General features: G+C 39.3%; 1 protein-coding gene across 1 annotated transcript; it reads right to left on the bottom strand.

Annotated features, from left to right (window-relative positions):
- Positions 1–82,403: 82,403 nt before the first annotated feature.
- On the bottom strand, positions 82,404–214,005 carry zmat4a (zinc finger, matrin-type 4a). Its single transcript, XM_042488865.1, has 6 exons — positions 213,904–214,005; positions 178,149–178,238; positions 150,516–150,672; positions 128,672–128,893; positions 105,534–105,630; positions 82,404–82,872 (listed from the first exon to the last, which is right to left on the bottom strand). Exons 1-6 carry the CDS (start codon positions 214,003–214,005, stop codon positions 82,845–82,847), a joined length of 696 nt encoding a protein of 231 aa, XP_042344799.1. The 3' UTR covers positions 82,404–82,844.
- Positions 214,006–288,358: the final 74,353 nt, after the last annotated feature.

Genomic DNA, 288,358 nt, shown 5'->3' with positions numbered 1-288,358 from the left:
CAGATCCGTTAAAATACTCGAGCACCCTTCTCCTTAACTCTGACTGACAAAGTTGTCTCCTCTAGTGCGGACTGACTGTTCAGTTCAAAGCACTCCCCTATTTTCTCCACCTCATGTCAAAAGCAGCTGGCTGACCGGCCGCTCAGGACGGAGCAAAGGTCAAGGGGTCACAGTGATGTAAGATCCACACAGGAAAGAGGGTCAAATGTGTGAGAAGAAGGAGAATGCCGGAAAAGAATGGGCACCGATTGTCAGAGGGTTTTCCTTGAAGCGCCGGCCTGTCTGACTCACAGCTTTTCCCGCAGGGCCCCCATGTGTGTAGTGGCATCATCCGGATTAGCTCATGATGGGAACACAAAAGAGGGCCGAATGAAAATGAAACACATTCCTCACTATCATATAAGGATTTCTGGAATTTGGCACATTTGCAGTCTGTGATTGTCTTTGTGCAGATGTCTCCCGCTCGGGAGCAGAGCTTGGTTGTCTTTGTTGTTTTTGGATGAGTCAGTGTATTGTGCACACAGGACTTGTCCTCCCAACTATTTACTTGCCTCATGGACACAGTTGTACATGTTGCGTCAGTGATGTGCGTCGGCGGTGACCCCTGCCACCTGGATGGCACCCGCAGAGGGACCACACAGACACCATGACGCTTCATCCACTGCAAAACATCCGAAGCATCATGGCAGCTCGGGATCACGATGCGGGCTGCAATACGTCCTGTAGCTGCAGCTCCTTTTTTGTTTCGACAAACATGAACTAGATGCAGATGTAGACTCCTATATTTTGCATCAAAAATAGAACCATATATGGGAGAAGCGCTGTTGCTCTGAGGAAAAAGGAAGAGTTTCAATGTGTTTTTAAGATTTAATTATTTCCCATGAAAACAGGTCATGTTTTCACATTCTTCAATTGTGTTAGCTGTGACTCATGTTACTAGCATTCAACAAAAAGGACAACAGACCGACCATTCAACAATATCACTTTCTTCAGAATTTCAACACTGTTGGTCCCCTTGTTTGTTCAGATGGTGTTTTCTCCACCATAACAAAGCAGAGTGACAAACCAACGTTAAATCTGGTAAAACAATGTCAAACACTGCTGTGAGTCAGTCTGTTAAATGGCTGGATGGAGGTTTGGGAGTCAAGGTTGGAGCAAGTTCTTCAAAACAAAAAGTAAACATGCTAAACTAGTTTAACCCTTTGAAACCTGGAACATTTCCTTGCGCTGCATTCAGACATTTTCACATACGTTTAAACCTTTTAAAAGCAAAGTGGCTGATTTCTTTTGAACATGGCCAGGAGATGTTCCAGAAATTGCAAGACATTATATAAAGGTGACGAGAGAAACTGGAAAATGAGTTTTGAAAGTGAGAGATTGAGAAATTATTGGAAGTCATTAATAATAAAGATGGAAAATTTCCAGAATATGTAAAATTATTGTTGTAATCATTCTGTTCTATTTTCTCTATATATTTATATTTTTGCAGTTTTTTTTTGCTTGTTAGTTAGTTTGTTTGTTTATACCCTTGTCTTTTTTTCCTTTTATTAAAAACCTTTTTTCTTTTCTGTTTTTTTTTTTTTTTTTGTAAATTGAAGGGGTTGGGGGTGGGTGGTTTTTTTTTTTTTTTTAACTCTTTTGTCTATTTATTTTTTATTTTATTTTATTTTATTTCATTCAACATTTTTTCTTCTTTGTTTTTGGTCAGTTTCAGGTAACTTTATTGTATCATTATTTGTAACTTCTTGTGTTTATCAAAGAAATCAAGCCAGTTTGCTCAGGTTTTAAGGGGTTTCACATTATGGAAAGAAAACAAAAATATGTAGCTCAAAGTGCTCAATAAAACCATACACTTCTACCCCAAAATCAGTTTATTTTTGTATATTATATAGTATATATGATAATATTATTATATAATAATATATATGTATATATATATTATATTATATTATATGTATATATATTATTGTACATTTTTTAAATGCTGAAAATCAGCGAAAAGCAGGCAAGTGACTCCTTTTCAATTGCTAGTCGACAATTGTCTTACTAGTGTGTCACCTTCAATGTTCTGAATGCTCAAGATACAGGCTTAATAAACAGTAGAAAGCAGCATGAAGGCCAGTGAAAATGTTACAATAGTTACATCTTTATTATTTATTATTTATTTATCTGTTACTTTTTCAGTCTGTCTTTCAAACTCAGTTCTGTCGAATTTGGAACGATGTTTTTACACTGCTGCTGCTTAGGTAGGCTTTTATGGCAGCACATTATTGCGTTGTTTCCGAAAAGGGCAGAAAAGGCCTTGGGGTTCCAACTACAGTTTACATCCATGTCTCTGAAAACTTGGATGCTTTGCCACATAGAACCTAAACCCATGCCAAAGATCTGCTGACGAACAAACATTTGTTACATTTGTACAAAATGCACATTTGTTGTTAAATTTGTGTAACACATGTTGCTTGCATGGCTAAAACGCTAACTAACAACATTACACTGTTGGCTATATTCTGCTGGTGAGCCTACACACACTGCAGGACGAGCAACTCTTTCTGTTTGCAACACAGAACATATCCCCTATATGCATACATACCAAATTTTTGTTTTGACTATATTGACATAATTGCCAGTATAACCATGAACCACCCTCAATAAAGAGAGCTCTGTCAGAAATCACTGATCAGCAGTTTTGAATCTTGTTCCTCTGTTATTCATTTGATATGACATAAAGCATCAAGTGAAGTTTAAGGAAAACAGTTAGCTAATTGGTCGTCCTCACGTCTTACAGCAGTGATACTCAACTCATTGTGCTTGGGGGCCACTTTTGCAAAATGTCAGTAGGCAAGGGGTCATTTGCAGCAGCCTCATACATGCTTCTAGGATTTTAGGACATTTCTAAGACTTTAGGACGTTTGTAGGAATTTTGGATGTTTGTAGGAATTTAGGAGGCTTCTAGGATTTTAGAACATTTCTAGAATTTGAGGACATTTCTAGGATTTTAGGACACTGGGGACTTAGCAAGTACCTCTGTTGGAGGGTGCGGGGGATGCTTCATGGGCACTTTTTTTTTGATGAACAAGCTCTATTTTGATGCTCTTTTACGCACTCTGGCACCTTATGTACACCAAAAGTACAAAAACAATCCCCAGTTTGAATCACTTTTTTTCATCTTGAATTACAAAATGGTTGTGGGGCACCCAGCACCCTATTGGGGGCCAGATTTGGCCCGCTGGTCGCTAGTTCAGCATCATTGTCTTACAGTATGATGATCACCAACTGGCTGTGCAGCTTCATATTTCAGATGTTCTACTTAAGGCCAATGACAGAAACTGGCTGCAACCAGTATTAACCCCAAGCACTTTAGAGAATTAGTGCTGTGTAAGCAGACAGTGAGTAAGCTCGAGGGCTGAACCTTCTTCTCCATGTTCTGACCTTTCTTAACCTCCGTGGTTGTAACTGTCTCCCTGACAGAACAATCTGTTCTTTGAGTTTGTGTGAGATGAGTCCCTGGAGTTACAGCATAGTCATGTCGAGGGCTGGGTCAGGATGGGGGCCTCTATTGTTCACATTTGTCTCTATCACTGTGCGTTTGAAAGTTGTGTAAGTATTGTGTGTGTTGGTGTGTGTGTGTATGCGTGTGTGTGTGTGTGTGTGTGTGTGTGTGTGTGTGTGTGTGTGTGTGTGTGTGTGTGTGTGTGTGTGTTTTAGTCAGCTCTGGAGAAAGCTCTTTCCTGTGTGGCGCTGGAGGTTCCTTCTGGGGCTGGGCGGCCGGGGGCCCTGCAGACATGCTGTCTCGCTCCAGTTCCACCACAAGGCCTTACCATTGTTCTGCCCCGCACTCCCTTTGTCCTGTTCAGTCTGCCAACCCCTCCTCCTACACCTCCACCCTCTCCTCCTGTCTCTTGCCCTGCAGGTGCAGCTGATCCATGGCCGACAGAGGGAGGAAATGCAGGCCTAGAAACAATAGCAGCTCCTATTTATATATCAATTCTTTGTTTTATCCATGCATTTGACTGCTTATTTTGGGGGTTTGGCATCAGTATGTGTGCAATTTTGTAACCTCACTGTACTGTAAATCCCCTGTATCAGCATACAGACCAGTTAATGCCCAAAAGGGTTATGGGTTTTCCCCTTTGACCTGGTTGTAAGACTATTTTCATGGCACTTTTATTGAGTTATTTTACAATGTAGAAATCACCTTTATCTCCCACTGAGATTATTTTATATTTTAGTGGCGTCATCGTATTATAGAAGCGAAAGGAAAGGCAGGGGAACACCATGGCTAGCTGCTAACTGAACACAGGAGGTGCAATAAATGTGTGATGTAATGAATGGATGATGGTGCAGTGCTAAGGGTCGACACTATCTCAACCGGCCAAGCGTAGTGTGTCAACGATAACAATCTTATGAGTGTCCACAGAGTAGTTGCGAGATACTGTATGTGATCATCATAAAACAGGTCAAAGTGTTCGGCTGGTAAAATGTGGCAGACCGATAATGTGTAGCAGGTCAGTGAGTGCGTGCCCTGCAGGTGCAGTACGGCCATTTACAATGTTGGAGGCTCTGTCAGACTGAATGGACTCTGGACTGTAAATCGCTGATAGTGAGGAATGAGATTATTGCTGTGCATTCACACCTTCGACAACAACAGTAGCCTACACACACACACACACACACACGCACGCACGGGCAGAGCAAGCCAGCAACCTCTCAGACACTTACTTAACATTTTGAATTATCATGAACCATCCTCTAAACAAACACACAGCCTGCTGTAGGGGCGCTAAAGGGTTCATTTTGCTCCAAAAGAATTGATGTCATATGAAAACGTCTCAGGCAAAATTATTTCTCGCAGTTCAGAACAGCCACATTTAATAGGCCTGCTGTCACAGGGTGGAGCAAGAAACAGTGAATGGTGTAAATAAGTGCACACACCTTTGATGAGCTGTCAGGCACTTATTATGAAGCACAATGATGCCTTGAAGGGATGGTTCGGATCTCTCTAAGTAGGGTTGTATGTGGTCTTCCTACTGCTTTGGAGGGGGGCCAGCTTTAGCTCCCTGAAAAATATCAATAACAGATTAAGTGTATGCTATACTGAGAACATTTTCACTGCTTTGCCTCGCCACAGACAGCTCTTTTTGATGGGGAGGCCAATAACGGCTTCAGCTGAGCGTCTATGGTATACTCTCATCAAAGTCACCAGACACCATTGACAAAAACAGTAATTTTAGCTCATAAAAAACAGGAGCGGTTGGACTTCTTTTGTGTTATTGTGAATTATGAATCGGAATAAGCCCTTATAAACACCAAAGTCAGACAAAAACATGATTTACAAAGCAGAAGTCAACGTATTCTCATAGAACGGGTTATGTATATGTATCCTACAAAAATGCACAAACAACAGTTTGTATGATATCATATAAATTAGTGCCCCATGAATAACATTACCTCATTAATTTTCTGTTGCGTAACTAAAACACTATTACAGAGGTTGAGGCAATAAAAGTGTGGTTAGGTTTAGGAAAAGAACATTGCTGAAAACATGCCTTAAAATTACTAAAAGTTTGGGGAGACCTCTAGCTCACTTGGCAGAGTGTGCACCCCATATACCTGAGGATTCGAGTCTGGTCTGTGGCCCTATGCTGCATCTCACCCCCCACCACACCCTCTCTCTCCCACCTCTCCTGTCTCTCTTCAACTATCATATAAATATAGGGAAAATGCCCCGAAAAAATAATCTTAAAAAAAAATTTTGGTAGCCCATCTACCCCTTCTATGTAGAATTTGGGTGCACTACTTTTCGTAGGAAAACATACAAGCAGTTTGTGAGAACAGTCTGCAGCCGTAGACCAGCAGCTCTTTTGTTCAGCCATGTTAAATTACTGGTTTTCTCAATGGACTATGGCTCTGAAGAGAGGGATTTAACAGCTTCAATTCACTGATGGAGGTCACTCTCTGAAGGTAAGATGAAGCAGTGAAAATATTCTAAATATAACACAATTAAACTGATACTGAATTTCTTACGTGGAACTTTTTTAGGTGTCTAAAATAAATTTTGTAGCTCAGCAATACATTGCTTAACTTTTGTGGCATCACTCCTACCTGCCTTGTCTCACTTGGAGTGTGCTGAACAACATCTGACGATGGATAAGCACCTAATACAACCCCACCTACAAAAAACAAGTGATTCCTTTAACTCAGCAGCATGTTTGAAGATAAAAGTGCGCACATTTTAAACAGCAGGAAGACTGCCTGTTCGTCTGTCAGAGGTAAAAGCAAAAGATCTTTACGTGACTGAGATAAATTTGTGTTTCCCATGGAAATAGATGTAATGTCACCTTTAAGCTGAACTGATGAAACTTGGGTGAAAGACCTTCAAGACTGCAAGAAAACTTTAGTAGTTCTTGTTTTACAACTGCTAGGTATCCAGGGTGAAGTGCATTAAGAACTGCAATGAGATTAAAAAAAAAAGGAAAAGAGGTGAAAATTCATTTAAAAACCTTTAAAAAAAGTATATATATATATATATATGATTATGACTATGAATGATCATGTACACACATACACACACACACACGCACACACACGCACACACACGCACACACACACACACACACACTATAGTTCTATTTACCAAAGCTATTTTTGTCAAACCTGTACGCCACCCAAAAAAGGGAAATGTTGCCAGAAATTAGATGCATATAGGGATGATGTAAACAGTGCAATATAGATTGACTGACCAGTAACAATAGCAGTCTGTTTGTTTACATCCTCGGTCTCTCTGTGTGTTGCTCTCAGACCAATTTTTATTTTCACAGTTCCAGCGTGAAATACGAACAACAATAGCTACTTCCAAGCACACAGGGCTGCCCAGCATCCATCAACTGAGACAGGAACTTGATTAAGAAAAAGGAAACTGATAAGGCTCAATTGCTCTGTAACTGATTCATATCTGAGGGGGCAAACGTCAGGCATTACGCCACAGGGAGAGCGAGTGCGTCGTCCGTCTGCTGCAGTCACGCTTTGGCGAGGGCTGGGTTTACCTCTGTGCTCTACATTAGCGCTTATGTCTTAAACAGCTGTTTGGGTCAGTTCATCAGGGCGTGCAACTTTATAGACATGCCAGGGATTTTCAAAGAGACAATTGTGCTTTGTTAACTTGAGATGTTGTGCATCATTTACTTCCTCCAGTTATGGGGCAATAAAATCCAGCCATATCTTCAATCTCATACTTCATTATGCATCTTTCACTGAGTATTTTACAGACACAATGGCTCTCTGAGTGGCCTGAGCCTGAACCTTTGAGATACTGAAAAAAAGCAGATATGGTGGAGATGATTTCAAGACTTTTGCAATCCTCTGGTAATTTAGTAGCCTATTAGAAAATTTACAGCCATGCTGCAATACTTTAATGAGGCACAGTGATGACTGAAATGCTAACATCAGCATGCTAATATGCTCACAATGACAGTGCTGGCACACTGATGTTCAGAAGAGATTATGTTTACCATCTTAGTTAGCTAATCAGCATTAAAATACAGCTGAAGTTGAAATGAATGATTTTCATTTTGCAGATAATTAAAAATTATATAACAAGCACATAATTAAAATTTTGTCCTGATGATGGCAGGAAATGAGAAATCCAGAGATTAAAGGTTTTGAAAAGAATCCTCTGTGGACCATGAACGTGTTATTTCACACCAATCAATCCAATAGGCTAGTTGTCAAGATATTTCAGTAAAAACAATGGGATCACCAAAGTCAGTCGGACACATCGTCTAGGATCATCTCTGCAAATTTAGTGCTAATGCATCAAAAGACCTTACCAATTTTAGACCAAGATTTCCATCTCTGAAGCTATGAAGCTATTGTGGTTTCAAATCAAGATTACAAAAATCATCATGCTAGCAAGCCACAGTAATACACCTACAGAAGACAAAGAGATGCAACTTTCCTCTTCCTTCTTACCACTTGTGGGGTAAAAAACAAAAAAGCTGTTTGTTGCGCCAGAAGAAAGGCAGCTATTCAAATACAAGGCATTTATCTACCATAGTATCTATTTCACATATTTAGCCCACATTTGCATGGTTCAGTGGTCAGACCAGTGTTGCCAAAGTAACTGATTTTTATTTGTTTATTTATGTATTTATTTTGTCCATTGTGAGCTGGGAATCGAGTAAAAACAACATATATTATCTTAAGTTGATCTGTTCGCAAAGAGTGACATCTTTGAAATACAATTATTATTATTATTTAACAATGAAAGCAAGTCAATTATTTTTCAATAACTGATGGAAAAGGGTTGGCATTAAACAAGGTCGCACTTCTCGCTCCTTTTCAGACATGTCTGTATGTTTTGTGTATGTTCACTCTCTCCTTCCCTTTTTTTACGTTTGAAATAAATTTCAGTTCAGTTCAGTTCAAAGAGTCATGTGATCTATTGTCAGTATAAAAATAAAAAGTTGCTTTAAATTCAGATGTGTGTTCATCTTGTTACAAATGTTAGTATTTTAATATACTAAAGTTAGCATGTTACCATCTCTAGTTTTGGACGTATCCTGCCTTGTGGTACAAGGCAAAAAGTCAGCCGGGTTCTTCCTCTGGGGAACATGTACCAAATCCATGTCGTACCAGTGTGGATATTTCACTTTGTTACATAATGCTGAATACACTTTGTGTAGTTGCACCAATATTAGAGCTAAAAATCTCATTGTGACCCAGCATGCCAGTTATCACCTCCTGTCTGTCAGTCCTGAATATAATTTGCCTGTATATTGTAGCAAAGGGGAAAAAACTTGGTCATTTCATAGTGTCTTCTGCAACTGAGTAGACTTTCCAAAAAGTGGCAAAATCATTATGTCTGTGCTGCATTGCATAACCAACAAAAGATCTCAGAGCGTCACAAGAGTATATTTTGTCCTCCCTCCTCTGTTCAGTACTTCAGCTCCTGATAAGATGTGAGAGGCTGTATTTATCTTGGCCTATAATCAACATCACTGTGATAATCAGAGCGAGAGGGAGGCAGTTGGTAGTTTTAGGTTGTGATGGCGGGTAATGAGAGCCCTTAATCTGGCTATTGATGTCGGCTCAGTGGGCCAGTGAAGATGAAGGCTTTGGCAAACCAGCAGCCCACATGATGAGAGTATGACTGGTACAAAAAGGAGACTGTTGCAAGAGGGTCCTGAATGGGGTCAGTACTGCAGGTAGCTATGGCCATGTAATGGAATGACATTAACTTCTCCAATATTTCTCTTCACATCCAAGCTTAGAGAGAACAAATAAAACATTATTAAATCATTTTACAACATACCTTTAACTCGATGTTTAGTGTCACTAGTGCAGTGTTGCCATGTTTCTTTAACAAACAATGACCTACATGTACAATGGTAAAATAAATCCCACCAAACATAAACAGAGGAAAAACAGACTTGGTGTTTGTAAGGGTTGCTACAATTACAAACCATCTAACAATGTTTTAATAAAGATGAAAACTAAGAAAAAATAAATAAAGGCATAAAAATACATGCGTCTAACACGAAATGTTTGTTTCTTTCAAGTTCATTTGCAGTACAAAATGTAAATAGTGGCACTCTTAAAAGCATGTTTGATCATGTAGTCGTAACTGTATGACTTATGTAGACCTTCTAAAATAAATATGATGTACATTTATCTCATAGTTTAAATAATCTGAAAAATAGAGCTGCAAAAGAGTTCCTCTACCACTGGTTATCTTAATGTATATTGTGTCTGTAGTATATTGATTTTTTGAGCTATCTAATCAGGATTAATCTATAGGATGGCGATGTTAGTCTGTTGGACTGCCCATCACTTTGGTTCAGACTGAAACATCTCAACAACATTTAAATGGATTGTTGACATTTTGTACAGCCATTCGTGGTTGCCAGAGGATGAATACACTGACTCTGAGATCCCTGACTTCCTCTAGCACCACCCTGAGGTTGACATTTGTGATTTATAGTAAAATATTTTGATAACTACTTGATGGATTGCAATGAAGTTTGCTAAAGACATTCAAGGTCCCCTGAGGATGAGGATCAACTTAAAATGACTGGAGATCCTCTGACTTTTATTTTAGAACTGCCAGAGGTCAAAGTTTTCACTCATTAAATGGAATGGATTGGCACAAACTTCATTCATGGTCCCAGAGGATTAATTCTTATAACTTTGGTGATCCCCTGACTTTTCTCTTAATACCATCATAATTCATTTTTATTTATGCCTTCATGCCAGTGACAGCCTTGGCAGGAACCATTAACTTTTCAAGTTGTCCGTCCATCTATCCTGTCCCCCTGTCTGTCTGTTCATACATATGTATGTCCCATTCTTGTAAACACAATATTTCAAGAATGCCTTGAGGAACTTCCCACAAATTTGGCACAAGTGTCCACCTGGAGCCATGGAGGAATTAATTACATTTTGTTGTTCAGCTGTCAAAGGTCAAGGTCTTTGTGAATTTGTGTCCCATTCTTGTGAACATGATATCTCAGGAATGCTTTGAAGAAATTTCTTTGAGGCCTTGAGGAAACCCAAGACTCAAGGATGAGCTTATAATGTCTTGGTGGTCAACGGTGAAGGTCATTGTGAAGTTGTCCATTGCATTCTCATTGATGCATTATTTCAGGAATGCCTTGATGAAATTTCTTCAAATTTGGCACTAACATCCACTCAAACTCAAGGATGAACTGATTAGGTTTTGGTGGCCAAATGTCACTATGACCTCACAAATTCACATGCTAAATGTAACACAAATGTCTGTGTCTGTATTAGGACAGCATGATAAAGTGATGTCATTTTATATCCAAAAGGTTAAAGTTCAACCTCACTGTGTCATCATAATGTTCTGCAAAAATTCTTTTTTGGCCATTATTCAATGGCATAACTCAGGAAAAGTTATGGAGGGGAGACATTTGGCCAGATACTGAATTAGTGACACTAATCTTGGGTGTCCAACTTGAAACTGTGGTAATTGTATAAATCATCTGTGCTGCTGGGGGGGAGATGGGTGTGAAGCAATGCCTACTGTCATATATCACTGTAAAACTATTGGATGGATTGCTGTAAGACTTTAGCTTGTACAGTATTTTGGTCTGCGAAACTAATGACATTCCCATCAGCTGTAATGTTCATTGTGAGCATGGCAGAATTATTATTTAGCTCAAAGCACTGCTGTGCCTGTTGAACTATTTTTAGTGTGTACATGTTTTCATTGTTTTGCTTGTTTGTCATTTTGCATAAATAGTTAGAAAATTAGCTCCATTATATTTGACCCCAACTTTTCTCCTCAGGGGAAATTATGATTTCTTTTATGCAAACTATCCATACTTTTGCTTGCGAATAACACACATTAAGACATTTTCAATATCTGTAATATAAATACACTTCAGCTGACTTCCGTGATGCACACAACCAAATACAGCCTTTCCAGTGCAACACAGCCGCTCAAAACATGGGCTGATACAAGAAGGCTTTCAGGCTGCACGCAGAGAGAGAGCATTAATGCTGGATCAGCATACTCAACAACAACAGTGAGTACGGAGTATCTGCATGTGCTTGAGCCAGGCTGCCTGCCCCAGAACCGGTTTCAAACCTGTTCAGATTAACCCTGTGGATCAAGTCAGAGGGAGCTGGAGAGAGCACACTAGAGCACACCACACCACTGCTTTATCCAGGCAGCCTGGCACCTACAGTAAAGCCTATAAGCAGATCAGCTGTCAGCCGGCCAGAACAGACGCACCGCACCATACACAAAACAGTAACCTCTACAGAGCAGGCAGAAATTTGTGATAATGACACAATTCTGTCATTTTTCCCCTGGGAAGCCTCTTCTTTTTTAATGCATTGTTCCTTCATTTAGTGTTCAGACTCAGGAAAAAGACGGACACATTGCTCTTGGTACATGCAATAATACATCAATACAATACAATAATACTGTCACCTAAACCTGCTCATTTTTTTTGCATTAATAACCAGGCTGATAGATCAAACCCCTAAATCATGAGTGGCTCCATTCCTGCAGATGATGATGAAGGAATTACGCACTGAAGATTTAGGCCGCTGAGGAGTTCTGCAAGAAGTTAGAAACACTAAGCTCATTATAGCCCACAATTATGAGTCATTCATTTGCCCCGGCTGGAGTTATGTCACAGCGCTGCAGATCAGCTTCTTCAGGAGGCAGTTCAAAGCTTATTGGCAGCTTCTTATGCTGCCACTGTGCCATTAAACTGATTTCAGCTTTACTTTGCCCAAATTATGCTTTGAAGGGGTTGAAATTAGAGACTTTCTCCAAACCCTTAAGTTTTTGCAGCAGGACTCTTTGTCTGCAACCTTTCACTAATCCAAGTCGTCAGGAGCTTTCACACACCATCTGTCTGGAGTCATTACTTGAATCTATTTACTGTAAGTGAGACAGAGCAATTAAGACAAGAGAAGAGGATCTGTTTGAGAGATCGGTCTGGCGCTCTGTGCGTGGCTGTTATTGCAGCTTGTTTACCACCTCAGACGACATAGAAGAGATGACTGCTGTCATCCATCTGGAGCCGTGAAAACTGGTTCGAACCAGTTTCTTGATTTTGCATGCAGAATGAGACTCCTTTGTTCTGTGTACTTGTATCACCTTGTGATGTTTGTTCAGCGACAGTGATCTGTGTGTGGATGCCAAGAACAGGGCCCGGCTAACGTCTGGAGTGAGTTTCGACTCAACTGAAAGGTCACAGATCAGGTCGCTCTAACCTTCTGTGTTTATTCTAATAATCATAACCCTTTTAGATAAGCTATTACATCAACACAGTTTTTAAAACCAGTTTGCTTTTGATTCTTTAATTTTTCAATGTCATATCGTTACACCATAGTTTATATTCTCATTAACACGTTGTATCAGAGGTGGAAGAAGGCATCTTTTCCAGAACAGTGCCATTCTGTGACTTTTTTTCTGCTGTCATTTACATCACCATAACATAGTAAGTGTAAGGTGTTCTTAACCCTTTGATACCTGGACCGAAATCAGTATTCTTGCTGCATTCAGATGCCACTCACAAGCATTCAAAGCTCTGAAACCTGAGAAAATTGATTTAATTTCTTTTGAATACATAGCAAGAAACAACTTGGCAAGAAAAGTCATACAACTTGGGGGTGGAATTATTAAAAAAATTATTTTTAAATAAGGAAAATTGTATGGAAAACTATATTTATGAATACTAGAATTATATATTTAAAATTATGTTAAAGAAAGATAGACTTTTTAAAAAAATAGCACTTTTTCAAGGCAATTTTCTTGTTTGTTTTTGTTTTCATATTTTTTGTTGCCAATTTCAAGGTCAGTCTCATGTTATTTTTGTTACTAATTTCTTGCTTTAAACCAATATGCTCAGGTTTCATAGTGTTAAATTCCAATTTCCTATGTGTATTTATACAGGAGAAGAATAAAAAGAAAAATTAGGTTATAGTTAAACTGGCCTGACTCAGTTAAAACTGGTCAAAGCCAGTTCTCATGCTGCAGCACATGAAAACAAAGCAGTTATTACATTAGTCCATTGATTCTTGCAGAGCTTCACTGAGACAGAGAAAGAGGAGAGCAGCGCCAGTGTGGAAGCTAAGTGGAGAGCGCCATCTGGTGTTTAAACAGTGTCATAGGTTTATTTCTAAAAAACATCACCCAATTTATTTGGAATATATTGTTAACTGTGCTCCGTTCTCACAATTGCTACCTCCACTGTTACTGTATAAATAAGTTGCTCACTATTAAAAAATATATATAACACAAAAATAATGTTTACAGGTGAAATCATCTGGGTCTAAATGTAATAAATACATCTACCTGAGTTTTATTTCTGTCTTTGTGGATTCTTCATACAAAGCCACTTGCGTCCTCAATGACTAATCATAGCTCTTGCTGCGCCACACTAAACTGATAAATTAAGTAGCACAAGTATTTTAAATAAAAATAAATGTTGAAAATTTTTTTAAATTGAATTCAGCAAGAAACATACACAAGAAATGACCAATATTGTACTTAAACTAACCGCAGAGTGACATAATGGTGTGATAAGTAGTCGCAAAGTCTGCAAAATATAGACTGTACAAGAGTAATGTGATACCAACATAACACTATATTACTATGTGATTGAATGAGTTTAAAGACAGTATAACAATAATGGGTTTGAACTTACAGTGCTCTCTAATGGTGAGAATACGAACCACTACACCACTGTACTAACAACAACGAGTTTAACATATAAAAACAAAATGGAATTCGGCCATTGTTGATTTTGCTATGTTGTTTGAGGAATGCTCAGACAAAATATCATTGTTCTTTTTTGTTCACACAATAAGGGACAAACCACTGTTTTTACCCACAGTGTGCATTTTACCTTTAAATGATTCAATCAGTCATTTTTTTTTTTTTTTTTTTTTTCATGTATCTTATTTTTCCTGACAGTCTTTTTGCTGTTTAAAGTGGTATATTTTAATGTTTGCATTATTTTTTGGTTTGACTCAGCTTAGCATGCTGTGTGTTAACAATATTGGAGTGTGTTGGATAGTTTTGATTCAGACTGGAAGGTGTGTAGCAATGGTGGGGTTTTTCTTATTCATTTGAGATATATTTTGTGACTAAATGCCTTGTTTTGGCATAACTCCAACACAGTCTAGCCCCATATTGTTTGTTTAGTTATTGGATTTAATTATTTTTGTGACTATTTAATGCATGTGCCTTTCTTTAGCCTGCATTTAACCCTTTAACACCTGAATTGACACCAGTTTTTAAATTATTTAAAGCTTGAGCTCTGAGCAAACCAATTTGATTTCTTTCAAAAACATGGGGAAAAGGGAATTGAGCAACTAAGCAAGAGGTGTCCACTAGTAGATTAAGCATTTTGAAAAGACAATTGGGAAATAAGAGAACTAGAGAGAATTAGAGACATTTCCTTGTAAGTTGCTCATGGCCCTCTTCCCATGTTTTTGAGAGAAATCAAGCCAATTTGTAGGTCTCAAAGGGCTTAGGCTTCTATTGACCCTTTATGCTGCTATTTCCTCAAAAGAGAAAAGTCTCTTTCATTTGAATGCATTAAGTCTTTAAGTCTGCACAGGCTGTTTCTTGGCATCATCACCCCATCTAGTGGTCAAAATGTAGACTTCAACTTTGTTCTCCTGAAGTCTACATCTACGTAAGTATTCTATCAAAGTCCTGACTGAAATTACATTTATATTTCCTAAAGAGACATACATTCTTGTCCTGCACTGAGGCAATGCCACTGCAAACTAAACGAAGATAAATGTATGCATTAGCATCTGCAGGAAACAATAAACAAAGAATGGCAAGGAATGAATGCCACTTCCTGTGTTTGCATCCAGCAGCCGGAGCTATTTTCTATCCATTTGGCATGCTGATTCTTTACATTGTGCTTTGTTCGTATTCCAATGGTCATTGTTTTTTTTTTTCTGTTAATTCTACAATTTGTCACGGGGAAAGCTAAACAGATAGACGCAGGAGAAAAGCCCAGAACAAACATGAGGCTTATGAGTCACTGCATTTCATGTTTGCCGGGAAAGAGAAAAAAAAACAATGCTTTGATCTACTGAAAGGAAAAATAACACTCTAACTCATTTTATATAATACCCAGTCCCACAACAAGACGTACAATTTGAAAGAGTGAGATAACCAACAACTCATTATCAAGAGTGATCAAATCAATCTATTGACTACACAGAGCACATATCAAACAATTAAATTATCTTCTATTTTCAAATTTTTCGAATTGCAGTTAACGGGCTGTTGAAGTGACAATATGACATTGTTTCAATTCTTAATACTACGTATCACAAGCTTCTTCCCTTTGATTCCTGCAGCATCCACGTAAATCACAAGAAAATAAACAAATGCTATCTGCTTACTTTGACAGTTCACTGATGTGTGAACCCCTGAATATAGGTGTTTTAAAATAATACTCAACTGAAATAAATGCCCTTTTCATTCCTCATGTTTTGATAATTTTGCCTGTGGTCATGCATATGGCATGAGTTTTAGCCAGACTGTGTATTTTTGTTTAATCTTGGAATTTCAACACTCAGCTCCTACAATATGTCTAAAATAAACTGGGTAAACAAAATTGTTACAATCATACTGTTGCGTGCAAATCATTGACATATTCCAGGCTGTGATAATAAAAAAAAAAATACTCTGCATGTAGTATATTGAAAATAATTCATTTTTGTGCTTTTTTTTTTCATCTAAAAACAAACATAGTGGCAAAAAAACTGTCATTTAAAGGATTAAAAATCTGAAAACGAATTAATATTTGATATTTATGATGATGACTGATGTAGGATTAAAAAAAAGTGAAGAAAATCCTATTAATGTATAATATTTTGTATGGCCTAAATTTGAAAAGCGCAGTATTTGACACTGCACCAAAACACAAAAAATAATACTGTAAAAAAAAAAAATCAAAGTTGCTGCTAGTCATTGACATATCCTAGGCTGTGATAATATATTTTTCAACTAAAAACACAGTAGCTTCATGACAAAATAACTTTCATTTAAGTGGTTAAAAGTCTGAAAAATAAATAAATATTTGATATTTATGATAAGGACTGATGGTGGTTAAAAAACAAACTCAATGAAAGAAGAAAATCATATTAAAGCTCTATTTTGTACGTAGCGCAGTGCGAGTGTGTGTAATATTAAAGCGGGCCCTTAAGGGTTAAACCAAGTGCTGAGTCTTCATTGGTGTTGCTCGTATGCTGGCTGGGGTATGAAATAAATAAATGTAAGGCAGGCAAAGGTAAAGAGTGCAAGGCTCAAGCGCTGAAAGAAAAGAACAAAGAATCACTCATATTAGAGTGAAGAAAAGGCCACTTGGTCCCAAATGTATGAAGCTGCTCTTCTCTCTAACCTGAACCAAGAGTTTGAAAAGAGAAGCAGCTGTTGGGAAAGTGATTAGGTCATTGTGGTTCTCATACGGTATACCCTGCAGCAATGACAGAGCCATCAAGGCCCCTGCAAACCAGCAGCTTTTCTCAATGATTGTTACTGCCGAGCACCCGATTAAAAGCGCGGCACCTCTGTGATGGCACAGCCCGGGCCCCAGAGCCACTCTGTAGCAATATGTTTCAAACCCAGTCAGCTGCATTCAAGGAATCAAGGGTAAAGAGGTTACAGAATGTTTACCAGTGGTGAACGCTCAGTGCCCCGCGGCCAGCATTACTGGCTAATCTGACAGATATTTCTATTGTTGCTGTTGGTAATATAATGCTACAATGGTCCTTCCGCTGCATTTTACTCCTCCTGTCATCCTCCTCCTCCCACTGTGTCTCCTCCGCCTGAGCCAAGCATTGCCGAGCCACCAAGATGGTTATAATTATCTTGACAAACGGAAATATGGTCGTTGGATTTGACATGGCCATTTTCACTTTAATTGCTTGTTTAGATGCCAGCAGCCCCTTTTGTCATGCGGCGCAGCTTAATCATCGCGGGGGAAGAGGAGAGCTGGTGTGTGTGCAGCCCCAACTGGAGCAATCGGCATAGAGATGAGCTGAAGTGTCAGCTGTAACGCGTAAACACAGACACTTGCTCAGTCAGGCACACAGAGCACGGCAATAATTATATAGCCTGGGTCACTATGCAGGGGCTGGAGTCAGAGGATAGAAGGATTAGTCAACTGAGAAAGACAAAACCGAGGATTTTAAACCCTGTCTTGGACTCTGGAACACTATGATATTAATGCTTCTTGGTCTGTTTTTTTAAACACATGCCTTTGTTCCTCAAATCAGAACTGACCCCCACGAAAGTGCCAAATAGCCAATACTTTTTTTTATCCTCAGCTTTTGGGTAAGGATTTCTTTTCAAATTAGACTTGATTGATGTCCTGTTATGTGGGTTTTTGCATCATTGTATAAGTTCCATTTGAGTGACATTTAAGGCTTCAGATAATGATATCATTCCTGACTAAAATCTTATTTAATTGTAGAGCTGCGTGCAGTATATTGATTCACTGAGCCCCTGCCCTACCCCCTCTCTCTCTATGTTTATCATGAGACTACTGTCATACACACAGAGTGACAGAGCTAACTGTGATTCATACAGGTTCAATACGGCAGTCAAGCCATTCTGGTGTCGGTGTGAAATTGTTGGGATAGTTTAACAGCTTTGTTACGGATGTTAAGATGCTCATGCCAAAAAGGCTGAAAGAGCAGGACGAGAGACAGTCTTTCAGCCTTGTGACAGTTAAGCAACAATTAAGTGTCGACAATCAGCTGTTGGCTCCCCCACCCACCATGATAAATAAGTTCTTAATTTTGTGAGAAACACTGAATGCATCTAACCTGAGACAGCATCACTGCTATTTTGCCATTTTCCCTTAACCCCAATATTTTGTTGCAAATAAACGTTAAAAAAAAAAAAAGAAGAACAAGATGTTACTTAAAATGCTGCAGTAAAATCAGAAATTCCAGGGCATTCCAGATATCTCTACATCTAAAAATACCATTTGAAACCTGCGTAAATATCTGAGGGTCAGGATCTTTTAACACACATGCTTTCAACATTCCCCGAAGGACTCCTTCTTCCAAGCAGGTTTCTTTGGGTGAAAATGATTTTTAATGGAACCCTTATTCATACAAAGACGCATTTCTTCAAAGAAGGGTTCTTCAAGAGCAAATGGTTCTGTGTACAACCTCAGCCCTTCAAAAAAAATAATAATAATAATTCTAAAAGCGAATCTGTCTGACGCCTCATATGGAAATGAATGTGACGGTCTGAGCATAATCAGTGGCATTAACTGTGACGTAAAAGACAACAAAAGAGGAATCTTGAGTGGTTTCAGTTCATCGTAATTCAGGTTTCTGGATGACCCAGATAAGGAAGTAAAGCACAGACTGGATCACATGATCTGAGCTAATATTTAAACAATCTCATTTGACCTCTGAATTGATTCAAAGGAGATTGCCCTCTCTGACCTGCTACCCTGTACTTCTGTCTAACCCCATTAAGCTGAGCAGGATGTAGCTGTCAGTCATGGGAGGTATAAATGCACACAGACACCAACAGAACCAGGCCATCCTGCGAGGGCACTACTGTGTATGTTCACCTTGGAGCTTTGTTAATTTGATGTATTTGAAGGCTAATGAACTTTACCATCTAATCCACATAAGATCTCCCTGAGCGCAGGGAGTTATCAAGCTGTCCAGACAACTGATTAAAAATGCCACAAAGGGCAGATTAAAAGCACTCACCCAAACTTAATGTATATATGACACTGGGTGACAATGCCATGCGTGACATATATGGCATGTTTGTGGTTAAACTATAGGCAATGCTTGTCCTGTGCACATTTGGGATTACACACACACACACAAACGAACGAAAACACACACACACACACACACACACACACACACACACACACACGGTCAAATTGCTCCACATTCAATATGGTAATTACACAGCCGTCCTTGTTGTTTGCAGCTGCACGAGGCTTAAAACATGGAGGCAGATCCAGATCTTTAGATATGGAGACCAAATCTCTTGCCTGTGAGGCGCCTGGAGGCTGCACACTCTTCCCCCTTGTTGTCGCTCACAGTCCTTTGATGGGCTAGAGCCAGAGAGAGTCAGATGGGAGAGGAAGTGCATGGCGGAGCATGGTTAATTCCCATCAGGCCTCAAGTAACGACAACAACCACGGGGCACTGGGAGCTCATGCAGCCAAGTTTGATGCAGCAACAGTGGAGAGCATGAATGTTTAATGGCCGGCCTTACAAAGAGACAGCACATATTTGACGGCGTGTGACTATCTAATGGGATGGAGAAGACAGAGGATGTCATATGTACTTGATACCATCTATGGAAAATTAACAGAGCATACTGCACGGGCACATGTGTCCTTGCGTGTGACACATCAGCCTGATTGGTGTTCAAGGTCCATTTTCACTCAGCCTCCTGTCCTTGTTTCATATTGTGCTGTGAGCTGATACACTGTAAACTGTCAAGATGCTTCATCCAATATGGCTCATTAACAGTGCTGCTAGCCCCGAGTGTTTATCCCACTCATTAACAGTGTTAATTATGCAGGGACAAAATGTGCATTTTCTTATAGTCACAAACCCCAAAATAACACAACACTCTTTACATAATAAATGGCTATTGCTTTGCTAAGTCAAATGTGTGCAGAATGAAATACTTAAATTCTTATATTCTTCTCTTTCTTGATAATTGCAATTGAATTAACTTCACAGAACAAGAATTCCTCTTCTTTGATTTGATTTTAATACTTCTGGCAACAGAACATCCTGACATTTTTTAAGAAATCTCATCAACTGAAATTACTTGCTGCACTGGAAGCAAAATTTGCCTGTTTCAAAAACTGATATTTAAAAAAAGTCACTGAAATTTTATTGTTTTTTTGTTTTTTTGTTGGGTTTTTTTTGCTGTTGCCTGGCCATCTCTGTATTATCAATCCCCCCCTGCCGTGACTTCATCCATATTCATGTTCTGAATAAGTTATCTGAATTGAATACTTTGGCACCCTTGGGATGGATAATATATCGCCCAGCACTGGTAAAAAGATATCTTAGCTGTAATCTGATGTTCATGTTTATGATGAGCGGCTCAGATGGAAAATTAGTTGCTGTGAATTAATAACTGGGTGCAGTGGTGCAAGTTAGAAAAGACGGGCAGTGCTGACTTACTATGACAGGCCCTTAGTCTCATTAGTTATGAAGCACACAGGCACACACACAGACACACACAGAGGCACACACACAGGCACACACACAGGCACACACACAGGCATGCACACACACAGGCACACACAGGCACACACACAGGCACACACACAGGCACACACACACAGGCACACACACACAGGCACACACACAGACACACACACAGGCACACACACAGGCACACACACAGGCATGCACACACAATTAGGCAATATATACAGTACCAACCATGTGTTGGACTTCACAGTGGGAATGTGTTACCTTGGCTATTGTATTTGCAGAGTCCAGAGGACAAAGAGAAAGTGATCAGAAGCGTGAATAGTGTTGTGACAGTCAAAGTTCGCAATCGTGACAACAAGCGGCTGAGAGCAGAGATGTTCATTACACTGCTAAAATGACCACAGACTTCACATGAAGGCAAGAGATGATAGCAAATAAGAGAGAAGAGAGCTGCAATACTTATCAACAAACAACACCATGTCCCCAAAACTGGCCAGCTACAGCAGCACGCACAGAGTTTACCAACAAAAGTCCATACACACAATGAAAGAGGTGCGGCGGCGACTCCGAAAAATAATGACAAGCTTTGAAACAGGGGCACGGCGGCCCAACAGATACCCCAAATCCCCTTAAAAAAGGACTTGTACTCACCTAATTGAATGGTTCTGTCTCTGACTGTGACTGGTTGGGCCTGCAACCAAAAGAATGTAAATTTGACAGTGTTTTATGTATTGAAGTGTGTTCCCCTGTCAAATAGTGTTTCCCCATTAATGCGTAGTTCCTTCCTCAGTGGCTAGGTTTGGTAGGCGCACTTGTGGACTATGTCAGTAAAACATAAAAAATTAAAATAATATAAAATAAAATAAAAAGGGTTGGCAAACATGCTCAGGGAGGCAGAGGAAGGATCAGTTCTGTAGCTCCTATAGTTAATCACTGTTTGGGTGCATTGATCAAAGTTGTCATGTTGAAATGACTGTTTAAATAACATAAATATTGCTCATAATATAAAATGTGCAAAATGAATAAGGGGCTGGCAGGCTGTTGGCAGCTACAGAAGACGCAGGCCCAGTCAAAACTTATTTTCCCAAGTTAAACGAATAATAGCACACAGCAGAAGTTCAAGTCAGAGTCCTGCAGTCAGGAGAGGTTGGCCTATTATCAGCACAATGAGCTTAAATTAACCTTAAGTTTAAGATGGAGCTTTTAATTTTCCTACATTGCTTGATTCTTTAATAATAATAATAAGTATAATAAATGTCCTCCTTTTTTTATTTCTTGGATAATAACTTTGGATAATTAAATGATATATTGAATACCAAACTAGAAATTTCCCTGATTTTTCAATTCATAACTGTTTAAAACAATTAAATGTGTAATAATAGCAGTTGTAAAGTGTGTCCACTTAATACTAATATTAATTACTATAATTGCTAGTACTAATACTTAGAATAATTTATAACTATTCTGGTCAGTAAAAAAAAAACGGGGGGGGGGGTACACATTTAAATTTTCATATGATAAGAATGGAAACTGCATTAATTGTATCAAAATATATAGTGTTTATGAAAACAAACACAAAGAGTTAATTCCTTCTGACCCCCACTACAGAGATCAGGTGATAAGTCCATGGCATCAAAATCTCAGTAATAAGTACCACAAGTATGAAACCAGAGGGTTTAAGTAGGGAGAAACATAAATAATAACAACGTTATCTAATGCTGGGAACAGCTAGCATCTAATAGGCTAATAGTTAGCTTATCATACGAATTCATAGGCTAACTATCCACCTGGTAGAGACATTAATGTAACAGCAGCCCACAACATATCCTACATAATACATGTATGCCTTGTCAAATTTACACCTTACACAAGAGCCAAACGTTACGACCATTTAGACCAAGGTTATGTAGCTTGGTTAACTTACCTGCTACATGTTTGTTGACACACATGGAGGGCAGCGCGAGGGGGGCTTCTCCCTGAGCTGGTGACTGTTAGCTAAAAATAAAACAAAATCTAATTTCGAGAGCTTTGCGACCTTCTCCTCCTGTTATTTTCGCTTCTTTCTTTTTTTGCAAACCGCTTCTGTGTTTGAATGCCATGACTGCTCGCTGGCTCATGCGAACGTGTGCTCAACATGTCAGTGTTGAAGGATTTTGCGCTTCACGTAACCGGAATCGTATCCTTGTCACGTGATCAAATAGAGACTTGCGATTGGACAACACACCGTCATTTCATTTGATTTAATAGTATGTTATAGTTTGTTGATAGTGTTTAAAGTATATGTCGAAAAAAGCCTATAATTTTGTTATATGTTACGTTGGTTATGTTTTTTGTTGTTGTTTTGTTTTATTGTTTGTTTTTTAATAACAAAACAGCAAAACAGCAACTACATTGAAGCAGATTGTGCAGGTGAGATACAAAAAAAGTCTGGATGTTTATATGAGAATGGCACCTTAAAATAAATGACAAAATCAAATAAAGAATCTTAAAGTATTAAGAAATAAGAACAAGTAGACACAGGACCGATAAAGTACAATGAGAATGCCTGCATGAAATAGCAGAAAACATTTAAAAAAATGAAAAAATAATAATAAAATAAAACATTTAGTAAGGGTAGTATCTATCTATTTATCTATCAGCTGTAGCATAATCTTCACAGATCTCACTCAACTTATCAACACATCACAACAGCTTAAACACCAACATTTCCCACAGTCCTTTACAATCCTTTGTCTGTGTTTAACACGATCATGTGACTATTTGAAACCTGTCTCAAACTACTTGCCAAAACCTGAAGTGACAAAACGTTTTGAAACAGTTCTGTGTCAACATTGCCATCTCTCCTCCATTATAATTGCAGTATCTTTTCTAATGGTTGTCTTTTTGCTACAATAAGAAGACAGCTCTGCCAGGGGTCCTCCCTCCATCTGATGGGGCCCACTCACGCCATTGCCCCCTGTACAGTACAGGCCCTCATGCACTCCCAGCACTGTTATACTCACGCCCCTGACTGTAAGCATTATTCAGTATCCACATTAAAATTGCAGTTCTTTTTTGTTTCCTGAAAGAGAGGCTCCTGCAGGAAAATAGCTGTGTTCCAAAATAGAATTAATGAAATTAAACCCTTGGCTGATGTTGAATCTGTATTATTTTTTAACCTATAGCTAAAAGATTGGATGGGGATCAACGTTTCTTCTCACTGTGTGGAAACAGTCAAACACAAGAAAAATATTCTGTGGAATCTGACAGTGGAATCCTGATTTCTGCTCTCGTGGGGAGCAAAGAAGCTTTTCATTTGCACCCCTCCAGTCATCACTGATCATCTACCAGAGATAATAAGCCTAAAACACTCATCAGTGATTAATCAGACACATTATAATGCAAGCATCTGACAAATTCAAATGACACCTACACAGAGGTCACATGATGTCAAATTGTTTAATGGTTTGCTTTGTCGGTCAAATTAAATATGTGTGTCTGAGGTGGAAAGCAACCACATATATTTGCATTTGTACCACTTTACAAATATCTGACAACTGTAAATAAATAAAATGAATAAATAAACGTGGTTGTACGGGTTGGCGGACTTGTTGTCTTCCACACAAACAATACAAAATACTCAAATTTTATAACCCTGTGTCCTTACAAATAAATTAATATATCAAAATGTATTACTGTTTATATGTTTGTTAGCATTTAACCCTTTGAAACCTGGATGGACATTAGATGTCTTGAGCTGCATTCAGACACCTTTTTACAAGTTATTTAACCCTTTGAAAACTTGGTAATTGGTTAGATTTTTTGGTTATTCACATGGGGGGAAATATATTATATATTATTTGTGCTCATTTTCAGGTAATTTTAACTTTTTAACAACATTTCGCTCATTTTTTGGGCCATGTCCTGTTAAGTTGCTCGATGCCTTCTCCCCATGTTTTTGAAAGAAATCAAACTCATTTGCTCAGGTTTCAAAGGGTTAACCTCACTCAAAGAGCTTTTATTGTCTAAACCTAACTACAAGAACATATCCTGATCTCTGGTATTAAAAACTCCTGACTTCCTGTGCCCTCCATCCACTCCAACCATCCCCCTATGATTTTAGAGCAGTACATAAATGTATCACTTCCAAAACTAGATAAACATTTGCGGGGAGCATAATCCACGCGGTGAATACGTTTCCTCAAATATGAAGTTCATAAACTCAGAGTCAGCACACCGGTTGTATCAGTGCTCTTAGAAGTCCTGCTGCTGGCTTTGGAAAAATTGGAAACCAGTTAAGTGAGAGAAAGAAACAATATCAGAAACAGTCTCAATCCAATATTTCAAACAAAATAAATTGCTATTGACTGCAGTGACTCCTCTAAGGCCCTGCTTATCTTGGTCAGGACTCTTCCCTGCAGAGTCAATGTCCATCCTCCACTACAGGCTAAAAACCCACCTCCTTAGATTATACCTCACTTACACATCTACATTTTTAGAACAGAGGACGTGAAAAACAGCCTAAACATCAGGTTTGACAGGAATGCACTTTTTTTTTCATTTTAGATCTTTAATTGTTAACTTCTTTATATCTGATTGCACCTGTTATAACAGATTTTTTGGTGAACATTACTGATTGATTGTAAGCCTTTGTTAATTGATCATATTTCTCTTATACAGTTTAAATATTTTTATAGATTTTTTTATCATTTGTTAATTTTGCATTTCATTATTTTTTATCTGCTCGACATCATTGTAAATGAGGGCTCACCCTCAATGATTTTTGAGTCTAAATAAAGATAAATAAATAAAAAGTAACTTTTGATTCAGAGATGTGAGCATTTTTGACTATTTTAATAATGTCTTTTAGTTAAGTGTTGTCACTATCTAACATTAATATTTGTCTTTTTTTACTGTAACTGTGTGTTGTAATTCTTATTCTGTTGAGTATTGATGTAAATATTAACCTCTATCGCTTTTCTTTCTTTTTTTTATACAATTACTGCTATTGTATGCATGTTGTTGTATATAACCTTCATATCCTCTCTTTTTTTCTTCCTATTTTTCCTTTCTAAAAGCCTCACTAGGGAGAGGAGTCCCTTTCAAATACATTTTATAAATAAATAAATGGCATCTAGCTTGTTCCTTCTGAAGTTGCTTTAGATATAAACACCTGCCAAATGAACATAATGTAAATGTACACATTAGAATAAAATGTTCTTAAATGGAGCATTTTTCAGAGAGCACTTTGCCTTTTGACACACTTTGATACTTAAACTTCAGCAGATATTGCACTTTTAATAAAGTGTTTTTACATAACATTTAAAGGTGATAGATAATTGAAGGTGTTAAGTTCAGAACTGTAGCAGATGAAACATATTTTTCTCACCTAAAATAGCTCTGAAAATAATCCTCCTGTGTGAACTTCAGATTTTATTTTTGGTATGTAAAGGTTAGGCTTTGTCAAAATGAATTATTAAGTCATCTGAAAGCTTCTGAGCAGAGTAAAAGTCATAAATGCAGAGAAAATGTATCTTTTCTGTTAGTGAGGAGGGAAAATTGCTTTCAATTGATCAATAGTACAAAATTATGAATAATGAAATTTTCTGGTGCAGTAATGTGTTAATTTATCTCTGAAGCCAGCATCACAAGAGGGATCATTGAAAAGGGATAAAGTGTTTGGTTTGCAAACAGCGATGTATTCATTTTTAATGTCATGCTATGTTATGTAACCAACATGAGCTCAGCTGACATTTCACAAAAGCATCATCAGAGACAGAATGCTGGCTTTAGTTCCACTGTACTTTACTGTAAAAATAAAACAGGGCCTTTGGTTTGCAGTGCAGCTAAACTGTCAGTCAGCACAGTTTAACACTGAAACTGAAGTAAATTGGCTTGATTTCTTTCAAAACATTGGAAAAAGCTTCAAGTGACGAGCAACAAGAAAATTTCCGGAAACGGAAAATGTTTCCATTGCAGTTTTGCGAAATATGGCTCTTTTTTTGGAATCGCTTGAAATACCACCATATGCAAGTATAAAACTTTTTTCAATTTTTTAAAAATTGATGTGTTTTAATTAGGCATGTTTTATTTTTGCATTTCAATTTGCACAATTTGAGGGTTAATGGAAACCCGCCTATTAAGAGCAGTGAGGAGTCAAAGAGGGTATAAAGTGGTCAAGAAAACACGTTTTTCCACAATTGTGAATCATCGCGACAATGAGAAGACTTTGAGCATACAATCATAAATGTGCACTGGGAATATTAGGCTGATTAGTCCACTAGTTTGTGAGATTAGCTGTGTACAGACAGATACACACACTCATTCACTCATGCACATAAACCAATAAATGCATGATCCCCTTTAGGCTCATGTTGGCAGAGATAATGAAGTGACGAACCCTCCATGTCAGGTCTCTGGACCATTTCAGTGCTTTTACCATAAAGAATATAAAATATATTCTTTTTTTTTTTTGAATATAAAAAAATAAATACATAAAATAATGATGATGATGATAATAATAATAATAATAATAATAATAATAATAATAATAATCACTTTATTCTAAACCAGAGTTACAAAGTGCTTCACAATACAATACCATGTGATATAAGAAAACAAGGTAAAACAACATAATTTGCAGAAAATACAATTGAAATATAATATATACACATCCATATACATACATATACACACATACACATATGTATACATATTATGCACACACTTAGGTGTACTCGAACTGCTAGGGGTGGCTGCTTCAACAAAGGACATACAAGGCTCTAGTAGCCTGACTGTTTATTTTGCAAAGATAAGTTGATTAATTTTTTGCCTCCCCAGTGTGACCAGGGTGTCATACATTTTACACCTTCTACTATGAATAATTGCATTTACAATAAAGTTAATATTTTCATTCAGATTGAATCCTTTCCATATTTTTACTTTTTTTAAAAAAATCATATCAAAGTCTGCTGCTTGGCTCCAGTCAATGCCCAAGTCCCACCATGCATTTGAAATGTGAGAGAAGAAGGGCTGACATTTTCTGATGTCGGACATCACCGTGAAAAATATTCAGCTGGTATCCACCTGGTGCACATCTGCCCTCTGTTTCCATGTCCGCCCATGCAGTATTAACCACCCACATTTATGGTAATATTGATATGACAGCAGCTTGACAGGCTTGTCAATTAACTTGCAAGACTTCAGACAAAAGATCCAGAGAGAAGCTTGCCAATGACCTGTGCCGCAGAGGGAAATTAACACGACGAGGAGTATTTCTGCAGCATTTGATTACAGAGGGGAGATAGTGTTTCAAATAACACCTGCCACTCAGGTTTAGAGAGACAATGCAGGTTTTCCCCAGACTATCACCAAATGTTTTTTAAATGTGATCACAAGGGATTTGTCCTAATCCAGATATTTTCCATGTCATTGTGTGGGGAAGACGGAAGTCATTGTTGCAACTGAATTAAAAAACAACAATGGGAGCTGTGACACAGGCTTCATTTCAGTCTTAAGCTGTTCTGAGAGAGTGGGAACACACACTCCCCGAGTATTACTTCTGTCCTGAAGCACCAGAAAGCCAAAGTAGGAAATAGAATATTCAAGAAACAATCCTAGCAACATGTACAATAATACTGTGCAAGATGAGGTATATGAAGCTCAGGAGTGTTCAGATTGTTGTAGAAAATCTTGTGCTCTTGACGATTTGATGAATGATAAAGTAAACTTACTGTTTTTGCAAACAGCTCACATCTGTTCATATGGTCTCTTTTCCAGGGTCCCTGCCGTCTTTCTGATGTAGTCAGTGTTTCTTCCAGCTGTTGCTGTGGTGTACTGTGCCAGCAGAGATGTTCCGTGCTGACTTTGCAAAGTAAGGACTCGGACTTGATGTTCTGACGGTCCAGCCATGATAGAGTGCCATTGGGATTTTTCTTAATAAAGTTTTTCTGGAAGATACCATTGGTGACAAATATAAATAACCAGGAGCTTGAACCCATAAATCAGCCTGTGCATGCTCACTTCTGTTTCCTCAGCAACAGTCACCTCAGTGTGGCAGGAAAACCAAACAAGCCACCTCACCCTTATCTGTTTGCAGCTCCACTCTAGCTCTGATTACTTTTATATCTCAGTTTTACATTAATTCAAAGCTGGGAGAGATGGACCGCTATTCAGCACAGTCTGCCTCCTCTTATCAGTCCTGCCACATTCATCCAAGGAATATGAGTATGCTAAGATGGAGATGATGAAGCACCTGAAAGACCTTCATAAATTCAGCTTCTTTAGAAGGAGCGCGTCCATCCATCAGGAAGATTTAGCAGACAGTTGAGTCTTCAGTTAAAACCGCTGTTCTCAGGGCTGCCAAAGTCAATGTCTAAACAGCCTGTTCATCAGACTCATCAAAGAGCTATCCTTTCACAAAAGCCTGTGTTTGACTTGGACTCATAAATCAACAGGAAATGCCTCACTGTATTGACTGCCGAGTCCATTCATTAGTCACTTTTTATAGCAACAAATCAATGGTCACAGTGCTGGAAAGAAGAGTCAGGTGATAAAGAATTTAACCACCCTCTTGTGTCTGATGACTTTGCCATTTTGGAGTTTAAAGGGTATGGATTGAAAATTGAATTTACACTACACCCACAAAAATATAACATATGGGAGGGACTTATTTGTTGATTCAGTGACACTTATTATGATTATTATTTGATTGATTTGATTGATTTTTGATTATTTGCTATATGCTATAACCTTCAATTAGGTACTTCTATGTATTCCGTACTGGACACTCATTACATTAGTCGGCTCAACCATAGTATGCAACAAGCCACATTTAGTCTTTTTATCATTTTTATGCTGTCAGCTGATTGCATAAAAATGATAAAAAGACTAAATGTGGCTTGTTGCATACTATGGTTGAGCCGACTAATGTAATGAGTATCCAGTACGGATTATGTATTTTCTTATGAGTATTATCAGAGTAAAACCTGTTAATATTTGCACTTATGATGAAGGTGGATTAATCATGTGGGTTACTAAATGGTTGTCTTAAGGGCCGCCAATACCAAGAACCATAACCATGATGATAATGATGTAAGCATCCACAATAATGAACGATCTTGTAAACAGCGGCACAGACCACACGCTATGCACTCCACGAAAATGGATGTTGATGAGCTGCTACTGTTGTACACTGCGAGGAAGTTGAGGAGAAACAAACAGAAAACTAGAAGGACATGGGTTCATGAAATTCTTCAAAGATGACAGGAACTTGGAGAATCAAACCAGAACTGTGGTCTTTTGATGACCAGCTTCATTCACACTTTGGTTTGAGTCAACATCAGTTTGCTGACATTCTTAAAATGGTAAAAGAGGACACAGATAAAGACAAACCAATTTCAGAGACCATTTGGCTGGATGTCTCAGGTAAAATTACTTTGCATCGGCAGCCCATAATAGGTACTGTAGCCACTAATAGCTGCAACTGAGTGATTATACCATGTTAAAGGTCGTTCCTAAATCCTAAATGAAAGAGGTAAGCTGCAGTCCAGACGCTGATATGTTACACACTCCTGAAACCTCATTTTATGGAAAAATGTCCTTCAAATGAACTGATGACACCCAAAATGAACACTTTAAATTCAGAGGATTTGGATCTAAATTAAAAATTCCTTATGTAGCCCATAAATCCTCATATTAAGGTGATGTTTTTTAATCAACATTAGGGACTTTTTTCTTTTATACTCTTCTCCTGATAGCAGTCAACGGCACCATCTACTGGCTGGAATCTGCTACAGTCAGGGAGACTAATCAATTATTGATAACTAAATTCACAGGAATAAAAACAAAAAGGAAACAAAACAGTAAAATAGTCCATAGCTTCATACATTTTTTTTTCAACATAAAAAGAGACATTTTGTGGTCCAAAGGATCAACTATGTTGCATCTGGAGTCTGACGTTAGTGTTTCTATCATTCATGAAATCACTTGAGGAGTGATCAAAAAAATATCATTTGCCACTTTCATTGTCATTATAGTTGTAGTGTGGACTCTGCCATCCACTTGAAATGGAATGATTTTTAAAGCTATCTTTTTGTAGTTATAGTTTTTATCCGTGGTGTGGACGGCCCTTTACTCTTGTAATTAAAAATTATCTGAGCCTCAAATTTGAGGCTGTTCAGTCAACACATTTCCAATAAATAATGTAACAACTCCTGATCAGCCCATATCAATTTCAGGCTTAAAATAACAACTTCATTTCTGTTTTAAACTGCCCGTTCCAAGTACGGACATAGATAATTAAGTTGGTTGAACAGATGCAGATAACAGTATACTGCTTCCTTCCTATTACATACATAAGAGAAAAAAAGTAATCCCGCAGTTTCATTGCATACATACATACAACTAAAGTTAGCTTGAGAACAAACATTAATTATTAACATTAATGGCATCAGGTTAAAAAAATCATGAGGTTAAAAAAATGAGTGGAGTAGGAGTCACTTCCAGCTCAGAGGTTCAACAGTGTTGTGACATACTGATGGTGGTGGCATGGACCAACCTTTTACATAGGCAAACTATGTAACTGCCAATGGGTCAAGTCAAGTCAATTGTTTTTATGTAGCTCAATTTCACAAATTGGGGGGCTTTATAAACTGTACAGCATACAAGAACCTCTGCCCTCCAAACCGTCACTTCAGACGAGGAATTAATCTGCTCTGATCCGCAGCAGTAATGGAAATAAAACACCTGGGTGAAGTGGTAATTTTAGCCCTTTTACCAGCATATTTCAATGATGTGCCACCACAGAGTACCATCTGCCTCCATCCAGGCAGCACTCAAACGTTGATTCTAATTAGTAGGCACTGGGTTTGAAAAAGAGAATGAATTAAGCAAGAAATATAAAAAAACAAGTAACCATTCTGACATTTTCACTGGCCTCTATGCTGCTTTCTACTGTTTACAAACTTCACTACTGTTTACTAATCTTTCTACTGTTTATTAATCCATGACATCAAATTTGACACACCAGTAAGAAAAAACATACAGGCATACTTGTCTACTGCAGAGCCGTGTACACTTCTGTGGTCTACAGGTAATGGGAAAGGAATCTATTGTTCTATTGCCTATTTTTAGCAGGTTTCCCTGTGTTTAAAAATCCTGTGTACATACACTTTGGTGGAAAAGGAGATGGCTGCCAATTACATAATGATGCAATAAGCAATTAATTAAAGAAAAGGCAAAGTTATTCGTTTGGATTTAAATGCCTTAACAGACTTTGATGTTGAGGAGGTTATTCCAGAAGGAGGGAGTATCACAGGAAAAGGCCCTGTGGCCTGCTGAATTCATTTAAACTCTAAGGACAAACAGCAGCCCTGTATTCTGAGTGTGAAGTCTGATTGGAGAATAAGGTTTAAGGTGATAAGGCAAATAGGACATCCATTTGACATATTTTGTAAACCATCAAAAGCACCTTTAAGTCAGATCAGACACGGAGAGGTCGCCAATAAAGAGTAGCTAAAACTCTTGTATTATGGTCAAATTTTCTAGTTGTAGTTCTTATACTGGCTGCAGTGTTCTGAACCATTTGAGGACTTTTAGTACTTGCACATGACAGGCCTGACAAATACACATTATATTAATCATAATCATATAATGTGAAAGAAGAAAGTAAAATTTCAAAATAACAGTGGGATTCTTGGCTGTCTGACTTTGGGATATTACACAGTCGTCTAGAGTTACTGTTACTTCATCAAACTGGTGAGGCGTGGAATGCACAGAACTTTGTGTTAATGAGGTTTTAAGCACATTTTAAAACACCAGTTGCTGCTTTATGTCACATGGTCTCCAATACCTTGTTGTTCTGCAATCACTTTTCAAGGTTGTCTGTTATGTTTGTTCTCATTTAGGCTATTTGACACAGTCCAGTGGCTTAACAGTCAGCTATAAAATGAAAATTGGAAAAAGTCTCTATTTGAAGTGTGACATTGTCTTGATAGCATTTGGCAGCCCCGCGTCAGACTGAATAGTTTGCACTCACACTGATCACCTCCACTGAAAAGATATTATTAAAAAACCACTTGGCTGCTGCCTGCTGAGGTTTTTTTTTTTTTTTTTAATTTTAATCAGCGTTTTACCGGCACTGTCATTGGCATGTCATTTTTTTTCTCCCCATTTCCTCCTCTGCCAAACTAGACCAGAACAACCTTAATCTGGATTTAAGGTCAAGGTAGGACTAGACCGTTTCATCCCATTTCATCTTTTTCTTTCAAAGATGTTTTGTTATTCAACATAGAAATGCAGAATTAACTGTATAATAGTTTACATGGTCGACACCAATTTTAATTATTTCAGCTTTGATTCTGAAAAATCCCCATAAAATACCCTTGAGCTTTGGACTCAATTGCCACAGGGAGTAACGCTTTTCATTGCAGTTGAGAGCAAATACAGTGGCCTTTTTATTGATTTCATACAAACTTGTATTTTTGTGTAATCTTGAGCTTCCCTGGTGCACATCACAGAGTTTTAAGGCAGTGGATTGTGTGTTTCTTCCTAAAATGCAGCTCGGGAGTTGTAATTTACATCTAGCCTTTATGTCCATAGGCTTGTACCTTCAACTTTTTTTTCAATGGTGTTTTCTAAATCAATTCTTTATCTTTTGGACGAATCAATTAACCAGGAGAGTTTCACGTCCATCCCAAGGTATAAAAATAATGAACATACTGTAGCTACTGTGACTGTGTGGACTCCCATTTTGAAGCCTTAAGCTCTGCATTTTGGCCAATGCTATCGTGAGGTTTTTGGAGGCAGAAGTGACAATATTTGAACAACAGTCTGGCGCTGTGGAGGAGCGAGGGGTGAACCTGACTGAGAAGCCAAGGACACTATCCAGAAACAGCCTGTGACTTAAAGCAGTCCTGCCCTTAATTATGCATAATTTAAGCCTCAATTAAATGTAAACAAGTTATATATAGGTAAAGTAACCCCCTGTACAGTTTTCATTAACTTCAGCTGTTAAGTTAGACATTTTGACATTGGGTTCTGTGGGGATTGGTCACTTCGGGAGCCAGTCTCTAGTGGTCATTAGAGGTACTGCAGGTTAGGCACTTTTGTTATGGCCACATTTGTTTTAGCTCTGGAGGTTGTCACTTGGTCCAATCAAGCTTTGGAGATGCTTGCATTGTTGGAATTTTACCTAGCCAGAGGTACCAGAAATAACCCCTCCCACTTTGAAACTCTTGGAGTGTTTGTTAGCATTAGAGGAGAATGCAAGCTGCTCACCTGTATTAGCTGACAGGATTTCTGATTACCAGCCTACCACAGACTGTCCCATGGAGTGTGTAGGTAATGTAATGTAATGTTTGTCTGCTGTACAGAAAGTAAACATGTCCATGAATTTTGGTTGGAAAATGTACAAACAGTCTGTGAGAACAGCCTGAATTTACACTTTAGTAAAAATGTAAAAGTAGTGTTGTGTCATTTGTGGGTGCTTTAACTGTTGCTTTTTGTCCAATCAGCTGTTTATATTTTCAGCATGACACGGACACAGCATTAATGCCATGGCAGATTAATCTGTAAAGCTCCATAATGACACAGACATACAGCATGTGAGCAGGCTAAGGTGAGTCCACAGAGATTCTTGTCACCCTGAAACTAAACCCTCACTGATTAGCCATAGCTCAAGTTTGCTACTTTTAGCATCTTTTGGCAAACTGTCTGATCTAAGTGTTTACTCCAGCCCCAAAGTAAAGGGAAAAATCATTAAAGTGTAATAGAGAGCAAAATGTCAACACTTTCATTCTCTGTTGGCTTCCTATCTCATTTGCCACCTCTGCGAAGATTTGGCTGAGTCCACAAAGGTTGATTAATCCACACATGACGGCCCTCGTGTTTCAAAGCTCCACTGTGGCCGTGCTCCACAATCTCTGCCTTGTTTTTAATAATTAAATTCACTGTTCTCTTTACAAGCCTCTCTATAGATAGAGGCTTGACTTCCGCTGCGAAGTCACGGATGAGAGCCCCGGCAAACGGGAGAAGGGTGTGTTAGAACAAACCTCTTAAGGTTTCAGCATGCTGCCCTTACACTCCTCACTGCTGATCCTGTAAATTCACTATATAGGATGAAAGAGATGCCTCGCTCAAGGGCAGATTTAAAGTCTCATTTAAATGTTGAATGAGGCAAAAGCTGCTATCTATCAAATCAAAGTGGCCTCGCACATGTTTTAATATATTTGTATTCACTTCACACACAAAGGCAACAGAAACAGCAGTGACCTTACTGTTATGCTAATGTCACAAGAACATATAGTAGCAACCCTTTCCCCAGACCAAGAATGGAATTGGACATATCTGCAAAATCTGGAATCATCCTCTATAATTATGTTGGGTTTTTTTGATAGACACTTATCAGTTATACATATGCACATACATTCCTTACTGTAGCCTCACTAGAACTTACCACAAAAGAAGGCAAAGCACAGAAAAGACAACAGTCATCACATATTGCCGCCTGTCAGTGGACTTCTGTGTCTACATATTAAGCTTTAGATATCTTTTTGCATCTGCTGTTGATGTTCGGGGATGCCGCGACCAACACCACGATGTCAACAAAAGCACAGGATTAGGCAACATAGGCATGGCTGATTAGGTTAAGGCAAAAATGGCACATGCAAGGTGCATTACAAAACTATGCCGATTCAGACAGGAAGTGAACACGGAACTCACCAGGGTGATAGTGTAGGGTTTGTCCGGCCAGTTCTCAACTGATGCCATCTAGCGGCGCATCATATGGATGCGAAAGGTGTCTTTTGGCAGTGGGATCTTATGCTAAAATTACAACAAAAGTGGTGGTGGTAGTTGATGACTTTAGAATAAGAATGCTGTCATATTAGCACTTGGTACTTTGGTTAGATGCAACACGCGGCTGTCGTGCACACAACACCGTGGATGTGATTTGGGTCACTTGTGTAGACTTGTTGGGTGGTACATTAACTCGGTGATTAACGTAGATTCAATACTTGTTGTAGTTAAAAAAAAAATCTAAATGGGAGAGGCAAGTCTAATAACTTTATATACCCCAAGGAGGGACTTGTGATTTTTATTTGGGCACAAGGGAGGAGCATACAATTTGAAATTATTGTTTTTTGTATTTATTTTCAATCTTTTCAAAATAAGAATTTTACTGTTCTATGGTGATGGGACTCTCTAAACTTCCCCTTCCCCTGCTTTAACTACATAGGACCTCATAACCCACCTTAACCACCCACTGGAACCTGTATGGTGACCTCTGAACTACACCTGTCTTTAAGTAACAATGCTTTTTTTAGTTGGGATTTTGTTTTCAAGTAACTCTGTATCATCAAGGTGTGTGGATTTAAAATCTATCAACAGCATAGTTACTTATTCCTATTATTATAACTTGCCTTCTTATTATTATTCTGGCAGCTGCATCCTCTGCTGTGTGTGTTACAGTGTGTTTTGGGAAAAATGATTATTAATATGTACCTGTTGCTAATGCTGGCTTTGTGTGTGCTGTGATGTCTGTGTGTGTGATGTGTATGACTGATTAAATTTGTTGTTTTTTGTGTGCCTGTCATGCACCCATATCCTGCTGAAGTGCACGCACTCTGTGTGACAATGCAATTTGTAAGGGGGATTTGCATTTTGCTTATGAAATTAGCTGTTTGTTTTGGTGATCACTCCCCCAGTGCTGTTTGCTTGTTGCATTGGTTCCAATAAAACCTACACGAATGTGAATCTTTAAAAAAAAAAAAAAGAAAGAAAGAAAGAAATATCTCCACATGGTTTCATGCCTTCATGCACCGGTGTGTCTGTGTATATTCAATCTGATCTCTTTAAAAAAGCATATCTTGTTGGTTTTAACAAGTCATCTGTCATGTCCCGGGGCCTCTGGGAAAACACAGACTGCTTTATTCTCAATGCAACCACAGTAGTATTTTTTCCTGTTTTGAAAAGACTGTAAGTTCAGTCTCCCGTCAAGCCTTGATCTCTCTCTCTACAGGAGCTTTCTCATTTCCTCTGAGGTGGAAAGCTGCCCTGTGTAGCTCAGCGATACAAGGTTAAAAAAACAAGCAAGGTCAGCTTGATTACAGTCTCTGGAGTGAGGCAACATTCTGCATTTGAAACATGTACTACTCTGTTAATTCTTGCTTTCAATCCTTTAATGTTTCATTACAAAAACAAGCTCTCTGCAGTCCTCTGAAGATTTGTCAGGATGCTTTCTGGAAAACAACATCGGGTTCTTTTTGAAAGTCAAACCAAAGTATTGAACTAGTGCGTCTCCAGAGCTTTGACTTTCATCCTGCTGAAACAGGAGGATGGCATGGACATGGTGTCCTAACAGAACAACAGGAGCCTATTCTCTAATGGAGCTTTAAGTGGATTATATTCTCCTTCATCACTACAATGAAAGTCAGTCTCCACCATCAAAGGCCAAAAAAGTTAGTTACAAAAAGATGAATGTGTTTGGAAGTAGCAGGACATATAGGAGAATTAGTGGCTTAACCTCAGCCATAGTAATTATACAAATCAGTTAGTTGACACTCGAAATTTGCTTCAATCTGCAATTACATTTTTTTGGCCTCTTGAAGGCAAGAAAAAAAGCTGCTAATGCAACACTGACATATTATCAACTCTTGAGTTGGAATGGCAAACTGTTGACTAATAACACATCCAGCAGACACACAGAAACATTAGCATTCAATTGGAGTCGTGCCTCTGGCCACCTGATAAGTCCAAAATTGACTTCGCTTTCAGCTCTTTTTTTGCTCTAACAACTCCAAAGGGTATGCCTGGCTCTTAAGCTGTTCAAATGCTTCACTATGTCCACCAGCTTGTCCATAACTTTGCCTGTCTGCTGTTTGGTGCTGGGTAGGTAATGTATAGTCAGAGTTTTGTTGCTGAAGACAGCTGCATGCTTTGTCCGGAAATGACGATGAAAGCGGGGAGAGTAAGCAAAACCCAGCCTGGTCTCACAGAAATGCATGAAATGACCACATTAGCTTATCACTGTATTATATAGTGGTGGCACGTAATTTCTCAGAATTATGTATCTGCACCATTGGAAACAATGTCGATGAAAGGTCAATCAGGATAATTTGTCGTGGTGGACATGCAAGTTGATTCAATCACATTAGGCAATGGGTGGTGGTACAACCTCACAGGTAGGATAAAGAGCTAAAAAAGTGCTCATAAAGAGGAGGTAACGGTGGTAGATTAGTTAAAACAAATACAGGACTTACATCCAGGAGACAGCTGTTTGTGTCCTGTGTGGAACTACAAGTAAACATTGACTTTTTTTTTAACTTAACATACTTTTGTCCTTAACATACAGTATGTAGTTACAAAACTCAACACACTTGTATCACTTTATAATGTGCAGCCTGTACGAAACAGACTTGGTACTGTAATGGAAACCACAATCTTTTTCTAAACCAATCCAATTAGTTTTGGTTCCTAAACCCACCCATGCTGTCCTGTATGTAACACATGCAGCTATTTTTGCAGAAACAACAATCTTTCCAAATAGTTTTGGTGTCTCAACCAGACCGTACCGCCACACATTACATAATGCAGTATTTAGAGATTTTGGTCATTTCACATATTTCTGTGAGATCATATAGGCAAAACCATAAACGTTTAGGGCCCAAAACAATGGGCCACATTCACCAACCATGCTTAAGAATAGATTTCCTCCTAAAACCCGCTCACCCAGTTTTTGCGATCATTCTGACATTTACCAATGAGATCTAGTTTGGGATTTGTTTTTGGGTATGACACAACCTCAAAAGCACACCTCTTTCTGCATCCTAGATCTACTTGCACAGCGACATATTTACTGCTGCTACAAGGTGTTGCAGGTTGTGCCCTGAGGAGGAACACATCTTCCACAGAGTGACAAGTACCTTTTGGGATGGTTTATTCTATCAAGAGCTGTCCTCTTGGAGCTTTGCGATAGCTTGGACCCAGCACTGCAGAGCCATACCAAATGGTCTAACCCTGTACCACCATACATGTACTCCTCACTTCAGGCTTTTTTTTAGCCACGAGGACATATCAAGGGAGCTAGGAGACAGGATTGGCATATTACAGACATCCATCAGCTGAACTTTTTCATTTGTCAAATTTTCATATACAGCAGAACAGGTCCCGTTCAAGAGAGAATTCCATTTGAGTGCTGGTCTACCCAACACCATCAGAGCAATAGTCTGCATGTACGTACACCTTAAGGCATCCTTTCAAGGTCTGTTACCATTCCTCAGCTGCAGGCAATACCACTCCATAAATGCACAACTGATCTGTGATTCCAGAAGTGTCCCACTTTGAATGGGGAGCACGCAACTCTAACCTTTTACAAATCAGTTCATTGGTAATCTGGCTTAAGGCAGGTCCTGGTGGAGATGCATGGCTCACTGGTAAGCATCTTTAAGTATAAATTCCAGCAACAGTAGGCTTCTGTTCCCATAATAAGTTGTTTTTGAGAAGATTGAGCATATTTTCAGGCCCCCTGGGTAATAACACCCCTCATCAACCCTAAGACTCACCAGGAGGTGTCCTTCACCCAGCAGATGCAGGTACTCCTACCCCACCACTGAGTGTTCAATTGGCATCTTAAGAGGACGCATGATGTATATGGTCACAGCAGGTGGTAAGCTACTTTTCAAACTGGAGATGGTGTGTATAAAAATAACAGCTGAAAAATTGTGTTTTAGTATTAAAAAATGTAAGAGGGCTCATAAACTACCTCAGATAAATTCTCTCACAATTTTTCGCATTTTAGAATCTTAGGGCATCTTTTCATCATTTAAGATTTGAAGGACAATCACGGGCTGCTGTGTCCTGCACAACATCACCATGAAATGTGGTGTACCACTTCCCTGTCAGCCACCATTTCAACAAAAGGATATGCGTCCTGACCCACTGGGACAGTAATTAATTGCTAATTTCTAAGTCATTGTATTTAAATTAATTCAACTTTGACAATGTGGTTATGTAGCGCTTTCAATAAATCAAGAAAAAAGACATATCACTTCACAAATAAAATACAAAATTTAAATTAATTCCTAAAGGTATCTCAGAGATTGTGGCCATTGTTGATGCTGTCTGTGATACCGTTGCGGTTATGCTGCTGTTTGTCCAGGACCACATCTGAGATCAGATATGAGGCTGGTGAATGGGACTTGGGTGCACGCATGGAGGTACTGCTGGAGGAGGGTACTGGGTGTGAGTTGCAAGGTTCCACCTCAGAGGGTGGTCGTCATCTCTAAATAAATAATAGAAATCAAACCCATGTAGTGACCTTTGATTCTGGTAGGGTTGGTTTAAATTATGCAATGTTTTGTCTATACTTTCAGCTTTTACTGAATAAGTTATAGGGTCTTACACATCTTTTTTGTGTTATTTTAAATACACTACTGACACCACTGAAGATGTAAACTTGTTTGGTGTTGACTTCCTGCAGAAGTACCTCCACATTAGAACTATTTCAGTATTTTTACATGTTTGAAGTCCAGTCCCCCGACCTCTTATTTATTTTGGGCATTCTTAACATTAACCTTTTAGGATCAAGGCACATACTTTTAAACTCATGAGCACACTGGGCAAACACAAAGAATGCCTCATCAATTGACATTTTTCTCAAGAGGAAATTTCAGTAAAAACTGAGTGATGGAGTTTATAGATGCTAAAAAGCTGTGTAGAGCTAAGGGAAGCTGCAGAGTTGGTACAAAAATAAATCACTGTGGGTTCGTCTCTATAAGCAACATGCTTCACATGGTCATTTGACGGGAAGCAATTCACAGCTTTAAGGTAGACTAGATAGGTTTTCATACTGTTTGAGGCTTTGCAATTGTGCTTTGAGCCAGGCACTAACATCATTATGCTAACAAGCTCACAATGACAATATTCACATTTTTAAGAAAGTGATGCCATCTTAATGTAATATGTAAGCATGCTAACTCCAGCTTTGTTTGTCTGTTTAGTTCTCAGCACCCAACTGAAAAACAAAGGCACTGGGCTGGTGTAAGTTGGGGAACACTAATTGGGGGAGTGAGAACAGGTGATTTGACTGCAGGACTAGAGAGGGAGAGGTGAAACTAATCAGGGTGGGGAAGACAATCAAACCTGGCAGGAAAACACTAGGACAGGAAGTAAAGGGATCTGAAACAAGAGATGTGAGTAACAAAGTACAATGGGAAACACTAAGCATGACTAAAGACTTAATCCATTATTCATTTATCACATGGAAATTACAAATACAACTCCACTGAAATGTGATCTCACCAGCTCCTTTTACTTGGTATATCAATTTATTATTTAAAACATTTGTATCTATTATTATTTGTTCTGTTATCCTTTTATTTACCCCTTATCTACTATTTAGAGTATTTTAGTTAGTTAGTTTACCTATTATTAATATCATATTTATTTTTATCTTTTATGTATAGGTTATCTATCTATCTATCTATCTATCTATCTATCTATCTATCTATCTATCTATCTATCTATCTATCTATCTATCTATCTATCTATCTATCTATCTATCTATCTATCGATATAGATATAGGGCGGCGCGGTGGCTTTGTGGTTAGCACTGTTGCCTCACAGCGAGAGGGTCCCTGGTTCAAATCCCAGTTGGAATGGGGTTCGGTCCGGTCGGGGGCCCTTCTGTGCAGAGTTTGCATGCTCTCCCCATGTCTGCATGGTTCTCTCCGGGGTCTCCAGCTTCCTCCCACAGTCCAAAGACATGCAGCTCAGGTTAATTGGTGACTCTAAATTGCCCTTAGGTGTGACTGTGAGTGTGTATGGTTGTGTGTGACAGCTGGGATTGGCTCCAGCCCCCCATGACCCTTATGAAGACAAGCGGTTACAGAAAATGACTGACTGATATATAAAAACAAGGAAAAAATGAAAGTAGTGGAAGTGTAGTGTAGTGACAGTGTAGTTGTGTGGCAACATTCCCAGTCAGATTGATTTGCCACATATCAGTATGATACAATCAACAGTTTTAAAAACAGGAAAACCTTGTTTTAGTCTTCCTATATTATTGGAACTGCTGCACTTGTATTACAGCTAGAGATCCAACCAGTTCAGAAAAGCTCCAGAATGTACAAAGGCTTTTTGAAGGTAATGAAGCAATAACTAGCCTAAGTCTTCCAATCCCTCCCCTGAATTGTGTTTATCACTCGGCAGATCAGTAATACGTGCTTTTCTCAGGGTCAACTCTTATTGAATAACACCCCTGGGAGAGGATGCTGAAGGATATCTATACAATACGAGGCAGATATATCTACTACTTATAATGAGCTTCCACTTTTTCTTTTTGTTTTTCATTATAAAGCTCCAGAAATTCTATTCAAAATGTCTTTAAATATTCCCAGCCCAAGAAACTGGATCAATGCGTAATCATATGTCAGCAAGTTTCTTCCAATCAGCAACAAAAAGAGCCTCAGATTATGGATCAACAGATGAGTTATGGACTCTTTCGAATTACATTTTTTGCTGTTTCTTTTCTTTTGTAAATACTCATCACCCAATGAACAAATGTGATATTATAAATACGCAGCCAGCTAGGGCTCAGCTCATATGCGATCTTAAAGAATGATGTATGTAATATATATGTATATGTGTATTGTCACACCAATCATAGCCATGAATTGAATCTTACCCATCAGCCCCATTCATCCCACTTGATGTGAATACAATCATTTAATCTGTGTGTGAAAAAAGAAGGACCTCTTACATATAAACAGCAGTAAAAAAAAATAAGGCAGGTAGGACAAAAAGTATATAACCAAAACAAACACAAAGAACATCAATAACATGAAAATAAACCAGAATTACAGTTTTTTACTTCTGCACACCAGTGAAGTTGCAGTTAGTTTACATCTACGTCTGTGAAAGATCTATATAATTGGCATATTTACAAGGTGTGCAGCCAAAATTAGTGTCACCAATTCAGCAAATTCAGCAAGAAAAGTGTTTTCATATAGCATTTTGATGTCAAAGTGACCTCTGACCTTTAGATAGATAATGGCATCACTTCATCATTTTGCCCCATTAGACATCTGTGTGAAATTTGAAATAAGAAATAAGAATTCCTCAGTTATTGCCAAAAATATGTTTTGTGACATCACAGTGAACACCAAATTATAATGAGCTCTTTGGGTTTTTTTTAAGATTGATTTTTTTGTCTTTATTCGGATAGTCAAGTCAATTCTAAGTCAATTTTATTTACAGAGCCCATTATCACAAAACATGGTTTGCCTCAGTGGGCTTTACAGTGTACGACATCCCTCTGCCCTTAGACCCTCACATCACCCAAGGAAAAACTCCCGAACAAAGAACGCCTGTAACAGGGGGGAAAAAACGGAAGAAACCTCAGGAAGAGCGGTAGAGGATGATGAGGGTTCCCTCTTCCAGGACGGACAGGCGTGCAATAGATGTAGGGGGGAATGAGATGTAGCAAAGGGCTGTGGTTTGGAAAATTGCCCCCACTGCTGCTGCAGTAAGGACATAGCCTTTTAACTGGGAGCTCGCTCTACCAGGTGAGCTACTGGGTGCCCCCCAAATTAGAATTTAGTTCAGTTCATTCCTAAGACCAAGTAGATGTTTGTGCCACATTTGTAGAAATTCCCTAAAGGCGTTTTTGAGATATCACAGTTACGAGAATGACACCAATGACATCTTAGTGACCTTGACCTTTGACCTATGAGAATCAAGGTCAAATTGGTTCATCTTTGAGTCAAAGTGGACATTTGTGCCAATTTCTAAGAAATATCGTCAAGGTGTTCTTGAAGTGTCGCAATTACAAGAATGAGACAGATGTGGGATCACAGAAACCTTGACCTTCGATTGCCACAATGTAATTATTTCATCGTCCAAATGGATAATCATGCAAAATTTGAAGATAGTTCCTCACAGCAATCTTTGAATATTGCATTCACAAGAATGGGAAGGATGGATGTGTGGACTTTCGGACGTATAAATGGACAACCCAAAAACATCATGCCCCTGGCCTCGGCTATGGCCAGTGCAGAGGCATAAAAACACAGTCACAAAAGGGACATCCTCAAATGAATTATGCATCATAGTCAGATACTAGTGTAGGAGTATCTGAGGGTGGATGGAACTGGATGATGATAGTGTTAAAACAAAAAAATAATGTACTGTCTTCCAGATTTTTATTCTCTTCAGAGTAAAAAGGCCTGGAAACCAGCGTTCGTTATTGAACACTGGAACACAGAAACAACATAACTACTAGACCAGTCACGCTATTATAAGGATTAATAATCCAAACACGCAATCAAACACACTGCAGAATACAAAAGTGGGACAACCCTAACTGCCCATAATCACATTTTCAATACAAGTCAATATCTGACAATGGATATCAGTCTTACCCTTTGCAGGCTATTACACTGCAGAATCCTCTTTTCATGTGTCTATTAGTCATGTGTATGAAGGCCAGAGAGGCTGTCAGCACAGTGCGAGTTGGGAAGCCAGTATCATCTCTTCCCATTCGGTCTGGCAGATGAATGGACTCATTTTGGAAGGTCTGATTTCTCTTGGAAGAGCTTACAGTAGACTGGGAGAAAACAGGCAACCTTATCTATCATTTATTTTCTAGATAAAACCTGAGAGCATGTTTTTCCAGCCTCTCTTGCTCAGACTGCACAGAGGAAGGGGTATGTATCATAGTACTGGAATCTTATCTCTGCTACCACTAAGGAGAGCTTCACTACTGATGAAAGGATAGATCGCTAAGGTTGAGATTTGCAGTTAAAAGATGATGTCTTATTACCTTTGTATCAGGAAAGAAGAGGTTTACATCATCCATGTGTCATAAATGACATCATGCACCTCAGCATAAGATCAGCCTCAATTGAGTTCCAAAGGAGAAATACAAGTGTTGGTAGCAGCACAAGGACAGAAATAAATGCTCTGTGCTAACGTTTACTACTATACAAGGGAGGGGCCACATATGAGAGATTTCTGGGAGGTCTTAGTCCGAGACTTCACAGAGGAATTGTGGATTGAAAACTTCCGGATGATCCGCTCAACTTTTGAAGAGTTATGCAACGCAGTATCTCTTGTAGTGCCTGCTGCATCATGCCCGAGGGAGCCAGTTCCTACCTCATCATGTGACCTATAAATGCCAAAAAAAGTGTTTCCATTTCATTTTTGCAAAAAATAAAATAACATTTTTTTCAAATCACCTGAAATGTCACCTCATGCAAGCATAAAACATTTTTTTGCCATAAATGGGAGGTTTTTCTTCTTCAAAATTGATGCGTTTCCATTAGGCATGTCTTGTATTCACAATTTCAATTTGAACAATTTAATTGTTACTGGAAACCTGCCTGGTGTCTAACAAATGTCCTTTTAAATTGTTTTTTAAAAAAACCTGAATCAGCCAAATTGAGTGAATGATCCTCACTAATCCTAAAGAAAGTATTTTCTGTTACAGTTCACAGTCTCTCTCACAGTGTCAGTGCCCTGACAACAGCTTTGGATCTTGACTGAATCACAGTGTCTGCAGTAATAGTTTGACGTACAGACTGTCATTTGAATGCATCACAGTAATTCCTCCCAAAAGGGAGAATTCAATTACTTTCCCACAAATTAGGGTCACTGCATTAAAAGAGCTGAAAAAGAAACAACGCTGCCGTCTTTCAAATCAATATGACTCCACAGGCCAGTCAGTGGTGGCAATTACTCCTCTGCTGCCTGTATTGGACTCAACCCGAGCTTGTGTTACCACCACATTTTGACTGGAGATGAGATAGACAGTGTTTTCTCTTCTTCTTTACGCTCTGTATCCTGCCAGACAAAGGAGATCCTCTTTTCTCAGATCTTGATTAGCTGATTTACTTCTCCCTCTCTCCAGCTCCGTCTCTTCGGCTTCAACCATTATTAACGATATCCTGATCATGACGGGTCCTCCTTTGAAGCGTTGCTAATCAGGAGTCAGGCCGCTGTGCTCGGAGGCACACATGTCACATGCAGCGACTTATCAAATGTCAGTTGGCATTTATCTTTTTCATGTTTGTCTGGTATGAAGCTGCTGTATCAATAATATTAGTGTGCTTGTTTTTGCTGTTGCAGCCCAGCAGAAAGAGCTTTTTGCAAAAAGAAAAAAAAGATGTGTTTACACAGTGCTTTCATGTGATGTAATGGCCTCAGCAGAATGAATTTCATAATGAAAGAGCTGGTTGTCTCATTTAAATAAACTGGTAAACATGTTGCATTTCTGCACAGGGTTTTGGCTGAAAAATGGTCATTTTTTCAGCTGCTGTTTTTCTTTCCCACCCACAGGGAGGGAGAGTGACTTGATTTGGCTAATATCCTGTCATCAGCATCATAAACAGAGCAGTTATGTGAATGATGCCATTACTTACACTACACTTCCTCCATGGTGGGAGGTTTTTGCCCATTTCCCTTTTTCAATTTGACTTGAAATATTCATGTATTTTAATCTCAATCTTGGTTGTTTTAAGTTTATATTTTAGAACAAATGCTGCACCAACAATTGATTGGAATGCAACTCAAGTTAAGACTTCAAATATGTTATTTCCATGGCCTTAGAAAGTTTAATCAAGATTTGTGAACATGATAATATCTCTTAAAGACAAAAACCAGAGGTAAGTCTCGAACTTGTGATGTATTTAACACAATGAGTGCCCCATCTTCTGGAGTTTCTTCTTAGTAGCATATAAAACACTTTTACCAAAATCAGTGTCCAAAAACTAAAATCTTGGGCTTTTTTTTCTTCAATACAAGCAGGAATTAATGGAACTGAGAATTGAAATGGGCTAGTGTGGGAATTTGTAATAGGGCTCAGGTACATTAAATGTCCGTAAAGCCTATGTTTTCCACCACTGAGTTTTCCCTGAATGTAACACTCACTGCAGTGAGTTTTTTTTGTCCTATCTGAATCAGTTGGGAATGGCTGTCTAAATGCTGCTGGGAAAATGTTAGCTTGTAGCTTGAGTTGCTCCTTGCTTTATGACCTGTACTGCAGGGGGCAATTTAGATTGAAAAGTTACACTTTGAAGGAAATGTCATGTTGTCCATCTTTTTTACAGTCTTACATGGTTTAGAACTTGTTGTGCTGCCCCCAAGTGACCAAAAAGTCAATTAATGAAAGTTAAAAATGCTCATGTTTCTAGGTATTAGTGCCTCTTCCTGTTACATGAATTAGCTTTTGTGTAGAACTGAGTGGAAATCAATGAACCTTCAAACTGATTTAAAGGTGCGTTTGATTGTGTTACATAGATCAGTAGATCCACTTTCAAACTCAACAAAGCTCCTGAAGAGATTTCAATTAAAACAACAGGAAGTAATTGCAGCTCTAATAATTACCTTAGGATGGGATTAAAGTTACTGACCAGGTAATTTAAAAATCACCCCACCTCCACTAAAAGAGTATTTTATTAGCTGAGGAGATAAAAAAATAAGACAGTAGTCTGCCATGGTAACTAGGATTTTAACACAAATACCTTATCAGACAAGTATTTTTAACAGTGCAGCTACATCTTATTGCAATAAATTATGGTATTCTAGATGTGACATTCATTTATTTTTGGCCTTCTGGGAGCAGTGAAAGAAGCTCTAAGCACTTTAAAAATGAATATAATTGGTAAACACAACAATTTTATAATTTAGGCTAAACTCACACATCTAGCAGACACAGAGCAACACTGAATGCTAATGTTGCTTTATGCTTGCTGTAATATTTGGAGATGTCTCTGACCACCCGATGGATGTAAGTCCAATATTCACTTTTCTTTTCAAAACAAAAGTGAATATTGGAAGCAAAAGTGTTTAAGTCTGTGTAAGTTATTGTAAAAAGTTACTCAAACTGTTACTTTATCCTGGCAGTGGAACATGAGGCAGCTAATCTGTGAAATCTGTGTGCTCATTTGCCCCTTTATAGTCCCCCTAATGGCATTTGCAAAAATCATGAAAACAACCAGTCAGAGCTGAGGGGTCTCTAAAACAGCTGTCAGCCACTGCTGGGGAACTGCGGTCAATTTATCAAATGGCAGCCCTGATCAAATATGAACCAAGATTCTGTATTGTATATTTCTTACCTCAAATGTTTTCAGAAATACATTTTAGTGCACTGTTAAGCTGTATGATAAGAACAACTGTGACCTGGCCACAGAGTTGGAAACAGTCAAGCCAAAACCAAGCATGACACACCAGATGGAGCAAACTTTTTCATTTTATGCTTCTGAAAACATTAGAGTTTAGAAAAAGAGAATGCAGTAACAGAATTTAGATTTATTATGATTAGTGCTGCCTAGTTAGGCCGCAGTTCATGAGCAGTAATTGACATGATTGACAGTGACTCTCTGAAATGACCCGTGATTGGCCAAAGTCTTCCGTCACTGGCTAGATTTGCACAAGTGTTCTCTTAAATGACACAAATTATAATATATACAAGGGATTTTTGCTTGGTGATGCCAAAATAAAATTGCCTACCCCTGCTTTAATATAAAGATTACTGCAGCTTTAATCTTTGATATATACTGTATTTCACCATACTGAGCACTGACAGCTCCTCTTATAACCTTTATGGTGGCTGCTAGAATAATTGCCACAGGATATTTGTGCAACCCTGTGTGCAGTACACCCTCTTTTGTCCCTCTGTACTATATGAGAGTCAGTACACATTTGAGTCATATATGATGCTGCACTGTGTTGATAAAGTACTGTATGCCTGTGGGCAAGTCTGTGATTCAAATTCTCATATAAACATTTAACAATATTGTTCCTTTTACAGCACAATGACCAGCTGTCCCGAAGCATGCGAATAAATGCTAAAAGTGAGCAGCCCATGCTTGAGACTGCCCAGTATGAGCATTTGACAGATGTTGATGTGCAGCTGGAATTGCAAGCCAGTTCCAGCTATTCAGATAGCTGCTACGGGTGATTAGATATCATCTACTTTCATTTCACCACTACCAACAACTATTGGGCGTGCAAATGTTTCCTTGGTAAGGTCACTCTAACAATAACAGTGGTGTAAGTGTCAGTGCCAAGGATATTTACATCCAGTTACTGCAACCTTCATTCAGCTTATGAGCCCTCTGATTGGCTGCACTGTTATTTAAGGTGTAGATATAGTTGAGACAGACTGCTGACAGTCATTTATCTCGGTCTGGGTGTTAGGGATTGCAGATAATGTGACTTGCTCGCCTTTCGAGAGTAATTACACACGGCATTTGAAATCGAAGGCAGTTGACTAAGATTTAACAGGCACTATCTAAAGCCCTTCACTTCACCTTGACAAAGCCTGGAAGCTTTACGATATCACTTGAAGATTCGTTTTTCAGCTTTTTCACCCAAGGCGGCGTGCGTCCTTGTGCATCACAGCTGGTGTTGTTGGAAACTTTTGTCCCACCTGCTATTTGAAAGACCTGTCCTCATTCTGAGAATAGCTCTAATTTTACAATCAGATGAAGTCATATGGGTTTTTTTTCTCGCGTCCTTTGCACATCACCTCCGTCTCACTGCCGAGAACTCATCTCAGAAATATCTCCTACCTTTGGTCTTCATGAATGCTTGATGACATTAGCCTCCAACAAGAGGTCAGAATGTAACTGGGGAATGGATTCAGGTTGAAATGTCAAATGAGATCATGCTGAATATGTGATGTACGAGGGGCAAGGTTACAGCACAAGGACAGGGCCAAGAGAGGAGCCACTGACTCACAGCAGTGATTGACGGGTCTCTCACTGAGAAAAATGAAAGTAATTATGAGTTAACCTTAAAGATAAAAATGCATAATAGCATGAAGGAGCCTGCGTGATGTCGGCCTGATGGAGATGAATATTCTGTTATATGTGTCCTCACAAATAGACAAACCTGATTCATACGTAACACGGTCAAATTAATGGATTTTAATCAGTTTTGGCTTCAGTGATGATGCTTTGACAGTATATTGGGTTCCATGAATATGATTCAATTTATTTGACAGCATGAAGACAAGATCAATACTCATCCGCTCATCAGTGGAAAACTGTATTGGCTGTAATAGGTCATCTGGATATAATTCCACTCTGACAGGATGATGAAAATGATTGCATCATGTGATACTATCATCCCATGTTTCTATTGACCCATCTAGGGTTTAGTGGTTAATTTTCATATTTGGCTTGGCTGCACTTTTGCCTTTTTTTACATTTTACTGATGGCAAGTGGCAGGCGCATTTTGATTATACACATCCCAAAGGGAAGCAAACACAGCAACGTGTGTGTCCATCTTATGCAAATACACTGAAAGAGTATACCTGAAAAAATGTCAGCCACAAATGTAAGAATTTAGCACAAAACTGGGACTCAGTTACAGAAAAGCACCAAACACCAAGAACACTTTAACAGATCCAAATCTTTAAATCTGTTCTGAAACAAAGTCTAAAAATCCAAGCAGAGACAAAAAACAGGGTATCAAACATGAGAAAAAGGCTGGAGAGCATGAACACACTGTGGCAACAGTGACATTCTGGCAACTAAATGGGCAAAACACAGAGCTTTAAATGCACAAGGGCTGATTACTAAGCACACACAGGTGAGTGAAACAGGTGAAACATATGAGGTAATCAGGCGAGGTAAAAGTAGGACACAAACACATGCACATAAACATGACAGAATATCACAAAAAATCATATCAAAAATGGGGTTTGTCTTCTCTCTCTCTCTCTCTCTCTCTCTCTCTCTATATATATCTATATATATACATATATATATATGGGGGACGTAGTTTCAAGTCCAGGAAACTAAGATGGCCAATTAGTTTCATGGTGAAGGATGTACTGGATGCTGAGCTGAAATCAACAAACAGCATTCTGATGTCAGTGCTGTTATTTTCGAGATGTTTGAAGGCTGAGTGGAGGGCAGAGGAGACGGTATCCTCTGCGGATCTGTTGGCTCTGTGTATACTGGTGAGGATCCAGGCTGGCTGGGATGTTGTTTTTGATTTGCTGGAGAACTAGTTTCTCAAAACACTTCATCAGAATGGAGATGGGTGCCACAAGGCAGTAATAGTTCAGACCGGATACTGCAGACTTTGTCATCAAGAGGGGATGGCAGATGACACCTGCCAAACTACACAACACTGTTTGACACCAACAAACCACAAAATCAGTAGTGATTTTGAGTAATTGATGTATTTCCGGCAGCTTTTTAGGCACAACAAGTGTTGTTTTTTTGCTGAGACATCACTGCTTCTCCTGCTGTGGGTGTGCCCCCTCAAACAGAATATTATAATACAAAGCATGATATTTTCTGAACCATAACCAAGTCCTTTTTGTGATATTAACTGCAGCATGTTTTAAAACAGCCCACTCACATTCCAAATTCGTTAAATAGGGCCGCTTTGTTGGTGCTTTTGACATTAGAGTGAAACGCCATCATGCACCTTTGTTGTGTGCATTAAACACCGCTGGACAGTGTCAGGTGACAGTGTGGCCGAACAGAACCGGTCATGTTGTTACTGAATGCAGTTGGACTGCCGAACAGCACCTGCCACGTCTGCCTGATACATGGAGTTACTTGAGAACGTGGCTGGACAGAACCTGTTATGTGCACATGTGCACATACCAGGACAGTGTCAGGTTTCGGCACTGCTGTTAACAATGTAATATTGAGGAGCACGAGGGCACCTGTAGGGCAGGTGAGTCAAACAAACCCCGTACTTTCATGTGGGAGTCTGGTGTTTGCTTCCCATCTGAATGTTAAGGTTTTTTTTCTACACCCTACCATGTGCCTCCTTCCCCAAATCCTAACTATCTGTGACTTTGTCGCCTGATCCCAACCATCTATGCTAGTGTGTGCTTTTGTTGACATCCCAGCATTGTTTGCCATGTGATGTCTTTGCCAAAACATAACCATGTGCAGCATCATTCCACCATGTGCTTGTGTTGACATTACTTTAGCAGCATCCTGGAATGTGAACAGCAGACGCATTAGGATACCTAATACTTAGACACGGAAGTCCACTGCAGAACTACAATATGTGACAACTCGGGATGAGAGAGAATTGTTGAAAGTTTACGTTTCAATGAATCTGCTACAAAATAACATGCAAATGTAACATATTTGTGGTTTGCAAAGTCATACAATGCCAACATTTTGTCTGATGATCAAGCAAGTCATCATGCAAGTAAACGTAATTTGTTACTTCCAGCCCTGACAAAGTATCAATTTTAATTCACCAAGCCCTCTAAAATGTTGACTTTTTGGATTTCACTTTCTATGTGTGCCTGGTTTCCTCACTGTGAAGTTTCCCTGCGGACAGTTGTGACCTTTGAATCTCTATTATGTAGGTCAGATGTGATGTCAGAAACTCACTTTATTCTCATTGTTTAAGAGTCAATGCACATATTGTCTACACTTCATTAGTAAGCCCCTATACAATGATGTATATATTCTCTACAGATATTATTATACATTAATTACAGCTGTGGTGGCCTGAGGTGACTACATAAAAAAGGTAAAAGTGAGATAGTTAAAAACCATTTAATCCGTTTTTTTGTCTCATGAAATCATACAAGGGAGGAGACCGAGCATGACCACTTCATGAATTTCCACATATATAATGATAAATTATAATTATGGAATATAATTATGTTAAGTATCATATATTTTCACCACCACCCACCAACTGCTGTTGCTCTCCCATGTTAAAGTTTACATCTGGCACTGCTGTATAGCTCCCAGATGTAATGCAATGCAAGTGCATGCATTTGAACCTGAAAAACAACATAAAGCACTGAAACAATAACATGAATAACATCCTTATTAAGCAAACAATATTGAGACATTTCAATGCCTGGAATAAGTGAAAAACAATTTCTCATTTGAGGGGATCAAACGAAACAAATAGAGCCCACTGCAGGTTAAAAATAAGCTGTAAACATGGAAAGAATAGATGAAAAGCTGCAGTGAGCGGATGTAAATACTGCGTTAATCTCATTATCAGACGGAGACACCTTCACCTGATATGAATTGCTAATGTGAAACCAACGGTGCTGCTGATGTTTCTACAGATAAGCGGTAGCGTGTAATTTGTTTGCCTATGTGATTATATTTATCCCGCTCTAATGCTAAATGATTCAGCTGCTGTTTGATAGCGGGCTGAGCCCAGTGCTCTGATTGATCCCAGAAATGAAAAATGGAACAGTCTCGCTGTAAATAAAGCCGCTCGAGTCCATTCATTAGAATATATACTCTGGTGTGTGCTGTTGTCTCTGTGGTGCATCAGAGAGCTGGTAGACTTGTGAATCACACTGTGTTTACTGCAGCGCCTGAGAAATGATATGATTACGGGCCAAAAGTAGCCCCTCGTGGCCACTCAAGTTTCAGAGTGCCCCCACTGTGTGGAGAGGGAGAAAAAAAGGGCTGCTTTGGAAAAGAGCTGTCGCAAAAAAGAGCAGATGCCTGCAAATGTATCTAACTTACAAAGCCAGAGGATTGTGCCAACAGGTGTTAAAAAGCCTTTGTTAATTAGAAATTCAACCAATTACAGAACAAACATCGTCGTAGCCAGACTAAGAAGCACCATCTGCTTTGTGAAATACCACCTGCACTCGCAGTTGGCCTCTTGAAACTTCTCTGCGGAGCTTATTGCTGATGAACAACACAATATTTAGCACATGCTGCGATGGGAGCAGACAACATTAGCCCCAATATTGTTGCTAATCATCAGCCAAGAATGTAAATTTAATCAGTATAGAGGCCCCTAAACAAAGTCTGCGGAGATTTGTCACAGATATTTCTCAAACTGTGTCACCAAAGATTTCCAAACACAATATCAGCACTGCCCACGCTCCTTTAGTTGAGACGCAGGAGAAATTATAATCCATTTAACCAAGCTGTAAAAAAACATCTGTTGTACAAGACGCACGATTCAAGTGGCTAAGTATAGCCAAAGAGGCGGTTGTAATATTTATGAGAATGTGTGCTAAATCTCTGCTGGAAAAGTCATCCAGTGTGACTGCAGACTGAGGCGGGATGCTGGCAGGGATACTCCACACAAACACACTCATGAATGCACGAACGCTGCTCTAATGGAGGGCTCTCAGGAGAAATATGGCTCCTTACAGCTGGCTTTAAACACTGAGCTCTCACAAAGATTTATTAAAAGAAACCGAAAGATTTTTAAGTTTAATATTTTGTGTTAACAGTCATCTCTAAATAAACAGCAACTGACAAGCACCATTTCTGCTCAAGCTTCCTTCAAATTCTAATGCTCTGAAAGTGCAGGAAGAGGTTTTGCCTGCAGGTTATATCTGTTTATCAAACCTTTTTTTTTTTTTAAGGATTTTCTGTAAATTACTAGGATTGTAATATTATTCTAATATGAAGAGATACTCCAGAAATCCAAGTTTTTTGCATTATTTTTCATTGCCAATTGTATAAAAAACATCTGGAAATGATGACCTCCAATCATAAGCATCAGGGGTCTGCAGCTTGGCAAGTGTCTCACCTGCATGAAATGTAACCCACAGTCCCCTCCACCTTACAGTGCAAACTTCAGATCATTGATATAACTTTAGAAACACTGATATGACATGCATGAAACTTGCAAATTTAACATATTCATGGTTTGTCGAAACTTACAATTTTTTGGGGGACAACTAAGCAGGGCAATCCTGCAGATATCCAGCCCGCTCTGCTTTTGTGCCAGCTTTCATAAGAAGCAGTACAGAGACCTGTTCTTTATGCTAGCCGTGTGGCAATGATTTATTAATGTTAAAGTGGTTAAAATGGTGCAAACTATTTTTCTGTCAAGGTTAGTTTTGCTGCTATTAAACTTCCTCTGAAGTAAACTAACTGCTGCCTGGACACTTCAATATACTTCAGCCCAAGGTCTGCCTGTTCTTACTGTCCCGCAGCAACGCGTGTCAGCACTCTGTCACTCAGCAGGTGAAGCAATCTCCCTCCATTTCTGTTGATGCTCAGTCGATGCTCTGCAAAAATGTTTTTACTGCTCTGTCTTTCTAACGACAGTAAATTATCCCCACCTCTGTGCCATGAGCCTGCTGCAGAACCTCTCACTGAGACCACTGATGGTTTGGTTTTTTGCACGCATGACAAATTTCCAATGTTCCAGGCCAGGTTAAGCAGAATTTCTGCTGCATTATTGAAGAGGACATTTCCTAAATCCTGCTGTCTCTGCAGCATGTACCTGCGGGAAGATTGATGGGCAAGTATTGCCAGAGGAGAAATATTTTCATAGGTTTTTACTTTCTTTTTTTTTTTCTTTTTTTTTACCTAGAGAGCAATTTGTCAGCTGCAGCAGGTGACATTTGAGATGACACTGCATCAAACAAAGCCTGGATAAAATGACATTCTACTCTAAATAGGATTCCAGAAGTATGTGCATGCATTTGCTTGTGTGTGTGTTGGTTCCCCAGTGTTGATCTAACAGGCGGAGGAAAGAAATCACTCAAAAACACACATATCTAAATTGCATTTGACATTACGGATGGAATTTAATTCACCAAAACAAATCTGCTTCCTCGGGCTTCACACTTTTGACAAAAACTTTTAAATTGCCCAGATACATTTACACAGACAATCAATATCATTCATGTGGGCTGAATTAATGCAACCATTTTACAAGGCAGCTGTTCCTGTGTGGCTGGAGCATAAAGGTACATCTAGATATTGTTTTATTCTCAAACACACAGCCGTTGATTTCCCAGGCGAGACATTGTTTCATAAACTATAAGTCATTTTCCTCTGGCGATATCCTCAGCAGATTGCCATTGACTCACCAATAAACTTTTGGCCTGGTTATTTTCCATACAGGTTTAAGTTGATGTGCTAATGGTATATTGCTCAATATTTATATGAAAAGATGTATTAACAATATAAAAATTAACATATTGAAGTATTTCAAGAGAACCATTGAGACTGTGCTAAAAGAACAGGCCTCAGGTAATGCATCTTAAAGGATCAACCTAATAAGGCTCAAAGCATGCTACCCTCTGTAAAAATATGACAATATATCCCTCATGAATATCTATGTGAACATAACTTCTTGTTAATCAGATTCTAAAAATCATATTTAGGGACCTCTTCTGTAGAAGTTTTTCTCCAGCATCTGTAATACAGTTGTATCCCTACGAAGTTTCTTCTCAGATCCTTAAATCCTTTGACACTTGAGCAAATAGTTTATTTTTTTCAAAAGCATTGGGTGAAAGCAATGTCAAACTAACAGGACATTGTAAAAAAAAAAAAAATAAAAGAAATAATTAAAGAAAAAGAAAGAAAAGAAAAAAGCTACAAGAAAATAACCTGAAAATAAGAACACAAAAAATAAAAAAATAAAAAACAAAAACAAAATAAACAAAAAAACAAATGAGTAAATTACCTTAAAAAGTGCTGTAATATATTTTTATATTTCTTATTTTTTTCCGTAAGATATTTGAATATAAAGGTAATATAATTAGAAGAATAGTTTTTGGGATAATCTTTAATAATCATCTCTTGTTTCTTGAAACTATATTTTAGGGTTTTTTTTTGTCAACTTTTACTAATTTCTTGCAATTTTTTGAATATTTCCTGCCAAGTTGTTCATTGCCCTTTTTCCCCATATTTTTGAAAGAAATAAAAGCAGTTTGCTCAAGTTTTGAAGGCTCAAATAGCTTGTGAAAGGGTTAAAGGACATGTCAACTATTTTTCAATTCTGCTTTAAAAGAATACTCCCATATGTACATTGGTTTGCTTGTGATGATCGTTCCTCCTGACTGATATTGGCCATAAAAAGAACTATTACCATTGTCTGGATGAATACTCGATGCTGATTGGCTGCAGGGTGTCCATTAAAATCTGATAATGGATATCGACTAAATAGATTCAGTGAAAGTGGAATACATAAAACTATCAGCCTGTATCTTAAATGAGTGACGCAGTCAAAGCAGAACGGAAGAACATCACAGAACGTGTTCAACTTGCAACTTCAGGCTGCATTTAACTTTAACATTACACATGGCGTATTGTTCGTGAAAATCTTGATATTGATCCGGGGACAGTGTCACTGTTAGCGAGCTCGTCTTGTTGTTAAACATCCTATCAAATTTTATTTACTGTTTGTCAACTGTAAGCAATATTACTGAATCTTGCTACTACAGTATAATGTTAGCTTTTTTGCTAATAGTTAGATTTAGAAAATTATTTTTCTTAAAAAAAAGGGGGAAAGAATGGCTTGTGGGAAAAAAAACATAGGAAAATCTATATTTATCATTACAGGCATTGCATATTTAAAATTATGTTACAACATTATTACACGTTTAAGCACTTTTTAGGCCATTCCATTATTTGTTTGTTTTTTTGCTTTTTATTTATCTATTTAATTTTTTTTCCTTTTTTTGCAAATTTTCAGGTAATTTTCTTGTACTTTTCACTAATTTCTTGCTAATTTAGGGGTTGTTGCTTATTGCCTTCTTCCCATGTTTTGAAAGAAATCAAGCCCATTTGCTTCGGTTTCAAAAGGTTAAAGCTTTATTTCAGCGTATGGCCATAACAACCGCCTCTGGGTTCCTGCATATAAATAAAATATGGTACATAAAAATACACATGACTGAACCTTGTGAAGACAGGGGTTGGAGGGCAGAGGTCAAGTATTGTAGTTGTACACGTAGTGGTTTTAGTCATCTTCCCTTTTTTCTTTGTGATACTGCAGAAATATTTTAGAAATGTTGTCGTATTTGAAGAAAAAAATGATCTTCTCACACTGATCAAAAACACTTTGAAACCTCACTGATCAATAATGGATATTTTGTGCATAAAGCCCAAAAATAGATGCAAGGAATGTGTAATTTTTAGAAAAATTCCATCAAAATGAAAATGAAATCCTTGCTTAGATAAAGAAATTCTCATCTTGTCTCTGTCAATTTAAAGACTCCAGGGAGGAGATGTCGGCGGACAGTTTAATAAAGCAGATCAGATGAAGTCGTTATGATTCAGCGGGAGCAGCCGTAACCGGAGCAGTCACAGTTGGCCGCCAGCACAGGCTGCCTGTCTATTGAACTGACACTGGATACGGGACGGGACAGCTTTTGTACAGAACCAGGGCTGATGCTGCTGACGCGTCCTTGGAGGGGATTGACAGCGGGACAGAAACTCTCTCCTGGCCTGTCCCATCTCACTTCAGCTGATGAACACAACCTGATAGGGTTCAGAAAACACTTTGAGGGGGGTGCTGCCTGATATCACCTAGCTAGGCACTCAGGCGACAGCGAGCGAGCCAAGATCCTGTTGACAAGAGGCTTTCATATCTTTCCTGGAGAGCACATGCAGCACTTCACACATAACACGCATACACACCCATGTGTGTGTGTGGGGGGGAGATTTCTGGGGCTCAGGCTTTGTGGTAGATGTGCTACTTTTGGCAGCATACAGGTAGAGGGGTGCAGAGAGCTCACACCAAATGACAGCAATTATCATTAATCTAGAAATATTGGATGCCACACGGTATCATGCTTCTGCTCACTAGTCAAGTTGCACTTACAGTTTACATCCACGTCAGTGAAAACATGGATGCTTCACACACAGCCTCCCCCAGCAGCACAGAGGATCTCTACAATCAGCACAGTTTCAAAGTTAGTGCCACCAAATCAGTATCTGACCAAATGTCTCCAGTTCTGTTCCTGACTTTGTGTTTTTGCAGAACATCATGATGTCACCGTTGACCTTTGACCCCTTGGATTTAAAACGTAAGAACTTCATCATTATATCATTATATTTTATATGATATCGTTTGATTAAATTTGAGTGCATGAATTCCTGACTTATGGCCAAAGAAACATGTTTTATGAGGTCACCGTGACCTTGACCTTTGACCTTTGACCAAGATTCTAATCAGTTCATTCTTGAGTTCAAGTGGATGCATGTACAGAATTTGGGGGAAGTCCCTCAAGGCCAACTGCAGATATTGCATTTACAAAAATGAGATGGATATAAGGACACAGTGACAGTGACCTTTAAACACCAATTTCCAATCAGTTCATCATTTTTTCAAACCAAATGTTTGTGTCAAATTTGAAGAAATTCCTTCAAGGTGTCAATAAAGTATTGCGTTAACAAGAATGAGACAGATGAGGTCACAGTGACCTTTACCTTTTACCTATGACCACTAAAATCTAATCAGTTCATCCATTATGGTTATATATTTAAAATGATGTCACAGAAAGAAAAAAAAACGTCCAGTTCCAGCCAGCCCATTGTTCCATATACACACTTTATGCCAGGAACTAAGCTACCAGTTACTTTTGTAACAGTGATGTATTGCTTAAATCATACAGAAAATGGCATGTATTGAACATTCAGGCCTGATGCAGTAGAAACTTTTAGTATCCTCTGCAATTAAACCCTCACAACTGCAGGATGAAAGGATGACATTTTACTTAAGAGAATTTTGGTGACATTTCTTCCTGTCAGTTACAACCAATTTGGTGTTAAAGCAGTGCGACAGACTGATAATTATTTTTTGACCCTCCCAAACAGAAGGTCGTCAATCAAATTAGCCAGGTTCAATATATTTCAAGCTCCTCTGATTTTTAACAGTGTGTTTTGCACAGTAACAACAAACAAACCAAGCCAACAAACCAAGCTATGAGAATAACAAGATGATAAACAGATTTACAAACAGAATACAGCAGAGACGGTCTGTCATCATCTCTGCATCACATTTCTCAAGCAACACTTTGCCTTTTTACATCAGACAAACCAATCATATTCCACATGGATGTAGATATATATAGAATATACATAGAATTCCTCCCACCATAACATCCCATTTCCATGAAAGACATCAGAAGAACACATACAACAGACTAGTTCTGTAGATCAACATAATCCACACTGCTTATCTAACTTTAGATACATAAGCACACAGGAGATGTACTACCTGTACATGATTTTTTATTTATCTTATTTATTTATTGATTTTTTATTTTTTATTCTTTTGTCACTCGCAGTTAGGGTTAGGCAACATATCAATTAAATATCTGCTTTTATATGAGCCTCAATATCTTCTTGTGTAGCCCAATACTGTAAGTGCTGAGTGTAGTTTTGGAGGCTGCATTATAATTAAGTGTTGTCATTTTATCTACATTGCTATAGTAGTTTTATTATTTGCCTTTACCTACTTAGCCATTATTTCAACATTATTGATGATTAAAGCACCAACAGTAAACCCTTCAATATTGTCACAACACAGATATTAAGGTATTTGGTCAAAAACATCAAGATACTTGATTTCCGCCCAGCCCTACTTTCAGTGTTTTTTGAGTGACTGTTTGCTTGAACGTTTTTGGAACACTGATGCAGATAAAAAAGCACACCAGTAAGAAAAAAGGCCTTCTTTTTCATTCACATTCTATTTTTGCAGTTTCATTTTTAGCTGACGACAGCACCATGGAGACCTGATGAGAAGTTGAAGTGTCCAGGGACCATTTCTCAAAGGAGACAACTAAATGGCAGAATTCATCTGTCGCGAGGAAATGGCCAATCACATCCATGACAGCCAATATTCCCTCAGTGAATATGTTTTGTGGAAAGATGATGCCTTTGAATTAAATGTGAAAATGCAGCCAAGCTCTAGATCTCTTCTCCTGACATCTTTGGTTGCGCTCTCTCTTTTAGATTCTGTGAAATTCATACGCATGCACACTTCATCCTGTCATTTTAGCATTTGGGTTTTATACGTGACAGTTCGATTTACTCCGTGGAGAGTGTCAAGAGCTGCAGTTGGACAGTCTTCAACCACTTCCATCTGTTTTTATGGAGCAAGATGAAATGATGTGCCGCCGTGGGAAATTTCTTAGAAATAAGGTTTATTTTTAAGAATTCTTAATTAAATTAGAAGAAACACCTCCAATGTGTTATATCAAACAGCCTGACAGATTCTGACTATTCAGATTCATAAAGCACCACAAAACACGATGCAGCAGAGGAAATTCAAGGGTTTCATGAAATCAAATGTGGCTGTTTTACTATCTTAACCCTTTGAAACCTGAGCGATTTGTTTGATTTATTTCAAAAACATGGGAAGAAGGCATGAACAATGAAAGAAATGTCTCAAAAATTAGCAAGAAATTAGTCAAATTAATTAGAAAAATTAATACCCCATTCAATAAAATAAAAGAGTAAAAGATATTAAGTAAAAATTAAAATAAGTTAAATAAAAAATAAAGGCAAAGAGAGTTGAAAAGTGTTTTAAAAATATAATAATTCTGTAAAATAATTTTAAATATGCAATCATAGAAATAAAACATTATTTTTACCTAGCTTTTTCTTTTTCCTCTAGACATTTTTCCTAGCATTTAAAAAAAAATGAATTTCTAAATCTGCCAATTTCTTTCAACTCATGGAACATTTCTTAGCAAGTGGCACATGGCCTTATCTCTATGTTTTTGGAAAGAAATTGCATCACTTTTCTCCGGGTTCAAAGGTTTAAATACTTGTGAAAGACATCTCAAAGCAGCAAAAGGAAAGTGATGTTGCCCCAGGTTTCAAAGGATGAAAATTATTTGATTTTTTCCCCTCAAAACATGCCCATAATTTCAAATATTTTCCATAACAGCTTATCTTTCATGCCAGAAGGACTTTCATCAGAGTAGGTGTCACATGTTTTTTTCAGTATCTATCCTGCGTGGGAACAGCTCCTCAGATATTCCCTTAATGTTAGTTATTTCATCAGGCCATCACTCGCCAGCTTCTGGATGCAAACTGAAATTTGGGCTACACACACCCACATCTGACGGAGAGCCAACGAGACGACGATGACATGCAGCAAAAGCGTGGCCCAGGATCTCTCTGGCAAAACACTCAAGAATGTAGGGATGCACATCATCCCCCCACATACACTCAGGCATGTCCCTCCATCTACCGCTCCCATTACTGCCACCAGAGGACTCCAGCAGCTCTGACCACCCAGCGGGCGAATCAATGAGCTGGCTGCCTCTGGCCCACAGCACATTATAGTGTCATCAGCAGAGGCTGCAGTCAATTCCAAGAGGAACACTGATTACAGGCTCAGTGACATATTTAACCAGGAAATGCCTCGCTGCTGGAAGCTTGAGGAGCAATAGTGAAGTAGATACACCCAGCCCCTGCACCAGGGATATATCTGTGGAGAGGGCATGTTATTTAGATTTGGGTGTGGGGGGGCACAAAAGTATCACCACAAATGCACTTTTTAAATTCAACAGCAGCAACAGGTGCATTCGTTGCTAAAAAAGAAAAAAAAAACAACGCTCAGTTTTTTGTGTATGTTTGTATTGCTTGTTTTGGAGTTGCATATTTCGATTTTGTTTTGTCCGTAACTCCAGTTGCTGCCTGTTTTGGCCAAGACACTCTTAATCTCAAGAGGTTAAACAAAGGTTAAACAAAAAATAAAATACAATAAAATCTTACTGTTACAAGAACGTTACCTGAAAATAATAGTTTAAAAAATAAAAAATAAAATTAAATTAAGAAAGAAAAAGAAAAGGACCTCAAGAACGTGCTAAAAAATTTATTATTTTGGAACATAATTTATAATATATATTTATTAAATTATAAATGTAGTTTTCTGGACATTTTTCTTTACTTTATCGTTTTTTTTAAATGATAATATCTATCAAATAATCCCACCAGCTAATTTTCTGATCTTTGTCACTTTTTACTAATTATTTACAGTTTGTGGGACATTTTTTGCCAAGCTGCGCATTCTGTTTTTCCCCTGTTTTTGAAAAACAGTTTTCTTCATTAGAGGTTTCAATGCAAGTAAAAGAAATCACAAAAATCACAAAAAAACTGATGTAGATCCAGGAGTTAAAGGATTAATTCACTATAGAGGTGAGCTCAGTGTGAATAAGAGTCAAAAGAGTGACTGGATAGGTTTCACTACTTCTATGGTTATCTCTTCAACTGTAGTTTACAAAAATAGAATTCTGGTCTTAATCATATCTAAAAACCTTTTTTTTTTTTTTTTTTTTTTTTGAGGTAGGCTCTTGAACTGACATTAATCACACAGGGGTCCATGACCTAGTGTGTTTCAATTTAGGGGCCCTTGACGTGAAAAAAAAGTTGAGAAACACTGCCTAAAGGCTGAGGAAGTACAGAACTGGGCGTCAGATGCAGAGAAAAGCACCAAACAGGATAAACAGATAATCAGATCCATATCTTTACTTGGATGATCAGGGGTCACACACATGTATGCAGTCAGTGAAAGCAGAGAAAAATGGTTCAGGGAAATCACACAAGAAAAGAAGTCCATAAACCCAAGCAGAGTCAAAGAAACAGGCAATCTAACGCAAGGAAAAGGCCGAAGAGCATGAACACACTGGCAACAAGGACAATCTAGCAAATGAATGTGGGAAACACTGAGCTTTAAATACATAAGAGCTGATTATGAACTGCACACAGGTGAGTAACACCAGACAGGTGAAACACATGAGGTCATCAACATAGGCATGAAAACTCAGGAAGTAAAAGTCATACTAAACACAATGATAATGCATTTCAAAATAAATAGAAAGTGGACACAAACACATGAACACAAACATGACAGAATATCACAAAACAAGAAAAGAAACAAAAAGCAAAAGAAAAGAAAATAGTTCCTTCATGAAACTGCTAACAACAAGGTTCGGGATTATCTTGAGTAAACAGGTCATGATTTTCTGGAAAAAGACATTGCTGTTTAGTTTTTTAAATGTCTAGTTTTGATGCTTTGCACTACAAGCTGAGTCCCATCTACTTCCATTATCTTGGGGAGAGACGGTCGATATCTGCAACACTCACAGCAAAACAGTCTAGACTGATGAATAGCACTATGTGAGAGGAAAAATGTATATTATTGATTTTTGGGGTGAACTATCCCTTTAAACAGAGAAGGGTGCTCACCTCTACCTTTGCTCTCGGCCCTGTCCTAGTAGCTTTTAAAAGACGCTGAGTCAGCTTCTAACAGTTCAACCTGAATGCCTCGGTTGCTACCAACAGGAAAGGATACAGACCTTACATGAACCCCCGGTAAGTGGCTCATATTAAACCCCGTCTTTTTGAAACTTAGCAACTAATCAAACATGATAAATGACAACCAGTGACTGTGACATTCAGCACAATTATTGCACATTATCAATCTCTCCTCATATTCTGTTTGTCATGTCTTTCAAAACTGCTTTGTGCAGCCTTTAAATGAAAGCATGTCATGAATAACATCAGACCATGTTACAACTTGGTGTCTTTAGTTAGTTTGTCTTCAGCTCTGAAATGTTATCAGAGCTCTTTATTTTGTTTCACATCATAAGTGCCAGACATTTCAGCAAGACACCATTGATTCGAGCTGTAAATGATATCAGAACAAACTGTTATTGCACACAGCAATGATCTACAGCAAGGATCTCATTTAAATAACTATTCTTTTAAGTAAATCTACAGCTCATGGATACTGGTGGTAGACGTGCTCTGAATTTTTACTCAAAGGTGCTGCATTTGCCACACATTCTCACTCTGAACTTGCCACAGCCACTAAAGGCAGAAAAAGCAACAAAAACGTAAATCAGTAAAAGTACAAAGGAATTACCATAACAAATCTTTTAGAACTTGTTCAGAGTGGCTCATCTGAGAATTATTTATTTGGACTTATTGTCGCACAGAGACTTTTTCACCGCCAGTACTACACACAAACATACAGACATAAACAATACATAAGATCTTCATGAATACATTCATGCCCAGCTTAAAACAATGTCAACAAAACAGTTTGTTCAGGGTTGAAGGGACCAAACTCCTGCTCAAACAAGCTCTTTTTTTGTTTCACAGAATGTTAAATCACTTTTTTTAGACCCAATAAACTCATCCAGACATTTTTATAATCTTTTATTCTTTCTTTCTTTTAATTTTTAAGATTGAGATTAATTGTCATTAAAATAAAGCATGTGGAGGCGATATGATGGGGTTTAATTACATTAAAGCTTGATCAGTCTGAACAGTCAAGAACCTGCAAGAATACGCTGTAACAAATGTTCCAGTTGTATTTTAGTATTCTGCTGTAGAATTTGAGGTTTACAGTGTAATATTGGCTCCAAAAGTCAGATTTTCTGTATTTTACTGTATTTTGGGAAACTGTACATTACTTTTGGAATTTGGCAGTTTCTCCTGCAATTTTCACTTGAACAAATTTTCCTGTAAATTTACAGTAAACTACTGGGAGCTGCAGTTGCCAGCAGTTTACCATAATTCTACAGTGTCATAACTTTACATTTCTTCAAAAGTATATTAAAGTATATTACATTTTTTACAGTATTCTGCAGTACAATGTTAGGTTCACAGTGTAATATTGGTTCCAACAGCATCAGAATTTAGTGTTTTACTGTTGTTGTTTTTTTTTAACTGTACATTTATATGAGAAGTTATCTGTATTTTGGCAGCATTTTTGTTACAGTGTAGGCTATGTCAAAAGTAATGATAATCAGGGGTTTTAAGCCCGATATCCACCCTACCTGAACTTGAACTGAATGTTCTTAGAGTGAGAATTGAGACTTTTAAGCCTGTCAGCCATCGACCCGTCTGTGCGCTGTCCGTGGTGCTGAACAGGTAGGCTACTGAACAGATGAACCTGCTGCAGAGAAATCCTCATTACAAGAGGCGTTTCACTTATGCCTCAAAACAGTTCTGACTGACTTACATTTTTATCCATAGAGTGTAAAATATATCACCACCCTACAACACTGAAGCTTCTCATTCACAGCTTCCAGTAAATATAAAGGGGAGAGTTAAAGGAAATGTTACTTTCAAACTATATCAGAAAACTTTATTATTCCCCAATGGGGAAACACATTTTCCACTAGGAACAACTCGTGTACAACAGACAATGAATAGAGTACATTAACAGAACACAACAAATACAAATGCACAATACAACAAATAAATTACACAATAAAAAGCCCTTTGAGACATAATCATAATCAACTGCTAAGACCACAACTAAAAGTGTACATAAAAAAAAATCTAATAGTTCCTGAAACAAAAAACCTTCTGAGTCATTCAGAGGAACACATTTTCTCTTTCATTGCTTAATGTGGTCTTTTTGCAGCTGTTATTGCAAAAGCATGTTAGACATTTAAGGTACAGCCTTAGTGCTCTCTGAAACCTAATTTCACAGTTGTTAAACCTTTATTATATTTGTAAAGATGAAAAAAGGAATAATATAATAATAATAATAATACTCTTTATTTGTATAGCAATTATCTAAACAGCGTTATAAAGTGCTTTACAAAGTGCAAAGAATATACAAAGAAATATACAAATACAATAAATAAAACAATGTTATGAGTTAGGATAAAAGTGTAAAGGACATAAACACAAAGATTTCCATATAACAAATGTGTAAATTAGTCATTAAAATAAAAGGCTTTCCTATAAAAATATGTTTTAAGCAATGATTTAAAAGCAGGCAGTGTGTTGGAATTCCTAATATCCTTAGGCAGAGAGTTCTGAGGGTGGGGGCCCTGATGGCAAAAGCTCGATCATCTTTAGTACCAGTCTTGTAATGATGAAGTACTAAAAGATCTTCGGTCTTGACCAGAAACATATAAGGTTAAGAGTTTAGCTGTATAGCTTGGGGCTAAACCATGTTTGGCCTAAAAAGCTTTTAAAAGAATGTTAAAATCAATTCTAAAATGAACAGGTGGCCAATGGAGGGAGGCAAAATTTGGAGTGATGTGTTACCTACGAGTTGGTCCAGTTAAAATTTGAGTAACAGCATTTTGCACAAGTTGAAGCCAGGCCAGTGATGTTTTGCATGTAAATAATGCATTGCAGTAGTCAAGATGTGAGAACACACATGCATGAATAAGCCTTTCAAGGTCAGGAGAGGACACAGGAAGGACGCAGTGAAATTTCCATTTTTTGCTTATTTACGAATAGGACAAATGTTTTACACATATGAAAGTGGTTTCAGAGAGCATTGAGGCTTCATCCAAAATTTCTAACATGTTTTCACCACACTGAGAGGTGCACAAGGCCAAAGAGCAGACACTCATCATAATTTTCCTATAAAAATGTATTTACTCAAATCAAGTGCGGTTCTTAAAACCAGATGATCCATCTTTTACAAATAACATATAGCAGCTTAAAAGCCATTTTTTGACTTAACAAGATATTTAAGACACATTGTCTTAATGCAAGTCCCTCTATCTTGCTGAAATGTGATTGTGTCTTATATCAAATGGGATGGAACATTTTGACTAGAAATTATACAAATATTCTTGGTAAGAGTTTTGAGTTTTTGCGGTGCATCACTCCAAATCATTTTTTCTTTAACTCTTAACCTTAATGGTCGACTAGGAAGTGGCAAATTGGAAGCTCACTTCAGCATCATTGTTAAACTTGAGTGTTCCCACAGTTTTTATTACTCAATAATACATGGCTGTAACATGTCTGATAATCCCTTTTGGCCTTCCTTCACAGACTACACCTCTGCATATATCTATATCTCACCACAGGTATGGCTCAGATGAGCAGGCCTCTGACTTGCCCGTGGGGAGCGAGCGAGTACGAGACACATGCCAAGGCGGGATAGACTCTTGCCTAACGAGTGTAGTCAATGAATCTCTGATTAAGCCAGTAAGTCAGGAGTCTTCCCCTGTCACGCATGAAATCATAGCCTACCTAACACACACATCACACACACGCACACACACAGCCTTCAAGCAAAAAGTTAAAAAAAAAAAAAAAAAGAAAAAAGAGTGAAATGCTAATTAAAAATACATGGCTTGGCTTATGGGAGTACTTGCAAATTTGCATACATTAACGTGCTCCCTGAAGGTGCTGCTGGCAGTTGCATGCTTCTATACATGCAACATACAGCACAATGTATTTAGACTTGTTGAACATGCTCTCATTGCAGAAGAATTAACCAGAAGCGATGTCAACTCACTGGAAAACAAACTGACAAATGCATCGTGATCTACACGCCTTTGTCTGCAGTGATGAGGAAATGTGACAGTTATCTGAACAATAACCACTTGATGAATCTCTGGAGAACAGCTTTCAGGACGAGACGTGGCAGGAACATATCATTCTCCGCCAAAGGTCATATTCCTCCTTTTTCCATCGCTCTGCTATTACAATAATCTTGAGGGATTCAATTATGCTTTCCACTTTCCAAGCTCTCAGGGGGGTGAGATTGAATGTGATTGGGAGGCGAGCCATCCTGCTGCCCTTTAGGCCCATCGTTTATGAATGGGCAACATTTGCTGGTGAATAAACAACAGCCTGTTGGGGACCGGTGTTCAGGGTGCTTGAAATCTGCTTTTGACGTTCACAAACAATCGCAGACATTTGAAAAATAAATTCAAAAAGGTTATCTTGAATACATGAACACATTTCAAAAACTAAGAGAGATTAAAAGAAAGATGGGTGAAAAGCAACAACCTACATGACAAGACATGGCCCAAAAAAATGCGGAAAATGAGTAAAAAGTTACCAAAAAAATCACCTGAAAATGGACAAAAAATGCCAAAAAAAACAAGAAGATGGCCCAGAAAAAGTGCTGGAAATAAATCTATATTTATCCTGTAGCATAATTTTAAATATGAAATTTTTCCCTTGTGGGACATTTCTTGCCAAGTTGGTCATTGCCTTTTTTCCGTATGTTTTCAAAAGAAATCAAATGAATTGCTCAGTTTTCAAAGGGTCATATACCTGTAGAAGGTGTGTGAATGCAGCACAAGAAAACTGATGTCAATCCAGGTTTCAAAGGGTTAACACAACCCTGGACTGGGTTGATTTTTACATGAATCATTTTAAACGCTCGTATTTGAGTGGGACTGAAGGTAAACACAGAGTGGCCCCCTGAAATGGATCAACTGCACAGGGGTCTGGACCTGGATGATCAATCATGGCGACCTTTGTGTCAGATTTACTCCATGCTTTTCCAGAAAAGGTAACGTGTGTGTGTGTGTGTGTGTGTGTGTGTGTGTGTGTGTGTGTGTGTGTGTTAATGAGACTCAGGAGGTCAGGGTGCTTTGCGTGGTGCCACTGGCCCTCACTAGTGTGGGAGTTGTTCTGGCACGCTATGCAGCCACAGGAGCACTGCTGTATGGCAGCCTGTTTGACTGGCAGCCCTGCCTCACACACACACACACACACACACACACACACACACACACACAAACCACCTGCAACGCTAAGTCATCCTGACAGGTCCAGACCCCCCCAGGACGGCATCAAGGGGATGCACCTAGCACTAAAATAAAAAGTGTGCCAGTGCCATGTATGTTTTCTATCTCTTTTCAACAGAAACGGCATAATTTGGTATTCAGACTGATGGGTGAGGCTGATTTTGATTAAAAAGCTGGAAATCACATAATCAGTGTTTGTTCATCTTTATGGTGCATGCGACTCAGATTGTTTGACTGACAGTTAATTGCACTTGCCGTCTGTGGGAAGTCGTTATGAATTCATCCAACTTTGAAAATTATGATTGGATTCTGTATTAATGTGATTATCACACTGTGTTTTAACGTCCCACCAGTGTGCTGTTTCGAAGGAAACACTGAACACATTAATCTCGTGGACTTTATTAGCATGAAAAAGTGTGACTAGAAGATACTGAGTGTCAACATGAAACACAGCTCTAATCTAAAACGTATATTTGTAATTAAAACTGATGAAAAAATTACACTTTTCTGCGTAGAGGACTGACTTGAAGTGACGTGCGAGGGCACCAGTGGAGACAGGCGGATGGACAGATGTACCTTGACAAGCCTGAATTCCCTCCGGACATAATCTGGGAATTCAATCATGCAGGAGCAAAGTGGATAAAACAGCCTGCTTCCATTTCCTGGATATTTCACCAGCAACATGTGACTCACAGGAGATGGACTGAGTTGGGTGGCTTGTTTCAAACATATTATAGAGCAACATGTGACATCTACAGAGGAACCGTGACATTTTATTATACATTGTGAACTCTGCAGGATGATGGTGAAAACCTTTAAAGTCATTGTCATTATCATAACAAAATTACAAAATGTGAACATTGGTTAAGCAGAAATGAAAATGTTTGTGGCAGTGATAGCACACTCAGTCCATACAGGAATACATCCCATAAAACTAACGTTTGCTGCAGTGTCTCAGGTCATGTCTGGTCAGAGACGCTTGTTGCATTTTCTTAATATCTGTCCTCATTTCCTGTCATCTCTCAGCTATCAACTGTCCAATAAAGGCATAAAATAAGTTTTATGCTTATCCCATGCACTTTGTTCTTTTTTTTGTTATTTTTATTTTTGATTTCTAATCAAGACAAGACAATGTGGTAAGAATTTCTTTTCCTTTTCAATTTGTCTTCATAACTGTTTTCTAATGCAAAAATAATTCAACTGAAAACAGGTGATTAAAAATTATGATTAATCATGATCAGCTATTGAAATTCTGCAATTAATCGCGATTAAAAAAAAATTGTTTGACAGCAGTAGTTTTACACCTCACATCATACGTCTGAAAAGTTACAGTGAAGAGAAGAATTGAATTTGTGATCAGTGTCAATCAGTGTGATCATAGTCATACACAAAGCGGGAGACCTATGCAAGACAGCTGCAAAGCTGCAGACCATTGTTTTAAACCAACAAACAGCACTGGTTGTTTTTGTAGCAATAGGGTTTTGAGCATCCCCTTACTGCTTTTTCAGCAGCTTATGTGGTGCTAAACGTGGGTCTTTTCAGTCAAAACATTATCTTTTCCGACCCATTACCATGTGATTTTTGTGCCTAGACCTAACAGCGGCAATCTCTGAGGCTGAAAGATGATGCCAATGCTAAAGTGCCAAAAAACCAGAGTTCCTCTGATGTCCACCAGAGAGTGGCTCCAGAAGTCAATCCTGATAGACCTCCATGTTAAAATGTCGGACTTAACAGCAGAAATAAACATCTTCACAGCCTGCTACAAAATCATCTTTGGTCTCAATAGTTCATTTTAACGTTCAGAACTTTCCAGGGGGTGAATCTTTTATAAAACTCATTAATTTACATTTTATTTAGGCCCAAAGTGATGCATATTTAAGGGTGGGGCCGCTTAAGTGGCATCGCTACAGTCTGTGAGCCCTGTCCACCCCTCGCTCCTCCACAGCTCCAACCTCTCCACCAAATATGGTTCCTCCTGGCTCCCTAAAAACAGCGGCAGCCGAAATGCTGAACTGAGACACAAATCAATGGGTGACGGTAGCTATGTCTGTACTGTAACATGTAACATCAGCCGTTTGCAAAAACATACAATTTTTCCTGAGATTGGGTTAACAGAAAATAAAAATAAATAGATAAATAAAAATAAAAAGACAACCATGGAGACTCTGTTTACAGTACTTTCAAACTAACAGAAAAATGGAAATTATTTATTTTGAAAGGAGCCTGCAGCTAACCTTGCCACCAGCACTACTTGTGAAGGCCAATTAATTAACCTGTAGAAGTGCAGGTAATGTTGCTGCAGGCTGTAGGTGATTAAACATGAGAAACTAAGATCATATTTATTCTAGACTACAAGCTTTTTCTCATGGGTGTGTTCGTTGATAAGCTGATGATGTCATTTAGATTTCCTGGCTAAGGCTTTGTGTGAGTGTGTGTGTGTGTGTGTGTGTGTGTGTGTGTTTAAATGCATTTATATGTAGCATCTGAACACATTTTATCTCATTTCTAACTGTGTGCATACACTGCAGCACACTCCCACTTTCCCTACACATCGTATGTAAAATTGGCCGTGGTAATGAGAGCAGAGCTAGCGGTCGGCTTCAGGGAAGTTTAAGGGGGCTGCGTTTCAGCCTCAGGAAATTATGAGGCAAAAAATATTTTATTAATGTGCCATTAAAAATTGATTCATGTTCATTACTTTCTCTGATAACTTGCACCCACTTTGTATGCAGAGAGAGAATTTCATTTCCTCCAAGAGGAGGCATTAGTGGTTTGATGCAATAAGCTCTAAATATTCTTTATCCAGTGATGGCTGAATTAAGGCCAGAGTTAAGAATCTGCCAATCAGAACATGGAGCTATAAAAGACTCAATTATCATGATGGTAGCGTGGAGTTTAGAGGGACTGCTGAAAAATGTCTCGGCTTTAATTGTTTTCATAATGTTAGAGAAATATTGATGCATGTGGGCATAAAATACAAAGGAGTATGCAGAGGTATTAAGTTCATGTTTATTACCATCATGTGCACAACACAGAAGCAGCCTTTGGCCATGAAAATCTTGAGATGCAGGCTCCCTCCAACAATGCTCATTACCAGCCAATCAGGATTTAAATTTGCACGGAACACTAGGTGGGTTTCCATTACACATTTGCATAAAACTTAAGCGATATTTTCAAAATTCAATAAAACACATTTGCAAGATGACTGTGTTTCCACTGAGTGATGTTATGCCACTTCTCTTGCAATGTTAGGCAACTTTCCTCTCACAATAACATTCCAATAACCATGGCAATGGATGTCCAAAACATTGGCAGCATTATTTCTGTTGCAGCCACTCAATAAAACCAATCTAATATCTAATTTTTTTTGTCTCATGTAAGAGTTAAGAAGATCTCAGTCTTTTTCTCCTTCCACACATAGTCATATTTTGTAGAATGTCATGTAACTGTGTTGTACTTCTTCTTCTTCTTCTTCTTCGTCCCCTCCTTATTCTTTTTAATTGGGATTTAAAGTCACATTACCGCCACCTGGTTTTGAACATCATATGATCTATAAAAGCAAAAAAAGTGCTTCCCATCTCAGTATTGCAAAACATGGCTTTTTTAATCTCCAGCACAGCGAAATGGGGTCCTAGGACATTTGGTGTCCTTGGCAAGCTTTCCATGACCTTGGGGGGCTGCCTATGTTGCTTATAAGATGATGTGCTTCTTCTTATAAGTGACAGTTTTTGCAGTGGGAGGTGGAGGAGGAGCAGTTCTAGGTTAGGCTACTTTGCCAGGGGCTGTAACACGAAACAAGTTCAACAGAGCCTGGTGCTCTTTAGCTGAGCTGGCTCGACTATTTTCAAAAACATGGAAAGAGGCCAAAAAGCAACTTAAAATGAATTGGCTCAAATTAGCAAGAAATGTGTAAAAAGTTACATTACAATTACACAAGAAAAAGTAAAAAAAAAAAAAAATCATAAGAAAAAAGAAGAAAATTACCTCAATGAAAATCTAAAAATTCCCCCAACTAATTTTTAGATCTATTACTGCAGGACATTTCTTGCCAAATTGCTCACAATGTTTTTTCCATGTTTTTGAAAGTAATCAAACCAATTTTCTCAGGTTTCAGAGGCTTAAATGCTAGTTAAAGACATCGGATTGCTGCACAAATAAACTGATGTGGGTCTAGGTGTTAAAGGGTTAAATCTTCCAAATGAAACCCTGCCTAAGACAACCTAAATAATGTTCCGGCTCACTTCATGTATCTTGGCATCTATTGAAGACAGTATCTGCATGGAATATAATGAGTCTGCAAATTTTTTGCTTGGATTGTAAACTCTGCCACTGGCATGCATTGTGCTTTAGCAAATCTCAGTAAATCTCCCCCTAATTCCCTCAGTCCTGGAAAAAGAGCAATTACACATATTTTCTATGCACTCTTTGGAATACATACGGGACACGCACCAGATTGGTTGGGTTCTGTCCTAGATTCAGGCATTCTTTTCGCACCTCTTTTCTCCCCCAAGACTCAAACCGGCTGCAAGTGTTCACACATTGGATGGTTTACGAGCCGGGAAAAGAAATAAAGATCCCACCTTAGCCCGTTCCTCAAAATAACCCTTCGTGTCTTCTTCTTCCTCTTCTTTCAGGGACAGAGCTGCACCAACCCCCACACATTTCCCTGGCTCAGATTCACTTCAGCCTGTGGGCTCTAACTCCTCTTCATCGCTTTATCATGCTCAGGTAGAACATTAGAGATGATCTGATGCAATCTCTGGAAAGCGCACTCCTCTAGATCAAAAGGATACCTGCACATCAGGTATAATTTGGGCAGTCAGGAGGCTGCAGCGTGAAATAGCATTAAAGTGTATCTACACAACAAAGCTTTCTTCAACTCTCCCAATTTAAAGGGGTTTTTATTCCAAAAAGCTACAAAGGAAAAAGTTTCCTGAAATTAATCAGCGAAAATACACCGTCCTCGAGTAACCCACACAGTCTTATGATCTGTTAGCATTTTGATTGATGGCTCTGCTTAAAAAAGGTGTCATTGACAAATTGATGAATGCAGTCTGATCCCTCTGTGTGTTAAGAGAATTTTAACGACCCCTTAGAGGTCAGCACAGATACCTCTGCAACACTCTCCTCCTCTGCACGCCTCCTCATGCAGAAACCAATTTGGGACCCTTTCCCATTTCCATTCTATTATTCAAATGTTAAAAGAGTGAATTAATGAGTCTTGCTTCCTGATGGGCCGCTGTTGTCTGCATAGCTTAATTAGAATAATCTATCTTCATGGGTCAAGACACACCGGAGCCCAAACCTGCTGGAACACTTCACTAGAAAATGTACCGTAAGGAGCTTCACAGGAGGTGACGCTATTTTTAAGCATCTGAGAGAAAATTGTGGAGTCAAACTTAAACTGAAAAGAACCTTTTTCGACAAACAAAGGTGTAACTGATCACTCACTGCTGCGCTACAGTAATTGCAGGACCAGAGTGCACCGTTAATGTTATTAGTTCCACCTGCCAAACGTCTGCAGGAAAAAACGTCCCTGTGACTGTGGCTTCATGTGAAAAAGACAAAGTAATAAGAGCACAAACTGATCATAACTCCCCAGCTATCAGCGAACATTCTCACAACATTGGCTAACATTACCTAAAAGCTGCAATAATGTTTTAAAGAAAATGTTTTAATCTAATGTTCAAAGAACGTTTTAAGGAAGTTTATCATCTCAAATGATGTTCCTGTGAAGTTAAATGCCGACTAAGACCTGACGTTTTAACTGCAACATTTTAAGGATGTTTTATGATGTTGTGAATGTTCTTTTGTAAAACATTCCCACAATGTTACATGAGAACAAAGGAAGAATGTTTTCAAAGTAATATTCAGAAAATGATATTCAGGACTGACATTACAGACCTTATTTTAGAAGAAAATATAATGTAATGTGATGTATTAACAATTAAAAATAAAATTTTACATATTTTGAAGTTTATTGAGAATGTCCCCCCAAGTCTAAGAAGAACGTTGTGGGAACAAAGAAAACTTGCCACTGGAAACGTTACTAAAACATTCAGTGGATGCATTGTACCATTCTCAGAATGTTTTGAACCACAATTTGCTCGCTGGGTCATTAGTTTTGAGTTTGACTTACTTACATGTTTTCACAATACATCACTGAACACAGCAATAACATTGCCAGAGCAGCTCATTTGGAAGTCATCAAATACCACTGCTTTGACAGTGCTATTGGCGTAAGATCCTGACGTCGAAAGCTACCCTTTGCGTCTGCATGATGTGCCCCTGGACGGCATCAGCTGAGAATGGAGCTGGCCGAATGCAGTCTCTTTGTTATTATACACAGAGATGTATAATATGTGTGGAAGAAACTGCATCACTTGAGAACACGGCCAGACAGAACCTGTCGCATCTGCGTGTTACACAGCAGAATGGTGCCAGGTTGAAATGTTGCCAGTAGCAACATTATATAAATAGCACGCAGATCTCTATCAGGTGGGATGGAGGGGTCATGGATCCAACAAACCCTGGACTGTCATGCAGGAGTCCTTTACAGTCTGAATGTGATGATTTTTCTCTAAACCTCACCATGTGCCTCCGTGCCATAATCCAAACTGTGCCAACATGTGCATTTGTTGACATCCTGGCATTGAAATTGATGTGCTTTGGTTGCCTAAATGTAACCAGGTGCAGCGTAAACCCCAGGTGCTTGTGTTGACATTGCTCTAACGCCATCCCAGAAAATCAACAGCAGACATAGAAGGATATCTAAAACACAATACGTAGTTGCTGAGGTCCACTGCAAAGCCAAGGTGTGTGACAACTTGGAATGACAACTTGTTGACCAGAGAGGGTATGTAGGTATTTTTGATAAATCAGGTTGATTGTTGATGCAGACCTGGATCCAACTGCAGAGTTAAGTCATAGAAAAAAAACAGTTTGGCTTAAAATACGTACAGTTGTTAAACAACAAGTTTGTTTTTACATATATAATGTAATGCACCAGAACATTCTGTTTACGTTTAAATTACCCACAATGCAGCTCTGTTCATTGTTGCCAAGGCAACAGCTGCCTCATTTTTTTAGCAATAATTCTATAACAGGAAGTGATGTCACACATGTCAACATTCTAGTGCAGCAAAGACATGTTCTAGAACACTGTGATGTGACATCACAGATTTGCTTGGTTAGGTCACCAACATTCCATTTCAGAACCTCACCTATGTGGCACCAGACAGACAGATGATCATTCAACTGTTAGCCGCCTTACCACCAGCAGATACTCTTACCCACAGTGTTCATCCAGATTTACCTGTGCTGCATTCTCCAGCATCACTAATACACTGACAATACAGCTCGTCACTGTATTTCTGTGGACAACAGAGGAGTGCTTTCGACTTTCCGACCTTCACAGAACAGAACATGAGCCGTAGAAGAAACACCAAGCCTCTGCTGGACTCCAGTGAGGACATTAACGCCATGGACCTCCACCAGGAGCAGGCAGATGGGGACGGTGACTTCAGCGCCATGACTGTGAACCTGCGGGGCGTCACTGAACAGCTCAAGACCTTGCACCAGGAGATCCACAACATCAAAAGACAGTTGAAGAACTGTGAGATCTCAGAGGAGGCTTTTGAAGAGATCCAAGCAGAGGAAAAATCTGCAAGGAAACTCTGCGTCTCCCTGCAGAAACAGGTCCGGGGCCTCACTGACAAGGTGCACCAGCAGAGCACCATTTTTAACAATTACAAAACCGTTAAGGAGTCAAATGAGGCACTGGACCTCTGGAGCAAAGTGTTCAGGACCTCCAGTCTAAGCTGAGCCCCTTTGAAAGTCTGCGGGAAGAATATGAGGCTGAAAAGAAAAACAGTAAGGCCAAAACAGCGGAACTCAAGAAGCTCGAAATGGAAAAGGATGCCCTGGAGCAGCAACTCGAGGGCATCAAGAAACAATCCGACGAGCTGAAGATCTATCAGGACGAACACAAGACAGCGCAGGACAAAATTGACGTTTTGAAACAACAAAACGTCAATTTGAAGCAGGAAATTCAGGATGCCACCAATCAGCTCCAGATGAGAGAGGACTGTAAGAGCAAACTCATCCAACTGGAAGCTGAGTTGCCAGTCCTGCAGGAAGACAATAGAGTCCTGATGACAACCCAGTCTGAGCTCAGCAGCAAGCTTGAAAATGAGCCAGACTGGAAGACCGAACATGACAACATGACAAAATACATCGACGACCTGAAGGAACGCAACAAGACCACAGCGGCAGAAATCCAGGTCTGCAAGGACAACCTGCAATTTCTGAGCGACCTCAAGGCAACTTTTGACACCATGGCAGCAGAGAAAATAGTCCTGACCAACGACAGTGACACTCTGCTGAAACAACTTCAGGAGCTGCAGGCAGAGCGCTCAAAGAAGCAGCTGTGGAGCAAACACATCTCGAGATCAAGCAGGAGATCGAATCCCTGGGCGAGGGCAACAGGTCTCTGCAGATTCAGATTGATGAGCTCCGCAGCAGCCTCCAAGGAGAAGTAGCTCTTGCCAACAGTTATGACTCCCTGAAGGCTGACAAAAAAGCCTTGAAACGCCAGAATAAAGCCCTCAGCAAAGAGCTCCAGAAGCTCAAGAAGACAGCTGACAAAGAAAGAGCTCTGCAGGCGAAATGTGAGGCCATGAGGGCAAAAAAGGACAAGATCACCACGGAACATGACGCCCTTCAGCAGGAATTCTCTGCCAGCTCGGCCCAGGGGCCACACATGCAAGGTGGCATGATGCCAGAGGCCAGCAGTAGCACCCCTGTGCAGCCAGTCACCGCAGCCCCACGCAGGTCGGGTATATGCACGAGAATTTCTAGATTCCTAGGGTTTCGGGACATTCAGGGCTCAGCCCACACTCATTAATTTGTGACTCAATTTGCAAGGGTTTTCACCGGGTGCTCCGGTTTCTCCCTCACCAAAAAAACATTGTAAATTTGTATTCATTTGTAACTATTTTTCCGGGTTTACTCCGGTTGCTCCGGTTTCCTCCCGATCTCTCTTCATTCATTAAAAAACATAAAAAAAAAAATACAGTTGTAAGGATTAAATGTCAAAATACAGTATATTGAGTTTGTATTTTAATGTTTTTCCTCATCATGTGTTGTCAGAGGTCGTCTCAAACTGTTCAAAAACACACTGAGGATTGTTTTATCATCTTGATGTTTTTCTGAGAATTTAGCATAAACATAACCTTAAGAAGTTTGCAACAGATAATTACTCATCTGAGTAATTTGGGGGTTTTAGAGACATTATCTGTAGAAAATACTTAAATACATTTTAATTTCTATTATTGGTGTTTTACCATTGTTCAAAAGAGTTGTTTTTTTTTTTTTGTTGTTTTTGTTTTTTACACAGAGCTAGACCTCTTGATCCCAGAAATAGAGTAATTACTATCAACATGTAGTATATGAATCTGTGACTTTTTGGCACTTCTAACGCTGACATGTTTTATTATAAAGTCGGGAAAAAAGAAAACATAATCTCTCAATAATTTCTTGAGACATACAGCAGTGAAATCTTTGATACCGCCAGTAATTGAAATATATAGAAGAAAATAATGTTTATTAAAAGTGGTTAAATTTAATGCAGCAGAGGGAAAGGTGTGATTTTTAGGTGATGTGCAGACCGCAGACAAATCTGATATTTCTAAAATACAATATTTAAATCATAAAGATTTTTTTTTAAAATCTTAGGATACTTATGCACTTTTTCCTTCCATCCATTCCAATGGATGAATAATCTAAATGAAATTATTCATTTTTCAATTCCCCAAATAGTAAAAGTAATAAATGGTCAGCTGATTAAGTACAAAAAAGCTAAGATTAGCCAGCTAGCTCTTAGCTATGACTTGAAGTTGGATGCTTCACTTTAGCTGATAAAGTAATATAATATAATAATATGCAAATGGCAAGAAAAGTTTATTTCATAAGCCAATGGCCGAAATCCTTTGGACCATACCTTCACCAACAGTCATCCCTGTAATTCTGAAAATCGCAGCGAAAGCAGTGGGCGCTGACTGTATTTACAAAAGCTCAGATGAAAAACCCTTGAGCTCAATGCAAAAGGAGAAATTGCATCATATTTTGACGTGGAACGTTGCGCCCTGGACACTACGGCAAGCATAAAACACAGTCAAATTGAGATTGTGGCTTTCTGACGTTTAGATGGCATGAAGGCAGCGCGCAACTCCTCACAAATCCGGTCAATTATGATGTAATATATTACTGGCATGTGTTGTACTAACAAGAGTAATTAACCCCTCCTCCCAAAAGGGTTCTCATCTGGCTCCTCCATGTTGCCTCCAACATGCTCTAGATGGAGGAAGTAAACTGAATGCCTTTTGCCCACTGATTATCCAACGGGATGGCGTGAGAGCAAAACAAAACAAGCATGATGATATACTTAAATGTATATTGAAGGCAACGTCGAGGAGCCAGATGCCTTTAATAATAGTCAACAATTGCCCATGTTTTCACCTTGTGTGAAGGAGCTACATCAACATCTGGTTGTAAAAAAAATGGACTTTTAAAGGCAATGCTGTCTACAGTAACCGTTGATGGTATTTTCTGCCAGCCTCACCTACTTTAACCATCCTGCTCTAGTCCACTTAAATATCTGCTTTGCAGTCTACGTCTTTCTGACTGATAGTGAACGCAGCTTAAGACATAAGGTCATTGATTTGCGACGTAATGTTATATGAAGGAAGTTACTGTGTGTTCTTGAAACACTGCAACAATACTTTGCTGTTGTAAGTCCATTAAGACTCTATACTTGCACGACACAATTATAGAATAATTTAACTAATTAACTAAATAAATGATTACTATAGATTAAACATTGTAAAACAAAATATGTTATTAAAACAACAAATTAAGAGAATGGTGCTGCACTGCCTTGGCGGTGGCCGTGATTTTAAATTGCTTTTTGCTTTTCCTATCTTAAAGCTGGTGGGTGACATGTTAAAAACATTAATTACAGTGATTATAATAACTCACTATACAGACAGACTATAATTATTGTAAACAAGAAATAAAAGCAACATGATACAGAGCAGAGTTTGTGTAGTTGCAAGTGTCTTTTAATCTTTTCTCAGACACAATAGAGCACATAACCCAGAGCACAAGGGGACTAGAGGGTGTATGAGAGGTGGACTTCCTGTGATGAAGGGGAAACGACTGATCCAAAGCAACCTTTGGACAGAAATGTTATCACTCGGGCTGAGCAAAGCATTTCATTGAAGTCTTTTTTTTCTTTCTTTTTTTTTGCAATAACAAATCATACGTGCACATCTTATTTGCAATATTAAAAAACACATTTCTATAAATTATTGTTAATGTTGTCGGCGGTGGCGTTTCTCACATCGGCTGGCAGCTCTGACATCAGCCAGCAACGGTTGGTTTTCAGTCCATGGTGTTTTGTGATGACTTTTTTTTTCTTCTCTTTCTCCACGGTACAAATGTCCAGCCCCGTGTTCAAGTCATTTCAGCAGTCAATAAACTTTGAGGTCTCTGCAAAATAAAGCGCTTTAACAACATAAGTCAAAGCTACATTTTGATCAAACACAGTTCTGCAGTTGACACAGCACTGGAAATAACAGTAGAAGAAATCACTTATACTGATAGCAATTACAAAGTAATCTGATCCACAACAGTTACATATTACTCAATGTTAATTTTCCTCTTAGTTGTCATTTATACAACACTGGCTTTAAAGTCTTTAATTTCTTAACATGACATGTTAGAAAGAAGAATGCTACATAAGCTTTGAATAAGATATATGTATATATATAAAGCTGAATTACCCTTTAAAACACTCCACAATATCAATATTCATTTTTTGAAACCATAACAATTATGGCTCAGTCCATTTTACCTTATCCACCAACACATTCTACAAGACTCTGGAACGGACTCAGTACATGTTCAACTCCTAACAGCAGTGTTAAATTTCACTAAAGCAACCAGTTACACCTCCCTGAGATGAAGACCATACTGAAATGAAAGCATCTTAACCAGAGGAAATATTTCTAAGCCTATAACACCGACCACATACAGTAGGCTGTATCTGCTGCATTACACAGCAAAAGAAACGTTTTAATTTGTGAAAGAGATCACGTCTTCTAGTATCTGTTTGAATTAGGAGAACTAATTTTATTGTTGTTATTGTTTTGGTTTACCTCAACTAGAGTCTCATTTTTGTAGCTTTGGGCTGGCTATATTTTTTGTTTGTCCTCGTCAAAGTCATTTCTGAGATCTGGGCGGTCAGTGCAGTTGCTGCAGCTGATTGGGGCAAGAAACATGATTGGCACAGTTAACCCAGTCACCAGATGAAAATGTTGGGATTTTATCTTTCTGCAAACCAAGAATTGGTCACATTTGCACTTTTCATATGTATTATATGAGCGTTTCTAAAGTGAAGTAGTTTATAAGCTGATTTTGTAATCGGCATCCTGTTGCTGTGTTTCCAGCTGCTAGCATAGGTGTTGTGTTTCCTGCGGCTAACATGGGTGTTTTGTAGAGACCTGTTGCTGTATTTCCAGCGGCTTATGGGTGTTTTGTTGTAACCCATTTCTGTGTTTTCTGTGGCTAACGTAGGTGTTTTGAAGCAACCCGTGTTTCAGGCAGCTAACATGAGTACTTTGTGGCGGACTTTCACTGTCTCCAGTGGGTATAGCGCCACAAAAAGAAAATATTTTACAAAGACAGAGCTGCTTTTCCAGCGGAGATTTTCCCCCGAAAACACGAACTACATGTTATCCACAGAACTAATGAAACATAAACTTTCAACATGTTCACTACACAATGTGCACATGACTTATTCATGGTTTGCAGAAATGCCAACATTTTTTTATGGTTCAGATGATCTGTCAGGTTGTTAACACGCCATCACTTGAGCCGATTATCTGAACCACTTTACTTGGAGGTAACAGTAAGGGTGAGAACTGCTTGTGTTTCTTGCCTCACCATATCACAGCAATAACTTAGAGAGTTATTATGTATAGGAATGTATGCTAAATCTACAAAAATAAATGGGATCATGTGATAATATCTTTTAAAAGCTTCAAGTCATCTTCTGTTCCTGTGTAAATGCAGACAAGTCTTATTAATTCTATCAGTCACAGACAGAAGTCAAGCCCATATTAGATTATACCATTACAACGCAAGGTAAAAGTCCCGCCGGTGTCATTATTGCCATCAACCCCTATAAGACACAAGGGGATTTAGCTCCACTGCAAGCAGTATGCAATAAAAGCGTTATAGTTGAGTTGCACTGTGTGTGCCATACTGAATCTGAGGGCAAAGAGAATGACTGACTCATAGTTAAATCCCACAATGCTCAAGAATGTGAATCTTTTCCTTTTAATAACTTTTAATTTCCTTTAAATAAATATGCTTTGTTTCATTCAAGTAAAAGCAAAAAGAGTTAAAAACAACCCCCGTATTCTCAAGTCAAAATTACACGTACAGTACTTGGTGTGGAAAACAAAGTGTAATATTTGTCCATGCAGTTTTAGAAAGGCCGCTGTGTATCAGATCCACGTCAACACTCTCAGTGGATGAAAGACACAGCTGCAGTGGAATGTCAAAGGTCAATGAATAAAGAGTGGCCAGCATGGCTGAGAAACTGTTTAAACTGTACCGACAGGTGAGAGAGTTGATGCAGTGCTAGTGTTACAAAAAATCTCTTCATTCTCCTCCTCGTCAGGGCGGTTGAAACAGACAGACTGAAAGACAGAACAGAGAGAGAGAGAGAGAGAGAAATTGTAATGATGTGGAGGAGAGCAAGAAGCGGGGCAGAGGCAGAAAAAGCAGGGCAAGCTGACCACAGCTTGTCTGACATCAATCCAGTAGTTGTTTTTTTTTTCATCTTGGGGCCCACGCTCACTGGACACATATCTGATTCTTCAGACTGTTGGAGAAACACAGACAGAGGAAAGGGTTAGATTTATCAGTGACACACTGCAAGTCTCATATTCAGAGATAAAGTCCGGGTAGAGATTTGTTTCAAAACACATTCTAGATGTTGGAAACTGATTGCTGAAAACATGCTACAAAGACCCTTTACTATATAGTACCGAATTGTGGAGTTAGACGGTTGACTGTTTTTTCTGTTTTTAATTTTTTGGGCGGGCCTAAAACCATAGCTCAATGATGCAATTGAGCTATACTCAGCATAAACCCTCCTTTAACTGCCAAAATATTATTTGTCATAATTTTGTTATCATTTTATTATTGGGCAAGCCTAATTAGTCGAACTGACAGAGTTTATTTTCTGAATTGTAATTTGATAGTATATGGGACATTCCTAATTGTAATTTCATTGTTGCACTGGGACATATTTTGATGCTACACTTCCTGTTCACGTGTGTTCAGTGTGTGTTTTTTACATGTTTTGATGCAGACGGACAGGTGTCAACTCGCTGACGTTGCCAAAAAAGGCAGAGCTGAGCTAGCTAATAAGCTGTTGTCATCCAAGTTATGTCTCTTATCTAAGTTCAAGTGATCTTAAAATGTTCATTTGGAGACTAAGTTTTAAGTTTCATGTCCGATATTGTCACTTTTGACTAAAAGACTGATTTTCTGGACTCATTTTGTGGACTCATTTCCCTTGTGGATAGTATGCAGCCAGTGAGGTAATGTTGCTAGCAACACTGCTAGCAAGCAATTACATTTCGTACATTTACTTTGGTATTCTTTTGTATAATTTTGTATTTATGTATTTTGTATTTATGTGTGTGTGTTGTAGTTCGACGGTGACGAATGACAGAATGTAAATAGAAGTCATCTGTATGAAGAACAATGGTGCAGTATATGTCCTGGGAGGGGTGAAACCGCCCCTGACAATGTAGCAGTGTTAAAAACAAGAAGCATCATAAGCATAATCCTGCGATTGGGCGTGGCCTTCGCTCCTTCGGCGGACATGCCCCCAGTGTTTCAGACCAGAGAATACTGTGCATTTTTTCATGATGTGAGATCTTCTTTTACATAACTGGCAATTTTTTTTGGTCATTCAAATTTGGTCAGATGTTTAATAACACATCTTTCTGTGATGTGACAAACTCAGAACACATTTTAATTATCACTTTACCTGGACTTTAAAGTGGGAAAGAGATAAAATAAAATCCAAATAAATTAGAAGTATATGTTGAAAAAATATTCATACAGGCAACAGTGACACAAACAGTATGTTTTTGTTTGATTTTTAAAGAAAATAAAGAAACAAACAAATACAAAAAAAAGAAAGAGAAAAAACAGTTCACCTCTGGGTTAAGTTGGAAATAAAATCTGGCAGGAAAAAAAGTCACAAACTGCAAAGATCGTTTCTTGTACCTCTATACACTTACATTAGTTACCAGTACATCTCCTGGCCTGTGTACAAGTTCTGCATAATCACTTCCCTGTACATGTTCATATCTTCATATCGGCCTCTGAGTTTCGACAGATATGTTTAGTAAACAGGATTAGATATTGAGATTGATTTTGATTAAATTAAGCAAGTAAACACCAAACACCCCTTATTATCCATCTACTCTAACCATAGTAGAACCCAAAATGAATAAATAAATTAAGTATTTAAAACATAAATCAATGAATGAACTCTATAACAACTCTTGTTATTGTTAAAGAATTTGTGCCAAATTAAGAAATTTCTTCAAGGCGTTCTTGAGATTCACAAGAAGGGGACGTATGGATGCACAGATGGACAAGCTGAAGACATATAGCCTCTCATTCCTGTTGTTGTGTAACTGAATAGGTGATTGGAAGTCTTTCATGCATCGGTCCAGCTGCCTGGACCAACACAAGGCCTCATTTTATCTATTTATCATCACTCAATTGCTGTCCTCATCTGTCCTCAGCCAGCAGACCTGATTTACTCGCAGTCTCAATCACTCAACCCACTGAGGACTGTGTCAGGACGAGCCAATGGCTGTCTGTCTCTCAGACAGTATAAACAGTGTCCCCAGTGCTGCTGTGGTTTAATAGCACAGATGGAAATAAATCTCGAGGAAACCTGCAGTGTGTTCCAGTGGGGATACACAGCGACAATGTAACCAGGGGCGACTACATGACACACTGACAGTCGCAGCATTGTTTTTGTTGCTTTATTTTTACTGCACATAATCAATGTAGTTTCCTCTGTGTGTGTGTGTGTGTGTGTGTGTGTGCTGTGGGAATTGCATGTTGTCTTCAGGTGAACTAATCACAGTCTGCTCTGTAAGAGGGACATCCTGCTGTGTGTATCCCGCGAGGACAAAACAGCTACGACACAACAAGCTGTCACGCTTATTTTACTGGAGAGCTTAATGTAGCGGAACGCAGCGATGCAGCAGAATATACAATGCGACGTAAACCTACACACACAAAATGCTTTGATTTACTGCACTGAATCTCCTTCAGCTGCTACATTTTCTGACTCTAACCTTTAGGAACGACACCAGGGATTTGGAATACTGACGCAAAAATGTAGGTGTTAAGAAGCAGAGACTTAACAAATCATTCATATGCCTCTGAGCATGAGGGCATAAAGCAAAATAAATGGCTTTTAATCCGATTTTATTGACTTTTATTTCTGCATTTAAAACAGGAAGTTGTGCAGAATAAAGTTAATAAAGCTGGATGCAAACTTTGCTTTCATCTTTATGTTTTCTAGATTTATTAGCTTCTCCATCACCGACATATGCATGACTTTCTAATAAATTAAGCCATGGCAGCTGTTTTGTCACAGAGGAAACCAGATTTTTTTGGCACCTCATGCCTGTTAAATAAAAATCTCATAGTCAAACTATCAAAGGAAACAAAAAGCAGGTGCTGGAATGTCAGTTCAGTGATAAGTTGCTCTGAGGAGCACAGTGCTGGGCGCCTGACAAAGCTGTCAGGTTACACAGCCCTCTACACTGTTTCCATCAGCCTTCTCTCTGTCTCCATTACAGCTGACAGATATCAAACCCCAGCCAAGTTTCTGAAGGAACTTTAAGTCCTGAGCCCTACAGAACTTTTCCTTTGTTGAAGTGAGGAACATTTTCCAGCCCGTTCTCACTTTGAACTCATCAAATATGTCCGCTCGGTCATTGCTTTCAGTGGACATTCCAGCATTTCACCAAAAGCTGCCTTCTGTGTCCACCCGGAACGCGACTGGAGGGCGTCAGATGAGAGCGCGGCTGGACAGAACCGGTGGCGTTGTTATTGTATGCCTGCTAGGAGGAGGCTGTCAGACAAAACCTCTCACATGAAACACAAAAGAATGGCAACAGACTGAAACAGTGCTAGTGATGATGTAATATAAGGAGCGCAAATACAGACTAAACCAAAACTGCAAACATTTAGGATGACAACGTATGTATATGGTACTGAGAATTATGTTTTACATAATTTAACTATAAAGCAAAAATCCCCATGTATTCAGCTGAGATCTGGTATTTTACCACTAATGTTTGACACTGGACGGTATATGAATTTAGAAGAAGAAATGCAAATTTGTCATGGGTGTTGTTTGGCTGATATAGAAAATGAGTTTCATTCTGTTTTCTGCTGCCCTTTTTATGTGGAACTGCACAAACTTTTGTTTAGTAACATAAAAACAGACACTGATTTAGTATTTTTGGATGATGCATAGAGACTTTCAAACATTTAGATTAGTTATCTGAAGGAAGCATGGAAGATGAGAAAACAAGTTCCTATCAAGATAAACTGCATGTGTGAAAATTATTTTTCACTGTACAATTAATTTTTTGCAAGAATGCTGGTTTTATATTATTTTGTAACTTAATTTGTTTTATGTACCTACTTTTTCTTTTTGCTGATATGTGTAAAACCGGAAGATGACACATGCTTTGTATTGTGATGGTGTCTTGTAATCCCTTGTGGGATGGACCAGAAATGGCATGACAGAAATTAAAACTAACTAACTAACTATAGGGTGGGCAGGAGGGGAAGTAGATGGTCCCATAAACAACTGACTTTCATGTGAAAGCTCTGTGTTCGCTTTCTGTGTGGATAAGGTTTTTTTTCTATACCTTACCATGTATCTGTTTGTTAAAATACTTCTCTTATCAACTTTTCAAGGTTATAATTTGGCATTCTTTGTCTAATTTCAATCCTTTGTCTCCTTGCAATCACAGAGTTAACCTGTCGAATGTCTTTCAACACACACACACACACACACAAAATTCTTTTTTCCTGGAAGTTCTTGAAAAAATTTATCTTAAAAACACGAATATACAGGCGTATACCTACTCATATATATATAATCTTAATGATTTATGTATAGACCTCACTTATAACAATACCATGATGGAAGAGGTTCAATGGATTCTTATGATACTATTGCATAACAACACAAGTCTAAGACATATTTCTCTCTCCTCTTTCATCATAATGGAGAGTGTTGCTGGTGTGATATTAAAAAAAATGCTGTTGGAAGAAAACATCCCCAGGGCACAAATAGGAGAAAACAACCTCAAGACCTCAGGGGGAAAAACTCTTAAATGGGGAAAAATGCAAATTTGGAGAATACCAGTAGTGGATTTTGTATTCTGTTTTAATTCGAGGTGCTTTACACAACTGGTGTCATTCATATTTAGAACACTCAATCTAAGCTCTGCATTGCTGTTAAACCTGTCGTAATTACAGTGCCCACAGGATTAGGTGGAATCTCCTCTTTTCATGATCTCCCATATGAAACATACAGCACAATGAACTCATTCAGAGAGTGCATTTTTCTCCTTCAAGGCATCATTACGTTACCTCAATTCTTCGTACATAAAGCCATATTTAATTTGAGATGATGCAGCTGGCAGTTAAAACAGTGTGCTTCAGTGTGAAGGTCTCAGGAGCAGAATTCAATTTGTCCAATTTAGTAGCTCATTACACCAGTGAGACATCTCACAGCCCGCAGCTGGATTACAGAGCACCTTTGAGACCCGTGCTTACGTTCCTCTTGTTTGTGTGGTTAACACAGCCTGCGGCCAGCGAGGCCACCTGGTCAACAGCAAGTCAGAGGTTTGATCACTAGGCAATCAGTGTTTTCGTCCCTGTTGGCTGAAAATATCACATATAATCATCATCGAGTTCCTGTACGCTCCCGGATCCTGACTCTCAGATTGTTTTGTTCGCTTAATTGTCTCAACAACTAAAATTGTCTGAATAAAAAAAAACAAACATTCAGAATTCCTTTCTGGAAAAAACCCTAACCCTAACCCTCTCACTAAATGCGCTAAATGGTTAAGTCCGTCCTGCGCCGGTCGACTGGATTGATCTGTCAGCAGTCCGTCAAGTGTGAGAGTGAGTGATGTTGCAGGTTGCAGCATCATGTCTCCCCCCAAAATACGAAGCCAGGGTATCAAAAAAAGAAAGAAGGAAGAGAAACAAAGGAAGTAAGCTGAGGGAAAATAACTTTTAAAGACTTTCTTTCAAAAGAAAGGTAGGCCAAGTAACAAACAGAATAATGACAACGGAAATTCAAAATGCTCGGGTGTCACGTGACTCACGGAGGCTTCGAATAGTTCCTGGAAGTGTCTGGCGGGCCATTTGAATACATTATATGAGACATAGAGACAAAACTCAGATTTTTGCTAAACAGCAGTCAATAACCGCATTCATTTACAATATACACGGAGCGCATTGTATGTAGTTTCATTATTATATTGTTTTTTAAAGTAAAACGTGCTTATATTTGAAGATTAATGTTAACAGCCAGGGTTAGATTAGACTGATTAATGTCACACTCGAGAGATTCACACATTTCAGCAGCTCAAGAGTCAGAGGCAACAGAAAAAAACTGACTGAGTGCTAAATAATGGTTAAATATGATTAAAATACATAAAATAAAATATATTTTAAATATTTTATATATATAAAATCTTTACACACACACATATATATACTGTATATGTATAGTACTTTTACATGTAAAATGTATAATTACATAGTATAAATATGAGTGATGTGGATATGACATATATGGTTATGCTGACATATTTTAGACTTACTATGGTAAAGAAGCAGGTTGCTGTTTATTGCTTATATATAAACTTGTATCTTATTTACCTTTGTCTTTCTACTGACTTACCGCAATTAATTAATTTAATTAATATCTAATAAACTCGGAAACATAAATAGAACATCAAGCAGTTGGTATATGTCCTTCTTTTGTGGTGTCCTCTCAGATAGTCTCCACCATGCTTTGCTGTGCTGCACGGGGACGATCCAGGTGTGTAGAGAAAGGCACGCAGACGCACAGATGAGGAAAATGTGGTTGAGTAATGCCAGCAGAAGCAGTTTTACACTCACCACAGATTAGAACTACAAAAAAATATGTGAGGTTATCATTTTCAAAAACTGCATTGGAACATTTTCTCTTAAAGGGCTCTGGTTTAAGCTAATACCAGCAATTTAGATTCAAGGCAGTCAGCCAGCAGGAGTCTAGCTTGGATTATATTTGCATTTAATATAAACGTTTATTATATCCATAAATGACTCAGCATCATAGGCACAATCTCATATGACATTATATTTAGAAATATTACCTCGCCGTAAAGTCAGTCAACTTTGGAGCGATATTTAGCTAATTTATTAGTGGGCTAGCTTAACACATTTGATATCAACAGATTCATTACAATCTCTTGATTCATATGATATAACTGACTTAGCTTTAAAAGCTAGCGTGCTAATGCCCTACAAACTCGGCATATTTAATTTCAAATAAGATTATCTCCTTTAGTGTTAAAGAGGTAAACTAAGAACTGAGGGGAATAATTCCTATTTTAGGGTCATAGCATCAAGTGTGGCTGAATCTGATAGAAAGTAAACTGTAGTTTTTGGAGTTTTTTCACTTTGAGGGGTTAGATTATACTAAGTAAGCCCTTGTTATTCAACAAGTCACTTGGCTTTAAATAATCTTGTTTAAAGAGGTGGGCAGCCTGAAGGGCAATATTGTGCATGGTAGGCAGGTAAAAAGCATATGCTCATTATTGCTATGTAAAGGCTGTGAAATTTGGGATTTTTTTTTTTGTATTTTGAGTTCAGGTAAACATACAGGCCTCTAGTGGTTGTCAATTGTCTACTCCAAACTGACAGCAGAGATGTGATGTTAAAATGTGTCTCTGTGTTTGTAAAAAAAAAACAAAAATCAGATCTTGCTGAAGAAATATTAGATTAACTCTTGTGATTATTTATCCACAACTTTCAGGGGTGTAAAACAAAGTTATAGTTATTTCTTGCTTTTAATGGGTCATTGGATAATGTGGTGTGGTTATAACAATTGTGCAGGGTTGGCTTGAGCCATGGTGATGGGGCCCATTGAGATATGTTTTCATGGGGCCCAGAATTCCTGGCGACGCCCGTGGTAACCACCTTTAATATCCTAAGCCAAACCGTCATCTTTTCTCTAAACCTAACCACATAGTTCTGACGCCACTGCGACTATTTTAAAACATTAACCACATTTAAAACTGCAGCTATTGACACTTAAAAATGAGCTTTTCTGTCGTTCACCTGAAGGGGCAGTAATTTCAGAGACACTCCTGTGGGTCATATTAAAGAGTAAGAACACACAACCTAAAGGACCTGTTTCTGTTGGAGGCACATTTAATTGGTTAGTTAATAAAGTCCTCTCCGGCACAGCGTGGCGTCTTATTTTTTACTGATGAGCACTTTGAATAGATTAATCAGTCAAGTGAGGGCTCTGAAAAAAAAAAACGTCTCAGGGCCTTCACGGTGCGAGGGGGAAGTGTATCTTCGGCTGCTGAACTCACACTTTTGACCGACTATCTTGAAATCCTTGCTGCTTCTCGCCTTCCTCTCCATCAAAATGTCAGCGCTCAAATGTGCATCCTCCCCAAACTGACAGCAGGACATCCTTTTAAAGACGCTTGGGGATGATACATGGCCCCAAGCCCAGCCTTCAAATCCTACTGCTCCTCACACACACACGCAGATTTAAAGTCAAGAGTAAAAAATTTTAAAGCTACTGTGTATCAAGGCTGCCAGCTTCCTCTTAAGCCAGAGAGGGGTCTCATAAGTAATTCACCATGTGGTCGGTGTAGGTTACACAGCTGCTCGACCTCCACCGGCCCAGAGAAACCAAACCACCTCACAGCATCACATCCTCCAACGTGGCTACTCTGCAACTTATGTATTCCTGTGGCGTGTGACAAATTGTGTCAGCACATTACTCTAGTGAAGCATTTTTCATGCATAATTCATCCCGGAGCCTACATTCCACATGGACATTTTCAAATCCCTTTGAAGTTAATTCCCTCTTCGTGATAAACAGCCTCGCTCGCTTCGGCGGCGTTGCAGCTTATGATTGTCTGTGTCGTCTGTGTTGGAGGAAGTCACCTGTCCGAAACAATTTTACTGTACAATGCCGGAGTGCTGGAGAGATTTACATCTAATAATCCTCCATGCAGGAAAAAAAAGCCTCCTGAGTACTTTGGTGTGTTGAACATTCAAGGGAAATTCAAGGATAGTTTAACATGTTTTACAGCACACTACACACACACGCACACACATGCACCCCTAATAAATTACTGGGGGAGGATGCTGAGGCTTCTCACAGCTGCACAAAAAGTGACTTTAACTGCTTGCAAAAGAAAAAAAAAGGAATACTTTTACATTTCGCTGCCTTAAAGATGCACATCTTACGATGGAGTTTTAGGGCCACATTGAGGGAAAAAAAAATGTTTTGAAACTTCCAGATTAAAGTTGAAACATTACAAGAATAAAGTTGTCCTTTTATGAGAAAAAAAAGTTGTAATTTTATGAGAATAAAGTCGTAGTTGTACGAAAAAAATAGTTGTAATTTTAAGAGATTATAGTCAAAACTGATAACAAAGCTGTAATACAAAATCTAACATTTTTTTGTCATTAACATGGCCCTAATCCTCCTTCTAACATCTACAACAGCATCCAATGTTAAAGTCAGTAGGGAGCACAGGGGCGGAGTCGTTCTTTTCTAGAGGGTCTCTGCTCAATCTAAAGGGGACAATAAACAATATAGTAAAAGTGGTGAGAGCAACAAAACAGTACTAAAGTATTAGAATTCACACGAGAAATATCACAGTCATATAACTTGTGTTGTTTTTTAATTGAGCTAAATAAAGGAGATTTGTTAGGAAATGATGAAATGATATGGATGAAAAATTGGGCAACCCTCACGATGCTGCCACAGACAAATAGTTTAACCAATGTAATTATATTAGTTTTAATTAATTATGTTAGACTTTTTTTTTTTTTAGCACATTTTGGGCCCCTTTTTATCTTTCTTTTTCCTAACTTTTTACTAATTTCTTAGTGTCTTTGGATATTAGACTTTTTAGTGATTTATCTGATCTGCTGATATAAAAACAACCCATTTGGCCAATTACTGATAACAATACCTAATTTTAGTGATCATCAAGTCTCTTCTGTATTTATTTTCATATTTTAAGGATAAGTTGACAAAAAATTGGTTTCAACCTGAAAATGAGCAGTATTCTTTGCTCTGATATGCTGGGAGTGTGACCGCTGAGGGAGCTGACGCTACGTTACGGTTACTACTTTAGTGCTCATAGCATTATGCTGCCCTCACGTGCTCCTTGGAGATATTATATTTACAAGTTATGAGCACATGAACAGCCCTCCAAAGTCATAATTGCCGAGTCGTGACGTTTCAGGGCAACAGAAAGGGCGGAAATCATAGAAACAGTGTCAACAATTGACGGAAAAAAGATATATTTCGTGATTTTCTTCCTAGTAGCTATCATTTACTTTTAATAGCTGTATATTTTAGTATATGCATCTATTAGCTGTAGAAAGCAAGCAAACTTAACTCTAAAGCTGCCAGGCGGGTATACTTACATTGATAACAGTGTTATTTTATAACATAAATTGCTGTCTTGACGTCATGAATGCATAAACATGGCGGGCTAAAGTCAATATTTGGCCAATGAAACTTTTTAATAAATTCACATATTAAATATCAATTTGATTACATGTAAAGTGTAATATGGTATCAATGTTAACTGCTGCCCATGTAGAGTGACCTACATTAAATCTAAAAATAAAATAAATAAAAAATAAAGTAATATAAAAAAATATGAATAAACAGCTATCAACCTCTTGATTAAACACTCACACATTAAAATATAACCCATCTTCTTTGTAGTTTTCATATTGTTCCATCTTAACGACCTCAAAGCACATGAATGCAACAAAGAACGACTTTCCAACTCGGAAACTATGACCTTCCAACATCACATGAACGCAGCGTTATATTATATATCAGCATCATTCCATCATCCCGTGTGTGTGAACACTGAGTTCACTGGCACATGCTCTCTGCTCTCTGTCACAGTGGCTCTGGCTCAAAGCCTGTACATCTGTATCTTTACATAAACTCTCTTTCCTCAATAGCAAGTGATGTTCTCCGGCAATTTAAAACAAAGCGAAATGAGTATGTGCGTCCCATTAGTGAATGACGGGGCATTAAATGATCAGTGGTTGGCCTTTTATCCAGCCTCAGTATCAGTAGACCACAGGGGAGAACATGAGCAGAGAAAAAGAAGAAGAAAGCAGGTGATTTGACAGCCGCTTGCCACACTGGCGGAGGTTGACAACTGCCTGCTCTGTAGCCAAGTGTGTCCCTGAGATATTCCTCTGTGCAGCGGGGAGTAGAGGCCTGATGATTGGGGAAATGAGGCTGAATAAAAAAAAGCATGACAATCTCTCTGTGTGCTGCTGCTTCCTTTTCTCCTTTGTCCCAACCCCTGATGGCTGTCATGCCTGGGAGCTGCTGTTGTCATCGATACCTGCCCACTCGGCACACATGGAGCGCTTTGTAAAAACCCCTCCGCTGAGCAGCTAATGGATGCAAGGTTTAAAAAATGGCCTGGCCATTCGCAGAGCTCCCCGCTGTGCATTGTTGTAAATCACAGAGCCATTACATGGGCGATGAGTGCTGGGAAAATATGGGCACTGAAAGCCCCCGCCTCCCCCCGCTTCAGCCTGCCTGCTTTCTGCCTCCACACAGAATGCAACTGTCCACGCTCAATATTTAGCCTCCAGTGCCCCAAGTACCACAGGTGCTGCAAGTCCCCCCCCCCCAGCCTCCCACTAATGAGATCATTTCAAAAACACTATCTCTATTGCTTATTTTGTTCTCTTTCCATTTCTGTGTTGGATGAAGTTGTTAGCTGAAGATCACTTAGTAACGAGCAAGAATATAGAGCTTTATAGAGCTTCCATACCACGTATCATATCAACTTTCTAAAATGAATATGAGCTGACTTTGTTGTTGGGAGGTGGAGGGGATAATGGTGTTATGTTACAGTTCAACCTGAGGACCCAAACACAAATGAGCAGGCAGGCATGTAATTTAACCCTTTGGAACCTAGAGCAATATCATTTTTTTTGTTGTGCTGTCAGGCGCCCATCACAAGTATTTAAATCTTTGAACCGTGAGCAAGCTGCTGCTATTTCTTTCATATACAAACGTCACATAACAACTCCATAAGAAATAAAAAATATAATAAACTAAATAAATAAATAACAGTAATTCCAATAAACAACATATTTTAACCCCTTGAAAGCTGAGCAAATTGGTTTGATTTCTCTCAAAAACATGGACACATGGGCCAAAAAATAGCATTAAATAAGTAAAGTTACATACAGGATACACCTGTATAGCTACACCCCCCATGACACCTACATGACACCCCCCCCCCCCCCCCCCACACACACACACACACACACACACACAAAAAAGCTAAGTGAAGTGAAACAAACAAGAAAATGATGCAAAGAAGGTGCAGAAATAAAAAGAAAAAACACCTTTTTTTTCTGTAACATAATTTAAAATAAATAATTACAATGGAAAGTAGTAGTCCCCACCTCAGGTTTCAAAGTGTTATATAAGAAAATTACTATAATTTAAAGCATTTTTAAGGTTATTTTATTGCTTGTTTGTTATATTTAAAAAATCAAACTTTAATGCTGGTTAAAAAAACCCTTATAAACAGGCAGAAAAAAACTCAAAGTATAAAAAAATTAAAAAAAAAAACTAAACTTAAAATCAAGCTGAATGACACAATAAATGCATGGATAAACAACAGACTGAGCAGGAACAACACCATAAACAGGGACAAACAGTGAACATGTCTGAACTGATAAAAAGGTGCAGGGAAGACTGGGATCAAGGAAAGCCTAACGAGACTGATGGAGGACAGGTGTGACAGAAAACAGGCGGGAAACAGACAAAGGCAGGAAGTGACACCAGACATGATTCATAAGGAGCTTGACTTCAAGAATAAAATAGGAAAAAAACTAAGGATCATGACAAGGATGGTGTGACACCTAGGCAAGACGCCTGCCCCCCCCAAGTTTCAATGTATTATACATTATAATGTACAAATGTAATGCATTCGAGGCCGGTTCTAGGCTCCAGCTCTTGTGCCACTAACACCAAACATATATGCATCTTCAGCCCCCAAAAATTCTCACTTTGAGTGGTTATTGTTACTAAAGCAAGGATACTCAACTTGCCCATACATGTTTCTAGAGTTTAAAACCATTTCTAGTATTTTAGAACTCGGGGGTGCGGGTGATCCTGGCACTTTTTTTGGATCAACAAGCTCTATTTTGATGCTGTTTCATGCGATCTGGCACCTTATGTATACTAAAAGTACAAAACAATTCCCAGTTTGAATCTATTTATTTTTATTGTGAATAAGACAATGGTTTGGGGGTCACCTGGCACCCTACAAGGGGCCAGATTTGACCTGCAGGCCGTAAGTATCACTGCGATAGTGCATAAAAAGGCACAAAACTGAACTTGCTACTCAAAAAAAAACTTTGGATAAAAACATGAAAGAGTTCAGCATATGCCCCTAAAGAATAACACATATTACCCACCAACATTTCTTAATGCCCCCTCAATTCAAAGCAGGCTAGAACCAGGCTTGAATGCATGGTTTGCAGAAATTATTCCATGGCATTAATTATTCTGGTGATTGGATTGATGTTTGTGGATTGATTTTCCCAAGCATGCCCCAATGGCCATTTTGTTGCCATGTAAAAATAAGCATTCAATTCCCCAGCAGACTGTAGCTCCACCACAGCTGAACAAGCCTCTGTATATACTGTACAGATAACAAATGCTATCAGCTGAATCTTGCTTCCTTTTGAACAGACAGAGTAAATATGTTGTCTGAATTGCAATGAGGGAAACTGTCAAGGCTTATTAGAGTGTTCTTTCATGCTTTGAAGATGTGATCATTTGTATGCGCATGTTTTACTTGTTTGAAATAGGTTGAATGGGAGGGAAGAATCATGCTGGTGGTGATGGTGATTTGTGGCAGGCGGGAGAGAGCCTCGAGGGGCTGATTGCTCCCCAGGCTAGCCTCCTGCATCAACTGCCATGCCTGAGAGAACACTAAAGGAAGACTGTGGTTAGACCTGTCAATGCATCCCAGAGGAATTCTCCACAGGGTTGCTGCAGTGCTCCTGCCAATTACAGTCAATGGGTGGGAAATCACAAAAAAATAACATGCAGTCTTGAAACGCATAAAGTTGTCAGAGAAACTACATCAACAGCACTGGTTAGCATTAACTTTTGGAAGTCTGAGAAGGTAAATATTCGATTGTGATATCAGGGCACTGTCGTTCATGAGTGACAAGAAAGTTTGACATTGCAACATATTCAACATCAGGCAGATGATAAATTGCCTTAAGTTAGAATGTGACAGACAGCGGAGAGCGTCTTATTGTTTGACTGGAGCTATAAAAATTCAAATGAACATCTTTCTTTGAAAAACGTGTTCCATGCAAAGAATTACGGCTTTTTTAGACGTGAAGCACTACCTTTGGCTGATCACATTTGAGTAACTATTTTTTTCTACATCCATCACTAACAAGGACAAAGCTATGAACCAATATGCATTTATGGATGAGCCGTGAAAGCAGAGAGGACATTGAACTGTCTGCCGTGGTGAATTGACTGGTTCAAAATAAAATGGCAAATGGAGATTGATGTTTTGGTGACAACATGTCAGTGGGGCTGTAAAGTGTAACAGACTTCCTAGTTTGCAATACTTATGTATAGAATTTATTGCTTACCAACAGAAATGTGAAGCACTTTAATCCAGCAATCACAACGTCTCTCTAGCAGTATAAGGCAGAGGAGAAAGTGCACAAAAGATGTCTCTCCATGCTTTGTACTATTCCAAAACCTCAGTTTATGTGTCCTCATGTGGTTTGTAAGATATCTAATAAATTGGTGCCCCAATGGTAGTTTTACGTAGGTTGGTTTCGGCAAGTAAAAATTTTGTAGATTGGTTTAGGCAAATAAAAAATTCTTTGGTTGGTTTAGGCAAGTAAAGTTTCGTAGGTTAGGTTTAAGCAAGTAAAGTTACGTTGGTTAGGTTAAGAAAAAGAAACATAGTCATGATGTACCTTTAAACAACTCAAGAGTTCAAGACTTGGTTTCACACAGTTCCGAACACAAGTCCCTTGGGGTAAAGTCCTGTGTTGTTTGACCCATCCACTATCCCATCCTGCCTCCTTAGTTGGACTTAGGGTCTTTGTACCACTTCAGTCTTTCCAACCCAACAGTGCATTGGTCACTTGGTCGCAGCCTTCCCATTATCATGGCTTATAGTTGAATGACTGGCTCATAATCATGTCGGTTATAAATGTAGGGCATTACTTTTCTCATACATATGAGCAGTATATGAGAACAGCCTGCCTCAGCTATTTTGAGACTTGCCAAGAGTGAGTTTGTTTATACAGAAGTTAGCCTGCTACAACAGTTCCAATGACAACAGTACACATAAAAATGGCTGCTTCTCTAACCATCATAACATGTTGACATGAATGGGAATGCCTGTTGTACTCTCATTCATTTTTATAGTGAGCTAGTTCCATAAGGTGCAAACAAAATGCTTATAATACTTAATTTTTTCTAATTATATTTCCACTCATGACAACAATTTTCAAGCATGTTACTGTAAGTAGTATTCATGCATCCAGCTTTGACATTTGACTCGTTCTGTTTTTTTGTTTGCTGCAGCAGAAAGAGGACTTATAAATAATAATTTGAAAAAAAAAAGGTCCCAGAAAACCAACCAACCCCAAATACTGTGACAACATACCCCACAGACAAGATCGTGAATCCAAAATCTCTTAGCTAAACTAAAGTGCATTCAAAAAACCAAATACTATCATTCATTTGACTGTATAATTAGAATTTCTCGAAATTTTATTCTCCTACATTATGGCCTGGAGCCAGACAATGTCAGCGGAGGATGCAAAATTCTTTTCATTTAAATTTATGTATTTATTCATTTTGCCTAAAAACCACCAGAGTTAGGCTTAAAGACAAAAATTAGATTAAGTCACAACCTTTGTACTGTTTGTGCAATTGCAGGATGTAAAGTCTTCATGCCATCAAAATTAAAAAAAAAAAACATGTGATATGAAGAATATACTGTATATTAGCGGTGTCTTAACATATTCACAAATAAACTGAAAGTAAATTCGGTACAGTAGATGAACAAAAATGGAAGAACAATTGTGAGGAGATGTCTTGCAGTTGAACTGAAGTGAAGAATCCATATGCCTGCGTCTGTGCTGCTGAGGGCCTGTTTCTAAAAGGGGCATGCGTGACGTGTACAATAAGCACTGCTGTTACAGTGGACAGATGAGAGCACAGACACTTGTTCCGTTTGCGGCCACAGAGAAGAGACACGAGGCACTATAGGAGCAGAACAGGTAGGCGTGCATCCGGCTCTGGCATTACAGTATGTCAGCTTGTTTCAAATCTCTGGGCTGAGCATGGAGCAAACTACCGGGATAAACAGAATAAATCATGGTATTCCTGTCAGACAGTACAACCAGCTGGATTTAACCTGGCTGAATACAATACATATTGCAGCATGTTCTCCTGGTGGGGCTGAGGACAGCATGAGTCAGAGTACAGTACTCTATACATAGCCATGTCATCTCCCCAGTCACCCCACCACATTGAGTCAAAATTGCACCATGCAGTGAATATGAAACACAAAGGCCTCCTGTTATGTATTTTGAGCTAAGCTAGCACCGTGGCTCTTTGGATGGAAATGTTGGTCAGTCAGTCTGTGAACCACTTTAGTCCAGGCTGAAAAATCTCAACAACTACAGGATGAAATTTTGTACGAACATTTGGGGTTTCCAAAAGGACTTACTGATTTTGGTGGTCTGCACCATCATGATGTGGACATATTTGGTGTTCCCTGACATTTTCAACTCAAAGATTTTCATTGATTTTGGTATACAAATTCATGGCACCAGAGGATTAACCCTTATAATTTGGGGGCATGCGACACTTCCTTTAGTGACACAAGCATGATATATTCCCTTAGCCAATAAAATATCCCACCATCTATTTGATAAGTTGGTTTTGCTGAAATGTTTCAACAATTATTTGATGAATGGACTTTTATGCCTCCATGCTGGTGACAGACAAGGTCGGAGGCATTATGTTTTGGGGTTGTCCTTTTAACTCTCCCAGTCTTGTGAATATGATAGAACACCTTTAGGTAATTTTCTTCATTTGACCATATCTATGTCATTCTTGTGAACAAAATATCTCAAGAAGGGAATTTTCTCAAATTTGGCATGAACATCCACTTGGACTCAAGGATGAAATGACAAATGCTATGCTAAGCTAAAAATGGTGAGCATGGTAAACATTAAACCATTAAAAGGTGTCCAAAGGTGCTTGTACACCTGCGGTTCGGTTCATTTGGTCAGGACCGAGGGAAAATAAGATACATCATTGTATTTTAGTTGTGGTCTGGTTCGTGTTCATGCTGACTTTTTACAAACAAACCAAAAGAAGTAAACATAAACTTTAACATGTTGACAGATAACTCTTTGAATGGACAGTTTTGGCAAGTGGCACTCGTGCCAACGCACAGGTGTTACCATAGTATCTACTATCACAATATCAGCGGGTTGGTCAGATTGCTTTCACCCCTCAAATGAACTACACCAAGGCAGGATAAGAAGGACAGTCTAGGTCCAGTTTGGTCCACACTAGGGTTCGATTAACAGCTTTCTCAGTGGTCCAAACTAACTACACAAACTGGGTAAATTCACTAGAGTTTGTTTTATCTCAACTAAAAAGGCTAGGTGCAAAGGACCCTAAGCCCAGCCTCTCAGAGACTTTCTTTTGCATGTGATATTGTAAGAGCTAGGGTGTCACAACAAGAAAAAGTGATCGTGACATTACAACCTCAATTTAAAGCAGTGGATTTGCAGAAATTGGAGAGACAGCATTATAGTGTGCACATCAGTCAGAGCGTTTAATTGTCATCAGACAGTAGCAAAATGTCTGGAGATGAATTAACTATGACTTACCATTTCCTGAATATTTTTCCAGCTGACTGGTTTACTGTCACAATATGCCACAGCAACTAGAAATCTCAAATCTGAACGGTAAGAAATCCTTTACATAAGCAATTTATCAGGCTTTCTGCTGGCAGGGTCGATGCATTCAACTTTAAGCAAAAAGAATGTTTATCAGAAATGAGGGATTCATCTTCACTGATGTGTATCTGACGGTATAAAGTCAAGTTTTTAACAATATTGAAGTGCCCAAAGGTCATGAAAACAACTCAGCAGTGAGAAAAACAACACAGTTACTGTCACATTGCCTTTCCACAACAGTAGTCTCACAGGAATGGATGTCAGACTTGGTGGGGTAAGAATACTAAATGGTTATCTTAAGGTAGTCACTATAACCTACACAGTTATACTACACAGGGTTTCAGAAATGAACTCTCAATTTCGTTGTCAGTCGATCTGCAACAGATCCACATGCTTCAGCAGTGAGGGCACGCGGGGCTGATCACTTTCTGCTGCCCGTTAGAATAGTCTGGTCTATAGCATATCTGGATGCATGTGTGTCTGTGCTCATACATGTACTGTTGAATGAATAGACACACACATAGGGGTGGCTGATGGATGGCTATCCTGGGAAGAGGTGACGGTGCAATAATTACACTGTCAGAGTTGACCCATCGATAGCAGCAGAGTCTGAATGCACTGCAGAAATGCGCTCATATAGTATTAACAAGCAGTTGGTCATCTGTTTAGTTTTAAAGTGAAATCTGCAACAAGGTAAAAAAAAATAATTACATAGTGAACTGAAACCACCAAATGAATGTATATGAAGCAGGAGAGTTTTAATACAGAAACTTAGGAACAGGCCTAAGTTATTTGTCAGGTAAAAACAAAGTGAGCAGTGCGTGACCTCACTGAACTGCTATGAGTTATGTATTTCCACATTTCTAAGCAGAAATCCTACTCATTTATGAAGTCGTGCAAGCTCCTGCATTGTCAACAACACAGTCTTGCAAATGCTTCACAATAAAACACCTTGTGTCAACAAATGATGGGATTCTGTTGACAGAGACGTTGTCAGATGACTTTTATTTTGAAACAAAAGCAGGAAAGTTTGAGTAAAACAGATATATTTCTAATTCCCCATCTCTGTGACAGATAAAGACAGTGAAACAATAAAGAAAGGTGGTATACTAATTTCTTGCAATTTTTGGGAAAATTTTGAGTTGCTCATTGTTTTTTTTTCCTATGTTTTTGAAAGAAATCAAACCAATTCATCAGCTTTCAAAGTTTGAATATGCTTGGGAAAATCAATCCACAAATATCAACCCAATCACCAGAATAGGTAATGCCATGTAATAATTTCTGCAAACCATGAATGCATTCAAGCCTGGTTCTAGCCTGCAATGAATTGAATTGAGGGGTAATTAAGGCATCTGAAATTGAAAAATGATGTCAGTCCAGGTTTCGAAGAGTTAACCATTAACCAACAATTAGTATTGGCAATTTGAGTTTTGCCACTTTAAAAAAAATGAAAACAAAATTAACTTAGAACATTTGCCTTGTCATGCTGAACTTTTTAAAATGAGTAACAACTAATGTTGCTAAAGCACTTTGAGGTCAAATCCCTGCAAAGGTGTGAAAAACGTGTAAAAATGGCATAGATCCCCAGATTGATTGGAAGGCAGCGTTTACTCTGCGGTCAATGGAGGGACTCAGAGGCCACTAGAGAAAGCTCCAGCAGACCCCCTCAACCCAGAAGTCCAATGGGTTCCTTTTCCCCTGAGCTAACACTGCCCAGTCACACCAGCCTAGCATCTCCTGGCTTCTCTGCTGCACTCTGCACTCAGCTCCTCCTCAGCTTTGGACCACAAAAAAGCCGCCTGGCTATTTTTGTCTTAGCAAGTCAGGCTTACTGTGATGCTCCAAAAGAGTCAAAAAACAGAGGAGCTACTTTTGGTTTTCTCTACTTCAGGTTTGGAAAGTGAGGAGGCGAGAGCGGAACACAACAGCGAGAGGGGGAGGGGTGGCTGAGAGCAGAGGAATGTGCCATAAAGCCAAATCACACCAGTAAATCTTAAGGTAGAGCAGAGTCAATTAGGTTAGAGTTTCCTGCTTTGAATGCCAGCAGCAAATCTGAGGCTTTAAACAGCAGGGTTGTTGTACTCATGTAGTTGGCTTGTTAGGGGAGTATCGATCACACTTCTCATTAGTACACCTGTCATGGACGGGTAATTTGTTCCCCTACTGAGTCAAAATTGAATTTTCTCATCGCTTTCCCGCCTTTTGTTCATCTCAGAAAAGAACAGGCATGCAGCTTTTGGGCTTTGGTTCCACTTCTGTAGTGCATCACTGTGAGCCTCTTCTTATTGATGTGACATAATCAGACCTACACACACACACACACACACACACACACACACACACACACACACACACACAGTCAGACACACATCCCAACCTCAGCTGACCCCATTAGTCGTGCAAACAGTAACCACAAATGGGAAAAATATCAATAACTGCAGATCTCAGCTGACCATTTACAGTCGACCTCTAGCTTTGTTTAAAACATGAACCAAACGCATCCCGTTTTCCAATTTCCACTCGTTCCTTTAATGCTAAGACAGGCTGTAATGCCTGCGTGTGATTCTGTTTCCAGTCCTGCAGTGATAGAGGACACCAGACACATCAAACATCCTCAGCCCCTCTCTGGAGTTTTGTACAGCGGATAAACCTTTCTTCTGTCCGTGTAAACTGGCGTTAAACAAATGACCTAAATAGACCCCCAGCACCGTTGGGGGTTATGTGGGTGAAATCAGGCCGGTCCGGGTGGAAGCAGGGGGCTCGAGGGTCGCGTGTGGTCAGAGTTCCCTGAGAGAGCTCTGGCCTGCTCAGGGTAAGGGCTGTGTGTGTGTGTGTGTGTGTGTGTGTGTGTGTGTGTGTGTGAGAGACAGTATGACGGGATCTGCATGGAAACCCAGTGGCTCTGACAAGGCAGCGCGGGCATCCGTGACTAAAGCACGGGGCTGTTAAACGGCATGTCACGTCTCCTGATGCTAGCATCCCCGTGGATGTGTGCAGCCAGAAACTGGCCAACAGGGGGAATTAATTCCAGGACATGCACCGTATAAGCCCCATCAATTTACACCTACTGCCCAGAGCCCACGCAAAATCCTGCAGCGTGCCGTCCTCTTGTTCTGATAGAACTGTTTTACATCAAGTAAATGGCGCAAAGAAGACTCCAAGACAATAAGTTTTTTTGATAGTAGTAGAAAATTGGAATTGTCCCTTCCTGCTCCTTTATAGCCAAGATAGTGTTGAAGATAACAAATCACGGGTACTAATTCATATCATATGTCGCCTAAATTTAGGGGATCATAATATATCAGACATGGAATTAATCTGAAGATACTCCGGTTCAAAATGAGACCAAACTTTTCTATGGATCTCAGTTTCCGAGACATGACAAAGGTCCAAGTGACCTACAATAGACTTGATATTTTTTCTCTAGTGAATTTCTGGATGTCAGCAAACACAAGAGAACCTTAAGCAAATAGTCATGCGCACAAGAATGTGAAAAGTGTGATTAATCGCAACTAACTATTGAAATTCAGCGATTAATAGTGATGAAAACAATTCATTGTTTGACAAGTGATTAAAAATGGCAATCATATTTCTTACTTTTGGCAACAAAAAGCTTGGCAACCACTTTTTAAAGTTAGGAATGAACACTGAGGACTGAGCAGAATGTACCCAGATACAACATAAAACAGTGTTCACTTCAGTTTCAGTCCCATTTGTGTAGGAAAATCTGTAGATTTGCTTAATGGTGCATGCATTTTTTAAAGGCTGCATCCCTGTATTCATTTACGATACCTGTTGCGACTCGCAGAGAATTAGCTGTGTGCAGCTGTTTTTAAATGAGCTTTTGTTTTATGGCTGGGTTCCAGACAGGAGTCTGCTGCAGAGTGAGTTCAGCACGCTGCCGGTTTGTTGTGACGATGCTGTCTGAGCTTGTTGATTCTCAGTGTGAGATCGACTCCTGCGGGCGCCAAGACCACCAGCCAGACACAGTGTAAAAACAGGAAAAGGCAACAAATTAGAGAAGGGAGTGAAACTGTTGAGTTGGTTTGCCTTCGATAAAAACATTAAAACCGTATAAGAGATCAACACTTCAGAATTTGGGAGAGAAAGGAGATCATGTCCGTTTGTATGAGCTTCTGGCTTCAAGACCTCTCCTGACACATTTTTTTTTAAATGTTTCTTTTATTCAAGTGGATTTTATGCAGTTTTGATTGCGTTCAAACTAAAACGATTAAAGAAATTCTGGGATATGCAACACCTAAGGAATGCAAAGTTAACTACCTTGGAAATATAAATGATTGTGTTGTGGACTATGCTAGATACTTGTTGAACATATTACTGATTACAAGCAAAAAACCCATGACAAGGAACTTGTACAAGACTGAACGCCCTACTACATGAAATTGGTTAGAGATGAGAAGACATATTTATACTATGTGAAAAAAATGACCTACCAGCTGTGACTGAGTGCAGATGTTTTTTCCAGTGGAAGAAATGGATGATCTATGACACAGTGGGTAAAAAACTTTTGGACAATTGGATGTATGAACTTCAAGAGCCCTGATGCATATTATATATGTAAATTGTTTGTATATTTGTTTATATACAGTATATATATATATATTGTATTTTGTTTTTCTTTCTACCTCTCTGAGCAAGGAAAGAAAGTCACAAGGTAATATAAATGGAACTTATGGCTGTATATACAAACTAAAACAAAGTATACATCAAAGTCAACCCCCCCCCCCCCCCACAAAAAAAAAAAAAAAAAAACAGGAGAAGGCTCAATGAGAGAATATTCCTCAAAACTGTAGACTGAACTTGAATAGGGGGGAGAAATCACAGGTTGCCCTCATCAAAATGTGCCCATCTGACATTTGTGTTTCAGCAGTGCAGCCTCCACAAAGCTCTCATCATTAATGCATGCGGAGTGTAAAGCACAGTGTCTGGAGTGCAAAGGCCTCTGTAAGAAGCAGGGGATTTCAAGGACACAGATCAAAGCAAAGAAAACAACAAATTTTGGGCCGAAAATGAAGTGCAGTATTTAACATTAAGCGGCACAGCATTAATAGTTAAAGGTGTAAATGAGCTTAGTTGCCGTGGTGAACAGCAGCGTGATCCACTCACTTGTTTTGGTGCTTTGAGCCCTGCAGATGTGCGTGGTACTGTGCCACCGAGTTCAGTGTGACGCTGCAGACTTCACAGGTGTAGCTCCGTTTCAGACCTGGAATCAAACAGAAACACATTTCAAATGGAAAAAAGCCACACAGTCTGCTTCTCACCCACAGTACAGTGAGAAATGTAAGAAAAAAATAACATTTTCACGATAATAATATGTTTTCACTCTTCTGCACACAGACGGACCGCTTGCAAACACATTTCCTCACTGCAGATACATTGAAAGTCTTACTGTTGGTGCGCATTCGTTTGTGTTTTTGAGATTGCCACAGCTGATAGATGATGTTTGTGATGGAGTGGAAAAAATCAATTAGGCTCTGGCAGACAATGAAATCTCATGCATTTTAAATCACATTTTTACATCTGAATCTGGAAGATGGTACTCGAGACACTTAGGTTTAGATTTTTGTCCAGATAAAAAGATGTTGTTATGAAAACTTTGGGATCTACCTGAACAAACTTTCAACTGAGTGCCAGTAGTGCCAGATTGGATTCGAAACAGAGTTGAAGAGGGGTGTCTTCCATGGATTTTTAACATAATGTGAAAATCAATGTCCTGTTTTCCAATATTTATTCTCAATTTCAATGCAATATGAAAATTAAATATTTGTTTTTACTTAAGTGTACAGGCAGCCTTGAAATTTTAAGTTGACTTAAGGTGAGGTTATGTTTTTCATAATTCAAGTTGTCTTCTTAAATACAGTCAACTTTAAAATTAAGGCAGCCCACACAATAACTTTTTAAAGTTAAAACATTTATTTTTTTAAGTGACATATCTACAATCTACAGTCTTGTACACAGCACTGAGACCTTGAGGTACCTGATTTGTCTGGGATCAACAACTTTTAATAAGTTGTAAATAATGTTTAAAATGCACGTCAACAACGTCCTCAGTGTGAGTGATAACGGTTGATAAGAGTCTGCGCCCTGTTGCTGCAAATTATGAGCACCGTGTGTAATTGCTGTCATGTCATACTAATCTCATTGTGGGATGAAAAATGGCCGTGTTGATTGCCTCGCTCTTACAATTGAGTTAACTCTATAAATATGCCTGGGAGCAAAAGGCCAAGAGAATATAAATGTCACCCCGCACTCATTGAATCACATTTCCATATCCGCTTCAATCATATTTCCCCCATGAATGATCATTTACTCTGAAGCGTCACACCGACGAATGAGCATGCTCAAACTTTTATTTTCTTCTTTCAGGGCGGTGGCAGGTGAAATGTTGCCGTTTGCTAACAACTTACTTCTCAGATATTGTCGTCAGCTGTTTTCTTCGAACATTTTTGACGGAGGCCAATTTCTCCCCCTGCGGAGAGAGCGGCAAATCTCTCCCTTTCACTTTCCCCCTGATAAGCTGCACAATAACCACTCTGTCAGTCTGCTGCCACCTGGACTGAGATTTCAATTCTGCACGCTCGTCCCCAGACGCAGTCATGAGCTGACATTAAAGTTCTGCAGCAGGCGGCGAGGGTCGGCGCTGCAGTGGCCCTTTGACAGCTTGCTTCTCAAATAATTTTTGAAAGGGTGAAAGATTATGCAGCCGCCGCGGTATCCATCACTGCCAGCCACCTGCGGCTCTTCCCACACGGCGCCGCCCTGAATGAGCGATGAAGCACGGGGGAGCCTTCGGGCCTCTGTAGTGCTTCCCCTCCATCACCTGTGCTTCCTACTTTCTGAGGCTTTGCCGGCGAGTCACTGGAGACTCGTTTGTTTTGGTTAACTTGTCCCTGTGCAGAGAAACGATCTGCAGCTCAGGATGCAGGAGAAGAAAAATGTTCTCTGCAGTCTCATTTATTTGGGTCAAGTTGGAATTGTGTAAAAGCACAGTAACAGGTTGTGGAGATGAAGTATGCAGAGAAAAATGCTGTCTGATCTCTTATATCTTCATCCAATCTAACAGTCAAAAACATAAGAAAGTAGGAAGAAAGTAAAAGTAGAGAACAAAGTAGCCTATAGTATTCAATGGGTAAGCTACCAGTGGTGGAAGAAGCATTCAGATCGGTTGCTTAAATAAAAAAAACTAACACCACACTATTAAAATACAATTAAAAGTCCTACATTGAAAATTTTACTTAAGTAAAAGTAATAAAGTATATACTGCAATAAATATTTAAAGTATTAAAAGTAAAACTACCAAATGCAGAAAAAAATGATACAAACCAATGAACAATGACTAATAATTGAAAAAAAAGAAAAACAGAATTAAAAAAACACCCAACAAACTCAAAGTTATAATAAAATAACAAAAACATTGTTTGAATAAAAGGGACAGACAAAAAGGTTTTAAAATAGAGAAAGACTAAAAGCATTCAAATAAATATAGTAAAGTAAAAGGCACAACTTCACTCTAAAATGTAGTGTGGTAAAAGTATTTAGTGACCTGAAAAGAAAATACTCAAGTTTGTACTTAAGTACTGCACTTGAGTAAATGTATTTAGTTACATTCCAAGACAGTAAACTACAGAAACAAAAAAGATTCAAAAGAACTTAAAGTAAAAGTGAACTGAATCTTCTCATCTCAGCGTCTCATTATAGCTGACTTTTCCAAGTGCAAACCTGCAGGCTGCATTCACAAAACATCCTGAGGCTGAAACTTCCTAAACTCCCTGAGTGAGGAGGGACGTGTCCATCTAACTTTAGGACTCCTAGCTATTGAGTCTCAGGGCAATCCAAGTGCTAAAACAAGTTCAGAGTAACTTCAGTATTTTTCAGCCTAGATCCTATTTTCTCATGTTCTTTGGTGTCCAAGTAACTAATAACAACGACCTCTTTTGAAATTAGCTCGGCACTGAGCGAGTGCGCTACAGCCAGCAGCCGCAAACAGGTTACAATGCCACCATTCGAGGCACAAATGCCTCGAATGGTGACATCACTAATATACATTTACTAGAAGGACTTGTTTTTGCCACTGATAGGCTCAGATTGTTATTCTAAGAATCTGACTAAATAATGGGAAGGATCCCTACAGATATAGACCTTTTGTCAAAAAGTAAAATCCATTTTGTTTGACTAAAACCTGAAATTGCTATGGCCAAACCCTCCAGAATCCATTTAAATAAAGAGTAATTTTATGATTGTGAAAAAAAGTTGATGGACACAAAATAAAATCACAAAAGCGGTCTTGGTTCATCTTTTCACTGTTCCAACAATAATCAACTCTAGTTTGATTTAAACCCTTAATTCATCCAGTTAGATGTGAGAATATGTTGCTCATGCTGAAATGGTGGTGTGTTTGACGATAGTCATTTCGGGGCTGTGTCTATTTAAATAAAAAGATTTATCTTTGTCGGGATCCTTTCTGTAAGTTGTCAGAGACTTAGAATAACAGTCAGTATGCTGACATGCATAAGTCGAGCTACGGTTACAGCTCGATTAGGACATGTAATTGGACTATTAGCCCAGTATACAAGCACAGGGAGAGAATCAATATTATTATTATTATTATTGATGGAGGTATGTCTCCTCCATATGCCACCTTTCAGGTAGTTGCTATTGGACCTTACAGTGGACCTATTACATCACATACCAAACAAGTTAGCAAGACTCTTCTAGTCTGTCCAAAAATGTGTGGTTCTTGCTTTAGCATTCATTATGTTGATATCCTCTTCTTATTCTGTTTTCTTTCCATCTTCTTTTTTTTTGGTTGTTTTTCGCGTTTTCTTCTGCAAATTTACGCTGTTCAACTTTTCAAAATTTTAATTTTAATGGACACATACTGACAAATGTTCTGAATCGTTACATAGCTGTCTGTTTTGAGGCTGCCAGCTCTATCTTGATACTGGACCAATTTAAAAAGTTGTTGCTCCTTTAAGTCACTCAGACACAAAGACATGGAAAAATATGATCCAGGTTGAAAAATACCAAACTCAACCTGTAAGTTTGATAGTTACTGAGGCTTTCTCACAACCACTAAGCAGCTGTATGTGTTGAGCCTCATAACATCAGTTTTGCAAAAAGATACAGATAACTGATAAAATTTTAGAAAACATGTTTTGATTGAGGGCAAGTTAATGAGGACACTATGAAGACTTGGACATAAGAAAAAAAACAACAACACTGATATGCAGCACTGAGGAAGTTGACATATCTCAGCCTGTCAAAATTATTCATCTCATTTAAATGAATATGTTAATTGCACTCTTCTGTACTGATGAATAATTGATTTCAGACTCACTAACAAAGGCCAGTAACCTGGTAAGCAATCACTGTAGAGGCTTCAAGTTCCAAAGTAGTAAGTTCCTCTCAGTGGTTTTCTCAGTTTCCTAAGACAAAACTCTTAACTAGGAACTTTAAGTACCATTTGGGAGGACTCCTGGTGGAGAGATAAGATTCTTTGTTAATACGGCCCAGCAAAGATTCACAGTTTACTGTAAATCAACACTAAGAGTATTGATGTGAGCAAGTTAACAATTTTAACTCTGACTTGACAGATACAAGGGTCAAAGATTTGGCTATATCAATACACAACGACAAACGACCTGAATTCTGCAAAACCTCACTATAAATGTTTAAAAGGGGATGTGTGCACTGACAATAAAGTCAGAGGAGCAGTCAGCACAAGGCAAGTAATGCTAGCATTAGCAGCTAAAGCTATTTCTATTTGACCCTAACTGAGCACATGTGCTGTTTTATTTGAAAGGGCATGTGTTTGTAGGACATTACTAAAAATACCAAATTAAGAGTAATAAGTAGTAAGATGTAAACAATAAGGGCAAAGGTTTCATAAAAATAAAATAAATGGGTTGGGGGGGTTAAAAAAATAAAAATAAATAAATAACTTTCTCTTCCCAAATTGGCTTGGGGAAAGATATCAAGTATTTTCAAATCAAAAGGTCTAAGCCCAAAAGAAGTCACTGTTATTGAACTCCAAGTTGAGTTGAAAGTAGTTTTTGATTTTGTCAAGGAAAGTCTGGACGCAGAAGGTCACTGACAATGCGGCATAATGTGACGGGTCGGTATGAGAACATGTTGGTCTAAGTTGTGTGACTAGTCCACACCTCTGAATTATGGTGTAGATGTCTATAATTTTGACAAAATACAAGTCTATTGCTACTTTCATGTTTTATTAAAAGTGGCAGACTGTAAAGGTAATGTGTACCTGTGGACTGGCTAAAAAGTTATCCAGTGTATCCTTGCCTGTGTTTACATTACTAAATCACTGTTTGAAACCAAAACTGAGTTAAGAGATACATTTTAGTCCTTTATTTAAAAAAAAGTAAATATTGTATGGAATCAACTCTGAGTTGCAGTAAGTTACACAATTATTTGAATCGTTTTTGCATTGGATTGTTGGCTGTGTATACATATTGCACCATCTGAGAGGGTGAGATACACACCCCAAAATGGAACAAAAAGTCCCCGTCGCTTCTGAATGCAAACCATTCACTGCACACAGGCACTGATGGAATAAACCACAATCCAATTTCATCGAAAGCTCTTGGAACATGGAAACTGCGAGCTAGTCTATAGCTGGCACACTGGCCTCCATATTGACCCATTCACCAATAAGCCACAGATTGGGGTGCTAAGTTGAGTTATTTGGTTTGCTCCGTAGTAAATCTCTGGTTGTCTCGCAGCTAATTGAGACCTATTGCATGAGCCGTAGGGAGGGAACATGGTGGCAGTATGACTGATCAGCGCTGTAGTTCTCTGTGTGGACTGTTTATGAGCAGGGAAAAAGGTGGTGCAGGTCCAGGGTCCATGCTAAATTAACCAAGCAGCCATCTGCCACACTCAGATGCTGCAGGTTTAGCTCATCCCCTCTCTGATTGCAGCCAGGCGCCCAGGCTGAAAAAGCATATGCTGAATCTGAATCTGTATGAAACAAACTGTTTGGTAAGTTTGCATCTGCGGGATACATTGTAATGGATTGCTTCGTGAAAAGAACTTTCGGAATGAAATCATCAGTCAAACGTGTTTTTAGTCCCTCCAAGCAATGAAACAAGCATGCTCACCAAATCACAGATAAGATTGGTCTCTGAAAATTGGACGCAGTTAGGAAATGGGCAGTAGAGATGTAATATCCTGATGAGTAGAGGCATTAGCTGGGAACAAATGGCTGGCCTTCTGCTGCTCCAATCAGGAGTTTAAAACTGCACCAGTTAGTGTACGAGGGGACGGATTCTGCCCTTTGTTTCCTCTTGAAGAGGACCTTGATCAGCCTGCTATTACGGCATTAATAGATCTATTTTCGGATCAGGGGAGTGGCGAGTATAACACACAGCCAAGAGCAACAGCTTGAGAACAGCAATTGCAAGGCTCTTTAGAGGGAAGAGCTGGAGAGCAGAGGAAGTGAGAAAGAGGGAGACAACGTGCTAAATCACATCTGCCAGAAACGCATCTCAGATTAACGGCTGTGATGGAGTCTGGAAAAAAAAAACAATTTGTCTGTCGGGGTGTTTGACAGACCAGACTATGATCTAAATCTAGTGTTTTGGAGTGAGTACTGACAAAAAAGCACTGTGTCTTCAGGCCGCTACATGAAGATCTATGTAAACGTGACTGACAAAAGAGTTGCTGGAAATGACTGAAAACACTGAAAAAGACTGTTTTAATCCATGTTCAATACGTTTTAGTGATACAGAACCAAATCTAGAGGCACAAGTATGTTTAACTATACTTCTTTTTTGTCATTTTTTATCAGAGAATATGTCTTTAGCTGTGCCTGGTTGCAACCAGTGAAATACATCAGAATGCGTACAACTACAAGCTTATGTTTTGTTTATTACAGTTCAAAGCAAACGCAGAGTTTGATGGAATGTTTCATTTAGCCTGTTAATTGGCTAAAGCTTGAGTAAACATTATTCTCTTGTTTTATGAAGCTCTTGTGAAGTCGTAAATAAAGGACTTTTTACTTGGAATGTTTCAATGTTTTTAAAGGTTCTGTTTGTAACTCTGAAGAAGGATAGTTTATTATTGAGTGGTATTCCAGGGTCATCAAATACCAAGGCTTTAAGCTGGTAGTCACACCGAACCACCAACCAAAAAACATGGGTTTTAAACAACCTGGGAATGAGACTGCATCAGTATTGGATGGTCTGAGAATGCAACTCAACAATCAACTGTCTTCCTCCAGAGTAACAGCACTTTAAAAAAATATTTTCGAAGGCTTATTAGTGGATTAGCTCTGATTGTAAAATTTAATTGGTTTCCAAAAACCCTGGCTTTGCCTTAAAGTGCTCAGAATAGCATTTTGTTTAAATAAAACAGAATCCTGCAAACTCACTACTCTTTATTGTCCCTACTTTATTTAAATAAGGCAATCAGTGTCCTTAATTCAACCAACTAAAGACAACTGTTCAGTTAAGTCACAGTAACTTGGTTTACTTAAGTTGATAACACTTAAAAAAAGAGTTAGTTGGACATAACTTCACAAAATTAAGTAAATACAAGTAAATTCTAAGTATATCAAACAAGTACATATAAACTCACTTAAAAATAACTGAAGTGTAACATTTATTTTTACTTAACTTCTTTAAAGACAGTCAGCTTTCTAGATTATTTTAGCCAATTCCACTGTAATTTGGCAATTAAATGGCCATTATCATTGATTATAAGTATTATAAGTATGAGTTAGAGGGGGCCTGCCACACCTACTGCTAGTTTAAGAGGCCATTACCGGGCCATAATATAGGTGTTTACGTTTATTGTTAGGGAGCAACATCTCTTAGTTGTAATGTTATGACGGAACCAAAGGTGGAAGTCAGGTGGAGTATAAAGAGCGGCAAAAAGGATGGTGGACAAGTCCAAACAAACACAGGACTTTCAGCCAGGAGAGCGGGTTCATGTCCTATGTGAAACCAAAAATGACTTATTTAACCCACAGACGGTTGTTTTAAATGAAGTAATAAGATGTTTTTCTGAACCTAACTCACACAGTTTTGCAGCAAGACCCAACAAAAGTGCAAGTGAAACCTAACAAAACTACAACTGTTTGACAGTGTATATTATGCAAACAGATATCTATTAGCATGATAACAGCCTTTGAACCTGTGAGTAGGCGTCCAGTGGACACCCAAAATGGCATTTATGGGCATTAAGCTATAAAATACCAACATAATAAAAATCACAAAACAGCCCACAAATTGTTTATAAACTAGTTTCCTTGATTAAACCCTGCTTTACCTCACACCATCAGACTCATAATATTATTGGTTTAAACACTGACAGTCATCCCTAATGAAGTCTATGACTGGCTGGGTAGGGTTAGGTAGTCAACGTTGAAGCAGTGCTCAGCTTCACTGAGCAGCTGACTGCCTAATATTTGCCATATATACTACCATGAAGGCTTGTTCTAATGCAGAGATACTTGCATGAGGACAGCTGATATAATATGAAAACTATAACCGTGCAGAACTGTAAAATAGCAACATTTTAGTAAATATCAGCATCAACTCACAAATATTCTTGTGAGAAAATACCCTGAAGCTTGTGCACAAAAGGTATGAGAATGAGTCTCTTTTTGCACCACATGTGCAAAGGTAATAAAATAGTCTGCTTAATGGAAACCTACTGCAATAACTTACACCACTAACCTTGCAGTATTAGCAGTAAAACATTCTGTCAGTCATCCTTACTTCACTGTCACTGGGGAGAACTTAAACAACCGAGATTTTATAGATTTTTCTCAAGGATAACACATTTAGGCGGATAAAAGCTTTGGAGCGTTTTGTTCATTGGACTCTAATGATGAAAAATGTTTGGAATTTATACCAATTCAATTTCAATTTCTCCTCATGGATGGAAAAAAAAGGAAGGAGTTTTGCTCTTTATGGACTCTTGTTGCAAAACAAGCAACTATTGTAGCACAGATATTAGGCTCTTACGAGACTTTGTGCTATCAAGTGATATATAGTTCCAAGGTTGTGCCCCAGCCGCGCCACATTAAGAAAATCACTTTGTGTTGGTGTTCTAGTGAGCAGTAGTTAATAAAATGAGCTAAATGATATATCATAGCTGAAATTCAACATTTACTATGAATATTTCACAACATAGCTGCTCATTTTCACACAACTCCCACATTCCTTCTCTCCTGCTGTACCAAGAAAGAACAATACGTCAGTGCCCAGAATACACAGTGGCACTTCTTTAGATTTATCATGCTGTCTTAGCATAGAATTAATCATGCTAAGCTCCATAAACTTCTCTTTTACTCTCCTTGTGATAATATTCCACATTTGGATGATGACTTGGGCTGAAATCTCAGTTATTTCTTAGCTATTCTTGCTACTGTGTTCTGTGTTTGTGCTGTTTTTTGAGCAATCTGATTTGATGCCAGTTGCTTTGAGCTGATGTGACAATTTAACTACCCACTATTCACTTTGTTTATGAAAATCGAGGCAGGTGTTTGCAAAGCTAGGTGGTGCAAACCCTGAGAGAAGGATATTGAGGGTGTTTTAAATGTTTCCAAGCAGACTTCACAGCAGCTCAATATCACAGCCAGTGTAGTTCTTGCCAAGAGAAAGCATAAACATTGCAAAAATATCAGACTTAACTGGTATATGCAGGTACAAAGATGGTGCTTTAGATGGCTCCAAAAGCTTTGGTTCGTCCCCTTGGTATTAGGACCCTGTTGCAGTACACAGGAAACCAGAAACAGTTGGTAATGGTGTTAAGTGTTACAGCAAAAGGGGCCACTTGAGGTAGTTTCGGCATCTGATCAGGATGCAACCCTCAAGCTTTCCTATAGAGGTGTTCTGGGCTCGTGCATCTGGTAGAGGGCCCTGGGGTAGACCCAGAGCAGGCTGGAGGGATTCTATATCTTGTCTGGCCTGGGAACACCATGGGGTCCCACAGGAGGAGCTGGAAAGTGATGCTGGGGAGAGCGATGCGTCGAGTGCTTTGCCAGCTGCCCCCATAACCCAGCCCCAGATAAGGGGATGAAAATGGATGGGATGGATGGACGGATGGATGTGCAGGGCAAGTAAACAGCATACAGTACAGTTCAACACTCCAATAACTCTCCATAATGTCCTTGGTAGCCTGGCTGGTTTGGCAGGCAGAACCAGGCCAAGAGGCAGGCGAGTGAGCAGTGGTGTTAGCCCAACAACAGACAGCATGGTAATGCCAAGCAGCCAAAGAAAAACAGGGATCAAGAGCACGGGAGCAGGACTTGAGGTTAGGGACAGAAGGCTGGTGCGTTGACAGGGAGGCATGCAGTGTTGGTGATGAGAAATCAGTCCAGAACAAAGTGTTGGGGGAGCCCTGCATGAGTGGTGAAGAATAATCTGGCAGAGAGACTGTGACGCTAAGGTCTATGCTGGCTGTGTGTAATGAGGAACAGGTGAACTGAGTTGCCTTTATGAAGAGGGCTGGGCTAGCGTTGAGGAGTGAGAAAATCAGAGTGAATGGAAAATTACTGACTGAGAGCTGGGAGAAAAAAAGCAGTTGACCAAGACTGCAGAACTGACAGTCCAGCCCGTTCTTGTTCCAAAGTCTTCAAATACCACCTCTTTTCCAGTGATTTCAGCAATCCTGACGCCAAAAGCCACCACAGCTGAGAACACGGCCGGACGGAACCCTTTGCGGTGTAATGATATGGCGGCGGATGGCTGGACGGCACCTCCTGCATGATACGTTATAAGACCAGAGGAGCAGTGCTGGTGGAGAATGCAGCTGGACAAAAACCTGTCGCGTTCACATGATACGCCGCTAGACAGCAGTCAGGTTGAATTGCTGGTACAGCTCAATATCAAGAGCACTAGGGCCCCTATAGGGCGGGCTGCAGGGGCAGTGGACGATCTAACAAACCCCGGACTTTCATGCATATATACCCATGGAAGTCCATTGACAAAGCATTATTATGTGATGACTATGGATTAAAACTTGATGGACAATCTCATCATTTTGTTGAAAAGAAACACATCAACAAACAATTGTCCTCAACATGAATATACCCTGCCTCTCACGTGAAGAGCTTTCTCTCTGCACTTTAGATGCAGTTTGTAAGTGTGTGTTGCTGAGCCTGAAACCATCTTCAGGTCCTGTTCAGACAGGAGAAGCACCAGATGCAGATCAGACATGAAGCACGATGGAGGGCTCTTCTGACAGCCATGGTAATGGATGGGAGTGAAAACGCCAGCTGTGGCACAGCGTGGAGTTTAAGTGAGTTTATGTTTTCCTTCATGTATTTTGATTTATATTCACATATTGTCAGCTACTATAGGCTATTAGAAAAAAATGTAATTCATCCAAAGGGAATGAAAGAGCAAGTAATCGTTTTAAACTCAATCACAATTTAAGAGTGTGCAGTTTTCAAATCTCAAGAGTCGATCCCCTGCTATTGGAAGTAAAAGTCAAATGTATTTTTGCCATAAACACAGCTGGAGCATTTTGATCGCTTAGATCAGCATCAAACTCTCCTGGTGGAATCATCAGCCCACCAGATAAACAACTGCGTAAGAAAATGTATAGTTCTTTGATTAAAAAGTCAAAGTGTGTGTACATGTGTGTGTTAGTAAAAAATTCTGGGGAGAAGCTAATGTTTATGTTTTAGGGTGGGAGTAGTTTAAGTAAGTAAACTGATTGATTTAGTTGCTGCTGCCTGAAGCAGATGTTACTCTTAAACTCATGTTATACCTAAAATGAAGCCGTGGTGGTTCCCATGTTTCAGGAATATTCACATCAGGTCAGTTTCTGTATCTGACCTGCTGCCTGTGCCAAACAACATATGCAGCATAGAAATTACAAAAAGAAACTGAAAGATACAGAACCTGAAAAAGTACCATAAGGAATATGGTACCTCGAGCAGAAGAGGTGATGTTTTTTATGTGAGAAGAGGGAGAGGAGGATGATGTTGACAGAAACTGTGCATTTCATCTGTTGAATCAATTTGTGTATATGTGTGCTCTATTTCTAGGAATATAATATATTTTTATATTCTTATTCTTTAAACATTATCACTCACTTAAAAAATAGCATTGCTGTCCATAATGAAATTGCTTATAAATTAGACTTAAACTGTCATCATAGCCTTAAATTACTTTTGGGAAACAAGACCCATACCTGCTATCAGTTTGTCATTATAACACCACCTTTGAAGGGTATTATTGATTGAATATTTTCACATTTTCTACAGAAAACTGCACAAGTTTACTTAAAGGTGAGTTTTCTCTGACTGAATGCTTTTAAAAAAACTCTCTGATATATCAACATCAAGTCTCTGCAGTTATTCATCTCATTCTGTTTAGAACTAGATATTCCGCCACACAGTTGTTTGCCTCTACGTGCCAGTCAAGCTGCACTTACAGGTTACATGCATGTCTGTGGAAACATGGGTGCTTCACACACATCTTTCCCCCCACAGTGCAGGATATCTATAAAATTAGCACAGTTTCAAGGTTTCAAGGTGCCCTTTGACCTTCAACCAACAGATTCTAATCAGTTCTTCAATTCTTGAGTTCAAGTGGATGTTTGTGCCAAATTTGTGGAAACTCGCTCAAAGCCATCTTCAGATATTGTGTTCACAAAAATGAGGTGTAAGCAAGGTCACAATGACCTTGACCTTTGACCTATGACCACCAAATCTAATCAGTACATCTTGAGTCCAAGTGAAGGTTTGCCCCACATTTGAAACCTTCGAGGTTTTCTTGAGAGTTCACAAAAATGAGACATACAAGACATGAGAGACATACAAGGTGACATTGACCTTGACCTATGACCACCAAAATCTATTAGCTCATTGTTGAGCAAATTGAAGAAACTCCCTCAAGGAGCTCTTGAGATATTGCATAAACAAGAATGTGTCTGACATACGGACAGACAGATGGACAACTTAAAACATAGCTCAGAAGACGTTTTCCTTTCACTTGCTTTTCTATTTGACCTGGCCTTCATCATTCATCACAAATCAAATTGTATCATGTTGAAAAAACACAGACCTACTGGAGTAAAATACATAACTGACACACCATTTCATTTACTCTTACATTCTGCAGGCAGCAGAACGAGGAAACACATCAGTGATTTGGTAGTCTTTTTATAGCCATCACCATCTTCTGTCAAGTATCACATACATTTAAAGACCTCTCATGTCAGCTGGCATTATATGGAAAAGGGAGTCACAGACGAATGAGGCAGTAAAAGTAAAGACAAGCTGACCATTCCCTCACATCAACAACAGGCGGCATGTCTGTGTGCCCGAATGTGCTTTCTTCTTACACTGTATACTGTAAAAAAGGACTATTTGTTTTAACTTAGAAAAGTTAGTATCAGGGCTGCCTTAACTGTTTAAGTTGACTGAATTTGAGAATATAAGTGAATCGCTACAAAATTACCTTAATTACTTCAAACTCAGTTTAACTAATTTTTCTAAGGCAGCCAGGACACTAACTTTTTTTTAAGTTAAAACAAATATTTCCTTTTATTTTTTACAGTGTATAGACTGTACAGAATCACACTCTGTCAGAGGAATAGAGTCAGCATAGCTTTAACACAGACACCACTAGGGCTGGGCAATATGGGCTGAAAATTATACTGCAATATTTTTAGGGTTTATCACAATACTCAATATATTTCTCGATATTTTTAAATCTCCTCAAAAGCAAATTATTAATGCTAGAAGACAGAATCGTACATTTCAATTTTTAAATTTTTTTTTTTACCAAATTGCCTCTTTGATGTGACAATATTGTATAAACGACAAATTGCACTTTGAAAAACTATCAACCCAATTCCATTTTCGGTCAATAATCATTATTTATGTAGCCCTAATGACTAAGTGGGTATAGGCAAGTATAAAACAAGTAGAACTGTCTGATGTTGGGAAAAAGTTAAGAAAAGTACATCAAGTGACTGTAATATAAACTTAAAAATCAGGATAAAACACAATTTATTCCATATCTGGACAAAAAAAAAAAAAAAACATTACGTGAGAGGATATTTTGATACGATCTAATATCTTTATATTGCCCTACCCTTTTCATCTTGAAAAGGCCAAGTTAATCTGCCAAATCCCATTAATATCACTCTATTCACTCAGCAGTGGTCCTTGTCATCATTAGTTCTCATGATGCTGCAACAAAGTCAAAAAGTCCCAATCACAATTTTCCTTCAGATCAAAATATGCTGTAACACAACTCAGAAATGGAATGGCTAATCCCAGTGGGAATATATACTAACCACTTAATTTTGTTTTTAATACGCTCTTGTCAGCTTTACATAATTAAATATATAATATTATAATCTCTGGCAAGAAAAAAGAAGACAGTTAGATGTATCTAATGTCTGCCGTTGTTGAAAATCACGTTGAAGTACACAGCCTGAGTAAGAATGTTGAATAAAACAAGGGAAACGACAGCCTGTATATTTTATGATTCGGTGTTCACTGCTAGAGACTAAACAGAAAATGACAGAGCTAATTTAACTTGAGTGTGTATAATGTCACACTTATGCAAAGTTAATGCCCAACTAAGGACCAAAAATAATGTTTCTGACATCCACCAAACCCCAGCCCTTTATATAAAAAGCAGTTGGCCCATTCATTAAACTGGCAGCTAACAGTCAACTGAAACGAGCCGTCTGCTGTCCGGCTTTAAAGCGTCTGCTTGTCTGTCACTGTCAGGTATCAGAGCAAAACCTGGGAGGGTTTTCACTCTGCAGAACAGATGCACAGGCTGCAGGTCCTGTTTCATTTAGCTGCAGCCTAGAGACAGAATGTAGGAAGATAAAAGAGCCCACGTCTGATGTTTCAGCCTCTTATAGGACTTCCATTATATCCCTGTGCAATAAAGAGAATTAAGTAGCAATCATTGCTTTGTAGTCCTCTACTTTAAGATAACTGCAGTCACCAGGTGCCCTCATTACCCAGGCCCGAGTCAGAATTAGACTCATTATTTTACCTTTATACCTTAAAGGAGATAAATGTTTGATACTTAAAAGACAGATTTGGTATTCATTATGAACTCAAACTATGATTTATTCATCTGTATAGGCACATACTTAAATGAGGGTTTTATGAGTTAATTTAGATTGAATATGTTGACTTTACATATTTTTTTTATTTTCTGTGTTGACAAATTTTGCAGATATGAAGAAATCTAGGGCTGACTCATAACTATACCCATTGACTCAGATTTGACAGTTAAATACAAATATTGGACAAATTGTTGATGGGTTGTAAATATGCAACAACATTTTTTGCCAACACAAGATATCAAACAAAAGCCAGAACAGTTTCGCATTAAGTTGCTGTGAGCTTTAAATTCACCACTTCTAAGCAGAAGGTCTCTCCTCCTCTGTGCCGCTGCAGCATATCTGCGGCTCCCAGATACCAAAGAGTAGCAATTAAGTCAAGAGCACTCACTCTGCAGAGAAAGAAACAAAAAAAAAAAACCCAACTGCTCAACTTGAAGCAATCTCAGTCAACTGAGGGTCTCCATCTGATACAAATCTCCAACTCTCATGGGGCAGATTTGTTTGATCTTTGTCTCCTTAAAATGCTGTCAATCACAGCTCTATCAGACCCCTACCACCCCCTGCCTTAATGAAGCAATATAATATCTGTCCAACCCGGACTAGAGCCCATACAGCAGTTGTTTTTAAACAGCTGTTCAGGATTAAAAAACAGATGTTCCACAGTAAAAAATATATTTTACTAAAGTTAAACTTACAAGCTAAAGTCAACCCAAGCCTTTTCAGTGCAGTAACAAACATTTGGGACACAATTTTAGACATGTGCCTTCTCCAAAAAATGTCCAAAAACTGTCATATGCCTTATATATCTTACATAGGGATTGTACAACATTCTCCTCATTAAAACTACATTGGGTAACTTTTATAAAAATAGCTTTTGTCATATTTGCCTAATGTGACCCTGTACTCTAAAAGAAGAACAGGCAGTGCTGATCAAATACGGATCAATATTCTGTTTCAAATTTTAGTGCCCTTTAGTACCCTTTAGCAGTAACATGATAATTTTTTTTTTTTGGGCTTGCCAGTCTCCAACATGATGGCTGGGTCACAAACCCCCCTTACTGAGAGACAGTAGTTGTGACGGGTTTAGAGCAACAAGGCTTACAAGCTACATTAAGTATGACATTACATATAAGGTTTGCATTAAAAAAATCCTGACAAGTAAAATTGCTAAAAATTTGTTAATTGTTCATCATTTCCCTACTTGCAGCTGTCAACTAATAATTATGCATCACCAGACTTCATGTGTTTACATTCTGTAGACTGTATGACAGACATGCTCGGTCATTTGGATGACATCATCTGTTTTAAAATACTCACCGGTGTAAGAAAAAGGACTTATCGGATATGCTGGATGGTATTAACTCGATATTGGCAATTAAGTGCATCAGGTCTCTGCCATTAAAAGCTATTCACATAAAACACTATTTCATTAATGTTATTATCAAATTTAGTTTTTCAGTCAGTGACGACGGACCTCTGAGTGCCTTGTGTTACCTCACATTAAAATAAATCCAATAAGTTCCAAACAGTGACGCTTACAGATTTACAGAAATGTGGTAAGAAGAGAGCACTGATATTGGATTGGTTCTCCTTAGAAACTCTGAGTTGAGGAATTAGTATGAGGAGAGAAAAAGTTGGATCGATGCATCGCTAATGAGAAACACTGCTGAAGTAAAAGCTCAAAAATAAGTTTAAAATATCTTTAAAACAAGACGATTCCAAGGTAAAATTCCCTTATTTATCTTAATTTCAGGAAAATTAAATCAAATTATTTTAGGGGGCAGGACACCATCATCTCTTTTAAATCGACTGTGGTGATAACCATGGAAAAGTGCTTACACAATCTCTCCACATTGGTGCCTTAATGGACTATCAACCGCAAATTCATTTTCCATCCCATTTACAATTCTGCAAACATTACAGTCCTTAACTGTTACAGTTAATGAAACATCTCATCTCCACACTATTCACTCTGAATGAGCTTCCGATTTAAGAAATCAGACTCTGGATCCAACTGAGTGTTGGACCCTTTTGCAAATGAAGAGTTATTGGAAGTAAAATGTGACTTGCTCTGTCATTCTCAGTTGCATTGATCCTGAAACGTATTATGAGTTTAATACACCGTTGAAAAGAGGGGATTCTAAGCTTTCTAATGATATCATCTTTCCAAATATTAAGCACAATATGTCACAGTGCATGATGAATGTCAGCAGGAAATGATTAAGAAAAAAAAAGGCCGTCGAAGTTTGTAGTCGTTTGTGGTGGCCACAAAGATATATGACAGGGCCAACTAGCCTTTCAAACTGGTAGCTGTACTGGGGTGAAAAATGCACAGAAAAGCAAGGGTACACTGATTTTGTAGCCTAAAAGGTAACGAAAACAAGCACACCCAACAGCACAGAGCAGAAATATGAGAAAATATTGTTTGTGTGGGAAGAACTGAGGTCCATTTGACAAATGAAGTTAGCATACAGCAGACATTCTCAAAGTGTACATTTCCTACTTAAAAAAAAGTTTTATACTTATCAAAAATTTGTTAGTTTTGTGGAATATAGTCTATCTGGAGACTGTTACAGCAATCCTGGCCTGAGATTTAGCCTTAAATGTAATCGTTTCCCTGTTTGACACTGTTGTCATGGCAATGTTGACAGCCGGCAGCATAGCCTCTGTGCATGGGGCACCTGCTCTACCAGGTGAGCTACTGGGCGCCCCAGGATATGTACAAATTTTAGTGCATTACCTTTCCTAGAAAATTGTACAAACACTGCATGAGAACAGTCCGACAAAAACCCACATCGATCGATGAAGGGTCGTACACGATTCTGATGGAGCATGCCACGAATGCAAAAGCAAAATCAAAATGACTTAAAGCCATTTGAAAGAGTAAAGGTGAGCACTACCATCAATTTTACAGTGTGCTGCAAAAGTAAGGCCATATTTTCCATTACACTTTGGTGAATATACTGTACTACTGCAAGCCTTTCTGTATATACAGATAGCCATGAAACTTTTAAAGACCTCCTTTTAAAGTTTTTTTTCTATCATGAGGGAGTCAGGACTAAGAGCTGGCTGGGTGGCAGGTGCGTTTGACCCCTGAAGAGTCCTCTTCTCTACAATTCAAACACAGGTACAGTGGAGTCCTAATGGCCTGCCCAGGCCTTTACACTCTCTCTATCTTTTCCTCTCTCATTTCTTTGCCCTCAGTGTCCCATAGCTGCACAGTGCTGTATACACAACAACAATATGCAGACGTCCTCTTTTATGGGAGCTGCTGAATATTTCATCACATCTTTGGAGTCAGACTGCACATTTTCTCAGCACGGTGAGAAGTGGACTGCGCTGGAGGTCAGGCGGAGGGAATGGCAAGCAGGGGACAGGAAAAGAGAAAAGATGATACTGGCAAAAAAAGATGTGGAGAAAGATGAAAAGCGGAAATACAGAGAAGAGCTAAGCAGAAGCCGTGCAGCAGCAGCATCCTCTGCCTCCCCTCTCTGTCCCAGCTGCGTGGCTGCCTGCTACGCCTGCTGTGGTCCCATTCCCGTCTCCACAGGCTCGCAGTGCTGGTTTTGCCTGATAGGATGATTTGCCACTTCATTAATAATTGATAATCGCCAGAAAGAAACGCTCATTAGCCCAAGTGCTGAATAGTGCAGCTAGCACGCTGACATTCGCAGCCTCTCCATAATGACTGTGTTGATGCTGGCGCATCCGTCTCCTCCTAACACACAATGCAAAACAGGAGTTGTGCAAAAGAAGTGAAGCCAAAGACAGGGATGACTTTCAGTATGAGATGATTGGTGGAAGGGCATTTTATGTAGAACTATAACTTGCAGGAAAGTGCTCACTCCACAAGAAATGCTTAGTGTTTTTAATTAACTATATTCAAACAATTCACAGTGATGTTTCCAGCATCACCACCTCTGTCTCTACTCATTTTGAAGATCAATACTCAGCTGCAGCTTTTCAGACTAATAAATACACGATAGAAGCCTACAAAATGTTGTGAAAAAGTAATATCTATCTTTCTTATTAAATTCACACCTTTTGTTATTTACTATCTCGGTCACGGAAGGCTGACAAGGCTTAATTGCCTCATTAACTCATTATAAAAAACACTTCATTAAAACTGGACTGAGATGAGATAAAACTCACCTAAACCATCTTGGTTATTCTTGCTAGTAATTTAGTTAGTAAGTCCACTGTTCCAAAAATCACCAGCTCCAGTTCGGTCCAAATAAATCCTTAATTCACCAAGTTAGATATAAAAAAAACATGGTCTCTCTCTGCCTGCTGACCACCAGCTGTTGCAGTCCTGTAACTTCTCCCCTCACCACTAGGTGTTGTGGTGTCTTTTAGCTCAGCTGTCTGCTCTACCAGCAGGGATCGGAGACTGAGTTCTGGTGGTGCATGCTGTGCACTACATACAATGAGTCTAATAGAAAGAGAAGAGCCTGTATTTATGACGTTATTGAAAAACATCTTCAGGAATTTCTAAATACTACGTAATACTCTGATGCCGCCTAGGACTATTTTGCTCCCTTTTATTGTCAGTCCTGTGTGATTGAACTACATCCAGCTCTGAAAAAGCACATCCACTGCATTTTGAGTGTTAAACTCTTGATGACCTATTGCAGAATAGTACACTCGTTAAGGTACAGATCTCTGCAGGCGGACTTTCAATTCAACAATTCTTCTATTTCCAACAGATGTGCCACAGTGTTTCCCAGAAGATATGATATGATTATGACAATTAATGTATTTTTAATAACTTAAATACAGCCACAAATGATCCATGTCATTCATCACTGGACTTTTAAAAGTATCGACCTTGTCTGCTGGCTACAGCACAACAAAGCAGGGATGAACAACAATAATGATGATTAATTGCCTTGAATTGCCTGTGCTCGAAAATTGCTATTTAAATTAGTGTAACTTGCCTTGGTCAAAACAGACCAAAAAACATTTAACTACTTACTTACTCCTGGTTAAGATACAAATATCTAGAAAAATGACCAACAAACAAAATCTGGAAGTCTACAACACAAGTCTACAACAGTGGGATTGGCCCTCCATGCTTTATACTCAAGATTGCTGTAAAAAAGAGAAACAGTTGAGATTTCATTTCGTATTGTGCCTGACTTTAGTAGATCATAACATATCGGACATGGAATAAGTATGCAGATGCTCCGGTTCAAATGAGATGTCAGTTTTTGAGCCAGAACAAAGGCAAAAATGCAGCCTTGCTTGATTATTTGTGCCAAGACGAAAAACCAAACAAACAAAAAACACAAGCTGCCCCTACCAGCTGTTTAAGAGGAGTGAGGAGTCAGCTGTCAATGACGGTATAAAACTGTCATCAAAACAGGTTTTTCAACAATTATGAATCACCACAACCACAAAAGGTCCCTGTGCATAGTCATAATGTGCACACAGAATATTAGGCTGACTGGTCCAGTAGTTTACAAGATTAGCTGCAGAAAGATACACACATGCGTGCGCGCGCAGGTGTGTGTGTGTGTGTGTGGGTGTGTGTGCTTTTATTCCAATTCACATCGATTCTGAATCAGAATAAAAGCTTTGTAACCTTTAATGGTCCCAGTGGAAATTGTGGCACTTTGTATACATACTGTATGTGCGGATATGTAAAGGGTATCCGTATTAAAGCAGGTATACCTTACTGATACTGATTTATCTAATGTGTTATTCAAAGACATGGTGCAACTGGGTTGGAACTCTGTTGGAATGGGATTTAAACTGTGCCAACATTTAGTTATAGACATTATCATTTGCTTTGTTTTATTGTATAAACTGAGAAGAATAATTATTGAACTATAATGCTGAGTAATGACGCTGCCCAGCCATGGGCCAAACTTACTGTACTTGAAACAGACATCACGTACCCAAAATCTCAAGGCAGCATGACAAAGCCGAACAGACTGCAACGATTCGATTTGCCCTCAACCAGACACAGCACACCTACAGGCATAAAGAACCAATCAGGCCCGCCGTTAGGGGTCCGTGTCCAATCAGCTGTGAGGACTTGTTTTATCCCATTTGCTGCGGTCACGCGCCAATACCCTTTATAACACCTCTGGGCTCCCTCTGCTCGTCTGGCAGCCAGCCCTCCACCGGCTGGAATAATATTGCGTAATTGTTATTGACATATTGTGACTGGGAGAGGATAAGCAAGAACGTTCTCTCCGCCTCCTCTGTAAAATTAACAGCTTGTGACATGCTGGTGGACTCAAGGAGTCAAACTGACAGCTCCAGTCAAAAGGGCTGCCAGTAGAGGACTAACACATGATCAGAGGTCTTTCCAAATGTAACGCTGCTCTTTCTGTCACTAATCAACATTATTTGGCAAGTGATCAGCATCAGCAATGACCACTTAACCCTTTCAAACATCAAAGGAATCAAATCATTTTGATTCCTTTCAAAAACACTGGGGGAAGGTAAGACGCTACTTGAAAAAAAATGGCCCAAAACTGGCAAGAAATTGCATTAAAAAAAAATGTAATTATAAATAAACAAGTTTTAAAAGTATTAAAAAAACACTTTTAAACTGGACATTTTTCCCTATATTTTGGATTATTTTCTTAAAATCCTTCCCCTTTTATTAGGGACAATTTTTCTGAGTTGTGGGGACATTTCTTGCCAAGTTGGACATTGCCTTTTTTCCTGTGTTTTTGAAAAAAATCAAACCAGTTAGCTCAATTTTTGAGAGGTCATATAGATTATAAGACGTGTCTGAATGCAGCATGAAAAAAATGATGGTGATCCAGGTTTCAGAGGGTTAAACATTCTACCTGTCCTCTGACCGTGACTGAGGCAGAGTAGCAGATAGTAAAGGTTTTACCATAACTTCAAAGCCTCTGGGAACCCAAATCACCAAAACATTTCATTTTAATATGTAATTTAGGGTCTGACATGCATAACAAAGAGCATCAACTGATCAGACATTAGACTCAATCTAAATTTGAAATATTGACATTCTAAATTTTCAGTCGGTTGATTTGGCCGTGGTTATCCACGACCCAGACACGTCATATGGATAAAGCCAATCAAAAATTTAAAGTCAGAAGTCAGTTGATACTTATTTAATATGCCAAACTGAAATCCCTCAACACTCCCATCAAAAGGGTACATTCAGAAACACTCACTGAATACTGGAGCACACTGGGAGTGTCAGAGCGACTCTGGACACTGTGTGTGGGGAGAAGGAGCAGCAAAGCACTGAACAAAGTGAAACCATTTGTTTATCCATAGAAAAACAGAGCAGTCCATGGCTTCAAACAGCAGCTCTCTCATTTTAGTGCAGAGCGTCAGATTGGATTTATGAACGCAGCCAGAGTCAGAGGGCTGGAACAGATAGGGCTGTACCACGCAGACTCTGCTTTGCTCCATGGTCGTCATGGAGATGAGAGACAGTTGACAAAGGTGGGATCCAAGAAGGTGTCAATCAAAAGGCGATGTGCCACGACCACACAGTCTGGATAAATGCTGTTATCCTCAAAACAAGCTTTTTTCAACTCAGTTTTCTAATAGTTTGGAACATTTGTTGTCACACAGTTTTTTGTAGATACTTAATGAAAAAACTAAACTTTGACATGATATGTGCATTCTCACAATTTCCAGAGGCTGACCAATGACCAACGTATCATGTAAAAGGAGACTGGTTGTAAAGAAACCACAGAGAATAATCACCAACTCCCCTCAGCTCTACAGAGTGTTTTAGGGTCTTTCAGCTCTTTGTTTTGATTTTACAACCCCCGATTTTACAGTTGTGGTTCAGTCTCAATGCTTTAATTAACCACATTTCCAGCTACTTTCAGTTTTAAAAAAAGCTCCCTGCACACTACCTGCTAAGCACCAAACAGCCAGACAAAGTTAGCAATGAGCTGGTAAACATACAGTAGCTGAGTATTATCATCAAGAGAGACGGATATTTCTGAGTAAGTGGAGGAGACCAAAGAAAGACGAACAAGGAAAGATGTTGCTATACATCAGGTGGCCAAAACCATAACTCCAAATGACCCTCTGTGTCTGCTAGCTGTCTAAGTAGAGAGCTGTTTACTAACTGTACTAACTACTCACTCTTCAGAAATGTTTTCATCAAAACATGTCGAATATAAAAAAAAATATTTCATGACTTCAGCAATGCTCCTTACCTTTCATCTCTCCCATGTCCAGGGTTTTTCCCAGCTGCTCCAGCAGGTCTGCTCTGGCAGCGTTCTTCTTGTGCTTTTTGCCATCATAATGTTGCTGAGCCATGCCGGGGTTGTTGAACCAAGCATTGCATAGCTGGCAGTAGCGGTCCGAGTCTCGGCGCTGTCGCGGGGAGGTCATGGGAGACGTTTCTGGGGAGCTCTTTACAGGACTGGGGGACGCCTCTGAAGGAAAAATAAAACACAGAAGTGAGGGCTTTTAAGGGTTCAAAGGGTGACATCTGCCTCAGTGAGTCAGAACAGAGTAAATCATCAACGTCACCAAATAATTTTTCACATTCACAAACTCTAATTTCCACTAAATGCTCACAGTAGAGCTGGGCTGTGATTAAGGAGAGCGGCGCTGCAACACTCAAAGGGTGAGATGGTGAATTGGAAATGGACTTACATTTTATGGCGCCTTTCCTGTCTTCCGACCACTCAAAGTGCTTTTACACTGCATGCCACGCTCACACACATTCACACAGTGGTGGCCGAGGCTACCAGACAGATAACATTAGCGTGCTTTCTTAGTATTAAGTGTAATATTAAGAAATGGTTTTTTAAGAACCAGCAATATCAGCACTGATGCTAGGCTAGTTATACCTCATTTTAAAATGACTTTTCATCACACTGTACCTGCATCATCAGCTGCTATTAGGATTTTATTCACTCATCTTGTCAAATTGTGTTGTATATTCTTAACTTGCACACAATCAACTATATTTTGTGTCTTTTAATTCTAATGCTGTTTATTACGGGTTTTTTAAAAAAATATATATTTTAGGATGTCTTTTAACATCAGGCAAGAGACTACCGATGGACATTAGCTCCCAAGCTAACTCTGGTACATTTAATGTGGATTAATGTATATTGTTCCTTCTTAATTAAATAATTTACAAATTACAGACTGATGGCACAATTTGGGGGTCAGTATCTTGTCCATGAATACTTCAACACTCCCAACGCAGGAGCCACAAATCAAACCACAGTTTTCCAAGCAGGGGACAACCTGATTTAGCTCCTGAATCACAGCCTCCCCGGATGGATAAAACACGGTTCAATTTCAGTAAAATAAACAATTAAAAAAAAAGAAAAGGTCTGATTTGAATGTGCTTGATGATAGCCAACACTGATCCATTGAAATATATCCAGAATGGCCATGATAATGATCCTACGGATCTGTTTGGGTCATCCCTTCAAATTTATCTTGTTTTTAATGTGAATTATACTTTGATAACCAATGCTAATTAGCTATTATAACATTCTGCTACCCTTTGCCATCTTGCACCCTATTAGAGTTATTTCACTCTTAGAATTGCAGTTGGCTGTTTCACAGTTAATAGAATGTAAAATTCTTGCAATGTAAATATAATATAACAAATATTATTTTGGCCAAAGTGCTCACAGTGGAAACTGAGGAAGGTGGCCACCCTTACACTGTCCATGCTTCAAGTTTCAGTGTGTCGGACTTAAGGGGATACACTGGCAGAAATGGAATGTAATAAAGGGAGCAGGGTCTTCATCTACAGAGATCGCCATGTTGCACCATTTTCTTCTAGCTACTAGGCTTGATAAAAATAGTTTTACTGAATGCTGCCTTAAAACATATTTCTTTAAAAAACTTAACGAGAATGCAGACTACTAATGGCATGCCAACACAGCCTAAAACAAAAGTTGACTTCTTAAAGTGGAGATTTGTAGCCAGCAGACAGAGAACAATGTGCAGGCTTTAATGAGCACTGATCAGCGGCAATGTAACAGCGAGTGCGGCCCCTGCCACTGCAGCCCCCTGAATAACAGGCTGTTATCTCCATTAAATGCCTGAAGAGGAAAACCTAAATTCTACTTGGCAAACGGATTAAAGAGCCTGCTCTCCTCGTGGCTGACCACTTGTGCCTTCATGCATGGATGACGGCATTAACCCTGAACCAGTGCTGCGGCGCACTGAGCGCCCCCCAACCCCGACACAAAACGACACTATCAGCTTATTCAGCTTTAACCCTCCAATGCTCGGTTCACCCTAAGTCAACATTTAAGTGTTGTCCCATTACGTTCCATTACACCAGTCAACATACCAAAGTGGCAACTCTAATGAACCACATAGGAGCGAGAAACCATACACTGTCAGCACGCTGCGCCCTGTTTAAACTGCGAGCTCAGCCTTCAGGGAGCCGAGCCACAGGCACAGCACACTTTACATTTGCATTGTACTTTACATTCAGCACTTGGCTGATGCTCTCATCCACACCAACCCTCTATTATGTACGATCTGAATCTGTGACTTTGTGCTTATAGGTTGACCTCTCCAGCTAATGGGCCAATGTAAACTGTCAGACTTAATTTAATCCCCGCAGCGCCCTTTTCAAAGAGACCAGAGGTCGGATGCAAAACAGGAACCTCGGAGCTGTTTGGATTTAATGCCTTGCTCAAAGGGAAGCAGCTTTGAGAGTATTCAGTACACTTCAACAACTAAATCCAAGGAGTCATACCAGCCATTATATATCCAGCCTACCCACTAAGCTTCAGAATGAAGCAGCCGCACACACAGCAGGCCACCCAGCTGCTATTTTGCCAGTCAGTGAGAAAACTACAGTTGGTAACTTGACATATACAGAGAATTAAGTGCGATTCCAAATCAAAGCTGCTTGGACACCTCTGGCATATGAGACAGAACCTGAAAGCACAGCTCTTGGTTTCGACAATAACATTCAGGCAATTACCTCGTGGAGCAGAGAGAGGCATGACAGAATGTAAAAGAGAGAATTTAAAGACTGTGAGAAACTCAAAGAAGGTGAAATATTTACTGTTGGTGGAGATGACAAAGAGGTAGTTACTGATTCCCCAAATAACAACTTAACTTCACGCTGTGCTTTCTGTTTTCTGTGTCAAAGAAAACAAGGTGACGCACAGAACTTGACAAGATTTATAGATATAGGTATAAAGATATATAAACAAAGCAAACCAAATGACAATTGTTAATATTTTGCGGTAACTTTCACTTAAATTAATATAATTACAGAGAAATTAAAAAGAAATTAAAAGAGAAGAGAAAGTAACAGCAACACCAATAATAATAATAATAATGAAAAATAAGTAATAAAAATGGGATACTAGGGAGTAATTAAAAATAAAAAAAATAATAATTTAAAAGATAAATATTACTATCATTATTAATAGTAGAAGCCATAGCGCTGTTGTCATTATAATTGTAATCACAATTACAGTTCTGATTAACATCATCATAATAGTGCTACTCCTATCACTACTACTACTACTAGTACTAATAATAACAATTAATATTATTACTATTGCCAAATCTAGCTTTCCGACAGAAGGTTGCTAATTACTAATATCGCCACTAAAACTAAAAAATTTAGTAGTGACTTCAATTCACAAATCAAGGCTGTTCTCCAAGATACCACCTAAGTTGTTCTTACAAGCAGAAAATATGACTTATTTATATATTTCTTGAGCGGTGACCTCTGATGGTCAAGGAAATATACCAGGAGCAAAGAGGAAGTCAGGCAACAAATAAAGAGCAATAAAATCCACCTCAGGACCTCTGGACGGTAGGGAAGAAACAAAAAAGAAAAAAGAAAATACCGGTAAATTTGGGTCAATCTTGGTATCTTGGTACTCAGTCTTGGGTACATGTAGCACCGACCAAGTAATGAGTAAAGATAATCCACCATCCATGAGTAAAGAAAAACACAGTCACACCCCCAAAAAAGGTATGATTCTGACTCAGATTTTAAAAATTAAAAAATAAAAAAAATGGGGTCAGATTTTATTGGGCTGTAACCTAAGAGAGTGGAAGATAATTTGTTTCATCAGAAATACCAACCATTCAGGACACAGGGGCCCTCAGAGTTGACCCATATTAGAAAACCACCTAACCTAGAAACTCCAGCGGCACAGAATATTGCTTTTTATCATCACTGCAATGTCAACTTTTTCAATAGCACTTTGCAAAAAAATAAAAGCGATATTGTGATCAAGGAATTTTTTTAGCAAGCTGAAAGTGAGTATCAGAAACCTATCACTTTAGAATACAGCTATCACTTTTTTTTTAATTGGTACCTTTATATTCAATTTAATTTACAAAAAGGGGGGCAGAGTGTCCAAAGTCATGTCCTGAACTTTGTTCACCCACCAGTCTGTAACTTCTGTGTGTACAGGACCGTCCTAGACTGGAATAAATCTTTGAGATACAATATTTGTAAGAAAAATGTTGATTTTTTTGAGGATCTATTGGTGAAATATCTTGTGTTAAAAATGCCAAAAAGTTGAGAGTGAAGAGAAAATGAGAGGCAAAGACAAGAAACTGAATAATTTCTGCAAATACTCCGGAATTAAAGGCACTGAGCAAAGATCATTTATCATCATCAGCACGACCTCTCCGTACAGTTTTCTTCCTCCAGCGAAGTGTAATCACACTGATTTAATATTCTTACTGCTCTTACAGCACAGTGTCCCGGCCGTCTGTCTAGCAGCCCACCGGTTTTACCAAAAGTATTTACGTTCAATCCGAGGTGACAGACTCCTCATTCATATCAGGCTGTGTTATTGCACCACGGCTCTCCAGTCTCATAGATAACCCAGCAGGCGCATAAAGGAATGCAACCTTTTTTCTGCCATTTAGTGCATCATTAGAGCCGTACTGTTTAACACCCCTCTGTGCTTTGATATTGGGTTCAGCTCAGTTCAGAAGGCGGGGCTCATCGCCATAGCCGAGAGGCAGATGGCGTCGACTCGGAGGGGCACCTGCTGCGTAAAGGACACTTTAAACTCAGTGAAAAGGCCCTCGCTTCTCTATATTATAGGTTTAAGCGTCAGCAAGATAAAAGACGCGCCTTATTTTTCTGAATTCATGAGCTTTGGACACACAGCGCTAAGCACCGAGAACACACTAAAAAACCACTCGGAGAGGACTGTAAGCTTTTCCCTGAAGCCTTACAATTTTTTTTGACATTGATGTCTGAGAAGAACATTTTTTGGGGAGAATCATCAGTACACCAGGGTATGAATCATCCGAGCCTGATGGTCTTGATTTATCATCATCAAGTCAAGGAGACAGTACACATGCCACATTTCATAATGGCAGCCTTGTAGCTGGTTAGTCAGAGGACACACACACACACACACACACACACACACACACACACACACACACTCTGCAGCAGTTTATTGGCCTGATAGGCTTTCTGCTGTATGACCAGATGTCAGTTTGAAGGGATGTGCCTGTTGGTTCAGATTGTAAAAAGGAGGAGAGATTGAAGCAATCTCGCACACAGACTCACAATGCAGCATTTCTACACCTCTACAGTGTCAGCTGTAGTTGAAAGTAACCCAATTTTGCAATAGGACTTTTGAAGTTAAATTTTATCACTAGTAGTAGTAGTAGCAGGTACCCTAAAACTTAATTTAATAGCCCAGGCTATCATTTGCTTAAACCACTGAACTCAACAGTGGACAGGCGTCTATAGGGGACAGGCTTTTTATTCCTTTCTCATAAAACTGCTGCTCAGCAAAGATGCAAATGCAATCAAATTGTTTCATTAAACCTCTTTTATTGGGTATCTCTTGTTTACTCTGACAGTATTACTTCTTCTCTGGTGCTCATGAAATCAATAAAATGTACTGAATGATTAAATTATAGAGAATCTTACCAAGCTAATTATGTGTGTAGCATGTCCACTCTGAATAAAAGTTTACATACGTGTGATCTAAGCAGCTAACCAACATTATCCCCAGTGAGTAGCCAACGGTTTTATAGGCTACATCTTTTGAATTTCTATAGAAATTATATGCAGCTGCATTTCAATAGTCTTTTTTCCTGACCTTTCCTGCATTACTACTGTGTTTCTCTCAACAAACATGGGTCTTGTTTAACAACTTATTGCTGCGCTTCCAGTGGCATTTCTGCCCCCAAGTGTAGAAGTTTTTCAGTGACCCATAGCTGAATTTCCAGCGGTATTTCAGCCTCCAAACGTGGGTGTTATTTAGTGTCCGATCACTGCTTATTAATGCTGTTTCTGCCCCCAAATTTGTTTTTCCTGTGACTCAAACAGCAGCGGTTGAATAAGCTGATTAAAAAATTCTTGGCTCATACAATGACATTTTTTATACATAGCATCGATTATTGTGGTAGGGTAATGTGTAAAATATACTGTGTATATATATATATATATATATATATATATATATATATATATATATAAATAAGGTACAAGGTAACTTATTGTCATTTTTCTTAAACGTACTTTAAGAAGAAATGAGATTTAAAGGTGATCCTAAATCCTGCTACATCTTTTGGCGTCAAAGGAGGAGTTGAGGAGTCTCACAGCCTGGGGAAAGAAGCTGCTCTGTAGTCTGGTGGTTCTGCAGCAGATACCTTTGTATCTTTTTCCAGATGGCACACATAAGGCCAGAAGACATCTTGCATTTAAAAGTAAATTTCAAGTATCATATTAAAGCAGGCTGACAGGGTAAATTCAATAATGTGTTGCCAAGGTAAAGGTGTAAACTGTATATTGGCTTACAGGCAGGCAGGTACAGGAGTCATGAAGCAGGTTAGGGTCAAAACTGAAGAGGCTGTGCAAACAGGCAAACAAATCCAAGAAGGCAAAGTCCAAAAGATCCGGCTGAAGTTTAAGACAGACAGGAAACAAGTGACAGATTGCAGGTTTTGGATAACAGCATACAGAAGCTAGAAAGGAAAAGCCAGAAGGACATTGCACCTTCGACAGTGTGGCAGGTAATGCATTCCACTGGACTGGTCCATTAATCTATTTTATATATATAGATATATGTATTATATTAATTATTTTTGATCTCTTGCAACAAAGGTCTGATTATTTTCTTCTCTTCCAATTCCAGCATTCCAATATGTGGTCCTAAATCTGATGCATATCCAGTCTCTGGTATGCAAGATTAACTGGTGGCTAAATCAACTGGTGATAGAGACAGATGTGTTGTAAGCGTGGCCTCAGAGAACAGGCCGACAAAGCAGGAAAAAAGCATTTTAAATGTTTTGCCTCGCTGATCTGATTCATTTGATGGTGTCTGTTGAAACATTATGAGGGAGCGATCGCTGTGCATCATTTTTGGTCTCAATAATAATACTTGAGACATATCTGCGATCTTTATAATGAAAATATCATTACTTGTCTACCAACATGATGGGAACAAAAGTTCCGACTCTAGATTTGAACAGGTGAACAGTAAAATGTGTCCGTGTCAGACATTCCTCTAATTATGTCCAAGTTACCATAACACCACAGATGTTGACATATTTTCTTGCCAGCTAGGTTCCTACAATTCTCAGTGCAAGTTTTGTGACATTTCCATAAGTAAACGTTCCTATGTTACAGCACAGATGCGTCTAAAATGTGAGTGTATTTAGGTATACCATATCCACACATATAACCTAATACTATTTAAAAACCCTGCTAACATTATCTTTGCCCCACATCATTTCACTTAACTACACTCGTGCACACTATTATCCTCATTGCATAATAAGTTGACAGTCATGTCCGATGTGGATGAAAAAGCATTATTAAATAATGTATAATCTTGTTTACACGCCGGCCATGTGACTGTTGTAAAAATGGTCCTATTGGAATTCATGTCTGTTTTTCCAAGACATCCAATATCTTTTTATTGTCATAGGCTACTTCAGAGCATCAAGGCAGATCACTCACTGTCAATGTCAGAGCGGTCCGATCAAACTATAAAAGGTTGCTGTGGCCAAACCCTTCCTTGGGACTGCACATTGTTCTGACAAAAAATCCAAATCCTGAATAGTCCAAAAACAATCCCACTGTACCAAGGGCCCATTTGAGCAACAGACCCTCATCCTGAAGTACCCAGAGGTAAAGTGGAAGGTAGAAGGTTTAAAGGTATTGCTACCTTTTTTTCTGGCTGTTTACAGTATACCAACATATCTCAAAAAAAATGGTATAAACAGAAGAGTACTTCCTCCCTTTTAAACCACCCATCTACCCAGTAGTTTCAGCCACTCCCTTCAGCTAAATGTTTCAGAGCACCCCAGGTACTTTGAGCTCTCAAACGAAGGTATTTTTCTGCCACTATGTGATAGACAATAAAGTTTCTTGAACTTTGAATCTAGTACACACACCTCATCAACTACCATTACACCGCTGCATACATACAATGTTCTGAAGGGCCATTTCTCTAACGGTACTCTCTTAAACAGAAGCACATGGCTAATTATTATGCAAAATGTCATCATGCGACCTTCCGTTATGGCGAAGGATTGGCCTGACTACTACCAACTGGCTAGTACTGGATTTTGCTATGCCTTGTCTTCTCACCTTCATCCTCCTTATATGACAAGTTTTTATTTGACCTTCGCAGCCAATAATTCAACAGATTAACTTTTTCAGTTTTATTTATTTTTCCCCAAATCCCCGTCTCGCAAATAAGACATTTTTGTGGTTGTTCCAATGCATATTTGTGTGACATTATTGGTTGCATGTGTGGTGTTTCGGGGCAAAGATCAGCTGAAACTGAAACTGTCACATGAGTCACTTTAAACATGAATGCCATCAGTTGAGGCGGAAAGATCGGATCTGGGGAAAAACACGAAATTGAGCTTTAAGTCCTGTAATGTGATCTTAGCCAGTGACAGACTGTGACGCATCACACTCTAACACTGCCCACGCCATAAATTCTGCTACAACAACTATTTATGGGTTATCAGTGGGTGCTCAACCCCACACAGAAGAGACTGACACAGGTTTCATTAATGGCTCTGAACACTGGAAACTCCTGTATCCGCTGAGCTGTTTCAATCTGAAGGCTGTATTGCACCATATACAGAAGTTACATCTGTATCTACACAGAAGCTCTTTATATTAGTTGGAATTTAAAGTGATTCTGATTCAGATATGTTCTGTGGCAGTAATAACTCATATTCACTTACAGTTTGTCTCCAGGGAGATGCGTTCCACTCTTGTTAGATGAAAAACTTACATATCAATAGGCAGCTTTACATAAACAGCCTTATTTTCACAATGCAATTTTAATGCAAATGCATTCCATAAACCATAGAGCAGCATTTGTTGGGGCTTTATTGAAGAGAAGTTCAAATAAATAGGAGTTTTTGATGCAAAAGCAGCTCTGCAGCAAACACTGGTCTGCTGTTCTATGTAGATATCGGTTATTGGACATTGGCTATGCTGGTTTTGTCAGCTGTCAATTTAAAACTCATTCATATTTATTCATTCAGCCCTTTCGTTTGCTGTGTCCTGTGCTTTACAGTGATTTTGAGTGAAGATTTTGCTCATTATTAAAACTGAATTAAAAATCCATTAAAAATCTAATCTACAGTAGGGGGAAGTAGACACATTCCCTTCATCCCCTGAAAGGCGGAAAGAAAGATGTTTCCATCTGCCTAACGGACACAACACTTTATTTCTAGGCTACAACATTTCACCTGCACTGATTCAGAGCATCGAGTTTAAGCTAAATCCCGTCCTTGCATGGCATTTGTATGCAGACAGAGGAGCAGTAAAAAGTAGACCTATTTAGCGTAAACAACATTATAAATCTGAGGAGATTCAGCCTCTGTGAGGAGAGTGCATCAAAGTCCTCCGAATCCATGCAGTTATCTCTTCCTACAATGCTTTGCCCTATTGGGCTTTCTACTCACAACCCTCTGGTCTGCCTACAGACCCAGCCTGTACGAGACAGAAAACAAAACATTTTCTCATATTCTCACTTTGTCTCTGAGGAGGAATCTTTTCAAGCTGTTGCAGGCCAAACAAACAAAACATCTCCATCCCTGAGATTTATAACCATCTGCAACCAGCTGAAGCTCGATTGCAGAATATTTGTCCTTTACAATCTGTAAAGTTTGAAAAAGGACAAGCAAGATTTTGGGGGATATTTACTTTGGCTGTTATATTAAAGTTTGGTTTTTTCCAATTTAGATAGTGTTTACTAAACCTACTGATGTATACACTGCACTGCAACACTTTATCTAATATACATGAAGCAAAGGTGGGACCAAGTCATTGTCTTGAGATTTACGAAAGTCTTACTGTAAGTCTTTGCATTCAAGTCCCAAGTCAAGACTGATAAGTTTCAAAACAAGTCCAAGTCCACAAACCTGTTTCAAGTCCTAAACAAGTCATAAAGCAGTCTTAACTAAAAGTAATGCCACTTTAAAATTAAACTACAAATAAGAAAATGTTTGTTAGTCTGACATTAGGTGGACTTCTGTTACAGATTTGCACAAACATTTTCAAAATGTCAATAAAACACAATGGCTGCGCTTCCACTGAGTGATATTATACTCATTCTCCTCTCGCAATAACTTTCCAAGAAGCATGGCGATGGATGTTCAAAACATCAGCAGGTTTATTTCTATCGCAGCCACTGCAGGAGCTGTCAATATTTCCAATTGAAGGACACGTAGGTGTGTTATGTGAGTGATGATGAAAAGACAAGCTCCTTATACATAGGAGCGGCCATGGCCATGGCCAGGCATTGTGGATTCAAAACCTTCACATGTTCTGCTCAACTTTTGAAGAGTTGTGAGATGCAATAACAGCTCTTGTAGCGCCTGCTGCATCATGCCCGAGGGAGCCAGTTCGTACTGACATTCTTTGTTGTACATTATGTGACCAATAGAAGCAAAAAAATGTTTCCATTGCAGATGTGATGTTTTGTGCACAACCGCTTTTCATCAGACTAGATTAACACTGAGACAGCATCTTACGAATGCTGATGAAGAGCAGTTGTGCTTGAAACGTCACTTTGGTGCACTAAATTAGTGATAACTGGAGCCCTGCAGTGTGCGAGCCATGTTTATGCCTTTTTATTTTTCACTTCGTTTTTGGTTGAGCACCTGCTGAGATTGGATGTGCATGCAGATTTTTGCTTCAGTTTGTTCAAAATTGATGTGTTTCCGTATTTTATATTTGCTATTTCAATTTTTAGCAATTTGAGGGTAAATTGAAACCTGCCCGCTAATAATATTGTACAGCACAAATTTTTAGTTTGCTCCAACTTCATGAGAATCTCAGCGCTGCTGCACTGCATCAGAATGTCAGTAAAATCCCCACAGTGTACATGTACAATGATCAGAATACTGAGGCAGCCCATTAGAAAGACTGAATAGCAGGGAACCACAAGGGCCCAATTGAAAATATACTGGGGGCCTTTAATGTTTATATACATTGGTTCATACATTTTTACAGCTGTTTCACTGCGAACAGATCGAAACATTTAGTCATCAGTTCTGTGTGAAGGAAGAAAGCCACAGCCATGTTACCATACGAACATTTTAGCTCCAGATTTCTCCAAATCACTTCCCCGTAAATCAGCGCAGTGAAAAATACATCCCCACATTAAGCTGCAGATGTTAAAGGAAGTGACATTCATGGCAGCGAGTGCGCTCACGGCCCAGACGATTGGAAAGCAGCCAGACTGTGGAAACAGTGCTGAGAGGAACCGTGTGGAAGAATATGAAAATACATGTGGCTGTGATTATGTAAAAATACTAATAACAAATTAACATTTGCTCAGCCTGCCTGAGCGCCAAAATAGAAACTGAATGGGAATTGCAACTCATTGCAACACAAGCACTTCAACTAAGAATGCATGCAGATGAGCATGAGCTATATGGGTCAGTGAAAATATTCAAATCAACACAACAGTGCCGGAGTTAAAGAGCAAAGACGGGTTATTTGGTATTATCCTATATCCTATAGAGAGTAATACTGAGGATACAGCCAGTGGGAAAAACATTAAACATTCATTTCAGCTGTCAGATGAAATTCTTGCATGTTCAAAAAGTTCATTGGAAATCCAGAACAAGCACTTACGCAGGGCTTTTCAAAACCATGATTTCAAATTGATGACAGTGCATTTTCGAAATGTTTATCGCAGGTTTTGAATTGAGGGGTTAGGGACCCAAAGGGATGATGTACACTGCTGTTCAAAGAGGGGGAAAAAAACATTGAGTTTACGAGGCACTCCCAAGACAACAGAGACGCTGTATATTCTCATCAGTGTTTATCGAGGCTTTCTCCAGCAGCAGCACCTGCATGGATCTTTGGTGTTTTGGGAGGTGAATAAGGAAAACTAAATGCTTGGCAAGCTCGAGATTTTGCAACTGAATACCGGCTGACAGCAGGCTGGAACAACAGCGGGTCCCGAGAGGCAGGCGGATCAACAGAGGAACGCGGCCAGTCTGCTGACGTTACTTATGTAGAAATCAATAGCCCGGGCCTCCCGGTGCCCTGGATTTATCTTCCTGACATTTTCTATTTGTGACAGATCTGGGTGCCTCTACAATGGAGGTGCTTTAAATGACTGTTTCAGAGGATAAAACAAGCTCAGTCCAAGGCTGCAGTTCCTTTATTTCAGCTGGAATATGGGCCGTTTGGACAACAACAGCAGCAGACTCAACCTTTTTATTGGCCTGCTCCATCTTTTCTTTCCTTCAGGAATCTTCTGATACGTATAACTTAATGTATGCAGTGATAGTGAGAAGGAGCAAAATAAAACGGATTTGTGTTCACGGCTTACATGTGAGTCTGATTTGTATTTCATCACATCTATGAATATTAATGGTGATGTGTAGTGCCCCATGCTGTTTTAAACCCAATTTCATGTTTTTAGAGTTTTTTTGTGATAAAAATGGTCAAATATGAACTGAAACTCCACTGGGCTCTATTTTCCTGCATTTTCGTATCTATTACCCTTTCTCCAGTACCACTTCTGGCTGCGCTGAGAAAAACCATGCCAGGCTGATTCCTTTTTCTATTATCAGTTATGACACTCAGTGCAGTTACATGCACAGTTAAGTTGAGCTGCGGTTATAGCTCGATTAGGTCATTTCAGTGGACGACTGTCCTTGTCCCAGTACACAAGCACCGTGGGAGAGTCAATTTATTGATGGAAGTATGTCCAGCTCTGCCATGGTAGGTAGCCATATGCCGCCTTTCGACTTATTACATCACACACCCAAAAAGTTAACAAGAAGCAAACAGGTTGCATGTTGAACGGTAACATGGATACATTTTTACACTGTTCATTTCATATGTACTCTACCCTTTACTTTTTACCTTTGTCTTGTTCAGGTTTCTTCCCTTCTTCCTGTTTTTTTCCCCCAAGATTTCTTGTACGAATTTGTGCTGTTGGATGTCTGCGTAAAAGCCAGGCGCGGAGACTAGGTGTAAACATGAAAAAGTATTTCACTTTCAAATAACAGGATCTAGGCATGTTAATCAGACTTTGAGAAATTTGACTTACTACAATTTTAGTTGGACATGTTTACATGTATTTTAAAAGTAAAGTTTTAGTTGGACTAACACAATAGCCTTACTTTACTTACTATACTTTCTTCTTTCGCCAACATGTTAGCTTTGCCCTTATTCCCTTATTAAAAAGCCTATGGGATTTTTCCATTGGATTTTGCAGGAAACAAGCTCTTTGGCAAACAAATGTTGATGATAATCACACATTTTGTTCAGCAAGATAATCTGCATTAATGAACACCAGTTTATAGATTTTTGAAGCCTAAATGCAATCGCCAGGGGAGACAGCAATTGTGTCTTGCTGGGCGCCACTGTCTGCAGTAGTGGACCGATTTCAAAAATTGTTGTCTCCATTCGTCACTAAAACACATAAAGTTGGGAGAAGGCTTCAGGCTCAAAAATAAAGAAATTTCCATTTAAAGTGGATTGATTTTGGCAAAACAATCAAAATCTGGACATTAGCAGCTGCAGTCGAAAGTAGGACTGCTTTTCCTAATGTGTCTGTCAGAAGGGGAGGAGGATCCTCAGTGTCCCAGTAGTTTGCTGGGTGTCAATGCGATTGATGGCTGTGTCAGCCTCTCTTTCAGCTGGAATGGAGCTGCCTCTGTTCTGAACCATTGGCCACAGATGGCATTCTTAATGGCTGTGTCTGTCACTGACATGTTGCAAAGAGAGCAAATGGCAAAATGGCGCAGCGTGAGCTCTACATCATCATCCGACTGCAATCAGAGTTGTTAAAAAGAAAACAAAATTGTTCTAAAGTTCTCCAAACATAAAGCCAAAGTATCTTTCACAATAATTAGATGTACATTTGGTCATCAGCTTGGAGGAAAACACTTGCCCTGAGTGCTTTCAAATAGCTGGTGCTGCATCTGGCGAGAGACGTTCTAAAATCATTTCTTTATTTCTGAACATTCTGCCAATCTTTGAACATTTTCAACTATCGAACCAATTCATACTCATGCATATGTTCACCTCGAAACATCGTTCAATCTTTAAACCAATAACCATCATTTGAATTTTATTGTATTAGTTTAGCTTTTAAATACTTTTCATAGTGTTTCTGTAATCACAAGTGTTTTGCTCTTTTCAGGGGGGCTGCAGTTGTATAGCTTATTAAGCTGCCGAACTGAGTCATGCCAAAAATAATAAAAAAAAACTTCTCTGACAGAGACCTAAAGTTTCCGCACACAGAAAAATTTCTCGATAAAAATGCTTCTTGCTTCTACTTTTAGTAGAATGCTATTTTAAACATTTGAACGCTGAGCAAATTAGTGTGATTTCTTTAAAAAAAAAAAAAAAAAAAAAAGGGGGAAAAAGGTGTGAATTGTTCCAAAAATTGCAAGAAATAAGTAAATTTACAAATTGATTTTTTTTTTAAAGCTATAGAAAATGTCTGGGGGAAAAGGGCAAGGCTACGGGGAAAAATTGATATTAAAACTAAAACTTAAAAAAAAGGAAAAAAAAGAGCTATTGATTATTATAATTAAACATTTAAAGTTATGTTACTTTTTTGGTACTTTCTTTGTTTGTTTTTCATATTCTTTTTCTTTTATTCTTTAAAAAAAATACTTTTCAAGTATTTTTCTTGCTAATTTTTGGGTAATTTCTTCTTTTTATTGCTTATTGCCTTCTTCCCATGTTTTTAAAAGAAATCAAGCCAATATACTCGGGGTTGAAAGGGTTAATACACAAGGGAAAGAAGAAAATAAAGTGCAGATTAGTATTTATTGGGATAATGTGCAAATGTGTTTGCCCTTCAGTAGTTTAACAATGAATTGCATTGGGATGCTGTATTGAGAATAAATAAAAAAACCTCAGTTGGCGCGAGGCTCTGTTTCGATCATTCCCTAACAACAAAAATATTTCAACCAGCCAAAACAAGAGCACAGAGAGATCAATGCAAGCCCCCGGAATAAAAAAGAGCAGAGCCTGCAGGTGGATAACATGCTCTGAATGCAGCAAAGGAAGGAGAAGCAGCAGGAAGGTGCAACAGCACTTGGGGTCATGAAAATTGTGCAGCCTACAGAGGTAACACAGAGCACAGAGCTGCACAAGATTTCTGGGTAATTCAGATCAAAACTGAAGCTCTTATTGTCATTTCTTTCACTCCTGGGCCGGGATTTGAAAAATGTATAATCTTAATCATAACGATCTTGATATTGAAATCTCCCTTTTCTCAGTCAAGGATCAAAATCATCTCATTAGGCTCAAGTTTTCATTGCAGATTTGTGAAAAACTTAAAAAATATTTTCTAAATGTCGATCAACACAGCTACGAAATGACAGCGTTTCCATTCAGTGATGCTATACGACTTCTCTCGCGAAGTTATGCGACTTATCCTCTCACGATAACATTCAAAGAAGAATGGCGATGGATGCTATGAAAATTAGCAGCTTTATTTCTATTGCAGCCATCACACTAGCTGTCATTATTCCAATCAAAGGTGACGTTGGTGTGTTATACGATAATGGAAAGGCAAGCCCCTTATACATGGGAGCAGCCAAGTATGAGGGATTTCTGGGAGGTGATAGTCCAGGAATTCACAGAGGAATTGTGGATTCAAAACTCCTAAATGATCCACTTAACTTTTGAAGAGTTATGTGATGCAATAACAGCTCTTGCAGCGCATGCTGCATCATGAGGGAGCCAGTTCCTGCCAACAAGCACATAGCCATAGCATCATGTGAGCTAGAAAAGCTTAAAAAGTTTTTCCATTGCAGTTTTGCGAAATATGGCTTTTTTTTAATTGCCTGAAATACCCCCTCATGCAAGCGTAAAAACTTTTTTTGTGATAAATGGGAGATTTTACAAAATTAAGGTGTTTCTTCAATATGCACAATTTGAGGGTTAGAAGAAAACCTGCCCTAGAGTACTTATTTTAACCCACAACATTATTTATTTTCTGAACCTTACCAAATAGTTTTGGTGTCTAAACTTAACTGTGACTGTAACTGCAACAAAAACTAAGTGTTACAATGTTTGTCAACTGTGTGTCACTATTTTTAGGCCATATCACGCAGCCGTAGTAACAATATCTGGAGACATGAAGGCAGGGCTACGAATCAGTCTACATGAAATCAGCGTCTGTATTGGGATCCAAATGATCCCACATTTTGGTATCAAGTTAATCCAGATTTCTGTCTTAAATTTCAAAATATCCAAATACATTTAGTCCAGAGAGGTTAGGATTGGATTGCCAATTCTAAATCCAAATCTTCAGGATCAGAAATCTTTGGATCTACTTTTTAATACTCAATATTTATGTCACATCAGAATTTAGTTTGATTCAACCCATATAATCCCCTGAGATGATTTTGAAATACTGGACCCAGGTGTACAACAGAAGCCAGTTTCACTCTTGCTGTGAAAATGCAAATACTGCCTCAAGTAGCTCTGTAGACCTCACAAGTCATTTTACATTCTGTGGTTAAGAGCTCTTCTTATGCTGTGGAAGTGAAAGGAATTATTCTATTCTTTCTTTTTTTTCAGCCAGAGATTTCAAGGATCTGTCCAACAAACATTAACTCAAAGACAAGAGCTTTGTGCGCCCATCTACTGATTCAATTCCACCACTTTAGAGGGAAAAAAAGAGTGCAGAGGCTGAGGCAGTACTAATGCAGGATAAATTCAGAACAGTCCAGCGATGGGAGACGACAGATAATACCACTATAAAAACACACCACCTTATCAGTCAACAGAAAACTTTCGACAAATTAAAAGAAAAAGTAGTGCTGAGCACAAAGTAAAACACAAAACTGTGGAGTGCATATAAATGACTCGGTCAACTGGAGCACCAACAAACCACAGTAAACAAACAAAGCTCAAGGCTGATCTATTCACATCCACACTGCTCGCTGTGGACTCAGGTGTTGGGCTCCAGAAGAGTCTGAAAATACAATGTTTACCATGTTTCTCATTCAGTTTCCCGGGGTGACCTTCACTCATTATTCTCACGCAACTGCCAATTTGTGAGTAGATTCAAGGTGAGCAGCTGTCAGCGGATTACAACAGCCGCAGACTTCAGTCACCCAAAGGTAAAGAACAGTTGGTGATTAAATCTAAGTAACACACGGATAGACACACACAGACTCAGGAAAAAACAGCAGCCAACCACACCAGCCTCTGGGCTGCTGTTACTAAGTTCTAATTGTCCCTAAAAATTAAGAGAGATGCTTTTATGCACGAAGAACAGCAGCGTAACGCGTTTAAGGGACCATGTACAGTTTAAAGCATAAGTGTTACCATTTGATGCACCATACAACATTATACCTTAGAATGAATTCACAGCTGTCAAGTTAAAATGCTTAAATGTCCCGTGATATTTGCTACAGTGACATGACCACCAGGGATTGGTAGAGGGTGAGAATGTCCATACAGATGCAGCTGTCTAAAACGGAGAAAATAAAACTGTTGGGTCGTGGGAGGCGGTTGATAGCTGATCCATGCATCACTAGTCTGTACAAATCTTTGTGTCCATCTAGTATAATATTGAGATGTTGCACATGATAGTTGGCAACCTGACCTGCTGATAGTGCAAGATGAAAAGTCAGGCAATCGCCAGACTCATCCTCTGGGCACCATGAATGCCCGTATCACCTTTCATGGCAATCCATGCAACAGTTGAGGAGAATTTCACTAGGAAAATGAAAAATGTCAACCACATGGTGACATGGGGTCATGGGATCACCAACGTCTAGAGCTCCCACACATCCATTTATTTGTGGCAGCCTGCCCCAATGAAAACATCTGCCACGACATACAGATTTTCTTTTTTTGGAGCTGAACACTGGACACACATTAAGAGCACTACTGGAATATTTATACCCTTCAAATATTTATAGCACAGCACTGTCGGAACCCAGGGTGTACTCTTGGCACAAGTGGAGCAGTAGAACATCAGGCTGTTCAAAATGAGACTTTAAGTGTTCATTCTGCTTGGTCTAAAAGTTTGCAATCACTCACAAACAGCTACTCCTCTCATCTGATCTAATCAGTTCTGAATGGATCAGCAGATCAATTATGCACCCAGTGATTCAAAAACTGCCTCTATGGAAAATAAAGACAACTCATGGAGAGCTCCAACTGTGCTGAGTTCACAGACCGGCAAAAAACTCAGAATTTAGAGAGTGAACACCAAATGATACAAAGGGACACACAGGCATATAAAAGAACAACAAAAACCAGGTACTGCCACATGTACACTCTGTGGAAAATACCACATGTATTACTCATTGAGCTATTAATATTTGGACAATAGTGGTGGACAGACCAATCAACCAACAATTCAACATTGCCAAATCTAAAACTATTGTTTAAGAGCACACAACAGTAATTCAGCCCACAGCGCAGCCAGCTCACAAAATCATTTCCACTAAGTACTGTAGGTACTCAGCACCAGTCTCAGGAAAAGGAAGAGATATGCCCATTTCAGGCAGAAGTACCTGTCTGGAATGACTGGAAACTGAGTGGTTGTGACACTTAAGTGATGCCATGTCCACCTGCAACCTCTTGTCACAGATCACTTCTGTCTGAGTTGCAAGCAGTTTTAGCAAAGAGTGACACTCCCATTTCAGACTGTTTCAATACAATAGTGTGTGAAGGCCTACAACTTTTTAATATTTCATAATAAAAACAAACAAAATATATTAATATGAAACTAACACAATTTGTATAGCACTCATACTGTATGTTTTTCTCTGTCATTAAATATCATGTAAAGCCTCAGAGATATCTTGGGGCAACACATTCTCAGCCTCAACTCATCAAATACTGAAGGCTAGTCAGTGACCCTCGAAGTCAAACTATGATGCTCTGGGTTACCCTCCAGCATCACTTTTGTATACTCAGGGGCCACATTATACATGTAATGTCTTTTCTGAAAATTATTAAACAAGGTAGGTTTACAAAGTTACACCGCCAGCTACTGGCCTGAGATGACTACTATATTATATTGTCCACAAGCACTGTTTTCACAGTGTGATCATATGAATGCAGGGTTTCTTGTCTTTCCTGTTTTTAGTAGGGTTATTCTCATCTAACTGTGGCCTTAATATTTAGGTTTGCATTGCCAAGTCAACAAAAACGAAAGTTCTTGGTTCTCTAGAAAAATGTACAATCCAGCATTTATGAATCTGTGCTTACATTCTTACAGTATCATCCCGCATCATCTGTTTTTGTTTTGTTGCTAAGTTTCATGGAGAGAGAAGAAAAAAGTACACTTGACACCTCAAGGTGAGCTCAAAAATAATGTAGGAGGTAGGTGAGTATGAGGGCAGAGAGTAAAAGTGGATTGGAGACAGACACAATAAGTTGGCAACTGACCATCTAAAATGATAATCTTAATGGAAGCGATGTGTGAATGTCAGACCAGGGTCACCGAGCGTCAAGTTTTCTAGAAAATCCAGAGGCTATGTTTATGCTTGTTGTTCTTTATCCTCTCAAAACTGGGCTACCTTTACCACATCACCAGTCGGGTGATTTATTACAACATATAAGCTTCCTTGAGTATATGCATTACTGTATTACTTCCATAAATCACTCAGGTTCCATGTCATAAACATTTCTATCAGATTTAACAAGCAAAGGATCTTTAGTTGATGAGTTGCATACATATACTGAGGTTGTAAAACAGGCGGTGTGAGTTTTTGGCTGAGCCATAAATGAGCTCTGTTGATGTGGTCAACTTACACTCCAATGTTACCCCTTCTACAAGTATAAAACAGTTTGAACCGAAAGAGGGTAGGGCTTAAACTGGAAGGATGTGGGGCGAACTAGAAGTTGTTATTTTAAACCTGATATTGGTATGGTTTGATCAAAAGTTGCTATATTTATTATCTATTAGATAACAATTTAAAGAAAAAATCTTGGGTTAAAGATTCAGATCATTTTTGATCACAAATGAGGATTTCACTTCATCAGGAGTGCTGATATTGCCACAATTTACTTTTGCCATCTGAGTACTAACTCAACCCACTAAGCTCAACCCACAAAAATAATGATGATTTGCTTTTTGCTGGGTTCTGCACCAAACAGAATATGATTTGTAGACTTGGGCATCACTGTAGCACCATAATGCGTCTTTAAACCTTCATCAAAAAATTGCATGTCTTGCAATTTGAATATTGGACTTGACCATATTGCGATTTCAATAATAATTTGAGGCTGGTGCTTGATATTTACCTGATAGACATGAGAGTGGTATCAACCTTCTTATCTGCTGTAACTATCCGTAAGACAGCCAGTCAGTATGTTTCTGTGCACAGTTAAAGCAAGTTACAATTACAGCTTGATTAGGCTATCTAACTGAATGACTGTCCTTGTCCCTGTATACAAGCACCCGGGAAGAATCGATTTATTAACAGAAGTCTGCCCGACTCTGCCACAGGAGGTGGCTAGCTTGTTGCCATTGGACATTCGTTCAATTTACCTATTATATTACATACCAACAAGTTAGCAAACAGCAAACGGGTTGCATGTCCAACGGTGACAACATGGATAACTTTTTGGAGCTGTACATTTCGTAGTATTCTAAACTTTACTTCGTGTTGTTTTTTTCCCCCTCTTTCCCCCTCTGGACTTCTGGGTCAAAGCCCGGCACAGGGGCTATGGAGCATGCACAGAACACCTGGGCCAGTTCAGGTCCGGTTGGGGTGTATACAGAGTAAATCGACCCTAAACCACATTATCTTGGTGTTAGTCCGACTCTGAGAAATTCAAGTTAGCATGTTTTCAGTCAGACTTACATGTTTCCATGTATTTTCAAACTCCAGTTTTAGTCGGACTAACACAACGATTCAGCTTTTTCTAACATCATGTAATCGCACTGAATAAGTGTGTTCTATTCCGTGTGCTGGCATAACTTTGAAGAAGTTTGGGGCTGATTTATTTTTAAACAAATGTGACGAGACAAATTAAGGGTGTGAAATTAAAAGTGCACTTCTCATGCCAAAAAAAAAAATAAAAAAAGCTCTAATACCAAAGCAATGACTCAAAACATAACAAGATGCTCAGCTACAGAGATGACTAGAGTGAATGTGTTCCTCCAGCAGCAATGCTGCTGTATGGATTAGGCCTTTGGGCTGCAGTATATTCTGACCTGTACAGCACCTCTGTGTGAATGTGATGTCTCAGTGCACTGAATCAAGACAATGCACCCTTACACTAATACATACACTGAACAATAATATATCAGACAGCTCAGAGCCAACAGTGGGGGAGATGTTTAAGTACACATACACACACGCACGCACGCACGCACGCACGCACGCACACACACACACACACACACACACACAAACTGAGACCTCCATAATTATTTCAAACCAGCTACACATTTCTACTCCACTACACACGTACATAACAACACCAGCAAACATGGTCAACACATATGGCATCCTGTTTCTCATTCTTTAGTTATTTTTCTGCTCAATAATAAATCCCCTTTGGACAGATTGACTGTAGCTCCTCTATTATTTACACCCACAATGCATTTTCAGTGAGGGCAATACCTTTGGTTGTGATGGCAGGCTGCTCCCCCAGTAGCAGTTTTAGCCTCTTGGCGTGGATTTTACCCTGGTAGTGTGACTGTGCCACCACTGCTGAGGTGAAGGACATGTTACACAGCGTGCAGCACTTATTCTTGTCCACGTCGCCTTTGTCGGTGCCCTAAAGAAAAAAAAACATAGAAAAATCTTATTAATGATGCATCAAAGAATGACATTTATTTATCTTTGAGAGCTTTTAAAACAGGAGGCAATCAAACGTGAAAAGTATTACAGTGCGTAGGAGGCACAGTGTTCAAGCAAGACAGCTGCACACTGAACACATCACTAATCTCTTCCACATCTGATTCCGGTGAGGGGAGGGGGTGCAACACTCCTCGCCTAAAGTCTTTGGATCCTGGTGGGACACAAATGGAGTCGCCTCTGTGTTTTAAAGGGTGATAGTGGGGGCAATGCAGCTAAGGGCGGACCGCTCCCTGAGCCTCCATCTGTGCAAGCTGCAACAAAACCCATTATCCTCAGAGAATGTTTAGGACACATGCACTGAGAGATGGATGCTATAGTTTTTACTGAGGAGTGAGAGGGAGGAGAGGAAAACTGTGCCCCATCAGGACGGCGGGGTCAAGGAGGGGCTGATATTCCGAGTGGAGGAAGACGAGAGGGAGGTGAACTCCATGGCCTCATTCAGATGTCTGGTGTATTATTCCAGATATAGTAACAGCGGGCCTGAATGTGCAGGAATGTGTGAGCGTGTCTTTCCAGTTGGATCATCTCAGCTTGCGAAAAACTGTAATAATAAGCCCATTAACATCCATGATATACATACTCCTAACACACTGACTTTGCATTATGTTTCTGCTAATGTAGCTTTTTGCTTATAAGTCAGTTCATGTGTTTGATGTTAGTTTGTGTTCATAATTAGTTTGTTTAAATTTTGTCTTTTGTACTGGATGATCATTTTTGGTACCAGCTGAGAGTGTCTGTTTTAACGTGTGAAAAATATTTGTGGACCAGCACAAAAACAGCTTTCTATATCACTTCAATTCATTGTAACCCTACACAATAGTGGGTTCCAAACAGGCAACATCCTCAAGGGCTGAAAAATGAAGCCAACACCCAAACCCAACAGCCAAATTTCATGGACATTTCTTGCTTTTTTTTAAAAAATAATTTTTAAAATCCACTAATATCTCACAATTGCAGGACATTTTTTGCCAAGTTGCTCAGTGACTTTCTATCCATGTTTTGGATAGGAAATCAAACCAATTAGTTGAGAGTTCAAAGGTTTCAATACTTGTGAAAGGGGTCTTAATGCAACAGAAGTGACCTCAATCCAGGTTTCAAAGGGTTAAAGAGTCCATCTTTCAAAGACAACAGCAGATGTAATTTGCTTGATGTCAGTCCATGTCAGTTAAATTAAACGTAATCATAGTTGATTTATCTGATATGTTCACTAAATCAGTGTTAACACACGTATCAGTCTCTTTTGAAGAATAATTTGAACAGCAGCCAAACTAATCACAAATGCAAACTTCTGATGTAAGCTACCTTTAACTGCTTCATTTAGAATGCTGGATGTGAGCCGGTACACAACAGCTGCCACTTTACCCTGACTTTACTCAAGAGCTTTTTAAAAAAACATTTGCTTTTGAGTCTGTTCAAACAAACCAAAAGGTGATTTCAGCTTAATTACTCTCAACACCACTCAATCACTTTCAATAAGCCATCAGAAGGAGTCCTGTATTCACTGCATTAGTGCTGCGTGTTCTATATACACAGAACATTTTCTTTTCTGTCCAGAGGGAGACACAAATGGGCAAATGGGATCGACATCTCTACATTCACCTAACGTAGGCAGAAAAATTACAAACAGTTCTTCTCATTTGTCAATAATTGCACCTTTTACCTATTGTTTCTTAGGATTTCACCTTCAGTTTACATCCACTTAAAGTGCTTGTTTCTTCCACTGACTGAGGTTGGGGTTGACGGATGTTGTTTTTTCAGGGCCGATACCAAAACTGATTATTTGTACTTAATGAGAACCAATATGCATTTACAATAAAAATGAAAATATTTCTGTCAAAATTTAGAATTTGGAATAACACAGACTTCAGCAAAAAACTTTGTTCAAATGCCTTAGCAAATAATTAATTCAAAAATAATAAATTTTAAACTTTCAACATCAAATACAGCAATTTTCCTACAACTTTTTAAAAAAAATGAAGTTAAGTGAAAATTTAAAAAAAAGAATAAAAACAGCTCACTTTTTCACTGATTAATTTTATCGCCAATCATAAATAATGAATAAATAAATAAAATAATAAATAAAACGAAATGCCAAATATCGGCCCCGATAGTCAATCATGCCGAAAATCGGTTGACCCCTTGACTGAGGTTCAGATTGTCACTCAAAGTGTCTGACAACATTATGAAAAGGTTCTCTAAAGAGATAGACCTTTTTCTTTAAGTGTACCAATCCAACATTTGTATGTGGGGCCCTTGTGGGTAGTAAATAGGCTGAGAAATGGGCCCTCGGGGACTGTGTGTGGGTTCCATAATGGCCCCATGCCACATGCCCACATGGGTGGGTTTCCCATGGGCCCCATATAAGATACCCATTTCTGGCCCATACCCACTTCAACAAAACTACCCATCTAACCCCCCTATTTTCCACATTTCACCATGAGACAACATGACGGCCTCTGCTCTGCTATATATAATGTACACAGAGAGAGCAAAGCAACTGACCATGCTTGTTCCAACAATGTGACCGTGGGGGAAAAGAAATGCATGAAATTACTGAAATGCAACATTCATAATGGTCTGCTGAAACTATGAAATTGGAAAACGCCGACAGCGTTGTTTGTGCTTTGATACACTGGATCAAAGCAACGCTGATTGACTGAGCTACGAGCTCTGGCTGTATGTGACGTGACTCTTAATGATATTCCAGTAGTGCAAAATGTTTGTTTACTTTAGAAAAAATGCTTCTAAAGTATTTGAATGAAGTTATATAGAATGTAAACAGTTCTCATCTGTTAGATTCAACAGTGTTTACGCAGGTGATATTTTGAACTCGCCTTTCTTCATTATACAGAAAACAGTTTTCCACGTCATTAGGTACCCAACAATACCAGCAGAGGGTCATGAGACTTTTGACCTGGAATAAGCCAACATGCACATGCCCAGAACCACAATATATTTCCAGTAACACTTACTCTAATGAGGCTAGTGATTAAGCTAATTAACAGTTTCATGATGAAACCCACAAACAGGATTGGATTTGTAGCAGTGGCTTACACAGGTGGGAGAAATCACCTCTTGCCCTCCTTTTTTCAAAGTGCTGAACTCCATATCACAGTGCTCTGTTTTTATGATGGAAGAGAACTGTTTGGCTCCAGAACAAAGCTTTTCCCCTGAAGAGGACACTAACGTCATTGTGTGAGCGGTTCTCAGTGAGCAGACATCCGGCTCTCTAAATACGCTGAGGGCAGAGGATGTTAAAAGAGTTTAGGAGGGGATGATACAGTTGCTTAATGTGTTATTGTGCTTGTGTCAAAGTCAAATTGGACAATATATCATCCACAAAAAGAGTCGGTGAGCTTTTGAATAGGACATTATACAACCCTGTGCCTTGTGCCAAGTGCTTTATACCTTTTCTGAGGAGGGCTTGGATTGCAATGAACTTTGACTTTGACTGTGTCAGTGTCACAATACACAATAATCTGTCTCTCGAGATGGCCGCTGATTAGGTGATTATACACTCGACAGGCTGAGATACAACAGCAGACCAACTTCAAACAAAGGATTTGACACGACTTGAGCGACCGGAAGATGATGCTAGGGACCTACTGCATTCTTCCAACTGACGGCCGTCATACTTACATTGGTGTGTTATTAAAACACATCATAGAAGCTGTCAGATAAGACATCTGAGGGACAATAAAATAATGACGTTAACCTTGGGACATTTTCAGGCATTCCAAATATTGCATTTATTGTCTTTCACTTTAGTCTGGTTTCCATCCATCCATCCATCCATCCATCCATCCATCCGTCATGCTAATTTAACTACATCTCCAGAAAATCAGCAAAATAATATGCAAATGAATGTGTATTTTCCTCCTCAAGTGTTAGGGGAATATCTGGAGTTGGCCAAAATGAAATAAATGGTCATTAACAGTCACAAACAGTTGGTGGTGCTAATTCCTCAAATGAGTGCCATTAAAACATTGCAGAATAAGAAATGTGCTGTTTTAAGCACCTCCTAGTGGCTTCACTTTCAGCCTTGGAGACTACTGCTTGTTTTTAACATATGAAGCTGTTGCTTCTGACAGACTCACCTCTGTTGCACAGATGTATTTTTTTCCATTTGCAATAAACTGTGACATAATAAGCACATAAGCTTCTGTAAAGAGGTTTCTGAGATGTTATGATTTTTTTGTAAAATATCTTTAAGTAAAATAGCCATCTCCAGACAGCTGAAAGCTGATACAATGATTTTACTCTGAAACCTAAAATTAGAGCCAAAAATATGTAAGTAATCATTTTTGTTCAGGTAGGTCTGTTTTCCTACGTGACAATGCTTGTGGTGATCTGATTTTCTTGACCATGTTCGAACCAAATGCACATTACGCCATAACATTCGAGGAATAAAATATTTTTGAGTGAAGAAAATCACATCGTAAACAAAGCCGTTGTGGGAGCGGATGTGCTGCCCCAGTGGGGTGTCCCATGCTGCAATTTCAAATTGGCCCCTGTGCTGAAAAGCTATTTGTACTGAGCTGTAATCTGCTGCAGATCACCACTGTGTGTGTGTGTGTGTGTGTGTGTGTGTGTGTGTGTGTGTGTGTCTGTGTGTGTGTGTGTGTGTGTGTATGCAAGACAAAGACACAGTTCTTCCTCCCACAGTGTGTGATAACAGAAGAACACTACTGCACTCTGAGTCATTCTAACACACACACGCATGCACGCACACACAAATGCACACACAAATGCACACACACACATATACAGGCACACACAGCCCCTCCTTCCGCCCTTGGCCTTGTCCTTCACTAACTCTTCGCGCACACATGTATACACACACACACACACACACGCACACACACACACACAACCTTCCTTCAGCTACCAGGGCCAAGACAGAGGAGCCACCGGATTGCAGAATTTCATAGTCATAATGAGCAAATATATATTCAGGAAGAGACCAAAATACACCAGGAGATGAGACACCACCTCCAAAGAGGAAGGATCCATAATTTCATGCTTAATTAAAACAGGTAAACGAGGAGCCTAATTGCAGGGAAATGTAATTAATGAAGCGGTAGGTAGGTGTATGTTGCTGGATTGGCAATCATGGCGTAATATACAGACATGCCAGCCAGAAAGAAGCTTTATCAGCGTACTGTATTTTGGACAGCAGAGTAAAATGTGAAATGATTATCGAAGTTTAGGAATGGGGGGTAATTTCTGATAAGCTCAGCAACATAGTTTTAAATATCCTTTTTTTTTCCTGAAAACTCCTGAGTCATCTGAAACACAACATATCCAACCTCTGCCATATTTCAGCAGTCATGTGTGGTGTGCTTCATTTTTTTGTGTAATCTCAACCCAACAGTGAGAAATAATTGGAGTTCTGCATTGGCAGAATATACTGCTGCGCTGCACTTCTCTGAATATGTAACTGATGGAGGCAGGGAGACAGAAAGAGAGAGAGACATTGCATTTTGAGGAGCGTGTGTGTGTGTGTTTGTGTGTGTGTGTGTGTGTGTGTGTGTGTGTGTGTGTGTGTGTGTGTGTGAACGAGGGGTCTGCCTCATTCCCACTCATGTGAGGCATAATAAAATAATCTTTTTGATTTGCAAGCAGTAAATTCTCTTTGCTGTCAGCGCTGGGCTGCACATATTCATCTTGCTTTAAGTGAAGCAGTGTGTCCTTGCCTGCCTGTATTTGTGGTGTGATATAGACGGCCGGTGTTGATGTCTTACTGTGCCGGACTGTTGTTGTTTTCTTTTGTCGCTGCATCACAAATGCCTTGGCGCCAACGTGCACAGGCTTGCACAGACTCCACTCAGGATGCAACATTTTCTACCTACACTGTAAAATCTGACAAGTTGATCTCACTTTAAAAAATCTAGGAAAAGATTGCCTTGAAAAAGCTAAGTAGATACAAATATTAGTTTAAAGTTCTGTTTGTTTACATCTAATTGTTAAAAATTCAGTTGCAGTCACTTATTTCTGGGAAGTTGTTTCAACTTAAAAAGTAGAAATATTGCCACACAGATATATGTCTTTGCGCATCAGTTTACATCCATGTCTGTGAAACATGCTTCACACATATCTTCCCTCCTGCAGCACAGAACTCTACAATCAGCTTTAAAAGTCACCAATTCATTGTCTGAACAAATGTCTTCTCATTCTGTTCCTGAGATATGACGCTACGTAATGTTTTTGCAGAACATTATGATGTCACAGTTGACCTCTTAGATATAAAATGTCAGAAATTGCCAAAAAAAGAAAGTGCCAAATTTGAGGAAATTCCCTCAAGGGAATCTTTAGATATTGTGCACACGAGAATGAGACAGATGCAAGGTCACGGTGACCTTGACCTTCATCAATCAGCTCATAGTTGAATTCAAGTGAATGTCTGTGTCAAATTTGAAGAAATTCCTTCAAGGTGTTCTCTGAGAAGAATGCAAGGTCACTGTGACCTTGACTTTTGACCATCAAAATCTAATCAGTTCACTTGAACATTTGTGCCATTTTTTTTAATTCCCTCAAAGCATCTTGATAACACAGTCACAAGAATGAAACAGATGAGGTCACACTGACCTTGACCTTTGACCACCAAAATCCAATCAGTCCATCATTGAGTCCGAGTGGACATTTGTGCTAAATGTGAAGCAATTTCTTCAAGGTGTTCTTGAGATATCATATTCATAAGAAAGGGCCAGACGGACGGACCACCTTCTGACCTTGATCACTGCCAGTGCTGAGGGATAAAGACAAGCGCAATTAACTTAAGTGTCAGCATCTCAGGTAAACCAAGAAACTCTGACATAATTGAAGAGTTGTGTTTACTCAGCTGAATTCAGGAAACTGACTGCCTTGGATAAAAATGTATGCAAAATATGTATTTTGTGTCAGAAATATGTAAGAATATAAAAATGTTGCAGTCAGCAAATGTTGCAGTACAGATATATAGTACACAATATTAACACCTAAAGCACTGTTTTGTTTATAACAGTTCAAAGCATATGCATGATAGAGATGTTTTGTTGGAATTATCTGTAAAATTTAAAAGTATCTCGGGCAATCACTTCCCCAAATTCTACTGAGTAAGCTCAACTCTTCAGCTAAGTCGGACTAACTTGGCTTACTTAAGTTACTAACAAAAAACAAGTTAATTTCACTTGCCAGTTTTATATTACAAGAGTTTCACAAAATTAAGAGATTTCAACTCAACTTAACAAACTTAACAATTAGGTGTAAAAAAAAAAAAATGTTACCTCGGACTAATAGCTATATTAACGTTTTTTGTTTACCCAGTAACATCATAACCCTTCATATCCCCTCACACCCATGCACCTCAGTATCTCTCTTAAACTTCTCTTACCCATACACCCCATCTTGCAACCTCTGGTCCTCAGACACTGGTTTACTCTCCATACCAAATACCAGACTTCGTACCTATGGAGACAGAGCCTTCAGCACTACAGCCTCCACCCTCTGGAACACTCTGCCTGCTGATATCCGCAACACTTCATCTCTGGGCACGTTTAAAAAACTCCTCAAGCATCACCAAAGCATACAATCTTCCCTAAATAACAGCCCTAAAACTCATCTCTTTTTTTTTAGTTAGTTCATCCATGTCTTATGTAGTTTTCTTGTAAAGCGTCCTTGGGTCCCATGAAAGGCGCTATATAAATCCAAGCTATTATTATTATTATTATTATTATTATTATTATTATTATTATTATAACATTGTTATAGTCTGCCCTCACTCTGACCACCACCTGTCCCGCCCTCAGGCAGGTGCTACAGGTTATTAAAGACTCGGACCACCAAACTCATGAACAGTTTCTTTCCAAAGGCCATTCACACACTCCCAATCAACATACAAAATGAAAGGTTGTAGTGCACTCGCACATAAACTCTCACTATATTTTATTTTACATGGCAATACCTACAGGGATGTGTGCACTAACTACTGAGGACTGGGAAAATTGTTGACTCTGGCACTTAATGTTTATTGACTCTTGTGTGCAATGTGGTTTTGCTGTGTGATAAATGTTTTAATATTATATGCAATTTTTTAAACACTTATGCACCAACCAGGATTGGCGCTCCTTATTTTTCTGTATCCTGCACAAAAAAATTCTAATAAAGGCTTTCTAAATTTTGAATTTGACAGCGTAGTGCCGCAGTCAACAAGCTGCTCTGCTTAAGGTAATAGCTTTGGGCGGCCGTTTGCCTGGACTGGCTTGATCCAGGCCTGGCTTAGCCTGTAATGCCTCGGCTAAAACTGGAGGTCAGGGAACACTCATGAGCATCTCCCCTGAGGCACACAGTAAAGAAATAGGACAGCCAAGTGCAAGGGTATCCCTGCAAAGATGGATAAAAAGGACCTGCTCCCAACATAGCTGTGGACAATGCAGTCTGTTGCTGCCAAGCGGAGCATACAGGGGAGCGCTAAGCAGGGCTGGCACAGTGGACACTGCTGCTGCTTCGGCCACACACACAATGACCTTCAAATTAAACGGCAGGCAGTACCAACAGGGACGGAGAAATGAAACCTGCCTGGACTCACCTAGAAAGTGTGTCACAAGGCAGCAGTGAAGTGGCTCCACACATTCTATTATGAGGGCGAAATCACTATAGCGTTGTGCAGCTTTTGCAGCAGCTAAACACGCACAAATGAGAGAAACCATGCAATTCTCAAAGCACCTGAAAAGGGTGAAATCCACTCCAAACTGCCAGGCAAATATTGCCCCTGTGCTCCTGTGCTATTTGCAGATATTTAAATGAGGTAATATGTATACAATTGGTGCAAAATTGGCCCCTTTCTATGCATATGAGCCTTGTTGCAAAAAACCATCCAATTTACAAAGATCAGCCCTGACAGCCACACGCAGTTACAGTGAAATTAGTAGCATCTTCAGAGACTTTGTGGTAACTGAAGCACAGTTTGAAAACATTACCAGCACTGACAGTCTGGGATATCAAATCCCAAATATAATTTCAAACACTTTTAAATACCCTGCCTGAAGTTTTGAGGAATGCCTCTGCTCCTCGTTGATGAGGACCTGTAGCTTGAGGACTAAAAAGTGTCAGTTTGCTTTCCCTCTCTGCCATTAATCTACTGTGCTCTTGGTGGAAAGGCATAATGAATACTTTGCCACATGGATAATTGAAATCAGATGCAAAAAAGGGCAAATTTCACTCAGCTGGAAAACTTTATGCGTCATATCATCAGTGCAATATAGGGCCGGGCGATATGGCTTAAAAATAATCCCCTTTAAACTACTGTAAACTACTAAAATACAAAATTATTTAATAAAGTATATAAATTAAGTAGCTACTTCCATAAAACAAAGTTACATAACATCTGTTACATCCATAGTGATAAGGTTGGTGGGTTGGTTTGGTAGAAAGGTCTGTGGATTATCTTGAGTAACCAGGTCATGATTTCTGCAAAGTGACATTGCTGTTGAGTTTTACAAATGCATTTTTTGGTGCTTTGAGCACCACAAGCCGAGTGCTATCAAGTTCTGTTATACAGTATTAGAGAGAAGGTAGACATTTCTGTGGGCTGCAACACTCGGCAGCTCACACCAAAACAATACAGACTGCCAAATAACGCTGCAGATAGGAGGGAAAATATGTGTTTTTGATTTTGGGGTGAACTGTCCCTTTACGTCAACACAAGCAGTTTCCCACAAATTATGCTGAATCTGACATCTCACAGAGTAAAAGAGAGACTCTGGATAACAATAAAAAATACTTACACACTGACTGACACATTCGCATTCATCAAATGCCACCTTCTCTTTGTCTTTTCACAAGGTTAAAGAATTCCCTGCTCATCCTTATCTAAGCTTTTCACTGTGTAACATAATTGTGAACAGCAGGTTCACACTGTGGATGACCCAGCCGAGGCACTCAGAGGATATTCTGATCGGTTACACCGACTCAGCAAAACAGACAGCTGTGGTGACTGCACGCTCAGCGCTTTTAATGAGCCATATGAGGCTGACATATTCACACAAATTAGTTTCCCATTGTTGGAGTCAATGGCTCACCTTGATGATGAGGTCCAGACAGTTTTTCAGATAAATTCAGTTTGAAAATGCATGATTTTTACCCCAAATTCCAGTCATTGTATCAGACTACACATTGTGGTTTCATGAGAACAGTGCACTACTCTCTACATCACAGCCCTGAAACCCCATTAATTCAAGCCCAAACCTTTGTATAGAGCAGCACAGGTTCTTTTGGGATCCTTCGGTGATAAACATCACAGACCACCCAGCCTGTGAGACGTGCTTTGTGGAGTCCAAACACACACGGAAATGTCTTGCTGTGAGCTGGGTACAAAATAGAGCAACGTGTCTAGATTGGATAATAAGTAAAACATTGCTGGAATGTGGAATGCAACACTTAGAAGAATTTGCTGTGAACAGCCTGGAGGAGATCATGCGTTTGGTCATGTGTTTGCATGCAGGGTTGTGTGTATCCTTCCGTCCACAGCTAATGTCACAAACTACTGGACCAATCAGCCTAACATTTTCTTTTTGCATGTATTATGACTGTAGGCTTAAGAACCTCTCAGGGTTGTTGTAATTGTGCAAAACGAAATTACGAATATAAAATACGCCAAATGGAAACATATCAATTAAAAAAAACATTAAAAAAACACTTGCATAGGGTATATCAGGCAAGTCGAAAAAGCCATATATCACAAAACAGCACTTTTTTTTGGCTTTTCTAGGTCACATGACTCTATGGCTACGAGCTTGTCAGTAGGAACTGGCTCAGTAGCCCATGTAGCCTGCAAAGTTAATATTGTTAAAAGTCCAGTTATGAACGTCATGAATCAAAGATTGTGTTTTAGTTCTTAAGAACACATGAATCCTCCTAAAAATATTATATCCCCTTTCCACATATAGTCTCTGTTAGCAGCAAAACTCTGCTCTGCTCTGTGCAACACGCTGTACCTCTGTTTAAAATAGACAAGGCGCATATTTTTGTTAGCCTCTTAAAAATTGAATCTGCTGGAATCATACGAATTATCTAAAGGAACCGCAATCAGCTCGGACGGCTACCTGGCAGAGATCTGCACTTTTCTAGTTTTGAGCTGATTTCAAATTTGAACTTGCAAAACCTCTTGTCCCAAACCTGCTTCTCTAGCCGTTCTTCCCCTCCTACTCACTTGGAAAGGCTCGCTGTGAAAGTCAGTGAATGTGGAATATTAACATTGCTGTGATGATTCAGACTTTACACTTGGAAAATGAGAATCCCATGGTAAGGGGATCGCAGTCTACAGCAATCAATGAGGAACAATGTCGACAGATCTCTCGCATCTTCCTATAGCTGGAAACACCTTTCATTCTCTAGCCATTGTTAAACTCCTTTTTGAAGGTTCCTTTTACAGCTGTTTCATTACTGCACATCTGTACTGTAATTCTGGGCTCCTGCCTTCTCTCTGCTTGGCCCTTCTGTCTGTGAGGTGAGGTTTCTTTTTGCTAAATCACAGCCCTTTCCTGTGAATAATGGCCGACCTTCTTTACAGAGCAGCAATTTACATTCATTCCCTCTACAAAGAAGCCAAGAAGACATTTAAAATGTGAAATACTTTTGGGAGAGAAATGACGGCGTGGAGTCCAAGTCCCATACTTAAGGGAGCTGCTAAATACAGTTAGGGGGCATCGTCCTCTCCTCAGTTCATTGCTTATACAGAGGAAGATTGACACTTCAACTCTCTGGAAATATTTGATATTATATCTAACACTGACATACCTTCATGTTTATTCAGCTTTGTGCACTATGGAGTGCATTTATGAGTTAGTGTTGAGCCTTACAGTAATGTGTGAGTGCTCTTTCTACATTTGTCACACAATACAGATGAGATTTACAGTGTGGTTTCCAGGCAAAAGAGGCTTAAATAGCTGCATCGTAGCATTTGCATCAAATTTATGAGGATTTTAAGAGTCGAGAGAAAACTTGAACCCTTCTGAGCATTCGGAAGTCCTACATGCTGCACAATGGTGGAAATATGACTTATGAGCTTCTCAGTCATCAAGACCAAATCGAGAGAAATCCTGTAGGCTGTGTTGACCCTAATTTTATCTTAACTTTTTATCTTATCTTTAAGAACAACTTATTCCTATATGAGATCATGACTGCTGATGACAAATCAGTAAACTGGTGAAGCTGGGAACAGATCTTCAAAGATATAGGAACCTTTAAGACTAAAGATCTGAAGACTATACACCCATGATAACTTTTTCCATCAACATACAGAGATACTACAGCCATGGAAGCCTGCACAATCTGCATAATGTGATAAAACACAGAGACAAAACATAGCAAAAATTGACATTCACAAAATAAACTGCTTTGCTAGTCTATACAGTCTATCCATATGGCAAAGGGTGAAACAAAAATATTGGATGGGATGTTGGATGAGAAGTAGGGCTGTCCAAAATATAATTTTCTTGGTCACTTGTTTGCGTTCCAGTGCTGCTCACATGACACAGACATGGCTCAACTCAGTCAATAAACTTGTGCATAACCACTGGGTAAAATGACAGGCACAGCAGCAGCTTCACAATAGCCAGATATTTGGATCCAGCCCTACTGAGTAGATGTTCATAAAACAAACTGCAACCTCCACAAAGAAAACTGGAGGAGAATGAACCTTATCTGAGTTAGGTAAACTTCATACATGCAATAAAACCTCAGCCAGTACTGGTGGTGGTGGTGCTTATGACACTTAGCCAACAGAAAGGCCAAAGGGCCCTGTGCACAATCACATCTACACTCTCGCTAGCGTGCTTGCTAGTCACATCAGCAGTGGAAGATATCACTGTCACCAGAATTTAATGCGTTTTCTTCCAAAGGGAAAAATGATGGACAGTGACGCCGCACTACCTTGTCACCAAAACAACCTGCATGGAAGATATAGACCTTGTCGGAACACATCAGCTTTTATACAATAAAAGACTTTTTGTCAAATATATCCCAGACCATCTTGACCAGTGGCTCTAGTGGTTGGATTACAATGCGCTGTTTACACTAATATTTAGCAGTGTCCTCTTGTTATCAGATCACCCAAAATGCATGTTAATACCAGGTGTAAACAGGCTCTTAGAGTTTTTAATATTTTCACTCTTACTATTGTCTATTGTAAGTTTTATCTTATCTTACAGTCCTAGCTCTAATGCTGGTACTAATACTGCTTGCACACAAATGTTGATGCTTTTAAATAATTCAGATCGGATCAGAAGGCAAATGTCAATCCTTCAAAACCACACTGTATAGTTTTAGCAACCAGCTGCCAACAGCACCTGAATTTCAACTTGCATACTTTGTTTCAATCAATATTCCCAATTAAATCATATTTAGACTTGGCTCGGAAATCATAATGTGTGTCTTGGCCAAAAATGTATAGACTGGATGCCATATGCCCAATTATTCTTAATTTCTAGAAAGTACAAATAATACAAATAACAGCTATACAGCTGCATATCTTTCTTTAATTCTTACACTACTTTGAGCAACTGGGCATGACATCCATACAACTTAGAAACAAAGACACATTGGACACAGTCCACTGGTTTTCGCACATAGTACCTCCATCTGCTGTTTAACTGAAATGTAAAGTGGTAGTGCAAATAGGCAAATACACACACACTCCACATGCATTATGTGCATGTGTGAGTAATATACTGCCTGGCTGGGCACTCTCTGCACGGTACAGCAATCTGTAGACCAGACTAATTTATTGTGCTTTTGTCATGTCACAAATTCTATTTATACCCTGCATTTAAAGGGTAAAAAATATATTCTTTGTATTTTTTTTTCTACTAGATATTTTCTTACAACAATAAATGAAACTCCCAGCTTGTATTTAAGCTGCGACTCCTATATCTGAACTGAGTTTTCTGCATGCGATCCCACAGTGAACTTAAACCTCCAGAGGCCTTTTTTCTCTGTCCCTGCGGTTCTCTGGCTATTCTACAGATCTAATGTGCATACATGCTATAAGAAATGTGTGGACTTGCTGTAAGTGCATGCGCACCAAGTGTGCAATCTGTTGGATATTGCTCAAGGAGAGGTTGAAGCAACGAAGCATAAGACTGCAGTCACTTCTTGTTCAGTCAAGGCAGCGCGGGACACCTGTGCCATCTCCAGTGCGACTGCTCCGTCTCTCTGCAAGCATCCGGTGGCCACGCTGCAGGCCTGATTTAATGGAAACTGGCAGTTGAATAAACTGACAGGCAAACTACCGCACCAGCCAACCAATTGCACAAGTCTGCACACATGAACATTTGTAATGGATATTACTTCTGCTTTGCAAAGTGCTAAATTGTCTGTGTTGTATTGATTAGCAAGAAAAAAAAGACATGCTGAATTTATGACATGTTCTCACTGATCAGAGACTGGTGTAGACATCATGGGTACCTCCTAGAGATCATAGCAGAACAAGGGACTGTTTAGATATAACCCTGGAGATGTTCAGTTTAGGTACTGTTCTCATCAACAGCTCATCCCCTTCTGTACTGATTTAGTATGGGACAGTGCAGTGTTTCACACATGTTTATTTATTTGTGGCAACCTGCCATGATTAAGAAATCTGTTGCCACACACTGATCTAAAATTTTTGGAGCTGGACCGTTAATTAGCAGAGCTACTGAAATATATATACCATTCGGTTATTCATTGCACCACATTCTTGGAGTGCAGAGTGTACTCTAGGTACAGACGGAGCAGCAAGACATCAGACGCAGTGAAAATGAAACTAAACCGTTCATTTCTACTGGGTCTAAAACTTTGACTTGACTCACCTCTGCTGCATCCATAAATCTGATCTGAGCAGCTCTAAGCAAATCAAATCATTAGTTATCCACCCCATTACTCACAAATTGCTGCAGAGGAAAAAAAAATGCATTCATGGCCCTGCAAAATCCTCAGAATTTTGAGAGAGGATACAGAATGATACAAGGGAACACAAGCATTAAGGGACAGGTTAAAACCCTATGAAGACGGTAAACATTACCGGCTAAACTTCAACATTGCAGCATTGTCACTGTGACCACATTAGCCTGCTGACATCAGGACAGGAGCTCACAGCTCAGCTGTGCCTAAAAGAGGAGCTAGCACAGCTGTAGTCTTTTTGGTCTTGTGAAAAGGATCAACGGGATACAACGCTACTCGAGCACAGCAATAGCTTTCTACTATTGGCAACAGTGGAGCTCCTTGGGAGCAGTTCTGGCTTTAAATGCTTCGTTGAAGGGCACCTTGACAGCAATTCTAGAGGTTGGGGTAAGCATGTTTTCACTTTTCCCTCTTTCAGCTGCTGTGAGAAATTGAATTAGCAACATTTCTCTCAAAAGTGTGCTTTTTAGCTTATTAAGATCGGTGCTACAACTGAAGCAATATTCAATATTTTGGTGGATACCAAATGCACCAATAGCATAACAGTACAATCATCAAAGAGATTATTTGCCAAAAGTGGTATCCATGAACATGCTTGTATAAGAAGTCTAACCTGCCCTGAGACATGCTAAGCCATCAATACCACGTTAGCCCTCATTATTCCCTACTTGTGTAGCTGTGTGGGAGAATAAAGTCTCCTCCTGTGCTGCTGTAATGTGATGACTACCATCCCCAGGTGGTAGTCATGAGGTGGGAGGTGGGCAGAACCCCGAGGATAAGGCAGCACAAAGCATCTCAGGTACCATCTAAGCAAACCGCCTACAGTTTTAATAGGTGTCTTCAGCAAAGCTTTCATACAACATACTGAGACAAATAAAAACACGTTCCCTGTGTTCAGAAACAGTTTTTGTTGCTTCCTGGGAGTGAATATGTAAAAGTGGAGTGCTGCTTTCTTGATTAACAGCGTTGCCTCATGCTGCATCGCTGCAAGGGGGGATTTCATGAAACAGCAAGTGCTCCTGGTTAACATTCAACTTCAAATGAATTTTAAGTTTATTTCATAATTTCAGTTCGAGTGGAAGCATAAGCATCGATTTCGAGGATGCTTGGGAGCTCCGAAACTATGCTTTAATTGGCACCCCCCCCCCCCCAGGCAATCGTGAGCATCCACAAGGTAATTATACTGTGAAGTTTGTGGAAGCGAATTTGTTGAAATAAGACAAAAAGAGGAATGAATACAATATCAAAGTAGTGAAGTATACAGGGGTGAAATTAAAAAGTTTTATCACAATATGATGTTATATAGATTCTTTGGACAACAATACAATTTGGTGAGATCACAAAGTCTGCTACAATATCCCTTCCATTGGATGGAATTTGGCCTGTGATCGCGATAAGACAATATCAGTAAATACCCTCACTGTCTTTTTCTTGGCTGCATACCTTTATCTGCCTGGTGCTAAGCCGCTAGCACTGTTTAAGAATGTTAAGGAAGGAGGTTCACTTCAACAGAAATTGGGACACAGATGTGCCATGGAAATTTCAAAATAAAGACATATCTTAAAGATGATTTGTATCAATGTTTTCACTTTTCATCAATAGTATCGTAACGTTGATCATTTATATTGATCCAGATCAATCTATTATTACACCCCTAGAGCTAAACCTTCCTATAGCTACCTTTCTTGAGTAGTCAACATACAATCAGTGGTATCTTAAAGTAGCTTTCTTAAAATGATTACTCTCATTGTCAAGAAATGTTAATGATATATGACAGTTCCATGTTTTGATTTTTCTTTTGTGTCTGATCAGTAGTCAAAAAGCCCAAAGGTGCTCAATTTACTTACATTTTTATGGAGATAAGCAGTAATCTCATAATCCTTTTCTACCAAACCATCTCTGGTTCTTGAACCGGTTGCATTCGGGACTCTTGAAAAATGAGTGCTATCTAGTTAACCAGCTAGCGCTTCCGCCAGTTTTGAGCAGAACCATAGTAATCAAGGATACGCATCAATGGAGGGCATTACACAGTGAATTGCTGAATTAAACAGTATTAGTAAGATGGCCAATGGCACTGCTTAGCCTACCTGCTAACTTTTGTTCTGTTGTTACAGGTGTTTGTTTTTAACCAAAAACAATATTAACTAGACTACCACATGCTCTTTTTTCTAAATGATTTCCCATGAAACATCTCTATTGTGGCCTTCTCTATCATCTCTTTCCAACCTGTATAATGTTACACACCCTCTAAAGTGGTCACGGTTTGCTCTTCAAGTCAAGAAAAGTCTGCAATATTTACTTTTAAGGTTGCAAGCCAATTTATTTATTTTGGTCAAATGCTCTAAATGGTTCAAAATTAGATGCAGGAACAGATATGGTGGGACTCATTCAATGTTGATGGAGGAGGGGTATCAGAGGCCATAATCAGCAAATGTCTGGAAGGACTAACAGTATAAAATGTGTCACATCATTTTTCTGTCCACCACCTAATCAATTACAGTAATGCATTCATCATTTCAGCTGATGTACTGTATAATGTTCAAAGTCACAAATGCATTTCCTTCACTGTTATCGACAAAAAAGCCTTTCCGCCTAGAGCAAATGTTCCAACTTTTTTCTGCACACTGAGGACATTTAGCTGACTGTGCAATTCTCATATCCAAATCTGATATTTCGGAATTTGCATAACAGTGCTTAGATGGAAATTCAGCTGCTGTCTAAACATTTGAACAGTAGACTGAAAGAGCTGCAAAAACAAATTAGAAACCACTCAGTAGAATGAAAACCACAGACACTGAACAGGTCTCCAAATGGCAAAACTGCAGCCTTCATACTGGTTTATGTTGATTCATTGATTTTTTTCTCCCAGTTCTGATTTCTTTTGCAAAATCACCTGAATGTAACTCTATTCAGCAGTTTCTACATATTTGACTATTACACAACAGAACGACAATTATCTTGGTCAAAACCTTCACAGACCGGGCCAAAAGTCACCCTAAACTAGAGTCATGCTATTTTACCATCTCAGTCCTTAAATCTCCAAAACCACGAGAACATACTACTTGACTGACACTCCCTCCCTGCATGAAAGCAGGTTATCACAGCGACTAGCATGACCAGCAGCGTGTTCAGTTGTCAGATGCCATCAGCTCAACCAGGTCCAGACGCCGGGCCATGCCAGGCCGTACACACTCCCTGAGTCTCTGGAGGCGGTGCTGCTGAGTGTATTTTTAGACAGTGCCACCTTATAAGCGCAGCCTGGTCGCATCACATCTGTGTAGTTTAAGTGGAGCCATCTCCCATCAAGGCATTGTGCCCTTTTACCAAGAGCCTAAGGTCAGCTTGGAGACCCAACATAGATTTATCATGACATGTGAAAAAACAATGATGAAACAATGTGTGAGGCTGGGCCTCGTTTGATCACACGTTTTGTCATCTTGCTTCAAAACCAAACCAGAGTTAATGTAGAGCACGACGGTTTGGAACTTTGATGTCCAAATGAAATCAAATGTAGTCATCCCCTCTGTAGTCAAACATGATGTTGAGGTGTTTTCTTTTTATGTATTGTTAAAGATTTTGTATTATTAAAAGGAAGACAAAGAGTGCCAGTGTTAAACCATTGGGAACAGAAGACAAAGTAAACTAACTTATTCTGTAGATTCCATGTCATGAGCAGACGGCTTGTTAGTGGTATTTATGAATAAGGACCACAGCGACATCTAACCATGACACTTGCTGGTATGTTTACATGCTGCTTAATTTGCTGCAGATGAGCAGTTCATTAGCAAACTGGCGTTAGCAGTGCACTTTTCCCCAGTGAATGCTTGTTTGGTTGCTGATTCAATGAGCTAAGGTGTAGAACAAGATGTGCATTCATGTTTGTAAGTTAGATAACAAGAACAGTTTAGCAGGAAAGCTAATGTGGGTTGTTGTTCAAAATCTGTGGCTCTTGTGTTATGTAGCTGCTGTCTGGCCCAGTGTTACCGTAACCACAATCCTTCCCCGACTTTAATCGTAATGCAATTATCATGTGCAGACACTGTGGAAAGAAAAAAATAATAATTTTAAGGCTTTTTTTGCCAGGAATCTTAGTCAAGATGAAAAAGTCCCAATTTCTTAACTTTAAGTTTCCAGTCTTAAACAAGTTATAATGCATTCTTCACCAAGCGTAATGCCATTTTAAGCAAGTGTTCTTTGTGCAGCTTTAACCCTTTGAATTCATGGTAGAAAAAATGATCTGCCAATGCCTACATACAGTAGTATTTTTGCTTAATATGATGTCACCTCTTGGGAGTATCTTCAAATGTTTCATATTCCTAAAATCGGTATATTCTAAGCTAAGGATATTTAAGTCAGTAAATTATAAAAATTGCTAAAAGTATCGAAATTGTGTCATACATAATACAAGATTCTCATGGTTTTTTTTTTAGATTTTACAAAACAAAATTAAAAAAAAAACTTAATGATCCAAAAGCTTCACAAACAAAATATTTCGTAGCATTCCATAAGTTATTTGAACTATGCTGATTTTTTTTCTTTTAAATATTTTTTTGAGCAAAATGCACAGGTATACTGCTGGCAACACAGTGCGTTTCTGCATCACAGGTACCGTGGCATAATGACGTCATTACCTGCGTACCACATGATGTAATGGAAGATGGAAACTTCACTTTTCTAAATCAAAAGGAATGAATGCTCTAACTATTATCTTATTTTAGATCTATTAAACATGCAAACAATGACCCCCCACAGTTGTCCTTAGGAAGTGTGTTTTTAAAGGGTTAAATGCAGAATTAAGTTGATAGTTGTCTCGTTTCAGTCATGCATTTTCCACCCAAACTTTTGTATACTGCAGTTAAATTTTTGTTAACCACCATGAAGTTTTTGTATACAAACCATATTATATTTGGCATATCAAGTAGTTGTGTTTCTTCTTATGACCACAAATGTGCGTGCATTTTTACCCCTGTCTTCCAACTGTTGATGAGTTGGCTTGTGTACAATGCATCCATGACAACGAACAGAGCCGACCATATTCCGTGTGTCACGCACAGTGACAGTAAAAACCCCAACTGAGTCAAATATTCCGAATTTGCTGTATACATGCTCAAATAATGCCCCTAAAACCCCCAAAATACCTGCATATCCCACGTCTTAATCAGAAAATGCTAAAATTTAGGAGAACGGCCTAATTCTGAAAGATTCAAATGGAATATGCTATTGTGATATCCTGAATAAAACAGGACTATCGGTGTGCATGTAACCGTAGTCATTGTCAATGACAAGGCAGAAAATGAACAGGACCTTTACTTCTAAAACCATAAATTAATAGAATTTTTTCTGGCAACACAATATAAAGAAAATTGATAGAAGCCAACCAACTGACCAATAGATGTCATTGAGGCCCCAACACCAATGGAGCAAATGTAGGCCCATCCCTTCATGATTGACCCAATTTCTCCACACAGAAGGGTTAAGAACAGTGTTTGAAATCCACTGTGGACGTCACAGTTATAACTTGATTCACCCCCCTCAATGGTCTGTTCAGTGCCCCCCACTGTAGGGAATAAAACTGAACTTATCTACATGATCCACATATATTCGATGACACACAACAGATAAAGAGGCTGCAGACAGTCAACTCTCAAAGGGAAGTTTAGCAGCTGCAGCAGAAAAGAGCAAAGGATAGTAAAACCCAACCTCTCAAACCCCACAACCCCCCCCCCCACACCTTTTCTGCCAATGAAACAGGAGCAGTCTGTCTCTCCTGGAACAGATATTAACCCTGAGGTTGACTTAATTTGAATAGCAGTGAGGCTCGAAGAGTTGTTCTATCAGCTACAAATCCCTCCCTTGGCTCCTGCTCTTGATTTTGCATTGAGCTACAGCGACCCAGAGATTTTTTCTGTCCCCATCCTACAGAGGTCTGTGGGCCTATTAGTGTTCTGCAGTTGGCTGTTGATTTGTAAAAAGCAGATGGGAGCTTGTCTCTATGGGCAGATTTGGTGGTTGATGTCATGGTGGATGGCACCTTGTTACGAGCAATTTATCTACGGTCGACAATGGGTGTCGCATAGAAAGCAGTGTGGCTGAGGTTGGGTTGGATTTTACTGTTTACTACTGCAGTCACTGAAGTAATCTTGATGGTTATTTTTTGGGATGGAACTGAGTAAAACATGTAAAGCAACCCGGAGAAAAATCATCAAGTTGCAGCATTTGCATTGCATTTACGTTACGCACAAGGCTTCTATATTTAATGAGCATCACTTTATTGTAGTTTTAATGTGTCTGGCTCCCTGGATACACAAACCAATCCCTCAGTTCAGAGTATTATTAAAATAGCCCTGACTCTGTTGTCTCTTGCTATGGCAAACTTTATCCTGGGACATGTTTGCTTTAGATACTATTGATAAATCATCTCAGTTAGTGACCCCACCTCTGAGACAAAACACACCCTGAGGCAAATCCAATACAGGCTGATTTATTGAACAGGCTCACAGACTTTATGGTCATTGACTTAATCCTATTAGTTGTGTTTTCCTTTACGGTTTAATTTATCCGCCAAGAACAATTTGCAACATGAACAAGAGGAAACCCAGGGCAACTGAAAATAGTTAAACTGATAAGCCCACTGTAAAGCACTGCAAAGAGCATTTGTGGCCCCTCAGCAGGACAATGCGCCATGCCAAACTGCAAAAACAGCTCAGGGATGACCCAAGGAACATGTCAAGACCTAAATGAGTTTGATTTACCCTTCAAATTTCCCAAATCCTAATCTGATCAAGGATCTGAGATGTGCTGACACTTACCATTTCAGGTGTACAACAAAATTCAACAGACTAGTTTAGAGTGGGGACACAGATTTTTGTAATGATGAGGCTTTTTTTAACTTTACAAACTACAAAGTATCACAAAGCTGTCAAGCAGTCGGAGGTAAACTGGGCTCTCTCTCACCAAACACTGGTGCACGGTGTCTCTCTCACCTGTGAAGCCGTAAAGCACAAGTCTCTCTCTCACCTATCGCACCGTCTCTAGACCACCTGACAGTGAAGCCATGAGGTTAGTCCCTCACTTAACTGACAGTGAAGAAAAAGGTATTTAGTAAAGCTCTATTAATCAGTGACATCAAAATTTTTACCTCAAAACAGCTGAGAACTAGTTGTGAAAAGAAGATGACGGTCATTTGTATCAATTATTCATCCTATCCGTCAAACACCTGTATATATATTTTAGTCATTTTGTACTATGGGGTAGTAAAACACACCTCATCTCTATCTTTACTCCAGCATTATGCACAAAACAATAAAAATGTGCATCTTTATGTCCCCCTCCAGAGCTTCATTCAGCTTTGAAAAGATTAAAGCAGCTCCAAGACCTTTACATCACAGACTTGCACAGAAACACTGAGCTCCCCCCTCCCCCCACGCCAAGGCCTTTAGATGACACAAACCATCAAGGTCACCTCACATGAACTAGCATGAAACATTTGACTGGAGCACTTTTTTTCCTGTGAGCTTCTTCGCTCAGCGATGCTGCGGTATGGACAGTGATTCTGGGAAAAACAGCTGTATCCATGTAGAAACCTATTTCCCTGCAGTCCCGGCACACAGCCGGTACAGAGCACATTCTACCTGACAACCGCAGACAAATACAAACAGCTTTGATGGTGAGAGCAGTTGGAGTTACAGTATGGGCCACAGAGGGGAAATACTACATACAACTGCTTCTACCTCAGGCACCTTGCCAAGTTCTAAATGCTTCTGCATCATTATGTCTTACTATCAACATTTACCATAGAGTTTAATGTCCCCTGATGGTTGGACTGCTGCAGTAGTGGAAAGTAATAAGTACATGAACTTAAGCTAATTAACTAGCAGCAATGACATTATGAGTGTGCATGTGTACAATTAATTACCAGCACTGTTCAACTATACTGGCATGGCCTCAATATGCAGAGTGCTTCTATAGTGTCTGTGGTGCTGAACACGGTGGCAACAGTAAGTCATCTAGCCAATATGCTGCAAAAGCACAATTGAATCTCTAAATTGTAGTTATGGCTTTCAGTTTTGGCCAACCACCCCAAAATTTTCAGCAACCCCATCTCGCCATTACTATGAAAAGTTTGTATGGTCCCAATGAACTGTATAACCAGGCTGAGAAGTGAGGGAGAGCGTCTACCCTCAGGGAACTAGGATCAAAATTTCACATTTATTAACACACATTTATTTTTTTCAACTGAATAAAACAGCAGCTGATTATGCTTATTTTTTCCCCCCATAAAATGTGTTATTATTCCATCCCTCACCACCTTGGACCATAGCTTTTAGATATTTGTATTTCCTTTCAAGGTCGGCAAAAAGCAACATAAACTTAGCCAAAATTTGTTTTTGTATAAACTGGAATTAGCATGTTAAATCTTTCTGGCCCATCTTTGGAAATACTTTTTCATAAAATATGCATGAACAAAGCATTAAAATGAAAGAACCGTGCCTTACTGCCAGCATCACAGCAGCCTGTTGCACCACCTGTGTGTATGCTATTTTCCAACACAATAATATGGTAGAAAAAATTTCTTGAAATGATATTTCCACACCAATGTGGCATACAACAAAGTATTAAGACACCAAAAGGACTGCCAGACAGCTAATTTAGATTTTCACATTAAAAGGAACAAGGAAAGAGGGGGATTATGTCCACTGAATGGATTTATATTCAGTGAAGATACTTGCTGTCATTGCTGTAATTATTTTCATCATTATTTTCATTATTAATAATTTATCCTTTTGTAGGGTGTTTTTCTTTTTGCAGTTATCCTGTTCTCTCATTATTTTTCATTCCTTATTCTCTTTGGTTTAAAATTATACAGTTGTTTTATTTTTTGATGTACTGTTTACTTGTGTGGACCTCAGGAAGAGTAGTGTGAATGGGGATCCAAATTAAAAAACGGCAGGAACATAGGTATTCAATAGGGTATCAGTACATTTTTTTAAATTCTTTTTTATTGAAATGTCTGAAAACCCACACTACCTAAAAACTGCATTTCTATTAGAGAAAAGAAACTAAGAGCAGTCAAACACTGAATGTGGCATGATTGTGTTGTTGTGCTGAAGACAATAGGTAAACATGGAGAAAGTATTACATTCGAGCAGCAACCTCAGGGGTTTAAAAATGAAACCAGCGTTTAAGTACGAAAGACTACAGTTCCATAAATGGCCACTTGAGGCTCACTTGCTCATCAATCGTCACAGATCCCTATGTTAAAATGCCCAACTTTACAGCAGAATTAAATGTGCCTACAGCCCAGTACAAATGAAATGTTTTTTTTATCTCTACAGCTAATTAAAACATTTGCGACAACTGCGGGGATTTTTAAAAAAAAATGTTTATATAGCTTACCTGTTTTCATTTATTTACATTATTAAGGCTTAAAGTTACACATAATTAAGGGCATAGCCCATTTGATTAACAGGCTGTCTGCGACCACTCACTCCTCCACAGCTCCACCTTCTCCTTTGGAGCCAGAAGTGACCGTAGTCTCTGAAATGCCACACCGGAGGCTTCAAAATAGCAGTCCAAAAACCAAGGTGATGTCACAGTGGCTACATGCATTATCTTTAAAAAGTCTATGGTTATATTTACATTGACCTGGGAACATGTTTCTTATATAAGCTTGTTTCAAAAAAGGTACATCAAGCAGTATCTGAGGCTCGTCTTTTCACATCGGCACTTAATATTGTTGCCTGTGCAATCAAATTACTATTATTCATTGAAAAACCACATGATGATAGAGTAGAGGACAGTGAGAAATTGTGTATCAGCAGTATGTTGTATGTGTTGCCTGACAGGAAGGAAATGGGAAGCACACATAAATGTCCATGCTCCTACATCCCCATCTCATCGCTCTGATCCCACGTGGTTTCAGCGCCAGCGATAAAAGCATCAGCAGAATGCTGACAGGAGAGTATAAGACTCCTGTGTCTCAGAGATTGCAAAATATCAAATCAAAGAGACAGTCGCAGACAGACTTTTTGTAGAAATGTGAGGAAGGACAAGAATAGGGAAGTAGAATGTGAAGAGAAAAGGCAGGAAACATACAAATTGTAAAGAAAAAGAAACGAAAAAAGGTAAATAAGGTGAGATATGAGAGAAGAGCTGAGGGAAAAAAGAGAAAGATAACAGAAGGATAGAGGTGGAAATGCTGGAAAATGAATGAAAATGAAAGGAGGTAAAGCATGCTGCAGGCAGGGTGGATAAGAAAAGACAGAAAGGAAGAAAAGGAAGGTTAGAAGAGGGGAGAAAACGGGGACAGGATTAGGAATGGAAAGCAGAAAAGAGTTAGACAGAAGATGAGGAGCGAGGCGATGAAAGAAACAGAAAGAAAGGGAGGAGAATAGAGAGGGAGAGAAGAATAAAGGAAATGGATGAGGAGGAGAGTAGAGACAAAGGAAGTGGAGGGAAGGCATGTAGATGGAATACAAGCATAGGATAAAATTGGCTAGGAAACGAGATGATAGAAAAGTATATAATGAATGGAAAAAAGCATATAAAAGTAGAAAGGATCATAGACAAAAGACTGGAATTACCGCCTTGTGGTTTTATGCCTCTACAAACTACTCCAGTTTACATCCATGTCTGTGAAAACATGGATGCTTCACACACATCTTGCCACCAGCAGCACAGACAAGTTTCAAGGTGGACAACCAAGATTAGTGTCACCAATTCCCCTTCTGTTCCTGACTTATGAGGTTGAGTAACTGCCAGAGTAGTTAGAGGCTAATCTTTAACCTCCTGGATGTCATCACTTCATCGTAATATCCTGTAAGACAATTGTGTGAAATTTTGTCAGGATTACCTGATGTATTCCTGGGTTATGGCTAAAAACATGATTTGTGATGTCACAGTGACCACCAAATTCTAATTAGTTCATCCTTGAGTTCAAGATTACCTCAAGGTGGTCTTGAGATATTGCGTTCAATATATGAGACGGACAGAAAGTCAAAGTGACCTTGACCTTGAAAGGCCAAATTCTAATCAGTTCATTGTCACGTCCAAGTGACAAGCGACATTTGTGCTAAATTTGTGACAATCCCCTAAATGCGTTCTTGAAATATCCTGTCCATACGAATGAGACAGACAAGGTCATGGTGACCTTGACCTTTGACCACCAAATTCTAATCCCTTCATCCTTGAGTTCAAGGTGACGTTTGTGCCAAATTAGAAGACAATTCTTTTAAGCATTCTTGAGATAATCTTAAGGATGGGATGGATGGATGACGGACGGACGGATGGATGAATGGATGGACGAATGGACAGATGGACAACATGAAAACATAATGCCTCTGGCCAGGGCTATCGTTAATGCAGAGGCATAAAAAGGATAGGAAATGAAATGACAGAAGTAGTGAAAAGGAAGCAGAGGAAAGAAAGTTATATAAAAGGGGAAAAAAGGAAGAAAAGGATGGAAGTGAAAGAATGAGATAGAAAAGTGGAACAAGAGGAAAGCAGAGAAAAGAATAGAAAAGTAATGGGAAGGAAATGAGAGGAAAGTGAGGAAAAGTAAAGGAACACAGACCAAAGGAAACAAAGGGAAATCGGGAGGGAAGAATACCAGGGATGGTGGAAAAACAGATGAGCACAGGCGTGTGACGGGGGAAGTGTGAGGAGGGGAAACAGAGGGCAGACGAGGAAATGAGAACAAAAAAAGATGGAGGCAGAGTATACAGCAATGGTTGGAGGGGAAATGTACAGTGAAATACAAACAGAATAGCACGACTGCATGCTGAGCCGAAGCAGCGAGAGCGAGAAATGCGCTTCCTCATCTGGTTCACCAGCCCAGATTCCCAAACTGATAGATGGCACACTCCTGGTAATCACAGCAGAGACCAGAGTCCCTCCAGCCTCTCTCTACCTCCTCCATCAAACCACAACAACCTTAAACTCCACTTGAAAGGAGATTGGAATAGAAATGCCCTTTCACTGTGACACTGACATAAAATCTCAAAACCATGATGTCTATCTGAGCTGAGGCAGGGTTACAAAGTGGATGTAAAAGAAGTGGCTTTGCATGGTGAAGACTACATTAACCAAACAACACACATTACCAACCAAATTCTTATCAAACAGGGACGAGTCACATAATTGCATCTGTCAAACACGTCATGTATTCCACTTTACATAACAGGAAAGACTGGGAGGACTGGATACCTCACAATCTTTAAATGTAATGAACGGCTGGCATCCCTTAGCATCCAGCAATGTCAGTCTCACATTGTTGGTTGGTCTAAAAATGTGTCTCTTACCTGTCAACTAGTCTGACACTGAGTTGGGGGTTGGGAAAAGCAGAAAAATCCATTAACAATAAAGGTTGCCGTATGACAGAGGCAGGCTGTGAAATGATGCGGCATGTTCCTCAGTGATTGCTGGCACGATGGGGAAAACACTATGGACAGAATGATGTATAATTCACATGGGACTCACATTATCTGTTCTGAGCTTCTTGGCAGGGCAGCCTCCATCCACAGGATGTAGCATGTAATACAGGCGCACTTTGTTGGCGTGTTTCCGACTCTGAAGGAGAGAAAAGGGGGAAAAATGTTAGTAATAAAGTCGTTTATGTGGTAGATTCTTGTTTTGATGTTTCCAACTGTAAATCACACATGGCAGCCTGCTATTTTGCTTTTTTTCCTTGAATTGATTAGAATTTCACTTTTTTTGCAATGATGACAATATGCAAAGGGCTACAGAGAGAGTGTGGGGTCAGGGTCCAAGTGGAGAAGATAAATTACTGAATACCATTTACTTAAATTTTATAATATTACCTTACTTGACATAGTTGCGTCCCCTAGCAATGCTAAAGTATTCACGTCATCTGGGTGCAAATCTCAACATTTCATTGTGTCAGTGATCTCAAAGCCAGGCTATTTCCAGGAAATAAGCATTTTCCTATCCATAACCACACAGTTATTATACCTAAACCTAATCACATATTCGACAAATGTTATTGAAATGTTAAGTTTCAACATATCCGCTATACAATAATGTACAAGTATGATGCAAACATTTATTCAGGCGACTGAGTTTTCAACAGACAGTCCCTATGTCTTAAGCTTAATCCCTATGGCCCCTAGGGGGTCTTGTCACCTGAACCTAATTGCAGAATCGACTGATTCTACCTTTCTTCTCAGGAGGACAGTCTAATCCATCCATGCTGAAGAACCCTAATCATTCCAGTGCCTGCTGGGATATTTAATCCAAGCTATTTTTGGAACATAGGATAAACCCATAGGAAGTTATCTAACTGGAAGGTGTCCAAGAGACATCCCATGAATAAACCACTGCTATCCTACCATCTAAAATATCCCAAAAATCACTATTTAAAGGGATATTTCACCAATTTACAACTAGCTTTGTATCAAAACAATGTGGGTTGTATGTGCAAATGAACTGGTTAACTTCTCTCCATCTAACCTTTGCCTAGATATCTCTTCTCCCCCGGCATCAAAACACCTCCAAATGACTTCAAACTACAGGCTGTGCTTAAGCATTTTCCACCACCTATGCACAAACAGTATACAGCTGATCAGGGGAGTTATCTACCCCCCCCCCCTCTCTATCTCCATCTCTCTCTTTCTTTCTCTCTAACTCAGACCGAAATCCAGTCAAACGGTAATGCTTGGCATTGCTGATCAAAAATAAATCAAGATTATGTTACTGCACTGCCTATTTCTTTCCCAAGATGTTTCCAGAATCATATTTAGACAGTGTGTTTACTGTAATAGGGAGAGTTTGTAAACAGGAAGTGGGCATCATTCACTTCCAGCACAGTGAAAACAGCGGTCTAAAAAATGGGGATGAAATGGTAAAAGTAAATAAATATAAACCAAGATTCTGTTACTGAGTTGCGTATTTCTCACCTCAAATGTTCTCGGAAACATGTTTTAGCTGACTGTTTGACTGTAATGCCAGACCAGTCCACATTACATCACCCACCTGCAAAAGTGTGTGGAAGGCTCAATGCATTCTGGTTGTTTCAGGTTTTCTGCCTCTTGAGCAAAAGCGTCCTTTTTCTTAGTTTTCTCTCATCATGTAGCACCAATTTCAAAACTATCTCAAAGTGCCAAACAGCACTAAAATAATCAGTGAAATCAAAGAAGAGAGTTAAGTTTCCCTGCAACTGAGACCTTGAGCTATCTGTTGATCTGATATCAACAGAACTCGGTGTGTGCGATAACGCTGGTGGAGTCAGCACCCTGTTGCTGCAGAGCGTAACACTCTTAGTAATCACCGTCGTGTCCTAATCATATTATCATGATGAAAAACTTGCTAAGTGCCTCTCTTTCACAATTCACTTAACTCCCTGTTAAAATATGCTTTCAGAGCACAAGTCAAATCAATCTGCGATGGAGCTCATTTAAATAAAGCCACGCATTATTTACTCTACCTGACCATGGCACCGTGCCTCTGCTGATCTATCTAACACAAGCTTCTGTTTCAGTGACCTGGCTTCTGTTTGTGCCAGGTAGAGGTCCCGTTAAAAACAGGAGGACTCTGTCAAATGAGGTGCGCACTGCCGCTCCCTGACACTGGCTTGAATTGGTAATTAGGGTGAAGCAAGAGTCTTCTTACCGGCAGCCCATCGATCCCCCAGGATCTGATAGCACAGGCATGACGGGGGGAAGGAGGGATTTGGAAGGACAGATTAGTTTATCTGAAAATGATTCTGCATGCGAGGAGACGCTTCGGAAACCTGCCGTGATATTGTCATGGGGAAGCCGCAGATGAGGGAGAGCTTATAGTTACAAGATAACGTCTAGTGAAGCATGTAGCAGCGTGGACAGGTGCCCGGCGTGTTACTCTGTCAGGCAGAAGGACAGCCACCGGCTTCTCTGCACAAGGGCATGACAGACGAACTCATCCCGCCTGGTCCGCGGGTGAAAGCGAGGCTCCAGGAATCTATTTGTCTTGCCTGTCTGGTTTCCTGGCAGAGATAGTGCAACGTGAGCTCTGATGCCTCTTTTGGGGGAAAAAAAAAAAAGATCCAGCTTGATATGGATGAAGGATACAGAACAGTTAACTCATTAAAACTGCGTCTAGTTGGCTTGACTCCCTTTTTAAACAAATACTCCTGCAAGTATTTGCAAAAACTCTAAAAAAAAAAAAAAAAAAAAAAATGACACATTCAGCTCAAATGAATAAGTACAAAGCATATTCTGCCTTTGTATGAAACACCAGTCTTGCTGCTTATGTATTTTGGGAATGTGAAGTGGTTCTATTCATATTGTATTAGCCGTTGAATATAACATCCTCCCTGCAACAGAGATGTTTCAAACTGTATGAACAGAGAAGAAAGGAAATATGAGCATTTGAAATTTAAATTTCTCCCCAACTCAACACTAAATAGCCAGAATAATATAACCAACAGGACTTCTTCTTTAAACACTGGCAGAGTCGGCTTTGCCCTGTTCAAACTGTTTATTCCTGCCCTAAAAATAGGCTTTTTAGATCCTATTCTGCTACAGGATAAAGGATAATGATATGGCTAGAACAGTAGCTCACATTTGCCATTCATGGAGCACAGGAACAAGACAATCAACCAGAATTTAACATCCTTTTCCTGTGAGGTCACTGCCAAAAGCTAGCACAGGGGCACCGTTTGCAGCCGGCTGGGCTTTGATTCTCCCCCTGAAATCGTATCAGTGTGGGGTTTTTTTTACTAACCTGCAATCAATTGCACTTCTGGAGCCCAGACGCATTATTTGTTATGTCACCCTAAAGTGCCTTTTTACGCACTGAGGTAACATCTATTCTTTGCAGCAGAGAGCTACTTGGGGTTTTTGCAGAGCAAACACTTCCAGCTCCGAACTGGATGGAAATGTTCCACTTCACCAGCTTACCGAGGACAGCGCAGCAATAGAGCTATTGTGCATATTGCCCTTTATACTTGTACATTTGAAATTCTACTCAATTATTTTAATTGTCATTATATGTCACTTCTGCATTTATTTGCAGAACTTTCTAATGGCCACATGGAGCCAGCTGCATATGAAATTACAAGAGGTTATGCACTCTGCTCCAGAATCAAGGCCATGTTAACACATCCAGAGTAGAGAGTCTGGTAGCCTTCAAGGACTAACTGGGGCACATAAAGGAACTAGTGCAATGTGCATTCAAAATGTGTCTTTTTTCTAACAGGCCTGATTGCTCTTCCTTCTCTATTGTTTTCAAAGGAATTGTGGATTCAAAACTTCTGGATGATCTGCTCAATTTTTCAAGAGTTAAGTGATGCAATAAGTAACACTAAGAAAATGCAAGCCCAACTCTGTCAAAAGGTTATACAATCCACCAACCTGCACCTCCTAAAATGACTGATTAACACATAACATATTGTTTGTCATTTCAATAAATTAAAATGATAGGCTTTGGTTTTACGAGTTTTATTCCCCAGCCAGGGGCAGTGACTTCCTTTCTCCCGGACAAGAAATAATCCAGCACAAAAAAACCCAGAACCCATTTCTTTCTACACAGACTTCCTGCCAATCCCCTTAATACGATATTATTTGATTTGTTTCTCACTCTTCAATCTTTGATATCCTGAAAATAGAATGTGATTGTGTCTGCCATTAATAATTGTGTTTCAATGCTATGATTTCTTTTCTGGAATGAGTTTGGATCGAGGAGCGCAGAACATCTATACCACCTTTGTTAAAGCAAATACAAAAGTTCAGCCCTTCGTCTCCTTTATCACAATATGTAAACTCGTGCTGTTTTACAGCATATCTTGGTCACTCAGCCTGCTTCTGTCTGCAAACTCACCATGTTTGTGAGCTTTGTTTCACTATAGCCAATAAAAACGACAAAAAGACACTATAACCACTCTATGACCTGGTGACAAGAGACAACGGTGTGGTTTTGTTTCCTGCAGAAAATGTGTAACCGCTGTGGTTTCTATTCTTGTACATAAAAAAGTTGTGGAAAACAAGTTTTAACTAGTTTGTTCCAAAACTGGTTCATTTGAAAATTTGATGAAAGTGTGCATTTGGAACGCTGATGTCATTCATGTGGGAGTTTCTATCCAACTTTTGTTTCTGCCAGTACGTCCCCTGTTGCCTCCTCCCACTGTACTGTACCAAATGTTAACCTGTACTACATGCATCTTTTAAAAACTGCAAAACAAGAGGAGAACAACTGGGATATATCTGAGCTCTGTGTACAAGCTAAAAGTATCTTGCAAGTTTGAGGGAAGCTGGAGTTAGGAGTGATGAAAAGGCAAGACCCAGTTAATTATATTAAGTATGGTTAACATGCATTAAAACATTGCTGTCTGGCAACTGATTCGCCACAATATCAGTATGGGCCCAGGGATGGTCCACCACTTTTTTTTTAGAGAAATGTCTCAAAAACTATTGGATGTTTTGCTATGAAATATGGTACACGCATTAACTTGTATGTAAATCCATGTATCTTAGTCCAAGAGCAAATGAAACCACATTAAATCAGAGGAATCCATCATAAGAGTGATATACAGAACTATACAAAACTGGTTGTAGACTTTTAATCTTGTTGAAACTGATCCATCTTTCCAACAGCATTTCTTTGCAATGATTGTAAATGATTTAAATTGGATTTTCATGGTAGGGCTGCAACTGATGATAATTTTCACCACTGATTCATCTGCAGATGGTTTATCAACGGGTTAATAGTTTTGTTTTTAAAATGTAATAAAATGGTGAAAAAAAACGCATTGTCTTTTAATGTCCAGTATATTATCATGTATGACAGAGCAATTAATTTACTACATGTCACAACTCAAATTCATTGTGATGGATTACCTAAAATGCTATGTGTACTTTAATGTTTAAAGTCATTGCATGTTGACTTTATCACCATAAAGTGAAACTGTATCCTCATACAACAGTTCGTAATATAACTGACAAATAAACGCCCCTAGCAGTTTGATTAAGTTTAGGAAAGATAATTAAGGTAGGGCGTCATGACGTTATGTACTAAACGTAGAGTTGCATATTTTGCATAAAGTTATGTAGGTTAGATTTAGGAAAAGAATCATGGTTGGGCATTGTCACATTACCTACCTTAACACAAAGTAAGGAACCTTACGTCATATAAAGTCACGCACTTGATGTAAAGTTACATAGATTCGATTTAGAAAAAGAGTTATGGTTGGGCATCATCAGGTTATGTACTTTACATAAGGTCACAAACTTAACGATCCATAAAGTAACACACTTAACATGAAGTAACGTAGGTTAGATTTAGAAAAAGACTCATGGTTTGGCATCATCAGCTTACATTCTTTACATAAAATAGCATGCTTCACGTAAAGTTGCAGAGGTTAGATTTAGGGAAAGAATTATGGTTATTGTTTTTATTTTGTTGTCACATTGTGTAATTAACTTAATGTATTAAACATGACGCAACTCAAAGTTCACTTGGTTTCACATGGGACACAAACACCGGTGTCCTGGGGTGAAGTCATGTGTTTGTTTGACCCATCCACCACACAAGCCTCCTTATTCAACTTTCACTCTTTACACTACTACCTTCTTAACTCCCATTAGCGCATTCATCACATGATCGCAACTCTCACATATTATATAATAATAACAATCAACAACTGATGTTGAGTTATAAATGAATTGAATTATAAATAAATATAGAAAATAAATTCCATTGATTTACTCTTCATAGATATTCTGAATACAAACAGTACATGAGAACAGCCTGTAAAATTAATGAGAACTAATGGACTGGAGAAAGGAACAATGTGCTTGCAGACAGGACAGGTGTGTAGAGGCCTGAAGGTGGAGGTGAATGTGATTGTAAATTGGAGTAAATGGGCCAAAACAAGAAAGATATTACAAATTACCAGGAACCTGAGTGACTGAGAGAACACCAGGCAACACTGTGCAGGTACACCACTGTGAAGACACGCACTTGTAAAAAGCAGACCAAAGGCTTTTGCACAGCAAGTCAAAGTTAGTGTGCAATTAAAAATAAATATGACCACATGTTGTGACAAACAAGTTTACACACCCATTCAGACCATCCGTTGATTAAGTTTTTGGAAGAAGTTCTATTTTTGGGGTGTTTTCATGTCTGTCAAAAGCCTTAAGAGAGTTGTTTGACGAAGAAGCAATGAAGAAAATGCTGCATAACTTGCGGGACATGTCTGCAACAACAGATAGCAACAAGGCAGAAGTGGACAGGTGACCAGCAAGAACAAAAACTTGAAATGCATGGAATCTTTAAAAACTTCCACTACAAAGAGATGGTAGAGGGTCCAGTAGGGAGAAGGCCTATAGGTTATTATTGTTAATCTATGTATACTGCTGATTTATCCCTGCACAGGCATGTTTTTAGCTGCTCAGTTTGTCTGAGGACTCTGATTAGAAAAATGACCACCGGCTGAGAATCTAACAAACCTATATTGAAACACGCACATTATGGGACGGGGTTGTATGAAAGAGAGGCTAAGTGCACGCTTGACATAATCAGGGCTGAGGAAAAATCCATACTGCATTACCAGCACATCAGTGAGCTAATCAGCGCTTGTGCTAGCTCAGACATCCCCCTCCCCAAGAAGAGCCAGGGTGGGAACAAGGGAAAAATATTCTCACCACACCAAACGCATGAAACTCAAAACTAGCCTTCTTTCTAGTTGAAAATAACAAAAACTGATCCAATCTATATAAAAACTGATGATATAAATAATATGTGGGGGAGGCAGAAGAGTAGTAGAAGGTGGATGAGTGCACACTCTTTCCATCTAAACAGCTGCCAGCCTGGTGCTCTGAGCCTGAGCAAAGAACTTAACCCCACACTGCTGTAGCTGTTCAGTAGCTGTCAGCAGCAGGCTGTTGCTCTATCTGTGCTGGGCAGTTCCACTTTGTAAATGTATGAATGTAAACAGGGCAGCATAAGAAACAATAGGTGGTTTTCCATTAGCCCTCAAACTGCGCAAATATAAATTGTGAATATAAAAAACACCTAATGGAAACACATCAATATCTAAACACTCATTTATTGCAACAAAGTTTTTGCACTTGCATAAGGTGAAATTGCAGGCAACTCCATTGCAAAACTGCAATGGAAACACTTTTTTGGCTTTATTGGTCACATGATGCTATGGCTAGGTGCCTGTCGGCAGAAACTGGCTCCCTCGGGCATGATGCAACAGGTGCTACAAGAGGTGTCTGAAAAAAAATTCTTTCTGTGGTACATGAAGAAATGTTCTAATCCTACACAACTGCACTAAATTAAGTTAAAAGTCAAAGCTGACCATCAGGCTCATATAGCACCTGATTATACTATCTGATTATACCTGTTTATACTAATAATACAAATAGTGACATGGAGTACAATACAATGTGCAATGCATATGACATGACATGACATGACATGACATGACATGATGCAATATGATGCTGTACAATGCTGTAAAATGCTGTACGACAGACTACTGTATGATACGATGCAATACTCCACAATAGTATAGGATAGGAAAGGACATGTAATTAATATAATACAATACTTTTTGTAAGATACGATACAATACTATATGATATGATCTCATACAATACGATATGATACGATACAAACAAAACAAAAACACTGTCCTTACACATATTTAATCACAGCAGTGCATTAAAACGTTAATTTGTCAGCGTTCATGAATTTCCTGGAGATTCTGACTTTATTCAGACCATGTACATTTGCATCTTGGTGCATAATGTGCTCATATTGCAGCTTTGTTATTTAGATTCATAAGCACGTTTGAAATTCATCTTGGTATCATTACTGTGATGTCTATTCTGTAACATCAACCTGTCTATTTTTCCTCCCTTGTTATGGTATTCATTTATTTTGTTAATTACACAAGCAAAATGCTAAGAATTAATGTCATTAAAATATAAAACCCTAGACAACTGATTTCCGTTGGAATATGTATGATGGGTGCAGATAAGTGGAAGTGTTATTTCTTTTTTAAAATTTCAAGATGCTTGGGCCCAGTGGGTCACCAGGCTTGTGGAAACCCTTTGTTATCAGCCCAGCAAGTATTATTTATCAGATCATAAAGGCCTTTTGCAAATGGGTTTTCTCATCAGAGGCCCCAGCCAGCAATGCAGTCAGTTAGTTTAAAAACTGCCCATTAAGGATATATTTATGCTTATAATTATTGACTATAAAATTCTTAATAACATGATTTGAAGTAATTTATTTTAAGCTCTACCTGCAGACTTAGTTGTCAACTTTTTCCACTTAATAAAGGATGTTGGCAGCATTCTTTTCCTCTTTTGGGCTGACTGGGCATAAGCTGCCAAAACAACATTGTACAGCCCATGTATTAAATCAGACCATTTCGAAAAACCTTTATAGTACCACAGTTGTGCAGGTCTACCACATAGAGTTTAATAACTGCAGTTTGTCTGCACTGTCCTTTCATAATTTACATCTCTGTGCATGTGTTAACACAGCAAAAATTCTGGCACAGTACAGTGGTGTATCAATCACAAGTCTTTGAGTGAGTGACGTGAATATGAAACTAAAATGCTGATAAGCTAAATGCAAATGTGCTAACTTGCCGTTGTAAAGGGCCTCACTTTCAAATGTCTCAAGACCACAAAATAGAGCAGTGATACAAATGGCAATTTGTAAAAATGAAAAAATAAATAACAAGTAAACTTTTGGGCTCATTTCAGGTTTTAATCCTGTTTTCAAAAGAAAAAAGAGATTTTTGCAAGTGTGGATGTTGCTATCAACTTGTTCACTGTGTGCTTTCAAAATATTCTTTAAGCCGGGATCAATATATCAAAACATGACAAAATAATGCCAGGATCAGACTACACAAAGTTTACCTCATGAGATAATCACTGTGTCAGATTACTGTCTTTGCCAAGAGACATGGCAGACTACACGTTGGACCCCAACCAATCTATCTCGCTATGCTACTAGAATTTTAAATAAAAAAGCAAATTAAAAATATATTTAAAAAAATATATATATTAAAATCCCTTTTGCGCCTTTCACGACTTGCATCTCTTTTCCCCTCCCAGTGGAAGAGGGTGAGTATCTGAGTGAACAGCATTTATACTGTATGTGTGCAGAGAGTGGCGGGATTAATTTAGTATAACTGTCTTCAACCGAGCATGATATTCCAATATTTAAAGATTTAGGCTTCAGGTTTATTAAAAATAAAACATTATTCCTGTGCATTTTTCCACAACATTTACAGTTATGCACAAAAGAGTCACATGTGCTCTTACGAATAAACATTAGACATATCGCATGAAACCCCATTGGATCTACCTGCTATTTAAAACCTCTCCAGAGCAATGTTGTTCAGTTTAACAGTAGATATCTACGTTTTTCTCAACAGAGGAGCTACTTTTTCTTCTACGGCAATTTATGATGTGAAGTTTGACAGTTAATCTTTTATCACCCAACTCTATCACGTTAATCCCATCAAAATGGGGCTTAGATTGTCAAACCAAGTGAAAGACAGCAAAAAAAAAGCTGAGCATGCTTGTCTTCTTGCAGAGGGGTATTAAGGACTTTCGGATTCTATGTTGGTTGATTTCCACAATAAATGGGACAAAATAGGCTGTTGTCGCACCGGAGAATGACAACCGGTTTACATCTGGTATTTGACATGCATTTCGGTATCTAAACACAGGTGGACAGTGCCACTGCCATACACACCTGTGTCTATTATGTGTTTCTAGCTGACCACTTGTGTTCAGGTTTTGTTACTGCCTAAGTTACTTACGCTAGAGGGTCATAGGGCTTTACGCAGCATTACTACATCCACACTCTTTGCTAACTGCTCGCCAGTCACCTTAACAGCTGAGTTGGTAATTCATCTCGTCTTTTTCCATTGGGCAAAATCATGGATGGTAATGCAACACTTAATCCGAACCTATGATGAGAATGACAACCTATCTTGGTCATCACACATCACTACCCAGGTTTAAAAAAGCACATAAAGGGCTCTACTTCCTACGGAAACTAAGGAAGACTCAATTCCAGAGCAAGAACTTCTACAGCGGGTGAGTAAAACTGCCCAAACATCACTGGTTCCATCTACAGAGCATCAGTGACCTCGGTGAAGTGAGGTGTCTGCACAGAGCCCATAGGATACTGAATGACAGCAGCCACCCCAGCCACAGTCTGTTCACCCTGCTGCCATCTGGAAAAAGATACAGAAGTATCAGCTGCCGAACCATCAGACTACAGAGCAACTTCTTTCCCCAGGCTACGAGACTCCTCAACTCCTCCTTCGACATCAAAAAGATGTAGCAGGATTTAGGATCAACTTCAATTTCATTTCTTCTTAAACCACGTTTAAGAAAATGACAATAAATCTACCTTCTACCTTGTACCTTATAGAGCATTAGCACACTGTCACCAAGACAACCACCATGTCCTGCATTGATTACTTAGGCTGGATTCACACTACATGGTTCAAGTGACCCAATTCCATTGTTTTCCTCTCATGTGGCACAGATTGGATATGTGTCACGCACGTATAAGCAGGAAAAAGCGCATGAAGCTGGCATTGCAAATCATATGTGATTGAAAATGTGACGAAGGTGCATTTTAATGATGTAGTTAAATATGGTCTGCAGTTGCTGAGCATTTAAAACATTATGTCACATGTTATATGTGTGTTTATGAGTGTATTCAAAGCATTGTGAATGCATTATAATTCATTAAGAATGCCTTTATAGTACATTACAGATGTGGTCTTCATAGAAAGTGTTACCAAGATTTTTTTATAAACTTAAACATAATTACTGTGCAATTAGCAGTATGGTAACATATTAGGCCCGCCCCTTGAAAGTCGGAAGTGCGAATTAACAATTGGAGACCGTTGGTAGACTGAGATTGCTTTAAGTCGAGCAGTCTTTTTTCTGTGCAGTGTACTTCTGGGGACGTTTTGCTCCCCAGTTTTGCTGAGGAGTGAGTGCTCTTGACTGCCACACTACTTTTTGCAGTTGCAGACATGCTGAAGCGGCACAGACCACACCATAAGGTGATGAAGTCTTGAATTTAATGCTTACATCAAGTTTATACAATACAGTCTCTGCTTTTGTTTGATATCTCGTCTCAGAAAAAAATGTCATTGGACATCTGCAATCCATTGTTAGTGCCTTCATCTTGTTTACTACTTGACCTGAATGCCCCTGTCACACTGAAAGTCCCATGGAGCCCAGCAAAACTTTAAAACTTTGTATAGAAAACAAAACAAACATTTCAATATTTTTATTTAACAGCCAAATCCAATATGACTGGCAAAATACTGAGTCAGGTACAGCCCTGTAATGTATAAATATGTGGATATGGTGGCTGCATGCATTGGTAAGTGACTGGCACTAATGAAAGGAGGAAGCAAATAGAGGCTTTTTAGCGTAAACATGGAAAAATTTGAGTATGGTCCATTAAATGACCTGATAACTTGCCTGCCTACCAACAAAAAGTTGGGTATTTTCTATTTTAAGTCCAGTAGCCTGCCTTAGTCCCATTTCATCACAGCACGCAAACTGCCTCATGCTGATGCTTGTTACACAACTTGGAGGCACCTCGCTACCTCCCTGGTCATTTTTGGAGCCTTTTACCCAACACAGCTCTGAGTGTTGTGACTTGGAATATACCAGCGACTGTGTGCCGGCAGCCTTTCTGAGTCCTCTAACTACAGAAAGTCAGACAAAAACAGTTGTGACTGGGGTCAAGTAAGCTCCAAGACACTCAGGACCCGGGATGAGCTGTCTTACTTAGCCGCCCCTGGATGATTTAGGCACAGGGATTCTGTGCTTACCAGTCAGCCCAGGGCTCTGACTCCTAACTACTACTACTGCTGTTGTACCCCCTCCAGTCTCTGACAAACTCTTCACTGCATGGAACCATGGGAAAAGCACTGCAGTCCACACTCAAAACAGGCATTATCTCATGAATCATCACTCGTTTACATCAAAACAGCGGGCTCATGCGGGGTTTTGTGGGGGGATTACAGTGTGTTTACTCAGAGAGACCACCAAGGACTCGACGCTTCCAGCACTGAACGAAGCAAAGTTCTGCCAAAGCTTTTCAAAATAAAGCAGCAGAGTGGAAAGGACAGTTCAACTAGTGTCGAACATTAGCAACCTGCAGCACATTTACCTGCTAAAAAGCATCAGTTACACATGATAGATTTCAACAAATTGGCAACTTCTTTATACAGCTGTGAGGAAACCAGTCTTTACGGACCAGCTGAGCACGAGGAAGCGCTTAAACTAGAAACTGTTTTTCAGCCATTTTAGCAACACAGCTCTATGTACACCAATGTTAGTCTGTCTGTCCACCACTTTGGTCTGATATATCTCAGCAACTACTCAATGGATTGTTGGTAAATTATGTACAGACTTTAAAAGTCACCAGAGGATGAATCCTATTGATTTTGGTAAGCCCAAGACATTTCCTCCAGCGCCACCAGCAGCTTGACTTTTTTGGTTCAACATGAAATATCTCAGCCCATCTTCATTCTGAAGTCATCAGAATGCACCGCTTTGTCACTAGGCAGGTTTTAATTACAGATTTGTGTACAACTTAAGCAATATTTTCGAGATGTTGATAAAACCCAATTGCGAGATGACTGTGTTTCCATTAAGTGATGCTATACGAACTGTTATGCAATAACATTCCAAGAAGCATGGTGATGGATGTTCATTAGCAGGATTACTTCTATTGCAGCCATCACACTAGCCGTCACTATTTCTAATCAAAGGTGACGCAGGCGTGTTATGCAAGCAATAATGGAAAGGCAAGCCCCTTATACATGGGAGCGGCCACATATGAGGGATTTCTGGGAGGTGATAGTCCACCATTTCACAGAGGAATAGTGAATTCGAAAAATTCTGCCTGATATGCTCAGCTTTTGAAATTATTTAATACAGTAACAACTCTTAAAGCGCCTGCTGCATCATGAGGGAGCCAGTTCTTTCATCATATGACCTATAAAAGCTAATAGTGTTTCCGTTGCAGTTTTGTGAAATACAACCTTTTCAAATAGCCTGGAATACCGCCTCATGTGAGCATAAAAACTTTTTTGCAATAAATATTTTTAAACTGACTTGTTTCCATTAGGCATATTTTTATTACCAGTTTCAATTTGTGCAATTTGACGGTTATTGGAAACCCACATTGTGATTTCAGCATAAGTTATTGATGCCAAAAGCCACCTTTCGATGCTTTATAATAAACATCCTGGCAGTCTTAGTTTATAACACGGCTGGACAGAAGCTCTCCCTGTGTGATAAGTCGCCAATCAGGCGGAGGGCACCTGGCACTCTTTTTGCGTGTGTGTGTGTTCTCTAAACCTAACCAAGTAATTTTCTTTTCCTAAATCTAACCAAACTGTGCACACTTCACCTTAACCACGTGATGATGCATTTGACTCTGTAACTGTTGGTAAAAGGCTTTATATTGGCATTGTTTTCGTCCAGGCTGCATATAATTTCCACACATTTTGTGCCCACTAAAACGTAATGGGCTTTTTAGAGGCTGAGTCTATTTCATGTTTTTTCTAATGGTCCTCGGACTTTGTCGCTGGCACCAACAGCAGGTCAAAGTTTTCATTTGTCCTGTCAAATTTCTCAAAACAACTACATGGAGTGATGCATTACTTTTTAGTTGTGGATGGTTTGCTGTGAAATTTGGCACCGACATTCATGGTCCTCAGAGGATGTGTTGTAATAACTTTGATCTCCTCCCTTTTTTCGTTATTTTTTTTTTTTTTTATCTTAGCCCCGCAAATTAGTCAAAGTTTCATTTTGTCCAATAGTTTAGTTTGTGAACAAATACCTGCAAAACTAATGACAATCTCATTGGTCTCAGCTGTGCTGTGAGTGTTAAGTGCTTATTAAAAAGTGTTAGCATGCTTATACACTTATAACCAACATGGCAAACATGGTAAACTTTAAACTTGCTAAAATTGATATGTGCATTTAGCTCAAATTTAGGCTCAAAAAACTGCTCAGATGGTTGCCGACTCTCAGTCTTGTTATTTATGTATATGTATTATTTGTAGGCAATTTATGCCTTTATCTGATAGCGTAGACTGAAATACAACTAAACCCCTGGCCAGCTTGGTGTATTTGCGCCTTAACCCCTAGGTTACCAGGATGTTCCAAGTTGTACAACATTTCCCCAACTTCTGCAGAGAAGTGGTCAACTACCTACAATGTCATCTTCAAATATAATTTATTTTAAGTCTGCAGCATTAAAAGAGTGTCTGCAGACTTTATGATTAAAATATAACATGTAAACGACTCATCTGGCTGAAATACATGGAGTATGTTAGCAGCGTGACATGTCTGCTGCAGCATGCCCCACAGTTATAATCAATTATATACCAGTATAATCAACTAAAACTGTTACAATGACTATTTCTGTAGCATGAAAGAGTGTGCATACAAGGTATTCTTTTGCTTATGAAAGAATTTCAATCCAAACCAAGTGTCCTTGTTCTGTCACAGTGTTAATGAATTTCCTGACTAATGGAGATTCTGACTATAATTCAGAGTGTGTACTGTTGCATTTTTACATGTCCAAATGTGCTCATATTGCAGCTTTGCTGCTAATTCTGTTTGTCATTTAGCTTAACAAGCACCTCTGAAATTCATCTTAGTGTTAATACTCTAATATGTATTTTGTACCATCAACCTCTCTTTTTATTCCACTCTTTTATGGCATTCATTTATACTGGATAAATACACAAACAGACAAAATGCTTTGAATGATTGATGGTAAAAAGAAAAGAATAACAGCTGATTTCACTTGTGACATGAATGACGGCTGCAGATAAGTAGAAGTGTTCTTTTTAAGCCTCAGGACAAAAACCAGACTCGGTAACTGGAGCTGCTGCACAGCAAGAAAGCCTTCCTACTGTTCTGTAAACTCTGTGCACTTCCTCAAAGTCGTCCCAATGTGATCAGTAAGACCCCTTCAGGTGGTCCCTCAGAGGTACTTTAGAAGGAATTAATCTGACACCATGCAGCTCCGCTGTCACTTTAATGGATAACCACTGTACATGTCAGCATGAATAAGTAAAGCCATGTCAGCTATGAGTAACGATACAACTTGTTACTAATATAAAAGTCTAGCAGTATATCTAAATGCAGTATATATAGATATAAATGTAGTCACAACCACCCAGTTTGATTCGGGCTGCATGTCATCCCTCTTGCTGTCTCCTCACTTTTTTACAATCTATTGTTTCTTTAAACTGTCAAACAACGACAAACTGCCAAAATAATTAACTTAAGAGATGGCCACTCAGGTGCTGAAGTGGTTTGGCCATTAAATGTAGGGTCTGGAAAAGCTGAAGGATCCCTCCAACACCATACTTTCGGGGTAATTCATGCCTATAAACGTCATTTCATTTTCATATTTTAGAGGAAAGAAGAAACATTTCTTCCACCTCACAAATAAAATTACATTTAAAGCTGCATCATTTTGTTTTTATATTAAAACTTGATTAAATGACTATGTGTAACGTGAAAGGTGTTGCTTATAGTGAGGAACCTATAAATAATTATTTCCTAACTGTGCAGTTCCCTTGAAGCTTGATGAGCATTTTAGCTTCATTCAGCTCATTGTTTTGTATTTTTGCTCACCTGCTTTTTTCCACCTGCAGCAGGCAGCTGCCAACAGCAATAAAGGTCTGCGTTCTCTCCCCGTGTGTTGTCTTTATCTATTAATGACTTTATGATTAATGAGGAATATTTTAGATTGTTTAACACTTTGAAATCTGGATCAACATCAGTTTCATGTTGCATTCAGACACCTTTCACAAGCTATTGACCCTTTGAAAACTGAGAAAATTGGTTTCATTTCTTTCGAAAACATGGGGGAAAAAAAGACAATGGCCCACTTGGTAAAATATGTCTCACAAATTGCCAGACATTTTACCTAGTTTAGGTAGAAAATAAAATAAACTAAGAATAGGGAAAAATGTCCAGGAAACTATAATTCTTATTTTACATATAGTATTTATGTACAATAAGTAAGAAAATGTGACCAACACTAAAGAATTGATTATCTACACAAAACAAGATGTGAAAACTGAGCCACTTTCACATGATGGCCAACATGTTGAAATGGTGACAAACTTTAAATATCTTGGTTCAGTTCTGGACTCCCAGGTGAGCTTCTCTGGAAAAACAGCTCACATCGACGCTACCCATTCTCTAAGGGAAGTTAGTGGCCTGCGTGCTAGTCAGCAGATTTCAGAACTAGTGAATTTCTCCTTAAAATTGAATTGAATGGTTTGTGTGATTTCATAAAAAACTGGTGACTAGACTGGCAAACTCGTCATTGGCACTCTGGGTTGCAGCTGACTCTGGAGAGTCATATGTTCTTAACTTGCAGTTAACAGTGGTGAAATACTCCTTGATGCCTCTTGAACAGCAGGGAGCCGGAGGTCTATCCAGAGAGTCCTTCAGATCTTTTTCTCCTTTCATCCCTTTAGATGGCAAAGAGCATCACAGACCAGCCGCAATACACAGAAGGAAACACCTTACAGGTTTTGCGCTGTATTAAAGTTCAAAATGGTTTTACTGCTGGCTTCAGACTGTACATGAAATGAGAAACGGTGGAGGACTAATGGAAGTGGCTGGATGTAGGAGCATCAGTGCTCCTGCTGAGCTCCAGTTGGAATGGACCTATTCATCAGCACAGCCGCACTCTCCTTACCGCTACACTCTCAGATCTGTTACTTCAGGACGTCTTCACTTACTCACCTCAACTAGTTCTTGTTTTTGGAAAAAGAGAAAGATGACTGGTTGCTCTGTGGGCTATGATCAGACATAGGTCAAGTGAGTTCTTGTTGATGATTATATGTTGATTCTTCTTTTTTATTTTTTTATTTTTATTTTTTATCTATAGATATATGTATATATATATTGAACAATGATATGACAATGGCTTCAATTAACTTGGTTAATTAATTTAATTATCCATACATTAAAACCTAAGAAAAATCAGCAACTTTCTGTTGCTAATGTTACGGAAGATAGACTTAACAATTTAAGAAACTGTCTCCAGAGGGGGACTGTCCGTTGCTTTGGCAGCCTTTAATTCTGAAGAGTGCAAGAAATGTCACATTAGACCAAATACCTGTTTGTACCACAGCCTGCTGCCCTTTGTTTTTACAAAGGGCCATTTCTCCCAAACTGAAGCGCACGGCAAATTATTATGCAGAATGACATGTTTGGACCTTCTGACAATGGTGAAGGCATAAGCTGCCTTACTCTGCCACTGATTAGCTCGTGCTTTTTGTCTGCGTTGGTTGGCTTTAGGCATAAAGAGTGAGACTGGTATCGCGGTAAGTCAATCAGAGGCAATAATTAGCCATATACTTGTTTTGGGAGTGTGTAGCATATTTTTGGAGAAATCGCCCTTTGGAGCAAGATTTTTGGATAATGAGCTGTCAACTGGAGCTATTCTGGACTATTAAGAGACTGGAATCAGGGGCCATCAGACCAATAGTATGGCAAACCCAAGAGATGCTGTCTCCCTGGTCAATTCAACATTTGCCCCATTAGCATGAGCTAACACAGCAGTGCCTGATATCTGGCAATTTTTTTAAATGGTCTCAACCCACATTGACATTGAAACATCTTGATTCTATCATTAAACCTATTAAAAACTGTTAGGTACCATTAGCCATGTAATGCCAACAGTTATCCCTGTCACTGTGTGTATATGTCTGGACGGACTCTGACCAACAGTGCCCTGGTGAAGAGCTCGCACTCCTGCAGCAGTCGTCTCATAGTGTCTCATAATAAACAGAGAGAGTGACAGCGAGGCAAGGACGAGCTGAGTGAAGCACAACTTTGTGCGCAGCTCTGCAATGAAATAAGTTTAAACCTATTTTAAATAGGAAAAAAAATCTTGAAATTCATGTTCACAAGTAGGAGGTTGGGAAGCAAAACGCTAAATGAATACTAACGTCAGAATCAAGTACTAGAGTGTGAATGTCCACCTCTACTTAAGCCCTTTGAAACCTAAGAATTGAATTAAATTACATAGAAACATTTTTTAAACATAATTTTAAATAAAAATAAAATGTATAACCATGGTTTTCTTAACACTTTTATTTTATCATCTTTTACACATTCCTTGCGATTTGTGGGACATTTCTTGCCAAGTTCCTCACTGCCTTTTTCCACATGTTTTCTAAAGAAATCAAACCAATTTGTCTTAAAGGTTTAAATGCTTGTGAAAGGTGTCTAAACAGCACAAGAAAACTGATGCCTATCCAGGTTTGAAATGGTTAAACAGAGATATACTGTAGTGTTCGGGATTGTGGATGAGCCTTGTTCTTGTCAATGTTATTTAAATTTGAAAAAACATAAACTGGCCAAACACCTCTCATTCCAAATTATTTTCCCTGTCGCCTTGCATTTGTCACGCTAATACCTGCCAACATATCCACTGTTGGAACCTCTCTTCAGCTGGCTCACACAACACAAGCAATTGCAATCAGAGCATAAATCAAGGCTCAATTTGTTTCGCGGACAGGAACCAACTTCATTCTTCACTGCTGACAGTCCGATGTGAATAAACACAAGCTTAGCCACATCATTGTTTTGATGATTACTAGACGGATCCATTTGCTTTTCTAGGATTTAACCATTTCTACACTAAGACGACAGCACACTGGAAGCTGACTGGGCTTTTTTGGCATGTGCCAAACCCTCTTGGCAGCAGGCACAAGGACTGTTGAGCACAGATCGGTAGACAAAGCGGAGAGCAAACCCTGAGACGGCTGACGGAACGCTGTCACGAAAGTAGGCCATGCAGTCAATTCTTAAACTCCCACTAAAAATACGGTATCGACTGCAAACAAAACCCTCCGAGATCAAAGAGAACAGGCCCGCCGGCTTTACACAACATCCCATATTAGAAAGCACAAATGCAGCTATTTCACTGGTTTCCAGAGAAGTGACATCATGCGAATGTTTGTGTCGCCTCAGTTGTGCTTTTACACCCCTGACAGCGTCACCTGCTGAGCTAAAGAAACACAAACGCCCTGTCAGAGTGTGAGTGACACACACTTACAGGTCTGCTTGTACCTGTCTACCCATGACCGTGCCATGAAACACTGCAAGTCAGGCTGAGCTATTTCTAATGCGCTGTCAGAAACACATGTAAAGAGTAAATATATTATGATTCTGTGGACGATTCCAGCACATTGTCTCCCCGCTAAGCCCGAGGACTTTTCACTCCACTGATTTTCTTTTTTTGACAGCTCCTAATATTATATCTCATTCCCATTCCCCAGAGCTTAGAAGGCTTTTGTTCTTCTTTCCATCAGTGGATTTCAAGATGATTTCTCATGAAAGTTGGACTGATGAGAAAAAAAAAGTATGTGAGCGCTGCAACACAAAGTGGAGACTGCTTTGTTCTTATGCACTATATGATAAAAAAAAAAAACCCGTCCTCACCAAACCTCCAAAATAACTCGATCACAGCCCATGAAATATAATAATTATATAATTCTCTCACTTAATGTCTTTTGAGACACGGGTAGTTACTTGTTCTTCTGTATTTTTTTTTCAGTATTTTGCAGTTCTTGGTGTTGTTTTAAAAAATAATAATTTTCACTATTACTTGAATGTATTTTGGGAGAAAAAGCAGTTCTTTTACTCACATACGCTCACATATTACAATAATTTTATTAATTTGACCTTGATCTATCGCCCCCATCATGACTCAGTTTGTGGAAAGGTAATTACAATATTTTAATAATTACTCAACTGCAAAAGTAATTACTTACACAAAATTAAAGCTGGAATGGTCAATGCAGCCTTGAAGTATGACCATTATAGTCTAATGAGTCAATGACTGACTCAAAATGAATGTTTGTGCCAAAGTCCACAAGGTGTCATTGAGACATGACATTCACAATAAAGAGATGTCATGTAATGTCACATATGTACTACACATGATAGCGCACTTTGTTGTTATTCACATAACTCTATTGACTTTTGGTTTCACACAGGACACAAACAGTGGGCTCCAGGGTAAAAGTCCAAAGTTTGTTTGACTTGTCCACCTCCTCTCCTGCTCGCATTATACAGACTTTCTTACTCTTCATGCTGGCAGGAAGAGTTACAAGTTGCTGCCGGCTGATGTGTTTCATACCTCTGTGTACTTCTGTCCGTCGGTGTTGGTCAACTGACTAAACTGCAGTTTTTGACGAGTTGGGTTGCTGCCTGTGGTGTCGACAACTTGCGGCACCAAGTGCATATTGTACCTCTGCGAAAGGTTATGTAAGGTATCTGACACTCAGATCACTGACAAAGCAGCGATATTTGATGAGTTTGGAGTCAGAACAAGCTGTTCAAACCCTGTTTACTCCCGAGAAAAACTTACACTTGTCTACATATTTTTTGTTTGCCTCTTTACTTATTTTCAACCCTTATTTTATTTTACTGTTTTTATTTATATAGTTACGCCCCTTTTTCTTTTTATCCCTCTTATTTATGTGTTAATTGTATTTTATATTTATTTCTTTATCTTTTCATTTCATTTCTCTCTCTGTCTTTCTTTCTTTTCCTTTTTATATAATTGAATGGTTTTCATGTGTATTTGATTGTGTATTTTGTTTTTGTACGTTCACATAAAATAATAAATAGAGAAGTAAAAAAGGGTTAAGCAGTGTGAGAGGCAGGAGCAGTAACATCCTGGAGTCTTGACTTGGACTTATGAGGATGAGAAGCTTAAACTGATATACTGTTATTTAATCTCAAGTAAATTTCAAAAAAGACCCACAAAATATCTTGATCAAAGCCTGTCAAATATGTTAATGAATACCATATTCTCACTAAATGTTAAACTCGGTACATCCTCTGTAGTCATGCAGCAGCCGTGATGCACGACATTATCATAGCATGCAACAAAACAATTTCACCACGCCACCAAAGGCGAGAATCACACTGTTGAAAATGCATCCTGTTGTTGTGAATTTGTGCCTCTGGAAGCACATGTGACGGGGAGGAGAAAGGGGGGGGTGTGCTATATTGAAATTAAAATCCTGCCTGGGATTATGAGCTGAGTCATGAGCGAAACTGTGAAAGAATTCAATCTAAGTGCAAGTGGAATCTGCATCTCACGCTCTTTTAATTTGACACGCCTCATCGGCTAATCGCCTCCCTGTCAGAAAGATTCGGGGTCTGTTCTCGAACTCGTTTAATCATCTTTCAAGAGCCGAAAGGACTGTTTCACCTATCTCTCTCTCTCTCTCTCTCTCTCTCTCTCTCTCTCTCTCCCTCTCTCTCTCTCTCTCTCTCTCTCTCTCTCTCTCTCTCTCTCTCTCTCTGCGCTCACCAACGCTGCCTTTTAAAGGGCAGGCTAACAACTGATCTCTTAGGACTATTTCCATTAATAGCCCCTCCTTCGCTTCACTGTTTTCCAGTGAGACGGGCTCATAATTAAACTGTGCAAACGCTGTTGCATTAGAGTGAACTAAATAAAAAGGGCTGAGCATCTCAGCGGTGCAGCTTTTGCTTACACACGAAGCTTTGGGCCACTTTTCTTTGTGCCAATATGTTTGGAGGCATTTTAATTACCTTCTTCTTAGCACATGGCGTGGAGACGGATTCCTGAGGAGGTCACGTTTGTCTTCTTCCATTTCAATTTAATGAAAAGGACTTTCATATGGAAGCAAAGTGGCTTTACTGTTGATTATGTGTTCCATTCTCACACTACAGGCTCATTGGAACGGCACTTCTCAGCCTCCTCAATTATCAGAGGCACTGTGATGATTCAGGCTCGTTTCATTACTGTAGATTATTTTCTGTCAGCACTAGAAATGGCTAATATTTCCATCCCATTAACTCTAAAGCGTATGAAAGTGACAGGAGATGATCGATGGGTGCAGTGTGGGTATCACTCTTGCAGACGCAGACACGAACATCTATAAACTCTCGGACTGACCTGCTGACTGTTAGTACTATTAGGAGACCTCACTGAGCTAATGATGCATGAGAAGTAATTAAGAAGGGATCATGGAAATTAGTTTCTTTCTATATCTGACAAACACGTTCGACTCATGACGGACTGCAGCGAGGCTGGAGAAGAGAAAAAATGCCAGCGCTGCAACTTTGCCCTTCAGGAAGTGAAAGTCTCTTGTGTGAGTGTACATTTATTAAAAAGAGGACATTTCACTGAAAAATGCTGGTGTGTGTATGCTACTGTGATACATACAGGTTTCTAGAATTTTACGACATTTTCTAGCATTCTAGGAAGTTTCAAGGATTTCAGGACATTTCTAGCATTTTAGAACATTTTTAGATTTTAGGTTGATTCTAGGATTTGGGGAAATTTCTAGGACATTTCGGGATTTCAGGATGTTTCTAGGATTTTAGGATATTTCCCAATTTTATGTTGTTTCCAGACATTTTGGAGGACATTTTTATGATTGTATAATGTTTTTAGGATTCAGCATCTTTCTAGAATTTTGGGACATTTTTAGGATTTTAGGACATTTTAGGAAGCATCCAAAAATCTTAGAGAGGACCTCAGGAAACATCTTGAGATACTTTCCAGGATTTTGGGATGTTTCTAGGATCTTAGGTTGTTTCTAGGATTTGTGGACATTAGGGGCTTAGCTGGGACCTCTGTCGGGGGGTGCAGGGGATCTTCCACTTTTTTGATAAACAAGCTCTATTTTCATGCTGTTTTAAGCACTTTTGTACACTAAAAGTACAAAAACAATTCCCAGTGTGAATAATTCGACTTACAAATTGTTGGGGGGCACCCAGCCTCCTATTGCAGGCTGTAAGTTGAGTATCACTGGTATACTGGCTTAATTACACATGCGTGGCAGTCGGTGAGTTAGCAAATGAGTTGCTGTATATGTTTGCTGCCTGCTCGCGCAAAGAGACATGTTGGGTGGAAATTGTGACTCAAAATTTATTTTCTTCCATCCTGAACAATCCCTCTTTGTGTCTGATCAGAATGATAGAATCAGAGGGCAACTACTACTACTAATACTGAGCTACTGTGCTTCACTAATCCTCTCCCTCAAAAATCAATATTTGCAAAGGTCAAACAGAGCGGGCATGGAAAATGCAGATTAGCTCGTCAATAACTGACACACTCTCCTACACCCACATGCTACCAGCTGGCAGTGTGCATATGAAACCATGTGAACGGAGAGAATGTGTAATAGCTTAGGGTTTATAAAGTAGGTGAGTGGCATTTTTTTTTTTTTTTTGTATTGCATCCTTATTTTATTGCTATATGAAGCTTTATTGTAAGGCTGTTACTTTGGTTATTCTGCTTTTTTGTTGCATTTAAAATGACAAAGTTTTGAGAAACAAATTAACATTAACATTAAATGCAGAACACAGAAGAGCAATACACTGAATCACAATGTTTGTTTAACTTCTAGGATTTTAGCACATTTCTAGAATTTTAAATGTTTCTAGGATTTTAAGACACTTCTCTAATTTCAGCAACTGTGTAGGATTTTAGGATTTTGGATTTTCTAGGATCTTTTTTTTTTTTTTTTTGACGTTTCTAACATTTTAGGGCGTTTCTAAGATTTTAGGATTTTTTTTTCCTAGGATTTTAGAAATGCTCACAGACAAACATAACATGACACAACAAAGACTACTGTACCCTTAGAATACAAAAAAACATTAACTTGTAGTAGTACCTGTAAAATGGAACCAAAAAATTCAAACAAAAACACAAGACTTAAATGTTGAAGTTTAGACAAATATTCACAATAATCAAGCATTTTAAATGTGACGGAAGTTATCCAGATCAAATAGTCTACAGCTATAGCTATATTGTAGTAACAAAGGTATCCTGAGCCAGTTAGACAGCCTGCTGACCTTCCAACACAGGAAATGTCACACTCACAAATGAATATATTCTAAAAGCCACTGCCATTTCTATTCTAAATTTCATGTAAACTTGCCCTTTAGGCAACTTGCACTCCAATGAACTGTCTTCAGCATCACCCTTATACTTTCTACAAATGGGAATGTCTTCTCAAACAGCTTCTGACTTTTTAGTTCATGTAACTGTAAACATTATTCTGCTTTCCTGTAAGTCCCCAGTGTGGATTTATGAGTTTCTCACTGATGCATCATCTTATCACAGCAACAACTTCATTTTCACCATCCGATTCTCCAGTGTTGATGCACAGTAGGCCCGCATTTTGGAGTACATTCACCCTGAATGACACACAGAGGCCAGAGAAGATGATAATCACAAACAACACGCGAGTGTTGCAAGGAGGGGGAAACTGAGGATGAGACGGCCATGCGGGCATCCTTGAGGGCAGATGATATCGCCAGAGCAAAGCGCAGTTATTAGGCCCTGTGGTCTCCCCCACACATCTACAGCTTCATACATATTCAACAGCCTGATTGGACCGCTGAATGTGGGACTACAGCAAACAAAATAGCCAGGACAAGACGAAGAGATGGTAGCTCACATCCAGGCCACAGAAAGAGATGAGATAGCATCACATTGTGACCGTAAAGTCATACAATGTTTATTTTCCATCTTGTACAGTATCACGTTCATTTCAAGTTTATTTTCATATACTGCAAGACTATTTCCAAACTTCAGCAAAACTATTTCTGTCATGAGGGCCAGTTTTTCTGCATATGGACGACAGTAAAATGTAGAACTGTCAGCCTACAACCCTACCTACCCTGCTGCTTTAAATACAAAGCCTGCTGTTAGTCTGTGTTTTTTATTTTTGTCCATTAAAGATGTATTGCACTATGGAAGCCCTTAGTGGCAATATATTCATACTTTTTTGGGGGGATAACAGGATAATTTTCATGAGATCTCGAGATAAGGAAACTGTGTTTTCCCCAGATAACGACATAATTAATTTGAGATCTTGTGATAACAAATTAAATTTGAAAGGCCAGAGATTTCTGTCGGACGTGAAAGCTGACTGATGGATTCCCTGGACTCTAATGTAGATAAGCATTTGCTTTGTGCTTAAATGCTTTCTATTGTCAAATGTTTTTTAAACGAATGAATGAGTGAATGTTACGACACAAGTGTTCACGTTAAGACAGCTTATTGTCAAGTTAACGTCATGGATCGGGACCTAACAAGCATATCAGTCTGCTCCTCTTGTTCAATTTGTCAAAACTGGACAAAAATAGCCACCACGTCTTCCACCCTGTGTGATGCAGCGGTCGATATTCTCCTGCTCCTCTGACATTGCTACACTGTGTTATGTTTCAAGTACATTATTTCGATGAATTGCCTACTATTATGGTATTGTTTTATCTTGAGGTCTCAAATGAACTATTTTGTTACCTTGGAAAAACACAGTTTCATTATCTTGAGAAAATTATCCTGTTATCATGTGAAAATGAAGGGAAAAAAAGTATGAATATATGGTAGCTTAGGGCTTCCGTATTCCACTGCTGGAAAGATGGTCTTTTAATAAAACAGGACCATCTATGAAGCAGAAAAACGCAAATACTTTTGAATTGTTGCTACATGACCATATAAAACAGAGAAAAAGGACTGTGGCATTCACATTAGCTTAATAGGTAGAAAACCGACAACTACCAGAATGCATTGCGCTGCACCAGACCAACACACACTCCCGCTGGTAGGTGATGTTACGCAAGTATGTACGCTGAACACAATGTCAGCCGGCTGCTAACAACCGAACCAAACTACCATTTCATCAACAGAGAGAGAGAGAAAGAGAGAGAGAGAGGCAGGTCTATCTCTCGGTGCACTGAGGGGCCGTTTACATGGCAATGGTTCTTGGGTGAAACATTAAACTTTTGTTGCAGTTTGGCCTTTTGTTCACATGACTATGGTGTTTTCGGGGCCTGAAAACTGAAACTTTTGAAACCAGGTCCCAGAGTGTAATCTTTTGGAAAAAACACAACCCCTTCTGTGGCTTTGTAAACTGGCAATGCGCAGATCCTGCAAGAACGGAGACATCGGTGACGTCCAGGACGCACTTCGCACATGCGTGTGGTGTGGTGTGTCATTACAAAGTTGAACCACCAACTACTGGCCTGCATGCATACTACAGGGCTTTCGATTGTTTCTGCAGATCTGTGTTCAAGTATTGTTTTCACAATGTTATATGAACCTAAATTTTTCTTTAAAAACCACAAAGGAAAGACTTTTCCATTTTTAGTAGGGCCGTTATCGTCTAATCATGGGCTTATATACTCTTTGTTTCCACAGTGGGAGCATGGCATGATGATGGGGAATAGGGAAATGCATAAGTACAGCCTGAAGATCCAGCAACAGCCCCAAGAACCAGCAAAATACCACCAGAAGACAAATTTTCTGTCATCTGTATTTGGCTGGGGTCATACAGGGATATCTAGGCACTGGTTAGATGGAGAGAAGTAGTTCATTAACACAGACTACTCACTGTTACGATACAAAGTTGGTTGAAAATCAGGAAGTTTTTCTTTAAAGGTTCAGTATGTAAGACTTAGGAGGATTTAGTGTTCTCCAGCCGTGAGGATTACAGACTGCAACCTGCCTAAACTTCTCCCGGTTAGAATTCCTTCAGTGTTTATTGTTCAGGAGGTTTTCATCGGGAGCCAAATGATCAAGTCTCTCCAAAAAAACAGACCAGGGGGTTCTAACAGGTAAAAACATTGAATAAAGCAGTTTTACATTAAAAAAGTGCTCAGTGGTTTTCTGATGTTGCTCATCACAGAGGGGCTGCTAACTACCCTGACCAGTGTGAAAACTGTAGAAACATGGCAGTGCATAATGGCGCTCTCCGTAGACACGGACCCCCTCTTTATGTGGATATAAAGGGCTCATTCTAAGGTAATACAATACAATGATTATTATTTTCAGTTGATTATACAATAAAGAAAACATAGTTATTATATTAGATTACAATTCTGACAATATATTCCCCCTGAAATCTTAAAAACTAGACCTTTACAGTAAGAAGCTAATAGTGGAAATAGTTTTTCTGGACTTGTATAATCTGTAAGAGATTGATACCAAACCTGAAAACCACAGCAGGGTTTTATGTGCTTTAAGGTCATACTGTACATCGCCTAAATTTCCAAACGCCTCTACTCCCCTTGCAAACCAACAGAAACTGCTGTCTGGTCAGCAGCACCAGCTAAATAGCGTATAAACGTTTAAGCAAACTCATTTTGCAATGCATCCGAGATAATGGAAAACAATTAGTGAAGACATGAAGTGGACAAAGAGCACAACACTCAGAGCAGCACAAGTCAGCCAAACTCTACCATTAGGAGTCTCCCCCATGCATTGGTTATTGTATCGTCGCCTGGCTGCTGCATCTCCACACAAAATGAATAAAATAAAATACTATAAAATACTCTCTTTTGAATCGGAATTTCATATTGCCATGGTGGCGTGTTGCAAAAAAGAGTGGTGCTGAAAAATACCATCTGACAGGCATTGTCCCCGGATGTGTGGAATGAGATTATTCAGGCTGGAGTGTGCTGCAGATGGATGAACTGTGCCACAGGTAGTCTGCTGTGGCATGTACAGTGCATTCTTCTGAAATACACAATTTCTGGGTTCCCTCTCTTTTAAATAAATCATCTCCACAGACCTTTCCTCTTGTGGTTTCTCACAGCTTGAGGAAAACTGATTTCAGTTGACATTTGTCTTCTCTGGCTGAAAGCTGGAATACTTATTTATAGGGTTTTTTGGGGATGTGTGCCTTGATTAAAGATGCCCTTTTAAAGTTGCACTGATCAATATTTTCATATAAACAATGACTTTGTGTAATGTGATTGTTGTTTCTCATAGTGATAAACCCTCAAAGAATTATTATCTCACTCTGTAGCCCCCCCCTCTGCTCTGCAGTCTTTTTGCATATTTCAGTATTTCAACATTTTAGTTGACAATGGAGATAAGGAATAGGTGTCGACTGATATTGTTTTTTCAGAGCCAATACAGACCAATAACAAGTAGTTAATCAGACTGATAACAGATAATTGGAACCAATATGCATTTTCTGATAAAAACTCTTTTTCATTTTTATCAATGTTGCCAATTCTTGGATAGTTTTTTTTACGCTATGTTGTTTGAAGGAGCTGCACTATATAAAAATGATTCCTCAACATTAGTATTCTACCTGCGTACATATATTCCACCACCTGCCTTATGACTACTCCTGGGTCACTCCATTCTATTTTCTCTGAGATGTAACTCAATGTAGCAGCAAGTTTCCAAAAACTTCCACCACAACTTTTCCAACTCAACCTTGGGAGTAAAAAAAATGTTTTTTCAATATTTTGGCCTTTTATTTTAGTTTGTGCTGTTTCTACCCACTTTTTCAACCACCATTTAAAAATGCACATAGAAACAGGTAAATAGAAACATACCTATTGAGTGCCTAAATGAACCAACAGCCAAGCTATAACCAACATCCATGCTACATACGGAGGCACACCGAATACTGCATTAACTGGCTTTTCACTCAAATAAAAGAAACTGGTATTTCACATTTAATTGCTTTCAAGAACTTCAATATTTCTGTGTGAAAACACTTCCTCGACATTAATGTCCTACCAGCACACATATACACATTACGGCTCCCCAACCTTGCTCCCAGGTCACTTCTCATTCTGTTTTCTCTGTGAAGTAACAGGCAGTGATTTAAAAAAAAAGGCTCTCCTGCAGCATTCGGAGCAGGGCAGTCTTTCACATGAGGCTGCAGCGTGCCCAATCCAGTACACATGCAAAAAGAGACGGATGCATAAATTAACATGAGCCACATGAGTCTTTGAACTGTAAACCAGAGCCGGCTCTGATCCGCTCTGCAGAGGAGCGCTGGCTTTGATGTGTTTGAAAAGGAGGTTTAAAGATCAATTACATCTCCTGTCTCCACTGTCACCCAAGCACTGCTTTCACTCTGGAGTTCAGAATTCGATTAAAGGAAATGTATGGAAACTCAAACGTTGACGAGATCAGAGATCGGCGTGTTGCTGTGGTTTAGATGACCAGTCTGTCAAAAATGTTTGAACTGAAAGAGGGATATGGAATGAATCTAAAGGCTTTAAAAACTCCACAATCCCTTTTTTCTCAGTCATGTCCCTTTTCCCCTTCTCCAGATGTAGAGATTCATTTTGTGTACTGAGCTCAGTACTACTGCAGCAATTTTCTACTTTTGCTCATTGAAACCAAATGACTTTTTTTTCTAGTTTGACAAACAAAATAACAATTGCTGTAATAGCCCATTTAATTTCATTTCTTCTTAAACCACGTTTAAGAAAAATGACAAATAAATCTACCTTGTACCTTTCCTTCCGAACTTGTCAAATACATCCGCTCTGTCAGTGCTTTCGGCGTACGAGTGTGACGCCAAAAGCCACCTTCCACATCCACCTGGAACATAGTTGGAAGGCGTTAGCTGAGAGGGTGACTCGACAGAACTGGTGGCGTTTCTATTATATGCCAGCTGTTGGCCAGAGGACAACCTGTTAAGACCATCCTGATAACCTGAGCTCAACATTCTGTGTCTCTCCTTGTGTCAGTCTGGACTCTCTGCCAGCCAAAATGATTTCAGTGGGTGGGAGTTACTCGCTTTGACAAAAAGACTCCTTTAGCCAACCCTGATGTCAGCATTAGCCTCTGCTCTGCTACGACATAAACACGTTTTCAGTTAGACAGTAACAGTCTAAAAATGCAATTTATTTATATTTAACCTTTATGCAACATGTACCTTGTCATCAACACTTCCCATGAGGTGTCTGTGATACACTGGCATTGCCAGTTTGATGTTATTTCAACATTTCTCATTCAGCACTCAGCTGCCTCTGGACTGCTGAATACCAACTGGCATCGTCCTTGTTGTCTTTCCGAAACATTGCGAACACCAATCTGTGGTCCCAAGCTTTGCAGCCCCTCATATCTGCTCCTCCATTAGATTAGACTAGATTAGATTAGCCTATATTGTCTCCCTTAGGGGAAATTTGTCTTGGACATCTGTCATAAACGGGCAACACAGCTACATACATATACAGTCAAACTACTATCAGTGCAATCAGAAGCCAAACAACAATAAACATTGGATTTGAAGCAGGGAGAATCTTCTTCATTACCAACAGAGTCAGTTAGTAAAACAAACGTTTGCCAAATCCAGTCAGGGAAAAAGCAAAAAAGTGCATCCTCTTGTCCTTGTGCCAAAAATTTTGGTACATCACTTTTTGTAGGAAACTGTACAAACAGTGCATGAGAGCAGCCTGCACACTACTTACCTAAAAACTACTGCTACTGATGCTGCCAGTTCCATGTCTACCCCAGAACCTACCTGTAGGGTCTGAGGCTAGCTTCTCTGCAGGACAAATCTATCATGGTCACTAACAACTTGGGTTGGTTGTAATTCGTTAGGTTACACTCATAAGATCAAGCAGGTCGGAGTCAAAAACAGGACCTTTAAACTTTCAGTAACCACATTGACTATTTACACAGCGGGCATGGATAGCAACCTTGGCTACAGACACCTGGATGCTGGCCTCTGCAATGGTAATATACACACCCAGGTTCAAATGGCCACATTGACCATTCCACCTCAGGTACAAATGGCATTGTTGGCTTCTAGCAGAGAAAATCACAAGTTTCATCATGATACTATATTATACCAATTCTTTTGAAAATGATACAAAATATGCTGTCATCACAGAGTCTGCCACAATATGCTTTTTCTTGGCTGCCTGTCATTGTCTCAGCTGTATTTGCATGTTCTAGGAGGTGGTGTGCTTGGATGGAAAAGGTTAAAAAGACATACCATGAGGAATTTTAAGAAAAATGGTATATCTTTAAGATGACAATATGTATCGATGTGAGAATGAAATTACATTGCAATTGGCTCAGAAATACAAAAACTACAGTTAATAAAAACAAACAAACACTGTATATAAAAAAATAATGATAAATAGATTTTAAAAAATGCACATATAGACAAAAATATGATTTATAATATTAGGGCTGGGTATTGTCAAGAACCTCACAATTCAATTTTGATTCTCTGGGTCAAGATTCAATTCGATTTCGATTCGATTCGATATTGATCCAGTTGCTTCGATATCGATTCAGTTACGTGAGTTAATGTCAGAAATACCCAGATAATTCATTAGAATACCTTCTGACATGTGTTCATTACATCTAGAACAAACTGACACCAAAACTTATTTTACCATTATATTAATCCTTAATAAATAAAAATTAAAAATAAACTATAGAAAAGTGCACATTTTTGCCTGAGCTGAACAAAAGTCATAAACATTTATGCAGGATTAGTCAACCTGCATTTGTGTGTGATCCACAGCTTTAGTGTTTGCAACGGGTTGCAAAACATCTGCGTGGTGACGGCTCAAATGGTTAGGTAGGTTTGTCGTATTTTTGCTTTGTTTTAATACTGACTCACGAGGCTCACACACAACGGAACTAGTATCGACTTTGTGTATTCAAACGCAGGCTTTTAATGTTGTCAGCGCTGATTTTAGCAAACTGCTACCTCGCACCACTGTCGCCATTCTGATGAATAAACAACAGCCGTTGTTTGGGGGTCAAGCGGGGCCTCTGAACAACGTCAATCGCACTCCGGCGGCACTCACACTGCCCCCACAGGAGTGGGGCATCATTACAACGATTTCAAGATTTTATGAATCGAAAAAACATATTGCAATGCACTGATGAATCAATTTTTTTTTACCCATCCCTCTATAATATATATCATGAATGATACCAGGTATAGTCTTACCCACTTAGGCATTATAAACACATAACAGATGATTACTTATCTAAATCACATCTAAAAGCACCAACCAACAACCATATGTTGTTGTAATATTGATATATAGGTATATTATATTTAAATAAATATTTAAATATTTTCCAGCCCTCTCAGGGTGCAAAAAGCTTGTAAATCTTTAATAGAGCATGTTCTGGTGCTGTGCTGAAACCCTGGGCTAACAAATGAATAATATTAAACTTAGGCATTAAATTTAGAAATCATTGGGGGAAAAAAATCTTCAAAGACATCATCACAATTCAATATTCATCAGTGCTGTCTGATTTTTTTGATAGTGCTTTAAATAGTGAATCTTCAAACAGCAAAAAAAGGAATAATTATAGACAAATCAATGTTCAACAGAACTGAAACATCATCTTAAGTGCAAAACTACCTCCTCTATCTGAAGGAAGTTTGCACATTTATTTTCGTCTGGGGTTTTTTTTCTTCTTCTTCTCGCTGTCGTCACCATGACCCAAACATGTCACGATGCATTAGACCCTAACTGTGCTAAAAGAGAATCCAAATATGCTCCATCTCCAGGAGGCAACAGGCCAAGCGCTGTATTCAGCATCCACTACACAATAACAAAATGAATATTTGATTTGGATTGGTGCAGCCACTTCCTGTCTCCTGCAACGCCCTGAAGAACAAAGCAGCTCTCCTGTTACCCGCGGACAGTTAGGACTACTTTAAATAGCACTCCACAGCACCACAGCCAGCACAGAGCCCTGCAGGAATACACTTTTGACTTGTTAAGAGATGAAGAAGAAAAGTTGACTCAAAAACAAAGTAACACAAACTTTGAACAAAGTGGCACTGTCAAATACAATTAATAGACCCTGATTTCTCTTTGATGATTTTTCACCTCAGCAGCAACCCACTCTTTATTGGGAACAACAATGGAAAATCGATAAAAATGCTAAACTGACTCAAGGTCTCAAATCATTTCCTTCCTGTCTCCAAGGGGAAAACAAGCAGCTGCCCTTTGCTGATACTTCAAGAATGGACCACCGTGTTCATATGAGTCCTTTCAACTCCTGTTACTGCAGACGTCCAGCAGCAGCAGGAGTGCCACCGCACTCACCAGTCTGCTAACTCAAAGAGACAATGAGTGAGAGGCAGCATCTGCACAGACAGAAAGGTTCACTACCTGACCACGCTGAGGCAGGAGGAAGGAAACCAACTGGCTGCTTTGCTCAAACTGTCCTTGAAGTAGCTGATCAGCGTCACTTGGTTTTTTTGTGTCAAACTAAATCAGATGGTGGTATACGAAGGTTTAAGACCTTCTGGAAATAGTATTTATAGTATATATACCTATTAACCCTCTGAGACCTGAGCGAATTGGTTTGAAGTCTTTCAGAATTATAGGTAAAAGGCAATGACCAAAAAATGTGTAAAATAATTTGTAAAAATGACAATAAATACTACTTAAAGATCAGCCAAAAAACAACAAATCAAAAAATAAAAAAGAAAGAATGTAAAAGAAAATAAACAAGGAAATGACCTGAAATAAAGTGCTTAAATAATAATAATAACTCTGTAAAATAATTTTGAATGTATATCGTTATGATAATTATTCATTGCTTAGATTTTCTCAGATTTTGATGGTTCAAATACTCTGGTATTTGTATCTGAACACAGCAAGGGTGATGTTGGTCCAGGTTTCAAAGGTTTAAGTCAGGGACATATCAAAGAATGAACTATTCATGCCAAATACATGTATACAACATACATGATCGGAATTGTTGAAAAAAGCCCTCGAAGAAGTTCTCAGAAGAACCCAAGCAGCAACATGGATTCTGCAGAGAGGACTAAATTTCTGAAAACTTAGGACATGAGGAGGAGGCTTGAGTGGAGGAGGAAAGTGTGGCAGCAAACTGTGCTGGCATTAGCATTTCAGCAGATTAGTAGTGAGTAATAGTGAGGTGTCAGCTACACCTGAAAATATATTAAGGCAGTAATAATTACCAACACCCATCAGCTAAAACACTAAAACCACTGACAGGTGAAGTGAATAACTCTCATCATCTTGTTACAATGCAATGTTCTGCTGGAAAACCTCCAGTCCTGGCATTAATGTGGATGCCACTTGGCCCCGCAGCAGGACAGAGATATAGCTGCATTACCATGTGGGATTGTGCCCAAAAAACTGGGTACTTCAACTTAGCAAGTCTTTTCCTAACTGTAACCAAGTGTTATTTGTACTTTACCCGAACCACAGCAGTGTTAAAATATTAACGTTCAACTCATCCGCTACATAATAACATAAAACACATATCAGTGGCTTGCAGAAACGTACAATGCCAATTTTCCTGGTGATTGACTGGTTTTTCTCATTTCTGTCTGGATCAGCTGTCATGTTTGCAGCCTGGATTCTTTACACAGTTGTGTCAACATGGCATCACGCAATGTGAAATTGTGTTTTCATAACAGATTTGCACAAAAATGTAAGCAATATTTTTTCAAATGTTGATAAAACACAACTCTGAGATGACTGTGTTTCCACTGAGTGATGTTATGCAACTTCTCCTGTCACGATAACATTCCTAGAATCACGGTAATGGATGTGAAAAACATTAGCAGGTTTATTTCTATTGCAGCCACCATACTAGATGCCATTATTTACAATCAAAGGTGATGTAGGTGTGTTATGTGAGCGATAATGAAAAGGCAATCCCCTTAAACGTGGGAGCGGCCACGTATAAGGGATTTCTGGGAGATGATCGTCCACGATTTCACAGAGGAATTGTGGATTTATAACTTTCGGACGATCCACTGAACTTTTAAAGAGCTGTAATCCCTTGTAGCGCCTGCTGCATCATGGAGCCACTTCCTACCGACACTCTTTGTTGTACATCATGTGATCAACAGAAGCAAAAAAAAGCATCTCCATTGCAGTTTTTCAAATTGTCTCAAGTATCACCACATGCGAGTATAGCAACTTTTTTTTATTCCATTATTTTATATTCGCAAATTCAAATTGGGCATTTTGAGTTTTAATGGACACTCGCCTAGTGATATCTTTGCTTGTTCACTCTTATGAGTCACACTGAGCATGCCTATAATCTATTGCTGTTAAAAGCATTACACAGCATTACACAGCACCTTTATCATCTATGTTTTAGAAATTATGCATGCATATCACATAAATAATATATTAGGTTCAATGTTCTGTTATTATTCCTTCAGATCCTCTGTAATTCTCTGATGAGGTTTGCTGAAAAAAGACCAGGGTAAACTCAGGTGTGCTGTGTGTGTACTGACAGCATGTCAGCTGCAGGGCTCAGGTGTATAGATCAGCCAAGTGTCTCTGGGGGAGGAGAGCCAAAACAGGCTGACCCCAGGCCTTTCATTAACAACAAAAGAGTGTGGTGTATCAGAGTCATGTGAGGTAATGTGAGGGGGCGTCTTCACCTCATAATGGGCGACCCGCTGGGACTCGGAGATGAGCTGAGCGCTGCACACTTTGCAGTAGCTGTCTGTGAAAAGCCCTTGGTCCACCTCTGTTGACTTCATCTGGAGGGAGAGACAAAGAAACATGTTACTGAGCTGGACGCACTCTGTGGACACGATCTGAACACACAATGGCGACCCTTTTAGAAATAGAAAATACATTTCTATTAACAAAAATCGGCATGTTTCACAGTCAGAGTTGTGAGATGTTTTTTCAAGGGATATTTTTGCTGCATTATGTTCTAGACTGGTAGACCTTGGACCCTCCAAAGGAACCACTTTTAGCGCAAAATCAAGGAGCTAGGATCTATGAAGAATGTATGCTTAATCGGCAAGCGGCAACGGCAAAAAAGCAGTAGATATCTATATTGGTGTTTGGATAATTATATTGACTCCATGTCACCTTTTACTGCAGTTCAAAAGTCTCTCTCTGCCACAGACATGAGGAAATACAAAGCTGTCTGTTTTACTCAAGCTTCACTCCTACCGTTTCAACATAAAAGTCCTCTGACAACGTCTCTGTTGACAGAATCCCATTACTTGTTGACACAAGGCATTTTATTGTTGATAATGCTTGGAGGAGCTTGCAGGACTTGAAAAGTGTGTGGAATATGCAGTTATAAATGTGAAACTACAGTACTCTCAGTAGCATGCAGCTCTGCAGAAAAGTTGCAGCCACCATGCTGCTTATGTAAACACCATGAGCATTCAACACGATGCAGTTTGGTGAGGTTGCCTTCATGCACTGCTTCTGCGTCATATGTGAAACGGGCGCAAGTGAGTGTGCGCGTATGACGAGGGGACAGGGAGGGATTGGCTGGCGGGCTGACGGAGTGAATCGTTTTCTGAAACTTTGCACAGCGCAAAACTCAATCCTGAAAAAAAATAACTGGCAGTCTACCGGTTAAGCGTGCCCATTGAAAGCATGATTCACCACAAATGTTGACTATAAAATCTGTGGTTTTGTTAAACTGCATGTCTAAACCATGCTGGACCTCATTCAATTACCACAAAAGTGCTGAAAAGGAAATTGTTATCAATAATGTCCACAAGATTTACTATCTACACAAAAAAAAGCCATGTGACTTTGGTTGTTACTATCACGCAGCCTTGCTTTGTGGGTCTGCAGGGAGCGAAGACAAACCAACCAAGATGTAATAGAGCAAATAAACAACAATCTCATTTCGTACTTTCGTCGCTGTTAATCAATATTTCATTACCTCAAGCATTTGAGTTAGTGACAGATGCTGAGCAGCTTTTGCAAGCAATGAGTCAGAAAAACCAGTTCATATCAAACATGCCACTAAAACTTGAAGCCATGAAGCCAAAATTATATTTTAGGACGATAAATAAATAAGAGCGACAGATCGCGCTGAAAGTTTTTTTCCTGGAAATTCATTAAAATATATGACTGAGCTTCTCGCTGAGCGTCGGAGGGATGGGGATTTAGAGAGAGACTGCTGCTAAAAGCTTTTATTTCCTTTTCTGCGGACACAGCTGAGCTATCTCTGCTTTCTATTACTAATTCAGCCCGGTTTCCATTAGGGGCTCACATTTCATATTTGGAAGCAGTCAGGCTCAACTCATCCTCATTTACACAGGCACGTCTTCATTAGCAGCAGCAGGACAGATGAGACCCGAGGTCATGTGGGTATAGAGGCAGACGCTCTCCAACCTGTTTGAATATTCTTCACGATGAAAGGAGACAAAATGACCGGCAGCAAACAACTTTTAGGGCTAAATTTTGTTGTGGTGTGTTGCGTTCTGCCTATAAATGATGCTTTCAAATTTTTTCCAGACAAAATGTGACCATCAGATCTTCACAGACATGTAGCTTGTAGTTGAGGCTGTGCACAGGCGGACAAACTACAACACGCTTTGCTAACTCTTCATGAATACCAACTGGTATGGCAGAAATGGCTGAGTGATTTCAGACTCTTCAAAATTCATTTCTTAAACTGACTGAGTCCTGTTCGTGGATACACCGATACATTTTTGACATTAAGTACATAAGCCTCTGTTGTCGTTCAATGATGTTCAAATTGGATGTTATAAACTGTAAGCTGGGAAATAAATTATGCCTTCTGAGCCACTTCCAACAAGTTGTTTCTGTCAGGAGCTACAGGTGCAGAAAAATTACACATAGCCAGCAAGTAAAAGGCATACATGTTAAATGAATATATTTTAAAGTTTAATAGTTTGGTTTAGTTTTTGGATCATCGTGCAGCGTTAAGGGATGCTCAACTATGAGTATTTGCTCATAGTTGAGCAAGTTAAACACACTACTATTAAAATAACATATAATAAAATACACTTATGAGTAAGTTAAATGTTCTTTTGTAATGATATTTTTAAAAGTATTTCTATAATCAAATACATCAAAGCGGGACCCATGGTACTTTATTTTGAAAGGGCCTGGCTCGTCTCGGCCAAAAGTGTTGTTGCTGTGGACTTGAAGCTTCCGATCAATAGCTGGATGGTTGCGTTAGCAGACAGTTAAACAAATACTGCGGCGCCTTTAACCGTGAGGATTCTTTCATTGTGAACGGACAACAAACTAACAGCTCCCCAGTTCAAATATTACATTAAATATCTGTAAGTTGCAGAATGTGACTAAATAGTCACGATCAGAGCTCTGCAAAAACAAACACACACCTCACCTGCTTACAACACCACCACTACCGCTCAGTAAGTTAGACTGTTACCGCAGCGGCGTTAAACCTGATGATTTATTCTCTGTAACCTGGAAACAAAGTAACAGCTTTTCAGTTCATATATTTATAGTATTTACAAATCGTAGCAGTGCTCCATGGTCGCAAAATGGTGTGGAGCTCTGCAAAAGCCCTGCTTTGTGTGCGTGTCTGAGAGAGAGAGAGCCTTAGGAGAGAGCAAGAGAACTGAAACACCAGTGACTTATAAAAACAAAGTGCCAGTTTTCTCAATATTCATTGTATACATACCACGTGGAAAAAGCTGCAAAACCTTAAGTATACTCAATATATTGCCCACGCATAACAACAGGTATTTTAAAGTTGAGATTACTAAAAAAATAAAATCAGCTTTTCTAGAATAGAGGCCAAAATATTGCCTGCAACAAATGCTAAGGGTTGTTGTTTTTAGCCAAGACCATTTCTGATGCCTTTTGCTGCATGGTTTTGCGACCTGATTTTGTTGAGGACTTCCACTGGTAGCAACCAATTAAGAGAAGTGAGGACCCACCAGTCAATAACGCTATAAAATAGTCAATTAAACAGTTTTGGGTTTTTTTAGCATTTATGAATCACTGCAATCATGAGAGGTCCTTGAGCATAGAGTCATAAATGTGCATAAAAATTATTAGGCTGACCGGTCTGGCAGTATGCAAGATTAGCTGTGGACAAACAGATACACATGCACAAGCACACAAACACACACACACACACACGGCCTAACTCATGATTTCCATGCTCGCACCTGGTGGACTTATATAACCAAACCCAAACTCAAACAGAGCCTGAAGCTGTTGGCAGAAAAGTGTCCCTAAATATACTTAAAACTTTATACTTTGTCAGTCACCTTCTCATCAGGTAGCAGCACCATAACAAAAGGCAATAATCTAATGAAAGTTAGAGAAAGAGTAGGAAACAGCATGTTTGGAGCTTGACCCACAGTCAGGACTAAATGTCAGAGGACATTTGGTCTCTGCTGAGGCAGAATATTCCTTGAAATATATGCTGTGTAGGCAATGCTGTGATGATCATTAAAGCTGCACTCATCAATAATTTGATATATTCAGAGTAGATGAAGAAGTGTGTGTCATGTGAAAGGAGTCGAGATATCACCATCTCTCCGGTTCCCCACAGCTCTATGGAGTGTTTCAATGTCTTTCAGCTAACTGTTTTGGTTTTAAGGCCTGCAACTTTTTGCTTCACACTACTTTCATCAACCCTGTTTTGGCAGCAGACACTAATTTTTAACCAAAAGTGCTGTCAACAAAGTTTGCGAAAAGCTGATGAACTTAGTGGAGCAATTAACAGATAAATGGCCACCCTCTTCATGACTAATACATCAGTGTTTACAGCTTGTTGCCTCCATGAGGCAAAAACATCTATTATTACTGCTTTGCATTATGTATTTGGTGCTATGTCAAATATGTGTTGGCAATTTCTTTCCAAAATCACCTTTAGGCCTGTAATGATTACTACTTTTGTTGGACTATTTGTTTCTGTTGTTTTTTTGTCTCAGAAATAATTTTGATAAACAATATTATTGTTATTTTGAGACCATTTCATGCCACTTGTATGATAATATCATAGTAGTAAGTTCATCCTTTCAAAGTGCAATGAACTTTGTATTCTTCAGAATATTCAGACATCAGAATTAGACAATAAAAAAATATTTCACATGTTTTGTTTTAAGGTAATTAACATCTGTAAATGTATAAAAGAAAGCAAAATTATAGCTTCTTTATAGGAGTAGCCTAATAATGTTAAGGTTGAGAGTTAATACAAAATTTGGCCAACAAAAACAAAACCAAGTGATGCCTCTTGCAACTAATAGACAAGCTTAGTGAAGCTCCAGGAACATCACATCTAGCCACATTTTGATTTTCTATTTTTGGAGCTGGACAGTTCATTCTGAGCACTATTAGAAAATATACACCATTTGGTAGTTTACTGCACCACACTCTCGGGGCACAGAGCTACTCTGGGCACAGACAGAACGGCAGGATGCCACTCACAGTAAAAGGGAAACTTAACCCTTAATTGCGCTAGGTCTAAAAGTCTGCATTCCCTAGCATCTGTATTTGCTGCCCTTCGATCTGATAAGCTATGATCGGATTGAGTGATCAATTATCTTTCAAGTGAGTCAAAGTCTACAAACTGCTGCTGAGAGTCAAATGGTCACAGAGTGATACAAAGCATACACACAAGCAAACAAAACAGAATGGAAAGTTTTCTAAGGAAGATGTTAGAGGATAAAACTACAAACATTTTTTTTTTGGCTTATATGCACTCTACCTCTACCGCTCCAAAAGTGCAGCAGCAGGCTATCAATGAGCTACACTGTGTCATCTTTTAGGTGAAAAAACTGGAGGATTGCTGCACCCAAGTCATATAATGGCCTGGGAAAAAAACCCTGCTGTTTATTATGGCAAACACATCAGGAAATCGTACAGTATATCGATAACATAATTATCGTGACAAGCCGAATTATCCCAAACATACATTTGGCCTTATTGTGCTGCTATTACTTGCTGTAACAGCAGGATGACTTTCAAGTTGAAGACTTTTGCTTTTCATCTTTAGCATTAAGCGTCACCTTTCGAGGGCATGGCATGATCATGAGTTACAGCAGGACGTGCTCTGCCTCTGAGCTACTGCCCCTCTGCTCGGTGGTACCGTGCAGCCCAGAGGCCACGGCCAGACCGGCTGGAGAGAGATAAAACATGTCAGCGGGCGATGTGTCTGCAGATGGAAGAAGAGGCATATAAATAAATCAGTGACGCCGCTCTCCTCCTCAGTGCTGTAATCAGTTGAGAGCGGTCCCGTACCTGTTTTGAGTCTACAGGACAAACAACATAAATGAGAGCTCCATCAGTTTGTTGGGCCCACTGCCTGTTTTAGTGAGGGTGCACAGATGCTAGAAATGAATGATTAATCACCCTAAATTCTGTTAAGAAACAGTAGCATCAGCCGCAACATCAGCAGCAGCAGCAGCAGCAGCAGCAGCAGCAGCAGCAGCAGCAGCTTGGGAAAAACAAGTCCAATCTTAGATTATATTTCCCACAGCTAGAGGAAGAGTTCATTCCTAGTTCTTTCATTGTTAACTCTGAGTTTCCAGTTTGAGTTTGAGACTGAACTGTCATGACCTTGCAATGTGAAATAAACAGATAAAGACACAGTTTGTGTGTTTATTTAATTCCCCACTATGTCTCAATAGTGCATCAAGCTGGAGACCAAGATGCTTTCAGTTGTCTCCATTGTCCAGATGTGACCTCTGAACCATACTTTTGTCTGCATACAAAGCCAGTAATCATGGGAGCTTATTTTACAGTTACTGCAGAGTGCACAGCGCTGGAAGAATTATTATGGCTTATTAATTATTTTTATGGATTTTGTCCATCATTTCTGTCAGTCCTGATAACATTGTATTAATCACACTAATTGTTTTAAAAGTATGACAGGGTATCTTGTGTGTGGGCCCTTTTTTTATTTATTTTTTATTTTTTATTTTTTTATAATTATTTTTCAGTGTCCTCTCTCTAAATTTGAACATTTTTCACTGGTCTGCAAAGGCAGCAGCAGTTAAAGGAGTTTGAGCATGGATGTATAAAACCTGGATACCACCATGGAGGCAGGGCCCTGTTCATTCTTATGAGAGCTGCTCAGCAGCACATAAAGCAAAAAAATGCTTGGTTTTCCACGGTATGAAAGCAACCATATCTTCCGCATTATGGAACCCATAGAGCACGCGTACGAGAGACTTCCAACGTGGGAGCAGCTGACTTCTGGTTTAGCACTCCCGTTGTTTGAATGGTGATCAAATATTTTAATGTTGCCGCTCTTTTACACTTTCAAAGGGTCAACTGATCTGTTGGTACAGTCAGAGCTGATGCGATCAATAGATGAGAGGAGCAGCTGCTGCAGACTTTTATACCTAGCATAACAAGTTTCACTTTCTCTGCGCCTGGTAGTCTGCAGCTCCATCTGTGTCCAGAGTATGCTCTGCGCTCTGAGAGTGTGATGATAACCAATCCAATTGCGCTCATAAAGAACTGTCCAGCTCTAAACATATAAAATCAATATGAGGCAACATATGTTCGCATATCATAGCTGGCCACAATAAATTAATGAATGCAGAGTAAACCCTGGGATAGCTAAAATAAGGTTAGACTCAAACATTTGGACATTACAACACATACAGCTTTTATCTCCCCTACTTTCTCTAAAGAAACTCTCAAGAGCAAAGCATAGCACACAGAAATTGGGGCGCAATGTGAAGGATGACTGACTGATGACCTTGTGTTGTTGATCTGCTTTGACTCAGCATCCTGCTGGTCTGACAGGGACTAATGAGAAAATATGCAGCACAGGCAGAACTTGCCAAGTTCAAGATAATTACAACACAAAAACCATATCAAGGTTTATAATTATAAGCTTTTTTTAAACAAGTTGGAAGTGATTCAAACTTAGACTTGCCTAAATTAATCTTAACATGAACCTAAGTAGTCTATCCTAAAATAATCTTTAGAATTTACATTGTCCTGTTCATCTGTAGTACTTCAGCTACTTCACCTCACAATTAACTAGTTGAGAAAAGGAACGATGGCCAAAACTACAAAAAAAAGACCCAAGTTGTAATAAACCAAACTGAGCTTTTGACCCTGACAGCATCACTTTTTTCATGTGTCTATCACTCAGCAGCGCAGGAAGGAAACCATGAAAAGTCCTGCTGAGTGTGAAGTATAGCTCTCCAAAGAGAAACCGCCGCTTACTGAATTAACATGTCCTTTTCCTTGGCAATCAATTCATTAAGCTAATGGATTTTACTGTCAGATACACCGCTGTAATTGCAAGAGGTTGACTCTCTTCTAAATGAGATGCAGAGAAAAATATTAATTTTCACCCACTGTAATTGGATAAGGGAAAGCACCGCGTTGTAAATCAGCAGGGGGTTGTCTACACAATTCAATCATCAATATCTGATCAGAGCAGCTGTTGTTAACAGTGTTACTCTCTCCAAACACCACAGTGAGCTCATTACAGAAGTCATATTGCCACTTTGGTGAAGGAGAAACACAGGGCGGTAAAGTCACAGAGGGAACAATGCAGCGTGCCTCGTGTTGACAATAAAATGAGCGGGAAGCCAGCTTGTTTCTCACACCTAGTCAACACTGTTTATCGGCTGTTTTTGACCATGACGAGCCGCCAGCAAATCGGCCCGGGCAAGCTGCGCTGGGCTGGAAGCCTGAGGCTGGGGGTGGGATAGGAAACTGATGAAACAGTGGGAGGGAAGGAAGAAAGATAAAAGGGAGGTCACAACAGCGAGTGCCCAGCAGCCATGAAAGGTCAGTTTTAATTCATTAGGGAGGGTGTTAAGCTGGGAAGCTTGACGAACGCCCACATAGATGAACTGCACTAATTATGCCCTTTCCAATAGGTCCACCCTTTGACTGTTCTGATCACCTGTTCCACGAGACATAGTTGCTGTCACCACATGAGAAGACTGACAGAGCAGAAAGGAAGGCACATTTTCAAATAGGATCCTATTTTTACCTCCTTGTCCATCATACCAACAGATTGTGCTCTTAATAAAAGTCCTATAAAAAGTACGAAAAAAATCCCACAGTGCATGGCAAGTCTTTATACAGCCCAGACAGAATGTGTCTCTTTTAGAGACACTTCTTCATCTTGACTGTGCGTGACTGAACAGAAGTTGCAACATTCATAATCAAAAGACACAGCTCAAAGATCATTGGATTGTGCACAAGCTCAGATCAGCACAGTCCTGTTCTGTGTCAATTCTGTGCCTTTATTTCGTGTGTGGATTAATTAACAGTTCTTATTCAAAAGCTTTTTGTGGATATTGAAGGTTGAAGGCTTACTTAGGCAGGCTGTTCTCATGCACTTTTCCTACACAAAGTAATGCACCAAAATTTGTGCATACCCCACATAATCATAAGCCAGTAATGCATGGACAACCCAAGTATTTTGGAAGGCTGCAATCATGGGACCAATGCGCTGACCTGAGAAGGAAGAGGTCCTGATTGGTCCCAGTAAGGAAGCAAGTTAGATGGGTTAAAAAACAAAGGGACTTTTCCCTGGAGACTGGGAAAAGTTTGGAACCGCGTTAAGTTTGAGGCATTTTACGATATGTCTTCACCATCTTTTTTCTCAATTCTAACCTCTGTAACTTCATGTTAATTAAGTAACATTTTATGTTAAGTACATAACATCATTCATGGGAAGCTAGTTCGTAGGACATCATATGATCAGTTGTTTAAGGATTCCTGAACTTAGGCCCTGCGATGCATTGAGTTATACACTAACTTCCACATTTCAGTAAGTAGTTTTCAGTAAGTTCAGTAAGTTTTGCAGGTATTTCGTCATATGTATTCAACAAATTGTAATTTTGACCATATAATGCACATGGATGAAAAGTTAGGGGTACACCAAAGTTATTACTGTGGGAAACACAAATAAATGTATACCAAATTCCATAATTACCCATTCAGTAGTTGTTAAGGCATTTCCCCTTGAATTAAAAATGCTAACTTACTGATAGCACTATATGACAAGTCCAGGGATCACCAAGTCATTAGGAATTAACATCTAGAAACCATTAATGTCTGTTTCATTTCTTGCCACAGATGCAGAGATATTTCATAGCATAAGTGAAAATTGTTAGTCATTTAAAAAGGCAGAAGACCAAATTGTTATGGCAATATATCCTATCACTTTTGGGATATGTCACTCGAGACCATTTAAGTCAACCTGCTGGTGGTGATTACAAAGGGTCAGAGGATCAGAAGAGTCATTGGAATTTATCCTATGGCGGCCATGACTAGAATATTTCATGGTAATTCATCCAATGGTTGTCAAGACATTGATTCTGGACAAAGTGGTGGATCGAACAACCAACCAGCACTGCAACCTATTTGCCAGAATAAACTGTACATACGGCATTGTACATTTCTACAAATCCCGGCGGAAAACATAGCAATGTCTTGGCAAAAAAAATAAATAATAAAGTGGCATAATAATAGTAGGAAATGCTGTATTTTTCATTTAAAACAACCACTTTGTAGCACTATTCCGCAAAAGCTGCAATATCTTGCTTTCGTGACACTTTCACCGATGGTGTTGCTGAAAACAACCATGTTTGGTGATTAAAAAGCCACTGAAAACATACTGATGACTCACTAATAAAACAACTAGTCTTGTTGTTTGTTGGTCTCAAACAGTAGTCTGAGGCTGGACAGGCACCAAAGTGACATACCATCCACCATCCCTTCCACCAACCGGATGATAAGTCAGCTCATACATTTATCACTATAGAAATGTTGATATGATACATCTGAAACATACAAATGCAAGTAATCAATAGTTTGTAGAAATGTACAATGTCAACATTTTCTTCAGGCAACTATTGGCTGAACATTGTCATCCCTACAGACTGCTGTTACCTTGGCTTAAAATAGAGAAAACACAACTTTGTAAAACACACACTACATTGAGCGATGATCTTCTAACCGGAGCAATATGAAAACCAAATGTGTCTCCTCCTTAGCTAATTTGATTTAAAGTGCTACTATATTCATTTGGGGTGATTCAGCACCTCCCACACAGAGACCTCCGATTCCTCTTGTGAGAAGCTGTTGTGGCAGATCAGCCCCAGACTATTCTCTCCATCATTAAACTGTCAGAGAGCTGCAGCACAGCACAGTGCTTTAAAAAGAGAGGAAAAGAGGTATTTTAAAGGTCATGACTGACACGAGCCCTGAACACTTTATTCCACTCTTTTTCCAAGTCTATGTGCACTGTGCATGTCTGGCCACAGTGGTACCACTCCAAGTGTACCAACGATTCACAAAAACAAAGCTTAAAGTCTGTAATTAGACAAATATACAATTAATTTTCAGTTTATTCATCATTTTCACTGTTAATTTCACACTGTGTAGGTAGCAGCAACCACTATTTATGTGTCAAAGCTAAGACAGGGGTTCAACAGTAAACAGGAATCCTACATGTGAAACATTATCACTGGTAATTTCCATACCATAATACATAAACACAACTGAGCCTCAAAGTGTGAAGAAAACTGATTTGCAACTACAAAGACAAAATATGCCTAGTGGGATAACTGATCGGACAAGACACTTTAAAATCAAGGTAATATTCCACTGGTGTTAGGTCTTCCTAAAGCACTCCGACAGCACCACTTTCACTGGGTCATTACTGAATTTAGGAGATAGAGGACCTTATATAATTCATGACAAAGAGACTTTAATTTAGGCAGTATTAAACAGGTCTATAAATTATACAGCAGCTTAGATAGGGCTTTTGCTCTTGACTCGTGAGTCCTTGGAGCCAATGAATGTCCCTCAGGTGTTTGGATTAAAGCAATAAGGTTTACATACTGTAGAACAATAATTTGAATTCATAATATAATGTGTTATTAAGCAGCTACATGGTTTTATTTAACTTAATAATTTGAAATAAACTGACACATTGCATGAGATTTAAAATACGATTTCCATTATAGTGGAAAGTCAGATTAGCAATGATGCATTGTGGAAAAGGAAAGCACTCCCTGTCAGAGCTCGGGAGAAAATGTTCTTGAGTAAACTTTATGTGGACTGAGCGTGTTGCATGCCAGCTGGATGAATTAGTATTCACTGGGCACTGGGCAGCCATTCAATGACAGGAAATCATGTGTGGAGAGAAGAGAATCCAAAATGTCAGGAAAGAGAGTGAAAATGAGCCTTTAAGCCCACATTGTAAAAATTAAAGACTAAATTTAAGGAGACAATCCTTCTGTTCATTGGACAAAAACTGACTAAACTATGAAAGACAAAAGTGGCTAAAATATGACTAAAACTAATAAACTTTATTGTCCAAAGACTGATACTAAATCTAAAACAGCAGCCAAAATTAGCACTACCGTGCTGCTTCACTTGTAATTCTTATTTATGCATTCTTACAGTATAAATGCAGGAATTTTGAAGCACAGTGACTGTAAACCCGTGGTAAAAACTGGCACTTAAAATATCAATAAGTAAATACATGGATCATATGTAGAACCACATTTATGATAGCAATTAATTCAGTGCATTAGCTGTTTTTCAGTACTTTAGGCTATTCAGTTGGGATTTCCTCAGATTGACTAATACTGCTAATTAAAACAATTTTAAAGAAAAATAACAACCCATCTGAAAAATAATGATCCAAACTGCCTCTCAATTCCCAGAATAAAGTAACCTTCAACAAAGTATAAACCTGGTTAATGGAGAATGATGACTACACACGCACAGTATTGTGGTAACTCATAAATCAGAAGTTGGTCATTCATTCCATATGCAGTATTACAAGTTGTAAAACTGGCAATTAATCATAACGGCTCAACACATTAGGAGTATCAGCTTGAGAGAGGAGTGCTGGGAAGACGTGGCTTTGAGCTACTGTCACAAAGAACTGCTGAAGCGCTCAACGCAGTAAAAGTCATAATGAGGTCCTGTTAAAAAAAAAAAGACTCATAGTCTGCATATTTCTCATGACACTTGAAGAACCAAGCCAGCGTGAGTTATTGGTGGCTGTTAGGACTTCGCCTGACTACAAATTTTACAAGTCAGATCTGATAGGACATATTTGCAGTCAAAAGGGTGATAGTTACAAAGCCTTTCTCCACGGGCACTTGATTACAAAATGACCGAGTTTTGACCTCTCAGCTACTAACATAATTTTGATAATAATAAAAAATGTTCAGGATCGTGGAATTTGTAGGACTCGCAATGAGTCGAGCTGTGAGCAACTGTGAACATGGTTTTCTATATGACAGCGTGACAAAGTAAAGAGTTGAAGGTTCACTTGTTTCAAAAGAGCAGCCTGCCATCCGCAGATCTCCATTTAACCAACCTACCGTGGCCATTTCTTCATTTCCTATTCTTTTTAACAATATTTAGAACTAATCTTTGGAGAAAATAGCACATGATATCTTCATATCTTGACCAGTTTTTACTGAACAATGACACTGCCAACACAGCTCTGCTAACAAATAAATTGCTTTTCTCATAGCTGCTTCGTGGAAAGCTGATAATGAGAAGCAGCAGCACAGTGAAATGTTTAGTTTGCATTGGTAGTATTTTAACCCCGTCTCTACACAGGGGACATAGTGTAAGCTGCATGTGCTCTATAGGCGCCTATGCAGCATGTGTTCAGGAACAGTACAATGGAGCTTTTCCATTAGCACTTTTGGCCACAGAAAGTCATGCTATGCATATTTGTGTTTTCATTACCAGTTTAACACACCCAGTTTTGCCGAGTGGCACCCAAGATGTAACATCTCCAAAGTCAGGACAAAGCGTGCACAACTGCCTCCAACTGGGTTGTGGTAACGTCAGATGGGCTTCATCATCATTATTTAGAGAATACAAGTACTGCAAATAAGAAAATCAGAAGTATTTCAGACACAGCTACCAGCAATTTTTTAGGTGCAATTTTTTTTTTTGCATGTTTCTCATGAGTTGACAGCGTGAATCATCCACACACCTTAAATGTCAAAATGACAACTTTGACCTTTCCATTTCTTTTCAATGGTTCCCTTGCATGACATCGGCTTTAATAATAATTGGATCTTCAAGCACTGGAAAAAATGTGTATGAAAAGCAGCTGGATTATGTGCCAATATTCTATTTCCCCACATGAAAAAAAAAAGGTCAAGGTCAAACCCGAGTCAAGCCAAACTAGCACATGTGAATGGAAAAGCATTTTACATGACCTGCGTTTTGGCAGCACTTAAAGCCCCAAACACCAGTGTTTTATATAAAACCACCTACACCAAGACCAAATCATGACCAAGACCAGAGTGTATCAAGACCAATACATTGAGGGTTTGAGACTGAATAAAGACCAAAACCAAGGCAGGGCAAAACCAAGACAAGACCAAACCAGTGAAACCACCACACTGCAGGAAATGCTTAGGACCAAACATTGGTCATTCAAACCACAGACACCCCTGAAACTGATCTGAAAGATTCACATTCCCTTGAAAACACCCACAAAAATCAAACGAGATTCCTCCTTATGAATCTTGTTAATTGCCATACTGCAATTACAGAGTGCGTAAGTATACCAGGAATTTTCCTTTTCTCAGTTTATTGATATCCCCAGTTTGTGGTCTTCACTGCTTTTGAAATAAAATATTGAGTCCTCTTTGCCAATGATCTTGACATAAATAAGTAAAATTGGGGTCGATTCCGAGACAAGACCTTTAAATAGTGGTCTCTAGACCAATCTCAAGTACTACATCACTGCCTAACACACATTATAGTTCCATGAAGAAAAAATAAAAAAAAACACATCTCTCCCATCAGACAGGCATGAGAGGGAAAAATATAAAATGCGCTGTAAAACACACTGTAATAAAACCGAGCTCCACTGTGGCAGCAGGAAAGTGATCAGTAAATAGAAACAGAGCTGATTTCTACAATAATGAACACAGTGAGGCTTTAACAACCATATTGCCTCCCTAGTCACAAACACATGTATTGAACCACTCAGTTTATCACAAAAAACTGTTTTGATTTGAGGGTTAAGAAAACTACACACAGCAACAACCTAGGTTGATGCAGTTATCCTCTGTGAGGCTGCAGGGGAATTGCATGTGGTTACAGCTTGGTATTGTACAGAGTGATTATGGCAGGCTATACCAGACCCACAGAAAAACAGCCTTGCCAGCAGAACTAAAAAGTCAAAATGTATCCACCAGAAAAGACAAACCAAGGACTCAGTGTCGGTCAAAGGCAAAGTTTGATGATTCTTTCTGGCGGATGGATGGATAGCTGGATGGCTGGAGGTAAGGGTAAGAGATGCAAACAAAGCTTTTTAACACTTTCCCTGCCATTGACAATCTGTGTCTTCATTGTTATATACTATGGGGGGTGATGTTAGGGATGTTGTACTATCGTACATTTCTGTGTCCAAAAACAAACGAGCAATCCGAGGTCCCAGGGTAACATTAAGAGATGACTACTAACATGCTGAATTTATACCTGTTTAGCAGCTCCTCAGACCATCTCAGTGACGTTACTTTTTTAAAAGCAACAAGGGACACATTTAGTGACTTATTCAGATCATCAGGGAACAAGAGAGAATATTTTGTCATTTATTCCCATGCTTACTGCTGACTGTTCTAAAGGCTATGGTGCTTCCTGACATTTTGGGGAAAGTTCCACTTTATATATAGATCTTGCTCTTGAAAATTACATTCTTCAACATTCTTTTATCCACTTTTTGTCCAAAAATGTTGTTTGTTTTTCTAATTCATGAAAATGCACAAATTCATGTATTAATAAAAAAGGAATAGAAGAAGCTTGAATAAACAGTTTTTCGTGTGTTTGTATGAAACCAGAGCATCTGATCTTTACTTTGATGTATTCATTTTTTACATATCACAAAATATTCTGGGGGACTTGAAAGATTAGTAAATATGACCAAAATTGCTGGCGCTGGCTGGAAATTTAATAGTAATACTCTGGGGGGCTGTTAATAAAGACAGACTAGCTAACCTTTGACTGTCTTACTAATCTATCAACCATCCATCAAACCATTGCTTTGGAAAATGATCACAACAGCAGATGCTTAACAGAGAGAATCCAACAGTCTTACCACTCATCGTGCGGCATCAGCTAACCTTTTATCTGACAGTAATAGTGAAGGTAAACAAAATAAATCAGCATGACTCAATGATACACAGTCTAACCGGTCTTTGGAATCACCACATTGAAAAAGCCGTCCATAATGATTATATATATAGTTTTAGTTATGCTTACAGTCAGGGTTAGACATCCTATGCCCTGGTAATATGACATTTTGATGATCTGGCCTTTTCATTAAATACCCAGTATGGACCAGTGTGGTCATGCAGTAGTTCCTTCCAGACCACAACTCCATTAAAGCGGTCTCTAAATCACTCTTAAGAGCTGCTAGCCCTGCTGCTGTTCAGGGCTGCTAAAGAATTTATTTATTCTGGATTTCTCTGCAGAGTCTTACTGCTCCATGATAGTCTGAATGTTGTTCGAGAAGATTTTCCAGCTTAGCCGGTCCCTGAAAACCTGGCGCTGACAAAGGAAATGTAGTTAAAATTTAAATGAAACCTCTATGGAGCAGCTCCTTAGATGCAGATGTATATTTCTAAAATCAATATGTCATCCACTTTTGTCAGAGTGCTGATGTGTAGCAAATTAAAGCATCCAAACAAAATTTGCAATCTATACAGCGAGCGATGATTAAGTTGTCTGGGGTCATGGTCCTCATAGTCCTCCATTTATTCATATTCTCAATAAGTCCTCTCCACACCACCTCCATTTTTTCTCATTTCGCCTGACTTTGCAAGTGAAACAGATGAGTTTTAAACGCCCAGCGCAGCAGAAAGAATCAATCACTGATATGGTACAATGGCAGAGAATTGTACTTTTTAAATGAATGGTTGTTATCTTTGCTGACCTGTTGCTGACAGTGAATGATGATAAGGAATAAAGTGAGCATGTCGGTCATGAATTTTGGAGGGCCTCCAATGCAGCTCTCTGGGGCCTGATATTAGTGTAAAACCCAGCGTAGGCAAGAATCCTCAGGCTGAGAAAGATGCCATCTAAAAGTCAAACTGTCTGTAGTGCTGAGAGACAAACACTCTTCAATCCTGAGTGGAATACAGTGAGAGCCTAAAACTGCCACAACAGAGCAAACTTTGTATTTACACTGAAATGTCATAGCCACACAGCATTTGTTACACAGCGGAAGGTAAGTAATTACAGTATTATCCCTGTAGAAATACTGTGTCTCCAGCATATGATCACTAATTTGATTATGTCATTGATCACCTGTGCATCTGTGATACACAAAATTTCGTCTCTCTATTAGTGTTGCAGATATTTTAGTCAGAAATCAATGTATTGGAGAATCTGAAATCTTTACAATGGTACTACATGTAAAGTCACTCACCAAGGCTATCACAACATGGATAAATGTAGTAAATTCCATGGTAATCCATCAAATAGATGTTGAGATATTCACTCTAAAGTATAAATGTGAATCTTGTCGTGGTGTTCAAGGAAAAGTTAGTAGGATTTATTGCAAATGTCTTTACAAAATTTCATGGAAATAGCTGTTGAGATTTTTCAGTCTCAACCAAAGTGGTGGACTAACCAACCAAACAACAGATTGACACTGTTATCCCTGGAGCAGTGCTGCTAGCATGAGTAAAAATCTACAATTAAAATGTCAGTGTATTTGAACACATCTCTGACTGTTCCTTAACTTAAACGAAGTACTTGTTGTAGCCCAAACTTAAACACACTTCAACTGTATTGGTGACATATTAGAAAAGACAAATGAACACTTACATCTAATTTGTAATAGTTTTGGACTTCATTCAAAAGAGATCATATGGATAATTTTAAAAGGCAAAAACAAATGTATTTTGTTGTTTCGTTGTTAAGTTGGAGGACTTCTTCTTTCCCAACTGTACTTTAATCTAATTACACTATGATTGCAATTTATCAAGTTTCCACCATTGCCTCATCATGGATGGATTACTAAACAGTCCTATTGGGCACAAGCTCAGGGCCACCCTGGTCTTCAAGTACAAATTGTCACTCAAATGAGAACATACAGACTGGGAAGAGCCTCAAAAAGACCACAAAGAGACATAAAGGAAATGCAAAGAGAGATAAAATCACTGCAAAAACCCCAAAATACACACAATTAAGTCAAAGAGACATGAAACAACTACAAACAGATGGAAGACCACCACAAGGAAACATCACCACTACCATCACCAGGCGTTACCTCTCACAAAATTACCACAGACACAACACTACAAAGAGATGCATAACCACATCAAAGACATGCAAAACAACCAAAAATAGGCAAAACAACCACAAAATCCGTATCTCTTGTGTAGGAGAGGTGGTGGGACCTTTCACATGTGTACCCAGAGACCCATTTTCTCACAATACCTTCATGCTCCTCATGACCCCCAACAAGGGTATACCCAAATAACTCAACAGAATTATTGTTAGTATAGTGATTTCTGGTTTCTGTTGGAGTTCCGCTTTACCTTATCTGACAAGCTTACTCATTTCTGTTGTGAACACATGACTTACTTTTGGGTCAATAACAGACCATCATTGCCCAGAGGAATCTTAAAGATTGTCAGTTTTTGGTTTCAGTTTACTTTTATATCACTATCTAATACCCCTTTTGCACCAAAATAAGCAAAAGGAGACTGCTTTCTCATTGTTTTCTCTCAGTAGGCCAGAGCCATGTATATGATACACAAGTATGTCTTTGTTTTTCTAGTGTGTCATATTCATGTCACAAATGCACTTTAACAGCAACATTAACAGGTTTGTAAACAGAAGGAAGCAGTATGGAGGCCAGTGAAAATGTTTTGCTGGTTCTTTTACTCATTCAGTCTCTTCTAAAATCGGTACTGACAGAGACGGACGGTATTTTGTGGCAGCGTGTTATTTTATCGCACTAGAAAAGGACCTAAATTAGCACTTCCACCTGTCACATTCCCATCTCTGCTAATCAAAGCTAATTAGAGCTGGAGCCAATAAATACTTGTGACTACTGCAGAGTCATTTGTCCCGGGAGTGAATGCCGATAATAACCTTTCCCATTAAATACAAAGGTCAGATGTTCGCTGGCGTTAGTGGGTTTTTGTCCAGTGGGAAACAGGCTTTACTGTCTTTTTACAGTTCAGCACTAGCATGTCTTTGAGTAAACTCATCTAAGAAAATGTTAATGTTCAACATAAATGAGAATAGGTGATTTAGTGAGGAAGAAAGACAAAGCTGCAGATAGAAGGATGAGAGCAGCTGTCTGGCCTCCCTGCATTCACTGTGACCTGTAAGGCCTGTGGAAACTGTTACCTCTATCATCAGCAGCATTTTGTCCAGCTGGTGCTCCGGGGTTAGTGAGAGACTCCAACATTGCTCCTGAGGGGGAGGGCAAATTAGCCAGCCTGGATGAGTGAAGCTACACACACTCACATAGCACCGACTGTACTTCCTATCCCAGAGCCCTGTGCACTGATCTGCCTCCCATTCTGTCTCTATCATTCTGCTGCTTTGGCTTTGGGGAGGCGAAGGCAAGCCAAATTGTAATGCCATGCCTCGAGGTCAAAACAATGAGCAGTTACTTTGTGTTTGCTGCTAAGTGGCCTATTCCCATGCAGTGTGACCTAAGCGCCGTCCACAGATCTGCTGAGTGAAAACATTAACACGCACACTGGGCAGGCTGCCTGCACTTCAGTAACATAATCAGCTTGGTGTTCGGCCAGACCAGACATTTAGGGCAAATGTTGAGTCGGTGTGACAATAAAATTGTGACACTGGTCATCCTAATGGGATTAATTCTTTCCAGTGCGGGCACAACATCAAGCCGGAGGATTCAAACTCAAATCATCCGCTGTCAAGGAAATATTACAGCATGAATATTACAGCACATACCTGTTGCAAGAGATTGTAAATTCAGTCGCTCTTAGATTATACCCCCTACAGCTGGCTCTCAAATTCTTTCTCTGGTAAAAGGCTCACTAAGTCTCATTCACAAAGCACTTGACTGTAAGGTGAAGTGAGTAGATCCATATATCGAGTCCGTCCGAGATGAAAAGACTCTCTTAGTGCAGCAACGGCCAATCAGGGAATACGAAATCATGTATTTTCTCCTGGCTTAAAATACAACCACTAAACTGTCCAATTAAGTCTTTGAGGCATAACCTCAGTGTGTGTATAATTACTTAAAGGTAATTAGATGATGTGTAAGTTTTATTGAAAGCCATTGGTGATCTCTGAGGACTGCGGCAGGCAACTTTTTCTGCCTGAAACTACTTTGTCTGTAATGCAGTTGATGGATGATGTAAGAATACTGAAGCTCTGCCTTAGACATTCTAACAGAAAACCTACGATGCAAATTGGTGGCATGAGGTTTAAAGTAGGGGTGGGCAATATGGCAAAAATATCATATAACAACTTTTTTAAGGCAGGGTCAAGATTTTATCACGATTCTTTTTCATTTTGTTTTTTTTAAGACTATTGTGCATGTTACTGAACAGTAATAATTTGCCTAATTTAGAAATTATAGCCCGAAAAGAAAAACGAATAACAGAACATTTAGGCCAAAGTACCTTTTTGAACAGATTAATCTGTGTGTTTTGTTTTCCACTGTTTTGATGGGAACCACATCTTTTGTCAGTTAAAATATTATCGATGTTGAATTTTTGGGGGGGACAAACTCTTCCGTGTTTTCATTTTCAACCATGACTTCCCACTTGTGAAATGAAGGGGGAGGGGAAAGAAAGCCAAGACTCGACGGTTTGCTATGATTGATTTATCTGTGTATCCTTTGGGAAGGCATGAAATGGACTAGCAAATAGTGTGCTTCGGCTGAGAAAAAACAAGACAAGGTTAAAACCTATAATATGGCTGGACCGTGTACAGTGGTTACCAACCTTTTTCCTTCAGGAACATATTTACTGTCACTGAGTACACTGAAGACATATTTTACAACAGATAGAATGAGCACTGTAGCACGATGCAACAATCTCTCCGTGACAGCAGATCATGGACACATTCTAATTCTTCATGATCTAATATCGTCATATCACACACCACCAGTTTGAAGGACATTGCCAGGAGAGTCTGGTGAAAGTAAGTCAGTTGAGCTGTATTATGGGAAGTAAGAAGAACTGTTCAGAACCCTTTTTTTATCGTTAAATCTGTTTTGTCAGATTCTTGCAATAACATTTTAAAGAAACATGGTAATGGAAGTTCAAAAAATTAGCAGGTTTATTTCTATTGCAGCCACTGCACTTGCCATCATTTCCAGTCAAAGGTGACATAGGCATATAATGCAGGCGATAATGGAAAGGCAAGTCCCTTATACAAGGGAGCGCCCATGTATGAGGGATTTGCAGGAGGTTATAGTCCACAATTTCTCATTCTCAATTTTGGATTCAAAACTTCTGGATGATCCACTCAACTTTTAAAGAGTTGTGTGATGCAATAACACCTCTTGTAGCACCCGCTGCATCAAGCCCAAGGGAGTCAATTACTACTGACAAGCATATAGCCATAGCATCATGTGAGATGAGCAAAAAGATATTATTTCCATTCCAGTTTTGTTAAATAGGGTTTTTTTTTTTTTTTACCTGAAATACCACCTCATGAGAGCATAAAAACTTATTTTGTGATAAACTGGGGATTTTTCAAAACTGCTGTGTTTCCATAAGCCATATTTTACATTTGAGGGTTTATGGACACCTCCTTGAGTACTCAAGGAGGTGTCCATAAACTCAAGTGAGTACATCAAAATGCTCACACATACACACACACACACACACACACACACACACACACACACACACACACACACACACACGCACCCCCTCTGCTTTTATAGCTTTCCAAACCCGATCCAACATTCACACAAACTTCTCTTTCTAGTTCTTGTTTATTTTTCATTGCATTATTTTCATGTGAACAGCCAAGTCCATTTCTATGAACGTCTCCCATGACGGGCGTTCTAAAAATGTTGAAAAACATTATCCTCATATTGAGGCTGAAAAGTATACCCCTCCCCAATCTCTTTGACAGCTGGATATTCACTCCGCTTTTAAGTTTGACCTTTCTAAACAGCTATTACAGCACGTCTTAAAAACTACTTCTGGTCGAGTCTAAACCAACCCAAAGAGGTGTGTGATTCGGTGTATTGTCAGCTTGACCCATTCTAGGGACAAAAAATTAGATTATCCCAGTCTCTGCAGCTTTGTTTTAGGCAATTTTTCTTTAATGCTCTGCAAGTCCCCCTACTTTTTGAATGTGAAAAACTAAAAACCTGGACTACTTCCTTGAAACCGTCTGGTTATTTGCCTTATTGACACACCTGGTTTTATGTTGCTTCCCTTTCCCTAAACAAAGGATTTCAACAAGTTATAACAAAATACACTTGAGAAAGCACAGCAGTGTGACTTTTCTTTATCCTCAATCCTCGTAACTCACCAGCAGGTCCAGATATTTAGCATGCTAAATATCTGTGGAGCATTTGTAATGCATTGCCAAGCATCTCAGCTTGCGTCTATTAGTTCACACATAGCAGCAATTTGAGAGCAACGTCAATTTCCCTCTGATCTGGGGCTTTTGTGAGCAAGTGGATGATCAGGGCTTAAGTTATGTAGTATCCCTTCTTTGAGCTAAAAGTCTGGATCTAGAGACTGAATCCAACTGTCTGGACTTCCCCACTCTTGCTGACTCACAGACCTAACATTCCCAGGAAGTCCTTGAGTGTCTATAGCTGTCCAAATCCACATGTCAAGTCTGCAAGGGACTTTCTGTGGAGAGCTGGCTCAAATGGAGGATGCCCAATATATATAATTTACATTATATGACAATGTAAAAGAAATAATGCTATAATACAACAATAATTGCAGAGCAACTGGTCTGCAGGTTATAACTTATATATGCCACATTTATTTGGTAACTGGACCTGCACATATATATCCCCTTTCTAGTTTTCCAAACACTTAAAGGGCTTTTACACTACATGCTACATACATCTATTCACACACTGGTGGTCGAGGCTACCATACAAGTTGCCAATTGCTCATAACATAAACGTTCACAGGCACAGCCATTAGGAGCAATTTAGGGCACAGTATCTTGCCCAAGGATACTTCGACATGCGACTGGAGGAGTCAGAGATTGAACGGCCAATATTCCGATGAGTGGACAACCCACTCCTGAGCTACAGCCACCCACTATATTCTTTACAATATTTCTGCAGGCATGTGATTGCTTCATTATAAGCTCCAAAGTTGGACCAGCAGGGTTGGTTTCTATCCAGCTAAGAAAATAATATGAAAACTTCCTCCCATTTCCATGGAAACAAGTGAGGTTTTAAGCTCCGTCTCATATGCTGCATTTCATTTCCTCCTGGTGCCCTCAAAGACTTGACGTCAGTATAGTGAGCACATCATGTTATGCATGAGTATGTTTGATTTAAGTGTGCAGGGCCTCAGATTTGGATAAATATGATACTTCCGCATTTGCTGCATCAAATTCCATCATTCTTTTTTCAGTCTCTCTCTCAAGTCCCCCAACTTATTTGGAAGTGAAATACTGAGTCACTAGACTCCTTTAAAGCCAGGGTGTGCAGCTTTATTTTGATATTATCAGGCAAAAATCTCTTAATAAAGTTTATGTGTGTTATAAATCAAGCGGACTAGGAGAACGTGAGAGTTCTACACTTCCTCTTGGCTCTGTTTTCGGACCTCAGAAAATCTATCCTTTGAGGGCAGACTTTGGCCAATCACAGGTTATTTCAGAGAAAGGCCGTTCCTATTGGATGGTCTAATAAATGTAAGTGTGCATGTCTCTTCCAGACAGCCTGATTCACTAGCCACGGATTCCCATACATTAATTTATTTGTGGTGGCCCATCACGATTAAATCATTTGCCCCTACATAGTGATTTTATATTTTTGGAACAGAACTGTTTAATATGGGTGCTATTGGAATATATCATTTGGTTATTCATTACACCACTCTCGTAATGTAGAGCACACTCTGGGCAGCCAAGGAGCAGCAGAAGACTTGTCGCAGTGAAAGTGAAACTTAACAATTCATGGCGCTGGATCACAAAGTTTTCATTCACTCGCTTCTACAGCAGCTGCTGCTCTTATCCATTGATCTGATCAGCTCTGACCAGATCAACACATCAATTATCAGCCCTGCAACTCCTCAAACAACTGCTAAGGAAAAAAAAGAACTCACAAGTTGTGCCTGTGCAGTATTCATGGCCCCGCAAAAGTCTGAATTTAGAGAGGGGACACAGAATGCTAAAAAAGGGGATGCTGCCACACCTCATCAGCTACCATGACATATAGATTCAAATCAGAGAATTCTGCAGAGAGAGTTGCTTCTCAGACATCGGCAACTGCCTACATTTCAAAGCTGCTCAAAAAACGGAAGCAGGATTCAATTCAACTGACATAATTCTGAGTCAGGTAGAGCCCTAGTGTCAATATCAGCAAATCCTTTCAGAGATGGATGGAGAGAAAATTTTGCTAACAGTTTAACCTTTGGCCATCTGGAGCCATACGCTCACAGCTGCGCCCTCAAGGTCATGTTTATGTAACATAAGCTAATGCCTTGAATCAAAGTGCGTCCTCCACCTTACTCCCCATTGACATGTATCATCTTGCCAAAGAGGAGAGCAGGAAGCAGCTCTGGACACAGATCCCCAGTCAGTGGCCACAGCAACCCAAATCCAGCCAGTGTAAACCCTAACTCCAGAGGACCGGACAACCCGATTCCCCAGAAGACCAGCAAACTTTCTGTTGCTGCAGTTACATAGGCAAGACCAGTCTGCAACTGTAGGGGGTTTGCACAGGCCAAATTTAAGCAAGTACAGTCACTAACAGAGGGTCAGTCTCCAGAGCTACTGCCCGCTCTCCTGCCAGCAAAACAGTTCTTGCCAAGCAATGACTTACTACTTAAAAAAATGCTATGGTTTGTTTTACACTCAGCGCTGTCAATCGGAATAGGAGGCATTTCTGGATGCTTTATTGGATATCTCTTTTATAAACTACAAGTGAAGGCAGCTTGCATGTTATTTTTAAAAAAAGATAAACGTTGTTGTTTTGCAGATCCAAGGCCAGTATGGACACTTTTAAGTTTATTTGCCATTTTGCTGTTATGAAAAACTGGAGGAAAAGATTCATCACCTCTGATAAAGCACACATCTCCCTCTGTGATGCAGCCGCCTTTGCTCAGTTGTTTGCATCAAAACAACTTCTACACTGTGTGAAAATAAATGTGTTGAGCTGAGATTATTGGAGCTCTTTGTTTCTTTTTGTGCTATTTATAAAAACCCTCAGACCCATCTCAGTTGACCTTCTCTGAAAGAAATAATAGAGATAGAACTGTGAACAACTGCTGCAAGACAGAAATGGAAGGCAACAAAGAAGCAGGGCAATTTTAACTTTACAAAAGCAAACAATTATTGATGACATCGAAGCACTGAGCTTCAAAGTCTTTTATTTATAGGCATCGCAAATTACAGACAGCAGACGGGGGAATAATGCAAGTGGGGGTTTTTTTACCCCCTCTTGAAGTTTTTCAAAAATAGAAAGGATGACTGGTGGGCCTGAACAGATGCAAGAAAATCACTAAGATATTAAAGGAAGGGTCGATGAAGGAGCTTTACTGTCTGGCGCTGTTAATACGTGTTGCTGTTTAGTGCACAACTTTCATGATGTGTCTTAAAGTGGGCAGAAGTGATAGATTGTGTCATGGCAAAAAATTCATGGTGCCAAGATGGAGCCATCTTGTGGTGTCCTGGAGGACATGGTGATGATATCACGCAGCTTCTCAGGGGAAAAAGTCAACTTTAAATGAGGCAGATTGAGATGGGGCTCAGAGCGCCTGCTTGGTGAAATGCTGCATTATTCTTTTTCTCATCCTGCTGGAGGCTGCAGAATGAAACACATCATCCATATCTGGATCTTAAGTATGTGTAGAACTGCTGCTGCAGGACAGAAAGGAGGGCTCCTGTTTCTAAATGAAATATCTGCTGTTTGAACAAAGTGACAACAACTTTGCCCAGAATACAGATGCTTGAGTATAACTGCTTTAAAAAAAGATACTTTTCTATGACGATGATGAAGGCGACAACCGCAAACATTTGAGGGTTTTTTTTTTCTTTTAAAATGCCTGTGTGTCCCTTTGTATCATTCTGTGTCCCCTCTAAATTCTGCGGTTTTGCTTGTCTATGAACACAGCACAGGTGAAGCTCTCCATGAGTTCTTTTTTTACTCAGCTACAGTTTGATACACAGAGTGGATCATTGATCTGTAAATTTATTCAGAGTTGATCAGATCAGAAAAATGGATGAGATGGAGCCTCATGTTTTAGTGCTCCATCTGTGCCCAGACTGTGGTCTCTGAGAGATGCTATGCATTACCAAACGGTGTACATGTGTCAACAGCACCCGTAATTAACGTTCCAGCTCCAAAAATAGAAAATCTATTTGTGGCAGCAGATATTTTAGTCATGGCGGGCTACTACAAATAAATAGCTGCGTGGGAAACCCTGCCTGTACCTATGGTTATACATATTTAAGAACTTGTTTTAACGTAAATTCAAATGCATATTGGAGGGTATACAATGGTATACTGGGTACACCCACCTATCAGACAAAAAGCCACTAAAATATATAGATAACCTATGAATCTACACAGTAGTACACCTCTCTAATCACTTACCAGTACACAACTGGTAAATGTGGTGCTCCATGATCTAAACAGAAAAACACGACAGCAAAAAGTGTCAAGCATTCAGTGGCTCTGGCTCTTTTCATGTAAGTATGTACAGGTTTTCTTAATATTTTATAATAGTAAACTAAATATCTTTGGGTTTGGAGCCATTGCTCAGACAAAACAAGACACTTGAAGACACCGAGAAAATGTGATGGGACATCTTTCACAAATTTCTCTCATTTTATAGGCCAAAAAATTATCAGATTAACTAAGATAATTATCCGCAGCTTAAACAATAATGAAAATAATCACAAATTGCAGCCCTAATTTGGAATACTGAAGTGTGCACATCCCACTGGGTGGAAAAAAACAAATATATTTGGGTTGTGCATGGAAACAAAGCAACCATTTTAATGCTGCATCTAATTAAAAAAAGTCACCTGAGAGACATCAAAGGAAAGAGTGTACCGGCCATGTTCTATATTTTCTATTTTGTTTGTTTTGCTTTGCAAAAAGGGAAATTGTCACTGAAGTCCTGAGTGGCAATCAGAGAAAAGAAAGAACTGATATAATTTTTTTTAATGTTTTATATCTAAAAAGAATACATATGACTCAATCTTCAATCAATTAACCAGCAATTATGTAATAATCAGTTAACTGTTTTTGTGTTTCTTTTTTAAGGATTTTTTTTCCCACTGTTTGTCAGTCTTAAGCTCTAGCAGGTATTACTATTTTTGTACATTTTATCAACAGGGTGATTTATCAATTTAGCAAGACAATGAAAGACAAATTATTCAATAATGAAAATAATCATTAGTTGCAAGCCCTCATATGTTTCCCAAAATATTCCAGAGTATAGCCATTCCTCCATCAGGAGTCCCTTCTCAAGGTGTGTGCTACAGATGCTGTAGACCATTCATTCTCTACAAGTAATGTTACATAAAAAAGGTGGTAAACTATGACCTCTGCTCTACTACATCAACCACAATTAACGGTGTAAAATCAATTAAGGAAAGTTATTATTTTTTTGACATTGTGACTCTGGTGTGATCAGGCACTGTTAAGTGCTCCACAGAGGTGAGGAAGGTGTGTTTAGCTCCCTCTGCTTTCTCTAATCCACTTTAAATGTCACCTTGAGAGAATCGACAAGCTGTTCTCCTGCATGCAGAGCAAGCTGGGATGCTGACATTGATGCTTTGCTCCATAATGTTTGTCCACAGTAGAAATAAAAAGCTCTGCAGAACTGTCCTTATTTTGAAACTCTAGAACAGATCCTCGCTGCTTCAGAGGTGCAGGAGTTTCACTGCGTGCTGTATTTTTGAAAGTTAAACCTCTGATTGCAATAGTAAAGACATATTTCTGATAGATGCATGTCTCGGGAGACTTCCTCAAGGACCCCCCTGGGGTGTCCCCGGTCAGACCTTCCTCACCCCCGTCGCTCTCCATCATGCGGGACCTGTCCATGAGCCGTGAGGTCAACCTCTACCGGCTGCTCCTCACTTTTAACCCCCATGTGCACTGCAGCGCAGCGCGCGACCAGCCTCCGCTCCGCTCCGTCTCCCCGCGGCACGCAACAAGAATCTCGGTAAGGCAAAAAAATCAGCATGCAACACGACAACCATGCCTTCCCCCCCGCAGTAAAGCATCTCTATAAAGTCACACTCACTCCTCTGCACGCATGCACGCCTCTTCTCACGGAGAGTACAGAAGAAGAGAAGAAACAGAGAACAGCCGGGACTGGAGAGTGAATGCAGGAGAAATGTACCTGTAACTCCACACTGTAGCCCTGATAGAAGTGTGTCGGGAACACCGCCAGCTGATGTTGCACTTGGAGGGAAACTGTATAATCCATGAACCAGGAGATGTTGAATAGCGACAGACAGAGCGGGAGACGCGTCTCCTGTTGGCGGCGGTACTCCAGTAGTACAATGTGCCGCTGCTCTCCGCCCTGCTGCGCTCCTATTGGCCGCGCGGCGCTCATCAGCCGCGTCAATTCACCCGAGGCAGAGCAGGAAGTGAGGGCTCACATCAGCAAATATCAGCAGGTCTGCATCTAAACCATTCACACACACAGAGTGGAGAAAAGAAGTATGATTGAAAGTTGGTTTTTTTTTCCCAATAAAGAAACTTTGGCAGTCCACCTTTATTAACCTGTCTATTATTAGGCTGTTAAAATTAACAATAATCTAGTTAGTAATATAATTTGGAGTAGAAGTAGACTAGAAGTAGCAGCAGTCATAGTAATTGTGGTAACCTAGCATTTTCCAGTATTTTATTTGTTATAAACGTTTTTTTTATTTTTAACATAGACAACAACACACACAATAATACACAACAGTGCCCCCACACCCCACCCCAGGCTGCACTCCATTCACATATCACATTATAATAGGCCTTAGAAAATGTACTAGGGGGAAAAAAGGATAAAGAAATGAAAGGGAAAAGGGAGACATACTAAAAGAAATTAATTATTCAAAAAAAGAAACTAAAAACTCTCTCTATATATATGATGGTGTGTGTGTGTGTGTGTGTGTGTGTGTGTTCAGTGGGTCAAGTGTAATCAGTTTATTGCTTTTTTTTTGTTTGTATGTTCTTATTATTTTATTATTTTTCCCAACATTAAGGTTTTATTTAACCATTTTAAACCTGGGCAAATTGGCTTGATTTATTATTTAAAAACATGGGAAGAAGACAATAAGCAACTTGAGAGGCAATGACCCAGAAATAAGCAAGAAAATATTAAAAAGCACAAGAAAATTACCTGAAAATTAATGCAAAACAACAACAAAAACAAATCAGGAAAGTAAAAACAAAAAGAAAAAAGAAGAAAAAAAGAAACAACAGAACAACCTGAAAAAGGTGTTAAAAAATATGACTCAGTCATGATAACAATAATAATTATTATATATAAATATGATAATTAAAAACATAGTTATCTTGACATTTTTGCCAAGCTTTTTTTTGTAATTTTCTAAATCTACTAATCTGCAATTTGCGAGACATATCTTGCCAAGTTGATCACTGGCCTTTTCTCTGTGCTTTCAAAAAGAAAATTCAAACGAATTTGTTCATGGTCCAAAGGCTTAAATACTTGCAAAAACGGGTCTGAATGCAGCAAAAGAAAAGTGATTTCGATCCAGGTTTGAAAGGGTAAAAGGACTCCAATATTCATATTTTGTTAGCTTAAAACAGACAGGCCTGGGTGCTCTTATGAAGTTGTTTACCGGTGTTGGGCAAGTTACTTGAAAAGCAGCTACTCTTTACGCAGTTTTCAGGGAAAAATTATTAAACCCACATTAATTTAGCCTAGTAAATACTCAGCAGCAAAAACATTGTATTTAAATAGCTCTAGCAAAATTAGCGACTCAGATTAGCGCCATCTCTGATTTGAGGCTGAAGTCGCTCCACTAAGGAGGTTCAGCTGCATCTACTCAAGGCTAATCCAAGCCAGACCTGCAAAGTGTCGCTTTCGGCTAAGGTCCACAGAGTATAAAAAGATAATAAAATCAACAGAATTATCCCCCCAGGTGACTAGCAGAATTATGTTGAAGGTATGCTTTGTCCACTACTTTACCCTATGTGTCAGTCATTCAGTTTTAATAACTAATGGTATGCCTGTCAGTGAGAGGAGACACCATATGTCTGCTAGATCCCCCGGCGACAGCTGGCCACAGCACACCTGAGCCATGTGTAAGTAGGTCCTATTTCTTTGTATTAAAAAAAGCACTGTTCATGTCATCTAATCTTGTCCTCCCTTGCTTCAATAACATCAGGGCTTCTCTTTTTGCAGTTAGATGGCCCCAGTGCATCCAGGGCCATTGGTGAGGACAGTGTCTGCAGACACTAAAATGCCAGAGGCTTTTAATGTTATCATATTCTTTTTGCCTAATATTCACTTATAGTTGCATATAATGTGTGACTTTTACAGTGTAATCAAGGTAAAAGTGTGATATCATTTCCTTGTACAGTAAGTGTTTAAGTAAGTGTAATTATATGTCAGCAAGAATAAGGCAATGAGAGTTTGCAAGATATCGCTCTGGTTCCAATTGATACTATGTGTAGTAACTTTATAACAAGAAATAAATTATTTTATATGATCACTTACTAAATGTAATTCATATAACTAATCTGTGAATTTAGTAATGGTTAAACACAATACACACATACATATTTGTGATGTAATCACATTTTTTTTGCCTTTTTTTCACTTGTAGTTGCACATAATGTGTGACCTTTACAATGTGATTAAGGTTTTTATTTACTGATCTATTTCGGAGACAAAGTCCTGAGACGTGAGTTTTATTGGCTTACCTGTTTTATTTTTATTCCATGATGTGAGTGACATAAGCGTGGAGATTTACCTGGTGGAACTGTCCTTTGGGTGTCTCTGTGGCTGGCCGTCGGACATTCATGACACACATTTAAGCTTAGCTTGACTTTTAGCCTGGTCGGGAGCAGACCTGTTCGCCTGTACAAGTTGCTATGGTTACTTAGAGAGAACTCACATAAGCCACATTGATGGAACAGAGCGCTCACTAAAATTAGCGAGACTTGGCGATTTAAGCCAGACTTTACACTAAGTGAGCTTCATGGAATACCCCCCTGGTGGGCTGTTTCTTTAATTTAGTGTTTCTTTTTTTCCTTCTTTATGTTACTGCAGTTCTATTATTTCGGAGCCAATTGCAACAAATTTCATTCTGTTTGCACTGTTGTGTATAGTTGGAATGAAAAAGTCGATCTAAGTCTATCTAAATCTAAGTCTAAGCTGTTGTTGTTGTCATCATCCTCTATTATAACTATGATGTCAAAGCTCCCTAACTGAATCAAAGTGGCCATTTTACCCTCAAATGATGTTTTTCTATTTCACTGAGTGTCCACATTAATTTTGTCTTAGTTCCGTACTGAGCATCAACTGGCTTCCAGACTTGTAACGTTCTAATTGTACATACACTTTAAATCCAGTGTAAAAACTTTGCACATACATCCACAATAAGCAAATCACTTATCCAAGTGGAAAGGGGCTTTTTTATACAATATGTTCACAGTCCAATAATACACAGTAACTGACTGACTAACTGGATTTGATTGAGCTTCATCACATCTTCAAAATTATAGTGTAATACTATACCATGTGAAATATGTAGTAAAAGATTTTTTGTTTAACAGTATTAAGTTCAGGTATTTTCCAGGTATTATATGCATTTATATATGTATATTTAATATGTGGTTTTTTTTTTATAGCCAATGAAAGGAAGTGAAGGTAGCCATTAGGGCATGGGCCTTCTGTCCTGATTCCAAGGTCAGTCTGAAGTATAGCTGAAGGGATGACCAAAGTAACAGTGTTTTGGTTGGGTAAATGTAATTTCTGCAACAAATGTCATCAGCATGGTTGGATCAATGAATGGCTTCAAGAGGAGGGTCACCTCGGACGACCTCAGAGCATGAGTAGCATCGCCCTGTATGGGTAGAACAACATGCTGAAGCTCCCAATAAGCAGCCTGAAGGAAGAATTTATGGTGACCTGTACTAGGGAGGTGAGCGAGCCAACAGGACGGTTGCAATGAGGCAGCAGGGAGCCTGGACAAGATGGGAGCAAGCGATGGAGCGCAAAGTCTCATGGACCAAGCTGTGAAAGGCAGAGCCTCATTTTAATAAGTTCTTGATCCAGGCTGTCTAAGCTGTTCTACCAAACCCATCCAAGCTATTCTGCTGGGGGAAGGTGGAGTCACCAGCTTGCCCTCTGTGCCTGAGCATATCCTCATCTGCTGTCTAAAAGCCCTGGGTGAGGGGCACTACTGTTGGCGCCATGACCAAGTCCTGAAGGCCATAGCAGACACCATCTGCAGTGGGATTAACCAGTGCAATCACCTCCGCCCAGAGAAGAAGAACATTGCTTTCGTCAGCTGCCGGGACAACCTCCTTGGGCCTGTTAGCAACAGCGCCAGACTGGGAGCTGAAAGTTGACCTTGGGAAACAGCTGAAGTTCCCAGAAAGTTGTGCCAGAAGAACGCTGAGGCCAGATATTGTGCTGCTCTCCAAAGCCTCAAAACAGGTCATCCTCTTGGAGCTCACTGTCCCCTGCGGGAATAGAATGAGGAGGCCAACAAGAGAACGCAGACAAAGTACACCGAGCTGGTAGAGGAGTGCCGAAGTAACAGGTGGCGTGCAAGGTGCAAGCCCATTGAGGTGGGATGCAGAGGGTTTACTGGCCAGTCCCTCTGCAGGGCCTATAATATGCTGGGTATCACGGAGGCCAGTAGGCGAGGGGCCATTAAGTCAGCCACAGAGGCAGCAGAAGTTGCATCAAGGTGGCTGTGGATCAGGAGAGGAGAGCCCTGGGTGAAGTAGTGCTACCTGGACGCAAGATGGGGCCTGATCAACCCCAGCTGACTTGCCTGAACGAGGGTGTCTCATTGTTGAAAGACCCAGATCACCCAATGACCCTAGGTTACATCACTGATGATGTGTCCAGGGCATCACAAGATGATGTATGCTGCTTGCTAGGTACAGGCCAAAGGGCCCAAAGAGTCAGGGGGCCCCCTGGCCTTCACCTGCAAAATGTTACTCAAATTAACACGTACCAACCAGGAAGAAACTTAAAAAGACCACCAAGAAATGCAAAAGAACTGCAAGAGACACAAAATAACCACAAAGCAGGGACAAAATAACAATAAAGATATACGTAATGATAACAAATAAAAACAAAACTACAAAAAAATATACAAAATGACCTCAGAGGGATATATTTTGGCCTCAAAGAGACAAAAAATGACCTCAAAGAGACATAAAATGACTACAAAGAGACATGAAACAACCAAAAAGAAATAACATGACCCCAAAGAGACATTAAATTACTACAGGGATGCGAAACATCCATAAAAGACACAAAATGGCCTGAAAGAGACAAAAATGAACTCAAAGAGAAACAAAGTGGCCTCAAAGAGATTAAATGATTATAAAGAGACATGAAACAACCAAAAGAAGACAAAAAATGACAACAAAGAAAAACAAAATGACAACAAAGAAAAACAAAATGACAACAAAGAGACATGAAATGACCAAAGAAAGACACAAAATGACCTCAAAGAGACATAAAATGTCTACAAAGAGAAACAAAACAACCAAGAGAGACACCAAATTATGTCATAGACAAACAAGACGGCTACATAGAGAAACAAATGACTACACAGAGAAACAAAACGGCTACAAAGCCACAAAGTGATCACAAGAAGGCACCAAACGGCAAACTGATGCAAAACAAAAGTACTACAAAACAACAACCACAAGAGGCTCAACAACTATTGAGTCTGTATCTGGCTCTTGAGTAGGAGAGGTGGTGGGGCTTTTTGCATGTCTGTTCCCAGGGGCCCATTGTCTCATTATCTCATTATATATTTTGTAGTCTTTGTTGGGAATAACCCACTAATTGTGGAGCCCTTGGGCACCATGTTCTTCATTGGACTGTGCTGGACTGCGGATGTTTGTGGTGTGCAGGTGATGCAGCAGCTGTCATGCCACATAAATAGCATGAGTCAAAACACTATGAAATTGATACTGATAAGACAAGCTCTCAGAGAAGGCTCTGGCACCTCCTCCTCCTGCCAGGTCTGCGTCAGAATGTGGGTTGAGGTTTAGAGGCGGCGCATGGCTGCAGGGCAACATTTATGTGCAAATAAGGTTGGCAATGCAATTCAGAAAAATATCTCTACCGCTCATTATTTCAACTAGGTCGGAATATCAGGTCAAGACAGAATTGCGTTGGGTGGAGGGGGAAATAAAAAATAAAGAGCAGGCAAATGTCTTTCATCTGCCCTTGAGCCCATGGTCCAGATGGTTGGACTGTCACGACAAGCTATGTTTTGCAACAGGAAACATGTCACATCCCTGGGGGCTTCTGTGCGCCACATTAACATTTTCAGCGTTTATCCAAAGTGAGTTGCAGTTAGTGAGCAGGTAAGCGCTCCACAGGGTAACCAATGCACTACGTAGGGAATCAAACCTGTGACCTTTCAGCTGGATTCTCCACCGTGCTGCCCTGCTCCCTGTGGAAAAGTGCTCTTTGATCACAGCTGCAATGTTGGCCACCAATTGGAGCTGTGAGAAGAGAAAATGTGTCAAGGCCAGATGATCTATTTTGGTTCATTTGTAGATTTCTTTGCATCTCATTACTCCGTTCTCAGTAGTGGAATATATTCATGATATGCATTATGGAGGAGTGGTTGTAGCTGAGTGCTGAGTATTAATTCTCCCCTCTTTTTACATCATTTCCAAAATCGGATTCCCACCTCCTTTATAGGCTTAGTGTTGGCTGCACATTTGCATCGAGTGGAATGTATTTACAGTACACTTTTAATAAGGATTGTGACAAACTGCTGCACTTAGCACATAAAATGCAAAGACACCCATTGAGTGCAAAACTCTCAGATATCTCATGAAGCATGAGCAGCTATATATAGGACATTCCTAAAGGTTGAGGATTTATGGGTGAAATCCCTGCCTCTGGTAATAGAATACAATTTCGCTTGGCTCCCTGAGGAAAGAAGCAGGAGTCATTTTTCCATTTACAGTGGATCCTTAGCAAAAGTTCAAACAAGCACGTTTCAGTGAGGTTATATTATTCTAAACACAGCAGGCAGCTGCAATTAAGCTTCTCCAACCTGGCCCAGTTTGTTGTGGGGAGCCTCCGTGTCAGCCTGCAGCACACATGCCTGTCTGTGGCTGGCGTGCTGTTTTGGCTCCTGTCTTTCCTCTTTTTTTCCCCCAGTTTTAACTGCCACACAAAGAGAGGGAATGCCACCATCAGTCAATCTCTGCCTCGTAGCCTGTAGCAACCAACCAACTCCACGGGCATCAAACTGACTGTGACCCTGAAAGCAGCAACAAAAGGCAGACAGTCCTATTTATCATATTTTATCATTTTAAACAAGCAGCTGTTTTAATAGGCACACTGTTAGTATAAGGTGGATATGGCACTGACTTAATCTGTTCCAATTTTTGGATATTGTTTTCTGAATTTCCCCATTAAAGTGTTTTTTCAGGGGAGGTTTTCACTGTGAGGTTCCAAGGACAGACTGATGTCATATGTTGTGAAGCCCTCTGAGGCTAATTGTGACTTTGATATTGGTCTTCATAGATCAAACTGCAATTGAAATTGAATTGAAATGACTATTTTTCAGCCTTTTTGGGACCTGCTTTGTGATAGGCCCACAATGAACTTTGACTTGACTCATCTGTAAAGCAGTTTGGGTTGCCTTTGGGTATGAAATGTGCTATATAAATAATGCAGCCTTGCCTTGCCTTTGCCAAAAATGAACAGGATGAAGAGACCAAAACACAGCTATCGCAGCTATTTACACACATTATCCTATCAAGTTAAATAATGCAGCTTCATCATCTCTACTGTAGCAATATGTGTGATTTGTTTGTGACAAGATGGAATAGATTGGTCCTTCCATCCATGCATTCATCCATCCATCTTCACCTACTTAGGACGCTCGCCTGTCAGCTCTGTCAACTCGGCTAAATTTCTGCTAAATTCAGGCTTGTATGTCTCTTTTGCAAGTCTCGGTGGTGCTTTTTGTGGTTTGTGTTAGACAGTGGGTGGCTGCAGGTCATCACTGGGATGAGGAAATTAACTCACTAGTCTGTGAGCTCTCCTGCCGACTTCTAGCTATCTGGGTGCTACCCAACACTCACTTGAAACATGATTGACTTTCGTCATGTTAATTCAACGGAAATGAACAATTCCTTTATGCACAGGCAAAATCAAGGACAAAATGCAAAGCTGTCACCAAGACAGATCAAATCCCTACTTTAACTAGCTCACTGACATCATCTGAAAGGATTTGAGTGGGAACAGGTCATAATCAGAAAGTAACAGCTTGCTGCACTTTAGATGTGCAAAGATGGGTCAGCCTAATGCAGTTTTAAAGGTATTGAATGTACTGAATGTGCAACTTACAAATGTGTGTTTTACAGGCTGATTTAACACAGGAGTAATTCAATACATGTAAATCCAAGTGATGAAGACTTTTAGCTTCCCTTTACCCTAGAAACATTCTGTGCTGCACAGAAGGTGATATGTTTTCATGTGTCCCCTGTGTTTGAAAAAAGGAGGGTCCCTAGTGCTCAGTTGTGTGGTGATTTTGGCAAGGTGTTGCCAACTTGGTGACTTTCTCACCAGCAACTTCTCAGACCCTTAGGCAACTTTATTTCTAAAAAGCACTAGAGGCTAATTTATTCAGACCATCGGGGGAAAAGCAAAAAATATTTTATATTGTAATTTGTTCCCATGCATGCTGCCTAGAGTAATTGCAGTCCACGGGTCCTCTGTCAGCAGTGCAGGATATCTCCCTCTCTTTTCTGTTGCGCACGTGTTGTCAGTAGGTCTAGGACAGGGAGGAGGAGAAGAGATGCTATTTACCTCAAAAGTGGGAGTTCAGCTGTAGTGAGTTTTTATTGTTAAATTAACACTCTCGCTCCTTGGATTGGAAGCACAATAACGTGTTGCATTATAGGGAAAGCACCATCGCTGTCATGGCATTTTTGTTTTGATGAGTATTTTTTCAGTTGCGTATAATTCAAGCAAGCAATTCTTATCCCTACTTGTCAAACTTTACAGCTTGCAACAGAAGCCCCAGCATTAATAAAATGATGCCAAGGGCAGCCTTTTGCATTGTATCTTGACGCAGACGGGGTCAACAGTTAGGCTCAGGCAACACATGTGACATGTGTCACTATAATGAGGCCAGAAACCCTGGCCAATCAGCGTATTTTGATGCCTTGAGAGTAAAAACAGATTGAATGCTTCTACTATCCTCTAAGCAAATGGATGTTTAATTTTTTTTCAAATTTTGTTACTTTTCACGCTAGTGCTAGCTAATTGCATGTTATATGACACAGAGTGGCCAAAAGATGGAGATCCAGATAAGTAAACAAGATTATATTATATTTTTAGCTATGCCTCTATGTATGGCTTTAGCTAAATGCCAACAACACTATGCTAACACCCACAATCTCTATACTAGCATCTTGATGTGTTTTTTTCACACAACGATTTAGCATTGGCTAGCTCACATGATTTCACAAGGATTCATAGGTAACAGTTAGCCTATTTTAATGCAGTGTAACTCTAAATTAAATAGGATTTTTCTTTAAAAATGAATAAGCTGATTTATTTTAGCTAATAATAGCCTGTGTTAATAAACAACAACAACAAAACTTAAAATAAATTATCAAACAGTACTCTGGCAGCCCCCCTGCAATAACTCTGAGGACCCCCTTAAGGTTTGGGGACCACCTGTTGAAGAGCCAGGCATTAAATGTCATATAAGGAGATCAAAGTTTTTTACAGGAAGCCTACAATTCATCTTCAAGTGACCACGTGCACATTATTCTTTCTGAGCATCTGCAGGTTGTCATTTATTTAGGAAAATTACACTTACACATATATTGTGACTTTGGAAAATTGCTTATGGTGTTTTCAAACTCAATTTAATTAATTTTGGCTGTTTTTGGACAAAATGAAATATAATAGGTTGCACTCAGGAAATTTGGACCACTAAGTATCAAACTAGTATACTCACATACTTGCTTTTCATCTGCATTTGATAAGTATAAGAAAATGTATTCACTAATGAAAGCTTGGGCCAAATCAACCTTGGGTGTGAACAGGATGTATTTGCTGCAAAGTTTCAATTTGGCACAAATTAACAACACTAAACATGCCATCACATCAGGTGGTTACTATATTGTTAAGATCACTGCAAAAAAGGCAAAAAGCGCTATTAGTCATTCTTGGTTTCATTTGTTCAGTCTGTCACTGTGTGTCATAATGGATGGACAAATCTAATGTGAAAAACATTTTTATGCTGCCCTTTTCATCAGTCCTCAGACTTAGACGTTTTTACCTTCTTTTACAGTCAGTGTGTGTGTGAGTGAGGCCCTGTTGTGTTAAGATGCCTTTGTCCCCATTAAAATGTGCTCCTGTGAGGACTGCAACCTGTTATATCCATGTAGCTGGAAAAAATGACACCATGCATTACATCACATTCTACAGATATTGTTGCCAAAACCTCCACTGGCATCAACAACCCCAAATTATCTGCTTAGAATTAAACATCTCCATATTTTAATACTTGAATTTGGATTGGCTCACACAGTGTGGGGGTAAACCTGGAGTGTTTGCACAGTGGGTGCCAGCACATTACTGGAGCTGCACGGCAACACAACAGAGACTTCTGATGTAAACTGACAGACCTCTGACATGGAGCAGTGACCCTTATTTTATTAAAAAGTAATCGTTAAATGGTTTGTTACACTTGAAATCCTTATGCTGTGACCCATTATGTATGGATCCAAAGGTGTATGTAAGAATTATGGCAGATGGTGAAGTTTCACTGTAGGTACTCTGTTCCACTCACCTCTCTATCAACTCTGCTAAATTGAAGCAAAGTTTATGCTAAATGCTGAATGTAGGCTCTTATCTCTATATTGCAAGTCTTGGTTCTTTTTGTGGTTGGCTCGGATGGTGCTGGTGTGTGGCTGCGAGCCACTTGTCACATGAGAATTCAACTCACCAGTCTGTAAATTCTCCTCCTGCTGACTTCTGGCTAGCTTGCTAACTTGCTAGCCAGGCAGTGAATTTCAAATGTAACCATTAGTAAACATCAATGAAATGATGGAGAAGGAGGACACCTGCCAAACTACCATCTTGTTAGCCATTGTACTGCCACTGGATAAAAAAATAAATGACTTCCGTGCTGGATCAATTTCCAAGAGGATATCCAAAATTGTAATATTGTTTGTGTCACCAAAACTTGGGTAGAAGAGAAAGGAAGTGGGCATGTGCTTTATGGTTAAGGACTGGTGTGACAGTGGGAATGTGAGGTGCTGTTCTGTTCCTGAAGGCTCTATGCCATTAGGTCAATAAACTCTCTGGATCTATATGCTGTTAAGAGGTGGATGTAGTGCAGAGTTGCTGCCTGTGTTCGGGAGGTGCGACCATGCAGCCATCTTATTAAGGTCAAGATATGTAAACAAACCATGAAGCATGCTACCAGTGACATAAGAGATGACGCTGGTAGCGATAAAGTGCCCCAGGGATGATATTTCTCTGTCGGCCAATACAAAAGTTAGGATAGCCCTGGTCCCCTCGTCAAAAGCCTATGGGATTTTCCCACTGTATGTTGGATTACTGCAGAAAATAAGCTCTGCAGGTAACACACATGTATGACACATACACCTTTTGTTTTTTTTGTTTTTTTCACAAATGAACACCACTTTTTCGATTTTTTTAAGCCTAAATGCAATTGCCAGACATATAGCTAATATTAGGCTATAAGCAAACAGTATGATTGCATGACACCACAACAAGACCACGTTTGGCGCAGCTCAGCTTGGCTACAAACCAATGGCATTAATGAATTTACTGTGTCTGTGGTGGATTTAAAAAAACAACAGAGGTTACTGTACCCAAAACTATAGTTCAATCATTTGACAACCAAAAAAACATGGAATACTAGAACCATTCGGTATGCCATAAACACGCACACTGCGGCCAGTCTGGAAACATGGACAATAAAAAAGCAGCAGCCTACAATGTAAGAAGAAAAATGACATCATGTGGTTTTTAGTAAAAGCCAAGATTAGCCGGGTACGTGGTTATCTTCACACACACACACACACACACACACACACACACACACACACACACACGCATCTGCCAAAAAGGCACAGAGGAGAGACAAAAGAGACAATGGGCTCTGGGGACAGACATGACAGTGGAGGAGATGACAGATCCTGACAGGTGAAATATGAGTTCCACTGATGCAGGTAAAAAGCCAGCAAAGTTCTCTCTCTCACACACACACACACACACACACACACAAACATGAACTTATATCTCATTGTACTTTTGCCCTAAAAATTCATCCTCTTTTATCGCTCAGAGTTCTCCTACATTGCTGCAGAGAATCACATCACAGATTTTTGAGGGTGTCATTCTACCTTCTGTCTTAAAAGTTAAAACCATCAAGGAGCTGGTCCCTGTAAAAACTTGATAAATGAGCTGTATTATAAGCTACAGGTAGGACCTGCTGTTCTCTTTTAAGCCCTCTGATAACAAAGTAAGCCAAATTAGCCATTAGCGATCCTGTTTGTGGTGCAGCCATGGATTTACAGACAGCTATCACTGGATAACTTTGATAATGAAGAAAATTCTCTCTGGCAATTTCTAAAGTGTCTTTTTATCTATGATCTCTAAGAGGATTTATGGACATTTATTTGCAATCCACATCAAAGATAAGGATATCCCTGGGAAGTGTGAGTCACAGTGGATGATATCAAATTTGTTTCATGTTTGTGTGTTCAGACTGACTAAGTTATGATACCAACAAGAATGACTCAAATTTACTCAAACTCTCCCCCGAAACTCCCCTTCAACTTTCAATCCAGTCGACAGAAGAAAATGTTGGTATTGATTTTTTTTATTAACTTTTCCAAAGTGATGCACCTCTGATAATATGGGCTGACTTTGCCGTCGGGGGTTGGAGGGGATGATGGATGGCATGACACCTTAGAAAGACAGCTGCCAAGCTGCAGAACACTGCTGAGACAGACAAACTGCAAAACCAGTTGTTCATCAGTGAGACATAGTGGCATTTTCAGCAGCTTTAGTGCCACCAAACCTGGTGTGTTTTACAGACAAACTGTGGGGTCAATGGAGTAGGGAATTCCCCACTTCCTGTCATCGCTCACTAGGAGATGATAGAAAACAGAAGAAAAAACACTCTCAAAAACAGACTGATCAAGAACCTGCCCAACTGCTGTGTGGTACATCACAATCGCTTCTTCAAGCCCCAAGATCAGACTGAATTTGGTGAAGATGGCTTTAAGCAGTACAATGTTATCTTCATGGATACCATGATGAGTACAATCTATGCATGGTTGGACGATCCAGTGCGGTTTGAGAAGTCTCATGGCGTCAATAACACCCTGGACACTGAGATCGTCTCAAAGTCTGATCATAAGGAGGAAGAGACACACACCTTCATTGTGAAGGGCTTTCTGCTTTATACCCATGGACCTTTGATCAACATGCTAAACCAACATTACTTCATTTCCATTGAGAATGCAAAAAGAGAAGGTGCTTTAATAAATCCCCGGTGCCAGACCCCACCGGACTGTTTGACGGTCACGTCACGTTATCTGCACACCTGTAGAGTTTTCCATATGCATCTTTCACATTTGCCAATTCCACAGCCAGACAGAGAGACAGACATAAATGCCTAGCAGAACATTTTCACTCAGATTCACATAGAGAAAACAATTCCAGCAATTGCAACATTATCACTGTAAAAACATCTTGAAACACCTTGAAAGTGTTGACCAAGATTGCTTCATGTCGAGCAGTCTTGTTTTTTTTTTAACATGTTAGTTCGCTGGGCAGTTTGCTTGCTGCAGAGTGAATGCTCTTGACTTTCAAACACTATTCTTTGTTGCAAGCAGCTTCGTGTATGATGCAGAAGCACAGATTAGAAAGAGACTCTGCACCTTGGGCTTCAAGATAACATTATGTTCTCTTTTCTGATTAAATGTGGTGAATTTAAAGCTCAAAGCAACTCAATGCAACACAGTCTCTGACTTTAACTTGATGTCTTGTGTTGGCAAAAAAATGTTGTACAGATCCGATCCAGGATTGGCGCCATTAGCATGCCCACATGACTTTAAAACTTTATGTGAACTAAAAATGAATTGTTGAATATTTGTATTGAATGGCAAAATCTGATTCCACTGACATAATTCTGAGTTGGGTACAGCCCTATTAAAAGTGTCTTCAGTTTCAAGAGATAGTCGATTGCAGTTCCACACTGAGGCTAGAGGAATGATTTCTGTGCCCCGCTTCAGTTACTTCAGAGTGACAATATACTGTAGTTATCATCCATCTAGAGCATCATTTTCCACAATTTCACCCAACAGTATGTAAAGACATTGCAGGTCCATTAAATCAAAAGCTACAAAACTAATCACAACCCACTCATCCTCCATCCAGTGCACCACCAACACATCCAGTATACTGGCCATCTGTCCCCATAGATGCTGACAAGATGAAAATTATATTCAAGAGGGCCGTAACAAATCATTATTCTCATTTACTAATGTTTGTGCAATTTAATTTTCTGAAAAAAAAAACAACATATAAATATTTACTTTTTCTTGATTGTGCTTGCTTGTCAATTAAAAGCTTTATCAATAGTAAGGTATGATGAGACATTCATTTTCATCTAGGGATATTAGAATGACTGGGGTTAGTGTAAACAGATGTATTTGTATTTGTATCTGTTCAATCAATAATTCCAAAATTGCCATAACGATAATTTGACCATTGTGACACAATAAGCATTACACATCTTATTTCCTGGCTCCTACATCTGTGTTTTTGCATCTGTTCTCACATGACCTCCTTACAGCCAATCACATCCACGTCAGCATGCTGGGAAAAAAAACTGACGTCAGCTGTGGGTTGAGCCATGTAGACTGAGAAATAGCTTCTCTCTAAGGCAGTGGGCATGGGTAGATTTTTATGTGTCATAAAGTCGTTTAGATACTCATTTATTAAAGTTGTAAATGTAACCTATTTGTTCTTGAGAGTGCGACTGGTTTACAATTTTTTTTCTGAAAATTCAATAATTTTGAGCTTCTGTTGTGATGATGTTTTAGCATTTACAATCTGGCAACACTGACTGGGGACCTCGAGAGGGATGGTGGCAGCTCTGGTTTGGGTCCCAAAAAGTTCAGAAATGGATCCAGCTGCCATCTTTCCTACAAGTGCAACTATTACCATAAAACATGCTTTATTGGTGACAAGCTCAAAGGAAATACATTGTCAGAAAATGTTTTGCAGATGCAGTTAGTGTGAGTATTTCTTGAACTTTGCAGTTACTGTATGTCCATTAAAAACATTTCCTTCCAAATGTTGGAGATGAAAAAGGAAAAAAAAAGAAAATCCATTGCACAAGACATGATTCAATTTCATGCTCAGTGTTCTTAACTCTTCCCTGGTCAATCATAAAGACTCTGGGACCACACAGGGGGAATATAGTGTCATAGTATCAGTTAGCAGTTTCCCCTCCTCTAAGATCCCATATATATATAATATAACACAGCCCAGTGCCCGGCTTATCACACAGGGTCACAGTCGACTAGTGAGTTTGATTGTATCCTCTCCCTGTCTCCGTCTCTCCCTTCTTGTCTGTCTCTCCCTCTCTAAATAATGCAGGCCCGCTGATTTATATTCTTCACAGACCCTGGTAGTAAATGGGCAGATATGGTAAGCGGACATAGATGGCTGGACACACTCTAGTGCTCCATTGTCGAGTGCTTGATTGAAATTGCCTGGTGCATCACAGGAGCACACCAGGCAATTACTCACACACATTGCAATTATGAAACAATATGCGTTTGCAGACAAGAGCACTGCGGAGTAGAGTGTAAAACAAGCAGAAAACACACTTTGCTGAGAAGTACACGCTCATGGATGGATGAGGAGCTTTCAGGTGATCAAAGTGGAGGTCTGCAGCTGTGGACAGATTGGTGGCGTTTGTCACTGACAATTTGCCACTCAGTTTCATGGCTACCTGGGCAACAGGAGCTTCGAACTCTGGAGTTTCAAATATTCAAAACCTGAATTTGAAGTAAACTTAAACGGATAGTTTGGATTTTTTACAGTGGGATTGTATGACATGCTTTTCTATAATCAGTGTATTACATACAATAGGTGGGGATTGGCATACCTATAGTTTGGAGAAGCAGGTTAGCATGCCACTGAAGCTATGCAATCTAAACAAGGGCAGCAGCAATTTTTAAATTTTAATCAGGAACCAGCAATGTATGACTATTGAACCAAATAGGTGCCCTTACACTCTTCTTATTATGCTTCTACCGGCAGTATTTCAGTCTGAAGCTGTCCCGCTGCAATTCATGTGAATGCAAAAGGTGAAATTCGGCTGCGCACTCAAGTGATGCAGCAGTTGCAGTGATGCAGCAGTTGGCCATGCTCTCAGCTGAGACTGTCCAGCGGCATCTAATCTAATTGAGACGCAAAAGGTGGCTTTGGGTGATGTGATCTTATGTAAAAAGCACTGTCAACGCAGTGGTGTTTTACAAGTTTGGAATGAGGTTTATATCTAAACATGTGGCCCCAGGCCCAGAACTGATCAGGCTTTCTCTCTGAAAAGTTGCATATTGCAAAACCACAACAATGAGCTAAAGGAAGCTAACACTGGAAACAAAAAAATGGGTGATAATTCCCTGTGGATTTCCCACTCTGAGTGACCCCTTTCAAATTACACAGTTATTTGATCCATTGTTAATATAAAAAAAATATTGATTAGTGCAGCTTTAACCTGTAACTCTTGTATCTGAGAGTATAAAGCCAGGAAGAAACCTACGTCTGGAAGTGTATTTTACAAGCCAAGAGATCAGGGACACAACATCAAAGCCTTTATTCCAAATTACTATTCATTACACTGAGCTACAAAACACTCACTGGCTGATAATTTATAAAATCTGTGCTGTGTGTGCCTCTGAATTTAAAGAAATCTCTAACAATGACAGAGAAGGATGTAGCGGGGCTAAGGAAGGATTTGGTAATCCTGTCATACAGACTCTGCAGTCTGAGTCAAGCTCTTTGCTATCTGGAAGACATGCACTCTGAGCTCAAAATAAGACTGCCAGCCCAAACACGCAGCTCTGAGTCAAGGATCCCTTGGCAGTGCACTGTCTTCCCATCTTTCCCCCCTCAAGGGTGCGAGTCTGCGGGTCATCACAGGAATCACTCTGCACTCTATATGAAGCTGGCAGCCACTATGGAGGGAGCTATGACTCCCCCCCGCTGTGAGGCTGCCTCGTCCTGTGCTCAAGATCACTGTAACCTCTCGTACCCCTTCATGAGTTTGTTTTCAAAGAACGTAAAAAGACAGAAGAATGAGTTTCTGAGCTGCACAGATGGCTTTGCAAATCTTTTTACTTTATGTACATATATCTTCATTACAAGAATTTTGGGGTAGATTTCTGTCTCTTTTTTTTTCCGTCTCTGTGCCTAATTTAATGTGCAAGTCTGGAAACAGTTGACGGGCTGGTGAATATATGCATAAACACACCTGGCAAGTTTCCAGCCATTACACTGCTTTAGTATGCCTAACATGCTGCAGCTGTTTGCATGACAACACGCACATGCAAACACATTCCACTTAGGTGCACTCATAAAGTGAACAGGCACATTTACAGATCCGCATGCGCTGACAGGCGCATGCACACACACACACACACACACACACACAAACATACAGTCTTTAAAACTGAGACAGACAGTAGATGGGATTGCTTGCTTTTAATTTTGCTGCATAAATCAATAGTAAAGACGTTTCTTCCCTGCTGTGATAAATGTGTCTGCCAGAATGGCTAACTCTACCTGGGACATTTCGGGGAATTAAGTTTGGTGAAGTGCAGAAAAATGAGGATTGCGGCAGCGCTTCACTACGGTACTGCGCTTGCTTACAGAGAACAGAACACTGCTGCTACAACTGACTGGTGCTACTGATACTGCAGTGCCTCCAGTGCTCCCACTACAACTACTGCCTTCTCTGATACCTCAAGTGCAACTACTAATTGTGTTATTAGTTCCTCTACTGCTACAACTACTACTCTTGTCCCTACTACATCTATTGTAAATGCTATTATTCTTCTACTTCTAGGCCTACAACTACTAAAAATAAGGACACCGACTCTATTTGTATAAGACTACTCACACTGCACTCCAACACTATGTATAACGATAGACAGTAAAAGTAATGGATGTAGCCACTGCATCACCCATTGGTTTGTAGACTCCAATTTTGAAGCCTTGAGTTTGGCCATTATGGATTTTTGGAGTCAGATGTAACCATATTTGTAAGAGGGTTAAGATAAGCCTAATGCTAGCTGCTAATTTGGTTAGCATTTTGCATTTACAGCGGTTTCCAAACTTATGTGCATGCAAATTTTCAAACAAAAAACAGGCTTAAACATTAAAACAAGAGTGTAAACAGTGCAGGTAGTACAGCTGCACTGGGGCCCGAACTGTATAGAAGGTATGCGTTGAAATCCACGTTTTGGTGCCCGGATTCCGTTTTTTTTTTTTGCGAATTGCAGCAATCCATTTGCTTCTCTTTCCTTTGCCTTTCAGCAGTCTGTAAAAAAAGCTCCGTCTGCTTGTAGAATCTATTTGTACAGTCAAGCGCACAACAGCTCCTCCCACCTTTAGGTGTGGTTTTTGTGTTTTAGTGGCATTCACGCTAATGCTGCCGCTCATCTTTCTGCTACTCTGTAGGGGCCTGTGGTGCAAGTGAGCCACACAAAATAGAGAGATAGCCACTGGCAAAAATGTATTATCTTTATAATAAGAAAGCATACTTTCCAAAAGGCATTTACTCTACCATATTGCACTTCTCTTTGTCATATATAGACCCTCAAATGTTTCAACCCATCTTTATCATTTCAAAAAAAGGCAGTACCATCCAAACTGTAATTATAGGCTTATTCTACATACACTGTAAAAAGTATCAACAAAATATTAAAAACAATTCAATGTGATAAGTATTTTCTTATTTTCTTTGAAATGTATATCATATAGGCTACAGATGCAATGGGTAATGTGAGTATGTTGTTGTCTAATCGTAAGTCTGTATTTGCAAGGTGAAGCACAAATCTGTTAACACCATAGACTGTACATATATAAGGATGGACAACGTGCCCTCACTTTCCTGCTATTCTGAAGTGAGGTTAAAATATCTGAGATACGGGCAGTGCCATCTTGCAATGTCATTGAGTGCTAGAGCCTGTACAGTAACAATATCCGCGGTGGGGGACTTCCCACAAAAACTTTGAGTGTTTGGTTTGCCCTGAGTCCCATTCACTAACATGGAGGGGCGGGCCTTAGGACCTTCACATATCTTTATATACAGTCTATGGATAACACTAACAAGCTGAGTACAACTCCGCAAGCCAAGTGAGCAGTCAAGCCATTTAAACACAAAAGAAAAGACAGGAGAGATAATAAAAGGAGGTCACAAAGCTCCCTGAATTCGATTAATTTTTTTCCTAAACAGTCGCCAGCTCATGGATAAGCTGCTCACCGCTGCCTTCAATGTGTCAACTATCATATAGCGGGTAAGCTAATGTTAGCAGCAAGCTAGATAACATTTGTGACATTTGGTAGGCATTGCTGCTAGTTGTTTGTTTTTGCTGAATTTGTTGCTATCATATGTTGCATATCCCTTTGGCCCACTAAATGTCAGGGCATTGCTGTAAAAGAGCTTAATGCTCGTCAAGTCCCTGAATGAACAATGGTTGATGATGTAGTGATATGAAGATATTACATGGTGTCAGAAGTCGGTCCTGTAAGTCATCTTGTCTGAGTCGGGAGGCACTTCTAATGTGGCTAACAAAGTTAGCAGACTCGTTGCTGGGAGTGCAGGTGGCACTCAGAGAGGATGGAGCAGTTGAGACTATCATCACCGCTGCAGCTTATAGGCAACTTGGGAGAAAACTGGAGAAGATGGGAACAATGTCTCCAAATATATATGATCACAAGCGGCGTGGACAGTAAGGACGAAAAAATAATAGTAGCCATCCCAATACGTGCACTATGAGAGGAAGCTCTTGAAGTGTATAACACACTTAACATAGATCACAATGAAGATCAAACTGCTGGCTAAAACGTGAGACAGTCAGAGACAAAACACTGCAGCTGCTACAGGACACAAACAGGACGGGCTGGCCCAAGCACAGGGAAACAGGTAGATATATGATTGACACAATATTGGCCCATCAGGCACACTATATCAGCGAGAGAAGGAGTCGTGTTTGCAGGAGACAGGATAATACTCCTAAGCACAATGAGAAAAGGCATGCTGCAAAGCTACATGTCGCTCATCAAGGTATGCAGCGCACCAAAGCACTGGCCGGGAAACACTGTTATTTGCCAGGAATGACGAGGGAAACAGAGCAAATGGTTGAGTACTGCGGAACATGCCAGCAGTTCCAGCCCAGACACCACGGAATTAGCACGACATCCCTGAGCTACCTTGGCTTAAAGTGGGAGCTGACATCTTTGAAATAAAAGGTCAGACATTTTTACTCATGGTTGACTATTTCTCAAAAAAGAGAGCGGTATTGAACATTAAAGACAAAACAGCACACACAGTGATCAACAAAATGAATACCATAAGAAATAGTGTGTGACCATGTTCCTTTTGCAAGCATGGAGATGAAAAACTTTGCAACGTCATGGGGCATAAAACTTACCCACTCCAGCCCAGGGTATGCACAGTCAAATGGGCTTGCTGAAAGAACAATCAAAACAGTGAAGCAAGTCCTGAAAAAAGCACAACAAACAAACACTGATTATCATCTTGCACTTCTTACTCTGAGAAACAACCCAGTTACAGGCATGGAGTATTCTCCAGCACAACTGCTCATGGGCAGGGTCCAAAGAAGCACTTTACCAACCTCCAGCCAATACTCCAACCTGCATTACCAAAAGATGCCTATTCAACCCTGCAACATGTACAGAAGAAACAACAACAGTACCATAACAGAGGAGCAAAGAAACTTCCAGAGCTACACCCAGGCAATACTGTTCACATGGAAAGAGCGCAAGGTTGGCGTCCAGCAGTGGTCACCACGCAGAGAGATGAACCACGGTGCTACAACACTGTGACACCATCTGGTCAGCTTTAAAGACGCAACAGGCGCCATCCGAGGAAAACACTGCACAACATTCAGATGAGTTCGGAACCAGACTGTGATGATGATGAACAACCCAGTACGCCAGAGACAGGTACTACTGATAATGCTGAGCTGTCATCTTCACCTAAGCCAGCACAGATCAGGAGTGGACGAGTTATACGACCACCTGAGATGCACAAAGACTTTCTTATGAGCTGCCGCTAGAGGTCGTGCTCCACCTTCAGAAGGTCAGAGACTAGAACACAAGTGCCATTTCTTGCAGTTTAAGAAAAACAAAAGTGATGTTCAATGTGTGTTTATGGAAGTGATATTTTTTGTTTTGCAGAGAAAGGTTAAGAGTAAGATCTTATGTAATTCTCAAACACAATATTTGTTATATTAATGTTTTGAAAAGAAAAGAAGTTATGTCATTATATTGAAATAAGATTTATATTTATTAGTGCTTGTGTGAAACAAATGTACAAGTTAAACAGCTAGAAACAAGTTTATTTCTGAGGTTGTTTACCATAGGAGTAAATACTGAAACTAATATTTTAAGAAGGGAGGATGTAGTATATAGTGCCACGCATATATACTGAAGTGTGAATGTCACTGGCAGATATAGGCGGATTGATACGTTGATGGGTAATTAGGTCCATGAGGGAGAGCTCCTGTTGTATTAGTTATGGATCCCCGCTATCGGTAATTAAAGTCTTCTGCAGTTAAAGTCACGTCTCTGGATGTTCATCAGTAACACATGGTGATATGAAGATACTACAGATGATGATGAAGATGATGATGATAGCTTTTAGTTAGTTTTAGTTTTGTTTAACTTATCTGTATTCAAATGCAGATATCTGTGTATAGAGATCAACCAAAATGTTGTCTTGTCTCAAGTTGCTAATAGAACTGTAAACAACTACAGCACACTGGAGAAAAACTACCATTACCATGAGCAGGATGTACACAGTGGGTTTATTAGAGCTTTTTTCACTATAAACAACCTACCTGCTGCTAGCATGATCAATGAGAGCTGTGACAAATGAGTAAACAAACAAAACAAAGGGCTGAAAGACACTAAAATGCTCCAAAGAGCTAAGGGGAGCTGCAGGTGCATATGATAATTATCTTTTTTTATATATTTTTTTATTTTTCTACAAGTAACCCCTTTCATATTAAACAGTCATATGATGATAATCAAATATTGATCAGTGCACAAAGGCAACTTTTCACCAGAGCACTCATAAAGTAGAACATTCAGTATAACACAAATCAGCATCCAGAACTCAACAAATAGTTCATCCTTTCATATAATTGTGCCTAAAACACAGCAATGGCCACACCCAGTTTACAGTAACTTAAATTCTATCCTGCATTTGCCCTTTCTCTTTGCTTGATGGGTTAATCGATGATATGGATGGATTTAGGAATCAAATGATGACCTCCTGTGTCTATTTCTTGTGTCTGGCTTGTGTCTGTACAGCGTCTGCAGAGCCTCTGCCACTCTGGGCCTTCAGTACAACAGGGTGATTTATGAGGAAATACATGCAAGATCAGCTCCCAGCAGCACTACATGGGCCCGAGCGGCTGGCTTAGGGCTCTGTTTGCAAATCTCATTCATCATGCACCCCCCACCCCCACTGCTCAAACAGAGGGAGGGAAATTAACATTGGCCAGCAATTATGAGCTAACAGTGAAAATCCAATCAAACTTCCGACACTCATCCCATAGCTGCATTGCCTGATGGCCACTTCATAGATTGAGTCACTGACAACCAATATTCATCAAAAGTCTGCTAAAATACCCTTTGGCAAGGCATTGAACCTATAGCTACCCAGTCATCCCTCATTGTTCTAGAACATACATTAGCCCTTTGAGCAAATCAGCTTGATGTTTTTCAGTAACATGAGAAGAAGGCAATGAGCAATGAAAGAAGTAATGACCCCCCAAAATACAAGAACATTACCTGGAGAAAATAGGTGAAAAGACAAGGTAAATAACACTTGGGTAGTTGCTCTGAACATTATAATAATTCTGTAACAGAATTTAAAATATGTAATTTTGATAATTATTAATATATTTTTCCCAGGTTTTTTTCTCCCTGGACATTTTTCCTGAAATGGTATGCTTTAAAAAAAAAACCTATGTCTGCTAATTTCGTACGATTTGTGGAACATCTCTTGCCAAGTTGCTAATTTTTTCTCACATGTTTTTGAAAGAAATCCCACAAATTTGTTTAAGGGAAAGGTTTTAATACTTGTGAAGGATGTCAGAAAGCTGCACAAGAAAAGTGATGTCGTCCCAGGTTTCAAAGGGTTAATAACAGCACAGATGCTCAAATTCTCAAAATATGCAGCATGTGTGTTGGGGTGTTAACAGACTTATTGCATGCTAGTTTTTCAGTGCAGTGGACACGCAGCTTTACGCTACAGAGCTCAGCATTAGGCATCCACACACATGTTCCATGTCAGCCCCATTATTGGAAACATGCAATGTGTGACAAGCCAACATGAGTTAGCCTGATTCCTATTGGTTGCTAATGGCTCTGTCACACCTTATCATGCAAAGGCTGCACAGGTCACCTCAGTCCACTGCACTGATTTATATCCTTCTGACAGAGCTGCGCTTCTCAGTCCATTTCCTCTCAATGCAGGCACCTTTAAATCCTAATACGATTGCCGTGAGAGCAGTAAGAACTTTTTAGAGTTACAGTCCATGATGTTTTCATCTGCAGAAGTGCTGTGATCGATTAAAACCAACCTGAGCGCTATTTTTCTGGGGTTGTCTATGCTGGTGGAAAGTGGTCAAACCCTGTGAAATTGGGGGCACGAAACTGAGTGCTGATCAGCCAGTGATGCCTCTGGGACGATATACATTGGACCCTGCAGGGTAGTAGCACTCCATATTGTACATGGCTAATGGGATTGGCCAGTCACGGATCAAATCTGTAAATGGCCTACTGTTTTTAGCTTGCATTGTATAGCAGCTAACAACTCAAGTGAGTGAGACACGGAAAGTGATGAGGCACCATGCCAGCATTTAAGGGATAGTTGGGGATTTTTTGAAATGGGGTTTTATTGGGTACTTTTCTATAGTCAAGCAGTACATTTACATGATGCTAGAAAAAGTCATATTATTGTTTAAGTCCATCTACAACTGAATTTTTAAAATACATAAACATATTAGTCTGACTGAAATCAAGTTGAATTTCTCAAAGTCACACTAATACACCACGATAATTGCGATTGGGGGTCGATTTACTCTTTCATGTGTATACCTCAACTGAACCTGAACTGGCCTAGGTGTTCTGCGCATGCTCCATAGTCCCTGCACCGGATTTGACTTAGAAGTCAAATAGCATAAATTCATTGAAGAAAGCTGGGGAAAAGAAAAGAAGAAGATGGGAAGAAAGCAAAACAGTCACAGAGTATGTACGAAATGTACAACGCCGTAAAGTTATCCATGCCACCACTCAAAATGCAACCCGTTTGCTGCTTGCTAATTTGTTTGGTATGTGACGTAATAGGTCAACCAGAAGGCAGTTCAGTAGTAACTAGCTCGAAGGGGGCATATCGCCACCTAGCTTAGTCAGACTTTCCTCCATCAATACATCAATTCTACCCCAAAATATAATTGTTTGCTGACCCCGTACACAGCAGTGGATTACTAAATTTCCATATTGGACTCCAGCCTGCTTCTCCAAAACTTGAGGTGTGCAAACTGACATCTACTGTGTGTGATATACTGTCTTTGTATCAAATACAGTCCCAATTTAAAAAGCTGAAATGTCCCCTTAGTGAATCTTGTATTTTATTTTATAAAAAAGCAAGACCGTCTCCAGCATTTGTAATATTTTCTTTGGACCCTCCTCTTGAATAAAAAAAAAACATTACAATTCCTTCCTCCTAATATCTCAAAACAATATATTGTCAGTGTTTTTCCCCACCTCAAAAGTTCAAATAACAGCCTAAAATAAGTATGAATTGGTAGCCCTATGTGTATGGCATCAGATGTCAGTCTATCCATCATATTTGAATTAATGTTATTATGCTGAGTCATCAGATATGTTGGAGACATTTTTTTCTTCTTCCATTGGCCGTCATATAACTAAACACACTTTTATTACTGTTGCAAAATTAAAGTTCTTTTCGGCACAGCTGAGTTTGCTTTATGCATGGTAACATGAACTGTTACAGCTGCTGACTGCGCAGTGTAGGCATCCCAAAAGTTTTATTGCTGCACCCAGAGATGAATTATATCAGATGACAGGTAGCCCCATAACATATCTGCCATGAATCAATTATAATAGCATAAACAGGCACAAATATTTTAAGAGGTAATATTAATGTGAAAATGGTATGCCTTTGTCATATCACTGTGAATAAATCATTGAAGTCACCAGATTTAGATACAAAGTGTCACATGTCAGCAGTATTTGAACTGTAGCAGCAGGACATGAATATTTATGATTTTGTTGCTCTCAATTATGTCACTTGTAGGTGTCACTAATGAACAGGCTTTGAGGGATTTGTCTTTAGGGGATATGATTTGCTACAAAGCTGCAGTGCTTTAGGAAAGCCCTCTGTTTTTCTTTCATTATACATGCAGTCAGTAATTACATGTTAAATAAGCTCCAATACAATATCCAGAATATGGATAATAATATGGTCAATCTCACTTGTCAATGGTCAACATATGACCCACTAGGTATCCTCCTGCATTTGCTTTTTACGGCTGTTAAATGTATTGTGTCTTTTCAAAATAAACTTCCATTTTCAAAGGAAATGTATCATTTCTGCTCATTCAATGCATACAGTCTTTTCAAAATAAACCTAAAACATCAGTAAAATACCTCATACTTACATTTTGTTAGGTTTGGGCAACAAAAGCAGGTGGTTAGGTTTAAAAAAAAAACAAACATTCATACAGGAAGCAAACAGCAGGCTCTCGGGTAAAAGTCCTGGGTTTGTTGAACCCATCCACCTCCCCTCTCCTTTCCTACCACCAGCCCCTTATTTTACGTTGTTACCAGCAGCGTTCCAAACTTCTGTCATTCCGCAGCGTGACAAGCTTCTGCAAAAGTTGCCTTTCTGTGACAGTGTATGATGCTGAAATCACTAAGTGTCAGTATTTGACTAGCTGGGAACAAGAACAGGCTGTAATATGGAAGCAAACCACTATTTGCTACATAAAGTTATAGTAAAGTAATGGCATCTTCAGCAGAGAGTGAAGTCATGCTGCTTCTGTGTGTGCTGAAATCCGAGCTTCTCTATGAGATGCTGTGGTAAACGGTAGCCGGTCGGTCTGCACATGCATGTTAGTATATGTGTATATCCCACTGGCTGACTAGCCAGACTGCTCGCTGGTGGCTCAGCCACCTCCATATTGAGAGTCGTATGCAGACAACTTCTGAATCATGAATATGCTATGGTACAGTATATTTCAACTTCAGTTACCGAAATGTTTCTTCAAACTTCTCCAATAGTTTCTTTAAGTCCAGAAACAGAAAGTGATAGTGTCCATGGTACTTTATAGCGCAAAGAGAGGGGCACATCCTAACACGTTCTCATCCCAAGTCATTCCATGTTGCCAGTTGGCAGTGGACTTCTGCATCTACATATCTACATTTTAAGTTCTGACTATGCTTCTGCGTCTGCTCCTTAAATTCTGGGTTGCCTTTACCATGATGTCAACACAAGCACATGGTGGGATGACGCTGTACGTTTAGGCAACAAAAGCGCATGGCAACCATGGATAGTTAGGATTAGGCAAAAGAGGCACATTGTAAGGTATTGAAAAAAAAAGACTTCACATTATGACGAAAAGCAAACACCCATTCAGTGTCCCTCCCACCCACCCTATAGGCCCCCTCACGTTACTTATATTGCTTGTTAGCGGCAGCGTTTCAACCTGATGCCGTTTTGTAGCGTGTCATATGTACACGACAGGTTCCACTGGCTGCATTGCCAAATGATGCCACCAACCCGCACAGGGTTCTGTCCGACCGTGTTTTTAGCTGCTGCCATCCAGGAGCGTATCATTCTGACGCGAAAGATGGCTTTTGCCATCAGGAACAAATGCTGAAAAAAAATGGGCTGACTATACTCTGCCTCTTCTTCCTCCTACACTCGGCAGGTTCTTACAGTCAGGACTCTTACAGGAGATAAACTGCTTAAAATTTCACACAAAGTAGCTCCTCCTTGGCAGCGACTCACCGACAAGTAGACAGATCAGACACTGTGCAGATTGGGCTGGTTGTCTTAGGGTTTGCTTAATTTGTGTATTTGTATTTTATTCTATTTATAACTCTATAATAACTCTATATTGGTTAGAATAAATAAGGAGGTCTCAGTAGAATAAACAAATGAATAAAAATGTAGGAGACAAGTAATCATGATTCTGTGGTGGTGCTGATGATGACAGCTGTCGTGCTCTTGGATTTATTGTCAAGATGGTTCGTTTGTTCAGTTTTCCAGCTGTCTATCACATGCATAATGTGAGACAATCTGATTTTGATGGAACTCGATGAAATGATGCATTTCATGACTTCCCCTCAGCATTTTCTGAACTGTTTTAATGAGCAACAGATTCATGTCAAACAGTGAGACATTTTTCTACCTGACTGGCCCGGTTGAGGACTTTTTATCAGGTGCGGGTGGCAACATGTTTTTCCACCTTGTTGTTGGGTCTCGTGCTAGTGGCGTTGCTGCTGCTGGAGGAGATAGTGGATCACATTTACTTGAAACCATCCCCGGGCTGTTACCTTGCACTTATCCTCACCTTGCCAGACGGACAAAAAACGAGAAGAGGATTAAAGCTCGGTACTTCTGCCAGGTTGACGGGAGCGGGAAGAAAACAATGCCAGGCAGAAAAACACTCAGCAAATCCTTCGCTAACCTCATTATAACCTCAAAGGAAGATAACTGAGGCAGAAAGGGAAAATCCCCCTCACTCTCAGCCGTGACAGAGGGCTGATCATTCCTTATCAGCAACATGGACCTTCAATTCTCTTGATTAAGGTTTTAGCAGAGGACAAGCTGCAATGAGCCAAAGCAGACAGCAGCTTCTCACTGCGGCTATTGACCAGCTAAAATGTATCCTGGGTTCATTTTAAGGGTTATACACCCACGTCTCTGTAAAGGTCTGATATCGGCCTGTCAGTATTGTCCAGCTTTGATATGATAGATATGATGCAGCTGATTATATAATGACTGTTGGGCTTGTCAGTAGTACACTGCTGTGCTGTAATAAGCTTTATTTGTATTAGTAGTAGGAGAAGGTAGAAATTGTAGAAACTAGAATTACTGCCTAGCAGTTGTATGCCTCTGCGAACCAGTCAAGTTACACTTACATTTTATATTATGATGTCAGATGAGTTGACCTTCCACTTTCTGGATATAAAATGTCCTGACTTCATCATTATATTCCATTAGACATCTGTGTGTATTTCTGTCATAATTAGTAGTAATGGCCAAATGAAGCCTCATGAACCATTGTCTTTATTTTTTGAGCCCCCTTTGTTTAACACAGTTGAAAGCACATAGATTTGCCTTTCCAAAAGTGCCATGTAGTTGGGTCAGAAAACTGAAGTGACCTTGACTTTAGACCTTTGACCACCAAATTCTTATTAGTGCATTCTTGAGTCCAAGTGGATGTTAAAGAGCTATTTTTAAACTGCACACAAGAGGTGTACACTCAGATGAAATGCATTCAATTAAAAGTCTAGATACAGGGTTTTTATTAATAAAAACAGAAAGTATTATTGACAGTTTAAACTTCAAAATCACAATAAATAAAATTAAAATAGATAAGTAAAATATATATTCTTACAGCTTCTGTCTGAGCTATTATAGTTATAACTGAGCATGCAACAAAAATAAAATTGTATTCTCTCATTCTTTAGACATTTTCTAGGCAGTTTTTTGAGCTGCTGAACTATTAAACATTTTTCAAAAATAAAACAATGTTTTCTTATTGTCTGACTTATTTTCTTTGCAGTTCTTTGAGCTACTGAGCTATTGAACATGTAACAAAAATACAGTTATTCTCTTGCAGTTGCAGCTAAATAGCTATGTTTAATAAAAACAAAATAAGCTTTTCAAACTTGATGGTGGACAACAGGCTTTTCAAATCTGTTTTTCTTTTTTTGCCCCTCCTTGATCATCCTGCTGCTGGTCCCCAGTCTGGAATACTGCTTGTACCTGCCTCTGTGGCTGTGTGTCTGCATCACATTTCTGCATAAGTATGGCCTGCACCTCTTCCTCCATGGTAACAAGTGTCCTTGAATCTTGGATCTAGGAATGTTACAGTGTTGAGGACAGTTTCCAGCAGTCTGTTTTCATATCTCGCTGTGAAATTTCTCATGTCACATGAAGAAGTACTTTCTCCATCCTTCACTGTCAGACAGGAAAGTATTTTCCATCTCAAGGGCAGCACAGAAGACAATGTGTGGTCCTTCTTTCCACTTAATGCATCCGTGAATGCGCTTAATGGGCTAAGAATCTCTCTAACAGGTTCTGGTGTTGCCCTGTCTGAGTCTTTAGGCATCAGGTACCACTTCTTCCAGTTTTCAGCCAAACAGCACAGACAGTTTGTTGCTGTGCGCAGAATCTGCCCACTGTCTCAAAGGTGGAGTTCCAGTGTGTTGGCTCATCGTGTATGAGCTTTTTGTTCTGTTTCTCCTTTAAGCTCCTCATCATTTTGTTTGACCTGGAAAAGGCAGACAGGGTCGTCTGGAGCCTGGAAAAGCATGATGAGACACGTTCCATGCCTGTAGCCTTGCCTACAGCAAGGTTAAGATTATGGCCAAAACATGGTATCCAGATGTCGGTCTCAAATGCCTTTTTATTATTAGAGGCATTGCCAGTGGTTATTGCGGCCATTTGTGACAGGTTCAGTCCCATTGCTCAGACACAGTCTCCTCCAGGGCTTCATGGAGAGTGTCTGATGTATGATCTGAATATAAAGCTGAGCATCCTAAACTCCAAGGTTGTGTTTCCCAGGACTCAGTTAAAGTGGATTGTGACTGCCATGTGTGCATCAACTGCCCTGCTTGTCCAGGTGTCAGTGATGCAAGTAAAGAAAGGCTGGCATGCCAGTTGTGTTTGAACGACACTCCTGGTCTCTTTGGGATTTCATTATACATGAAGTTATTTCTCCCAGGCATGTCATATCTTCTGTCCAACTGCTGCACAAGGCTAGGGAATCCGCTTTTCTCAACTTTATATATGGCACATGATCTACACAGATAAATTCAGCTACTGCTCTGTTCAGTCATTTGGCATTTTTTGAGTCTTTGTCATATTTTGTGTGGTGTTCAAACACAGCAGTAAGGGAAGGCTGCCTTACCTGGGTGGTTGCAGATTTTGCCTGCATCTGTTTATGTGCCCATTGTGGTGGGAAAGATTGCTAATGGTAGTTTCAATAGCTTATTCAATTTGATTGCCTATAAAAACAATGCACACAAATGACAGTAACTGTAAGTCTGTCACTGCGTGATTAGAAAAGCTCAGACACAGGGTTATTAATTTGCATAGCACAGCGGTGTAATAAAGTAGACTGAACACAAGCTAACAAATTAACGGAGGTTTCTGTTCTTTGTATGTATTGGGTGCATGTAATAATGTTACTGATCACCTTCGCTAACCAACCTGTCGCTCCTGAACTCCTTAAACAAGTCAGCATGTCTGTCGGCAAGATGCTTTGTTAAATTGGACGTGTTTTCTCCATTGGTCTGCATTGGTTTAAAACACCTTTTACACACGGGCTTTGTGGTGTTCGTGGGGTTACCCTGACTGCCGACGATGTAAGCGAAATACTGTCATATTTCACTCTGTGCATCTACTTTATCTACAAACCGTGGACGGTCGGCAAGACGAGCATCTGGCACTTCAGCAGCAGCCATGTCTATCGTTATTCTCCTCACCAAAAAAGCAAGCACTTGTTTGACACGCCCACAAAGCCTGATGGGAGTGAGAGCACAGCTTGGAACAGCACACACACGCACACCCTGCACCTGCAGGGAGTGACAGCAGAGCACTGAACAGCACACACTCCCACACAGAGCCTCACTGTTGCAAGCAGAGAAACAAGGCCCTTATTAAAACGCTGTCATTCAAAAAGTATCGGTATAAATAAAAAGTGGTATCGTATCTTTTTGAACAGCTGGGTTACTTATAGTATCGGTATACCGTGCAACATTAATCATGATGACAGCATAATAGTCAACAAATGCACATGCTGGCACAGATGGTTGGGATTAGGGGAACGATTCAAAGTGTAGAAAAACCACCCATCACATTCGGACAGGAAGCAAACACTGGACTCCTGCCTGAAAGTCCGCTGTTTGTGGGACCCATCCACCATCTCTCCTGCCTGCCCTATTGGCTCCCTGGCGCTCCTTATATTCCTCATATACGTCCTTACCAGCAGCATTTTAACCTGACTCTTTTCTGCCACGTTTCATGTGCACATGATAGGTTCCATCAGGAAACTTTCTTATGTGGCGCCACCCATGAATGTATCATGCAGACATGGCAGTATAATAACACCACGAACGGTTCTGACAGATCACATTCTCACCTTAGGCCGTCCAGTGCCATTTAATGTGCACAGCAAAAGTACCAAAAAAACTGCCAAACGCGGCACTATCTTATGAGCTCAGAATTAGAACGAGCTGAAAATTCACCTATGGTTTTTGGTTTGGGTGTGCAGCCCTAAGATTTCTAGTGGCCCCATCTGACTACCCCTGTGAATAATTTTTTTGGGGCCTCCGTTTGTGAAACAGTCTCTATTTCTTATCATTATTGTTCTATAATTACCTTTGACAAACCAGCAACACCAGTTCTTCAGGACTCGTTGAACCACAAAAGCTGTAACCTATATCAACTAGTTCTATTCCTTGATTTTTCACATCATCTAGTGAAGCAGCCATCCATAATTCCCTCCACATGTGGTGTGAAAGGAGCACACAGCAGCTGATTATCAGTTCACACAGCAGAATAGCGTGTTGTCAGAGGATCTGCGGTACTCTGGGGAGGATACAGTCGACAGAGGAGGGGAAACCACCACATCTCCATGTACAACAGATCAATTGTCCACAGTTAAACAAATCATCAATCACTTGGACACTTGGGACCCGAGGCCGAGTGCCTCCACCTACCATCATCCATGATGATGAATAAGCTATGAATCCTGGGACCATCCATCTCAACCTCAAAGGACTGTGTCTTTAATGGTGGGGCTCTTTGGCACTTCTCCTCTTTCTTGTGTAGTTTCTGCATCAACAATGAGATACAATAAGGATCATGTGGAGTGTGCTATATACTGTCTGTGGCTTCAGTGCCGGGTGATGGATGAAGGTCTTACAGTGTCTTGTGTTGTAGAACAGCACCATCTTAAGGTAGTTTAGCTTCCAGACATGCAGGTGATGCAAATCTTGCATTAGCTGCATCTATTATTGAGGCTTTCTAAATTTCTGCATTATATTAATAGATCCAAGGGTTTTTTTGGGTTGTTTTTTTTTCCACATTTCCCCTTTCATTGTATTTAAATAAAGTAATACATTGGGGCTGCAACTGACACTTACTTTCAATGTCAGTTAATCTGTTGCTTATTTTAGAAATTAATTGATTAGTTGTATTTAAAACATCACTAAGTGGTGAGTCAGTTGTTCCCAAGCCCAAGATGATGTCCCCAACCCAAAGATATTCAGTTTACTGTCATAGTAGGGTAAATAAACCTGACAATAATTACATTAACCGTAAACAGAGAAATTTGAGAGGTTTTTTTTTATCTTAAAAATGACTCGAATTGATTTATTAATTGTAAAATTAGTTGATGTTCCATTATTTTGTACAATAACCATCTTTTGAGATTAAGTGAAAAATGGGCTTGTTGAGCTGCTGTATTAACACCCCTATTGTAAGAAACGGCTTTACTTTCTACCTAAATGCTGTATAATATTAATATTGACAACATAAAAATATTTGTCCTGTATAGTTACACTACACACCGAGTGTTTTGCACCAGAAGAAGCTAGCAGCTGATTCGCATCTGTTGTTCCTTGGCAGGTAAACACATTAAAAAGAAAAAGAACAGGATAATATGTAAAGGTTTATAATAATTTTACTATATTATAACGCAACTATTGGTGATGGTATGACTGATGACCCTTTTGCGAAAATTTTAGGGAAAATTTGAGAAATTCCTGAGTCTCTTATTTTTATGTAATAAAAAACATTGCACAAGTCTTGAAGGCAAATTTAGAGAATCATCCATCTATGTATCTATCTATCTAGACATTTTTATTCTTTCTTTGTTTCTTTTTTGCACATTACCTATTCAGCACTGCTTCAATTTGCTACCATACCTTTCACTGCACATACAATACTGTTTGTGTAATAATTACCTAAAAATAAAAAACAACTGCAACTTAACTTCCCATGCTAGACTTTTGATTTATTAAAGTTTTAAAAAGTATTTCTGAGAATCCTCCTCCTGCCACTAGAGAGAGCTCATGTACCACTAGAGGTACACATACCACGGTTTGGGAACCACTACATAACAACATGCAAATGAAACATATGGTTTACAGAAATGTACAATGCAAACATATTTTCTCTGCAATTCTGTTACAGTATCAAGCATACTGAACAATGATAAAACAACAAACTTCTAAAGAGAGCCCGAGGTCTCCAGGAAAGCAAGAAAACATCAGGCTTAAAGCATTACTGATGGCAACAAACATTTTTACAGCATCCAAAGACATGATTAACTTAGATTTAGTGGTTTGTACTGTGTTTCAGTTTACACTTTTTTAACGCTTTTATTACCTTTAATTGACAGGACAGTGTGGGCATGAAAGGGGAGGAGAGAGAGAGGGGGAGACATGCAGCAAAGGGCCGAGGCTGGACTCAAACCCACAGCAGTTTCGGCGAGGACACAGCCTCTACACATGGGGCGCTGTTCTATCCACTGAGCCACCAGGCGCCCCATCAGTTTACACTTTAATGGCAGATTAAACCTTGAAGCTATTTTTTTTGTTTCTCGAAATGGAGCAGCTATATGAAAAATTAAATTAAATTATTTTACATATTCAAATTATTTAAATGGTTTTATATTATATTGTATTAGAATATAGAACATACATGGATTCATAAAATAATGTTACCTTTTATTGAAATATGAAGGTAATTAAAGTCACGTTATTGCATTTCACTTTTCTGAAAAACAGAAACCAAGTAGAGGAAGAACAGAGTGAAGGGGGGGAAATATATCAGAGGTCACCCCTCTACACCTCATTTGATAGCATTTTAACCCAAACCACTGGCACCCCTCTCCAACAACCACAGGCAGACAAATTGGGACTGTTTTCATTTAAGAAAAAGATTCCAGGTGGCAGAAAAAAAAAAGTCTAACCTTGGTAGAGAGAGAAAATGAAGCACACTGTGAACACACACAGCCGTCACCTCTCAGGGCAGGCTGGGGGAGTTGGTGGGGGGTTGCCAGTCGTACGCCAGGCGTGCCCGCAGAGGTGGAACGCTGCCAGGCAGCTGCATGTTTGTCTTGGCATCCCGGCCTGCAGCAACTGGAGAGCAGGGAGCCTTGCGTGCTGCCAAGCAGAGGATTGAATATCAGTGTAAATGTCCAACAGCATCTCACCTCATCCTCCGCTGGCCCGAGTGAAGGAGACGCCACTTTCCAGAGACCAGAGCTGAGGTCAGGCAGTATGTGAGAATGATTTTATCATTTGGTTTAAGCTGCTCGGAGCCCGTGGTTAGTGGGATTTACCACGATGTGGATCAGTTGTCAGCCAGAAAAGCATTAAACTGAAACACTGTCAACTTTCTATCACTTCTGTATTTTCTCTGTGGCAAAAGCCTTACTCTAAGAGATACAACTTATTCAACAAATTCAAGTAATCTCATTTATATTAATAAAAAATGATTGATATAAAAGCAACTTTCGAAAAGCAAGCATGACAGTACCCTATAAATATGTGCAAATATATACTCTGAAACCAAGATCTTGCTCCAGGAATTTTGGAAATAAATAAAGAAATACCATCAATAATTACACTCAAATTATGGGGATATTCATAAACATTTTTATGCTGATAACATTTAACAGGTGTGTATTAGGCCCCCATAAGATGGTACTGATATATTAAAAATATGTTTTGACAACTTATTTGGCAAGTGATATGAATTCCCTATGTACTCATGCATGAAGGTTTATAATATAAAAAATAAATTAAAAAAAACAGACAGAGCCTATGAACAGTGTTGTAACTGAGTTGAAAATGAATCTAGTGCCTTTGTTCCAGGACTCCAACACTGTATTAACTGCATAAAGCTGCGTTTTGCTGTGACACTGGCTTTCATCACTAGAGGGAGCCCTCATGCCAGCTCTTCAGACTGGACTGCCCAAACCTCAGAGTAAAAACCCACCAAAGAAGTCTCTCGTGGACACATTGACACACCAGCTTATTACTGGGGAATGACATTCTGTGTAGAAACACTGTCCAGGACAGCAATAGTACCACTATAATGTGATTAATATCAAGTAAAATACATTCATATTGGCTTTCAACAGCATAAAAGGCCTGGTGAATATTAACACAAAAACACAGCATAATTAATTAATGTCTTTAGCTGGTTGCTGTCTTGTATGTTGACCCTAAAAAAAGAGAACTCCAATAATACCAACGTATCAGAAAATAATAGTCAAAACTAACCTAATTCACAAGTATTCAACAACTAAAACTACAGGAAAATTATCTAAAAACCATACTTAAACTGGCATTGGCAGATGTTTTGGCCTCTTGGGGCAGTCCAAAAAAGCACTGAAGCATGACCACCTTACACAGAGCCCCCAATATTACACAGTAATCAAACTGTGGAATTACAACTTCCAGGTGATGCCATGGAGCCCAAGAAGACTTTCTCCCATTGACTTGCATTGCAATGGAGATGTCAGTAAATCAGTGGATGATTATTTCTGTCAAATAGTGTCAAAAATGATTCGGAATGACTTGTTTTAACATAAAAATTTCACCCGTTTGGTCTGATAATGTATCGAAAGTCTAGAAGCGACCCAGGAACATATCTTTTTATCCCCATTCAAGTTAGCGGAGGGGCTAAACCAAAAGTTAGCCAGCTAGCCAGCAAAACTCTCTAGTGCTCATGCTGTCTGGGCCTCACAATGTTGTAAATTTGGGTAATTTTATACTTATGAAGTCCATTATTAATTCATTATTAATAAATGGAGTCCCACCTCCTGTATCCTGTTCTCCGTATACATCCATATCTTATAGACTACTGCTACATGTTAGCAAACACACATCTGACTGACATAGAGGAACATCAACAGAATTTAGAGTTGTGACAACCTGATGAATGTTGGTCCAAATATTCACTTTTCTTTTAGGCTCGGTTTTGGTCTCAAACTATTCTTGACCTCCGAAATTCTCCACTATGTTGACCAGCTAGCTGCTAATTTGTCTTTCTGACACATAACCCTCGGTAAACCTTAACATTTTCACTTTTCGGATTAAACTAACAAGATATAACATGCTCATTAATTATTCAGTTCTCTAGGTGCTAGTGGGCTAATTGTGTTACTGTTTTATGAAACAGTTTCCTCCAGTTTCCAGTTTTTTTGCTAACCTAGCTAACTAGCTGCTGGCTGTAGCATATTTAGCGCATCCCACTCTTGGCAGGACAGTGAGTAAGGTTGTTTACCAAAATGTCAAATGATTTATTAAACTACTTCATAGACAGTCAAATAGATTTTTATGTAGTGACTGCTTACCTAGCCTGCTAGCCTGCTAACTCGTTGTCAAATAACCTACAAGTAATGGAATAAAAACAACATTACCCTCTGAAATTAAGTGAGGAAGAAGTATAATTTAGCATAAACATGATTTATGCTTTTTTTCCACATAAAAAACCCTGTCCTTATATAGCCTGAATCCCTTTAACTTGACATACTTGACTGTAATGTTTGCTATGCCTTCCCATAATTAAGATTTATGCCAGCCTTTAAGGTAGGAACAGTGATTTTCTGCGGGGATTCCCTCTCCTACGTAAGGCTACATCAGAGAACCATGGAAAATGTTTGCTTTGAAGACATGACCTTTGAAGGGAAAGAAAAACAACTTCTAAATGAGAGATAGATGGATGGTGTGATGCCTATGGGGACATACAGGGGTCCATATTTTATCATAATTTAGCTACATTATAAACTATTCCCCTTTAATAATCTCTCTCCAGGTTTAGCCTGGTATCAACATGTCAATATTGACCTTTATGTAAAATTCAGACACCAGCAAGATAGTCAATTTGATGGATGCTTCCTTTAATGCTTTTTAAAAAGTAGCTTCAGAAGTTTTTTCCACACTGACACAAAATGTCCAAACTTTTACATTTACTATCAGCAGCTTTAGTATAAAAATACTGCTATCGGTTTCGGCTTTCAAAAACTCCATCTTGCCTGGGTCCCAGTTGGTAATGTTTTCGCTGACACTGCTGATCTATGACCTGATACTGCTGCCCTAACAGAAACACCATGTCGTTCATTACGAGCCCTGCAGGCTTGGACAAATACAAGTTCAATCTCCCATTCAGGGCCAGTGAAATACGAGCTGGCCTTCTCTCCAGACTCATTCTTCAGATTATCCTGCTGTCCAGGGTGCACACAGGAATTCCTCTATTTCTACTGTAACCCAGCTAATAATGGTCATCTCAGCACAAGGTATGCATTATATTACAAGGCAGGGAACCAAGTCCAGTTTTTTAACATTCTGTTATTCTGTTTCTTTCTGGGGAGCAGATGTGAGGTTGAAGGCTGAAAAGATTTTTGTTTTGGGTATTTTGCCCAAGAACCAAAACCCTTGCAGATGTACACGGTGTCACTCATTCATTCTTTTATTCTCTTGTTTAAAGTCTTCTTACTGTATGTATGTGATGCTGGAAACAAGTGCGGTCTAACAGCTTGCTGGGCAGAACTAGATTCTTTTTTTCTCAGTTTAATCAGTCAAGAGGACATTTTTCAAAATAAATTGAAAGTATGGGCCTTGCTGAGTGATTTCATCTTTAGTATTTTAATTTCAATTTAAGTCACTCCTGCTCAAAGGAAAGTCTAACAAGGTTTTGTAAATGAATGAACTCTCAAATGTTGCAATTTGCATCTCAATTTATTCACGTCATAACTCTGGTAACCTTTTTTATAGCAGACATTTTGACTTCTCATGGCAGGAAAAGCACAATTAAAACAAATTTCACTAGCAATGGTTCAGTTCCATCAAGTGTCCCAGTTAGCCAGCACACACAATACAAGGACCCGAATCAACTCACCTGATGCCAGCCTTAAACCACATGACTTTTCCAGCAATTTCTCCATTGCAGACAAATTTACAATGTCAGAATAAAATTCTTTTTTTTTCCTCAGATGAGATCGTGTGAGTTTTACCTCAGATTTTGATGTGAGAAGGTCATAAAACTTAGTCTGAGCTGTCTTAAAACAGTCTTTTTTATCTTTTTTACATTACAACACAATCAAACATGTTTTATATGAAGTTTTTAGCCTTGGCAAATGTGCCTGAAATTGTCAAAAACAAATTGCTGTGCTCTTTCCAGCACCAAACAGGAAGACACTGTCTTCCAAAAGACAGTCTGGCCTAATACTTTCCACCAGCAGGATGAGAAATAATCTCGAAAGGAATCTAGTTGTAGTCTTAAACCATGAACTTGACAGTCTCCACCCTTTTGATTCAGTAGCAACATTTGAAAAATTGAGTAAATATAGACTACATGAAAAGGTTGCATGCTTATAGTGTAATGTCCTGCACCAACGCATCCTCATACAACGGTTTGTATGATATCCTATGAATTAGTACCCCCAAATGATGAATGAATGACAAATTACCATGTGATTCAACAGCCATGCAGTGAGTAACACCTGTTTAATGTGTTAGCATGCTAACATTTGCTGATTAGTACTAAATACAAAGTATTCGTCTGTTGGAATGTCATTAGTTTGGCAGATATTTGGTCACCGTCCACATTCTGACCCACTGATGGTGCTTGTTGAAAAGCTGTTGACGAGAAATTTCAGTCTGGACTGATCGACTGAGAGAAAGTGGCTGAAACTAAACTAACATTGTCTTGATTGGAACAACTTTGGTTGAAATTAGCAATACGATTAGGTTAGGATTGTGGTTTATTATTCCAAGTTAGTTGTGTAAGCTTCTGGTCATGGTAAATAAGAAAAAATATATAAACTTCCCTCACAGAGGAGAACTTCTGGCATAAGGTTGGAATTAAAAGCAGATCATTAGAGTTTAGAGTAAATCCACCCATCCATCTAACATCCTCAACTTTGCTTTCATGTCAATGCCAAAATGCTTGTTTCTCAACATCTCTTTCATTTATCCCTTTTGTGGAAGGGAAATGTGTTTTTAAGGCATGGACCACAGCCTAAATTCTTTGAGGATTTGTGGATCGATGGAACATTAAGACCCTATCATCACTCTGTAGTGACAGCAATTCTAGAGTTTTGCTCAATTGCACTTTTGAGCTATTTCCATTGCCATAAGATACCTATAAATGCTGAAACAGAGTTCCTGGGTTCTGTAACAGTTTACATGCACTCAAGGAACTGCGTTTCTCATGGCTTCCTGTAGAAACCTGATTTCTCTGGCCAGATTTCTTCTTTAGAAAGCTGATACCTTTGCCATGTTGCAGTTAACTGGGATTCCAATCCATTATTGCGACCTCCAAGTGGATCTTATACAACCAAATATCAAAGCTTCAAGTGAGAGTGCTGTTGCTAGACCAGAGGCATCAATAAGTCTGTTCACACCAGGCATGCTTCTCCACATGTGTCTTAATGACTCTCTGCTCTATATGCACATAAACAGAAGACTATTGCTGCAAGAGTGTGAGCTTCATGCTGGAGATAGTTACTGAGTCTGTATTACACACACAGTGACAAGATGAACTGTCAGCATCACACAGCTAATGTTAACTTACAGTTATTAACAGGTTTAACAACAGAGTTTAACCATTTCAGTGTCAGTGTGAGTTTGTTGGGACCTTTTAACAACTGCTGCTTTATTAGGTTGTGCTAACTGGGCAGACATTGAACTGGCCATTTGCTGGGAGGAGAGGGCCTCTAGAGATGGTCCTTGCATTGCGTCCAAAGTAACAGCAGCAACAGAAAGTTTGCTTATCCACATGGGAGTTGCATAAGCAAGAATTACAGCAATAAAGCCACACACAGGGAAAATAGTATGCAGAATTACCTGTACGTCAATGTTTACTTTTATGTAGTGTTTGTGTTGTGAGACGTGCTATAACCACTTTGCAGTGGCATTTCCGTTTCCAGTCCATTGATTTGTTTTTGACAGAAGTCTTTGCCAGCATGTAGTAGCCTAATAGCCTGCTCTTCCCATTTATGTTAACTGCCAACATCAACAAATCTGCATGTAGCATACTTAAAATCACCAGAAAGTTTTCTGTGGGAGGTTGGGTGTCTGGTGCTGTGGTAGCTTATGTAGGCCCTCAGTGCAGGCTTCTGATGTTCAGAGGCTAGCCAGATTTACATGAGTTTTCTGCAGGCATTCATGTTTTCCTGAGCAGACAGAATGGAAGCCAATAAAAACGACATAGAATTATTGACTTCCGACTTGAAATTGAATTTGTAAGCAATCATAAACATAAGCAATCCCTCAGGACACATTAATGTTCACACTACAGAAAGCATGTGGCGACCACCTCCAAATGTTCCGAGTGATCGGATCACAAGACACATTGGATACAATCATGCCTGTACCTTAGCAGTTTATTTGTGATCGGATCACTCAAAACCCATGTCAAAAGCAGTTGTAAAGCAGGCCTATACATCTAAAGATGATGGTGCCTTTTGTCTTCCTGAAAAGTAGTGAATTAATTTATTTTTTGTGTGTTCTGGGTGTCATCTTAAGGAACAAAAGTTGAATAGACAATTTTTATTAAGTAGCACAAATCTTGTTGCTCTTAATTTTATCTATGACACAGATAGATTAGATCAGATTAGATAAAATAGATGTCATTTGACCATTTTTTTTAGATATTTATCATAAACTCTTAGTAGTTTTCTTTGGGATTATTTTTGGGTAGGAAATAGTCCAATAAAAAACATTCACAGTGTGAGGATTATTCAGATTAACAGGGACAGTGTTTATTTTTGTAAATATAATTTTTTTTTCTATGAACACCACAAACAAAATCCCATTCCTTTACCTTGTATTTCGGTAGAGAGAAGAAATCTCATACTTGGGTATCTCAAAACCTGAGCAACTAAAAACAAAAAAGTTCACCAGTGGAAGTAAGTGAGAAAATGCTTCTGTTTTTATTCTGCTTATTTTAAATGCAATGTGTAATCTTGAAGCTATTAGAAAATTGAATACCACATCAGTTGGTCATTTAAACAGACCACAGCAAACACGACCCATCTTGAAGGCAACAGTACTTCCCAGAACTTACTTTTGGTCCAAATAAAGGATTTAATTTTAAATTCCAGGAAACTAACACTTCCTTGACGAGAAGGACCCACAGTGAGTCATCACATCTTTGATAAGAGCTTCACAGTCACATCAGCAGGCTACAACTGCTGCTCTTAGAAAGAAATGCAGAAATAAACAGAGATAGCACATTGGACAAACATATCAAGGGTCACATCAAGCTCATGCCGCATTTTCTGAGCTTCATAGTTCTTAAGATACAATAAAACTGAAATGGAAACAAGAACCATTCTCAAAGGGTTTAAATATGAAAACTTTCAGGCCAGCCTTTTGTAGCATTGAAGAGCTGTTGACAGGACACGACAGGAATCAAACCCCAACAGTTGTCATATGGGACACTTGGGTTTCTCAAATTTGGGGTCAAGAGCTTGTGTGGTTTTGCTTGATTGTGCCAAAATATGTGCATGGTTATTTCTAACTGATTTTTGGAGGTTTTGATCGCTGGAATAATGACAATTTATGGACTTTAAAATCAGATGATGAGTCAGAAAATCTTGACAAACCCTGGCTGTGACTGTTAGACTGCTGTACACTGAGAAGTTAGTGTTGATGAGGCATGGCTCAGTGTGTCAGTGTGTGAGCACCCACACACATGAAACAGAGGCCCCATGGGGAATCTTTTTTTCCCCCTTAAGTGTACTATATAAACAGATCGAGCTGGAAAAATCCTCCCACTGGAATATCATTCTGACATCAAATTTATGAGTGTTTTCTCAGCAGCTTGTGATTGCAAGTTTATTTAATCAGAGCGAACACAAAGGCCCAAATCATCAGACATGTTGTGAACAAACCGCTGTTAAAAGCCGTGCCTAGACTTGATAGGCTCATCACAGGGTGCCAACCAGCCTCAGGTTCTGTTTCATGAGCTCTGACTTGGCAGCGACTCGCAGTGTTAAATGTGGTGGTGCACAAACACTGACAAAATGAAAAGAATACATGATTTTTTTATTTTTATTTTGTGGGCTGTGAATTGAAAAACAAAAGACATCTATGATGTGTGAAATAATGTTTTCACAAGAATAATTCAGACAGAATGGCATTTTAGGATCACATTAGGCTCACATTTGTTCAAAGACTGTAAACATGTGGACTACCTGCAATTAGTTAACATAAACTTGACATTTTTTCTCAAACAAATCAAATGTCAGAATTTTGAACTGGCTCACATATAACTCGTACATGGCCACTTGGCTACATTTGTTTGAGGGGTAAGATTCAAACTAACTCAAAATCCTATAGGAATTCATAATAACTTAAATTACTAAAATTCCAACCTCGGAGCATAGCCACACCCAGCAGTTTCTTTGATTTAGAAACACACCTAATGATTTCATCTGGAGAATATATCAGATGTAAAAAAATAAATAAATAAAAAAAAACAACCTTTTTTTAACTCAACAATTTCTGTTTTTATTTTAATTTTAAGTCCTTTAGTGCCTTTGTGGACAGAATCCCTTATATATATGAAAAAAGAAATAATATTAACTGTGGTTATGCTTTGTAGAGTGTTGTACATCAACATTACATATTGAGACATGGCATGGCATGGCATATTTATTTATAAAGCACATGTCATACCCAAAGGCATCCCAAAGTGCTTTAGAGATTAGTCAAGTTAAAGTTCATTTTAGCCCTATCACAAAGCATACCAAGGGCTGTACAAATAGTAATTTCACTTTAGCTGTAATTGTAAAGTCCAACATCACAAATCATAATTAGCCTCGGAGGGCTTTACAACATATGACCCCCCGCCCAAAAAAAAAAAAGAAACCCTTTAACTAAAGGAAAATAGCCAAATCTAAAGGGGCATGAGTAACTGTGAGATTAGTTACTCATGCTAGTGAAACAATGGCTATCATGCTAGCTATGAGCCTGTGATGTCAGGACGCTGACTCTTTATTAGAGTTTAAATAAGAAGAATTTTTTTCTCCTCTTTGGGGAAGGAGATGTGCAGTGTTTTGTGGTTGAACTGCATATACAGCCAGCTAAAACAACCAGTTACATCATGCCCATTTAGCCCCCATTTTCATTTCCTGTCACACAGTAAACACTCCATTATGCTACGTTATGTTTAAGACTGGAATTTTTGGCCTTATTGTTCCAGCTGGTTTTGAAGGATGAAGTTGGTTTTGGGGTGAGGGTAAACATCCCAGTATACCTTCAAAGCAAGTTATGGAAACCATTTCCTTCAGAGAAAGAAAAAAACCCTGATAAAACTTAGAAATGATAAAAACCAAAAGTCTCATGGTAGTGCAGATTGTGGGATTAATATATTTATTATGAGAAATCTCATAAATTCTCAAAATTAAATAATTTTGACTCATTATTTCACAATATCTGATCATTCTGGTGTTTTGGGCTTAAAAAGTCACATTTTTGTGACAAAAAGAAAAGTAACAAAGTCATAGTTTTGACTGTTTCTCTTTTAGTCAAGCCTAATGTTTTATTGTTTTTTAATCCTCTTTTCTTGGCAGAAATGGGCTTCCATAGCTTTGAAAGACTCACATTTAGAGTGCCTGTCTACAGTTCACGTCATGACTCACGGACCTGATCCAACCCACGTCCACAATCAGAATATTTAAGTTAGTTTTAATGTGCTTCAACAATTACAATTATAGCTCTCCAACATCTAAATTGCAGGTTAAACAAACAGACACTAGACTGTCTTTGTCCCATCACCTGCAGCCATTATCGACCATAATTTACAAAATTATCAGAGTGTCTGTAATCTAACAATCATGATATCTTTCCCCGTTCACATGTGTCTGAGCACTCCAATAATTTACTTTTTTTTTTTTTTTTTTACAGTGACTAATAAAAACCTTTGTTCCTTGCTTATTGTTGCATGATTAAACACACACAAGACACACAGTATTTGAATGCTATAATTTACTTGATGTTGCAAACGAAACATGTCTAACATTGTGCATTTATTTGTCTCACCTTTTTTGAGTGACTCTTGTGTAAAATGTTTCACTTGTTACCTGGAAAAAGCACATTCATAATTACAGCTCCTAAATGTGTACATTCTTTTTAAAGACCACCTGTAACTTCAATATTTTCCAAAGGGAACCGCGCCAGGAAAACTAAATATGCAATGTGGGTTCATTTTAGGCGGAAAAACCCCATAAAGCTGTCTTTTTTGCCTAAATATATCATGATAACATAATAAGTAGGCGGCCGCAGTTCAAAGCCGCCTTCTGGAGTGAGTTAGAAAGTCGACCTTGAGAAAAATCACTAATTTGCTGGAGTTACAAAGGGCATGATGGAACAAACCTGGGAGAAAGATAGAACACAGTGAAAGGTGCTATTATAAATGAGTAACTACCCTTCAGTAACTGCGGGCTTGATGGATCTACAGTGCGTTTCCCAGTAGCTGTTTGAAATAATCACAGACGTCTTGTCAACGGATCCTTGGTTTGTGAATTTCCTCATAGATGTACTGTATATTACTCAGTATAGTTGAAAATGAATGTAGTAGAGTAAAAGTACAATATTTACCTCTGAAATAAAGTGCATTCAATACAAATACTCAAGTTAAGTGCCTCAAAATTGTACTTAAAGGGATACTTCTTCCCCCAAACAATCATTGTTACTGTGTGATACCTGGAAATCATAAAGAAAACCTTGCTTGCTTTTCTTGCATGCCTCCTTGGTGAGCAGAAAATCCAAAAAGTGAATATTCTCCATGAATTGAAGTAATTAGGGTCTGCATTAAAGTACAGCAAAACAGCTGTTTACAAACTCACACAAGTTGTGCAGTATGATCCAAGTCTCATTTATTTAACTGTATGCTTAGTACTTCTCAACATGTGCATTTTGGCTAAAATATAATCATACTAAACACTTCTGCCCAAGAGTTGTATTCGGAGTGTTTATGCGCTCAAACACACATGTGGTTTCGAATGGATGTCTGTATTAATAATTGATGTGGCAACTGTGACATCACCCGTTGGTTTATGGACTGCTGTTTTGAAGCCTCATATCTGGCATTTTGGTAGTTGCCATCAAGATTTTTGGGAGCCATGAATGACCATATTCAGATGAGAGTCTGAAGTTGTGGAGGAGCAAATTGTGGTTCTGACTGAGAATCTGAGGATGCTATCAGTAGATAACTTGTCACTCAATATATGAGTATATACATACAAATATATATATATAAATATATATATATATACATAGCTTTAAAGTGAAGATAATACTTTGTACTTTTTCCTAAGTAAGATTTTGAAAGTAGGACTTTTACTTGTAGCACACTATTTTTAGCTTTTGAGCTCCTCTTGCCGCACAGCACTATGGCTCAAGGATTGTCAATGTCATTCTGTTTGACAGTGCACCACTTTGCTCCAGACAGAAAAAATTTCAACAAGTATCACAAGGATTGCCATGAAATCTTGACAAGACATTCATTTGTTGTTTGTTGTTGTCCTCTGAGCTCTCTGATGTCATTTTGTGCCCCCATCAGGTCAAAATTTTCCCATACTTTGGTTTAGAGTATGACCAATAAATCTGTGTGCTATTGAGCAAGTGTTTTTGCATGCTAACATGTTAAACTACAACAGCGAACATGATAAACACTGGTTTGCTAAACATCATGTTAGAATAGTCGTGAGCATTTTAGTGTGCTGTTGTTAGCACTTAGCTGACAGCCCAGCCTCAGTGCCTCCAGCATGACTCTTTGTCTTGTTGTTTGACAGTTTGTGGTTATCACTGCTCATGTTTACTACACACTTCTTCCTCTGTTTATTGCACACTGAAAGATTTAAAACACATTTTCTGTCAATGGGAAAAACAAAGTAGAACTGCTGAAGATTTCAGTGGATGAAAATTAGAAAAAATATTTATTTTAAAGGTTATTATAGACAGTTGTGTGATGACTCCAGGAATGGAAAATGGATCAGAAGATTAAGTCAATAAAGTTGCAGTTTCAACGTCTGTGCATATTTTCCTGTTAGTACAATAGAGAATAATAAAAACAATTTGTGTGGTCAACAGTGCCACATGCATGGCATCAAAGTCACATTGAGAAACATACAGTTTAACCATACCATACAGTTTAAGG

The sequence above is a fragment of the Plectropomus leopardus genome, chromosome 6 (assembly GCF_008729295.1).
Source record: "Plectropomus leopardus isolate mb chromosome 6, YSFRI_Pleo_2.0, whole genome shotgun sequence".
In the NCBI taxonomy this organism is placed as follows: domain Eukaryota; kingdom Metazoa; phylum Chordata; class Actinopteri; order Perciformes; family Serranidae; genus Plectropomus; species Plectropomus leopardus.
This window is presented reverse-complemented; position numbering and strand designations above follow the sequence as displayed.

Excerpts from the sequence above, each read along its gene's own strand:
- zmat4a (XM_042488865.1), bottom strand. The coding sequence starts at position 214,005 with ATGAAGTCAACAGAGGTGGACCAAGGGCTTTTCACAGACAGCTACTGC. Across the intron at positions 150,673-178,148 it reads AGAAGCTCAGAACAGATAAT|GGCACCGACAAAGGCGACGT; the intron begins GTGAGTCCCATG and ends TTTTTTCTTTAG. Across the intron at positions 105,631-128,671 it reads GGACATGGGAGAGATGAAAG|GTCTGAAACGGAGCTACACC; the intron begins GTAAGGAGCATT and ends GTTTGATTCCAG.